At 46.9% G+C, this 243,793-nt stretch overlaps 4 protein-coding genes and 1 long non-coding RNA gene across 14 annotated transcripts; 3 read left to right on the top strand and 2 right to left on the bottom strand.

Annotated features, from left to right (window-relative positions):
• Window positions 1-533: 533 nt before the first annotated feature.
• Window positions 534-137,235, bottom strand: ERICH3 (glutamate rich 3). Of its 6 annotated transcripts, XM_051999410.1 has the most exons (15): window positions 136,287-137,232; window positions 109,454-109,547; window positions 102,172-102,297; window positions 99,311-99,382; window positions 86,926-87,054; window positions 75,008-75,190; window positions 68,807-69,004; window positions 64,601-64,781; window positions 59,832-60,018; window positions 54,312-54,586; window positions 51,623-51,859; window positions 28,946-29,374; window positions 12,037-12,174; window positions 4,206-6,437; window positions 534-3,084 (listed from the first exon to the last, which is right to left on the bottom strand). In XM_051999410.1, exons 1-14 carry the CDS (start codon window positions 136,307-136,309, stop codon window positions 4,219-4,221), a joined length of 4,491 nt encoding a protein of 1,496 aa, XP_051855370.1. In that variant the 5' UTR covers window positions 136,310-137,232; the 3' UTR covers window positions 534-3,084; window positions 4,206-4,218. The 6 variants fall into 6 exon arrangements, with proteins under 6 accessions (XP_051855370.1, XP_051855372.1, XP_051855371.1 ...); XM_051999412.1 differs by lacking the exon at window positions 75,008-75,190 and having other exon boundaries at window positions 136,287-137,235; XM_051999411.1 differs by lacking the exon at window positions 86,926-87,054 and having other exon boundaries at window positions 136,287-137,235.
• Window positions 137,236-168,458: 31,223 nt separating this feature from the next.
• CRYZ (crystallin zeta) lies at window positions 168,459-173,349 on the bottom strand. 4 transcript variants are annotated; one of them, XM_051999405.1, is made up of 9 exons: window positions 173,257-173,349; window positions 171,641-171,757; window positions 171,415-171,567; window positions 170,829-170,992; window positions 170,500-170,551; window positions 169,705-169,854; window positions 169,167-169,268; window positions 169,000-169,095; window positions 168,459-168,793 (listed from the first exon to the last, which is right to left on the bottom strand). In XM_051999405.1, the coding sequence occupies exons 2-9, from the start codon at window positions 171,749-171,751 to the stop codon at window positions 168,629-168,631; spliced, it is 993 nt and encodes a 330-aa protein (XP_051855365.1). In that variant the 5' UTR covers window positions 171,752-171,757; window positions 173,257-173,349; the 3' UTR covers window positions 168,459-168,628. The 4 variants fall into 4 exon arrangements, with proteins under 4 accessions (XP_051855365.1, XP_051855367.1, XP_051855366.1 ...); XM_051999407.1 differs by lacking the exon at window positions 173,257-173,349 and adding an exon at window positions 172,944-173,128; XM_051999406.1 differs by lacking the exon at window positions 173,257-173,349 and adding an exon at window positions 172,841-172,914.
• Window positions 173,350-173,544: 195 nt separating this feature from the next.
• Window positions 173,545-180,568, top strand: TYW3 (tRNA-yW synthesizing protein 3 homolog). The gene is made up of 6 exons (XM_051999409.1): window positions 173,545-173,798; window positions 175,537-175,617; window positions 176,044-176,142; window positions 176,259-176,330; window positions 176,605-176,738; window positions 180,263-180,568. The coding sequence occupies exons 1-6, from the start codon at window positions 173,625-173,627 to the stop codon at window positions 180,477-180,479; spliced, it is 777 nt and encodes a 258-aa protein (XP_051855369.1). The 5' UTR covers window positions 173,545-173,624; the 3' UTR covers window positions 180,480-180,568.
• On the top strand, window positions 174,320-175,273 carry LOC127563144 (uncharacterized). Of its 2 annotated transcripts, none has more exons than XR_007953902.1 (4): window positions 174,320-174,717; window positions 174,766-174,848; window positions 175,075-175,157; window positions 175,247-175,273. It is a non-coding gene; the product is annotated as an uncharacterized LOC127563144 (long non-coding RNA). The 2 variants fall into 2 exon arrangements; XR_007953901.1 differs by having other exon boundaries at window positions 174,766-174,937.
• On the top strand, window positions 177,338-180,253 carry LOC127563140 (uncharacterized). The gene has a single exon (XM_051999404.1). The coding sequence runs from the start codon at window positions 178,150-178,152 to the stop codon at window positions 179,857-179,859; it is 1,710 nt and encodes a 569-aa protein (XP_051855364.1). The 5' UTR covers window positions 177,338-178,149; the 3' UTR covers window positions 179,860-180,253.
• Window positions 180,569-243,793: the final 63,225 nt, after the last annotated feature.

The following is a 243,793-nucleotide window of genomic DNA, read 5'->3' as shown; positions in this document are numbered from 1 at the left end:
GGCACCTCCCTCCATTGCTTTTTCCTGTTGAGAATCGCTGGGACAACGCTCTTGGCCATGGCCAGCGATCTCTCCCGGGAGGCTTGCGATGTTACAAACTCGATGCAGCCATTATGTGTCCCAGACACACGCACGCGAGTTACATGCTTACCCACACTCACATACACGTACAAACACATGCAAACATACAGACTACATGGCCCTGCGCAGAGACACTAGTTGTACGCACGTCTGCAGACACACACATTCACACTCAGCATGTGTTAATGGCTCCGTACCCTCAGGGATCCCATCCCAAACCTGTGTTTCTTCTTGGGAGCTCTACGAAGTCCCATCATCCTCGTCCTCCGGAATTCCACGTCGCAGCCATGCTGGTCTGTTATTCCCCACAAACAGCGCTCTGCTATCTCCCCGCCCTCCCCCACGGGACGCGGACACGGGGAGCAGAGATGACTTCTGCTTCCCTTCGTATTCCCGGCTGCTGTAACCTCAGTGTCCGGTACACAGGAGGAGCTAAATAACAGCTTACTGACTGATGTGCACACGGTGAACACAATGTTTATTTGAGCAATAGATCTAAAGGGAAGTCTCCGGCCTGTCCGGGGCACCTTAAAGGAGGCAGGAAGAGCGGGCGGGGATGAGAGTAGAACCTCCCTGGAGGTTAAGCTGTGAGCTCTCCGGCTGGAAGATGCTCCACATTGGGAAGTTTCTGCACCAAGGCTTGCATTGCAGGACCTCCTTTATCAGTCAAGGCCATCCACAAAGCCATCCTTCAGCAAATTCTTTATTGGTGCTTTAAAGAAAGAAGAACACTGGAGACAAGCAGCAGCTGAGGGGCGATCCTGCCGCTTTCTGCCCGCTGGAAGGCCCCGCCCAACAATGCCAACGTGCCACGAGAAAATTCACAGACGGGACTCGGATGCCACGAGGCCCTTGTACGGATCCTCATCCTTCGCACCCATCAGGCAAAAAGCGCTGCTCAGTGCAGGAAATGTTACCTATTCTTATACAATCCATGAAGACACTGTCAAAGCAAAGGGCAGAGACAGGAAACAAGGGCGGGAGAAGCCCGATGTGAGGCTCATTAAGACAGAGCGTGTCCTACCCTGAAGACGAAAACGTGCCCCTTGTGACCTGGTGCTGCTACAGACTGTGCACGATGCCTGTTAGATCAGGGGTTCCCATCTCCCAGGGCAGCTCCTTACGTTTACTTAGGGCAGGGGAAGAAAACAACATCCACTATCCCAGAATCTCCTCCTGGTTCTACCGGAGACCTCCCCACATCCTCAAAGCCCCAACTTCACCCTCTGACCTATTAGGTAAATCTCCCCTACACCCCGCCAAAGGGGGAGACCACTTCTGCAGTAAGTGCTCAATGACTGCCTTCCTTAGGGAATTCTCTATCAAGCACCAAAGGGCCAACCAGAATAGGAATCCTGGTCCTCGGCGCCTTAGGTCCAGCTAGCACTTGCTTGAGGCGTTTTTGTGGGACATTCACCACCATTTTTAGGGGGAGCTTTGAGATGAGGGGACTTAGGGAAGGAAGGTTTGGTCTTGGACCAGATCTGGGACTTTGTATAGTGAGGAGATCACCTCTGCTACTGCAGGAGCTCGGCACTTTCTCATTTCACTCTAGAATGTATCTGCCTTTTTATCCCAAGGGTCACAAATCCAGAAAGAATCCACTTTATGTGGATTCAAATCCACTCTGTATCCTTCTATTATGAGGCTGGGGGTGGGATTATTCAGCTGAGGTTACAGAGAATAAACATCCAAAGTGGGATTTGAACCCGAGCTCTGATTCTGATAGTGCTTCCTTCAATCTAGCAAACCAGCTCGAAGAGAGGCAAAGGTACCCAAGTCCAGGAACAATGCTCTGAGGGCAGAGGACTCCCTTTCTGTAGAGGGAGGATCACTCACACTCATCTAAGATGTGCTCCCAGGTGAGGAAGTCCTCCGCTGCCATTCACTGATGCAGGTTCTTAGTACAACACTCCTACCCCAGAAACGGGGAACAGTGGGCCAACCCATCCCAACCATCCATTCATTGGGGTATCGACAGCAGACCGCACTAGGGCCTGGGTGCACTTGGTCTGGGCTCTCAGTTTAATTGCCAAAGTTACCCTGCTCTCTGGAGCTAAAGAAGATGCTCTTTTGATTCAACATTGGTTTCCAGAAATAAGAACCCCTAAGATGAAATGCTGCAAGCTGAGAGCTTAGCCAGCTATCCAGGGAAGAAGGATAATAAAAAATACTCTGTCTCTTTTTCTCTCTGTCTCTTTTTCTCTGTCTCTGTCCCTTTCTCTGTCTCTGTCTCTGTCCCTTTCTCTGTCTCTGTCTCTGTCTCTCTCACATCGCTTTTCAAAAATAATCTTCCCATTTAGAGGGAAGCAGTGGGCATTATCAGAAAGAAAGGATCTTCTCAGCCTATAATTCCCACCAAATATGTGCTTTCAGGACAATCCCCAGGGATTGCATCCTAAAGGTCCGTACTGGACAGTGTTTGAGGAATAGAAGTGGGAGGCTCCTTGACATGATTTTCACAGACCAAGAAGTCAAGTCTTTAGCAGTGACATGTCACAAGTTTCACTTAGGTGACACCTGAGTTGAGTTTGAAAAGGACATTAATTAACAACAAAAAATTTGCATAACCGTAAAACTATAGGGTAATTTTACAGAAAACATAGGGGAGCATTAGGATAAAAGGGACTGATTTTAAAATATGATTTCACTTAGAAAGTGGATGGATGTCAGTGATGGGAAACATTTAGAGAGAGATTCCATTAGGGAGACTTTGTTCCAAGTTATCTTCCTGCAAGTCCTGTAGTTTTTCTCTGGGTTAACAGAAAAGTTTGTCACGTTGGGCATCAGCAAAAATGAATAGATTGGCATTTTGATTTAGCATAAATCTATAATTGTGTGAGTGTGTGTGTATGTGTGTGTATGTGTGTGTATGTGCGTGTTTGTGTGTGTGTGTAATACTCAGAGGAAGAAAAACCACTTAGTGTTTTAAAAGTCTAGCGAAAACGATTGAGACGTGCTCCTCTGCTTCTCCTGCTTTCCAGAAGACATGTTTAAAGCCATCTGAAAAATAAAAAGGTAGGCGATGTTACAGGCTGATAATTCAGCATAGTCAAGCAGTCAACACTGTGAGGGTGTCAGGGGAATACAGAGATTTATCTAGGGAGGACACACTTTGGAGATTACTAGTTGTTCCTTATTTACTAACAAATACAAACTTTACTGATATTCTGAAGTGAGAGCACAGAAAATCTCTAACAGCAAAAAGCAGGATGAAATTTCGTGTCATCCTTTTAAAAAAAAAAAAGAAAGAAGAGGGAGGAGGAGGAAAGGAGAGATACACAAATAAGACACACAGAGAGATAGAGAGATAGAGAAACAGTCAGGGTAGAGGGGAGAAGAGTCACTTCCTCTCTTCCCAAGATTAATCTTTCTATGCTGACTTGGCGTCTCTGGATAAAGGGGAAATAATGAGCTATTTACAGTGAGGACCTGTGGTCCTGATTCAACAGAAAATCTGCAAACAAATACAATGTGGATAAAGGCATGGAGGATCCTGCTCTTTCTTCCTCATCCCAACTGTGATCCTACCCAGAGTAATAATTCTGAAACTATCAGACAATGTTCCATTGGGAGGGAATATTTAAGTGAGAAGCAAAGTATAGGGAAAGAAGTATTGTGTATATAGAAGCATATACACAGACGTCAGCAGACGTGACTAAAGCTTGGCTGCCCCATGCTCCTTCCAGTTCTGGCCCATGTTCACCACCCCAGCTTCCTGACCACAGCTCCCTTCCTGAGTGGCAGTGGGCTCTTCCCCCTCAAATTTTCTTGAATACTTTGTCTGGTTCTCTCCTCTTCCGCCATTACCCTCTTTACATGTATTGTGCTGATACACGCCCCATCCCTTATCCCCGGGAGAAGGAACCTCCTTGAGGTCACAGACTGCCACTTAAAACAGTTTTGGAGGCAGGGATTGCTTACTTTTGTCTTTGGGTCCCCAGCTCTTAGCACAATTCCTCAGGTGTATTAGGTATTTATCAGACTCTGGTTAACTGCCGAGCTAGTCCTTTGCATGAAAGACGCTTTCTGATGAAGCCATTGGTGATTTGGTGCTGGGAACAGTGTGCATGGGGGCACCCAAGGAAGGACACCTCGGGACTCTGACTCTGGACCATGCTCACCTAGTCCTCGGGGTCAGTTCCCGAGGTCAGTTCCTTCCCGTGGTGCAGAGCTGTCTTGGTTCCTTCTGATTTCAGCCATCTTTCCCACAGTCATGGTTTCTGTGACCTGGGGACTCTGGCTCTCGGGCGCTCCCTTTGGGGGCCCTGGCTCCGGGGATCCCAGAGTGGATTCCTCCTCACCATCCCCTGCCTCTGCAGCCTGGCCCTTCTCCCTCTCCCTTCTGACTGTCTCCCCCTTCTGATTTCTATCCCGTCTCCTTGCCTGGACCACGAGTGCCCTTTGGAGGGCCCTTTCCCTGGCGGCTGGCTCTGAATCCGGGGCCACTTTCCTTCCCGCCTCCTCTCCAGCTGGGCCCCAGTCTCCATTTCCCTCCTCCTCCACTGCCCCACTGCCTGCAGCTGCTGTTTTCTTTAATAGCTGGTCCCTTCTGGGCCAAGTTTCCCCCACAGCAACATCTGAAGGAGAGGAGGCTCTATTTTCTTCTGGGTCGCCCTCCTCCGCCAACGGCTCCCTCTCCGGAGCTGCCGCCGCCATCCCAGCCCGTCCTTCTGGAACAGCTTCTCCATCCTTCCGGGCTTCTTCCATCCCAGGTGTCCCTGTCCCTGGTGCTGAAGCTGCTTCCTCTCCTGGCGTCCCTAGATCATCAAGGGCAGCTGAGCGGGGCTTCGCTGGTGGGTCTCTCCCTTTCGCCTTTATTTGCCCCAGGGTTTCTACCCTTTCAGGAAGAATTGGCTCCTTTGTGGTGCTCTCCTCCTCAGGTGTCTCCTGGTCTCCAGGCTCTCCCTCTCTATTGTTGAGTGACCTCCCCACCCTGGCCGGTGGTAATTCCATCTCTTGTTCCTCCTCCTCCTCATTTTCCCCTTTTGCACTGCAAGTCGCTTCTCCTGTGGCTCCGTATCTGTATCCGGTGTCTCCATCCTCGCTTTCCGCTTCTTCCTTCTCCCCTGGACTTCCCACTTTCCCTGAGGCCTCCCTGACTTCAGAGGCTGCTTCTCCTGCAGACAGTTTTCTCTCATTTTCAGCCCTTTCTCTGTGAAACGCTGCCCTGTCCCCATGCTCCGCTCCCTTCTCTCCTCCTTTCTTTCTCTCACACTCCTTTTCCTCTGTCTCTTCTTTTCCATTTGTGGTTTCTTCCAAAGGCTCAAAGATCTCCTCATCTTCAGCTATCAACAGGGGCATCACCACCTCCCTCTGGGACATGGGTTCCCTCAAAATTTCATTCAGTGGCCCAGTTTCCTCCTCAGACATGATTTCCTCTCCCATAGCAGCTGTCTCCTTCTTTGATCCTTTGGGAGGTCCAGATTCCCTACTGACACATTCCAAATCAGCTACTCCTTCAGCTCCTTTCTCCACTGGGGACACGCCCCTCAGAGCTGCTGCATTTTCCCCATCTTTCTGCTCCTCTGGGTACATTTCCTTTCTCTTAAAAATTGTTTCCTTAATGTTCTTAAGTTCCTCCATCTCTGACGCTTCTCTCCAAGCTGCCATGTCCTTCCTAGATGGGTTTACAGCTTCTATGCATCCTCTCTCCCCTTCAGGCTCTTCCTCCTCGAGCTTTTCGATTTCTTTTCGGTTGGCCATCTCTTCCATTCTCTCTTTGCTGTGGATTGCTGTCTTGCTTTCATGCCTTACTTCCTCTGGGCCTCCCTGCTTTTCCTTGTTTGTCTTCCCTACATCCTCCTCCTTTTGGATTGCAGCCTCCTTTCTCTCTGAGCCTTTGTCTTTCCAAGACTCCTCTTCAGGAGATGCTGCCATAGTCATGACTTGGGATGTTCTTGTCCTCTCTGTCACTTCCTCCTCTTCCTTAGATGTGAACTCTTCTCCTTTAGCTCCTGTCTCCTCAATTTCCCAATGAACTTTAGGGACTTCCCTCCCTTTGGTCAAGTCTGTCCCTTCAGCCAAAGCTCGAGGTGCTGATGTAGCACTGACCACCATCCATTCCCTCCCTAAAACTCTCTCCTCTTCCTCCTCTTGCTCCTTTTCTGCTTCCTCCTCTTCCTCTTCTTTCTTTCCCTCCTCCCCCACCTCTACTTCCTCCTTCTCCTCCTCCTTTCTCTTCCTTGTTCTGGGGCCCCCTAGTCCTGCCTCTGGTTCAGCTTTCTTGGACTCGGGTATCATGACCCCCTCAAAGGCTTCTCCTCCCTTCAGCTGCTCTCCCTCAGGTGCAACATGCTTGGACTCCTCCAGAGCCATCTCCAGAGCTGTTGTTTCTTCTGCCAACAAGTCCCCATCTGGAGATACAAAAATAATTGAAACATTATGTGAGAGGTGTGTGGTTGCTGCAGTTCTATCCGATGCTATTTTCAGGAAAGTGAAGAAAAAGGCAAATGGAAAGGAAGATTTTTTTTTGTTTATCACAGTCTTTCATCAGAAATAGTCCAGAACTACTAGAGAGAGGGGTGGGAAGAGATACCTGCAGTGTCTAGCCAGGGTTCTGGAGCCAGCTAGAACAGGCTTGAGAGAACCGATTGTTAAAATTCTCAATGTGAGTCCTTACACCTCAGAAACTGGCAAGTTCTGCAAACCAGGGCTTGACTTAGTATTTTGTTGACTTAAGTCTGGATGTAAGAAAGTGTTAGAGTAAATGCTAGTAAATGCTGATTAAACTTTAAAATACATTGTGTATACTACTCCCCCCTCCCCCAAAAAACTATTCGTTAAACATTTACCAATACACCCATTTATATGTCTTTGGGTTTCATGCCTGTTCAGTTAAGTCCATTTTTCTAGCAACACATTCATATGGATTGTTTAGAAAACACAGCCTGGGATGGTTAAAGGAAAATTGAGCAGAAAAGGTCATAGAGCTGATAGGAAGGAAGTCAAGGAGAGCTGGATTCAAATCTTACTTCCTACAACTCATTATATGAGCTTAGATACTGTCTTCAACTTTGCCCCTTCATCTCTAACCTGGGAAGAAATTTGACTTAAGATCATGGTAACAAAATGCAGAATTCTAACCCATAACCTCTAACTCCCAAATCTAATATTTTCTCACTGGACTATTTTGTGTAGAAGCTATTAGTTTTGAGCCTCATCTTCCCACTTGTAAAATGAAAATGATACCAGAATTATCTACTTGTCTAAATGAGATAATGAAAATAAAATAGTTTGTAAACAGGAAAGCACTATGTAACCATGAGTTAGTGTGATCATGGTAATTAGGTAACATAACCTGGATTGGAAATCACTAAGATTTGAGTTCAAATCCATCTTCAGATATTTACCAGTTTAAACTTGCTCAGAGTCCCTTTTCTTATTTATTAAATGAGGATAATAATGACACTATCCTCAGAAGAACCAGAAAAGCATCAAAAAAACACTTCTGGTAACTAATATCAATGGCATACTATGAGGTTTGCAAAGTTCTTTACATATCATTTTGACCTCCACCAACAACCCTGGGAAGAAAATACTGTTATTAGCCTTTTTTTACAGATGAGGAAACAGAGACAGACAGAATTAAAGGAAGGGAAAGGAATATTTATTAAACATATAAATATAATGGATAATGCACTAATCCTAGAGTCAGGAAGACGTGTTCAAATTCGGTCTCAAACACTACTAGTTGTGAGCCATTTTACTCTGTTTGCCTCAGTTTCCTCATCTGTAAAATGAACTGGAGAAGGAAATGGCAAACCACTCCAAGACCCTTAAATGGGATTACTAAGAGTCAGAGATGACTATAACAACTGAATTAACAAAAGTGCCAGCCCCTGTGCTAAGTGCTTTATAAATATCATCTCATTTGATCATCACAAGAACCATGTTGACAGTTGACAAATTTACAGTTGACAAAACTGAGGCAAATAGAGATAAAGTGATGTGGCCACACAGTCACACAGCTAGAAAGGGTCTGATGCATATATTTAACTGGGCTCTCCCTCTCCCTGACTCCAAGAGCAGCTCCCTATTCCCAATGCCACCTAACTAAAATAAATAACGTAGAGCACTTTACAATAAATCCAAACTATTATTATTTAAGGTTGTTAGGCTTTTAATGTGCTTGGCAAATTTCAAGTGCCATATTTATCAATCATTGTTATTTTAATATGCAAACCAGTATTTAAGACAGCCATCATGATCCGAGTTGCTGATCGCAAGGCCATGGCCATCTAATGGAAATGTCTGGATCATATTCTTCCTTCCTAGGCAATTCTCTATGACCACAAGCTGGAGAGGAGGTGTTTATCTCCACAGGTAAGGGGAAGTTCCCTCACTAGGAGGATCTTACCCTAAGAGCTAACAACTGCACTAAGATTTTGGGGATACCCCTCTAGAACACCTTGGCGGTTCACCAAGGGTTGTCTTTAAATCATCTTCTTTGAGCATCATAACAATCCTGTAAATTGTTATTCTCACGCTCATTTTTAAAAATGAAGAAACTGAAGGCTCGAGTGTATACATAATCCCACCTGTTACAACTAATAAGCAAAAGGAAGGAAGGCTGACGGAACTCAGGTCTTCATGGTTCCAAGTAGAGCCCCACTAGCCACTGCACCAAACTTCCTCTCAATTATGCTGCTGGAAAAAAAGAGCACCCTCTCTCAATAAACTCCACAGTCTCCATATTAACTTCATAATCAAATCTAAACTCCCCTTTCTGCTATTTAAAACCCTTCACAATTTAACCTACCTCCTTCTTCAGTTTTGGGAAACATTCCTCCCCTCTTCATGGTCTCATCCAGTCCAACTGACCTCCTGCCAGTTCCTGGAGTTGTCCTTGGTTCTGACTTTCCCTTAGTCCTAGGGGATTCACTTTCTTTTCTTTCCTCACTTTTACTTCTTAAAACATTCCGTCTTTCATGCCTCAGCCAAGCTTTATCTTCCTTATGACATCTTTCCTGATTCTCTCAGTGACTGTATTTCCCTTCCTCATTTGCATATACTTAATGCTGATGTTCTATACACATGTTATGAATAGACTTATGAGTGTAAATCTCTTCTGAAGGGATAGAAGCTTCTTGAAGGCAATGGATGTTTTATCACTGTTCCTGTGTCCTTAGCACTTAGCTCAATGCTTGACACATAGTATATGCTTATAAATCCTTTCTGATAAATTGTGTGATGCTTTGGGATTAGCCTATCTGCCAAATGGAAATGCTCTAGGTATTTTGTAATTAAATTAATGATAGGATTAAAAACAAACAAACTTAAGTAAAAGATTTAGTCTTCAATGGAAAAGAAACTGGTGACAACAAGCCTTTTCAAACTTTACCTTCAGCTATTCAGATTTGATTTAAAATGTTTTAAAATGTCATTTTTAAAAAGTTTCCTTATAAATCCTTTATTTTGCTAAGCTGGTTCCCAAATTTAGAAGTAGAAATAAATCAAAGACCCCTTCTTCAGAAGCTAATGGCACAGAATCACAAGTCAAAAGCATCAATGCAGACAATCTAAGGCAACATCATTTGTAAGAAAGGAGAAATAGGGTAAATTTTATCTAATTTTAGGGAAATAACATGTGCATTACTCCCTAGTTAGACATTCTAACTTCATCTACACAGTATGGAATAACGGTCACTAGGATGCTGATGTGGAGAATCAGAAAAGAGCTAAATTCAAATTCTGTCCCAGACACTCACAAGGGAGGGATGTGACTTGGATTCTATTCATTAAGGGCAGGGTGAGGAAGTTATCTCACTGGTTCCTTTCAGTTCTAAATCTCTGATGCTCTAGTGTTTTCATTCTCGTCTTAGCTCTGTCTTTCTGAAGCCTTCTTTTCTTTCAAGGCTCATCTCATATACCACTTCTACCAACTTAAAGGATCCCACTGTGATTTTTCTAGACCTCTTTGTCTAGATCACCCCTCTGGTTGATAATACCTTTCTGTGCATATATTGGTCTCTCCAGTCCCAATTGAATATAAGCTTCTTGAGAGCAGAGACAGTTTGGGTTTTTAGATGCCAAGGATTTAGCACGGTGTCTCAAAGATACCAGATCCTTAGTAAGTTTTTATTGAATTTGAATTTGGATCAGTGCCTAGTAAGCAGCAGATTAATTCTTTGGGACTGGGATAGTAGAGTGCCTTGAATAAATCAGACTTCCGGGGAGCAATAGCTTCTCATTCAGTATTCTAGTTCTCCATCAGAAATGGTTCCCAATTTTGAGAGTCTCATTAGCAGGTGCAATAAAGACCATTATCTAGTTGGAGAAAGACAATTAGCTAAAAATCTCAATGAAACCACAGTAATGTTTACTGATTTTCTTTAAATGAAATAAAATAAGTACAATGGCCTAATGTCAATGAATTAGTGTGTTTCTACTCCCTTTGGGAAAATGTTTGTGCCCAAGAATCGCATTTTACAGACAAGAATTCTTGGATTCAAAGCTCAAAATATCCTCTCCAACTCCACCCCCATTTTACAGATTAGGAAAACTGAGGGTCTTGTTTAAAGTTATGCCAATAATAAATTGTGGAATTCAAATCTAATTCTCTGATTCCCTTTACATCATACCACACTGCTTCTCATTTGCATAGAATTATATAATTCCCTCTGAGGTGAGGAGAAACATCCTAACAATGAGGAAGAAATGAGGAGCAGAAGGCAGGAGAAGAGGAAGAGGAAGAGAAAAAAGAAAAAGAGTTAGGAAGAGCAGAAGGAGGAAAAGTTAGAGGAGAAAAGTTATAATAAAGTTAACAGCCAGGGAATAAGAGGCTAGCTATACCAGCTCACAAATTCCTCACTGTGAAAATGTTATTGTGAGCATTCACTCCTCAGAAGTTGGCAAATGTTATAAATCAGGGTTTGAAAGATTTTTCTGTTGATTGTCTACCCTTAAGAAAATGATATGGAAACATGAACAATGCCGATTAATCATATAGGCGTGTTGTATATACATTGGTTTCTGGAGAGCTGATTGTTAAATATTTGTCAGTTTAAATATTTGATATCACTATTAATATTTGACACCACTATTACTATTTATAGTTTACAAATTACTTTATGTTAATATATTTGAATCTCAACAATAATTTCATGAAGTCAGGGCTATTATCGCCCTATTTTACAGATGAGGAATCCAAGACATTCTCAGAATCACATAGCCGGTAAGTAGTAAAATTTGAACCCAAGGCTTCCAACTCATCATCCATTATGCCACGTTGAAGGATTTGTCAATGAGCTCAATGGAATCTTGCACAAAGTCAACCTGAAAGTCAACTCCAGAAAGCTCATTGCATCTTGAACTTCACAAGAAAGGAGCATCCTTAACATTAGTCATTTACAAAGCGTATGGGGGAAGAAGAGAACGCTGGAGGCAGAGACTCTGTAACTCCAGGCAAGCAACGCGTTAGCAACCATTTCAGTCCCACAACTGGGTCAGTCATTCTGAGGGACACACCGAGCCCCTGAAGGCTCATTACCTCCACTCAGGTCAGATGCCAAAAGCAACAAATTCCTTCTTGCTTCTGAAAATAAAAGTAATTCAAAGCGATCCTTTCTAAATGTGTGCTTGTTCCCACTGACTTCAAGGATGAGATTCAAGCCTCTTCACTGAGCACTAGAAATGAGGATCAGAAGTGCTAAAGTCATTTGTGTCGGCCGACTGAATAAAACAGAGACCGGTTGTGAAACGGGTCAGAATCTTAAGCAGAGAATCACCGTCACAGTCATAGGACATTTTGTGATCTTGTTTCTAACCCATTTATTTAAAAAAAGAATAAGATCAATACCCTGCTTTGAGCTTCCACAAGCAACTACTGCCCCTTATTCATGAGAAAATAATGAAACCACCAAAAAGATCAGGAATGAAGAATAGACATAAAGATGAAAGAGGGAAAGAGGGCTGCTTTTTCAAATTCTTTCCCAGGTAAAAGTTTGACCCTACCTTTGTGAGAGCGATCCAGACTACTCCTCCAGCCTTCTTGCGCTTCGTCTGTGCTGGAGTCACTAAGTTCAGCTTCAGAAGGGCGCAGTTCATCCTCTTCCGCTGATTCTCTTATTTTCTCTTGGATTGATTTGAGATCTTCAAAAATATTGCAAAATATAAAACACAGATGGGGAAGGGAGAGGGGAGAACATTGGATGATTTCCAGGCACTTTAGTAGCAATTATGACAGAGGAGGATTAACTTCAATCTATTCCCTTTAAACTGTGATCATCCTATAAAGAGGCATCAAGATTCATCAGTCCCCAAGCCATGATTTCATAAGACAAAGGCAAGAGATTCAAGATAATCACCCGGTAAGAAATTCATGCAGAAGGATAATATATAGGAAATATGTTCATGCAGCAATGAGTCATCAGACCCCAAAGCAATGGGGATGGGCCTGCCACCATCTTGGAAAGGTTTACACCCGAGAGTGTCTGAGAAAGTCCTGGCATTCTGGATGCTCCAAAATTCTCTCCCTTGGCTTGTATGTTAGAAATGGCTGCCAGAAAATGCTCGACGAACACCAGGAAGCTGAACCGCGTTTATTGTATTTTAGTGCTTTCTTAGACTCAAAGTCAATACAAAGGAAATGAAGCTCACTCTTTTGCAAATGTTCTTTGGTTTCTGGCTTTTAACTTGAAAGACATTATTACTCTGACATTTTGCCACACAGTGTAACACACACACACAAAATTGGAGATAGGACGTTTTTGATAACTATCAATCAGAGGCTACCTGAACTCAGATCAGAAAGACTTGAGTTCAAATCCAACCTCAAACACTAGCTGTGAGATTCTGGGCAAGTCGCTTAGTCTTTTTTGCCTCAGTTTCCTCATCTGTAAAATGAGCTGGAGAAGGAAATGACACTAATATCTTTGCCAAGTCAGATGGGTCACGAGCTGGACAAGAGTAAAAATGAGTGAACAATAATACCAACAAGTAATTGAAATCCTTAGATACTCTTCCAGTTCAACCTCCCTCTTTGCCCTTCTTCTAGCAACCTTTGTTGCCAATCCCACAAGTTCCCATGTCCCCCTGCAGCACTATGAATGAGCCATCTTACTGACTCTGGATGAAGATCCTATCTTGGCCATTGCATTCCTGCCTGCAATGGGGCTTCAGTTTCTCTTCTACAAAGTGAAGAACTTGGAGTAGATGGTCTTTGAAGGCTCTTCAAGCTCTAGCTCTATGATCTGGTACCATAATTACCCTCTTCTTTATTTATCCTATGCAACTGGAACTCCCATCCACCAGGTTTTCTCAGCTATTTTTCATGAGGAAAGAAACAATGAGTTAATGTTGCTCTACTACAGCAGCTAAGTAGGATACTGTGTCGAGTACAGGATTTGGAGTTGGGAGGACCTACCTCAAACACCTGTGTGACTCTGGACAAGCCAATGAAGTTCAATGTACTTCAGTTTTCTCGTCTGTAGAATGGGGGTGATAACAGCATTTACATCCCCAGTAATTATGAACATCAAATAAGGCACTTTACAAACTTTAAAGAGCTACATAAATGCTAACTCCTATTCAGCCAGCTCTTCATACGCAGCAGAATCTTTGGGATAGTAAATGTCTGGGTTTCAAGAAAAGATGGGTGGCTCGCAGACACTTGTTGAACTGGAGTGAATTATAGGGCTGCATAGTCCAAATTCAATAAGTCAGGTCCGAAGAGATGGGGCTTTCTGGAAGTTCTGATGATACAGTCATAAAGAACTCCCATGAGGAAAAAAGGGAAATGGAGTTATAGGATAATAAAGAGAAGCATTTATTAAATGCTTACTATGGGTCAGGCAGCTTAAAACTGCTGAGAACAAAAATCCCAAAGTAGAAAAAGAGGACGCTCACAGAGTTTACCTTCCAATGGAGAGAAAGTGTAGAGTGAACTGGTGTCCAAAAAAGAGGGTTTTGGGACAGAGTGTTGAGCAGAAGCACTGGAACCTTGGCTATCCTCCTCTTTCTATGATAGTTACTGGTCCTGATCCAATTACCATGCTCAGAGGTGGCCTTCCGGAGCCGGAAGGGGAAGGGGAGCACAGACAGGATGGGAGCTGCCCAGACGTCCTGGAGAACGACTGGACGAGATGGGAGTCACAACCCGGCACCAGCTTGATGTACCTGGCGAGCTGAGTGGGTCTTGACCGTGTCATCCATCGGGACATTCGGTCTCGGGACAGCAATCCAAAACCGAGCGACTCGTTTCTGGAAGTCCACCGATCTTCTAGGTGGAGAGAAGGGGGCAAGGCCGGAGGGAGGCAAAGGGGCAAGATGCCCAGGCAAGCTTGGGTTTCCTAGCTATCAGAAGGCATGTCATGTATAGCCCGGGGCAAGTGTTACATGGCTGAGAAGCCTTAAAGCGGTCTGGGGGAATTCTTAAGAGCTCCTCTCTGTACCAGAACTGGCCAAGTTCTAGCCTTACAGAGTAAACCCTGCCCTCACAGAGCGGACGTCCTCCTGGGGGACATGACATGTACACGGATTAGCAAATACACACTGTGTACGCATTGTCCAGCTTCTGCTCCCCCAGTGAGCTGGTCCCGGAACTTGCCCCTAGGTCTCCCAGAGCTCTGAGGGCAGCTTTTAGGGACTAGAGGCCTTTGTGCTTAATGCTCTAGTTCACAGGCTCTGAAGATGGTGCTTTTCAGTCTCTATTTCTTAATGAGTTAAGCAGCTTTAAGTGGCTCTAAGAAAGGCGTATTTACTAAAGACAGAATTCCAAGGAGAGTTGGGGACATTTAGAATTCTAAGGCGAGTTGGGGACATTCTCCCCAGAAGATGCAGGGGCCAGAGGCAAGCCCAGCCAACTCGAGGAGCACGTGGGTGTGCGAAGGGGCAACGCAAAGCGCCGGCCTGTGGAAAGTCGTCTCTCTCTCGCTTGATCTCCACCACCCTGGGAAGCATTTCCACGGAACCTTCAGGTTTTCCCAAGCGCCTGACAAATAGTCACCCGGTTTACCTTCATGATGCCCCAAGAAGTAGGTGCTGTTATTGCCATTTTACAGAGCAGCAAAGTGACGCAGATGGAGCTTATGGGACTTGTCCAGGGCTGCACAGCCAGGAAGTGTCTGCGTCAGACAGACAGGAATATAAATACCCCCAAACGAAAGCTGGTCTCCGACCTCGAGGAACTTACTTTCTAGTGGAAGGAGACAATGTGTAACAGGAATCGAGGAGTGGGAAGAGATGAAGGGGGGCAGGAAGAGAAGGGGATGCCATTCGGCATCCATGAATAAAAATCAGTCACTGCATCTAAATGTGAAAATATCATGCCCCAGGGGGACTGAGACCAGAAGGGATTTGCCCAAGAAGGATGCTCAGAGTGCCCGAGGAAACCCGGTTGTGCCTCAGGAGTCCAACGGAAAATATCCAGGCGGGTCAGGACCCAGAGATTCAGCCTTAACATCTGGCTGCCCCCCCCCATTGGCACACAGTCAGCCCGGACTGTATGTTAGGGACCCGAAGGCAGATTGTGTGTGATGGAGGCAGCGGCGGCAGCATCCCTCCCCAAGACCAGCAGCAAGGAAGCTGCTTGTTCAGTCTGACTCCTCCAGATCCCTTTGGGGCTTTCGTGTCAAACATACTGGAGCGGTGGGGCCTCTCCTTCTCCAGCTAACGTACAGATGAGGAAACTGAGGCAGAGAGGGGGAAGTAAAAAAAAAAAGGAAAGCCCTTGGAAGGCCCAGTGCCTGGCACACAGCGGATGCTACACAGGTGCCTCGTGCCTTTCCTCCTCTCCCGTTCTCATGATTTCTCAAAGGTCACCGAGAGCGTATCTGCCAGTGTGAGGGCTTCTACAGGACCTTGGAAGCCATCGCCTCCAAACGCCTCATTTACATTGAGGAAGCTGAGACACAGAGAAGCTGGGGAAGTTCTCCAACCTTAGTGTGCCGCGTCAATGAGCCTTCCTCCTCTTCCTCTTCCTGAAGTGCCTGAGCGCTGCGCCAGGAGTCAGAAAGATCTGAGTTCAAATGCTGCCTCAGCCATTTAGCGGCTACGACCCTGGAAAAGCTTCTTACTTCCTTAAGCCAGTTTCTTTATTTGTAAACAGACACACACCTACCCCCCCGGCGTGTTACAACCACCATGACCACATGGAGAGCATTTGGTAAATGCTGGGTGCTACAAGATTCTAGAAGTGGTCTTTTCAGGGGAGAACTGAGGTCCCAGCATGCCGGTGTAAGAGTCATTCTAGGGCACGAGATCAGGAGGCAGAAGGAAAGACTTCCCCCAGAATGCAGCTTGAGAGAGAGAATTCCTCTATCAGGACAAGAATGACATAAAGTGCCTACTATGTGTCATGTGTGGGGCTAAGTGCTGGGAGTGCAAAGAATGGTGAAAGCTGCCCATGAGAGCTCTCCCTGGCGGGCACGGTGCCGGGCAGAACAGCTGGCAATGACACTTCCTGTGAAGCTCCTGGAAACCCACCAGGCTGGCATCCATGGCGGTGCCCCTGGGCAGAGGATGCCTTACAAGGTGATACACGGCCAGGAATGGCAGTGCACGCCTGGGATCCAAGCTGGGAGAGAACCGCAGGCTGGGGGATCGGTTCCAAATGGCTGTGGGGTCGTGGGGATGTTTAAGGTGAAGAGAACTGGCCCCCAGGTTGGACACAGAAGTGGTCGGGGCTCTCATGTGCCAATCAGCAGGGAAGAGGCTGCTCAGCGTCCCTGATTTCCAGGCTCTGTGGGAGCCACCCAGGGAGATCCCTAAGCACAGCACAGATACAAGTCTGGGTTCTTAACCAGGGTCCTAGGAACGAGTTTTGTTTCGTGTCTTTTTAAAATTTTAACATTTCATTAGAAAGTAATTGCTTCCTTCACATTTTGCCATATATTCAAAAACATTCTAAGAAGGAATCTTCACCAGATGGCCAGAGACATAACTGCAAGAGGCGCATAAATGGGAATTATCGGAAAGACGTGTTCTTTAAGTGATATTTCTGTGTTGTCTGTTTAGAGTCCAATCGGATAAATTCAAAAATAAAAGAGATTTTGGTTCTCTGTTTTGCCCTGTGGTTACACAGGAACAGAAGATGCTGCATTCACACAGAAGCAGCCGTGGTCTGGCTCCATCCCTTTGCCCCACTCATGCTCCGTGTCTGGAGTGCACACCCCCTCATCCCCACAGCCCAGAATCCTTCTCCGGTTTTACGGCTCCATCCAAGCAATCCTTTTTATAAGAACTCATAGCCCTAAAACAACGAAAACTCCCAGAGAACAAGGACGGTTTCATTTTTCTCTTTGTATCTGCTCCCATCACAATGTCTGGCACATGGTGGGTGATTCATTTTTTTTTTTGATTGATCATAGGCAGAATTGTTTCATTTTTGTCTCAGTCAGTCAACAAGCATTTATTAAATATTGTACTAAGCATTGAACATAACAGGGATTTAACAAAAGGTAGTCGAGATGAATTATCATGCATTAATTGTGGACAATCATCCATTATTGTGAATTCTAGCCTAGCTCATGTGAGCTCCAAGTCATCCTTGCCTACTTCCATTGACACATCAGACTCAAGAGCTTGGTTAAATCTACTCTTCAGGTGTGTCAAGAGGGATTCTGACTTGCCATTAGCTCGAGCCCCCACCAGTGTGCTCCCCTATCCCAGAGGACACTGGTGGAAAATCATTTAGGCATCTAAGAAAGATGGCGCAGTAAGGTAGAGTCCTAGAAACCATCTCCCAAAAGCCCATTCCACCTTCCCAGAGCAAAGTGGGCTCAAGCATAAAGAGAGTGACACACAAAGGTCTGTGACAGAGGGCTAACAAATCTGGCTGGGCGAGTCCTTTCCTCCCATCGGTGAGGTGACCAGAAGTTCCCCTCAGGCAAGGTCGTGGCCATCTCTTTGGGGCTCCTTGCAGAGCCGAGTCCAACAAGCTCTTTATCTCCTGGTGATAGGGATATTGCCATTGTGGAGGTATGGATGCTGTTGGAACACTGATGAGCACATGGGAAAGTCCAAGGATTTCAAAACCTTTGAAGCTAGATGTTCATCTTCTAGTCAAAGACTGGAGCTGAAGCAGAAGCCCCTTCCCCTTTCTCCCTCCTCCAGAAAACTTTTCTTCAGCGATGTACTGGAGAGTCACATTCCAATTTCTGGATTTTCTCATCCTGCTTGGGAACTAGGAGATAAGGGTGAAGGAACAACCAGATTTCTCCACCTAGACAAATAGAATTCCTATCTGGCATCATTTTACTTCATCAAATAGTTTTCCTTTTTTCCCTCACAATTGGTCTCAGATCTTTTGATTCATTGGTTGATAGAGACATGCTCCTGCCCAGTTAATGTGTTTTCAGCCCCTCTCTTATAAGATGACATCTGTTTCTATTATCAAGAAGCATTTATTTATATAGTCTTAAAGATAAAGTTTTTTTGAAAATAAATTTAAACATGTATCTGAAGATGAAATGGTATTGGTCGTCTTCATGGTGATAATGATGTTGTGCCTCCAGCTTAGATATGGTAGCTATCACTCCTTTCTGGAGTTTTTCTAATTCTCTCTTCATTCTGCTATTCTCTTTTTTTCCTTGATTATTTAATACATGAGCCAAGATAACTTTCTCATATTAAAATAATGTATACACGGGCTAGAATAAGACCATCACATTACTTTTCCGCAATTAGCTGTACTCTTAGGGTAAGCTTAAGATGTCAAAGCTGGATAGCTCAGCTGAAAAGAAAAAGACATGAACTTCCCCTTTCTGAAGTCCAAGTTGTTACCAGGAACAAGAACAAAGGTTGACGAAGTGAAAAGAATTTTCATAACCATGTCCTGGAGTAACATTCACAACTACTTAGTTTTGGGAAGTTAGATCAGAAAAGTTTCCATTTTCTTTATTTTATTGTATGTATTTGTATTTGTGTGTGTATGTATCTATAGATAGCTGTTCAAGTGTGTCTGATTCTTTGGGGTTTTCTTGTCAGATACTGAGGTAGATTGCCATTACAATTCAAACAGAGTTAAGTGATTTACCCAGAGTCATTCAGTCAATAACTGACTGAGGCTGGATGTGATCTCATGAAGATTAGTCTTCCCATTTTCCAACACAATGTCTTGCTCACAGAAAACATGTCATAAATATCTGATAAATGGAATTGACTGGAAATGATGCTAATCCTGATAAGACTTTTCTTGGTCCTTCTTTGGGCTCCTAAATGATGAATTGTTGGTCCTATATATCCTGTGCTCTCCACACTCCACTTCTTTCCTTTTTTGCTCCAATTTTATTTCTATACCCATTCCCACCTTGGTCTGTGCTTATTCAGAAATGGAGTAAAGGCAGCATCAATGCCAATAATGCTCTGTTCGTAGTTCAGGGAGGAGACATTGTTCTAGAAGAGGAGAGAACTAGGAATAAGCTTGAGGCTGCCCCAAAGATGGATATTCTGCTTCTGAGAATTGGTTTACAATCCTAGGCATATCAGATCTCAACCTGTATGGCAAAGCAGTAAGTCATCCAGACAATCTGGTATGGAGAAATAGAGATCAATGGAATAGACTGGGTACGCCAATACATAGTAGATAAATGACCACAGTAATCTAGGGGCAATTATGTAGTATAGTGGATAGAGTACCAGACTCATCTTCCCGAGTTCAAATTTGGCCTCAGACACTTAGTAAGCTTACTAGCTTAATTCTGTTTGCTTCAGTTTCCCCATCTCTAAAATGAGCTAGAGAAGGAAATGGCAAATTACCAAATTATCTTTGTCAAGAAAACCATAAACACAGACAGTATTTTGATAAAGATCTCATTTCTAAAATATAGAGAGAACTGAGTCAAATTCATAAGACTACAAATCATTCCCCAATTGATAAATGATCACATGATATAATCAGGCAGTTTTCAGATGAAGAAATTAAAACCATCTATAGTCATATTAATAAACTCTCTAAATCACTATTGATTAGAGAAATGAACATTAAAACAACTCTGAAGTACCACCTCACATTCATCAGATTGGCTAATATGACAGAAAAAATGATACATTTGGAGAGGATGTGGGAAAATTGGAATACTGATGCATTGTTGGTGGAGTTGGGAAGTCATCTCCCACCATTCTGGAGAGCCATTTGGAACTATGCCCAAAGGGTTACAAAACTCTGCATACCCCTTTGATGCAGCAATACTTCTTCTAGGTCTGAATTCTCAAAGAGATAATTTAAAAAATGGAAAAAGGACCAGATTTGTAGCAACTCTCTTTGTGGTGACAAAGAATTGGAAATCAAAGAGATGCTCATTAAATGGGGAATCACTGAAAACATTGAGATATATGAATGGAAGGGAACACTTTATAAGAAGGTGAATTTCAGAAAAACCTGGAAAGACTTAAATGAACGGATGCTAAGTGAAGTGATCAGGACCAGAGCATTGTACACAGTAACAGAAACATTGTATGGATGATCGACTTTGATAAACTTTTCTCTTCTCAGAAATACAATGATCTAAGACAATTCTAAAAGAGCGACAATAAAAACTGCTATCCATATCCAGAAAAAGAACTATGAAGTTTGAATGTGATTGAAGCACATCATTTTCACTTTTGTTTTTTTCTTTATTGTGTTTTTCTTTTTGTTCTCATTCTTCTTTCATAACATGATGAATGTGGAAATATGTTTAATACAACTGTTCATTTATGACTTCGATTGCTTATCACCTTAAGGGAGGAGAGAAAAGGATGGAAAAAAGAACTCAAAATCTTAGAAAAGTAAATATCAGAAAACTAAGATTTTTTTTTAAATGGAAACCCTACATGGGGTCATGAAGAATTGGAACCAGTTGAAACAACTAAACAACAATAATATAGAGATGTGATAAACCTATAGATCTGAGCTTTTGGGAAAAGATAATTGTATTTGGCAAAAGATTGCTAGAAAAAGTGGAAATAAATTTGTCAGAAACTAGTTATAAAACAACATCTCATAATGTATAAATAACAAGATAAGATTAAATCTGATAAATGATTTAAATATAAAGACAAATTAGGAAAGCATGGAAAATTTTACCTGTCACACCTATGGATAAGGGAAGAATTTATGTCCAAACAAGAGATAGCATATTTCGGATATAAAATGGTTAATTTTGATTTTACATATGTGTGTGTGTATGTGTGTGTGTGTATTAACTTGCACAAACAAAATTAGAAGGGGAAGCAGGATACAAGGAGAATTTTTATAGCAAGTTTCTCTGATAAAGACGTCATTTCCCAAATATATAGAGATAAGAATTGGAGTCATTTTTCAATTGATACAAAGGATATGAACAGGCATTTTTCAGATGAAGAAATCAGTTATCTTACACTTTGGTGAAAAACTGAGCTAAACCACCATTAATTAGAGAAATTCAAATTAAAGCAATGCTAAGATATCACCCTCACACCAATCAGATTGACTAACAAGACAGAAAAATAAAATGATAAATGTTGAAGGACATGTGGAAAAATTGGTACACTAATTCACTATTAATAGAGTTGTGAACTCACAAAACCAATTAGACACACAGACAGCAACTGAGAACTAGGGCCAAAGGGCTATCAAATTGTATTTACCCTTTGACCCAGCAGTATCCCCACTAGGTCTGTATCTAAAGAGATCAAAGAAAAAGGAAAATGACATATTTGCACAAGAACATTTATAGTGCCACTTTTTCTGATGGCAAAAAACTAGAAATTGATACAATGCCCATCGATTGAGAATTACTGAACAAGTGCAGGTATATGTGATGGCATATTATTATTCTAGAAGAAATGATGAACAGGATGTTCTCAGAAAAAACCGGAAAGACTTATATGATGCAAAGAGAACCAGAAGAACCTTGTACATAATAACAGTAATATTGTACTATGATCAATTGTGAATAACTTAGCTATTCTCAGAAATACAATTTTTAAAGATAATTCTGAAGGACTTTGATGAAAAATACTTCTACCTCCAGAGAAAGAACTGATGGAGTCTGGATGCAAATTGAAACATGCGTTTAATTTTTTTTTATTTTTCTTTTATTATGTCTGTGTTTTCTTTTGCAATATGGCTGAAAAGAGAAATTTATTTTGCATGACCTCACATGTATAGTCTATATAAAATGGCCCTGAGAGAGGAGGAAAGAACTGAAACTCAATTTTAAGAAAATGTTAATAATTTTACATGTAATTGGGAAAAAACAAAAAATATATAGTTTAAAATTTGATATTAATTCATAACCATATTCTAAGCTTATGTTTTCTTGTTATTCCTAAGAGTTTCCTTTGGTTTTTTTTTTGTGATCAATCATCTCCCCAAGACTTCACTATGACATGATAGTGTCAATCCTCAGTAAAGGTAAATTGTCATATTAAAACAAGGAAAACAGAAGCTCAGGATTAATCACAAGCTTACGACCATTCTTGCCTTCACAGTCTTCTGCATACATGATAGTCATCAAGGATGCCCTTAATTGCTGAATTCAGAAAAGCTATGTTTTGATTTGTACAAATGTAATAACAAAAATAAGTCTGTATAATTTTATTCTTTCCTAGTGGATACAGAAAGTTAATTTAAGCCTTAAAAAAGTACAAAACTAAATTCTCAATTACTAAGTATATATTGTTCTTTCCAATCAGTAGGACTTCTTCATCCTATGCCCATTACTCCCAAAGGACAAATTTCATTTGACACGACCTCTGTTTAGATTTATACATGGGCCGTATGCTGTGACTTATTTTTGAGAACTCACATATAAGCTGGAAATATATATGTGGACATTGCACAAAACATCATCATACTATGCTTTCTTTGGATTTGGACTTAATGGATGAAAACCAAACTATATAACATGACCAATACTAGCCATAGAAACTCTTGCTAAACTAAAATGCAATGTTTCGACTAAAAATAAAAACAAAATAAAAGCCATGGAGAAAAGCTATTCTCTGTAATGCTCGATACCACCTCCAGGAAGATGTAGCTCCTTGGGGTTTACAGTAACAGATCTGTCTGATCTCCTAAAGCAGCAACTTACCAGATAGTGCAAGGAAGAAAAGGGGGAAAGGAGGAAATTGGACAAATGCACTTAGAACATGGGCTTTCTTTAAGCCTGTTTTTTTGTTGTCATTGTTTGTTTGAAAATAGATTCAGTCTAGGAAAAAATCTATTTAATGTCTTCAAATTTTAAGGCAATATCTGCTCTATTCCATTCATACAAAATCATATTTTTTGGTTAAAAGACTTCCTTTATGCTCAACTCTGATGGCAAAGAATACAATTTAAATTTGTGACTGTGTTCTTTGAGAGAAGGAACACTTTTAGTCTCTGTGTTTGTATCACCTATTACAGTGCCGGGAGTGTAAAATAAGGGTTTAACCAATGTTGGATGATTGATGATTGTCAAATTAATGAATATATGACCTTTGGCCACTTGTCAATAAGTCAGTTTAATTATGAAAAGAAGCATTTTGGGATTTTGTGAAGACTGAGGATCCTTTCCACGTCTGCTCTGAGAGATAATGGCGATGATTTCATGGATTTTAGCGATGAAATGAGAGAACATATGGAAAGTGCTTTGGAAATCTTCGAATAGCTGGCGTTTAGACAGCAAAGGTTTGTGAAGTGATTTGTAAATGTTACCTCATTTTATCCTCCCAACAATGTGGGGGAGGAGCAAATACAGCAAGTGTGGCTTTGAACCAACTCAGTCCCGCCAAAAGCTCGAGTCTTAATCCTCGGAAAACAGCAAATGCCACAAATAGAGTTGGATTTACTGTTTTATCATCTGGACTTAAGAAAATGATGAAAAGCGAATATATTAATGATGAAGATTAAATGAAAAACTGTGTAAATCAATAATGTTCTCCCCTCTCTAGGGCCACCAATAAAACATTTTTTACACCCCCATGATAAGTGCAATTTTTATCCTCTCAGGACAGATGAGAAAACTAAGGCCGAGAAGGCCAAATGACCTGTCCAAGGCAATATAGCAAGCAAATGTCCCAAATCAGATTTGAACACAGATTTTCCTGAATCCAAGTCCGGAGGGCTTTATAAAAATGAGCTCTGAGAGCTAGGATTTGAACATTTATCTTTGTGAACTCCAGATGAGTATTTGGCTTTGCCGATCCCCATCGACAGGTTTAGTTTCCAATGAAAATTTTAAAACAAATGAAATTTGTAAGAGTCAAATCATGCCCCCCTCTATGAAAGGACCATCAATTTTGAGCTTTTTCTCCATCCGTTCTAAAATGAAATGTTATAAATGTAAATGGAAGCATATAGGTCTATATTTATTGCAGTTGTATGCATGTATATGTATGAATACAAATATTTATATGTATGATATAAACACACTGACAGAATACACGTGTGTGTGCACAGAGACAAATGGGGAGAATATCCCAAAAGTCTTCTTAGCTTAAGCTGCAGGGAGGCTTTGGGGCCCTGCACACATGGGAATGGATGTATTCACTCATCCACATGCACACAATCATGTAATATTCGCACTTCCACATTCATGTGTCATGGAGAGTGATATATACAGCACATGTAATCATGTGTATGTGGGCTTACATGCAAACACACAGAGAGATAGATGCTGGACACAGACATTGAGATAAGGACAATAGTCATAAATAGACATGGAAAAACATATAAATATATATATATATATTACATATATATACACACACACAAACACACACACATATATAGAGACAGATATGTAAATTTGTTACATTTGCCCAAGTAGCATTTCACCATTTGGGATGGGCTATTTGCACTCAGGTGCCCATATGAAATCCCAGAGCCACACAGCAAAATGCATGGGGCAGCTAGGGGCACTGCAGTGGATACAGTGCCAGGCCTGGGTTCAAATCCAGCCTCAGACACTTGCTAGCTATGGGACCTCGGTCCCTCTATCTGTTTTCAGTTCATCTGTAAAATGGGAATTATAATCCCTACCTGCCAAGATTATGTGAAGATAGAATGAAATAGTCTTTGTAAAACAACCTTTTGCCTCTTGAAACGCTGTAAATAAGATAAGTGTTTTGTGAGTTTGTTGAAAGAACAGCGGGCTTTTGGAGGGAAGAAAGCAGCTGGATAAGTGTGGGCCGTAGCCAAGCACCCCTTCCTTTTGTGCCTCAGTTTTGTGCTCTCTAAAATAAGGGTGCTTGACCATACATGACCCCTAAGGAGTCCCTTAGCTCTTTGGTTCATCCTATCCATATCATTCAGAAAATTTACTTTAAAATTGCATTATTACAATTGCACTGTTTGGGGAATATCATTCAATTAAGATTCAGTCAACTGAAGCAATTCCGTGTTAACTGTGCTCTAAATGTCCTGGGGATACGAATATCCCCCCAGATGCCCTACTCCCAAAAAGACTGCATTCTTCCACTGGGTCATTCCTGAGTTTCTCCATACGTACCCCTCCCCTCTGTGGTTCCTCAAGCCAATGGTCTGATTTGGTCTGATCCCCCAAAGCTGGGAACGCTCCAGATTCAAAGAATCTCATTGTCAGAAGGTTGATCTCCAGGCCTTAAAACACTATAACACCATTATTAATATCTAGGACTTTATACTTTCCAACCTAAATCTTACTGTGCTCCCCTGGGCTCCTTTTTGCAGTGAAGTTATGAATATATTCTTTTACTTGGAAGAATCTTTTAAAGTTTCTTCATAAACTGTCATCTTCCCTAACAGATGTTGGTTATATAAGCTGCAATCATCTCGAGGGTTTGATACACATTTGTTCCAAGGACTCCAAAAACCAAGGTGATCACGTATTCCAGGGATGATATTTCTTGTTTCCAGTGCTCCTGTGACCTCTGCTACTTCTATACCCACCTCTTAAAAGAGAGTTTAGACAAATGCAGAATTATGACACCATAAGAAATGATAAATATGAAGAATTCAAAGAAACGTGGGAAGACATTTGAACTGTTGCTCAGTGGAGATAAAGAGAGGGAAAATAATAGAAACAGTAACTACAGAACAATAAAACTAAACTGAATCTTTTTCATTCCTTGGCCCTAGACCAACCTTGGTGGAAAATCATCTTCTTCGTTATAGAAAGGGAGGACTACAAATGAATGGAAGAATGAAGAAGAGAAAAAAACCAGTCCTTTATTGAGTTTTTCCTTTGTTCCAAGAAGTATATTAAGAGCTTAAGATACACATAGAAAGAAAAGGATAGTCCTTGATCACAAGCAGCTGATGTTAGGATGGGGAGGTGGAACCTATGGGACCAGAGAGGGGCACTTTCTCAGGGAAGTTACATGGATAGAAAATGAGACTCTAGGAGAGCAAACTGACAGGTCTCATCCAGGAACAATGGCAGAAAATTGAAGTGAGTAGGTGTCAAGGTTCAAAAGCTGAGAGGAGGAAGAGGAGAGAAGGAAGGAAAGGATCAAGATCGTGGGGGGAAGGATTTGGAAAAGAAATGTGGAAAGAAAACAGGAAAATAAAGCAGTTAGAGCTTTTCTGAAATAGTGGCCCAGAGGCAGGGAGTCATAGATAGATAGATAGATAGATAGATAGATAGATAGATAGATATAGATATAGATATAGATAGGTATATATAGATATAGATACATAGATATATGTAATATGTGATTATTTTTTTCTCAAGTTATTTTGTTTTCTCAAAATCTTTGTTACAAGGAAAGACTCACGGTCACAAGCTAAAGGGAGTGAGAAGATTAATATTCAGAAATGAAGGTAATGCCAAAACAAACTCATCAATAAACAAAGAAAAAAACAGTGACTGGGATGCTTGTCACTCAACAAGTTTATTAAGCACCTACTATGCGCCAGATGCTGAGTATGCTAGATGCTGGGTATATACAAAGAAACTAAGGGAAAAAATCTCCGTTCCTGCTCTCAAGGAGCTAATGTTCTGATGAGAGAGAAAGTAGACAAAATAATGTACACGTAAGATAGGTGGAAGGTAACCCAAGAAGAAGCACAATCAGTATATGTGGGGGTTGGAGAGAAGGGCCACATGGAGTCCGGGAAAAGGAGCTCAATTAATATACACAGCAGCAAATCATGTTATTCACCCAATGCAGGCAAGCCCTTAATGAAGAGGTACCAGCCAAATTAGCGGAAGCAACGTATTTATTATTAGTCAAGAACTCATAATTTCCCAGCATGTTAGGAAGAACAGAACAAATCAATACAGTTTTGTGAATCCCAGAAGAACCTGCTACATACTGCTGGGGTGATATGGTCAGAGACAAAGTAACTAGCCATCTATCCATTATCTCCATCCTACCATATTACAATCCTTTATTATACAAAAATGTGTGTACCTAGACTGTCAATATGCTAATTATATTATATCCTATCTTATGTGTGATTATATAATATGTGAACATACACACATCTGAATATCTAAATTGAGGCAGAGGAACCTAGTTTTCTGGAATGAAAATTCAACGTATCAAGACGTGGTTTCTATATCAATGAACACATCCACCTTACTTGAGTCAAAGCATACCTAATTTAATAAATCTGCTGAATCATCCCAAAATATATCATTTAATTTAGCAATTAAGTCAACGTGACTGAAAAGCTCAGCTCCTTTTTAAAGCGGATTCCTAAAATGAAGGTTATGCTATTGTTGACTCAGATGTTACAAAACTTTGGGGAAGATGCTTATTTTATTGATACGCTTGGCCTGTTCCTTCTAATTAAATTTAAGAAACAAAACCAGAGAGTGTGTAACCCCCTTTGTTGGGGCGTACAGATGTTCAACTCACAGCACAACAGATGGGGGAGACCTCGCTTCATTATTGGCCACCACAGCCAGGATTCTAGCACCTAATTCTCCTCCAGTGGGAAGAAGAATAGCTGGATCCTCAGGTAGTCTGAGCTCTTTAAATTAAAGATAATGGAGGGTGCAGAGCAGAGTTCCTGAGTTTTTCATCCCTACCGGATAAATCTATACCCAGAGTCTGTCCCCAAATGAGCATCCCAATCCAGGATGCAGGGGAAGGCTGGTGCTTTCACATGACTCTCATTTAAGAGGGTCTCGATACATATTCATTGAACTGAAGCTTGGAGGAACCTTGACCTTTGTTATCGGAATATCCTCAGAGATGTGGGTGCAAGTCCTGACTCTGCCAGATATTGGCTCCATGTCCTGGGAAAAGTCACTCAATCGTGCCCTCCTCTACTTGGCAAGCTTTCCGTGACGTAGAGGGCTCCCGGGGACTGAATGCCTTCCACCATTACACAATATAGTCTCAGAGAATTCTCAGGAGCATTGAGAGGCACGTGACCTGACCAAGATCACAGAGCCAGTATGTATCAAAGGCAGGAATATAACTTTTTCTGATTAAAGTCTAATTCACTGCATCATACTGTTTATAACATTTGTAACTACAGTTTGTAACTATAAAACAACTATTTCAACTCGCAGATGTTTCCTGTGCCTCAGATGAGATATTTGGATATTCTAGCAAAAATGCCTCTTTCCAAAACTCTGATATTTTCTAGTGATAAAGGTTGTGTCCACATGAATTGTCATATTTTTGGCCAAATGTCGGAAACTGCGATAGGAATTCTCCTGGAATTTAGTACCCCAAGTGGTCTGCCCCTCCGCACCAGCATCCCGTTGTTTCCTCCCCTCTAAAGGCGATCACTCGTGTCAGTTATTGCCCAAGCCTCTCAGTGGAAGTCCAGGAGGATGTACTTAGGAGGGCACAAACAAAAGACAGCAAACCCAAGTACACAATATGATTTATGTGGCACAGAGGCAAACAGGAAATAACAATCTTGTGTCTTCAGGGTTGCTGCAAGTGCATTTCCCATGCTCTTAAAAAATGTAATGGCCATGATCAACTTCCGTGCATGAGAAAAATCTCAGCTCAATTCAATGACTATACTCACCACCACCTTCGTCAACCTTAGAAAGCCCTGCCATTGTACCATCCATCTCTTTGGCAGTCTTGGCCAAAGACCATCGAGCATCCTCTTCCTCTTCTTTCCCTTCTCCAGAAGCCTGATCTCTGCACCCACCACTTGTGCTTTTTTTAAGGATCTCTTTTAAGGAAGAATGACATTCTGCCCCTTGATCTTCAGAAATTCCCTCGGGATCCATCCTTTTGGACTCAATTTCCTTTTCATCCATGACCTCCTGGGAAAGAGAGTATTCCACTTTGTCCTCTTCATCCACATCCCTGAAATATGGATTTTCTTGCTGAGTTTCTTCTTGGCTTTGATCACTGCAGGTTCTCCCATCCCCCATTTCAGACATATCTTCACCGGAACTAGAATATGCATTACTTCTGGATGAGCCTGAGGAGGAAGTTTGCCTAGCTACAAACAGGAAAAACAAGGACAACACGAGTTACTTTTTTTTTTTTTAATCAGTCACCCTTATAGCTTTTCCAATAACCAGCTAATTTCATTAACCTCAAAACTATTAAGAATGCTTCAAAGTGCTCTGGACTAAAGAGCAAGAGCCAGGGGTTTCGTTCTGGCTCCATCATTTATTGATTATTGCAGGATCGAGCAATCGTTTCCCCTGAAGGTGCTGAAGGCTATACAGACAATAAAAAGAAGTCTGTTTCCACATCGGGGCCCTGGGTTTGATCTTGGTCTTCATGTTGGTACCTTGTGAATGTGGACCAAACATTTAAGTTCTGTGAGCCTCCATTTTCTCGGTGGCATGCTTGGGCTGGATGGCCTCTGAATCCCTTTCCTGAATTCCCATGACCCTGGGACTGGATGATTTTAGATCACACAAGGGCAGTCAATTAAAAATCCCCTAGTCTAATGCCTTCACATTTTACAGATGGGAAAATGAAGGCCCAAAGTAAGTAAATTACTTGCCCAAGATCCCAGGCAGGAAGTGGCAGAGCCAAATTCAAATATCACCCCCCCCATTCCTCATCCTGCCCATCTTCCACTACATTAACCACACTGCCTTCTTTACCAGCTCCTATAAGTTCCAGAAATCTTTTATTGTTCATGGATAAAACAGCTGGACGTTTTAGGGATATATATGTCTACCTGAGATCATCTGATATTTATTATGGAGGAGAAAAATCAAATACATTAGAATCCTATGACCCTTTAAACAGTGATTACAATCTGGCTTGTTCTGTTCTAAGAAGCTTTAAGAACAGTTATGAAATTTTGAAAACCTGTAAAGATCCATGTTACAATATAATCAATCAATTATATTACATTGATGAAAACGAGGGCAGGATTTTAGGGGATCCATTGATATCAGGAGCTTAATAAACCCTTGGATTAATAAATGAGGGTAACTGTTTCATGTTAACTTATTTACATCAGTACTGAACAGGAGCAGAATGAGAAGAATGGCACCAGAGACACTAGTGCTCGGTCATTCTCCTCCCTCTGATGGTTTAACGTGTGTGTCCTGCTGCAGCTGTAGGAGACCCAAGATTGTAATAATCCAAAGGTCAAGAGAAAGGCGCACGGTTGACAGAGTTTGGCCCCGGCGTCTTGCCAATGAAAGCTCATAAATGAAAAACAACACAGAAGATGGAGGGTGATGGAGCTACGCAAAGGTGGCCAGCAGCGGGTTCTGGACTCTAGCCCTCACATAGGCAGTAAGAAGGTCCCACCACTGGTCCAAAGAGATCCTCGCTACCTCAGACACAGGACTCTGCTGCATTGTCCACTCTTGGTTCTAGATCACAGTCACAGAGGGAAGGGGAGGACCAGGAGGGGCACAATTCAGGTGGAAGAGAGTGCTAGTCATTACTCACAGACTATAGGTCAGAAGAGCACTGACTACACTCCACCTTAGATTATACCACTTTAGAAGAACTGAAACTTACAGGATCCATCCCATCCTAAACTAGCTTTGAAAATAGCAACACAAAAATTCTGAAGCTTGGGGATAGAGCCCCCTACCACCTGAGGAGCAGAGTCAAAATATAAAATTAAAAGTCAAGAAAAAGATTGAAAAACACAAAAATATGAAAAAAATATCAATATAAAAAAAGGAATCTGATCATAAAAAACCACTATTGTGATAGAGAAGATGGAAACACTAACTCAGAAGTGTTCAAAGCAGCTTCATGCAACATCTCAAAACGGTCCTAGAAGCATGCAAAAAGAATTGTAAAATCTAAGAACAAAGGCAGGAGGGAAAATGGGGGAAAGGATAGAGATATGATGCAGGAAAGGATCAATATTAATTTACTTTTAAAAAAAAGAAAAATATGATTATCAAAAATTAAAAGAGTAAATTCATCACCAATTAAGATGAAATTAATTATTAGGAGTAATTTTGTCCAATTATATGCCAATAAACATAATGATCTAAATGAAATAGATGAATATTTATAAATATATTAATTACTCAGATTAATGGAGAAGCAAATAGAATATTTACCCCCCATTTAGAAAAAGAAATCAAACAAGTCATCAATTGAGCTTCCTAAGAAAAAATCACAAGGACCAGTTGGATTCATAAAAGAAATCTGCCACACATTTAAAGAATAACTAATTTCAATTTGTCAACTATTTGGGGGGGAAATTGCTTTTATAACACAACTATAGTGCTGATATCGAAACCAGGAAGAACAAAAACAGAGAAAGAAATCTATAAACCAATTTCCCTAGTAAATATTGATACAAAAATTTTAAGTAAAGCATTTTTTGCAAGGAGAATATAGCAATATATCACAAAGATCATACACTAGGATTATAAAGGATTTATATAGGGATTGCAAGGTTACTTAAATATTAGAAAAACTATTATAATTTACTCATATTGATAACAACAAATCAAAAATGATTCTATCAACAGATACAGAAAAAACTTTAGATAAAATATAATATCCCTTTTTATTAAAAAGCAATGAAAACATGGGAATAAATGGAACATTCCTTAAAATGGTAAGTAGTACATATCTAAAACCATCAGCAAACATTATCTATAATGGGATAAGCTTAAAACCTTCCCAGTAAGATCATTAGTTAAGCAAAATTGTCAATCATTACCAATTTTATTAAATGTTGTTCTAGAAATTCTAGCTGTAACAAGATAAGAAAAAGAAATTAAAAGAATTATAACAGGCAACGAGGAAATAACACTATCACTCTTTGCAGATAATATGCTTAGAGAATCCTAGAGAATCAACTAAAAAACTAATTGAATGTTTAACAACTTTAGCAAAAATGTAAAATATACATAAATCATCAGCATTTCTATATATTAACAACAAATTCCAGTAGAGCAAGAGAGAGAAAGAAAGAAAAATTGCATTTAAAATAACTGTAGACCACATTAAAAAATTGAGTCCATCTGCCAAGACAAACCCAGGAACCACACAAACCAATTACAAAATATTTTTTTCATGAAAATAAAGTCAGGTTTGAAAAATTTGGAAAATATGAATTGCTCCAGCTTAGGCCAAGCTTAAAATGACAATTCTACCTAAATCCCACCTGCTTATTTTGTGCCATAACAATAAGATTTCCAAAAATTATTTTATAAAAATAGAAAAAATTATCATAAATTCCATTTGGAATTAACAAAACTTCAAAGAATATCAGATGAATTCATTTTAAAAATGAAATGAAAGGTGGCCTAGCCATACTAGATTTCAAATTGTATTATGTAATAATTTTTTAAACAATCTGATACTAAGACATAAAGTAGTGTGGATCAGTGAAACAGATTAGATACACCATACACAGTAGTAGTAAATGTCTACAATGAGTTACTGTTTAATAAACCCAAAGATCCCAACTTTGGAGAGAAGAATTTACTTTTTAACACAAACTGTCATATTGACTAACATTTCGGAAAAGGAAAGTGAATTGATCCATCCATTCTGGATAGCAATTTCTGGAAAGAAATGAAGGGAATGTCCATCAGTTGGGGGATCACTAAGTAAGTTGTATTTGATTGGGATGGAATAATATTTTGATTTAAGTAATAATGAATAGGCCGATTTCAAAAAACCCTGGAAAGACTTACATGAACTGATGCTGAGTGAGATGAACAGAACCAGAACACTGCAATCGCAACATTTACTGTGAATGATTTAGTTCTTCTCAGAAACCTAATGCTGCAAGACAATCCCAAGGACTCATGAAAAATCCTATCCATCTCCAAAAAAGTAGAATTTATGCTAACTGAATGCAAACCAAAGCACACTATTTTCACTTTTTTGAATTTTTGTGTGTTGTTTGGTGTTTGTTTTCTTTCACCATGTGACTGATATGGAAATGTCTTTCATGATTGTATAATATAACCTATATCAAATTGCTTCCCATCTCAGAGAGGCAGGAAGAAAAGAGGAAATTAAAACTCAAAAAATTTGTTAAAAAAGAAATTTGAAATTTGTTACATGTAAATGGGGGGAAAAATTTTTTTTAATGAGATAGTTCTTCAAGATGTTGAGGAAGAAAAGGCAGGAGAATGAGCCAGATAAGTCAGGCCCCAGCTAGCCCCGACCCTGATTCAGTGTTGAGCTCAGAGCCCAAAGACCCTGCAAAGAGCAGCTGTCAGATCACTATTCAGTACCAATGGCCATGACAGAGGATTTTATCAGTGACTCCCTTAGGAAGCCCTAGTCTCCAGGCTCCACATGGAACCACTGGCGTCCTCCATGGTCCCAAAATTACTTTTCATTTATGCATTTGGGTTGTTCTGATTCGGCATGCTAATTACAGGTGCTGCCAAGGAAGTACGTGCAAATATCGAGTCTAAATATGTTTATAGCTATGATATAGATACATATGTCTACACATACCTGTGCATAGCCAGCTCTCTACCTAATTAAGGATCTGCCCAGCTCATTCCCCACTATCACCAACACCCCTTAAAAAGAATGTAAACCCCTTGAGGGCAAGATTTCTTTGGTCTCCGGTGCCTCTGGTTGATTTTTGTACAATGTAAGTGTTTTAAAATGCTTTGAAATAATGCATGCGAACACTTTCACTGGGAATTTGGCAGATGTCAGTTTTTTTGAAGACTTTCCCCATCCCTTTTCCCACCCTCTTTCTCAGGGATCTCTGACAAACCATATGGAGCCAAACCCTAAAAGTTGGCCTATCTCCCAAAGTGTCCAGAAGACTCAGAAAGTTGCTGGGATGGTGAATTTGGGTTAAAGGATTCCCCCAAGAGTACTAAATAAGGCACAACTCCAGGAGGTAAAAGCAGTCCCTGGCCTTATTACTTCACTTTACTACCAGTCACTTTACCTTTTTATTTGCAGGACTACAAAGAGATCCCCTGAAGCTGGGGCTATAAGATGTGCAGAGAGCGTATGCTCATTATACCCACATTATACTACATTATACTCCTAATTCTGCATTTGTTTGGCATTCAAAGCTCTTCACTCCTGGCCCCAAAGTATCTTCCCAGCCTGATTACCCAGACCTCCCCTTCATAGTCGCATATTTTGGCCTAATTTGCCTTTTGGCTATTTCTCAAATATGGCGCTCTCTTTTCTGACTTCTTGCCTTTGCACAGCAGACACTCCGTGCTATCAGAGTATCTCATTGCTTCAAAGCTGAGCTCAAAGTCTGTCTCCTACATTTTCTCATATTTATTACGTACATGTGTTACATGACTGGAAGATTTCCTATAAAGCAGGTGAACATAGCTCAGATCTACATAGACTTCTAGGATTTGGAGTCCTTTACTCATCTCCTGAGAGAGGGAAAAACTGAAAGGTTAGAGAGCCCTGGATGAGGGAATCATCCATGGAGAGGAAGGTGAAGGTGAGGAAAGCTGGACCCGGGGAGTAGCTGTGATGACATCAGTGGAGCCCCCTCCTCAAACCCAGGTCTTCTAATAGTAACAGAGGTGAAAGCTAAAGGGAAAGCCTTCAAGTCGAGAACTGTATTTCTCTTTATTCCCTTCCCTGATACCTCACTTCAGCTGGGTGACTCTGGTCTCCGTCTCTAGGTGGGACCTTTTATTCTGACAAAGACTGAACCTGACTGGTCTCTTCTTATTTATCATTAATGCCTGTGCCTGTCCCTGTCTTTTGTACTTTCTTGTGTCCCTCTGTTCATGGCAAGAGCCTCCAGATGACAGACAGTGACCTTTCCTTGAGCAAGCTCCTAGTCCACCATTAGAAAGTTTCTCTCTCTTATTTAACCCTTGATATGTCTCACGCCTCTGCTTCCAAAAGTAGAATTCCTGTGTCTATGGTTTTTAAATTTTCATCATTATGTTATTAATCGCATGTACTAACCCCCAAAAGATTACATAGAGAGATGTGTGATGTCTCCTCCAATAGACTACAAATTCCCTGAGGGGAAAAAGTGTTTCATTTATGTCTTTTCATAATAGGGATTAAATAAATGCTTGGTAATTAATGGATTGATATGATCTATGGCAGAATATGTATCATACTAACATTCCAAATGAAATCCTTTTACTAAGTTCACTTTCTCCTCTTTCTCACCCCCCTTATTTCTCTTTTTTTGTGTGTTTTTCCCACTCTTCAGCTATAAATAGATACTTTATTGATAGGAAAAATAGGTTAAATGGGGTTCCCCCACTCTACCTTTAACTCCTCCCTCAGCCTCCTCCTCTCTGAGTCTCCTCTCGTTGTCTCTGGATGATTTCAAAGGTCTCTCTAGACCTGAATCTAGATCAGGAGTCCACAAGCTTTGGTAATCACCATTAGAACCAGACTGTTCCACACCATAAAAAATAAAAATGCTTTTCGCAGCCAGACCAGGCAACTGCAATTCCAATCTTCTCCTGCCCCCTAGCTACCGTGGGCATGAACCATTTCTCAGCAGGCTCTCTCATGCTCCGACTCATCACTCTTATTCCCATGACTTCTCAAGGGGCACAGAGTCTCTAAATGCCAGCAAGGCCAGTTCTCTCCCTGCTGTTGTACCAGCCCTGGTGCATTCGGGATCGGGGCATCCCCTCCCGTGATGAAAAATTTATCACAAAAATGTCTACTGCGAACAGTTTAATCAATGTTTTTCATTAAGTACAAAAATAACTGGGATGTCAAGTTATACTTTCTCTGGGCTTCCAAAAATACTCGTCTCTAACACCTGAACATTTACATAATGATTCCCAATATTGGCTAATTGACAGTTTTGACAGAATAAAGCAGAGTCAGTGTGGAAGACGCCGTGGCAGTCAGGAACTCATAGGCTTAAGTCCCACTTCTACAATCCCTCATTATGTGACCCTTATGTCACTTAGCCTCTTAAAGTGGCCCTAGGATAGAGAAAAGTTGCCAATCTACATGGAGTTTCTTCATTGGAGATTCTCTGTCCTAATGAAATTACAAATCAAGAAGAAAAAACAAAAAAAGGCAAAGAAAATTGACCTACTGTTCTATCTTTCAAGGTAAGTAAATTAGATAGTAACAAAAAATATATAGTTCATTTTAAAGTGAGCAAAACACCATTTTGCTTAATCTATGAGATGCATTTCCAAAAAAGCGATCAAGAAAATGACCTTGAAACTCTGCCATTCTCCCCGAAAGTTTCATTTCCATCTCTCTCCGACTCAATGGCATGATTGAGTGCCCTGACACATCTTGGTCATAGAGTCTCATACTGACACTCTTGCAGGGGTGAGAAAGTCCCGGCCCCAAGGTCAGTAGCAATGGATCGGCAAACATGGAGACCAACCAGGGTAACAGAGCGAGCCTTGGCTTGGAGGTCTGACTTGGACTTCTCCCCGAGGCACCCACCTTCCCGATGGTGTCCACAGCCAAGTCACTTCGCTTCTCCTCAATCACACAATTAATCTGGATCCACTTTGCAGACGTTTTATATAAAGTCAAAGGCCCAGCTCACAATAAGCACTTATTAAGCACTTGGTCGGTGTAGTGGGTGGGGGAGTCCCCATGGAGTCCGAAGACCTGGTTTCTATTGCCCTACTTCTGACGCATATCGGTGGCGTTCTGGGCAAAGTCATCCAATTTTTCAGGGTTCTAGGATCTTTAGAGGACTCTCCGTTCTACAAAAGGTGCCCACCTATGTGGGGAGAAGTTTCTTACAAGGCACTTCGGACACTGATAAAACACAGTTCCACCCCAAAAGTTTGGTCCCCTATTCACGTATCCATGTTGCTTTCCCCATCCCACCCCCAGTCAGAAGAAGAAGCTCCCTGAAGCTATTTTCATTTTTGTATTTGCTTCCCAAATATCCTGCACAAAGCCAGCAAACGTAAACACCCCATGATGCTTGTTGCATTGAGCCCAATTTAAATGAAAACCAGGGTTGAAAGAAACCCGAGGAGCTGCCTGTCCGGCCTAGTCCCTGCCCTTTCCCCTTGTTCCACCTGAGAGCAATCGCAGCTGTTCCGCCCAAAGAGGCGTTCACACAATCGGACGTTTGTCACCAAGATCCATCCGGCCACTGGGAACACCTTGGCCAGCTCCGCCTCCTGGTCCTTGGGAGAAATGTTCCCTCTCCCCAGGACCTTACATTTATTTTGTGTCAAGAGATAGGGACAGAAACTCCCCCGCTTACATAGGAACACAATCAGCTCACAAATGTGCCTTTCTTTATGACATTTTTTTAAAGATGGAGAATTTATTAAGCAATTGGTCCAAGACAGTCACTGCGTTTTTTCTTTTTTTTTTTTTTTTTTTTTTTTTTTTGCTGAGACAATTGGGTTCAGTGACTTGCCCAGGGTCCCACAGCTGGGAAGTGTTAAGTATCTGAGGCCAAATTTGAATTCAAATCCTCCTGACTTCAGGGATTTCAGGAAGGAGGGAAAGAGGGAAAGAGGGAAGGAGGGAAGGAAGGAGAGAAAGGAAGGAAGGGAGAAAAGAAGGGAGGAAGGGAGGAAGGGAGGAAGGAAGGAAGGGAAGAAGGAAAGAAGGAAGGAAGGAAGGAAAAGAAAAGAAAGCATTTTCATTGAGGATATGTTGAGGACAAAGAGGATACATAAATCTTAGAATTAGTCACTTAACTCAATCACTTAATTGCTCAGGGTCCCCCAGCCAGTATGAGTTTGAAGTAGGTAGAGCTTGAACCAAGGTTTTCCTCACTGTGAGGCCATCGTTCTAACCATACTGTCTGTCTGGATCTATGATTTCATCAATATGAAGACCTCGCACTGGCACTTTTAATGCTGCTCCATTAAAGCAGAGTCTTCGAGAGTCAGCTGAAGTACCAAACCCTCACCAAGTATTATGGCACCCAATAAATATACTAATGCTGGAGACCCAAAGACAATATGGGGGTCCCTGCCCTCAAGGAGCTTACATTCCACTAGGACACATACCACAAACAAAATAATTGGAGCAGGGAAAAGCATTATCGGGATTTTTCAGGAAAAGGCTTCATTTAAGTGATGAGAGAGGAAAAAAGTCAAGTGAAAAATAAGTCTTGTTGCCCAGTGGTACATTTGCTGATCAGTCTGCCTATAATATATATCTAGTGAAACACACGTGCAATGCACTGATTTCTGTGAAGTATCCCAGCTGATGCATTAATTCTCGGGAACAAACAAGCATTGTCTACACCTTTTTTCAGTTTGATCAGAAGAAAAGAATTTTATCTTAGAAGATCTGGATCTGATCACAAGAAGGTGAGCTGATTAGTCCATGCAAAAATAGCCCCCGGACTCCTATGTTTCCCCCAACCATCCTGATTATTTATGAAATCAGCAAACTAATCATTCATTTAAAAAAAAAACACAAAATTAAGACATCTTTTGATCACGGCCCTGATTCTCGCATACAAACGCTCCCCCGTTTTTAGCTTCTCCCCAACCTGTTTTCTGATTCTGGCGGCTTTTCTATTTTCTATAAAATCATCAAGTCCTTCTTGCAGCTGCCGCCTCTTTTCCATCAAAGGTTCTCCCTTTCCCCATGTCACATAGAAATATAAACATCAATGTAATGTTCACATGTGCTCTGAGAAAACAGCCCTTTTATGAACCATGGCAAGTGAAAGAAATATAAATGATGGGCGCTTTAAATAGAAAATCTGCCTGGCATAATGGGTACAAAGATGTATAGAGAACTGTCAGCTATCAGTGGGTGGTTTATTCACATTGTGGGTAAACCACAAATCTGGCTTTCAAGTTTACTGAAGTGTATTCTACCCACTTGCTTTGTTGATATCAGATCATTCAACTTCAAAGAGTTCAATAAAAATATAGGTTGGATTGAATGACCTTCAATTCTAAAAAAGAAAAAAAGTCATCTTGGAAGGAACAGGAGCCTCTCAACAATGAAATACTGGCAATGGAACTGAATACAATCCTCCCCAAAAAAGAAAAAAGGAAACTTCTCAAAAGAAATGGATGTGGCTACATAGGAAGCTCATAGATGACCCAGGAATCAAAGCAGATGTATATGAGACGGAAATATGGGTAGGGATCTACCACTCACACAAACGGGGTGCAGTCCACTGAAAGGACGGGGTGAGAAAAGGAAAGCTGGGTGAGCTAAGCTTTGTTCCTGTCTAACTGCAGAAGTGGGAGGATGAGGAACAAGGAAAAGACAAACTCGATGTAGGGAAGATGGGATGGAAATAAGAGATGGAAGAACTGCTCAACCCTTGCTCTGCTTCTCGGTTTTTATTTTCCTTCTAAGGACAATGGTCTTCCTAGGCAGAAAAGCACAACAAAAGTGGTTATGAAGAAACTGAAATCCAAAGGAATGGGAAGGGATCTTTCACCCACTTGCCTTCAATGTGTCCAAGGTGGAATGAGTCGGTCTGAAAGGCTCACTGGGATGAGCCACGGCTGGTGGCCTTCGAAGAATCACAGAGAAATAAACTAGAGATGGGCAGACATCCTGATCTTTCTTTAAAGGGAAGAGAAGGGAGGCAGCTGAAAGGTGGTTTGTAGCTCCAGACGTGGCTGTGAGTTCTGTCTCTGCCATTTAGCAAACGTGTAACTCTGGGCAAAACTCTGGGCAAATGGTTCTTTTTAAAGCTCAGATTTTTCATATGTAAAAGTGGGTAAGTGACTCCTGTGCTACTTCTCCAGAAGGTGATTGGAAGGATCAAGAAGAGAGTTCCTGTAAAGCTTTTTGGCCAGTGTACTGAGGTACAGAAGTGAGAGCCATTAATCTTCTCAGACTCTCTGTCAATGAGCCCAATGCCAACTACTGGAAAACTCCCTAGAAGGGATGACTGAAAGCAGAGCTTGTGAGTGCTGCAGGGCTGAGGAGGCTAGCCGAGGAAGGGAGGATCTGGTCCCCCTGAGCCCCGTGCGTCCAGTAATAAAAATAACTCACACCAAATCTAATCCTATTTCCTCTTCCGAAAGGCTCAGAGAGTCATTGATCTGTCCAACAGATGGAGACTCCTCGAGAATAGACTTTGTTCTCCTCTCTATATCCTGAGAACACAGCACGATGCCGGCCCACAGTAGGAGCTCAATAAGTGTTCCCTGAATGCTTGAGCTTTGAGTGGAAAAGGCTGAATACCAGCACATGTGTACTACTCTAGGTCTCTGATTTTTAATTCGAGATCTCCCATGTTAGGTAGAGAAGGGTCCTGGGTAAGGAAAAGAGCATTAATAGAATGACTACCAAGTTGGTACAAAGACCTTGGTTCAAGCCAGAGGAGTCCAGTTAAAGGCACAGAAGGTGTCCGGCTTTGAGAAAGGAAGGCTAGAGTAGGGCTTTGATTGCTGTCTTCACAAATAGGCAGGATCCACCCAGGGGTCCTAATTGGGAAAACCTTCATTCCAACTGGAAGTTACCCAAAATTAAAAAAAAAAAAATCTGCTCTGGGAAGTTCTGAGTTCCACTTCCCTGAAAGGTGTTCAATCAAAGCTTGGATAAACACATGTTTATTTGACAGTTGTCTTCACAAGGATATGCTAATTCCTTCCCCCTCCCCAACTAGTGTATAAGCCCCTTGAGAGTAAGAATTATTTTGGTTTAATCTCAGTGTTCCTGGTGTCTGGTACAGGGCATTACAAAACCTTATGCAATAGAACTGATTTCTCAACTCCAAGTCCAATTCTCTATTATTCAAAATTGACTCTGTCCGAGGTGAGTAGTGTGCAGTAAAGCTAAAAGTCTCGATCAGTATGAGCTGCAGAGGAAATTTTCAGTGGCTCGTGTGTCTTCCCCCTTCCTCACAAGTAATCTGCAAGATTTGCATTTCTGCCATAGCTGATGGCAATGGCAAATGGCAATGGCAAATGGCTAACTAATATTTGTATGTTGAGGCCGGCTGATCTTCCTCTTGAGGGCAAAGGTAAAAGGATTCCAGGAATGGTAGTCTACATTCCAAGTTCTAAAATACAATGAAGAGTTCTGAAAGGAGATAGAATCAAGGCTTCACTGTGGGGCAAGGGAGGGAGGCGGAGGCAGAAGACTTGAGCTCATCAAGAAGTTTGGGAGAGGGGGAGACTGTTAATGCCAGGTAGACAGGGAAGAAGAGAAGGAGAGGAGTCTAGATAATGAAAAGGCCTGTCTGAAGAAGAGGGAGATGGATGCTCTAAGAAGAAAGCTTTTTCTCATCCTTTAAAAAATGATAGAGATGAGACAAGATCATCCACGAAGGGTCGGAGACAAGATCATCCATGAAGGGTCAGAGACAAGATCATCCATGAAGGGTTGGAGACAAGACTGGAGGAAGGAAAGTGGTGAAGACTGGGGATAGTCCAGCCCCACAATATCGTAGAAGCTATATAGCTCCCAGAGAGAGGTCTACTGTCTGCCCAGGTCGTGTAACCAGGAGGTAGCGGAGAGCCGCGCAAGATTTATCAAAACAGACAACTACCGACTTCTGGTGATTTGTGTGGACACAGATGTCTTCTGTAAGAAGAGCTGAAGACCGTGGGACATGGACTGTGTTCTCCTCCCTGCTGACTTTTGAAGGCAAGAAATTGAAGAGAGAAAAACATGGTGGGAAAATTAGCATCTGGCTTATAAGGTGGTATCTGAAATGGGATTGGAATTTCTAGCCCACGGCTTTTAGTAGAGTGACGATAGGTCCCTGGCCAGTGATGGAGTACGCCTAACAAAGGTCGGTAAGAATGTATTTGTTGGTGTCCTGGAAATAAATGGGGAGTTTTTTTAAAAGTGGGGGGGAGGGAGAAGACTGCCTTTGTGCATTCAGTGCTGGATGTCATAGGGAGGAAAGAAGGAAAGAGAAACAGTAGTTAAGATGCACATAAGTTCAAGAGAGACAAAATCCCCCAAACATGGCCATTAGTGAAACCTCTGGCTCCAAATAGCTATGTACAAGTCTTAAAATGTGAAGGCAAAAAACCAGTAAAACTCAGGTTCAATGAGTTGAAAGGGGAATAAGCATTTATAGAGTACCTACTATGTGCAGGTACTAAACTAAGCACTAACTTTTTTTTAAACAAATATCACCTCATTTGGCCATCACACTAATTCTGGAAGAGGGATACTATTAACTTCATTTTACAGAGTAAACAGAGGTTAAATAATCTGCCCAGGGTAAATGTCCGAGGCTGGACCATTTTCACCTCACAGATGGAATAAGATCCCACATTAGAATATTACTCTGGATGGCTCTATTTTATGAGAAAGTAACAAGAGAGGGAAAAAGACAGAGGCATTATTGTGCATCAAGAAGACAAATCTCAGGAAATCCAAGAATCAAAGAGTGGAAAGAATGTAGGTAAAAGTAATCAAGAAAATGATTTTATTATTGGAGGGAGAGAAGAAATGGATGGGGGGTGAAACAGGTCACAAGCCTCGCACATCTATAAAATATAGTAATGACAAGGGACTTAATTAGCCAGCATAGCCTCCTCTCTGTCTCTTTCTCTAAATGCCAGAAGAAGACCAATAACTATGTTTTACTTGTTTTAATGATAATTTTTTCATCCTTTACAAGGCGGAAGAATCAATAGCTGATGTGATTCAGAGTTGGTTATGTGGCTGGACTCGAAGACTAGTTAATGGCTCAGTGTCACCATGGCGGGAAATCCCTAATGGAGCCGGCCCTGTGCTGTTTAACATTTTATCAATTGCTTTTATAAGGGCAGACATGCAATGGTCATTGGATTTTCACACGACACAAAGCTGAGAGAGATAGCTGACATGATGAAGACAAACTCGTGACCTAAAAAGGGTCTTGACAGACAGGTTCAGCTGGGCTGAATTAACACTAATGACAAACTCAGGACAAGATGAAATTCAAGTTGGATATATGCAGTTGGGTGCAAAAAAAATCCACTGTGCCAGCACAACATCGGGGATTTCTGGATAGATAGCAATTCTTCTGAAAAATCACTAGGACTTCCAACAGATGACACCCAGTGTCAATCAACAGTGTTACTGGGGCAGAGGGGGAAGGGAAGAGAAAGGAAGGGAGGGGAAGGAAGGAAAGGGAAGGGAAGGGAAGAAAAGGGAAGGAAAGGGAAGGGAAAGGAAGAGAAAAGGAAGGAAAGGGAGGGAAAGGAAGAAAAAGGAGAGGAAAGGAAGAAAAGGGGAAGGGAGGGAAGAAAAGGGGAAGGGAGGGAAGAGAAGGAGGGAAGGGAAGAGAAAGGAAGGGAAAGAAAGGAAAAAGAAAGGAGGGGAATAAGCATTTATTATACACCAACTACATGCTAAGTGCCTTATTATCCCCTCTTTTCCTCAAAACAACCCTGGGAGATAGGTGTTATTTCCATTTTATTGGTGAGGAAACTAAAGCAGATAAAGATTAAAAGGTTATAGAGCTAAGAAGCATCTGAGGCTGGGTCCATATTATGAGAAGATCAGTTGATGGAAGTCATATTTAGCCTGGAAAAGAGAGGCCTCTGGGCTTAGATGGAAAGGGGGCAAAGTGAGGTATGAAAGTTATCATGGGCAGGGAGGACCCCAGAGGGCAGAAACAGGACATTGGATGGAAGTCACAGAGACAGATTTAGGCTTGATGTCAAGAAAAAATTCCTAAGATTTAGTACTGGTCCCAAGAGAAGTGAGTTCCTTAGTTGGGGTCTTCAAGAAAAGAAAGTACTGCTAGTGGCCAGGTCTATGAGAATGGCTTCTATTCTTAGATGGGTTGGACCGCCAAGATGTCTTTCCATCTTTCCAATTCCATGATCTTCACCAACAAGATAAAACCGATAGGACAACTAGATGGTGCAGTGGATATTGCACAGATCCTGAAGTCAGGAGGATCTGAGTTCAAATGTGGCCTCAGACACTTAACACTTCTCAGCTGTGGGACCCTGGGCAACTCACTTAACCCCAATTTGCCTCACACATTACACACACACAAATCCAACACAAAAAATCAAGGTAAAATGTTCCAGTTGGGAAGGACCGCTACATCCTGCCATTTGTTGTAGAGACTACAAAGAAATCCAGACACAGTCTGACTAATAACCTAGTTTGGGGAAAAATAGATTTCAGAGTTTTCAAAAGAATATGTGAGTTCCCCTGGCCCAAAATTCTATAGGGAAAGTCAATCTAGGGGATATGGCCAATAATCCACAATGAAATTTTAAGGATCCAATAAGAAGCAATCACAAGGAGGAAAAATGGGAGCTGCCTAAATAGAACATTGAGGATACTTAGAAAATTAATCAGCCTCGATTTCAAAATAACTAATCACTCAACAATCAACCTTGACAAGCTTTTATAAAGTGCTTACTAGGTATACCAGAGACTGCACTAAGTGCTGAGGATTCAAAGAAGGCAAAACACTGTTTTGGGGTTCAAGCAGCTCACGGTTTAATAGAGAAGATGGCGTTCAAAGCAAGATGGGCAGACAGAGTTAGGTAAAAATGCCAGGAATACGAGCGGCCAGAATGAAGTGAGGTAGTGAAGGGAAGCCGAGGACGTCGAGGACAACTAAGGGCTTGGTTTGGTTTTGTCTTAGTTCAAAGTCTTGACTTAGAGCCAGACCTATGCTTGGATGGGATGGGACATTAATAATGAACAAAAGACAGGACAGTTAAACTATTGCTCCTTTATTTTTCTCTGGGAAAAAAATGACCTTTGCAATGAAAATAGGTAAAAAGAGAGCACTGAGCTGCCCTTGGATCTGGGTCACTTAAAACAGAGAACTAATTGGAAGAGACTGAAGGTCCCAGCAAATGTGGGATTCACAACAGGTGATGTTGGAAGGACCACGGAAAACTGAAAAAGTCCCATAGGATGGGACTTCACGAACAATAAGCCTGAAAACTCTTGCCAGTAAACTTGACTTCAGGTCGCTGATAAAATCTAGAACATAAATGCAGTCAATATTTAGAAAGGAGTAATGACTGACAAGAAAATCCACATACAAATCCACATAGTATGCACTGTCACTTATTAGCCCTTGGGATACATGGAGCTCCCCGTGTGACTACCCACAATCCCTGACGTACCAGATCACCTACATACAAATGAGAGATAGCTGAGGAAGGTTGGGGGGAGCCTCAGAGGAGGCTGAGATGAAAGACTGGAAAATACTTGTACAAGGTAAGGCTTGAGCTAGACTATGAAGGACACAGGAGGAGGAGGCAATGAGGAGGCCGAGCGTTCCAGGTAAGGGGGAAGCAAACGCACTGGGGCTTGAAAGATGGAAGATATGAGAGACTTCAAGGAGACCAGAGTCACCGGACCGCAGAGTGGAGGGGACAGCAAAGGGAGGAAGAGACCAGGTTATGAAGGGCTTCAAACACAGAATTTTCTCTTTGATCCTTGATAGGAAGTTTCTTGATGAGGGGATGGTAAGGTCAGACCAGGACTTTAGAAAGAACATTTGACAGCTGGGCCGAGGATACCTGGAATGGGACAGCTGAGGCAGGAGTCCGGCCCAGTGGCCCCTATGGGATGACAAGGGAAGCATCAGAGGAGGGAAGGGGACACCTATAAAACATCTTGTGGAGACTTAGCACCCAGAGCTCACAAGTGGAGACTTTAGCACCCAGAGCTCACAACTGGGGATGGAAAGGCGAGAGGAGTGAAGAACATCCAGCTTAGGAGCCTGAGTGACTGGAAGAGCATCTTTATAGTAACAGGGAAGATGGAAAGAAGGGAGGCTCCGTGGGGACAGGTGGTTTTCATTTGTGTTATTTATGAAGCTTACGGTACATCTAATTAGGCAGAGGAGAGGTCAGGAGAAATTAGGGCTGGACAAGCAGATTTGAGAATCAGCACTGAAAGAACTGCAACCCATGGGACCTGATGAGATCACACAAAGAAATGGACTTCTCTCTGACGTCCAGGGTCAGCAGGAATGACTTCCATGAAGATCCAGCAAGGAGACTGGGCAGTGGTGGTCAGCATGGGGCAGAATCGGGAAAGCGGGATAATTAACTGTCAGAGGCTGTAGGGAAGAGGGGAATGAGGAAAGTGGGGTGATTAACAGTATCAGAGGCTGTAGGGAAGTCAAGAGGGGTAAATATTGAGAAAGGACCATGAGATTTGGCAATTAGATCAATTTTGAAGGGAGTATTAGGGATGGCCCTTTTTGAAGGGGTCTAGTCACAAAAAGATGCAGGCGATGATGGTTAGAGGGAGTGCATAGGTCAAGGGTATTTTGAGGGTAGGGGAGACATGTTTTAGGCAGTAGAAAAGGAACAGTGAGAGTAATAAAAGGAACTACTGGAGATGCATGGAATGGGTTCATTTGTACATGTAGAGGGGCTTGCCTTGGGAAATGTAAGCTAGCAACATTTTAATGTTAATGTTGCTTAAACAATTCTTGGGGTAGAGATGGAAAGATGCTAACTAGGTGATATAATTAGTTGAATTCAGGATTGAATGGCTGAATTCAAAAGAGTCATGAATGATTCAACAGGAACATGACAGTTCTCCAACGGACCAGCCCAGGGACCACTGGCTAGCCCTGCGATGTTTTCCCATTGTCTATCAAAGACTCGGATAATGATGGGAGATGGCATGGTCGTCCAATTTGCAGATGACAGAAAGCCGAGACGCCCGGGGCAGGGAGGGGAGAGGGTGTACAAGCCCCACATAAATCTAATGAAATTCAGTGCAAATAAATATGAAGTCAGGAAGGAGACATTTTAAGAATTCTTCTTGAGTGATATGTGGCAGTCAAAAGGGCAAGGCAATCATGGACCCTCTGAGAAACCTGGTTTCTAAAAATATAATAGGCTGCCTTCAGAATGAGACTGCATGGTCACTTGTAGGGCATAAAATAGAATTCCACTTTGAAGATTGATGGCCATGATGCAACTTTCAGCTCTCAAATTATTCTGTGAAACATTTAGCCCAGAGAACTCTGAGAGTTGTCCCTATGGAAAAGAGGTTCACAGAGGTCTGTGATTCCATTCTGTGGCACACCTATACTAATGCAAAGCAGAACACTCCCTGATACTTGACTAAAAGTTTCAATGGCCTGCCCTGGTCATCCAGAAGTATGATCTAAAGCCGGCTTTCCTAGGGACCAGTTCTATCCCTGCTACACCATCCTCCCAATGGAGCTCAACGAGAGACCGCTGGTTGCCTCCACTGAAAGTCTCTAGAGGTCCGAGGTCGATGATATAGCCTATGGTCCAATCTTCCAGTTATTTGATTTGGGGAATCGGGAGGGAGGGATTCTGGGAGCAGCATGAGGAAAAGGGTCAGAGACTGAGATTAACGTCAACTGAATTTGCACATAGAAGGCACCAGGGCAGACAGGTGCACTCTCCTCCCACTAATGACTCCCACTTGTGCTGGAGGCTTTGAAGTCTTTCCAATGAGGTAAAGACTCATGGTTCCTCTTATTCTCACTAGGAAAGACAGCATAAAATAGAGTGAGGACTTATCGTGATCATTTCCTTCTCACCTATTTAAGGGGTCATTGAGGGGAGGCTTTGAGGGAAAGGGGAAATCAAATGAGAAAATGTACATGAAAGTTTTGTGAAATGTATATATTTATACAAGTAGAATAATTTCTTGTGTGTCCTGCACAGCCTTTAAAACTCCAACATTTAAACACTATCTCTTCAAATACTTTAGGTATCTGTGTTTTCATCAGTGCAAGAATTTCCTTCCCTGATGAAGATTGAAAATCTTTATGACTTAGAAGATGACATTTGAGAAAAACTCTGGAAAAAAATTAAATTAAATTAATCATCCTGTGATTGACCACGTCGTAAATCTCGCAGAACTTGTGTAGGTAGGTCCTTGAAAGATATAACCGTCACCCAATTTTTCCAACCTTTCATCAGTAAAAGCTATATCCCAGTAGGTCCTTGATAACAGTGTTTTATGAACAGGGAAAGGGAGAGGAGTCAGTCATTGGGGGAATAAACCATCTTTTTTTAAAGCTATCGATAAAACATTTTTAGGAGAGTAGAAATTCATTTCAAGACATTTTAAAATATGCTGTGCTCCTTCAATAAACAAAAGTTGACAAAAAGCAGTTTTGCTGTTTGACTATGAACCAAATTTTCAACCATAATAGTGTCTTAGGTTCCTTCTCATAAGTCTCAGGGTGATTATCTCAAACCATGGTGAGGGCGAATTAATAGACTAAGGAATTCTAATGAGGAAAAAAGAGTTTCTCATCCTCAGACCCACAAAAATCAAGTTTTCCTGATATCATTTCAATACTTCAATATCTAAGTTGAAATGAATTTCAGGGAGACAGAGAGGCAGAATATGTGTGATTCATATATATATATATATGTATATATGTATATATGTATATATATAATAGATATGTATATACACATATATGTGTGTATGTAATCTAAAATGCCATAAAACTGTGATTTCCTCCATTAATAAAGATGATTATAATTAATCAAATAGTATTTATTAAGTATCCTATATTGTGATGATATAAAAATAATAATTGGCCTAAGTGCTGATTGAGTGACATTCTAGCAAGTGATACAGTACACAAACATGTAGCTGTGTAATATATACTAAGTACATAGAAACTAATACGGGAGAGTAAGTACTAATAACTAGCTGGGGATGGGGATCAAGACAAAATCTGAGGTAAACTTTGCTGAGAGCTAGGAATGTTAAGAAGCTGAGGAAGGAGCTGTCCAAGTATGAGGGTCAGCTGTGCAAAGGCACAGAAAAGTGGGAAGTTGAATGACTTCACAAGAAGTCAACAAGTATTAAGTGCTTACTACACGCCAGGCACTGTACTAAGCCCTGAAAATACAAGAAACACAAAGAGACAGTCCCTGTCCTCCGAGAGGCCAAATTCTAATGGAGAAGGCAATTTATATCCAGATCAATAGGCATAAAGTGGAAGGCGGTCTCAGAGTAGAAGACATTAGCAACTTAGGGGACCAGGACTTCCAGAGTACATGGCTTCTGAGCTGAGCCTCCCCATTAATGGGCCAATTGTGCTAAAAACCCAGACTACCTGGAGAATAGGAGAACGTAATAGGCCTGGAAGAGCAGACTGGAGCCAGACCAGGAAGGGCTTTGAGGAGCCAAGAGAAGAGGCGGCATTTGATCCTAGAGGCCATGAGACTGATGAGCAGGGGAGAGAGATGATCAGATTCCTTTAGAAATATCACCTTAACAACCATGTGAAGGATGGATTCGAAAAGAGAAAGGCTTGAAATAGAAAATCCAATCCCCATGAGAGGTGATGATGGTCTAAACTAGGAAGCGTGGGGAGGAGATGGGCTCAAGTGCTAAACATACACAATGATGGTTCCTAGGCTATGGAAGGGGGGATGGAAGACACAGAGGAGAGACAATCATGGACTCCGAGGTTAGAAAACTGGAAAACAGGAAAAAGAGAAGTTTGGAAATCTTGGGAGGGGAGGGAGAGCATCTTCTGTATTGACAGATTGGTTTTGAGACATTTACAGGACTTTCAGTAGGAGGCAATTGATGATGTAGGCCAAGAAGACAGAGAAAACTCAGACTCTAAGTTTGGGAGGCATCTAAAAAGAGATAAAAATTAGACCTGTAGGGAAAATGAATTAGATTAGGGACTAGATCATTACATTTTGTGTGCAGCCCAAGTTTGTGCCCATATCTGTGATTGGCCAGTAGAAACTGGCCAAATTCACCAAGTCACTTTGTTCAGGTTTTCTGTAATGATGTAAAGGGCTGACACATAAACTTCATTTCTATTAGGCATACAAACAAAATTCTGAAACCCATTAGGAAGTATCTGTGCATCAATCACCACTCTCTGGAACAGTCTGGTTTAGTCAGGTAAAAAGGAGATCAATAGATGGAAAATGACTTTCAAAATATCCATAACAATCTACTTTCTCCATCAGTGACAACAGAGTCAGCAGTTGGATTCCATACCCATTGTTCTTTCAGAGGGAGGAGATAAACTCAGCTCGCCTCATTTTCAGCAGCAAGTGGTATTTGCCATTTGTCTTTTTAGGAAATAGAGAAATGAGCTAAGTAAAGAGGGAGCAGTCAAGATAATAAAGAGCATCAAGACCATGTTGTGTTGGGAACAATCAAAGGAATGGGTTGTTGAGTCCACATTGAAGAGAATGAGAACTGCGATCAATATTTGCTGGACTTTGATGAAGACAAGGGTTCTGTTTTGTGCAGTGGGTACAAATGACAAAGAACCTCAGATTTGATTTCTGAGGGGAAAATAGAATAGACTGCATGGGAAAGTCATGGATTCTCCCTCACACTGAAAGTCATTGAGAAAAAGAGAATGGTCATTTACTAGATAAGTCACAAAAGAGGATTTTATACAGATCTGGCTTTGGCCCAGTTGGCACTGAGGGCCCTTCAACACTGAGCTTCCATGTTGTTCTAAGAACTTTAATTCTGCATTTTTTTCAGTGCAAGAACCTGGACCAAGTGATGTAAGGTATGGTAAAGTCCTTTTCCAAAAATTCATCAGAAAATGCCGAGTTCCCTGTGCTTGCCAGGATCCAGAGGCTGGGTCACTATATCCCAAGGATTATCTATCAAGGGCCTGAATATTGAAAAGTCAGCTACTGGATAACCTCTAAGGTAACATGTGAGGAACCTCACTCATCCAGAACAGTCTGTTGGTCTGAACCACTGAGTATGTGGAGGGAGCCAGGAGCTGAATCTGGAAAGGTAAATTTGAGAATCATTGGGAATACCTTTCTAACCCTAAGATTCCACTTTTTTAAGCTGATAGCTTACAACATTTCTGGATTTATATTGTGATTATTCCAATAATTGTGGGGAAGAGAGGGATAAGTTGAAAAATATGATTTCCAATTTACAGATGAATATAAACTGAGGTTAAGTAATTTTCCTATAACTAATCAGCCAGTCAGCACTATGCTGGGATTTGAATCCATGACTCATGATTTTAAGTCTATTTTTCTTTCGCTATGCCAGGCTGTCTACAAACCATTGGTTATATGATATACTTTTTCAAAGAATCAACTTATGTGTCACTGAAGGATCATCCTTATTTAATTCATCTCCCTTTCTAGGTAAGACTATGCCTAGAAATTCTAGCCACATGTCTGTCTACTCCATTAATAGGGATGAATTATTGATTGGTTCAATTTATAGAGTAGCTCCTAAGGACCTGTCAAAAACTAATTTTATTTTGGGTCAAAAGTATCAAAAACTCTGACACTTCACATTTCTCAGGTGTGAAACCCTAGGCAAGTCACTTAACCCCAATTGCCATTGCAAAAAATAAAATAAAAGTATCAAAAAGAAGAAACTAATAAATTATGTTAAAAATTTAAGAATCTTAAAACTAATGTGTTAAAAATTAAGCTGTAACATCCCACGTTTAAAAAAAAAACCCACTAACCTTGCTTATCATCTTCCAAGTCATTATCTGAACATCCATCAATATCGTACTTCATATAATCAGAGGTTTCTCGTATTTCCTGGAATGAAGTTTCACTCTCCTTCTCATTGTCTAAATTATCTTTTTCATCATCTGAGGGTGATTTTGACCTTCCAATCATTTGATCATCAATCTGTCCATCTTCTTTAACTTTCTCATTTGATTTCTCGTCATCGGCTTCAAAATCTTCATCATAGTCTAAGGAGAGAAAGCCTCCGCTTTAAGGCTGAAAATAGAATCCCTGGCCCTTCGCCTATTCCAGTTTAATGAGGGCTTTGACTTCATTAGTCCCTGCTTCTCTTTGCCTTTCTTCACTTCTTTTACACACAATTAATGGACACGGGATCGACCACGGGGAGCTAACAACAATGATCGGTGATTGCAATCTAATACACAGAACCCAGTGGAGAAAAGATAAAGCCCGACGCCAAAAGCGACATCCGAAGGAGAGTTCATTTTGAAACGGACATAGTCCATTACAATGAGCAAAGTGGACAAAGGAAGGCAACGATAGGGAAAAAATAAATGAGAGATAAATTAAAAACGAAGCGAACAGACTCATAATAATAAAAGTTAATTTGGAAGCTGAGCAACAGAGTACTTTGCATGAAAGATGATCAAAATATTTGGATATCAAATTAATGAATAGTGAAGTGGAAAATTCAATTAATCAGGTCTAAAGGCACCAGGGAGGAATGTGGCGGATATTATCTATTCTTTTAGAAATAAGTGGACACTGAAGAGAAAAAAAGAATTAGAAAGTATATCTCATTCAGAGTGAAAATCCTACCCATTATTCATTCTTCTAACAAATCAAATAATTATATTTCAAAGCTGGACCTTCTCAGAAAGTAAAATATTCCTATTATGGTCACTAATTTGCAACATTCTCCACAGAGAGGCAACAAATCAATGGCAGAAAAGGAAATTGTCACATCAGATAAACTCCAGCTGTCTCTGGTGGCCGTAATTTTTCACCTTTCAGATTTAATTGTCTGCCTGCTCCTTTCCACCCACATTTTTTAAATGTTGAAATGACAACATGCCAAGGAAAGAAAGCAAAGGGCTCTCATGTGGAACCAATTAAGCAAATAAACAATTATCCATAAAAATGAAAATGAGAGAAGCAAGCGCCAGCCTTGGATTGGACATTAGGGGAGCGCCGCTCTGGGCCTTTTACAAGGTGGGGACTGACCCCGCTGGAGTAGTCGGGAGCTACACACGTCCTGCAATGCAAGGGACTTAATTATCAGAAAGGAGGGGGGGCAGTAAATCTCAGCAAATTAGGAAAGCCAGACTAATTCAGAAAACCCAGCAAGATGCTAGGAGGATCAAAAGATCAAAGGAAAAAAACAAAAAAGTGGAAAAGGTACAAACGAGGATGGAAGAGGGGAATGAGAGCCAGCCTCGGTCCCCAGGATACCCGGATGCAGAATGACCTGATGGACAGTGCACGCCCAGGAGCACTCTAGTCCCCCCCATCCTCCACTTGCATGGGCTGGCAAACTCAGTAGTGTCTCTACTACGTTCCCTAATCTCCCCTTTCAGCCTCCTCTTTCCCACAAACTCTGTGGGACCCCCAGTGGTCTTCGTGGTCCTGCATGTCTCCCTCTCATGGATGGTTGCGCTAAAGCCACCTTCCCCATAAGCTTTTCCTGGCCTCCCCCACCCAGTGCTAAGCCTCCTGTCCAGCTTTTTCTCTACTTCTAAGTGTACCCCCCGTATCCCTGCCAGAATGAACTCCGAGGGCAAGGCCTGTGGTTTAACTCTTGGCTTTGTTTTCCCAGACCCATTTAGCACCTGACCCACGTTAGACACCCTTAATGTGTGGATTGCTCAGATGATCCCCAAGTCCCTAACTCCCACCCCCATCTCCCAAGCTTGTCCCTCTCCCCTCCACTGTCACGTTCATCATCATGGTTCACACCTTCATCACACTTCCTGCCATGAGGAATCTAGCACTCTCCACTAAACCTTTACCATAATTTAATTTTTCCCAACTGGCTTCTACTCCCTAGAGCAGAAGCCAACCCATTCCCAGGAAAATTTGTAATCAATAGATTTATCACCCTCTGAGACTGAATCAGCTTTGATACACACACCTAATCAATACCCTCTGCCTCTCTGATAGAGGAAATATAATGAAAGAACTTCTCCAAAAGATTCCTTGTCCAGCTGAATCTTCCTTCCCAACTTCCCAGCATCCTTTGGACTGGGTTCCCTCGACCTCCCTCCTTTAGCTTCTTTTTGTGCATTATCTTCCCCCATCAGATTATAAGCACCTTGAAGGCAGGAGCTATTGTTTCCATATTTGTATCCCCGTATTTAGGCCTGGTGTATAGTAATTGTTAATACATAAGTAATAATAAATGTTCATTGATTGAACAGAGCAATTGCTCCTAAAACCACCCATTCCCCTGCTGAATCCTGTAAACGATCTATTGATCGGGATCAGTTCCAGTCTGACATCTCGTAGCACTAGCTCCTCCTTCTTGAATTACACAAAACAAATCGATCTTCCATACAAACTATCAGCAGCGGCTGTCCTGCTCTAGCCCAGCTAGCGAGAAGTTTTAGACTAAACTGTCACCGTGTCCAAAGACAAAGCGGCTTGGACCTTCCCAACCTCAAAGGCCTTATTGCATCTTACCGTCTCGAAATGAGGTTTCTGTGTTATTTGTAGTAATGGCTATTTCTATTTCCTGGTCTCTCTCCACCTCTTCCTCAATGAGCTTTTCAACTTTATCATCTTCGGGAGACGAACAAGTCGTCGGCGTCGGTCCCACATTCTCCACTTCTTCATTAAAACTTTCGCTCACTTTGGTGGCCTCTTCTTTTACAGTGGCCTCATTGACCTCCATCATCTCTTTCTCTTTCTTTGGAGGTGGAAATGGCTTTTTATCAAGTCCCATTGAAATGATGCACCTTGGAAGAGGAACAGAAAGTCCACCGTGACACCAAAATCCAACCCCGGGGATCCCCAGTGCTTCCTTTGTTTTATCCACTTTCCCTTTGGGCCACTTTCCTAATCGCTTAAAAAATCCGTTAGCGGATTTAAAGGGAAGCAGCAAAAAGAATCTATGTCCAATAAGAAACTTCTTTTGCTTGACCATGTGTGTGTGTGGCAAGGTTTGTGTCTGTTTGTTTTCCAAATGGTGATATATGGAGAAAAAGGGAGAAATTAATTTTTATTAAAAACAAAAGCTAATTTTAAAATGAATTTTTAAATATAAGTGCTAGAGATTTATATATATTAATGACTTCTTAATGATCAAAGTTATCTTGCAAAAGAACAGAGAATTTTCTAAAAGGCCTTTGGCCACAAGATGGATCTGAGCAGGGCCTGAGAGATAAATAAGTTCATTTTACAGATAAGGAAACTGCGGTCCAAAGAAATTAAGTGACTCGCTCACTGATCATACAGTTAATGTCTGAGGCAGGACTCAAATTCAGGTCTACAGGACTACCAACAGCCCAACCACTAAGCCCACAGCAGCTGAGTCAAAGATTCCAACTAAAATTTGAATTTTAAAGAATAGGTTTTAGACGCCACATTCCCAAAGCAGCATCTCAAGGCACCACGAGAATTGTGCACAATCACAGACAAAGCAGCCTGAGCTGGGAGAGCTGAAGCACTTGGAGAATCAGCTTCCTCCTCTCTTGGAGACCATCGCCATGGCAACACAGAAAGTCAGGAGGCTTCGGCTTTGGGGTGGGCTCCCCAGGGGCTCTCAGCCCATCGCCATGGAGCTCAGCCCTGTGGGCCCTGTTCAGGATGGGTCTCTGGTTACCGGGTGGATTTCTGATGCCCCGAGGCTGCTTTCAGTTTTATTCTCCTGGGTGACGTGTGTCCCTCGGAAAGTAATATAATATTAAGTGCAGGAAGCATCCCGAGCTCCTGGGCACAAAGGAGGCCAACAAAGGAAGCAGCCCCGGGGGCCTGGACAATACTGCCTCATATTAAATTGTGTAAACAAGTCCCCGATAACAGAAACCGTGCTCTGACGCTAGACCCGAGGCTCAGGGTACGGTTCAAACCATCCTCTCAAGACACCTTACACAGGGATGGCCCAAAGGCCAGTAGTGGAGGGACTCCTGACATGGTGAGGTCTCTCCCAGAAGCCTTTTCTCCATCCTCATCCTATGGGCGTCAACTAGAGGGAACCACGGTCACGTCTAGTAGGGAGGAAACAAGGAATGGGGAAAACAATAAAATAGCCTGAGAACCCTATTCTCTCTGAGAGGCAAATGGGAGCAGAATGGAGAATTCAGAACTAGATTTGGAATCAAAGGCCCTGGGGCCAAATTGTCACCTTCTCTAACTACTGGACCAAGGCCACCTCTGAGCTTCCAAGCCTCCAGGACCTTAAAGATGATTGACTGGTCTCTGTTATCTTCAAGGTCCCTCCCAGCTCTTGGGTCCAGATCCTATTATTCTGTGAGCTGATGGGAAGCAGGATGGCTCAGTGGGAAAATGTGTGGGAGATGGAGCCGAAGGACGTAGGTTCTAGTCCCTATGGGGCCCCACAGAGCTTCAGGCCTCGGGCTTCTCAGCTATGACACAGGAGGCAGGGTTGGACACCAGGGTCTTCTGCCTCTTCATAAACGGGCCCACATCTCTCGGAGCTTCCAATCCAGGATTCTGGATTCAAGGCCCTAGTTTACTCATTCCCAGTGGGAGCAGGATGTCTACACATCAAGGAAGGTTGTGTGGGTCTATCAGGCCCCATCACTTCCCTCCACCCCGCGTCTCCAGGCCGGGACCACCGATGTTTTCTCCCTCCACCCCGCGTCTCCAGGCCGAGACCACCGATGTTTTCTCCCTCCACCCCGCGTCTCCAGGCCGGGACCACCAATGTTTTCTCCCACCATGTCTCTCTTCTGGATGGCCACAATGCTGTGTTTACAGGATCACTGCCCATTCACAAGGAGAGCAGAGATCAGGGAGATTAGAGACAGTGGGTCTGACTTCCCACTTTATAGGGCCAGGGCCTAGAGAAGGAAAAGCCTCAGGGCATCACACTGCCGAGAGGGACGTTTGGTGGGTGTTCTGCCCTCGGTCTCCATTCCTACTGGTGCTTCCGGGCTGTGTGGAGATCCCATGCCCTGCAGTTCCTCTTGGAGGGAAGTGGGACAGAGCTTCTGTCTGGCTGACTCCGATCCTGCTTCGGGATGAAACTGAAGGTGCTATTTGGGTTCCGGGAGCTCTGAATGGGCTGGGTTCTAGCTGGTTTTGTAATGAGGTTCCTTTGGATTTCTCACCAGGTTCTGTCTCAGAGCAAGAGACACAGGGCTAGACTTGGGAATTGTGGAAGTTCTGGATTCAGATCCAGTGGGAGAGTGCGAACCTTGGGCTTCATCCTCAGATTCGTCCTCTCTGGCCGCCTGGAGCACTGATCCCACAGGGTAGTTGTGACGAAAAAACCCGGAGATAAATACCAAGTATTCCAGGAAACTTCAGGTGCCTGGAGGCCACGGAGTGCTTTGGGTCCACATGTCTGCGTGATCGGAACACGTGGCCCGAGCTCTGTCAGACCGCCAGGAGCTGCCCAGCTCGCAGGGCTCTTGGGAGGATCAAAGGGAGCACATATCCGATCCCCAAACCCTTCCTGGGCAGAGCTTTGCCAACGTTAGAGTGTTAGATCAAAGCCAGTTATTCCTCATCAAGAAAGTGAACAAATCATCGAGGCCGTTGGGCTCCGGAGCGAGAGCGGCGTGCCGTTCCCCAGCTCTGTCTGTGATCCGGAGGAGACATCCGGAGGCAGAATCATCACAAATAGGCTCTGAAAGCCAAGAGCACTGGGTTGGAAACATTGCCACAATGTTATCAATATTCAGTCTTACGCTCATGTTTACTTGGAAAACGAGTAAAAATGGGAAGACATGTGGGAAAGATAAAATTTTTTCGGGGGAAAAAAGAGATTTTGGAGATTTTTGATTTTTTTTCTTTTATAGACTACCAAAAAAACAGGCTTTAAACAAGGAAGGGATCTTCGTACTCCAGTCTTTTTCCTACCTACACATCCAGAGTTGGTGTTTGGTTCTGGGAATCCCGTCTGAGGAAGGACTTCAATAAGCCACGGGATGTCCAGGGCCAGGATGATGGAGGACGCTGAGGTCCTGAGAAGACGCTGGGGCTACGGTCAGGATGGAGGCGAGGCTTTGGGGAGACGCTCCAACTGCAGGTAGGAACCATTCCCTCTCACCCGCACGCTCAGGACCTCGCACAAGACCTTGCTCACGGTAGGAACTGATTCGAGAATTGGGTGGATCATCACACAGAAGCCAATCAACAAGCATTTATTAAACGCCTGCTATATGGCAGGCGCTCCGTCAGATCCTGGGGATACCAAGGAAGGCAAGGGCCCCACTGCTCCAAGGGGCCCAAGTTAAACGGCAAAGCTCAGCTACAGAAGCGGGAGCAGAGTCGTCCTTCTTGGGGTCCAGCACACATGTTGCAAAGAGGCGAACTTGGGCTTGCCGTCGAGGAAGGGACTCCTGCGGTCTCGAGCTGCCCAAGAAGCCGATGGCGCCTCGGGAGACGGGGGTCCTTCACAGCCCGCCACACCCACAGGGGCCACTGTCGGCGTACTGCGGAGAGGGGCTGGACTAGAGATGGTCTCTGACTCTCCTTCCCAATCTGAGCTGCTGATTCTAGGACTCTGTTAAGGAACAGACTGAGGTTTGGGCGAGCCCTTGGGGGAGGAACTGCCTGGCTCTGTGTGCGCCGGGCACTCAGGAAGCACTTAATAAATCCTCTCCTTCCTTCCCTTATTCATCTGGAACCTCTCAGCTCACGAGCCCACGCTCGGACAACTGAATTTAAACCAGGCTCACGGGCGGGACGGCCGCCGGTCGGAGCACACTCCTGAGCTGCCAGAAGGATGCCCCGATCGTCCCGTTGCTCCCGCAGAGCATGGAGGATCAGGGTTTCTGTGCAGGCCTCCAGGCCTTGAGTGCCGCCGGGCTCCCTGATCAGCACCAGCACACACGGGACAATCCCCCCGGCAGGGCCATGGGGGGGCCCGGGGAGCTCCCAGGTGAGGACATCCATCCACGCGAGGCAACAAGAGCTGGGGTCTTAGCGAGCGTCCGGGGGCATTCAGAGCTGGAGCGACCTGCTGGGTCCCGGCCCGAGGATGGGCCCAGAAACAACTTCAGACATGGGCCCCAGGCCAGCAGCCATCCAAGCCTTCGTTGTGTGGACTGGGAGACTGGGCCGGGGGGTGAATAGATCACGAGGTTGGAGGGTGCGAGGGGTCTCAGGGCCCCCCACGGACGAGGGAACGAGGAGAAGCGACTGGTCCATGGGGCTTCACGAAGGTGGTGAGTGTCAGAGGTGGCTGGACCGTGAACCCTGGTGGTCTTAATTCGAAGGCTTGCCTTCCATCAGACCCAACACACTGACTGGAAAGAATTAACAAAAGCTTCCAGAATAATGGAATACGGAAGAAGGGATCTGGGCGGGATACTTGGGTTTCATTTGTGAGCCCCAGAGAGAAACAAGCCGCACCAAAGGGATGAAGCAGATCATTCCCACCAGCTGCATCGTGGATGGGAAAACCAGTTCCTCCTCCTCCCCCAACACTCAGGAGAGAGGGGCAGCCCCTGGCTGTCGTCCATTCGGGGAGCAAGCATTCAGTCCCCACAAGGATGAGACACTGCCAGGAACCAGAGGCAGAATTGTCCCTGCCCTCGGAGAGCTCCCGGCCGATGGGGGGAAAGAGAAGGCAAACCGGCAAATGGAGTCTCCGAGGGGCCACTGATTAAATCCAACAAATGTGAGGAGCTAGAACTTGGGACGGGGGCTGGGGTCAGCCTGGAGAGGAGCTGAGAAGGCTCATGGACTCCAGGAGGCGCCCAGCCCGGGGGCAGCTGAACCGGGAGGTGGAAGCGGCCACTGAGGCACAAGGCAGAAGCCCGTCTTACCGGGACCCTGTTTGTGAGGGGGAGCGATGGGCAGTGAAAGGGGGGCTGCAGCCGGCCTGCCGAGGATCTCTTGGGCTTTGAGTCCTCTGTAATGTGTGTGATATATGGACAACATATATATATCACGCAGATCCCCTCTCTGGTGTAAAAAAGGGGGGTCAGTAAGCATCGGGACCAAAAATCAAGCTAAAATATGTCGGGACCCCCCTCCCCCACTTCCGAGACGTTCTGTTTCCCATACTTATAACACGGAGAAGCTCCATCGATGTCCACAAATCCAAAGTATCCATTCTTGCCTCCCAGCCTGGAACCCCTCCGATGCTTGAACTCGCAGCAGGAGCTCAGCCGGTCCAGCTGCATCCCATTCAGGAAGAAGGTGAGGCTGAAGGGGAAGCCGAAGTGTCGCTTGGAAATGAACTGAAATGTCTCTGCAGAGAAGGAGAAAAGCGTGAATGCAGGCGCGGGACGGCTGCTGGCTCAGCTTTCTGCCGTGGGTATGGAAGGGGACTCGGGAACAGTCTCATTGTTTAAATTCTTACATTTGTAAACTTTTATTAATCTAAATTATGTTATAAATTTTATTTCAATTTTTAAAAGGTTTAATTATCACAGGATTGCTGCTGCAAAAGCGCCACAGTGCACAGGGCATCCGGCACGGGTGAGGGAGACCTGACGCGCTGGCGAGCCGGTGGCCCTGGGCAAGATGCACGGCCAAGCTGTCCGAGCGCGTGCGGTCGGCCACCGGTGGACACGGTACCTCGGCTCTGAGCCGGTGAAGTCACGTCGGTGCTCTGCACCAACCAAGACCCACCACCGACCAACCAAATCACGCCTGCCTCAGTGTCCTCAAGTGTAAAATGAGCCGGGAAAGGGCAAACCCCTCCAGTATCTTTGCCAAGAAAACCCCAACCGGGGCATGAAGAGTCGGGTGTGACTGAACTGTCCGAACAATATCAAAATCCCCAGACCTAAGGAGCTCGAAGAGCTCGCACAGGCAGAAGGCAGCGAGGATTCAGACCTCTCACTTCCCATTCAGCCTCCTTCCTGCTGTACCCCAAGTCTGAGAAACCCCCCGCCCTAGACGGAGACTCAAAAACCCACTCACCATGTTGGGAGACAGGTCAGAATATGCTTTTATACACAATGAACAAATGCCAGCTCCACCTTCTCATGGGAGCTCTTTCAGGTTTGGGCATTGAGGAAAGGGGCTCAATGACCCAGGAGAGCTAGAGCTGGGCTTCCTTGCCCCCCGACCCCCTAAATGACAGTCCCACACAAAAAGGGGCTGCTCAAGGACCCAGGAGAGCTAGAGCTGGGCTTCCTTGCCCCCCGACCCCCTAAATGACAGTCCCACACAAAAAGGGGCTGCTCAGGGACCCAGGAGAGCTAGAGCTGGGATTCCTTGCCCCCCGACCCCCTAAATGACAGTCCCACACAAAAAGGGGCTGCTCAAGGACCCAGGAGAGCTAGAGCTGGGCTTCCTTGCCCTCCGACCCCCTAAATGACAGTCCCACACAAGAAGTGGCTGCTCAGGGACCCAGGAAAGCTAGAGCTGGGCTTCCTTGCCCACCAACCCCCTAAATGACAGTCCCACACAAGAAGGGACTGGACCCCTCCATTTCTTAGCTCTTAGATATGAGGAAGGGGTTGAGCCAAAGAAGGGGTCGGGGTGAGACACGATGGAATCTCAGCCTTAGACCCGTCCGTATCATCCCTCTAAGCCCATCCTTTTCCACATGGGATGATAGGAATTCAGAGGAGACAGACTAGGCTTTCCCATTAGCCCTCAGGGAAAGGTTCGGGGAGGGCAGGGCCTGGGGGACTTTCCCCTCTGCACCCTCAGTCCTTTGCAGAGTGCTTGGCTCCCTGTAAGCACTTAGGAAGCGCCTTCTCCTTGCTTCACTCACCTTTAGATCACAAAAAACACCAGTGGAGATTATGCTGACCGGGAAGGACATTAAGAGCTCCCCCAATCCAACTACCCATAGCAAGTTGAGAAACAGAGTTGCCCCATTTCAAGTCTTCCTGCCATTGTCTGTTTTTAAAATGACTCTGACTTGTAAAAAACAGTTACTGACTGAGGTGATGCGGGAGAAGTCATCAGATCCCTGGGAAGCCCAGGGTGCAAAACCAAAGAGCTGCTGAATGACTATGGAAATAAAGGGGAAAATGCATCTATCACATGACTGCAGAATTAGCTTGCCGTGATATCCCATTAAAGGAACAAGATCCCATCTAACTACCCTGGCCCGGCCAAATGAGGCAATGCTGGGGATACTTGGCTTCTCATGGATCGCCCCCTCGGGCCCAGACGCCCTTCTCAGCGGGAAGCACCCAGCTCGGTGTTTCCCTGAGTCACCGTGCAGCTGGCACAGAGGGCAGCTTCTTCTCTGCCCAGCTAATGGCTCTGCTGCTGCGGGCCCGGAGTTGGCTGCGTTTTTCCAGTTCTGAGCAATTACTTTTCTGCAATCAAGGAGCCTTCAGAGGCAAAATCGCCAGGGCGCAGGACGCCGTTACAGCCGTCTCCCCCCTTTGCCACTGTGCGAGCCCCGCTCGGCCCCAGCAAACAGCAGGACATCCTGGGACTCATCTCCACGCAGAGGGCCACGGAGCCGAGGTCCGCGCTTCCTTCTCTTACCTTAAATCTGACTTCGTCTCAGAGCCCGGGCCAGCGAATGCGAGAATTACCGCAGCCAAACCGCGGGCCTTGCCTCATTGGTATGCACCAATGGTGTCGGGCTCCTCCAGAAGCCCATCAACATCCTGCTGAATAAAACATCACCTGCAAGCAAGACTGCCTTAATTGCATTAATTCCACTTGGAGCCCACAAACTGTTCTCCATAAGTCTTCTAATGGAGGGCCTTGGAATCACACTTTGGCTCTGCTTAACGGGAGGCAGGCGTTGGGTGGGTTGGGCTGCTCCGGACACTCTTTGGAGTGACTCGGTTTCCCCAGGAGAAGCCTCAGAGATCGGAGGGAGCTGATGCCATCACCTCATTTGGACCTGACAAGTGTGGAAACTCAGCAGGTGCCCAGAGAGGGCATTTTCTGCAAGAAACACCCCGGGCTCAGACAGGGAGAGGGATCAGAGCGGTCCCAGTCTAGTACCAGCTGCAGGACTTGAACTCCTATAGATGAAAGCTCCTTGGGGAAGGAAAGGATTGGAAACAAGATTCCTTCCAACTCTAAACTTCATGATTGTAACATAATAGAAAGAATTATCCCTCAGCCAAGCTGAAGTCTAATCCAAATATGTAAGGGAATAAAATTCACACTGAAAATCCATAAAACTGCCAATTTCAAATTAAAAGTGCTTTGAAGGCACCAAAATATTGGCTTACCAGCAGTCCCACACATACACAAGGAACAAGAAGTAGGGGATGGTTTTAGTTAGGTTACTTCTATTGAAACAGAACTTAGAAGACAAGTAACCTGAGCAGAAGGAATCACTGAATTCAATATTTAAATCACTGCACCCTACTTAAGGAATTAGAGAGGACTTAGAAAGTACCTGGTCCAAATTACCCATTTAATATATGAAAACAATGAGGTCTAAAGAGATTAAGTAAGTGCCCTGATAGTGAGTAACAGAAGTGGGAAGTTCTTGGACTTCACATCCCATGTCCTTTCTCTGCTTCTGCTACACACTGATCTCAGAATCACAAAAATCAACACCCATCCCAGATAGAAAAATCACTGAGATCACCGAGCCCAGCTCCTTCTTAAGATTTCCCATTACTGTCCAACTGACAATTGGGTGTCCCAGCTTTCCCTTGGGGACCTTCAGACCAAAGGAACCTCTGATTTCACCATTTAATCTATTTCATGTTTCGATAGCAATCAGCAGGAGCTTTTTGGGGGACAACGAATCTAAATTGATGACTCTCTTCTCACATTTAACCCAAAGTTGCAAACTTAATTCATTTCATTACTAACTTTCCCTTTTATTTTTTCTCAAGGAAAAGTCAGGACGGCTGAAAATAACAATTTTTCCCATTTCTTTCCTGTCCTACCATTACATGAAGAATGTCAAATCAGAAGAAAAGTTTCTATTTGAACGAATAGCTGGAAACAAGTCCTTAAAGATGACATGTCTTTCTAGACATATTTTTCACAAATAAGCTATTAAAACTATAATGTCTGAGAGAACTAAAACCACGGTTACAATTTTCCATTTCACTCTTGTTCCAGATGACTGGAGAAGAGAGAGATTTCTCTCGCCCTGGAAACTTCCAGTGTGAGAACTCCCTCTGCCAATAAAGACTGCAACCTCTCTATGACTTAACTGATACATCTCCAAGAGTTGCCTGAAGTTCAAAAAGGTGAAAGTACTTGCCCGTGGTCGCCTAGCTATTCTGAACGAGATGGGGTTCAAATGCCTACATTTCTGCCTCCAAGGTCAATCTTCTCACTGTTATAACAGCTTAAAAACTCTAAAACACAGTGAATATCAAAGTCAGATGCTGAAATCTGGTACCCGACAAAGTGTAGCCAAGAGCAAATGGTCTAGGGCTAACTCTATGATCAATTTATGATGGAGATCTACAAACCAGGACTGTTCCTGCCAGACCCCAGACTTGCCCACCGTGTGAGGGACATGTTTCACACTGACATTCATCAGATTTGCGATTCGAGGTCAAGGTAGAATTTGTAGAGAACAAACCATCGTCTGGACATATTTCTCTCTGAATAAGCGATAACATAATTCACAATGGCAGCCCCACCAGGAAGCGTGGCCTTGTGGGACAGCTTCGTCCCGCAACCTTTGGATAATCTCTCTCCTCAAATTAATCTGGTACCTACTTAAATCACGCCGCCTTCTTTCTCACACAATCCAGGAGAGTCATTGCCGCCTTGCCTCTACTCGCTAAGCAGCAGTAAATCTCTATTTGCTTTAAGGCAGGCAGTCTATAAATCCCAGGATACGCGCTCAGAGCAGGGCCAGTAATTTTAGTCTATACCTTCACCTCCAAGCCCTGCATGAGAACTCTCCCGGGTGGGACGGATACCTTTTTCAAGGAGTTTGCCTTGGAAGACACAAAGGTTTTCCCCGCCGCAGTGCTGCTGATAAATTTTGATCTCGTCTTTATAATTTAAGTCGTCATGATTCAAGTGCACACTCTTCCCCCAATAGATCATGGTGACGAAGGCATTACTATGCAAAGGAGATTTGTGATGTCTTCCTGAATCCTGGAATAAATCAAGAAAGCACTCGTTAAGCAACCAACAAGATAACAATAGCTTCCAATCCATTTCCCCAGCTCCTGGGGGTAGACCAAGGAAGAGTTACTCTTTTGTGATAAAAGGAAGCAAAACCCTCTTTTTAAGAGAAGTAATCTATGTCACTTTGTAGCCAAGATGATTCCCCTGAACAACTCCGTTCAATCAATGACTGTTTGCGGGGCAGATCCTAATGGGTTCTTTCAGCGTAGGGGTGGACTCGATGGCCACCAAAGCCCATCCCAACCCTCAGATTTGGTGATTCTGTGATCTGGAGACCAGGAGGGGCCTCTGGAGGGAGGCTGCCATTGATCCTAAGCTTTGACTTCACCAAATCTTGCAAGAAATGGAGATGAGGAAATGGAGCATTTCGGGAACGGGTGTCCATCTGTGCAAAGACACTGAGGTAGGAAATGGGATGTGGATTGTGAAGCGTGAGGTGCCAACTGCAAGGGAGTGTGGGAACAGCACGGATTCAGGTGGGGAAGCATCACTGAGGGGCTAGTCATGGAGCCCCCGGGATATGAACAGGCTGTGAGCAATGACACGTGAGGGAAGAAGGCGTCAGAGCCAAGGATGCCATGAGCTGCGGCTGCCCCCTGGCCAGAGATCAGCACCGAGGACAGCGGCTTCCCCTCCTCCACGCCCCAAGGAAGGAAGGAAACAAGCCTTTATCAAGCCCTGACTCTGGGCAGGCTAAACTGGGGGTGCCCATGAAAGCCAAGAGCTGTTTGTGCTTTGGTTTGTCTGTTTTTGCCCTGAAAAGGCTGATTGTGAAAACGATGGTCCAAGAAGAGCTGGAAAAGGGGAGAAGTGAACAGAAATTACCATGCATTTCTCATCATATCCAACTCATAGTCGTTCTCCTCACATCTATTCTGACTACACTGTCCAGGACTGACTTGTCTCTGCTCTTAGAATGTGAGTCTCTGCTGAGGGACTGTTCCACTGATAGCATTTGCGCCCACAGAGCCCGGCCCCCAGGACACGCTTCAGAAATACCCATGTGATTGATTTCAAGGCAAAATGCAGCCCCCAGTTCTGTGCATGAATCACCTGCGATGGGACACATAGGAAGACGTGGATGGCCAAGGGCAGGGTTGCCTTGGGATCTGCCTTGTGTCAGGGGATTTCTAAACTGATAAAATCGCAGACCCCAAAACTGAAAAGCTCTGAGCAACTTCAGTATCTGAGGAGAATGGGTAATCCATGCGTGAAAAATTTCACTTTGAGTAGGCCCAGGGACTCACAGCCATTGGAAAAGAGATGAGGGACTAAGCACTTATTAAACACCTGTTATCTGCTAAACACTGGATTAGTGATTTTACAAATATCATCTCATTTGATCTTCCCTAAGAATTGGACTCAGACAAAAAACACTTTCCTAAATATGATCTCTGCTACTTCATTTTCCATTCATTGATTCGAGTGTGTGTTTGACTCCCAATAATGTGAAGAGAAAAGAAAGGCCATGAGGGGATATCATCAATGTGTACATCAGTAAGGAAGAAGAAGAGATCTGTATGAATACAGACAGCAAAAGATGACCAGTTCTTGAACATGTACACAAAGCTGGACATTTTCTTTAACTGAGCAACGAGGTTTAACCCACTCAATTTTAACAGATTTTTTAAAAAAACAGGAAGAGCTGGCTTCCAGTGCATCCCAGCCTACAAATGCATTGAGTATTTGTTGAGACATGGCCCTCATGCATTGCTGACACTTTGGTGCAAAAAGTCCCACAAAATCTCAACATTCTAAAAGGAGATCCCAGTGACAAATCCTCTAGTCCCAATCCTCGAGCCTTCCTTCTTTAGAGCTCTTCCCCTCTCTAAGACAGAATTAGGGGGGAAATTAATGGGACCTGAAATGCAGCACATATGAGGAGACAGTGAGGAAGGAGAAAAAAGGGAGAAGAGGAAGAAAAGAAAAAGACAACAATGGAGGAAGAAGAGGAGAAACATATGGAGGAGGAAGAAGAGGGTGGAAGTTAAAGGAAGAGGAGAAAGAGAAGGATGAATGGGAAGAATAGACAAGGAGGAGAGAAGGAGGAAATGAAGAAAATATGGAGGATGAGAAAAAGGAGGATTAAAAAGAATGAGAAATATCTTCAGCAGACAGGCATAGATGTGATTGTGGTATCTCAAAGTCAAAAGCAGTGGAATGCAAAATCTCTCAGGTCCTGCCAAGCCCAAAATGCTGGAAGTTGCAGTGGTGACAGTAGCAGTAAGATGCACTACTTCATGATCAATTGTTTTAAAAAGGCCCCCAAGAAATCTTGGGTTATAAAGAGAGTAGAAAGTAGAGCCAATGCCCATCAATTGGAGAATGGCTGAGTAAATTGTGGTAAATGAATGTTATGGAATATTATTGTTCTGTAAGAAAGGGTGAATACAGAGAGGTTTGGAGAGACTTACATGAACTGATGCTGAGTGAAATGAGCAAGACCAGGAGAGCATTATATACTTCAACAACAATACTATATGAAGGTCAATTCTGATGGAAGTGGCTCTCTTCAACAATGAGAAGATCCAAATCAGTTCCAATTGATCAGTAATGAACATAACCAGCTACACCCAGCAAAAGAACACTGGGAAATGAGTGTGAATCACAACATAGCATTTGCACTCTTTCTGTCATTGTTTGCTTGCTTTTTGTTTTTCTTCCCAGGTTATTTTTACCTTCTTTATAAATTCGATTTTTCTTGTGCAACAAGATAACTGTATAAATATGTATACATATATTTGATTTAACATATTTTACCATGTTTAATATATATTGGATTACTTACCACCTAGGGGAGGAGGTGGGGAGAAGGGGGGGATTGGACAAGATTTTGCAAGAGTTAATGTTGAAAAATTATCCATACATGTTTTGAAAAGAAAAAGCTAATTAAAAAAAAAAGAAAGTAGAGCCAAAAAATATGCTCAGGTTATCTCAGTCATTCTGTGGTTGATCTAAATTTTTGTTTTACTTTGTGAAATAGGTCTATACTTGGTAATTCAGTGGGTTTCTATCTCTTTTTTTTTTAGTGGGTTTCTATCTCAAAGCAATAAATTAATTTCTTTTAAAAATAAATAAGTAAATAAATAAAAAGAATGAGAAAGAGGAGGAGGAGAGGAAAAGAAGAATGAAGAGGAAGAGAAAGAAAGAGGAAAGGGGAAAGAGAAAGAAGAAAAGGATGAGAAAGAAGAGATGAAAGAGAAGAGAAAAAGATGGAGAAGGAGGGTGAAGAGGAGGAGGAACAAAAGATGAGGAGAAAGACAAAGGGAGAAAAAGCAGGAAAGAGGAGAAAACGGAGGACATCATTACTCTACCTAAGGCATTCTGTCTAATCAACTGAAATGCTATGAAAATATTGGAACTTTCTCTTCTCTAGTTTTCTATCAGTAGGCTCTCAGCATCATTTCTGCTTATTCAGTAAGCAAAGTAACAGATTTTCATCTTACTCCTGAATTTAACACACAATTAAATTGAGAAGGAAGGTCATTTGATTTTCTAGCAGACGGTGCCTATTAGAAGTTTACCTGGCCCTTAAATTCATTCCTGCCTCAGTCTTTTGAGGGATTAAGTCTAATAAAATGTAATTAATATCTCCCAAGAAGAGAAGGGGAGACTCTTCCAGATGAGGGTCATATAATAATTTGGCCGTGCCTCATTAAAAACAAACTTTAATGTTTGACTCAAAATCGGTCGGACACGATACCAAAGCAAGGGTCAGTCAAGAGTGGATAATTTGGAAGTGGGGCTGGATTACTGGATGGTTTTGATCATATTAATAATTCTCTTCCGGAATATGTGGAATTGGCTCTCCAAGTGAACTGCTCTCAGCCTGGATCTCTGTTGTACTGGAGTCAGCAATTACATTTAGGAAATTTATCCCACACCTTTGCCCCGGCCACTCTGCATAGCATTAGCCCAGTTTTCTCCCCGTGCCCCTGGAAGAACTAGCTCTCCACCCCGTACATCGGCGAACAAATGGATGCAGTCATTACCCTGTGAGGATCCGGGATGTTTGGGGCTGTGGTTGGACGGACTCTTCTCCTCCATGCCTCGATCCGACTTTTGTTGATCATCTTTTCATTTCTCGGGGACGGCGGTGGAGGCACAGGCATCAAATACTCATTAATAATAGGCAACTGATATGGAGCCACTCCGTGGGGATGCTCTGAAGGGTTCCTGTACCTTTCGCCCTGGAATCACACATCCTAACATTAGAATTCACTGAAGAGAGGGGGAAGAACTATCCAGATTGAACCAGGTTTCTCAAATCATCATATTCACCATTTAGAAGCCATTTTGAGAGTCTGGTCTGGGGTTCTAGGACAAAGTTTTAGGCCCCATCATTGCCCCTTACTTTCTATGTGACTTTAAAGAAATCCATCTCTCTGAATCTCAGATGTGTCATCTCTCAAATGAGCAAACAATCCCAACACTGTACCTCACAGGACCAGAACAAAGGTCAAAGGAGACCGTGGATGGCCAAGACTTAAAAATAGGACCTGGGAGGATTCAGGTCGGGGAATAGGACGCAGGAGGATTCAGGTCGGGGAATGGGACCTGGGAGGATTCAGGTTGGGGAATGGGACCCGGGAGGATTTAGGTGAGGGAATGGGACCCGGGAGGATTCAGGTCGGTCCCAGGTCAGGGAATAGGACCCAGGAAGATTCAGGTCAGGGAATGGGACCCTGGAGGATTCAGGTCAGGGAATGGGACCCGGGAGGATTCAGGTTGGGGAATAGGACGCAGGAGGATTCAGGTCGGGGAATGGGACGCAGGAGGATTCAGGTCGGGGAATGGGACCCGGGAGGATTCAGGTCGGGGAATGGGACCTGGGAGGATTCAGGTTGGGGAATGGGACCTGGGAGGATTCAGGTTGGGGAATGGGACCCAGGAGGATTTAGGTCAGGGAATGGGACCCGGGAGGATTCAGGTCAGGGAATGGGACCTGGGGAGGATTCAGGTCGGGGTCACCTAGCACAACTTCTGTGCTTCCTGCTGGCCCGGAGATGCTGGGATTCGATGGCCTCCCACTCAGTCCTTGGGACAGTTGGTCACTCTCTCAGGACCACTGAACCCGGCATCTCTCCTTGCCAACATAAATGAAAACACGGAAGGAAATCCAATAATGGCAATGGGACAAGCCCACTCCTTCCTGGGCATGGAGTGCCCATTGTCCTGATCTATATCTCTTACCCCCAAACGCAGATGGCTCAGGAGGGGAAAGTGAGGCAGGTGACCCGGCCCAGCCCTCCCTCACTCCAGTCCCCTGTCATGGGTCACCTCCCTGATCATGGCCCTGTTTAAGACGGACAAACAAGGGGCAAGTCTTGGGAAGGTACTTGAGGCACCACTGGTTAAGTAATACTGAGAGTTATTATTAATAATTACTGGCCTTCTATTATACTCAAAGTTCATGAAACAACCTGCAAATGTTATCAACCCTGGGAGGAGAGCTAGATGCTTTTATTGTTTCCATTTTATAGATCAAGACAGAGGCCAGTGTGAGACCCCTGCCCAGGCTATCCAAGGCCAGATGTGATCTCAGGCCTGGTGCTCTATTCACTGCGCCCCGGCTGATCAGACTCCCTGGGCTAATGAGGGTCCGAGGCAGGACTTCGACCCTAGTCTTCCTGACGCCAGCCTTTCCCTCTATCCGGGAACTATTTATAAATGGAATTATTTATGCCCCCCCAGGCACTTAATACATGATTGCTGGAGGACTGACCAGGACCGCGAGTGACCCTCGAAGCCCAGAATGAGAGAAGAGCAATGGCCGGGCTCACTAAGGTCATAACGTTCTTCCTCCTGTCAGCCACTCCTCTGATGGCTTGGATGGCATGGCCCCCAATGTACCTGGTCCCCAGCACTTTTCACGTCCTTGCAAGGACTCAGACTCACTCAGGCCCTCCAACTCAAGACTACCAGCAGGGCTTTCATCTCTTCTGCGGGACCCTGGAGCTGTCCCCTCCACAGGGGTCCTGAAGCTGCCCCTTCATCCAGCTGTCCTGCCCCCCCAACTCATCCCTAATGAAGGTGCTAAGGATTCCTCCCCTTTAGGAAACTTTCATCCATGGTCTCCGACTTCCTCTTCAAATGCTAAAAACTTTATCATCGCCAGGAAAGGTAACTTCAGAAAGGCAACAAAATCAAAGGGGGGGCCAATAGGGAAATCCCGAGCCCCCCCTTTCTCAGGAGTCAAACCCCAAGAAATTTCCTATGTTTGTCGGAACCAAGATTCCGGCGTTTCATGTGTCTAAGGGCTTTTCATTTCCTTGCGCTTGTGGATGTGCCTTCCCCACCCCACCCCACCCCCTACCCCCCCCCCCGCCCCATTACGCAGGTGCCCCTCCCATCTGCCCCATCTGGGCAAGGGGGAGCCCTCGAGGGGTCAGCCATGGGAAATTACTGCAGCTGGGGCCAGACTTGGGGGTCAAGGGAAGGGGGGAGGGAGGCACCAGGAGCGAGGGGGCAGGCGCTGCGCCTCACTGGGCCACATCTGGGTGCATCTATCCTGCTCCGAGAGGCTGGAGGGTCCCCTTAGAGGCCGGGCCCTGGGAGCAGAGACCAGCCACCTTCAACTAGCAGGGAGGGGAGGAGGGCTTCCTTCCCATGGGCCCACTCGGATCCCAAGAGTGCCCCCCCCAGCCCTAGGGCCAGAGGTGCTTAAAGACTGAACTGGCACATCCGGATCTCCTAGTCCCTGGGGGCACACCCGCTGGGTCTCCCCAGATTGTAATCCGTAAGGTGGACAAATGATTAGGAAATGGCCAGTGCTTTGGCTCCCTGTCCCAGCGTCTGTCTGTATGAAGAGTCAGCTTATCTTCCCTCCCCCCCCCCGTGGGGACCCCGAACCCTGTAGCTGCCACAAGGGGGGGGGACCCTGCTCTGAGTCAATCCACAAATATACATGTTCCGAGGCGACCAGTGGGGGAGAGGGGAGACACACACATACGCAAATAGACTGACAGGCAGAGGGAGGGAGACGGAGATAGAGGGAGAGAGAAAAAGAGACAGAGATAAACAGATGGAGAGAGACAGAGAGAGAGGGGGGAAGAGAGAAAAAGAGACAGAGATAAACAGATGGAGAGAGACAGAGAGAGAGAGAGGGGAAGAGAGAAAAAGAGACAGAGACAGAAACACAGATGGAGAGAGAGAGAGATAAAGACAGACAGACGGAGACAGAGAAAGACAGGGAGAGACAGAGACAGAAACAGATGGAGACAGAGACAGAGATAAAAAGGAAGAGAAGGAAAGAGAAGAAGAGATTGAGAGATGGAGAGAGAGACACACAGAGACAGAGACAGAGGTGGGAAGAGAATAAGAGAGAAAAAGAGAGAGACAGAAACACAGATGGAGAGAGAGAGAGATAAAGACAGACAGACGGAGACAGAGAAAGACAGGGAGAGACAGAGACAGAAACAGATGGAGAGAGACAGAGATAGAGACAGACAGAGACAAAAAGGAAGAGAGGGAAAGAGAAGAGATTGAGAGATGGAGAGAGAGACAGACAGAGACAGAGACAGAGGTAGGAAGAGAACAAGAGAGAAAAAGAGAGACAGACAGACAGAAATGGAGAGAGACAGAGAAGAAGAGAGCAGGAGGGAGGGGAAGAAAGGGGAAGGGAAAGATAGAGGGAGGGGGTGAGAGAGAGACAGAAAAAAGAGAGGGAGAGAGGGGAGGACAGAGACAGACAGAAGCCTCTGGCACTCTGAAGACCACAGAGGGCTCAGCATCTGCCCAGCAGGGAGGGGCAAATTGCCAAGATAAATAAGAGATGCTTCAGGACTCACATGAACCAAGTTAAACGGGGCCAGGAGGTGGGTATCAGCGCTCCCCAGGATTAATTAAACACTTGGAAACATCACCGATCTCCTGATGAAACAGATCCTTCCTCTTACTTTTGTTTAGCTTTTAAAACGCCCGTCTCCCCATTTCGGGTAGGCCTGAGGACTCTAGGGATTCACTTCTCTTTCTCCCTTCCTCTCAAAAAAAGGGAGACTGTTTGTCTATCAGTGTGTCAGGATGTGTCAGTCTGCTTCTCTCTGTCTGTCTCTGTCTCTCTCTCCCTCTCCCCGCCCCCCTTTCTTCCACTCTCTCTTCTCTTCCCTCCTCCTTCCCCCTTTTTCCCTCCTTTCTTTCCCCCTCTCCTCCTCTCTTCCTCCCCCCCTCTGTGTATGGTCAGAGCAGGTCCTTCCAATCAGCCTTAACGCTGCTTTCGTTCCCATTCTCCCCATGGCCTCCGCTCAGTCAGTAGTCAAATTTATCTCTCTCTCTCTCTCTCTCTCTCTCACACACACACACACACACACACACACACACACACTCACACACACTCTCACACACACACACACAAATCCTCTGCTTCTTTGGTACGTGGTGTTCCCAGCACTTAGCACTATGCCAGGTAGATAGTTGGTGCCTAATAAATGCTTGTCAGTCTGGCTCAGAATCCTTTTGCATCCCTCCTCTCTGCTCCTTCACGCCCCAGAGCCCTTAATGCAGACCCTCATTATTTCTCACTTGTTTGGTGTTCTGTCATCTGTGACTCTGTCACCCATTTAGTTTTCTTGGTAAAGATCAGGGAGGGAGGCTTGCTATCTCCTACTCCAGGGGATTAAGGGAAACATGTGACTTGTCTAGGGTCAAACAGATCATCAGTGACTGAGGCTGGATTTGAATTCAGGTTTTCCTGAGTCCAAGCAAGTGCTCTATCCACCAAACCACCCAGCTGCCTCCCTTTGTCTCTGTTAACTTTAGCAATAGCTTCCAAATTGGTCTCCCTGTATCTAGGCTTTTGCCCTTTCCAATTCGTCTCCCTCCCCATTTCATATTCCTGAAGTCCACTGTGAGCATCATTCTGCAGCTCAAGGAGGTTCAGTCCCTCCCCATTTCCTTTGGGAAAAATGCAACTGCCTCCATTTACTCTAGTGCATTTTCCACCTTGGCTGCGGAGCCTCTTCCCAGGCTTCCTGCGCATAACTGACCCCTCTGCAAGCCGGACAGCCGCTCGTTCCCCTCATACAGCCTGCCGTCTCCACTCCACCTTTGCACAGTGCATCCTGTTACTCTGTAGCCCCTTCTCGGCGCACCCTGGGAGCCCCTGCCTCCCCCCTCCTCAGCTCAAGACCCACTCCAAGAGCCCGATTCTCCCCCATTTGTGATTGCCCCCAAATAACCTGTTGTATTCCACCTGCCTTTTGTCGTTGTCCCACTGTCAACAACCTCCCCCCCCCCCCAGACTATAACTGCATCGAGGGACAGGAACTATTTCATTCTGGAGCAGCGACCTTGGAGCCGGAAGACCTGATTCCACCCTGATCGTGTGTGTGTCCTTGGGGGAAAACCACTTATCTTTGCTCAATCTCATTTTGCTCGTCCATAAAATGAAGACAATAATGGCTCCTGCGCCACGGGGCTGTTGGGAGGGTGGAATGAGATACAATACGTAAAGCATCCAAGAAACCTTTAAAAAGCTCGGCTAAAGTTAGTTATGACCGTCACCTTCGACTCCATTACCCCGAGCTCGGGAACATGTAGCACTCTCTCTCTCTGTACATCTATGAAGGCGTTTTGTGTGTGTGTGTGTGTGTGTGTGTGTGTGTGTGTGTGTGTGTGTGTCGGTGTGTATGCAGAAATATAGCCCCATTTAGAGGGGAGTATATAAAATGTGTGTTTGTGTGTATTTGTATGTATGCATAGAGATAGCCCCATATATAGGGGGTATTTAAAATGTGTGTATGTATATGTGTATATCTATCTATCTGGCCATCTGCCTACAATACACATAGATCATAAATATATCTACATGTGTGTGAGTGTATTTGTGTGTGTGCATGTGTATATCTAGCTATCCATCCATCTGCCTACAATACACGTAGATGATAACTATGTCTCCATATGTACGTGGTGTGTGTGTGTGTGCCTGCGTGTGTGTGTGTGTGTGTGTGTGTGTGTGTGTGTGCACGTGTGTGTGCACATTTGGATAACCCTGTATATAGGGGAGAACTTAAATGCTTCTCGGGATGGAGTTCCCGAGGATGATTTCTCGGTAACCAGAAATCACAGGATCTCTGTCCCAGAGAGCCAGACTTAAGCCCGATTCTAATCCAGCCACTGCAGCTGATCCCCCTTATCTCCCCAAGCTTCCTAAGCCTCGGCGACGTTGCCGAAGCGTCCCCCAAAAAGCGTCTCACCCCATTGGGAAATCGACCCTCACTCTCGGCCAGAGACGGCTTTGACCTGGACACTGACGGTGGCTTTAGCATAACTCCTGTTGTGGGATGACTGAGGAGCGGCTGCAGCCGACTTGGCCGTTGCTGCATGTTTGCGGGGGCAGTGCTGGGTCTTCCTGGGGCAGTATTTGGCCGAGGGAGAGCCTAAACAATTAAGGGGGAAAATGGAGCTTAAATTAGTATCTAGATGCAGTTCCAAACCCAATTAACAGCCCGACAAATTGCCTAGAGTAATTAAAGTTGGGTTTTTTTAACCGAACTGATTAAAATTTAATTACATCCTTCCCTCAGACCCCCTTGTGACCCAAAGTATTTGTTCAAAGAGTTAGTGCTGCAGTCCCCTGCAGAAGCAGATGCGGCAGTTACAGAGAACTCGGAACAATGGACCTGCTCCCCGGTACTTCTCTGAATTTTTATTCATCCTGTAAACCCGGTGACAATATCTAATCTTGGCTGGGAAGGGGATGGCTGTCGGCCATGCTCGACAAACACGGAAGAGCAAGATGTTCATATTCTGGAGTCCAAAGGGATTGGCTGGGAATTAATCCTTTGCTGCGAAAATGTCATCAGCAAAAGGATTCCACGGATTTCTCAAAGTCACGAATCAGCCCAGGGCCAGGGCCACGCCACACTCTGCGTCTCGATATTTCCGAGCGTGCCCCCTACAGCACGCCTGCCCGTGGTCATCCAGTTCTTGCTGACAGACCTAAGAACGAGGATGGGAGCCCAGCCCCTCGTATCCTGCGGCAGCCCTCTGACCTCTTAAAGAGAAGTCGTTTCTGTGATAATCCTCGATTATCGATTTCAGTTCTCGTACATCCTGAGCCCCTTCCTGAGGAGAGACGAGCTCCGGAGGAATATCATTCCCAGAGGACCAAAGCAGAGTCATCTTAGTTTGGTGAACTGAACGGACTTCACGAATCGAGGGCTGCCTTTGAAATAGAGAGCAGCAGTCAAGTGGACGGCACAGATGCTTGGTGAGACTCAGGTCAAAGCGTGTTTACATCTGGCACGCAATCCCTCTCCAAAGCAGGGCACACAGGTGAGCACAGTCATGGGAACAGCACACACCCGCCTGCCAGGGCTGCTGGGAGAATCCGGCGAGATGCTCACCGGAAAGTATCCTATGAGCACCTACCTGCTGGGGCTGCTGGGAGAATCCAGCGAGATGCTCTCTGGAAAGTGCCCTACGAGCACCCGCCTGCCAGGACTGCTGGGAGAATCTGGCGAGATGCTCACCAGAAAGTGCCCTATGAGCACCCACCTTCTGGGGCTGCTGGGAGAATCCGGCAAGATGCTCACCGGAAAGTGGCCTACAAGCACCCATCTTCCGGGGCTGCTGGGAGAATCCAGCAAGATGCTCACTGTAAAGTATCCTATGAGCACCCACCTGCTGGTGCTGCTGGAAGAATCCAGCGAGATGCTCTCTGGAAAGTGCCCTACGAGCACCCGCCTGCCAGGACTGCTGGGAGAATCTGGCGAGATGCTCACCATAAACTATCCTATGAGCACCTACCTGCTGTGGCTGCTGGGAGAATCTGGTGAGATGCTCACCGTAAAGTATCCTAAGAGCACCCACCTGCCGGGGCTCCTGAGAGAATCCGGCGAGATGCTAATTATAAAGTGCTTAATATGTGCCAATCACAGAGTAGGCACTGAACAGACACTATCTAGGGAACACAAACATACTACATAAATGCTAATTGTTAGAATTGTTATTATAACACCTGGTACACAGTAGGCTCTATACGAATGTGAATTATCATTATTATTGGTTTATCACTAATTAACATGGTGCTGGACACATTTATTCAGGCACTCGGTTGTTTACAACCCTTCCTAACCTTATAAACTATATCATGTCAATACTGTTCAAGAGATTTTCTTGGCAGAGATACTGAAATGGTTTGCCTTTTCCTTCTCCAGCCATTTTACAGATGAGGAAACTGAGGCAAGCAGGGTCAAATGACTTAGGGTCACAAAGCCTCGAAGGGTCTGAGGCCGGATTTGAGTTCAGGCCGTCCTTCCTCCAGACCCAATCCTTTATCGACTGCTCACCCTAGTTGCCTGCACATAAATAGGTGCTATATAAATCCTAGATATCATTATCATTATCATTTGCACAGCGCCTGGCGCATAATAGGTACTACATAAACACTAAATATTATTGTTCCCATCATCATCACCACCATCATCATCATCATTGTACCTGCCTCATAACAGGTGCTTTCCAAATGCCATCATCATTATCATCATCGTCCTCATCATGGTCACTGTCATGAGCAGAATGGCTGGGACATAAAGGGCCGGGGAATTGCTGTTGTTGGGGAGTTGGTGGTGAGTGACATTTTCTGGAATCTTGGTCCAAAACCACCCCCCTTCGGGAGGCCGCTCACGCCACGCTCCCCTCCCTTTCCCGAGGGGGCTGACCCCAGGGGCGCGTTCTCCATCTTTCACACATTTTCACTGATACCAGGACCAAGACTCGGGCCAGAGAGAATCCTCGGAGGCAGCAGAGATGACAGAGGCTCACGTCAAACATGCACAATACATCACAGAGCAAGACATAGTCACGTCGATTCTTTTGGGGGGTGTCAGAGTGGGTGGATCGATGGGCAGATTACTGCACAAAGACCCCCATGCAGAGGAAGAGATAGGGAAACAGCACGCAGGCTGACTCACAGAAGTGAGGTAGGTGAGCTAGTGAGCAGTGGGGCCAGGAAGTACCCAGTTCAAATTCAGCCTCAGATACTTAACTAATTGGGTGAGATTGGGCAAATCAATTAATCTCTGCTATCTCAGTTTTCCCCTCTCTAAAATGGGGATAATAATAGCACGCCCTTCCAAGGTTGTAGTGAAGATCAGGTGAGATAATATTTATTAAGCACTTAGTTTAATGAGCCCAGCACTATATAAATGCTAGCAAAAGTAATTATAATCAGAATATTATTCTAAAAGGACAAAGAATACCACTGAAAATACGGTTCCAATATATCTTTCTTTTTCTTTTGTTTGTTTTTGCAAGAAAATCTGGGTAAAGCAGGATGAATACAGAGAGGACTGGCGAGACTTACATGAACTGATGCTAAGTGAAATGAGCAGAACCAGGAGATCATTATATACCTCAACAACGATACTGTTTGAGGATGCATTCTGATGGAAGGGGATCTCTTCGATAGAGAGAGCCTTAATTGATCAAAGATGGACAGAAGCAGCTACACCCAGAGAAAGAACACTGGGAAATGAATATAAACTGCTTGCACTTTTGTTTTTCTTCCCGGGTTATTTATACCTTCTGAATTCAATTCTCCCTGTGCAACAAGAAAACTGTTCGGTTCTGCACACATAGATTGTATCTAGGATATACTGTAACCCATTCAACATGTAAAGGACTCTTGCCATCTGGGGGAAGGGGTGGAGGGAGAGAGGGGAATAATCGGAACAGAAGTGAATGCAAGGGATAATGCTGTAAAAAATTACCCTGGCATGGATTCTGTCAATAAAAAGTTATTAAAAATTAAAAAAAAAAAGAAAATCTGGGGAAGTGACTTGCCCCCCATCATACAGCTAGTAAATGCCAACTCAGGAACTCGTGACTCCAGGACTGGTGCTCCATCTGCCTGCACTTCCTACGCTGTCTGTAGCACAAATCTCATGGATTGGCAGTTACTGGTTAGTTAAATAATTATTGAACTTCTATTACCTACAAACCACAATGAGAAATCCTAGAAAGAAAGAAACTCATCATCCACAGTATTGATCAGACTTCCGTCATGTGCAATGTGTGGGGTACTGAGGAAGCAAATATGTTGAATGAAAGGATCCTTCCTCGTTACTGCATCGAGCCTGTATTACCCGGGCCGAATCCCTTCGACTGTGATCTCGTCTCTCTGGTCCTTCGATTACAGGATTGCTTTGGAGCCTCCAGAGAAAAGATCAGAAAACATCCTGCCGTGAGCGCAGGGAAAGGAAGCACTTGATGGACAGACAGAGGATCTTGGTTGGGTTGGCAGGGCTGCCATGTGAGACCGGGAGCAACGGAGGACACAGAACTCCAAAACAAAACCAAGGAAAAGAACCTGTTATGCACTGGGAATTTAATTGTAAACTATTTGCAATTTTGTTTCTCTTCTCAGGTTACTTCTACCTTCTGAATCCAATTCTCCCTGTGCAACAAGAGAACTGTTCGGTTCTGCACACATATATTGTATCTAGGATATACTGCAACATATCTAACATATATAGGACTGCTTGCCATCTAGGGGAGGGAAGGAGGGGAAAAATCGGAACAGAAGTGAGTGCAGGGGATAATGTTGTAAAAAAAATTACTGTGGCACGGGTTCTATCAATAAAAAGTTATTATAAAATAAAATAAAATAAAGAACCGGCTATGGAGACAGCCCACGGGTAAAGGGTGAAGACGACCAGCCTGGCCCTCCGTACTTGTGCCCCTCACTTGTACCCGGGGCTCCTTCAGAAGGATGGCGGTCAGATGCTACTTGCAAAACAGAAGCAGCCGGACCCACAGCTGTGAGCAAAGCACTATTGAGGGTCTCCATTGGAAGCCGCCTACAGACGTGGAGGACCTCCTCTCTAGTCTGGAGACCCTCGAGAAATTGCTAACGGAACATGACCTGGAGGAGTCGTCCTGAAGCTCACCGAGCTCAGCTTAGCGAGGCGATTTTTAGTTTTAAAAAAGGGGCTTTGGGGACGAATTTTTAAAAACTGCACTGAACTTTAATGGGAAGCACGCAGCTGAAACCTGATGTGCTGATGATCAGGAAGTTTAAATGCAATTAGTAGCAAGTGTAATAACTCTGCCAGTTTTTTTGTTTGCTAGATTGTGCTTTACAGAAAAAAATGCCAAATTGTATAAAGGATGATGGGCTCTACAAAGTAGCTGGAAGGGAACGAGAGGCCATATGGCCCGTGCCCCTCGTTTTGCAGATGAGAGAGTAAGTGATTTACCCAGTCAGAATGAGAGTTGGAGGCAGTACTGAATGCAAAACTATCCCAAACTCTGGAATTGCAGGATGGACATAGCCAGCCAGCGACAGTTATCCCAGTCAGGCCACAGCTGGAAAGTGCTGGTGCTGTATCTGAAGGGGAACAAGCCAATGATTCAGCTCAAGGAGAAACCCTTCGTCAAACTCCCTGTCAAGAAGCTGGCCGTGACAGCTCTCTTCAGGAATGAGAAAGGCGTCCAAAGGGACACAGATGAGGTATCCTCTTTACCCCCAAAGGGCAGCACCAGGAACAATAGGTGATTATTTAATCACTCTGGCAAAGAGCATTAAGAACCTACTATGTGCTAAGCCCATCACCCCATCAACAAACCTTAAGAACCTACTGTGTGCTAAGTCTAGGGCAAAGGCTAAAGCAGGTCCTGCTTTCACATTCTAATGGTGGACACAACATGTTAATAACCAAGCTTATATCACTCTATCAATAAGCATTAAGAACCTACTGTGTGCTAAACCCAGGAGATGCAAAGAAAGGCTAAAGCAGGTCCTGCTTTCACATTCTAACAGGGGAAACATGTTAATAACTAAGCTTATATGATACAGACAGTACAGAATAAAGATAGCTGGGAAAGGAAAGTATCAGCATTTGGGAGGGTCTCCTGCACAAGGGATTTAAGGTGAGATGGGAAGGAAGTCAGAAGCTAAGAGACCTAGATGAGAAGGGAGAGCCCCGTGGCATGGCGGGGGGGGGGGGGGGGCAGCTGATGCGAAGGCGGGGAGGTGGGAGACAAGCCAATGTTTGAGTAGCCAATAGACCACCAGGGCCGGATGGCAGTGTGCATTGATGGAAGAAGATACACGAAGATTGGTGAGGGTCCTGTTAGAATAATGTTTGATGCGGGTGAAGATTTCTGATCAGCTCCCACAGATAATGGGGACCCAGTGCCATTTGCCAATGTCCCCATGGCAGTGACCAAAAGAGGGGTGCTGTAGAACTGGGACCCCGGACCTACAGCCACTGTCCAGGAAAGAAGGCTGAAGACTCTGGACACCCGTGCTAGGTCGGGGCTCTATGATGGACAGAAAGAATGGACATTGCACAGAGACAGATTTATGGCCAACATGAAGGAGGACATAGATTTATGGCTGACGTTAGGGGACATCTGAGATACTGAGCTCATCCTGGAGTGGAATGGGCTTCCTGCAAGAAAGAATCCTCAAGAACTGGCAGGAGGATTAAGAGGCTACTCCCCTTTGGAATTCTGGGAATTTGGGTTTATAATGTCAGAAGTACAGCCAGAGGTTTGCCATCTGTACAAAATGTGAAAACAGTCAAGAACCGTTTAATGCGAACCTAGATCCCTGGGACTTGGTGGACACACCCCTTGGGTGTCCCCCAGACTGCTGAGGGGACACTCAGTCAGCTGCAGCAAGTTCCCAAGTGGCCAAGATGCTGGGGAAGCGCATCTGGACTCAGAATAAAGATAAAAGCTTCTTGGAGCCATCCAAACTGGGAATTAGCCCTCCCCCAAGGCAGGGAGCCCCTTCTCACTGGAAGTATCCAAGCAAAGGCTCAGGAGGGGAGCTGTGGGTGAGAACAGGAAGTAGTGGCTATCTCGACCTTTGTATCAGTGTCCAGCAAAGCATTATTATTATATTAATTAATTATGTTATATTAATGATTAATAAGTACATGTTAAAATGAACCGAATTGAACTGAGGTACAATTTGGACTCGCTAACTGCCAAAATCCCTTCTGATTTGGTATTTCTAAGATCACAGTAGCCTAGATTTGGTACTAGAAGATCCTCACAATCCAAGTTTATAATTTCATCATTTTAAATTTATTTTTTGATTCCTGCCACATGCTAACCTCCTGGATAGAACACAGATTATTCACCAAAGACTTTCAGTTAGAAAATGGCAGGGGTCAAGGGAGAAGGTACAAATATTGTCTTTCAGGAGATTTTTATTCTCTTTTTATTCTCCATCCCAAGTAATGACCCTAAATTGGTACTAGGCCGGGTAGCTGAGAATTGGCCATCTTTCCTGCCCTGGCGGCTGATTCAAGGTTACACACATACACACAGATCTGGCTAGTCTAGAAGGGAGCTGGGGAAGAGAGGTCTTGGGTTTCACATGATAAGATTGGCTCTTCACCAAAGGCACAAGTCCGTTTGCTTTTCCTTAGTTTTCCCTTGCTTTCCCTGCTACCCTAGGGCTAGAAGAACCTATTTTTAATAACTATTACATAAGCCCAGAAATCACTGCAATGAGGAAACAGACTATTGGATTTCACAGCCCAAGAGACGCCCCAGTAATCAAATACCATACAAACATCAGCAAAGATGGCGCAATCCTGGACACGTGTTCCTTTGGTCAAGGGTCCCTTAGGTACCTCTAAGCAACAAACAACTTTAGCTAAGGAAGTCAACAAAGCCCTAAGACACAGGTCCCAGTTACTGTCAATAAGATGTGTGTCCCCACCGTAAACCCCACAAAACTCAGGCTTTACAGCCTGTCTGTCTGCTTAGCCACATCCTAGCTCCAATGGGGTGGCCGGCTCTCTAAACATACCTCTGTTTTGTTTTAAGCTTTTTAATAGAGAATAAAATTATTAATCCACTCGCTTATTTCCTGACGATTAGAACTTTGATTTTGTTTTAAAGAAAACCTCAAAAGGATTCTGGTCTAGAACTATGTAGCTCTATGCAAAGGCACCCATATAACCTCAATTTAAGTATATAACAAAGGGAGAATGGGGGGGGGGGGGGAATCTGTACTATGGGTTCAAAGATCTTCTCTGAGCTGACCATTTCCAGCCCCAATCTCTCTCCTGATCGCCAGTTTCGCATCACCAACTGCCTTGCTGCCTTGCAGACATCTGGAGCTAAGTGTCCTGTAGACCTCTCTCGAACTCCACTTTTTTCAAAACCAGAACTTAGCATATCTAGTCTCCAGCCCTCTAGGCTTTTCCAATGACTTCAATCAAAGCGCCTTCTAAAGTTCAAAGCCATTGCTGACTAAATTTCTCCCTCTTCCCACAGATCTGCTCCATTACTCATTCTTGTCTTTTCTACCTTTACAAACTCTCTCACATAGGTCTCTGCTCTGCATGCATGGGATAGAGCTCTAAATCAGGTCCAGTCTCTTCCCTTCTGGACCAGTCTGATGGCCTTCTAATCTTCCTCCACAGCCTCTCTCTCTCTCCCATCCAGTATCTCCTCCCCTACGTTCCCAAAGTGACTTTCCTGAAGCCCAAATGTACTTATGTCTCTTTCTTACACGCAGAAGCAGCACCTAGCACATATAATGAATAACCCTAGAAAGTATAATTTGAATAAAGAACAAAGTCAGTGTTTTTGAGGTTGCAATGACCTCCAAGTCTTTTAGCTGGAAACTGAGCCCAAACCTTCCATAAAATCTCACTAGCCATTGTGCTGAAGAAGCAACAAGAGTCCAGGAATGACTCAATGGCTCATTTGACTCTATTTAACAAGAAGGCTTTTAAGTATCCAATACTTGCCAAACACTCTGCTAGGAGCTGGGGATATAAAATGGCCCCCAAAATAAAACAAAAAAGGAGGAGCCCTTGGCCTCCAGGAGCTTCTGTCCACCTCTACATAAAAACCATCATTCTTCCTCAGAGGTACAATAGCAGGGAGACAGACAGACAGACAGAAGGGTAGAAGCAGACGAGATACAATAGCAGGGAGACAGACAGACAGACAGAGAGTAGAAGCAGACCAGGTACAATAGCAGGGGGAGAGACAGACAGAAATGGCAGAAGCAGATGAGGTACAATAACAGGGAGAGAGACAGACTAGACAGACAGAGGTAGAAGCAGATGAGGTACAATAGCAGGGGAAGAGACAGACAGACAGACAGAGATGGTAGAAGCAGACTAAGACAAACAGCAGATGTTATTAGCTATGAACCTTTAAATGTGTCTCTTTTTTTGTTTTTAATAAGAGCAACCATGAAAAACAGCTGTCTGTGTATGGAATTTCATTTCACAACTAAATTAGCTGCAACAATAACTCTGAACATGGTAAAAAAAAAAATGAGAATTACAGATCAATCTATGATTTTTCAGTTTCATTTTTATGGGTCAAAGTATGTCCCTCTGCGATAGCGATGTGGAAATTCTGTCATTAAAACTCTGAAACTTATATTCTCCTGGGGGATTAGTTCAGTTGCACAGACTCTAACTGGAATCGGCCTGTTTATGACCTATCTCTATAAATGCAGAACATATGCATCTGTTTATCCAAATGTAAATAGAGACCTGGAGCATATTACACAATGCATATTCAAATCTATGCATTGCATTACATTGCAATCTATTCCCACCCATATCATTGTAGATGCCGAAGTTCTGCCTTTCTCCATGTTCTACACACGGGATGGGAAGGGACGGACGGGCCGATGGCAGGGGTGCGGCACGTGAGCAGACTGGTTCTGGCACAAGAAGCCAAAGAGAAGCTTCCTTGGAATCGATTCTAACTACGTTTGCTGAGGAACTGGTCCATTTGATAACCCAAGGCTTCTCCCTGACTTTAGAGTTAGATGTCCTAATGACTCAGGGTGGTTGAGTTGGAGCTCAGTGGGAATGTCCAAGGGCTACCATCTGTCCTTCCTTTTTACGATGGAGAGGAGATAGGACTCTCAGCTATCTAGAGGATTTGGTGGGGGATGTTCTTCCCCTTCCTCCCTCTCACCCTCCTTGGCAAAGAGGGACAGGAAAAAGAGTATTGAAAGAAGTAAGCCATGCTACGAAGTATGGGAAAGTAGCCTTTGCATTAAGAGTTATAAATATCTGCTTTTTTCCCCCAGTCATAAGCTCTATGATTTTTCCCAACATTTGGATAGCTTTCAGATATCCTAGGAATCCATATTCTAATTCTTTAGCAGAATTAAGCATTTGACATGGTCCAGCAGATCTTCCCATTCCCACTTTCTTTAGTAGAATTAATTTTTCCTCACGTAGCACTCTTATACTGGAGTTCCAAAATGGTGGCTCCATTGTCATGGATGGAGAAAGGAATATGTTGAAGAAATCTTCTCAGATCTTTTCGATTTTTCAAACATCTGTTATCCCCTTTCTGATTTTCTTCCTAAATAATTTCTGGTCGACCTGACATAATTGATTCTTCCTCTATTTTTTTCTGGAAAACCGTCTTTCCCTCTGTGGATTCTGATTCTTCTATGAAGTAATGCTGCCCATAATGTGCCACAATTTTCCTCTCTCAGATTCTATCAGCAAGATTATATTAAGAACGAGTGGTACCCTTGGCTGCCTTGTTGCTCACTTTGGAAGGAAATCTGATGAGGAGGTTTCTAAACTCTTTTGTTCTGTAGACATTGAGTAAAATTACATTTAATTAGGAATCTGTATTGATTCCTCTATGCATGTGGGGGAGGTTTTTTGTGCATTTTCCAATGTTGAACATCAAGAGAGTTTTACATAGGTAAAGATCAAGGGGCCACAACTGGATTCAATCTCTTTTTCCTCAGATCATACCCAGCTCTCTGGCTTCCATCAAGGTTGGGAGGATTTGGAATCACTTCCACTTTCCTGCCAGATTGCCCTCATTTGCACACACACCCCACCCCTTTCCCCCCACACCCCACAGCCAGATTCTCTCCATAATGGCCTCAGAATTACATGGGGAACAAAAGGTCTGGAGGGAAGTCAAGGCTTTCTCCATTTCCTTGTTGGTCATCAAATAATGACCTCCCATTGCAAATATAACCAGATAAATTTCTTTGACAATGGGAGGGAGCCAAGGTGCGGTTTCCCAGGGCAAAGCTCCAGATTCGTGACCTTTCTCTAGCAGATTCTTGGAAGACTGACTGGGGCACGGGAAAACTAAGGATTCTGGTCTCACTTGGCCGGGCAATGGCAGGAGACCAGCCGGAAGCCAGCACCTGGGGAATCCCGGGCCAGATCTCCCTCCACTAGACCAGGTCTGGTTGGAGGAACAGGAATTGGGACCAGATGTGTAATTTTACCACCATATGGTACTTCCAGGTGAGGAACTCCCCCAATAGGGCTGTCACCCTTCCTGTGACTTACAGTCTTTGAGAACTTAAATGACCCTCCCAAGGTGTGTCTCACAGTAAAGACCAGCCATCTCTGCCTTCAAAGCTAGCTCTCTTTCCACTCCACCTACTGCCCCCTTCATATTTATAATAAATCGGTATTACATGAGTTTTTGAGTGTATTGATTAATTCATTACCAAAATTAATGTTGGGCTAACTGTACAATTAATCTTTACAGGCAGCCTAAAGAGGGAGCGGCTCTGGGCACTGTCTGCCCTCCTTCCTGCCCCGGACCGCCACCATCCCTGCAAGGGCAGGAGGAGGCTTCACGACGCGGCACAATTTTGCATTTGTCTTTGTGGATGACTAAAGAAACCATCAATCAGCAGCCGACCTTTCAGCTGATGCTCCCGGGATCAGAGACTTGGAGGGAGAAGGAAACCTCGGGGCTATCTAATCTGCTCTCATTTTACAAAAAAGGAAACTGAGGTTCATGCAGGCAAAAGGAAGCAGAGGCTAGATTTGTTCCTGAGCATGAAAAAAATTACACATCTGGGCCCAATTCCTATTCCTCCAAACAGCCCCATGGGACGCCTGGGAAAACAGACCTGATCCATTGCTGGACCAGACTGGAAGCCTTCCAGCGTGGCAAAATCTGCTCGGTTTTAAAGACATCGCCTGAGATGTGAGACGGGGCGTTAAGGAGCAGGGGACTGAGGCGAGGGAAGGGGCCGCTCGGCCGGGGTCCCACGGGGAGGAGGAAACGGGAGGCTCTCTGCGGCCACTGACCACTTCCCCCACACTTCTGATCCTCGCTACAACTCCCGAGTGTCTCCGCGGGAGCATTAAGCATCTCTCATCAGACTCACCAGTTTCAAAGAACTAGAATACACTTGATCAATCACAACACATGATCCATGGTTCGCTTTTGGAGCAACTGGAGGATGAGGAGATAACACAGGCATGTAATGTTCGACCGCCCGCCGTGAGCGCCCAACCTAGAAGAGAAGAGGGGCACTGGGTGAGCACGGACGCCGCCCGCAGAGCCGGCCCTGCCGCAGCTCCCGGGCTCGGGCCCCGCGCCATGCCTTAGATGCAGGGCAGCCCGGAGCTTCTTAAGAGCGATCATAGTTGGATCCACTGGAATGACTATTCGAAGAGCTCCCCCTTTTATTGTGCTCGGGGCTCCAAACTTCTTTGCAGACACTCCCACTTATCACACTCACGCCCCATCTTTTCAAGGGGCTCTGACATCCCCAAAGTGAGAGGAAGCAGCAAAGGGCATTTCAATGTTTCCCCTGATTCTGATTCACCGGGAGGAACCGGCTGCTGACAAAGAATGGCGGCCTCAGAAGGAACAGCCACCTCCCACATCTGTGACTGATGAGTCGCCTCAATTCAGGAACGCTCCCCGGGCTGGGCGCCTGCTAGGGGCCGGGGGCAACCTACAGACCGGGTCATTCCTGGCTCCTGGGGAGAGGGGAGGGTGGGAGGTGACATCACAGGTATCCTGAGACGTGAACTCGAGCCACAGAGTAAACACCGTCAGGAGGCAGAAAGAACTGGTAGGGAAGGCAAGCAGGAAGGCAAGTGTAGAAGCGGGCTCTGGGCTGAGGCTAGTGTAGAAGCGGGCTCCGGGCTGGGCTTTGGAAGAACCAGGGATGGGACAAGGCAAGAGGGAGGAGTGAAGAGGAGGGCAAAGGAGGATCATGAGTGCAGTTACTTCCACGTTGGGGGAGTAAAAACTGTGAGATCTGACAACTAATCAGCCTGGGGCTGAGGAAAGTAAAAAACCAGGGCCAACTGGGGGGCCCCCATCACCCTCCACGCCTGGGCTCCTCCTGCCTCCTGGGAGACACTAACCCTCCTCTCAGGCCATGGGCCCGGCTCCTCCCGGATCCTCCTTGACTTTGCTCCATTTAGCACTTCCCCTCTTCATTTTCAACATGGATGTGCTGGCTCTTGCCCTAATACCTAAAAACACCCGAGCTCTCATCCTTGGGGAAAACCCTTCCCTCACTCTACTGGTCCCTCAAACGAGATCTGACCTTCGCTTTCATCACCAAACTCCTCAAAGAAGCCGTCTACACACGGGGCCCCACTTTCTCAGCTCCCACCCCCTGCTCAGCCCCCGAATCTGGCTTCTCTTCCATTACGCTGCCGGACCCGCCCTCTCCAAAGGCCCCCACGTACTCAGACGCCATCCCATGGGCTTTCCTCGCCCTTCTTGGCCCTTCTATACCATCACACTGTGGACCAGACGAGGGTCTCTTTCTTGACATCACTCCTGCGGGCCGCTCCTTCCTCCTGGTCCCCTACTCCTCTTCTTCCTCTGTGTTCTCGGCCATCTCCCTGGCTCTCCCCCATTCAGATTTCAGTCCAGTTCAGCCGCCTCCGAGACCGTGGGGCCCCTTCTCTCTAAGAGTCCCAGAGGTGGGGCATCCTGCTGGGGAGGCTCACCCCATTCACCTCCAAGCACTTTTACCACCTGCTTCACTTAGTCTGCCTGCCCCCCCAATCCTTTGTCAAGATCTGTCCGTTCTAACTTCTGTCTCTCACAAACATCATCTTCTCAGTGCTCACAGCACAGCCACCCTGGCTCACCTGTCCTGCCTCCCCCCAGCTCACACACAACTCCCAGCTCACACATCCTCCCTCTCCCAGCTCACACACAACTCCCAGCTCACACATCCTCCCTCTCCCAGCTCACACACAACTCCCAGCTCACACATCCTCCCTCTCCCAGCTCACACACAACAACCAGCTCACACATCCTCCCTCTCCCAGCTCACACACAACTCCCAGCTCACACATCCTCCCTCTCCCAGCTCACACACAACAACCAGCTCACACATCCTCCCCCTCCCCCAGCTCACACACAACTCCCAGCTCACACATCCTCCCTCCCTCCAGCTCACACATCCTTCCGCAGCTCACACACACACCCCAGCTCACACATCCTCCCCCCCCAGCTCACACATCCTCCCTCTCCCAGCTCACACATCCCCCCAGCTCACACATCCTCCCTCTCCCAGCTCACACATAACAACCAGCTCACACATCCTCCCCCTCCCCCGAGCTCACACACAACAACCAGCTCACACATCCTCCCAGCTCACACATCCTCCCCCCCCAGCTCACACACAACAACCAGCTCACACATCCTCCCTCCCCCCAGCTCACACATCCCTCCAGCTCACACCTTCCCCCAGCTCACACTTCTCCCTTCACCTGGCTCACATATCCTGGACCTCTCCAAGGACAGCTGTACTAAGAGCCTCCCTCCTGAACCCCTTCCCCGCCCCCTCACCCACATAGCTGTCAAGCTGGCATCCCTTAACTTAGGAGCAATCTCTGGTCCAGAAGCCTCTGCGCTCCCACGGCCTTGGGGTACAAGCTCCTTGGTGGCTCTCCAAGCCCCTTCCCAGTGTGGCTTAGGCTCTTTCCAGGTTTCCTGCACACAACTTGTGCTTTTCTCTTCTCCCATCTTTGCAGGAACCATCCCAGGCCTGGAACCGTCTCCCCTTCCCTCCTCTCTGTCGGCTTTTGGGGAACCTTCTCCCCTCCAAGTCACCTCCTTTAAGAGACTTTCCTCGAGGCCCCCGTTGCCATTGACCCCCCCCCCCCAACAGACATTATACATTCAGGCAGAAATCAGAGACGGCTTGCCTGGCGTCAGGAGGGCCTGATTCAAATGTAACTCTCGCATTTAGAGCTACACTGAACGGGCAGATCTCTGCTACCTCAGTTTCCTCAAGTATCAAATCTGGGCTGGTAGCAGGACTTTTTACCAGGGTGTAGTGCAGGTGCTATGCAAATAAAACCAGCCAATCAACAATCAGTCCTTAAGCTCCTACTGTGGTCTGAGTAAAGGGGATTAAAAAATCCAATGAAACAAGGAGAGGCCCCCAGAGGGCCCCCGTGCTGGGCCTGGGGCAGGAGGGCTTGAGTTCAGACGTTCCCTGGTCCAGCTCCTGCCTCCGGGACTCTGGACCAGTTTTCTCATTGTAAGTCTGATAATCATCAATAATAGCCCCTCCTCGCCTGGCGGGTGGCTGCCGTGCCTGCCCAGAGCCTGCTCGCAGCGCGCTGCATCAGGGCCTGTGAAGGAGGATCCAGTACAGGTAACTGGACAAGGTAACAGCAGGGCGGCACTCATGTAGTCTGAGGGCGGGAAGGAGCCCTGCACAGGGCATTGAGCCAAGGAAGCCAAGAACTCCATACTCCAGTCATGGGGAAATCCCTTCAATTTTACCGGCTTGTGTTAAACTGCTCCTAAACAGGGGCCCCCGGCAGTACCAAGTGCTTAGCACAGGGCCTGGTATGCAGTAGGTGCCCAATAAATGCTTACTGCCTGCCTGACTCACCACTAGGTTGGAGCCAAGAGTCCTGATCCTCAGGTAGCTGACACGCTACTAGAGAGATACAATGGATGCCACTAATATTCATCTTCATCTTCCTCTTCCTCATCCCAGTTACATCAAGGGAGAAACTAGCAGGAGACAGCTTGTAAGTCTGGGTCTGAGCACATTAAAGAGAAAGGAGATGAAGTGGGGGCCCAGAGGCCGTTCTGGAGGGAGGCTGGCGGCCCTTCCGTCCCCCCGAGTCGTAGGTGAACTCCCTGAGACCACAACCCCGAAGAGGAACTCGATGGCTGACCGGATAGAGCAAGTCAACAAATACCCCATTATCTGTACTCTGGCTGTAGGTTCTGTACTCCCTTCTACCCATCATGGTTCTATTCTTAGTTGAGAAAACAAAGATATAATAATAATTAAGTATTCAACTGGCTCAACACCATCCTCCTGTCATAAAGAACAACCAATTCTATGCTTTCTGATCCTTTTCTTATTCCCAATTGGTCAAAAAACAAAACAAAACAAACAAAAACCCCCTTCTTTGGTTGACAGCACTAACCATCAACCTCAACTCATTCTGAGTTTCAGAGCTCCGGACAAAGTTCCTACAAGACCGTGTTAAATCTTCTGTATCCGCCCTCACTTATTTACCATTGTTCTCCATCTACACATGTCATTTCTGAGTTTATCTGTAAAATCTCTGTGCGTCTACACCGGTCTCTGTAAGTGACTTTCCCCATTTTTCTTTACTTCTATTTGTCTCTTTGGTGTCTCATCCTCCAGAGAGCTCCTTCCTGGCTTGATTTTCCCATAGAATTTTACTCTTTTCCCCAACTCTTTAAATGCTGTTTCCCCAGATCACGGTTCTGGGTCAGATCCTTCGTACTTTCTCACCTTGATCACAAACACCATCGGTCATTTATTCGTTTCCCTGTCACTTCTACGTCAGCAACAATTTCTTTTTCCTGGACAGAATCAGATCCTGAATACCTTTGCCCATTCGCTTCCTCTACTTTGGAAGGGTCATTTCAGCGAGTGGAATATTCGCTAACTGCTCTGATTTTGATTGAGTCAGAGTCCCAACTGGTATCCAGATATCCCCCATCACGATATCCTCCTTCTGTACCAAGTTTGTGCTGTTCCCCAAACTCCTCTTCCTTCTCTTTAGTTGGTCTCTGCCCTACCCCTCCAAGAGCCTCATTTCCATTTCTAACGCCAACGCCATTGATCCTCACCGAAAGGCTCTCCACCATGCTTCTCCCAACAGCTCCAGCTATGACTCAGAACATCAGCTACTGAAATAATACAGGCAAAAATGTGGTAGTTCCACTATTGTCCCTGAAGAGAACAGAAAACCATAAGAAATGCCAGTAGATCTGTCACATTTCCCGACTATCTGCTGCCTTCTTTCCAGCGAGATCCAAAAATGCTATCGGAATGATCTCACGCCAGGGCTCCTACAGTCTGTTTTCTCTCTGGCTGCAGGTGCTTCTGATTGTTTTGTGAGGCAACACTGCTTGGAATCTTCCGCTGCTTTGTGATGTTCACGCTCAATGAGTTTAGACTCTACTCTAGGGTTGCCCTTGGCTGCCTTGCCAAGCTAAGAGTGTGGGATGGTGGGAGAAGAACACACACAGGTTACCCAGGTGCACTCGAACCTGGGTGTCTCTCCTTGGGTAGCCACTCCACACGTAGCCATCGGGCTTCTCCAAGAGATGGACTGCCAGGATTGTTACTCTTATCCAATTCCCTTTTTCAAACCAATAGATTGTTTACGGAGTTCTAGTCCGAGTTCCTGTAATCTCCCACCACATCATTCGCATGTAACGTGCCCGTGATTTTTCCCTTCACCTTACTAGTTGGAATGAATCCACACAGAAAAATACAGCTCCATGAGAAAATGTTTGTTCCTCCTTTTAAGAGCAACTTATTTTCTTCTGTCTGTAGCGCTGTTTCATTCTCTCTGCCTTCTGAAGAATATACTCAAGGTATTTAGGCAGGAAACTATGAGTAGCTTGTCAACCTTTGTCCCCTGATTTCTCAATCTTAAATTGTATTTTTAATATTTTAACATATTACATTTTGCCTTCCTGTACTAGGCCTGATTTTTCACTGTAGATAACCAAGTATCAAGGCATATGTTGACTAGAATGTCTCGACTTCTTACTACATAACAAGTATTGTTAAGTTGGCTACAATAACTTTCACAGTAACCTCATTCTTATGCTCAGTAAACATGTTACAAAGAGAAATGGCCTGGCAGCCCATAAAGTTATATTTACTTTGGGGATACTTTGAAATAAACCTTCAATCTTTTATTTGCTTCTACAAAGATAATCTGTAAGTCATCCTTACATTTTTTCCATCTCTTCTTTGTTTTATTGATAATTTTATTGATAAAATCAATATGAATATTGTTGGATTCTCATGAGGCTAAAATTCCTTGGTCACTGGACAAAGATCTCATGTTGAAAAGTCCCTTTCCTGAAATTAACTTTTAACAGTTGGTCAAAGAACTCTGTGGTTGATCTCCATCTACACGTGTCATTTCTGAGTTTATCTATAAAATCCCTGTGCATCTACACCGGTCTCTGTAAGTGACTTTGTCCCCTTTTCCATCTCTCTGAAAGGAAAAAGTGAAGAGCTGCCACTCTGGATATTTCATCACTGGCCATCGGCTTACTGGTTGGTTGCTTGGTTGTTGTCCATTTTCGCTTCTCCATTTGCTGTAACCGAGGGTTTCCATAGGCTTGGTTGATAGAGGACCGGTGTTTTCTTGTGCTAATTGTTAGACCAAAATCATCCCAAGCAGCAGAGAACTGGTCCATACTTTGTTGCATCTTAGCTCCAGAGGCTGCCTTAAAGGCACAATCATCTGCAAACAAAAATCCTGCCCCGACATTCCCTCCATTTTAATACTGGCTGGAAGCCTTTTCAGGCTGAAGAGTTTATCATCAGTGTGGTAACTGATTTGATTCCATGTTTTTCCGCACTGAAGGCATTTGACATAATCTTCCATAAGCCCTCACAACTGACACTATCAAAGCCTTGGTCAGATCTCCAAGTCTATATTGACCTCTGCTGTTCTTCTGGCATTTCTCCTGGAGTTGTCGGGAAATAAACATATCGACTGTTCCTCAGTCCCTCCTGAAGCCGCACTGGGTCTTAGACAGATGACCTTTTACTATGTGTTGGGCCAACCTATTAAGGAGGATTCTGAGAAGAATCTTGTCAGCAGTGATGGAGACCCACCTCCTGTGACTGTCACAGGACAATCTGTCCTTACTTACTTTTAGAGAGATGGACAATGGAGGCTTCCTTGAACTCTTGGGGCATAACTTCCTCTTGACATATAATCTGGAAAATTTCAGTCAGTTTTGTATGAGAAATGGACTCACACATTGTAAATCCCAGCTGGAATAGACTCAGTCCCCGGTGCTTTGTTATAAGAAAGTAGTCTAATGGCATTTAAAATCTCCTCTTCAGTTGGAACTTCAGATCAGGAGTGATTGATTTCAACTTGAGATAAACAATCAATAGTTTCATCATCAAATAGTTATGGACTGTTGAGAACACTCTGCAAGTGTCCAGCTCATCTCTCCAGGACCATGCCCTTATTACTAATCAGTGTGGCTCTACCAGCACTGAGAAGTTTAGATGCATTATAGGTCTTTGGCCCATAAATAGCCTTCAGTGCATCACAAAAAAGCTTTTGATTATTGCTATCAGCATAAAACTAGATTTCAACTACTTTCTCACTGAGCCAAGAATCCTGCATCTCTCTAAGTTTCAATTGTACTTTATTTTTGATGAAAGTGAATGCTACCTTCTTAGAGATAGATGAACTATCCTTCTGGAACAGTCTGTGGAGTTCTCTCTCTTTTTTTTTTCATTTAGCAGCTTCTGAATTTCCCTACCATATTCATCAAACCAGCCTTGATGTTTGCAAGTGTTCTGATCCAGATGAGCAAATGTAGTGCTATACAACCAACAGAAAGCTTCCTACTCCTTTTATGTTTCACTGTTGTCAACTGTGTGTTGGCTCAATTTATCCCCCAACCTGGCAACAAACTGTTCCCTCTCTCAGAGAAGAACTCTAATCTGTTGACAGTAATTCTTTTTGCCTTGGAATCACCCCTTTTGCTGAAAATAAATATTCACTTTGGAGAGGATACAGCTATGATCAGTCCAGCACTCTGCACCACACATTGCCTTCACCACTCTCATATCCTGTTCTCTTTTCCTCACAATCACATGGTCTATTAAATGCCAATTTTTGCTGTGAGGGTATATTCATGAAGTTTTATTGCATTTAGGTAAACAATACAGCATTGGTTGGATATACCTACTATTAATGAGCCCCTGCACTTAGCTAAGGCTCAGTCATGAAGAATGGACACTCTGGTGTTGGGTGCACATTCATAGACTCCTCCAAGAAGCCTTTACTGAACTTCCTGAATTCTAGTGTCTTCCCTATGTCAAGTATCTCCTGTCTCCATCTTGTTTATATGTAGTTGTTTACATGCCGTCTCCCATCTTACATCATGAGCTCCTTGATAACAGGACCATTTGGGGCACAGTACCTAACACACGGTGAATAGTTAATAGAGATTTATTGACCTGACCTTGGAAGAACTTTTCAGAGCATGTGATCTGCTAACCAGTCTGTAAAAATCTCGGTGTGTAAAGTGGCCATTCAGGTAATTGGTGTTAAGTTAGGATTTAAGCCCAGGACCCCTCTTTTTCCAATCTAGTACTCTGAGATAGGCAACAACTCTTCAACATCATGTCTTAAAAAGATCAGTTGAAAGAACTTGGGATGTTTTCCTTGGTGAAGAAAAATCCTGGGACAAAAATGATAGTGAATCCCTTGTCGCTAATGAACTACAAGAAGATAATTTTCAAGCATGTGGCAAAGGGATTCCTGCTACAAGACAGAATTCACCAAAATGATCACTAAAGCTTCTTCCAATTCTAAGAATTGATGCTTCTAGACTATGACACTGATCACTGAGCTGACCCCATCATGAACATGTATATGGACTTTTACCTGACCAGCCCTTGACTCAGGGAGGCATAGTAACAAATAATAACAGTAGCTACTATACATAAAATGCTCAGCTGCCCAAATACTTGACATGCCCATCTCATTTCATGCTCACAACCATCCTAGGAGAAAAGGGTCCTTACTATTCCTATTAGACAGATATGGAAACTGAGACAGAGAAGGATTAAGTGAGTTTCTTATGATCACAGGGCTAAGAGGTGTCTGAGACAAGATTTTATCTCAGAGTTCCTTGTGTTTCCAAATCCGGCATTTTAGCAATACCTCCTAATGCCCCAAATTCAGCCACAAACACCAACCCTGGCCGATGTAGGCAAGTAGTAAGTAAATAACCAGGGCTAAAACACAAATCCTCCTCAACTCACCTTTTTCCATCCCTCCATCTGATCAGTCTTCAAGGCCTGCCCATCTACTATGTGCCTCCTCTCAACTTACTGATCCACACCCTCATCACCTCTCACCTGAATTACCTAAGGCAGTCTCCTCACTGGTTCTGTGCTTTCCATTTCTTCTCTCTCCAATCCAGCTTTCATATAGCAAGCAAAATCACCTTCCCCAGTCTCAGATCTAACCTTGTCAGTCCTGTATCCCAAAACCATCCCAAACAAATCCCTTAGCCCAAGGATAACCACACTGACTCCAGTGCATCTCTCTAGTCTGGGTCTGCCTTGCTCCCCCTTCCCAATGCCCATGGCCAAACTAGGTGACAGAGGCTCTCCAAAAAGGAGGCAGTTGTATGTATTGCAAAGCCATCCCTAGATGCCTGGAGTGTGCTCCTCTATATCTGACTCTCAAAATGCACATGGCCCTCTAAAGCATCTCCTATGTCAGAATCTCTGGGGAGTTTCCCTTGCTGACCCCTCCTCAAACTATCTTACTACATTTGTGTACAAGTTATATCTGATCAGTAGAATGGCAGTTCCTTTAGGACAACTATAATCTGTTTTGTTTTTGTCTTTGGTCGAGGAAGGGGCCTCGGTCACCAAATGGATTTAATAGATGTGGGTTGAATTGAATTGGACAATATAAAATCCCATTGTACTAAAACCTTTCAGAAGTGCCCTCCTTTACTAGTCTTCCTCACAGAGCTTATGGCAACAATATTAAAAATGAAAGGTAGAAGAAGAGATGGAAAAGAGAAGAAGAATGAAGAGAAGGAAAAGGAGAAGAGGGGAAAGAAGAAAGAAAAGAAAAAGAATAATGATATATGAGAAATGGTCTCAAAAAAATCTTAGAATCCCAATTAGAAGAAACCTCAGGACTCACCAAGTCTAACTTGTAACTGCATAGGAAATTGTCTAAAAAGGGGTCATCCAAGCTGCACTTAAAGCCTTCAGGTAATATAGGGGAAAGAAAATGTGTTATTCTCTTTCTATTTAAGAACAGCTCTAGGTGATGTTGTCTTAACATAGTCTTTCTGTTACTTTCCTTCACAGCTTCTAATTTGACCCTCAGAGGTCCATTGGGATAATTCATATCCCTCCTTCCATGGAAGAGACCTTTCAATATATGAAAAGTTATTTATCATGGTCCCTTCCTTCCCCAGCCAACTGATTGGTATCCTCCTCTTCATTCTAAAGACTTCTTCCAGTCATTCTTATTCAGTAAGATCTAGACCTCTTCACTTTATGGTGACCCCACTCTGTTTTCCTGTTTATCAAAATAAAAAATAAAAAAAAAAATGAAAATTCCTAAAATGGGACACCAAAAACTGAGAGTATGGGAAAATAAGGAGGCTGATCTCTAATTTTAGGTGAAGATTCCAATGCTTTTTTGGCCACTATATTCAATAACTCATATTGAGCTTACAACCCACTGAAAAAGCATCCAAGAATGGAATGGGTTGTCGCAGCAGAGTGGCTACCTCCCTTTCACTGGAGGTCTTAGGGCCAAAGTTATTTGACCACTTAGGGGGATCTTTACAGAACAGATGCTATTAGGCACAAGATGACTTTTGGTCTCTGCTATTCCTTCTCATTCAAAGACTGTCATTTCATAAAATCTCCTGCTCTCTAGGTACAATTTCCCCATCATATACTTGTGAAGTTAACTTCTTGATCCTTAGTCTAGGACTTTGCATTTATTCCCATTAAATACTGTTCTCTTTAGATTTAACCCAATGTTGTAGTCTTTGGAGAACTTTTCATTACAGTTCTCCCTCTCAACAGGGGTCAACTTTAGCTTTATCTCATTAACAAATTACTATCATGGTTTCATTAACTTAATTTCAGTCCTTGGTGAATGTTGTGGTACAAAAGCACCTGAGATCCTTAGGGTGTTCCATTAGATTCCCCCTTTTCTCATTTAATTATTCAATTCAAATCAACAAACCTTTATCAAGGGTTGAAATTCGCAGCAATGAGTGAGGTGAAACAAGAAAAAATAAATACAAAGCAATGTGGGGGCATCAATAAGAGAAAGAACTCAAAATGTCATAAAGGGAGACGAGGGATGACGCCTGGAGGCAGCTCAAGCAAAGCTATGGAGGAGGGAGATGAGACTTCATGGGTGGGGAAGTGACTGCAGACCACTTTAGACGTCCCACTCTTAGCTCCTGGGATTTAAGTCCACTCTTTCATTTCACAAATGAGGAAAGAGAAATACTGAAAACACTTTCATCTTTCCATTGTAGTGATTTACACATGAGAAGAAGGCTCTGATCTGGGGGCTGTGAATGTACTCAGTGTTAGGAGTCACATGATGTAACTTGCCTGCAGAAGCCTTGGATCTGCATCCAATATGAAATCCTCAGCTGAGTCAGCCCGGCCGAAGCCGACAGGAACCTCGGACACTCCTGGGGGCTGCTCATGCCAGGATTCTGCACGGGGAACTTGCTGCCCAAGGTCCCATGCTGGCCCCTTGAAAGAATATTCATTGAGTCCATGTCTGTCTGTTGCCAAGTATCCGGCGTGGTCCTGACCCAAAGGATCAGTCAGTGCATGGAAGACATTTGCTGGATACAGCATTCCCTAATCTACCAGGAAAATCTGCCAAAACCGACAGCGAGGTGAGTTCTCCATGGGAACACTAACCCTTCCCGAGCACTGATTCCTACTCCCTGTCTTCCCTGGCCTTCCCTTGGATAATGCCTCCTAGTGCCCACTCAAGATCACCGATCTGAAACAGCAGACGTGTTTTTCTTCCCTCGGCTCCTTATTGCCTTTTCTCTTATGTGATGCTTTCTTGGCTATGGAAAATAATTCAGTTCACAACATTCTAGGCACGTCAACAAATGCACTAACAGTTTGTTTTTAAAGAATTTTACAATATTTCCAACAAAATGTCAAAATTACAACTTGCAAAAGTTTCTGATGATTTAAAACTCCTGGTGGGCTCTCAGGCTCCTATCAAATGTTCATTGAAACGCTTGCAACAATGCATTTTTATCTTGTCTCTATTTAGTAAGAATCAGATAGGGTGGCCAGTTGGCCTGGAGGTAAAACTAACCGGGGTTCAAGCCCTCCCTCTGACGCATACGGTCCATGATGGGCAAACATGAGCTTCTCAGGGTTCTAAGCAGCTCTCTAAGCCTCTAAGATTCGGAGAAGGTACTGACCTGCCCTGGGAAAGGGCGTTCCTCTCTGAGGGTTCCCCACAGTGATAAAACCACAACTGGAACCTCTCTCGAATTCCCTGTGGACCCACCAGTCAGGACTGAGAGGGGGTTTGGGGGCTGGGAGGGTCACACAATGAGAAGTCCCTCCAACAGCCCAGGCAATTGGGGGAGCAGGTCACATCAGTCATGCACTGAGAGGAAAGCCCATCGGCTTCGGCCCTGGCCACCCCAGAGCCACGGCACAAGAGGGGCTCCCCAAGTCTGCCATTCATTACCTTGACTCTCTGCACACGTTCCTTCTGAGCAGTGGCCTCCAGTCGCCTCTTGAGCTCCATTTGGTAGTTGTGCTAAACAGGAAGGGCAGGAAGGGAAGAGAAATGTCCATGAGGAAATCCCACCAGATGTGATTATATCATGGAACTCTCCTCTCAAGTGATTTCCAGAGTCCGTAAGAGGATAAACATCCAAGTGGAACCTGGGAAATCTCTGATCAAAACTGTAGGGTGTTATTTTTTTCTGCTTTTAACCATCTTTCTGATAATATACTTAAGTGTGTGGAGATGGGAGTATCAAGAGGGAGAGAAAGGAAGTGAGACAGACAGAGATAGAGAGACAGACAGAGGGGAGAGAGAGAAAGGGAGAGAGAAAAAGAGAGAGAGAGACAGAGAAAGAGAGAAAGACAGAGAGAGACACACAGAGAGAGAAGACAGACAGATAGACAGAGAGAGATGGAGGGAGAGACAGAGGGAGATGAGAGGAAAAGAGAGAAAGAAAGACAGCGATAGGGAGAGAGAGAGAGAGAGAGAGAGAGAGAGAGAGAGAGAGAGAGAGAGAGGCAGGCAGAGATGGGGGAAGTAGAGAGAGCAAGAACTCTTCTCTGCAATTAACAGTCTCAGAGAGTTGCTAAAGCATCGAAAGTTTAAGTCACTGGCCCCGGGTCCCAGTCAGCATGGGTCAGAAGTAGGACTGGCTTCAAAGCAATCTTTTAGTTACTAAACTCTGCTGCTTCTCATAAAGAGACAGAGACACAGAGACAGGGAGACCGATTCGAAGATAGACCAAGGATGAAGAATGCAGAAACGTAGGTCCTGGTTAAAATTCACACATGTGTAGGCTTATTTAAGCAAACATGTACTAGATGCTCCCTGAGTGTAGGGTACCATGCCCAGTGCCGAGCGTGCAAGGACCCAAGTGGGGCCACGCTTGCTCCTTTCGGGCATTGTGTAGTGGGCAATGTGAGCATCTCCAAGTACACCCAAAAGGGAACAAGATAAAAGCACTAGAAGCTCTGGGGGAGAGAGGAGATGGTCTCTGACTTCAGGTCAAAGCCAGTCCTTGAGACATGGCACAAAGAAGTGAAGCTGGGATGCATTAGGGAGACAAGGCAAAGGAACAAGTGGGAGGGGGTTCATTGACAAGAAACAGTAAAAGGGTCTGGCTGGCTGGTAAGAAATAATAGGGGAGGATGGATGTGTAATAAAGGTGGGAAGATATAGAGATAGAATGCTAGTTTCTATTTAAGTATTTTTATTTAAGCTGTTAAGCTATGTTTGAGAAATTTTCATTAAATATTTTATTTATTTTTCTATTTAAGTACTTTTCTACAGCCATTACCTAGGTTTATATCTTAAGGACTTTTATTTATGTTATATATAAGGACTTTTCTATAGCCTTTACATCAAGTATTTTATTTAAATTGTTATATTTTAGCCCTTTTCTATAGCCTTTATGTAGACTTATACTTTAAGTACTTTTCTTTGGTGTGTGTGTGTGTGTGTGTGTGTGTGTGTGTGTATGTATATATATATATACATATATACACATATATACTTTTCTATAGTCTTTTCATAAGCTATGTATTTAAGTACTTTTTATTATATAATAGTTAAGTACTTTTCTATAGTCTTTTCATAGGCTATATATTTAAGTACTTTTACTTTAAGTTATAGGATAGTTAAGTACTTTTCTATAGGCTTTATATAAATGTGTGTATGTGTGAGTGAGTGTGTGTGTACCACTTTATTGTCCTGGGTCTCAATTTTATCATTTCTAAAAAGTGAGGGAGGCAGATTAAATGACCTCAAAGGCTCTCCTATCTCTAAAGCAATGATCTTAATTTCTTTTGTGGCTTCATTTTTTTGGATGAGGGCGGCTCAGTTCTCAGGGCACGATCCCACTTTCTGTCCAGCTCCATGACGCTACCCCGAGGCAGCAGCGGGCTGCTTCTGTCAGAGGGGATTCATGGCTAAAACACAAATAATGAAGCCCCTGGGGTTGCTTCTCTTGATTTTAAACAAAAGCCTTCTTTTTACTTGGACAAACTCTACACCTGGAAACATAGAACCTATACTCAGGACACGGAAAACAAACAGGGATACCGTATCTTAATAGAAGACTCGATAGAGAAGAATATTGAAGGTTTCCTCAGTACACTGGCACTGTGACAATAATTCAGACCAGCAGTTATATATATTTAGGATTCTTTTATAGGCAATTCTAGAGTCGTTCATAAATGTTGACTGAATTCCCCAGGTCAACAGCTTTATGAGCCAGTGCTTCTGATTTACTGCTCTGTGGTCCAGTCAAGAAGTGATGTGCTTTCTCCCAGAGATTAAAATGTTGTCGATGCTAGAAACTACAAGTTGCTTGGGGCAAGGCCGAAGCACTTTATCAAATTAGTTGGACACGCCACTAAAAATGTCATGACAGATAAAGGACACGTGTAGAGTGTTCAGGGGTGAATGTGGTTGGGCAATATGGCCTAAAGGAGAAGGGCACAGGAGGGGAGGCGTCCGTACCATGCTCTGCACGGCAGGGCAAAGGGAATGCTGGGAATGGACTCCAAGTCCTGCTTTCAGATCTCTGGCACTGACCACCTAAGTGACCACGGGCAAGAAGCCACGGGGATGCTGTAACTCAGTTTTCTTCTGTGTGAAACAGGGATGATTCCTAGAACAGCTCCTTTCTCCTGGGTTTTCTGTGAAGCTCAAAGCTGCTTCAGCAAGCTTTCAAAGAGCCATAGAAACGTCATTTTATTATTGATGGCTAGAAATATAGAAAAGTTCTTTTGCTTACAGCTACAGACTTTAAAAAGGAAACACTAAGTTAGTAAATATGAATAAAAAACAATTTTTACCTCCATTTCAAGGATCTTTTTGAATATAGCATAAGCTAAGTATTCTCTGGTGAATTTTTGGTGGTCCTTCCTCATGATGTTCTGTCTGTATTCTTTCTCAGAGAGTATTCTTCCACTTCTTGAGATCTGCAATGAAGAAACAAGATACATGTATAGAAAACCCCAGCATACACACACAGAGAGAGAGAGAGAGAGAGAGAGAGAGAGAGAGAGAGAGAGAGCGCTTGCACACTGTAGAAGGAGAGACAGGTGGTTTCTAAGTGGAAAGAAAAGAACAACAATAGTTGATAAACTTTCACGTCAATGAATATTTCATCAGGCAAGAAGAAAGAACAAAGATTGGGGTCCTCTCATTTCCTCCTCATTCTGAGGATGGCCAGGTGGCGTATTACAAATCTGCCGCTGGGTTTTCATTTGCTCAAGCATGTTCTCTTGATGAGCCTGGGTATTCTTTGTACCAACCATCCTTCCTGTCACCGTCCCCATAAGAAAAGGTGATTTTACACGAGCACATTGGAAAATAAACAAAGCACCTCGTTGCAACATGTGCACATTCTTGCCAAAGTTCTAAGTTCCACTGAGCATTTATTAAACTCCCATTACGTACAAAACACAAGCTCATGGTTTATAGCTAAGAGGACTATCTCAAGAGTCAGGAAGACATCGGCTCAAGGTCAGTCTGATCTACACTGGCTGAGTCACTCAGCTCAGGGACAATTCTCTGAGACCGCATATAAATGGCAGAGCCGGTATGTGTTATGTGCATGCATTGTATATGTATGTATGAATGTGCATTTGTGAGGAGATGGGTACGAGTAAGCGTGTTTGGCTCCAGATTTGCACATGCACATATGTGCATCCTACCACACACACATATAGGAAATTCACCAGATACTCATTGACCGAAAACTAAGTCTTAGGCCTAAGACCCCAAATGGAGAAAACATTTTAAGTTTTCTGAAGCACTTTGTGCAAGCGCTTTTACTGGAGCCTATTAAAGACCCTATTGGGTACGTACCAGAGATTTTTTTGCCCCCATTTTCAGGCGAGGAAACATATTCCAGAGATGTTAAATGAGTTTCCAAAGATCACACAGCTAACTGGTGTGGGAGGCAGCTTGGATCATACCGCCTCTCTAGAGTTATGGAAACTATTGCCGTCTATCATGGGGAGGAAAGATTCGATTTTATCCATTTGGATGCAGAGGAGAAAAGCAGAAATAGGGTGAGAGGATCAAAGAGACCAATTTAGGCTGGATACTGGAAAATCTTCCTATGGAGTAGGACTCCTCAAAGGGCAATGGGCCCCCCCCTTCTTGCAAGTCTTGAGGTCGAGCCTGGATGACCACTCGTCAGGTAAACAACAGTGCACATAGGCACTGAATGAAATCCAATGAGAATATCAGTAGGCACTACATAAATGCATACTGTTAGCTAGCTGGCTAGATAGTGGCTGGGATCCCTTCCAACTTCTACAATCTCTGGTTTTAGGCTCAGCAATGGCAGAGGAGATGTCCTCCTCCAGCAACCCTACCCTGAGGAAATGCCGGTCCCAGAAAACATCAAAAGAAGTTAAAGGCTCTGGGTGAGTGCTGATGATATCAAGACAGAGGGAAAATCAGTTCTTGCCCTCAGGAAGCTTACTTTCAATTTGAGGTAAATTACTACTTGGTTCAGACTGTTTAATTTTTTAAATAACTTTTCAGAATTATATCATCACACTTAGTAACTTTCCTGCCTTGGTAAATATAAAATATAAAAAACTGTAAAAACTAAGATAAGCTGGAGAAGAAGGGGTCCAAGAGTCACATGAGATGAGAAGCTATGGATAGCTTTTCACATAGATGAGAAGCTATGGAGAGCTTGCCAGCTACACTGATGACAGAGGCTAGCCACAATGATGAGATCACAAATCCACTGAAGAATGCTGTCCAGGGGGGTCCAGATTCCCAGAATCCTAGACTCAATTGAATCCAGAGTTAGGAGAGCCCCAGACTGCCTGGTCCATTCCATACCTGGCAAGGACTCTCCTCTTCAACAGCTCCAACATGCAGACAATGCTTGGAGACTTCCAGTGGGGGACCCCCATCTCATTCTACTTTTGGACAGCTCCAATGGTGAGAGTCAAGATTCTGAAGCCCACTTTGATTGCATAATAATGCAAGTGCAGGCGGAACAAGCCCAAGAGATTGGTCTGAAACCATCTAGCCCCTTCATTAAGTATAGTCTAGAGTCTTTCTCAGGTCTAGGTTCAGGTGGATGGCTACTTGCAATCCTATCATTCTGTGGTTCTATAAGACAGGCAAGAATCAGTGACAACCCTGAAGCTTTAAGTCTAAATACCTGGGAGAATGGGGGTACGGTCAATAAAGTTAAGGAACTAGGGAAGGTCTAGAGCAGGGGTCCTCAAACTTTTTAAATAGGGGGCCGGTCCACCTCAGACTGTTGGAGGGCCAGACTAGGAAAACTAAAAATTTTGTTTTTGTGGGTCTTTAAATAAAGAAACTTCATAGCCCTGGGTGAGGGGGATAAACGTCCTCAGCTGCTGCATCTGGCCACGGGCCGTAGTTTGAAGACCCCCTGGTCTAGAGCTTAAGATGAGACATAATGAGACATATGTTTGGGCAATGTTGAGTTTTCAGAACCAGCAGGGCATTTACTACATCAATCAGGCCATTAGAAAGCAGGAGGAGAACTTAGGAAAAGCATGGGACTGGGTCAATAGATTTGGGGCCTATCTCCATACACTTCTGATGAGTGAAACCCCAGAATCGTGAGGGGTGCCCTGGAGAGCACAGGGCCCAGATTGAAATTCTGTCTCTGCCCCTAAGCATCAGTGTGACTTTAGTCAAGTTATTTAAACTCTCCATATTTCTCATCTATAAAATATGAGGTTTAACCTAGATGACCCCCAATGTCCTTTCCAGTCTATCTTTGGGTATGATCGCTCAGAAATGGTGGGGGAAGAAAAGAAAATAGGCAGGCAGCTCCATTTACGGGATGGTCACACTCATCAGTCAGTCAGGAAACACTTATTAAGTCCCTCCCAGATGCCATGCATTGTGCTAAGTGATTCTCATAAATCAGGAGGAAGAAGATGAAGTAGTTGAAGAAGACCCGGAAGTCTGAGAAGAAAACAAAGATAGCGAGAGACCAGAAGGAAGAAGGGGTCTTAGAAGGCAAGGGAGGGGAGAAGATCAGCAGCATCAGAGCAATAGAAAGGAGGAGGGGGATGAAGACTAAGCTCAGGTAGAACAGTGGGGAGGGGGATATGAAGAGTAAGTCCAGGTAAAACAGTGGGGAGGAGGATAAAGACTAAGCTCAGGTAGAACAGTGGGGAGGGGGATGAAGACTAAGTTCAGGTAGAACAGTAGGGAGGAGGATGAAGACTAAGTTCAGATAGAGCAGTAGGGAGAGGGATGAAGAGTAAGTCCAGGTAGAATAGTGGGGAGGGGGACGAAGACTAAGCTCAGATGGAACAGGGGAGATTGCAGACAGAATTATGTTACCGAGGGTCTGGATGAAGGGAAGGGGGGGGAGCCAGAGCTTAGCTGGCTCACCTTCACTACATCTCTCCCATCTTCCCTGAGACCCTCCTCTCCAAAGAGTTGCCATCCCTTCCACTGCTTCCCCTCCACCACGGACTCGGGTCTTCCTGCCATTTTGTCCGATCTTGCAGGACGCTCTCCAGACCCGAATAGAGTTGTCCGAATGGGGCTGCACCGGGCAGAGCCAGGGCTGCCACCTCCCTCTTCCTGGAAGCCCGCCTCGATTCCCTAACCCCAGATTCTACATGTAAGCCACCACCGCATATTGCCGATCTGGGCCACCTCCCAGCACGGCCAAAAGCAACGATGTTCTCGAGCAAACTTGTCTAACTTCTCGAGCCCATCTGGTGCAAGGGGGGACTTTCTGGATCCGAGCCCGAGACTGAGCTCTATTACATTCCGCCTTACTCGACCAGGCTCAGTGTCTGCCTGCAAAGGTCCCTTTGGACGCTGCCTTCCTCATCGGGGGGTCCGGCTCTCCCCCCCCCCGGCTCTTGGCCACCATCAGATGCGATGCACGTACCCTCTATGTCTTGGTCCACGTCACGGAGAAAGGTTGAACAGCTCAGAGCCCCGCAAAGGTCCGAGCATGCTCCACTGGAGACCTCCCAAGGTGCCATGGAGCCATGAACGCCTGACGATGATGAGTCTGGTCATCGAGCCAGACCCAAGTCCATCCACGAAGTGAGCTCCTATCTCTCTCTCTTTCCTACAAGGGCGCCTTGAGAGGCTTTGGCCAATGCTGCCATCAAATCCCGGTAAAGTCTCCGGTTCTCCCTCGAGCTAACGCTAGCCATCCTGCCCAGAGAAGGAAAGGAGGGGAGTCTGGGAGGACCCGCTCTGGAGAAAGCCATGGTGGCTCTTGGCGGTCAGTGCTTCTTTCCCTGTAGCTTTACTAGCCCTCCCTCATACATTCTAGAACTTTGGGAGAAGTTGAAGTCAAGCTCATTGGCCGATTGTTTTCAGGTTCTATTCTCTTCATCTTTTTTCTCCCGAAATTAAGATTTATTTTTCCCATTCACAGTCTTCCCAGTATCACTGATAGTGGCTCACCCATCATATCTTGGGTGAACTATCTTGGGCTCCACGGCTTCAGAGATTGTGGCCATCTAGTCCAACCCCCTCATTTCACAGCTGAGGAAACTGAGGCACAGTGACAGTCATTTCCACAAGGCCCAATCAGGCAGGGATCGTCAGAGAAGGAGAGTAAACCGACCCCCACCCCCCAAAAGGCTTAGTTTCTGTGGGCCACCAGATCTGATTTCATCGGCGGCAGCTTGGGGCCCTCTTCACGACGGCCCCACCTCCCCTTTAGCCGGGTTTGTTCTGCTTGGCCAAGTCCCCGTGTCCTTCACACAAGCGAACAGGAGTGTGCTCACCCCACCTAGCCTGAGCCATCTCGGGGCCTCCCTCTTCTCCCCCAGTAGAAGCAGAAATGTCCTTTGGCCGTCTTTCTTCCCAGCAGCCTAACTCATTCTGAGCTTCAGTACCTCCGACACGAGACTTTCCAAGATAGGCTTTAAATTCGGCTTTTCTTGTGGTCTAGCACACCATCCATTAAGAAACCTAACTGCTCAAAGAGTTCATTTAACTTCCTCAAACTCAAAATGTTTCCTCATCTGTAAAAGGGAGAGAATATTATCTCTGTAACTACCTCACAGGGTTATTGGGGGACTCAACTGAGATAATGTAAGCATTACAGAACAAATTAAATTAAAATTTATTAATTAATGAGATTATTCCAATACTTTTAACGTGTTTACTGTTATGGGTGAAAGGTGGGCTCCTTAACAGTATACACCACTGACTTCCCTACACAAGATGCTTCTGAAGTCCTTTCGAGCTCTGTCTCTGAGCCTGAGCTTCCTCCTCTGCAAAATGAAAGGACTGCACTAGCTGACCCTGAAGGTTCCGCCACACTCCTGTGACTTGAAAATCAGGGACTGCCTATTGGGTGCCCCATGATGGCTCATGCTTCGTGAGCCCTATCAGGATGGAACCAGAAGGAAGGAAGCCATCACATTTTGTGGACTTCGGGAAACTTCAGGAGCAAAGTCATCTCCTTGAAGGGACAGAGGGAAAGAGTATCCTGTGATCTAACCTGAGGAGGAAAGGTCAAAAAAGGGTGGAAAAAGGAAAGAGCTAAGAAAAGAAACGGGGCAAGGTCTTAGGGGACTCCCACAGAACCCAGAAGCAACATGGAAGAATACAAGCGACAACAACTGTGGACCAAAGGACGTCATCAAAGAAATGTGGGCCCAGAAGAGGGACGGTCTTGTACGAGATGGGAGAAGTTCTCTGTTGCTACCGCCACCATGATAGGAGCCCACAAGGCAGGCCCCCAGCACGTTCGGGGGCTCACAGAGACAAAGGCACACAAGATGGGCAGGAATGGCTGGGCTGCTCTCCTCACATTGGAGGGAACAGTCCTATCCATTCCCTACTTTGTCCCTTGGCATTTTCCCACTTAAGGAGAGCAGAATGAAGAGTCCCCTCCAATCAGTTTTATGAGACAAATTCAGCTGAGTTTAAAATGGTGAAGAACCTGGGCCGTGAGGAACCATGAGAGACGAGACCTTGGGACCCATTTTGTTGGAGAAGACTGGAGACCAGTGTAGGACCGTGTGAGGCTGGAATTCCCCTGGGATATGGGTGACAGAAGGAAAAGAAAAGCTCTCCAATAGCTCCCTATGTTTAACTCATTCTCCATGCTACATCAAGGCTAAGTTTAGTCGTTTCTAAATTGTGGAAGGTCTGTTGTCATGGGATCACACTCCTAGCTTAGAAGGAACATTGGAGGGCCCAAGGCCCATCTTCTTGTTTTACTGAGGAGGCTCGCGTTGCCCAAGGCCCCTCAGATGGGGAGAGAAGCAATATGGGAACCCCAGTCCTTGACCCACAATATAGCACCTGGTCCACCATTCCGCATGATGGGCGCCTTCCATGGCCTAGCTCTGGTTTCTGCCGCTAAGGAGAAGAGAATGGAAACATGTTTTCCTGGCTGCTATAAGAAGAGCCTTGGCAGTCAATGCTTTGGACCAGAGATCCTCAAACTTTTGTTCTCAATATCTTTATCCTATTAAAAATGATTGAGGATCTGTCCAAAGAGTTTATGTGGTTTATAGTTATAGATATTGATCACATTAAAAATAAAAACTAATTATGAATTTGTAGACCCTTTGAAAGGATTTCAGAGATTCCCAGGATGCTCTGGACAGACTTTGAGAACTACTGCTTTGGACGATGGTTCCTTCAGTAACTGAACCCAGGCGATCCCATTTCTCCCAATGCTGTGGAAAATGCTTCTTTGCATCAAGTGGCTTTTCTTTGCTTTTCTAGAGTCTGTGTGAACTTCCTTACAGGATTTATCTCCTGAGATAGTGAAGACTCAGTCTGAATACACAGAGCTGTTAAATACCATGTGAAAGGTGAATATACACATGGCTGGTCAAAAAACAATGCTCCTGATGGGGAATGATCATGTAGCTCCTCCACCAACCTAGCCTATCCTTTCCACCATTAAAGCTTGCCTTCTGCCCTGGAAGCAAGTCATCCTTGGCCCATCCTCCCCTTCGCCTACCTCTGCCCACCATTATCACCTCTCATCTCTTTTAACTAGATCTCACCTCAAACAGACCTCAAAGACTGAAGAGAAGCTGAGAAAACAAGTGTCACTTCAACCCGAAACGACACAAGCTCCCAAGAAGACAAAGTGAGAAGGAAATGAAAGCTTACCAGCCCTGCTCTCTGAAGATGCCTCCTGATTCTTATATTGCTGAAGTAGCCCACAAGATGTTTGTCTGTTAGACTGTTGTATGTTGAAAGTGGCCTGAAAAGGTAAAAACAAAATACAAAGTTAGTATCATGAGATTCGGGTGGATGAGAGACTGCGTTTTTTAAAAATCTCCAAATGGAGCCTCTGAGCTCCGGCTTCAAGAAGCGGTCCTTCATCGCTTCAGTCCATCAGAGACATTCTCCTGTTCCCACTGCCTCCGGGAGGCCATGAGGGTCATGCCTCCATCAAGCGCTGCCCAAGGTCCATTTCTCAACTCGCCAAAGGAATACACAATTCTGATCTCTTTTGAGTCAGCCCGGCTCTTAAAGGTCAAAGCACCAGCTTTTCCATTACTTAAAGCGGCGCCGTTGTGGCTTGTGAAGACCCTAATGTCGAAGACCTTTCAACTAAATAAATAGGATTCACACCTGGCACCTTCGAACTGTGGACACATTCACCCCAGCATTTATTAGGGTGCCAGGCGTTGTGCCAGATCATGAGGACACAAAACAAAAATGAACAGCTTTTGTCACAGAGAAGATCCATCTCTCCCAGCCCCCAGTTCCCCACTAAAGTGATTGATTTTGCCTCAGTACGATCATCTTTGGCTAGCCTGCTCCACTCAGTGCCGTCCTCCAGTCTGCAAGCTGGCTCCCCTCACCTTGGCCAGTTTAGGATAATTCCCTCCTTCCTCCTTCCTGGCTCCTTTTCCCACCTGCCCCACCTGCAGGTGGAAGGCCCCACCTAAATTGTGGCAATCAAGCCACACAAGTTGATGGTATCAAATCTCAACTGGGCTTGCTTTGCAACTGAGCAATCATCTTAATCCTTACCAATTAAGTCTCCATTCCAATCCCCACAGCAGCTGCCCCAAATCTTTTTTTCTCCTCAAGCCTGCCAGGATATTTCCACCTTCCATCCTCCATCCTAAGGACTCTGCCTCATATTTCACTAAGAAAATGATGTCATCCGCCACCGGCTCCACAGTCTTCTCATAATTCTCCTAAGTCACAACTCCTAGGTAAGTCCAGTCTCTAAAAATGAAGTAGAATTTCTTCTCACACGTAAACTTGCCCCTGCCGTCCCTTCCCATCTTCTCCAGCCAGCAGTCTCCACCATCACCCTGACTCGGGATACTCTTCAGTCTTCCTCTATCTACTGGTTGCTATCCCACAGCCTACAAAGCAGCCTCAGATTCCCTTATCCTGAAAAATAAATCCTCTCTGGATCATCCCAGCCTCTTGAGGGGGTTCTGTACTTTTCTTACTCAAACTCTAGAAAATGTGATCTGCTGTCCCTGCCTCTACTTCCTCTTCCTACGCTCTCACTCATTTCTCATTCAAATGAAAACATTCCCTCCAAATTGACCACTGAGCTTTTAACTGTGAAATCCAATTTTCTTTGCTCAGTCCCCTTCCTTCTTAACCTCTGCAGCATCCTGGACTAACATTTCTCTCTGGGAGTCTGTGACAAAGGCTCTCTCAGCTGCCCTCCTTCCATCTTCTGTGGGATATTACCATCCATTTCAACCTTATTCAGCATGAGTGTACTTCAAGGCTCTGTCCTGAACCCTCTTTTTCTTTTCTCTCTATACTCTTTCTTTGGTGACCTCATAAGGCTCCATATCTTTAATTATCACCTCTATACAGATCAATCCCAGATCTATGAATCCAGTCCTGGTCTCGGTCTTGAGATACAATCGTGATCACCAACTTTCTAGTAGATATTTCAAACACCTCAAGCTCAGTCGTGTCCCAAAATGAACTCATTTTCCTCTTCCCTTCTTCACCCATCCCATGTTAGTACTTCCCCATTTTTGTTGAGGGCACCACCATCTTGAGGTCATCCAAATTCCCAGTCTCTTAAGACTCCTCCATCTCCCTCCCTCCATATATTCATTAGTTTCCAAATTTTGCCTCTACAAAAGTTCTTATATATGTCCAGCTCTGTACATATTCTCTCCCAATATTCTGACCTTCATCACCTCCCATTCTGACTTTTGCTCTAGCTTTCTAATTGGTGTCTCTAAATCGTGTCCCTTCACACCCCGCCACAGTGGCTATATCTGACCATATCTGACCATGCCTTCCTCCTCTCAAGAAATCTCAGTATCTCTGGATCAAAACAAAATCCCCTTGGTGGCATTTAAATTTCTGCCCAATATGATCTCAAACAACAAGGATAACATATAAAGTCTTCTGTTTGGCATTTGAAGATCTTTCTCAATCTTCTTCCCGCTTTTCAGATGTGATAGTGTCTTTCTCATGACTAATGACCATAATTGGAATGCACTTCCCAACCATACGGTTCTCTTCAAACCTCCTTCAAGTCTCAGCTGAAGAGCAACCTCCCATATGACACATTTCCTGGTTCTCCCTCCAGCGGGTAGCATCCTGCTCCTCCAAATCTCCTTGTATGTATATTGACTATATTTTGTATTTACTTTATATATAGATATAGATATAAGCTATTTCTTCTTCCTAAAGAATAGGAACTGTTTCATTTTGTGTTTTTATCTCAAGCACCTACAATAATTTCTGGCACATAGGAGACATTTAATAGATAATTATTGATAGGTTGGTCAAGTTTACTCAACCATATCATCTAACTTATTAAACTGAGAGCTGGACGAGTAAGTGGAGGTCAACTAACTCCCCTCCACTTTTAACTTTTGAGTAAATTGACACTGAGAGAGAAGTTCAGTGGTATACCCAAAATCACTCAGCTAGCTAGTAGCGAATCTGAGATCTGGATCCAGCTCCTTGGATGCTAAATGCAGGACTTCCTTTCCATAGGCTAATCCCTCCATCTACATCCAAAATTCCATTTGGAGACCTTGTTCAAAGGTCATCATCTCACTCATATCTCATCAGTCCCTTCCTTCCCCCAACCAACAATTGGGCTCATCTCCACAATTCTGGATCTCAAATAATAGGAAATGGAGTTTCTTTTAACGCTGATGAAATGTTGATGGAGCTCTTCAGTCTTCACTTATCAGGTCCTCAAAGCACCTCTGAGAGAGAAATAGCATGAAAATGATCATCCTTCCAATTTGAGAGGCCATGGATTACAAGTCTGAAGGGCTCAGACTGTCCTCTGGCCCCATTCTTTCTCCAGGGTCATACTTCCTCTCTTTTAGCCCTTCATTGTGACAAGTATTAGCCAAGCACTCCCTCCATGCCAGGTGTCTGCACTGTACCAGGCTCTAAGGATACCAACCAAGACAAGATCTAGATCTAGACAAGATGCTAGATCTAAAGAGGAAGGACTCAGAGGTCTCATAGTCCAACCTTCTCATCTGACAGTTGAAGAAACTGAGTCCTAAGAAGATTAATTGGGGCAGCTAGTTGGTGTAGTGGATAGAGCACCAGCCCTGAAGTCAGGAGGACTTGAGTTCAAATCTGGCCTCAGACACTTAACACTTCCTAGCTGTGTGATCCTGGGCAACTCAATCCCAAAAACAAACAACTCACTTAACCCCAGCAAAAAACAAATAAACAAAAAAGAATATTAATCAACTCTCCCAAGATCACAGGAGACAGGACAAAGCCCATGAGAGCAGCACTCTTTCCTCTGCTCTCTCTTCCCTTCAGAGAGTTTGCATTCTGCTGGAGAAATGAGGCAGGGACAAAGACAGGCAAAGACAAAACAATCTAGAGAGACATCAACAACCAAGGATCTAAGGAGGAAGGCTTCCTGGAGGAGGTAGCCTGGGAAGTGAGCCTTGAAGAGAGCTAGGAATTTCAATCAATCAATAGCATTAATTAAACACCTACTAGGTATACAACAAAACTGAAATCATGCCTACTTTTAAAATTCTAATAGGAAAGAACATAGGAGGGCCATTCTAGAATTCAAAAATGTTAAGTGGTGAAAGGAATGCCTGCATTGCCATCAGTTGCCGAGGACGTAGGTGACGGGGAGAATAGTGCATGTGAAGTTTGGAGAGAAAGGCCATTTACAATGTACATCCATCGTGGTCTACTCTAAAGACTGAGCCACCTCAGCATGCTCCCAACCTAGGAGTCGTCCCACATCCCATACGAATCTGTTCCCTCAAAGCTGCTTTCCCCTAAATCCAGTCACTTCTTGTCTATCCACATCCCAACAGAGCTCTCCTCTGGGTCTGACTCTGGTGAGGACGGGATAGGGGACAGAATGTTGGCCCCATCCTCAGAAAGCCCTGGGGCCAGATCCCACCTGAGCCCCTCACTGACACATGAGCCACATCACTTAACTTCTGTCTGTTTCATCTGCCAAATGATGGTATGGCCTCCGAGGGCCCTTTTAGGATGGAACCGATGGTCTTCTAGTCAGCTCCTCATTCTTCAGGTTCCCTCCTCTTCTGCCTGTGATGACCCTCTACTCTGCCCCTTTTATGGGCTCCACCCCCTAATTCTGAGCATTCGTGTCAGACCCTGTCTCCCCCTCTATAGCCTCATCCATTCCCATGGCTTCAATTATTACCTCCGTGTGGATGACTCCCAAATCTACATGGGTCTCCAGACCTGAATTTTCAAGGGGCTCGGCACAGGTTTCCACCACACAAGCTAAGCACCCAGCTCTTCTTCCCCCCTTTCACAGAGGGTTGTTATTGGCACAATATTCCCAGGTTCTAAACTTCAGTCGCCTCCAACTTTCATTCCCAATCCCCTATTAGTTGCCCAGTCCCCCTATTCCTGCTTCCATAATAACCCATCAGTCTCCTTTCTCCATCGTGCAGCCACCATTGTCGCTCTTGAATGGGCTGGAATGGAGTCAGGGCTCTCATTAACCTTGGCCCGGAGGAAGCCGGCGGCCTCCTTCTCGGAATTCCCGTGTCCAGTTTCTTCCAGTCCAGCCTGACCCTCGCCCAGCTACCAGGTGAAACCTTCCCAACCTCGCTCACTCTCAACTCTGATTCGGCCACTTGCTGAATACAGCCCAAGGTCACTCGCCTCGCTAACGAACGCTGTAGTAACTTGGGTTCGATGCACCTCTCCTTTTCCCTCCTCCCTTCATGGAACCGGGTTTCCTGGAAACCGGACCCGTTTGCATCTCCTAAACATGTCCCAGACTTCCTACTTCTGTGCTGGGAACAAGACCCATGCTGCTGTCTACAGGGAAAAGACCTTCTTTCACAGACTGTGCAGAAAGTGTCCCGTTTGCTGTCTGAGACCTCGGGGAGGGATGTGGTCCTCCCTACGCCGGTACCCCAGCTGGGACTTCGCCCAGTGTCCCGCTCTAGACACACTGTGTGCTTGAGGAAAGCAAGCTGAGAGCAGCCGGAGTGTGTCCAGGAGTGGCCGGGCAGCCGTGCAGCCCCCGACTGAGCCACGACACTGAGGCTGGGGAGCACTGCGTGAAAGGTCGAGCACAAGCTTCCCGCTTGGGAAAGGCCTTCCTGAGGACAATGAACCAGCGCGTTGCTTGTACTCAGGTTGTGCTCTGAGCACTTTACAAATAGAATTTCATTTGTTGACGCTATTGTTATCTCCACTTTACAGATGAGGAAACTGAGGTGGGCAAAAGTTAGGCGCCATGTTTAAGGCCACAAGTGTCTAAGGCTGCATCTGAACTCAGGTCACCCTAATTCCAGGTCCTGCAGTTTGTCCCTTCACCTCCTAGCTGCCAATAGTATTGACCGTGAAGGGCGATTGCTCAGGGAGGTCTGGATTGGAGACCAGCTCGGACACCTCTCACTTATGTGGTCCCTGATAGGTCTCTGAGAGGATGCCTCATAGAGGAGGTGCTATCTTGCTGGGGGCGAGCGGGGAGGAGTTTCCTCACCTGGGAAGTCTCTGTGCCAATAAAAACAAAAGCCCAATTCCTATCTCTATCTCCAAGTGCTTATTATGTGCCAAGGAGAAAAATTATAAAAAAGAAGTCCCTGCCCTCAATGGGCCTCCATTCTCGGGACTGGCCTTCCTTGCCAATGCTAGCACGGGAACTGCTGGTTCGCTCCGAACCGCTCTCTTGCCACAATGGCGGATTACCTCGGGTCTGCTGCCCTGGGGGCTACCTGGGATCTCCTACGGCCTTGATTGAAGAAGCCAGGCCAGAGTCTGGAGGGACGAGACGCCTCGGACAGAGCTGAGCTACTCCTCCAAGCTCAGGCTCTCGGGAGTTTCTCTTTTGGTCTAGATTCCGGGCAACAAGGGCTAGCACAGTTTTACCATGACCACCTAGCTTTTTAAAGACACTGGTATGGCCCGTGAGCCCCAGTGACAAGCTGAGGAGGTATGGGTGAAGCAAGTGCATCATCATTCCCATTTTACAGATGGGAAAACCGAAGCTAAGGCTTCCCTAAAGTTACAGAGCAAGAGAACAGCAGGGCCAGAACCTGAGTGTGAGTCTCATTTTTCCCAGTCTAGGGCATTTCCCTCTGCTCTTTGTCCTACTCTGCTTCCAAGAGGGTAAGCCTTCCAAATCTGTATTTATCTAGAAATTGCTCCCATGGAGCTCGAGAGAACAGAGCTGCCTTTGTGTTCTTCTCAAAATGTCCAAGGGTCATATTTCGAGGAAGCCTGAGGGTCAGGAGCTCATCTCGTACAGAGAAAGAAGTGGTTCTGAGGGGGTGAGCCGAGTTGGAACAGGAAGAAAGGTCCCATGGGGCCAGTTCAAGATGGTACCATGTGCTCAGGCAGCAGGAATAAATCCTCCCACAGCTCTGGGGCGGGAGTGACGCGGGCACCCCTAGAACCAGCAGCAGACAGTGGGGAGGGGTTCCGTTAACCAGCCTGCTGGCCTGGGCACATGAACAAAGCTTTCCTGCCACTGGAAGGTCCCCCTTTGCTCCTTACCCTTTTCTATTTCTCAGAATATCTTTTCAGTTGCTCATCTGCAGGAAGGTGAGAAGGTGTCCTTCAATAATAACAATCCTGATTCCACGGCTCACAGGCTTGTAAGAGAAACCATCAGTGTACTGTGATAGGATAGACTTGGCCGTCTCTTTTCCTGACTCAATTGTCTTAAAATTAATCTTTTTGCAAAGTCATGTAAACAGGAATGCTCAAGGGCTGCTTAAAGAAAAGGGACCAAGAAGTTAGGACTTGCCCTGAATGGAGGCCTGAGCTTACACAATGTCCTTATGCTTAGACAATAGTTTCTTTCTTTGAGATGGTCTTGAAAGTAGCATTCACAAAAGAAGTCCCCCAAAATCCTCTTGCCCAACACTGGCCCCTCTCAAATCCTCTACCCTGCACCTTAGTTCTTTTCTCTATTACTCTTATCAGTGGGCTAAGGGATCATAACTGTTAAAAAATCTACAGCAATAAGTCAAGAGATCTCTTCCCCAAGGCTACCCCCTCCCCCCCATCTGCCCATCCTTTAATCTGGCCCCAAAAATAGATTTCCATGGAAACCCAAGTAAAAGGAAAGGCTTCATCATCATGGCCATCATCAATAGACATTTATTGAGCGCCCACTGTGTCCAGGGCATTGTGTTAGGGGCTGAGCAGCCAGAAAGAAGCATGAGACAGTAGGTTTATGAGATGACAGGCATACATAAGCTGGAAACTGTAGCCAACTAAATAATCACCTGATCCAACTACCTGGTTTCTTTGAGATAAGAATTCCTATTAATTGATTTTTTTTTAAGATCTGAAAAACAGAAGTCATTACTCTTTTTTTTTCAATATCTATTTCATTTTCCTTTTAGTCAAGAGTCAAAACACTTAGGTGTACCCCAGCTCCATCCAACCAGACAAGAAATGGACGTCTCTGGACTTGGGGCTCCTCATTTATAAAAGAAGCTGGGACTCAGCTCAGCCCCACTCTGCCGCACTCATGGCTCTGACCAGCTAGGAGGGCAGACCTGCTTTAGAGCTGATCTCAGTACACATCCTCCCCACAAAAATAGTAAGTCCTCCACAGTGGCAGCTCGGGCATCAGCCCCAGACACTCTAGGTGCTTGGTGAGGGGTTTTTGGCATCTGTCTTTTCTTTTTCCTAGTTTGGTAGGAAGCTGGCAACAAGATAAAATAAGGTGACCGTCCCCAAAGTAGCTCATCCCCGCTGGACAGATTGCTGTTGTGCAGGCTTGATGAGACCCCTTTTAGGAATTCTTTCCTCACCTTTTCGTCCTCGAAAGCCGCATTTTGGGGGGAAGGGCTGATAGAATCCTGGACAGGTTCTCTCAGACTGGTCTTCTGAAGGAAATTGCTTTGACCAGTTCATTCACATAGAGGAATAAATGGCTAAATAAAGTCACTGGGTATTCCACAGGAGGAAAAAACACTGCTAAAGACGATTGGTCCTAGGGGTGGGGTTTCAGGTTCTGTGATGGCAAGAGGGAGGGGTACCTAAAGGCAATGCTTGCTCTGACTCTCTCCCATGGCACAAAGCTCCTTGGGAGAAGGTAGTGAGGAATTGTTTTTATTCCCCAAGCACAGGATCTAAGACATGGGGGTATGAACAGATGTTGGGGGGTTGGGACTGATCAATCAGAGCTCGGACAAAGAGAATTTTTCTTTAACATATCAAAAGACAAAACCTTGTTATACACATCAAGGAATGAAAGATCTGCTACCTAATTTTATCTATCAAGTGAGAGAAAGACTGTTTTTGCATCATGCAGGGGCTAGAACTAAAAGGCAGGTTACCATGGATGGCTTGGGGGTTTTCAGATTCTATTCACACAGATGGAGTTTGTTTTGGGAGATAGAGGGATGGAATGTACAATGGCTGGCTGGCTGGCTGGATGGGTGGGTGGATGCATGGATGGACAGATGAATAGATGGATAAATAGGACAGTTAGAAATATAGACAGGAGATGGATAGATAGGACAGCTAGATGAATAGGTAGCAGAAGGAATGGGTGGATAGATAAACAAATAGAAAGAGGTAGAGATAGATGATAAATATACCCAAATATACATATATATATTATACATATATACACATTTTGTGACTTTTCTCCTCTTGCCCACTCTCTCAAGCCTTCATGTATAGCTTAAATAATCTGTTTCTATCACAGAAATAATGGGAGGAAGATGGAGAAAGAAAGGAATTCCTAAGGTGACTATCTTGTACCAGACACTGACAGTAGAGATTGAGACTGATGTATAAAATATATATGTAGTTCCATGTGATATGGATATTATTTATGTAGGATTCATATTATGTGTGTATATGCATTCATGCATATGTATATACAGATTACATGATTATGTGAAACATTGGAGATATAAAAACAAAAGGGAAATTAAATCAAATATTTAAATCTGCTCAATTTCAATGGAAATTTTTAGTTTTTATGGACGTTCTACCATATCTCAATACTCATCACACTACTTTCTGAGCCAAATTCATCATCATTTATCAAGTGTCCACCATTTGTAAAGCACCAGGAAAGCCCAGTCTTATGCTGAGGACGGGTCCAAAAATCTAGAAGACTCGATATTTTAAGGAACCCCCCCCAAAGACCCTGAACCATGTCACAGGCCATTTCCTCCATAGTCTTCCCTGATTCCCATCATTCAGAACTCTCACCATACTTCTCAATGTCCCTCTCATGAATTTCCCATCATAGAACATAAGGTTCTTCAGATCATAGAGAATTTCATTTTTATCTTTGTATCACCAGGGCCAGATACTTAATAGATCTATTGGATAAATGTTCTTGATTGACTGGCCAACGGATTCTGCTTTGTATCATAACCACTGTGTATGTGCCATTTGCCCTTCCAAGGTGACAAGTTCCTTGCTGGCAATAACTCTGAGTCCTTTCTTTTCAGCATGAGTATTTTTAACACAAAGTGGGAGCACATTATTGAGTTTGGGTGATTTCATCATATACAATCAAGGTGTTAGAATGTTGCTTCCATTAGGAACAAAAGACCATGGTGGGGAACAGATTTAGGGAAAAAAGAAAATGTCATCTGGGGGTTCTTGAAGTTGCCATGCTATCCAGACAATGACAAGAAAATCAGGAGTTGTAGATGAAAGACAAGATCATCAAATCAAAACATAATGAACCCCCCCCCAGGTTCTTTGCCCTTCTTAACTACCTCTGTGGCACCTGAAGACTGATTAGAGTTCTGAAGGACCATTTGTATCATATGTCCCTGTTAGAAAACAAACACACATCATTGTATAGTCTCTTCCAAATGGAATAAATAAGAATATCTCTTATATTTTTCTCCTCTTTTTGTATTTTGACGTTTCTACTCAATTCTGGTTTTTGTATTTGGTTTTTTTTTTCCAAAAATACTTGGGATTCCCTAGTTGCCTGCAAGTTCATTTTCCTCTGTAGGAGAAATCCTCAGTGCAGCAGCGTAAGATAGAACCCAAGCCCAGGATCCCTAAGCCTGGCCAGAAACCAGCTCCAATAGAACTCAATGGACTGGGAGGGCAAAGAAGAGGCAAGCTAACATTGACCTAGAAAAATGCAGGATTGGGAGTCTTTGACGCCTCCTTGGAGTCTCTGTTTTTCTACCAGAATTTCTCTTTGGCCAAACCCTTTCTTCCCTCACGTTTCTTTCCTCGATGATTCTTTTGTCCTTAGCCCAAAGTGGGTGCTTAATAAAGGCTTGTGGGCTAGTGAATCCTTTCCTGATCTCATAATTTAAAAACCCAAATATATAGATTAAAGCATTTAAATACCAGTGTTTCCAATCTAACTGAGGACATTAAAGAAGACTCAGTTGGAAGGTCTGGACCCATTACATTGCTTGCCAGAAAGATGCCAGATTTTCTTTCCAGTAAGACAATGATCACAAAGTTAATTCGTCTCCATCAAATACCAAATGTGTCCATGCTGTTAGCAATCTAGACGATGGCCTGTGTGCCCAGGAAAGCTGTGGTGACTTCCAGGGACTGGCTTATCAGGTTGGAGAACCAGGCGTTCCAGAGCCACAGAATTCCAGGACTGGATGCCATCCAAAGAGGGTAAGCTTTGTTCCCTTCTTACAATGTGAAAGGACATAAAGCCTAGAGTTTATCATGTGCATTGTGCAAAATTATTATTGGAGACTGCTTCAGAATATTATCAATGATTATAATCAATTATATTATCAACATAAGAATATCACTTAGTAAAAGAATGTCATAAGAAGGTGGAAAGAAGCATTGTGGGTCTGGCAAAATGCCCACTTGGGTGGGTATCCTAGCTCTGCTTCTTCTCATCCCTCTGAATCTGCTTTTTCATCTGGAAAATGAGGGGGTTAAATCAGAGGACCTCCAAGAGGGTCTCTTCCAACTCTAAATCTGTGATCCTATTTGTGAAAAGGCAACTCAATTAGCAATCTGTTAAAAAGTATTTTGTGTCCAGTAATGGTAGTAAGGGAGTTTTCTGGGTCTTGGAACATAGAGCTCATTCTCTTCTGTTGTCCTGCTGTGTGACCCCGGTAATGACATCCCTTGACCATCCATCGGCGCATCTAGTGGGCTCCGGATCTCATCTGACCCTCTGGAGGAGGGAAACAGGTACATCTACAGGCAACATTGACTTTCTACAATCTATCTTCATCTATCTAATATGTCTGCATTTAAATAAATATATATATATATATATATATATATATATATATATATATATGTATGTGTGTATATGTATATAAGGCATAAGGAAGTTACCAAACAACCCAAAGAACCCAAAATCCATCAGCACTTGGGGAATTTCTGATGCGCCGTAGCATTGCTTTGGACATATAGATCTGGGGGAATCAAAAAGACCAAAAAAATCATATCCAAACTTGCCCTTCCAAGGAAGGCTGACGCCAACTGAAAAGAGGCGATGGACATAGGCGATCATTCTCCATCTTTGAATAAGGAAGCTTCTTGCCATCTGAATTAAACCATAAACAAACCATGGCCTGCATTTTACATGAGGTGATTGAACTGATATTCTAGAAATCCTTTTATATTACTTTCTCCTTTTTTTTATTTGCATTTGGAGCTGCCAGATTGCAGTGATTATGCTAAATACTGACTTACAGGATCACTCAGCAAATTCTAATGATATAGCCTGTGGAGAACTTTAATATTATTTTATTTACATTCTTAATATGTCTGGGTGAAACAACTAGGAAAAAACCCACTGATCTCCATCTGTGTAGTCTGTTGGCAAGTTAACTTGCAAACATTTCATTTCACCGTCACATTTGGGTGGAGCAACAATTGATTGAACCGGTACAATGCATAACTTCAAGCAAATCTCCACAAGTGCTCAGAATTCTCTGCTTTGGAAGGAACCACATTTGCCTACAAATCTAATGCAAGCTTAGAAGGATTGTTCACCCCACAAGAAAGGACTGCCATCTATGGACTAGAGAAGGGCACTTGCCCCTCAGAGTCCAACAGAAAGCACCAACACCTAAGCAAAACCTCATGGGCGGTGACAGGAGGGGAGAGAGGGGCTTCCATTGTGGAAGTTGTCACTAATCAGACTTGTGTTTTCCATACTCATTCCTTACTGGCATTATCCTTTAAATATATGTCCACTCTCCCCATGTATATTGTGGATTTTTTTTTGCAATAGTTCTGCCCAAAGAAATGGTTTCCATTGATTGTACGGTTATACCATCTCAGTAAATATCTTGTCTAAAAAAACTTCACAAAACTAACTGGTAAATTGTTAGTGGGGAATCACATCACCGGGGGCTTGTTAGAGATGATATAGCCTCTCAGGAATACCCCATAGAACACAAATCGTCCCTCTAGGACTCACAACCACAAGTGCAAGTTAGGGGAGTGAGCCCAGAAGGAGTGCTCTACATGAATAATAAATGATCAACAACTACATAAAAATGGCCCAAATCACTAATAAGTAAAATTCAAATGGAAACAACTGTGAAGATCCACCTCACATTCACGTAATTGGCAAAAATAGAAAACAAAGAGTGATTTGAGCTAAAGGAATAGAGAAATAGAATGGTACTAAATAAATGGAACCATTCAATTTTTCCTGATCATTATGGAAATAACTTGGAATTATTTTTAAAAGTAATTACATATTGGGAAATTGGGTATAAGAAGACTGAAAAGGTAGAAAGGGTCCAAGTAAGGGAGAGCTTTAATGTCCAAGAATTTTCTGTTAGTAATGGAAGTGATATTAAGCATGGAGGTTAACATGGTCAAACCTGCACCTCAGAACAATCATTTCACTAACTGAATGATTCATCGCCCATGTGCATCAAATTATATTAATTAAACTTCATTATTAATTTAATAATTGACCATTTTACTTCCCAAATTGGGCACCAATAATTAATTTAAATATGTTCAATTGGAGTTGTTTTAATTATATATCTTTCCCCCCCTACATTTGCATTCTTTTTTCTAGCCTAATATTAATCTTGACTTTTCTCTTAATAAGGCAGTGACGTGACTGCATACAGACAATTGACTCCCACACCTCTAATGAGTTATTTCCCATAGGTTAAAATAAAATCAATTTCATTTTCAGGGATAATATTTGGTGTTTATTATATTTAGTGCCTTTCTTTTTTTCTCTAATGAAAGCACTGATGATATACTGGCATGAAGCTTCAATGAAGCCTACAAATGACCTTGAACCTTACACCTTGAACCAGATTTTCTAACATTTTTAACCACCCTCAAGTATGACCTTAACAAGTTATTAGAATTTGTCTCTCTTCTTTCTACCAGATGTTGACCACTGTTTTTGTGATGACCTTCTTAAAACTAGTACATATGAACCCTGCAAATATGGGAACAAATATCCCACAAAATGGCATTTCTTTCTGCCTTTGGGTACGTGATAAAGCCAGCTCGTCAATCTTTTATCTGCTTCTCTAAGGGAAACCTGTAAGCCGGCATTCCATTTTGCTGCCACTTCCTCCTGTAATTTGTTTATTTTTTCTTCCCAACCGCTACATCCCTCCCTTCCTCCCTCCCAGACTATCTCTTATTTCACTACCTTGTGTGTGGATTTATGTCCTTATTAATTTGATATGTATGCTCTTTATTCTCCGTGAACTTGTCCTCCATTAGAATATAAAGTAATTGTGAGTAAAGAGTGTTTCATTCTTTGTACTCATATCCCCAGCACCCATCTCAGTGTTAACACATAGCACTTAATAAATACTTGTCAATCGATTGATTGCTTGATTGATTTTGCTTAAGCCTAGAACAGCCAGAGTGATGCGATTCAGTCCTCGGGGATTATGTCCCTTCATGGGCCATTGGATAAGGATCTCGCATTTGGAGCTTCAATAGCCAAGTTAATGACTATGGACTTATCAAAGCCTAACAATCTAGAGATTCTTTACCCCATTTTCCATCCCTTTGCCACCATCGCAGTAAAAGCAGAAGAGACATGGGGCGGAGGACCACTCTGTAGTCTGGTTTTACGGATCCACACAACCGAATGATTGGCCCAATGAGCCTCTGTTTCTGACTAAGCTAGAGTAGTCGGCAAAAAGCAGACATGGAATCTGCTCCTAGGACCGTACGAGGAATCTCTCCAGCAAGGGATGGCTAGAGCTTGTGCTCTGTCAGGAAACCTTTGTAGACTCCATGCTCTAAGCTGCAGAGTAGGGCTGGGGAGAGAAGCAATATACACGGTGTAGATACAATACACACAAAGTAAGAAAAGAAGGCTAAGAGAAACAAACTCACTCTGGGTCAGTGCAATGACCCACGGGAGCCCTTGAGAGCAGGAGATGAAAAATGCTTCCCTTTGCTCATGGAGAAACAGGGTTCAAAACTCGAGGAGGATAGGGGACCCACATCTCCAGCAACAACTCTGGGTTCCTTGGTTGTTTGGGATTAATGTTGTCCTTGTAATGAGGGACAGTTCAATGCAGAGTAGGGGGATGGAGAGCAGAGCACCCAAAAATAATAACAGCAGCTAACATTTATACAGTGCTTTAAGGCATACAAAGCACCTCACATCTGTAATCTCATTTGATCTTCACCACAGTTCTGTATCGGACATGTTGTAAATATAGTAATTTTACAGATGAAGAAACTGAGGAAGGTGGTGGTTAAGGTATCATACCCTGCCCTACAGATGCCCTTAAAAGCATTTTTCCTTTTCTTTTGCATTTCCTAACCCTCCCAAGATAATCTTGGGGTGTACTGGTTACATTTCTTAAGGATCAGACCGATTCTCATTAGCCACCAATAGGTCCTAGTCCAGACTCCATTTGGTCATTGTTTAGGTTCTGGTTAACTCAGATTGGATAAAAATAGCAGTCATTTCTGCTTTGGCAAGAAACCCTTCCCCTCCCAGAGTCATTTATTTATTTAGATTTTTTGGACTAGATGAAAGAGGAGATTCTTTGCCTCAATTCCTCCCTAGCCTTAATCCCTGAATGGGTACAGCCTCAGTCAAACTGAGACCTGCAAGATCTGAGTTTAAAAAGGCCCAAAGTTTCCCATTGTGTCCAGGACCATCTCCAGTCATCCTGATCTCTATCTGACCACTGAGTCCAAATGACTCTGGAGGGGAAAGTGAGGCAGGGGACCCTGCTCAGCCCTCCTTTACTAAATCCAATTTACTTGCATGTCACAGCATCATCTTCATGATGACAGGGTTCTCTTCCAGAAAGGACAAACAAAAAGAGTCAAAGTTCACACAACTAATAAGTGTCTTGAGTAAGATTTGAACTCAGATCTCCCTAATTCCAAGTCCAGCACTCCATGCACTGCCCCACCTATCTACCTTATCTTACTATGACAGAAACACCAAAACCATCAAAAATTATATTTTTTCAAAAGAATGCTCTAGGCTCTTGTCTGAATAGGAATAAAGCTGTTGCAAAGCTCTTGCAGTGGACTATAAGTCACAGAAAACTACTTAATACAAATGCTACATAAAATTTTCAAATATGAAATATTACTGGTCACAGCCTGGAGAAGGAAAGAGATGGCCAAATTAATGGCTACCATAAAATATTATGATTCAATTCTGCTTGGATTCTTTACCTTTTTACAATGCCATTTCATAACTAGAATGTGCTATTTCTAGTGCCTGCACTATATAGCTGGATCTTTCTTTTGCTTTACTCTTCCCCCCCAGCCCTTGAAACTAAGAGTGCTCAAAGGTTCGCCATGTTTGCTAATACTAAGGATGCTCAGATGTTTACCAGATGTACTAATGCTAAGAATGCTCAAAGCTTCACCATTTTTGCTAATACTAAGGATGCCCAGAGGTTCACCATGTTTGCTAACACTAAGCATGCTCAGAGGTTCATCATGTTTGCTAATACTAAGGATGCTCAGAGGTTTACCAGGTTTACTAATACTAAGGATGCTCAGAGGTTCGCCATGTTTGCTAACACTAAGGATGCTCAGAGGTTCACCATGTTTGCTAATAGTAAGGATGCTCAGTAATTCAGTTTCAATTGATCAATGATGGACAGAAGCAGCTACACCCAAAGAAAGAACACTGGGAAATGAATATAAACTACTTGCATTTTTGTTTTTCTTCCCGGGTTATTTCTACCTTCTGAATCCAATTCTCCCTGTGCAACAAGAGAACTGTTCGGTTCTGCAAACATATATTGTATCTAGGATATACTGTAACCCATTCAACATGTAAAGGACTGCTTGCCATCTGGGGGAGGGGGTGGAGGGACGGAGGGGAAAAATCAGAACAGAAGTGAATGCAAGGGATAATGCTGTAAAAAATTACCCTGGTATGGGTTCTATCAATAAAAAGTTATTTTAAAAAATAAAATCAATTAATTAAAAAAAAAAGGATGCTCAGAGGTTCGCCATGTTTACTAATACTAAGGATGCTCAGAGCTTCACCATGTTTGCTAATAATACTAAGGATGCTTAGAGGTTCACTATATTTGCTAATACTAAGGATATGGTAACCTCTGAGTATCCTTAATACTAATTTTCTTCTTTCTGGGACTACCTTGTATGTCTGAAACATCTCTGTAGCCCTTCTAGATGTATTTGTGAGGTTTCTATTATACTCCCCCCATACCACCCCTTAACATAGCCCTTCATTTGGAATGGAACAGAAACTACATTCAGCCTTTTCATTTGTTTCTTTCCTTTATTGACACCGTTCCAAGCCACAGTCATTACTTATAGAACCATGCACACAACAGTAGTATCTGAAAAGTTCAGTCTTGACACAGGAAAATGGAGGTACTCATAACATCAGCTATGGACGCAGATAAACAATAAAATGAACTAAGAGCTTTTGCGTAGACCAAAGCCCAGCCAATCAAATAAGAATTTTCAAGTCTTTTTGTGTTGGCAAGGAGAACAATCAAGAATAATGGGTCATCAAGATGACAACTAAAGCCAAGATCATATATACTTCCCAATCCCCTTCAGCCATTCACTCAGAAAGAATAGAAGAGGAAAAGAAGCAGCAAGATTGTGGTGAGTTGAGAAATGCCCCCAACAGGTTTTGCTCAAACTGTGAAATGCATGAGATGCATTTCCCTTTAGTTTAGACTAATAACCACCATGAGAACTTCCTCATCTGGTAATATCTGGACCCCCAGAAGAAATCACCTCACTTGCTTACAATGAATTTTCCAAAGAAGGATTCCCTTCTGAGCCAGCAATTTTTCAGGATCTTGAAATAAATGTCTGACAAAGTGTGACAGAGGATTGAATCTCTTTCAATAAAATAAACTTGACATTCTGAAAGAGAAAAGAACCCAGGACACAAGAAGTAATGCTCCATCATATCACCATTGCAAAGAGTGAGAAGGTAAAAAAAACTCCAAAGGATAATTACCAAACAAGAAGCCTTTTAACAAAAGAAATAGAGATTCTGAGCTGTAGTCTCTGTGTTTGCACTGGCATTTCCAAAGCTCTGATTACTATCTATTATCTCCTTTTTCAATGGCTAATAAAGCCCTCTGACATCCTTAGGGATCAACACTTTTAAGTGTCTTTTCTTCTTCAAACTTTGAATTTTTTAAATTTAAATTTACTATTTTTTTCCTGAAAAAGTGTTGCAACAAAATGTTTTAACCAATTTTTTTTTAATTTTAGAACTGAAATCTATTTTATAAGGTACTCATACTGGGCTGATTTTTATTTTCAATGCATAATAATAACTTGTAAAGATAGTAAAAGTGGATTCAGGGAATACAAACATTATCACTATCACTGACCAAAACCACAATAAACATAAAATCAAAGCAAGGATTTTCTGAAAGATGCTTTTGGTGTTTTTCACTGGATTTGTAATTTGCTCAATATAGGAAAACACCAAGTATGGAAATAAGAGCTAAGAAATCGCTCTGCAAATCAATCATTAGATGAAATAATTTCAGAGGGTTTGTCCCATTCCAAAGTAACAAACATCATAGTTTTGTGTCCTAGGAATTATAATAAAGCCAGAATTAATAACACCTCTGGAAGTGTTAAAGCAAGACAGCCATGTTCCAAGAAGGCAGGGTGGCAGATGTTGCTTCTTACATATCCATCAGTATTGGTTCAATCCACAATTAACCAGCATTTACTCCGTGTCTGGTCGTGTGTGTTTTATTTTGTTGGGAGTTTTGGGGGGAGAAAGGACTGTGCTAATTACTGGGGGTGCAAAGAAAGACAAATGTGGGGGAAGCTCCCCGTCCTAAAGAGTGAGACAACAGGAAGATTGTCTTGTACATATGAGATATATCCGGTGTGAATGGAAAATGATCTCAGAGGGAAGGCACTAAAGCACTAAGGCAGCCTGGAAAAAGCTAATTACAAATGGGACGTTAGCTGAGCCTTGGAGGAAGAGATGAGAAGAAAAAGGGAGAGGTTTCAAGCCAGTGAAAAATCCGGGAGCCAGGGGATGGATGTGGGGTGCTAGGATGCTGGAGCTCAAAGTTCATGGGGCAGAGTATGGTCTAAAGATTGGAAAGGTAGGAAGGGACAGTTTATAAAAAACGAAGGATTTCCTGTTTGATCATGGAGACAATGGGGAGTCACTTGAGTTTTGGAATGGAATTTTAACAAGCCCAATTAGCTGAAGAGGGAGCATAGAAGGAGGAGGGTATTAGTCAGGGGAACAGTTGACCATGACCAGTTCTATAGCATGGAGGAGTCCCATATTGGAGGGCCTTTATGGGCATTGCCCTGACAAATAAGACACAGCTCTCAAGAGTAAGACAGACTAGATCCAGCATGTGAACACCAGCTGGGTCTGGGAGCCACGGAAAAGGAACCGAATCTATTGCCACAAAACAAAGCAGCTTCTGCTTGTTAAATGGCCCCTTGGGGACAGTCAGTGAATGTCTCTGTGCTTTACTATTCCATCTCTAAAATGGAAGATGTGATAATAACTCTAGCACCTACTCATAGGACATCATGTTTTTCTTAATGACTTTTTAAGACTGGCTCCCGCAGTCCCACCCTTGCTACTGCTGAGCTCAGGACCTTTGACTTGATCTGTTTCCCCAATGGGTCTCTCTGCTTCTCCTTAGGCAGCCTGGGAGTGATCTGTTTCCCCAATGGGTCTCTCTGCTTCTCCCTAGGCAGCCTGGGGGCCCCCACTTCCAAGAGCTCCCCATACTGGGTCCAAACTTCTGGTGGACACCCATTAGCCCTACAGCTCGGGTCTCCCAAGCCCACATGATCCCACAGCTTCTTCTCAGAATCAGGGATTGGGGGCCGTGCCTTTCGGAAAGCTAAATGCCAGCCTGGCCACCCCGTGTTCCAAGCACTCTGCCAGACCTGAGGACAAAGGCAAAGATTCCAAATTCTCCGGCTTCAAAGAGCTTACCGTTGAGAGATCAAGGACGAGCGGATGTTCACAAGTCCAAATTATGGCCAAAACAAAGATAAAGCTTTGTTTGTTTTATAGGACCATGATGTCCTTCAGAGGATTCTCTCCATGTGGGAACAGAGGATCTCAAAGATATCAAGCCCAATGCTCTTGTAGCACAAATGGGGAAACAGACTCAAAAGGCTTAAAAGGTTCACCCAGGAGGGCTCACGTCCAACAGGTGGAGGAGACATGGAATCCGGCATGAGCCCAAGGGAGCGAGGCTGCTGGGCTCCCCGACTGCTGTCCCTGGAAAGGACGCAGACGTGCAGTCTAGCGGCCTCCCTCCATCTCACTTCCCATTCGGGGGGTCTCTTCTATGGAGGGAAGAATACCACGCTCTCCATCACAGAATACGAGCGAGAAGGGACAGGCAGCCTTCGACTCACAGCACCATCCCTCTTCACAAATCTCAGCCCTGCCAAGTTCATAAGAACACACTGCATTTCTTAAGGCTAAGAGAACAATATAAGCTACATTGACAGCCCTCAGTTCAGTGATTGACTTTTCCTGTCTCTATGAAAAAGCCAAACGGCCCCTGCTGAGGTGAATTCAGGAGATGAAAGCTGAAGGTCAAGTCAGCTCTTCAGCTCCCATTCCAAGAACTTTTTCTGGATATCTTGCAAAAAACATCTGTGTATATAGTTCACCAACTGTGCCCTCACCCTTTCCTTACTGTTCTCCTCTATTAAAGCACTTTTAAAAACAGAGAAAGTAGGGCCAGGAGAGCAGCCTCAGGAAGCCTCCCCCCACAATAGCCATTCTACAGCATCTTCCCCCACCCACCTCTCCCACCTCCTCTCAGCTACTGCTGTACCTAGGCTGCTGAGAACCTGAAACAGAAAGGGGACTTCAATGTGTCCCCACACGACTGAAGCTTTCATCCAGAGTCTGCAATGTCCGACTCTCAAAAAAACCCCAATTATTTCAGACATTGCTGCGCAGATGATCTTACTCCTCTCCTAGCATTAGAAAAGCTAACCATCGAGCCAGGACACTTTGGGCTCAATCTAAGAACGGGGAAGGTGATCTAGGGTCCAGATCCCAGAAGATGGGGCTTCCCATCCAACCTCTGTCCCAGCAGCATCTCAGGAGCCAAATTCACCCCGTGGCTTGGATTATTTTGCTCGTCCATGATCTGTGCCAGGAACCTTAACCCCTGTTTGTCCCAGGCTCTTTAAAGCCCAAGTTGGATTTCTCAGAATGATTTTTATCAATGCATAAAATGAAATGGGAAGAGTTGCAAAGGAAGCCAGTTGTAATGCAATAACATTTTTTTAAAAAAAATTTAACAACATATTCCCATATCCTAGTAGGGAAGCCCTGGAGATGCTTGAGTTTTATGTTGCCTCTTCCAGTTTTGTGTCTTCCTCTTCTTCCTCCTTCCAGCTCTTGTGGGGGGTACTGAGCTTGGGTCATTCCTAACCCATTCCTGCTTTTATTTTCAGGCAGAGCAGAGATCCTGATAATCTCTCCTGATCTGTCCTTCAGTGTGAGCAGAATGTGAGCCATTCCAATCCAAGAAATTGCTATTGCCATGAACTAAATCTAAGTTAAAAAACAAATGCCCCAAACCCAAAGGCAATGTCATCGGAGCTTGTAGCTGGATCTGGTTTTTTCCCTTTTCTTCTCTTAGTCATCTAAAAACTTGTTCACATCGCTTTGAGTGATTTTCAGAAGGCCAAGGCTAACTATCTGTATTTCTAGGAAAGGCTCTATTACACAGCCAGCCAGCTTCCCGTGGTTGTTTCAGTCAGAGATTTGGTGTTTGGGCTCCGGGGATGGGGAATGGGGGACAAATCAAAAGCTAAAACATTTCTGTATTATTGTAATAAATGACTGGGAGGACTCAGATCAATACACTGAATACTCAAGAACCACATAGGGCTGACTTAAGCTAAGCAAAGAATCTGTCAACTGAGAGATTCCACTTCATAGAAACCTCCTAGGAATGGGACCGCCAAAGGTGTCATCAGCCACTATCCATGGATGGTCACCAGAGTAACCAGGGGGACACCAGCCTAAAATAATGGAAATATGGAGAAAGGTGACCCTCAACTCAGATTCATTACGATGGCCTAACTCTGAGAACAGCTGAGCAAACACAGCCCTCTTCTCTCAGGAATGAGGTTGGGGACTATGGGTACAGAATGTTGCATACATCATCAGACATAGCTTCTATCTCAGCTGACTTCTCTTGACTGTTCTTTGTCACAAGGAGCATAGAGGGACATGTCAGAAAATGGTTGTGACTTTCAGTCCTGGTTCCAGTCCCTGAAACTGCTGCTTTCTACTTGTGTAACTTTAGGCAAGTCCGTTATTCTGTCTGTATCTCAGTTTCTTCATCTACAAAATTAGAACATTTGGAATAGTTGACCTCTGAGATCCCTTTCCGCTCTAAATCTTGAGTCCTAACTTTAAAAAACAATCGAAAGACCATCCTTGTGAATGATCTTTATGACCATCCTTGTGAATGGTCTTTATGACCATTTTTATTTACTCCAAAATATAGCTGAACCTAAGTCAGCATTGGCCATTTACAATTTTTATGTAAATTGTTCATGCTATAATTAAGTGAGTAATAGAATCCAAAAGCAATGGAATAAGGGATCCATCAGTGCATCCCCCATTGATTGGTGGAGTTTTGAGAAATTAAAATGTCTGGTTTATTGTACAATTGTACTTCATTACCATGTTCTCCTTGAAAATAAAGTAATAACAACTAACTGCTTTAGTAATGATGGAAAAGCTTTCTCAGCTTTAAAGAAACCCTTTATTTGCTATTGAAATTTTTATTATTTCTAAATGGTGGCATATGCAAAAATCCATTCTTTTTACTCAGAGGAAAACTTTAGTAGTTTGGAAAATCTGGCTCTCAAGTACAATTGCCAGTTCTTTGTGTTGGTGGTGTTAAATTTCAGATTATTGTTTCCATCCACTTTATCTATAAAAAAGCCAGTGGTCGAACAAAGGTCACTGATGATTTACGGTTCTTGCAGTCACATTAGCTAGATTCAGATTATAGGTAAAAGTAAACAAAGGGCAAGTAAAGTAGAAGGCAGGTGCATATTCTAGACGATGCCTGCACATTCCTGGTGTCATAATCTAGTGCAAGCCCTTGCATTTATATTAAAAGTCTTCATTTCATAGATCAAAGAAAGAAAAGAAATGGAACAGTGATTTGCATCATCACTGGCAATGAAAACATCAAATCCGAATTTCTAAACACTTCAGGACATGGACAGAGCCTTAAGGAAGTAGAAATAGTACTTAAGAGGAAAATGAGAGAGACAGATGTACTTGACCAAGTACACGCAAGAAAAATCCATGTAGAGTAAATCATTTTATAAAGGTAATTGAAAATGATTTCGAAGATATCTTGAAGAAAACAGTCCCTCCCAAAATGAGAGAGAGAGAGAGAGAGAGAGAGAGAGAGAGAGAGAGAGAGAGAGAGAGAGAGATAAAGGAAGAGGGAAAAGGAGAGGGAGAGGAAGCAAGAGAGAGAAAGGGGGAGGGAGGGAAAGAGAAGACAGAGGGGAAAGAAAGAAAGAGACAGAGAAAATGGAGAGAGAGAGAGAAAGGGAGGAAAAAGAAAGGAACAAAGGAAGAAGAGGAAAAGATCAGACATAAGCAACTATAGATACGTCTGTTCTGTGTCTTAAAAGGGTAGTGGGAGACATCTACTGTTGGAGTGGGATGGGAAGTATAGGGAAGATTAATCTAGGGACCAATAATCAATCATTAATTTCATATATACCTCCAGCATAGTTGGTAAAATTACCAACTATAAAGAGCCATTAACAGAGATTACATCAGAAGTTTTTTGAACTGAGAGAAAATGGATTCTGTCACTTTAAGATCCAGCTGTAAAGAGGAATTGACCCAGAGAGCCCACAAGGACTCCCCAAATTGAGTGGAAGACATCCAAGTTCTTTTGGTTACATGTGTTTCCAAAATGTCTGCCTACTAGTGTCCACTCTCCCTAACAACTACATGCGATCAGGTGGTGAGAATATACCAGGTTTATGGGAGCGATGTTTTTTAACTTCTGTTCTTCCTACATCATTGTGGATACCTACCTTTGATTTTAGCTAATTCTGTTAACTAGCTATTATAGGTAACACACTGATGGGGGCTCACATGTTACGATGTTTAAAACCTAGACATAAAGAGCGACATTATGTGGGACTTCTTGTCTGGGAGAGGAGTTATGAGGAGCAGGGGGAGGTTGAATGAGATTTCATTTTAAAGTTCTCTTCAGAACCCCAGTTCCCTTCCCCTTGTAGACACACTAAAGAATTATACAAGAGTTTCAGAAAAAAATTTGACTAGAGTAACTGAAGTCTCAATTATCTATAATTTAACAAGCAGTTACAGATTTTCTCTACTTAAAAATTGATGATTAAATGGTCTAATCAGACTCTTAACAGCCAAAATCTTGAAAAATACAGGAAGACAAGCATGACTGACACATTCATTTTCCTGAAGGGAGGCAAAGCCCAGACACCAGCTGTAGACTAACGAATGTTCCTTCCATCCAAAATAATACTTCAGCAAATGAAAAAACAGGGCCACATAGCAGACTGCGCTACAAAATGCCGAACTGTTTAAATTCAAAATAAAGAGAAGGGATGATAAAGGACAAGGGCTAGAATTGGAGTCTGACGACCTAGTTCCGAGACCTGTGTGGGTTTCTATAAAACCACGGGGTCTAGGTCACTTCTGGCTCCAATTGCTAATCCTACCACTGAAGTGTGAGAGTCCAACTCCAGCCTGGAAATCACAGAGACCCACAGGCAAGCCCTGCTTTTGACAAGTGCCTCGGCAAATCACTGACCAGCTCAGTGCTCCCGAACAGGGACTGGCTATTCTTCACAGGAACGATTTCCACACCAGATCCCGACGGGTCCAAAATACAAGATCAAATAAGAAACAAGTGTAGCTGCGAGAGAAGCCGATTCATAGCTACGAAAAAAAGTAGTAAACACAGCATCAAGTCTTGAACACAAGACCTAAGTTCAAATACCACCTACAGCAGGCGGCCTAGGTGACTGGACAAGTTCTCTAGGGCTCAGTTTCTTCATTTGTAAAATAAGGGAGAGTGGGACTTCTCTACCAAGTGAAATTCATACAGTAGGTGTTTAATAAACGCTTGTTGTTTGGTGGCTGATGGATATTTGAAGCACCTTGCAAACCTAAAGGTGTTGCAGATAAGTCAAGGATCATTATGATCCCTGGACCATTTCCCAGAAAGGCTTGGAACTGATTTCCATCATGGTGCCTTCCTTTGCTTGCAGTTTCTGAGTCATTCAAGCTTATTTCATCTGCCCAGAGAATTCATTAAAATGTGAAATCTGCAAGTTAGACTATAAATTCCAAGTGTAGCCATTAATGCTGCATTTCAGACATCACAAACTTCGAATGACTTTAAATGTGTTGTCCTCTGCTAATTTGCTGCTCTCAATAACGCACAATAAATTCAATTAAAAAGAAAAGCATCTTAAAATTATTTGCAAGATCAACTAGGATAGCTCTTGGCTCCCTAGATGTATCATAATAAAAACTCATCTAATATGCATTACATTGTTTAATTCAAAAGGAAATTGGATCTTCTCCTGCCACCCACCATAAGGGACTGAAGCCATTTTTGGAAAGCAGCATCCGCTAATGATTGTGTTAATTTTCTTGAGATATTTGAAGTATTTGCCAAGCTCATCTTCCGGAGGCAGATCCTAATAAAGGTAAATGGGAATGGATGATCACGGCCTTCGCCTCCAAAAAGGCCTGTCCCAGGTCAGCCTAGGGCTCAAGAGAGCTCTCTGCCCTTCCTCTCCATCCTCCCCTCCTCCCCATCCTCCCCAAAGGTAACTTCCTAAGGTTCCCAAGATCCTTGGGGTCAAGGGGTTCCCATCCTGCAATGAAGCATTTCTCTGCCAATGCCATTTGAAAACTCTTTCCAACCTCACTGGGCCTCATTCATATGCAAGGCACGGGAGGAGGCACTTCTTTTCCAGTCTCACTTCTCCAAGTTAGCGCAGATTTGGGTGACCTGTAATTTTACACTTAAACATATAATGCTCCACACCGCGGGGTCTTCCAGCTCCCAACTACAGCCGCAGCTTAATTGATGTACTCCCCACATCCACTTATTTTGTAGTTTTTAATTCTTCAAGTTAACATTTCAAAGGGGACTGGTTAGTTCAGGAGAAAGGTGGGGAGTGGGAGGGGATGACTGGCTCCCGCAGGGTTTCAGCCATCCAAATGGCAGTCCAGAATTCTCTAGGTGTCTCCCCGGCCCATCTTCCTCCTTCTCCACCTCCTTACCTAGATTTTTTTCCTCTTCCTCCTCCTCCCTCTTTCCCTCCCCCTCCTCCTCCTCCTCCCGCTTCTCCTCCTCCCTTTCCTTTTCCACCTCCCCTCCTCCTCCTCTTCTCCCTCTCTCCCTTCTCCTCCTCCTTTTCCACCTCCCCTCCTCCTCCTCTTCTCCCTCTCTCCCTTCTCCTCCTCCTTTTCCACCTCCCCTCCTCCTCCTCTTCTCCCTCTCTCCCTTCTCCTCCTCCTTTTCCACCTCCCCTCCTCCTCCTCTTCTCCCTCTCTCCCTCTCTCCCTTCTCCTCCCCCTTTTCCACCTCCCCTCCTCCTCCTCTTCTCCCTCTCTCCCTTCTCCTCCCCCTTTTCCACCTCCCCTCCTCCTCCTCTTCTCCCTCTCTCCCTTCTCCTCCTCCTTTTCCACCTCCCCTCCTCCTCCTCTTCTCCCTCTCTCCCTTCTCCTCCTCCTTTTCCACCTCCCCTCCTCCTCCTCTTCTCCCTCTCTCCCTTCTCCTCCCCCTTTTCCACCTCCCCTCCTCCTCCTCTTCTCCCTCTCTCCCTTCTCCTCCCCCTTTTCCACCTCCCCTCCTCCTCCTCTTCTCCCTCTCTCCCTTCTCCTCCTCCTTTTCCACCTCCCCTCCTCCTCCTCTTCTCCCTCTCTCCCTTCTCCTCCTCCCTCCCCTCCTCCCCCTTTTCCACCTCCCCGCCTGCTCTCCTCCTCCCTTTCCCTCCCTCCCTCGGAGGAAGGGGGGAGGGGAGCCTGGGCTGCGGCGGCTGCGGGTGCTGGCGGGCTCCAGGTGTCACTTACCCGGGCGGATGAGGCCGGCTCATGTTTGCGGGGGGCTCGTGGACAGCGGAGAAAACGGGAAGCGCTGGGGCGCCGGGCCGGGGGGCGCCGGGCCGGGAGCCCCACCTGTAGCGGAGCCGGCCGGCCTTCGCTAGGCCCCGCACGGACCGCTCAGCTCGGCCCGCAGGGAGCCCGTGGGGGGCGGCTCCTCCCTGCGCCCCGCACCCGGAGCCCGGCGCTCGGCCCGCAGCCTCCTGGCCCCAGGCCGGGTCCCCGGTAGCCACAGCCTTCCCGTTGCTAAGGGAGGAGGAAAGGAAAGGAGGGGGGGCAAGGGAAGGTGCTCATGTGACAGAGCCTCAGAGCAGCTGCAAAATCCAGGGGCCACCGGGAGCCTGACGGAGCCGAGACCCCAAGGGAGAGGGGAGGGAAGCGGAAGGGGAGCCCTGCTCCGGGGGCCAGGCGAGGCGAGCGAGAAGTGCGCCCCAGCTCCGGGCGCCTGGGAGCCGGTGTTCCCCCGGCACCTGCGAGGCAAACACAAACACAGCTGTTCCCTCTTCTGCCCGCCGCCGAGGGCCCGGGCTGCCCAGGGTCCGAGGGCAGAGGGGGCTGAAGCCTCACCGAGCGGGGAGGGCACAAGGCGGCCTGATGGAGGCAGGTGCTCTGGGGAGAAAGCCAGCCCCAGCCCCCGATTGCTCAGCCCCGGAGCCCCGAAGGCGCAAGGCGGGGGCTGCGTCTCCCGGGAAATGCCGGCCCCCGCCCGGCACTGGGGATGGCCCCTGCTCCCAGCCCGGCCCACCCGCAGCAGGGAGTCTGCAAAGAATAATACTAGCAATAGCTTGGAAGGGTAGCTAGACTCTCCCTCAGATGGCCCCTTAACCTTCTGCAATATGTCCTCCTTCCCCATCTCCCTGCCGAACAGCTTCTCAGTTCCCAATGACCTCTTAGTTGGAAGGGCCATTAAAAAATAATAATAAAGATGTTAAGGATGCTTTTTTAAAACATAACAGGCCCCTCGGGAGGGAGAAAGGGAAGAAGGGAGGGAGGGAGGGAATAAGAGGGAGAAAGGAAGGAGGAAGGAAAAGGGAAGGGAGAAAAGGGAGAAAGGGAGAAAGGGAATAAGGAGGGAGGGGGAAACAGTTTATTGTTTATTAGACGCCAAACAATTAAGGTACAAATACAAAAGTGATGAAGGCCTTGTGATCTTAATAGGGAATATGGTGACTGGAAAGTCAAGGAGATGTAGGGCAGTCAGGCCACAGGGAACTTTTCAGGAACTACGGCAGTATTGATCTGATCGCTGCCCCGTACCAGAGGTGGGGTTGGGGGGGAAGAGGTTCAGGGGCTCCTGGCCAGCCTGAGAGGTGGTAAGTCTGCCGGGGCAGACGCCTGATGAGCTGTGAAGGGTGATTTGGTGGTCTCCTTCAGAGCTGGAGCCAGCTAGATACAAGACTGATGGCCCTCACCACTCAAGGCAGCTCATCCCCGATTCCGACTCTGCCTTCGAGAGGTGCTTTCTTCATATTACTGTGATGGTCTGATTCTGTTCTTGGTTCTGTTTACTTCATCCACACAGGTCCTCCAGGTTTCCCTTAATTATTTATACTAGTTATTCCCTGATGGAAGCCCCGAATGAGCATTCACCAAGTGTGGATTGTGTGCCGGCCATTGCGCTGGGTCACGGGGATGCTGATTGTTTGGTGTCCGTCATTCTTGAAAAGGACCAACGTGACATCACCATGATAGTCGGGTTGCAATGTGCCCGACTGTGGCTGATCCGACCCATAGGAGCTCGGGGTGCTCGGCCACAAGTCGGGCACAGATAATCCCCATGAACATTTGGGTGGATCCCTAGCTTTGTGCATGTTGTGTTTCTTCTGAGCAAATGCAATTCTGCTTTGCTCACAGAGCACAGCACCTTCTCTGATGAGGGCTGTATGCATCATGCTGTGCAAAAGAAATCAGACCAAAGGGAAAAATACACAAGAAAAGAAAGAGGTGAAAAGGGGGATCCGCCTTCCATCTCTGGTTCTCTCTCCGGATGTGGATGGCACTTTCCATCCCAAGTCTTTTGGAATTGCCGGGAATCGCTCCATTGGTGAGAAGAGCCGAGTCCATCAGACTTGATCAATCTCTGTCCTCTGATCCTCATTCCTCCCATTCATTTGGTGCATCTCCTTCCTCCTTGCCTCTAAAGGAGCACAGAGTCCACACACTCAGTGAAGGTCAGAGGCAGTCTGGAACCTAGGTCTTGGGATCACAGAACCAGGGAGCTCTGTCCCCATGTCGGTCGGCTGCCTCTCTATCCCTCTTTGGCCTCCCTATTTATAACCATCTCTCAAGGTCGGTATCTATCTCCCATCGCTCCCTTTTCTTCTTTCTTTTCTGCTGTCCAGTTCTGGCCCTCACCAACTATTACCTAGAATCAGCTTGGAACATATCTGAATTAAACAGTCTGGCCCCAGTTTCTCCCCTTCAGCCATAAAATATTCCTAATGTAGAGGGCTGATTGTCTTAACCCCCAGACCAGCTGCCCAGGCCTTAATGAGTTCAGAGAGGATCTGGAGGGAAGCCAGTTGAACCACAACTGATTTGAATAGTAGAAAGGATTGATTACTCGCCTGGATAAATGGGGTGATTCTGCCACTCAGCAGGACCCTCTGAGAGACCTCCCTTCTCTGGTCTGTGGTGTTTTACATCCCCTAGAGGCTACTGAGGGAAAGTGACTGCCTTTCCCTCAGGAATTGACTGGAGACCTTATTGCCATCTTAGTGACAAAGAGAGACTCGGTGGATACAATTGGCAGTTATGGAGCACCTACTATCTGTGTGGAATTGGGGGTGGGCTGGGATGGAGGGACATGTCTGTCCTAAGTATGGGAAGGCTTCCCCTGGCAGAATGGGTGGTTGGGAATAATTTCTTCCAGCTGAAGAAGGCCTTGGAGAGCACTTAGAGCACAGCCAGGTACTCTCCGCTCCATCTCTGAAGCCTTTCGGACTTTCTGGTTCTGGTGTTTGCTGTAATGCTGAAGACTGTTTATTGGTGATCTTCTCTTGTTAGATTGTATTTTAAGAAAGGGGGCTGGTGAGATTTTTCTCTTTGTACCCTCAGGGCTCAGCTCAGTACTTGCCAATGCTGAATAAATTTTTAGTCACTCATTCATTCTCTGTTCTGGAGTTTCCTCACTTGAATGCCCAAAGCCTTCTCCTTGGAGTCAGCAAATCGGGCATCTGCTCAAACCTACTAAGTGGGAAGATCCCAGAGGTCTTTGGAAAGTAAGCAGGTGGCATTTAGGGGAAAGAGTGCATTGTGGGGAAGGAGGAAACATCAATGGTTTGTATTAAAGAAACAAACAAGGGTCACTTGTAACTTGTGTCCAAGAAATACAAGTCTTGATTTACAGAGGATGTCTTGAGTTGCTCCCTACTTACCTTTATTGACTTTGGGCCCTACACAAGGTCTCCTCCGGGAACTCTAGAATAAAGCTTACTTATATTGTAGCCTCTCCAGACCCGGTAAAACAGATCCTAAGTTCCGTGAGACAGACAGAGAGAATCTTATGATCTTAGATTTAGAATGGGAAGAGACTGTAGAACCTATTGAGTCCAAGAGTCTAATCTGTTCGTTTTAATCAGGGCTCTCTGTTCTCTTGCGCTGTGCTTACAAGGACAGAGAGAGGAGAGGGAGGAGAAGGAGGAAGTCATTCCAGGTTTGTATGTTTTTTTTTTTTTAAGGGAAAATCTCAATTGATTTAGTCATCATCTTACAAATGAAAGCTATTACTAGGGAAAGATCTCACTAGGATTTTCAGGAACACACACACAATTAGTGCCAAAATGATCTCTTCTCCCTCTTTCCTCCTAGAGCTCCAAAAAGTATCCATAAAACTTAATAAAACAAAACAATTCTTTACAAAAATATGGAAAGCTGGAATGGGGGAGAGGGGAGGTGGGACTCCATTTATTTATTTGTTCAAGTATTTGTGGGTTCCACTTAAATAAATACAAGAGATTAAGAAGGCCAAGCTGTGATCCTTGCCCAGAGGAATTGGCAGGACGATACAAATCCAATTAAGTTAAATTGAATTTAACACAAACTTATCCAGGACAACTTATTGAGTGGCAGGCGCTATAATAGGAATCTTAAAGCAAAAAACAAAGTTTCCTTGCCTTCGTGGAGTTTAGAGTCTACTGGAAGAGCCATGTGCATGTCGCATCCCATGGGGCTACAGTATACCTCCAGCTCCTACACACAGGGGAAAGCCCCAGGGGATGGAGGATTCAGGGTCAATGGGCTTTATGGGTCTGTATTCCTCAAGTTGTAAGCCTGAATCTCCACCAGTATTCAAAACACACACACACACACACACACACACACACACACACACACACAGTGGAAGCTATATGGACCTTCCTACTTATGTGCGCATGTGTATACACAAATATCTCTGTATATACCCTAGGCCATTATATTCTTATATGTGTGTACATATCCACAAACATAAGAATACATACACGAACCTCCTGTGTAGGATGTGAATTTTATTCACAATTCAATTCAATTCAATATATTATTGTAATGTATGAATATATATAAATATATGTATATATTTAATATATGTGTAATATATATTCTCCTATGTATATGAGTGTGTGTGTATGTGTGTGGACACCATGGGATAGCCTTATGCTCTGCCCCTCATGAGGCAGGGCCTCTCTGCTGGGAAGGTCCTTCTGGTAGCATTTTCTCTAGACTTTCAAACCCTTCCACTGCTGCCTTAACTTCCTTTTATACCCCAGGCTAGAGTGGTCCAGCACCCCTGTGGCTCCTCAAGCCAACACAAAACTCCACAAGACCCACTCTCTCCCCACTGGTGAGCTCTTCCTGGTGGACTCCAGAACCAGCCCAGCCCTGCCCCCTCCTCCTCCCATGACCCTCCCCACCCATCAGCTGCCCTTCCTGTGCTGAAGGTGAGCCCTTATACCTCGAACCTGAGACACCTCTATCATCATCCAAGGCAAGAGAGTGAAGGGAACTTGGGTGGGCCGGACCCTTAAGAAGGAAAGCCATTCTTTGTTGGAACCCTTACAAAGTGATAAGTCATTAGAGTTGACAGAGACAATAATTACCTAATTTAGCCTGGTTCAGTATGATTGATCTGATCCTATGAAGAGATGTTATGGGCCAGAACTTGAAACAAGGTACTGAGTAGAACTGATAGGAACAATGCCGGTGTTCACACCTTTAGAGAGCTCATATGAGCAAGAAGCTCTTAGGGCCAGAGAGCACTCTGGGAGGAAACCCCTAATCCCACTCTCGGATCCCACAATCCCACTGTGGGAGAAGGAGCATAAATAGAGCTTCAGTGAACTAGTCAAGGAAGTTCAGCCACAAACCCTCTCTCGGAGGCAAGTCAGATTCATTCCAATTTTCACCTTTGTGCTGGCTGGAGGCTGAAGAAAGCAGGGGCAAAGGACAACTGCAGAGCTCTTGGAACCAAGCAGAAAGATGGGCCTCTAAGAAAAACTAACCGGGCTATTTTGGAGGAAGCAATAAAAGATCTGAAATTTTAGCACGGGGCTGCATTTGGGTGATTATTAATTTTAACTGAAACTAAGGCTGCCTCCAGAAAACCTCCCCAAGAAACCTGCTCACAGAGAGAAACTTCATATTATTTTAAAGAAGAAAAACACCACAATTCTTGGCCCAAACTGCCCCTGATGGAGCCTCTGCCCGGACCCCAAGTGATCAGGGGAGGAGAGGCTTAGGCTATGCCAGCTGATCTGACAGCACAGGCAGCTGTCCTTGTAGGGCCTGCCCCTCAGCCTCTCTCCCCTCCCGCTGAAGCTTTCCTGGTGTTCCCTCTCCATAGACACCAGCCAGACTCCATTCAGCATTTGGGGTGAAGAGAGAGGGACTGTGACCCCAGAGTTGGTTACCCACCCCTCAGGAGGTGTGGCGCTGAGCCGAAGCTTTGATTCCTGAGCTCCTTTGTGGGCCAGGCAGGGCTGCACTGGGGATGGCCGGGCTCACAGAGGCGCCAGATGCTGAAAGGGGGATCCCCCTCTCCAGACTGAGTCGCATCTGAGCCTTTGATGTTTGGGGCCCTCAAACAAGGACTTCCCTGCTAAGCCACAAAGCCAAAGGGGAAGAGATCCCTTATTATGGGAGTATCATGGCACGAAGAAACAATTAGAGCCGGGAAGGCAGAGTCTCATCCCGTCACTGTGGTCCATTGATCCACTCTAAAGAAATCCTGAAAGGATTCAGAAAGGATCCTAGATCCTTCCTGGATCCTTCCACAGAGAACGAAAGAAAGGAGCTCCAAGCCCCTGGAAATGAATGCACAAGCTCTTAATGGTCCCTCCAAGACAAATCTCTGGCTGGGTTGCCTTCAGCAAAAGGAACAGATGGCTTCGAACCAAGAGTGGGAGGTGAGCTTCTGGGAAGCAAACATGGCTGCAGGTACCTGTGGTACCCAGAGCCCAGCCCCGTGACTGGGAGGGAGATGCAGTTTAGCTTGGCTGCTTGACAGAGTGGCCTGTCCCCATCCCTTAAATATGGTGCCATATCCTGCTAAGTGCCTTACCCTGAGACAATCAGGATACAGTGTAAGATGTGGAAGAGCCTCTTACTGGTCTCTTTTCTCCCCTTCCATTGCAGATCACCCGCCAGCTCGGGCCATCGTCGTCTCTTCCACCACTGCAAAGGAGCCTTCCTGGTTTTGCTCTTCCTCATGCCCACAAGACTTGCGATAGCAGCCCGGCATCCTTCGAGTTCAACCAAAGTAATCTTTCTTTAAAAGAAAATGTAATAATAAATACATGCAAAGATAGTTTTCCACATTCACTCTTGCAAAACGTTGTGTTCCAAATTCTTCTTCCTCCCTTCCCCACTCCCTTCCTCTCAACAGCAAGTAATTCAATATAGGTTAACATGGACAAATCTTTTAGACATTTCCACATTTTATCTTGCTGCATGAGAAAAATCAGATCAAAAAGGGGAAAAAAATGAGAAAGAAACAAAAAACTAGCAAACAACAAAAAAGATGAAAATACTATTCATTCAGTCCCCATAATCCTCTCTCTGAATGCAGATGGCTTTCTCCATCACAAGACTAGTGGAATTGAACTGAATTACTTCACTGTTAAAAAGCCAAGTCCGTCAAAGTTGATCATCATATAATCATGTTGTTGCTGTGTACAATGATCTCCTGGTTCTTCTCATTTCACTCAGCATCAGTTCATGTAAGTCTCTCCAGGCCTCTCTGAAATCCTCCTGCTGATCATTTCTTACAGAACAATAATATTCCATAATATTCATATCCCACAATTTACCCAGCCATTCTCCAATTGATGGGCATCCATTCATTTTCCCATTTCTTGCCACTACAAAAAGGGCTGCCACAAACATTTTCGCACATATGGGTTCCTTTCCCTCCTTTAAAATCTCTTTGGGATGTAAGCCCAATAGAGATACTGCTGGATCAAAGGGTGTGCCCAGTTTGATAACTTTCTGAACATAGTTCCAAATTGCTCTCCAGAATGGCTAGATCTGCTCACAACTCCACCAACAATGTATTAGCGTCCCAGTTTTTCCACATCCCCTAAAACATTTATCATCATCTTTTCTTGCCCTCTTAGCCAATCTGACAGGTGTGTAATGATATCTCAGAGTTGTCTTAATTTTCATTTTTCTAATCAATAGAAATTTAGAGCACCTTTTTCTAGGACTAGAAATGGCTTCAATTTCTTTATCTGAAAATTGTCTGTTCATATCCTTTGCCCATTTATCAACTGGAAAATAGCTTGTATTCTTATCAATTTGAGTCAATTCTCTACGTATTCTAGAAATAAAATCTTTATCAGAACCCTGGGATGTAAAATTTTTCCACCAGTTTTCTGCTTCCCTTCCAATCTTGGCTGCATTGGTTTTGCTTGTACAAAAAATTTCAATGTAATGTAACAAAAATGATCCATTTTACACTTCATAATGTTCTCTAGTTTTTCTCTGGCCATAAAGTCCTTTCTTCTTCACAGATCTGAGAGGTAAACTATTTCTTGTTCTCCTAATTTACTTATATTATCTGCCTTTATGTCTAAATCATGAACCCATCGGGAACTTCTCTTGGTACAGGACAAAGTATTCTTTCTAATGCACAGCTGCACTAATGATTGAGTCATTCCAAGGGTCTAGAACTTGCAGGGGTCACCTTTTACTTAGATGACTCAAGAGTTAGAGCCAAAAAAATGAAATAAAGAATATCCAATTTCAAATCCTGCCTCAACCATTTAATGTTTGTGTGACTCCAACTAGTAACTTCACCTCTCTCCCACCCAGCATCCTCCTTTGTAAAATGGGCGTTCTAAGAGCACCTACATTATGGCATTGTTATAAGGATCAGGTGAGGCAGTATATACAGAATAACCTAAGAAAGGGGTTTGCTTCCAGCTCTGCCTCCAACTCGAGCTCTCCAATGAGGTATCTCATGCATTAACTGAGCTGGATGACTGGCTATCTCCTCAACTGAGACTGCTTCATTCTACATGAAGGGAGAGAACACGTTAAGCTTTGGGGACCCAGGGATGCTTTGTTTTTCCTTTGCAGAGAAAGGGAATATTTTCTATTTATTTGGATTCTTCTAGGACATTTTAGGTCTCCCCTTTGCACTCAGTTGTGATTCAGTCATTTTTCAGTAGTGAATGACTCTTTGTGATCTCATTTAGGGTTTTCTTAGCAAAAACAATAGTCTGTCATTTTCTTCTCCAGCTCATTTTACAGATGAGGAAACTGAGGCAAATAAGGAGAAGTGACTCTCCCGGGGTCACACAGATAGTAAGCATCTTGGGCCAGACTTGAAGTAGCTTGGAGAGAAAAGAGTTCAGAGATAAAAGATCAGCAAGAAGGCACTCCCCAAGGCCAGAAGGGAGTCAATCATGGTGGAACCCAGGGTGATTCGGTGGGAAGAGCCAGGCCAGAGCTAACATGAAAAATATTGTTGGAAAGTAAGGGCTTGGCCCCTGAATAGGCTGGAGATTCCAATCTGTCCTTGCTGTCTCTGAGCTGAGCCTGTGATGGAAGCCGGAGGGAATTTTGAAGCCAGTCTTTCTGCTGCTCAGCCTCCCCTGGATCTTAGTCACCTTCACTCAGAGCCCTGGGAGCAGAGCAGAGACTGGTGCCTTCTTGGCAGACCCTTCCTTCCTTCTTTTGCATTTTTCATTTTGTTTTTTATGCAAGTTTCATTAAATTTGTTGTCAGGACAAGAATAATAAACTGTTGAGCGGAATAATTCAGAATCAGAATCACAGAATCTCAGATTCGGAAGGAGTCTTGGAGAGTATCTGGTCCAATCCACAGTGGACCCAGAATCCCTCTGGATTGCTGTGCTTGCTGAAATCTTTGAGTGAGGGGAGGGCACCCCTGAGGCAATGGGGGGAGGTCCCCTCCACTTTGGGACAGCTCTCACTACTACTAAGAAATTGTTTCAGCTAACTCTGCTTCCCTCTGACATCTCCCCAGCATTCCCAAATGCTCGTCAGGTGGGACCGAAGGCAGCCAATCCTATCTCCGCACAGCAGCCCACTGAATGCTCTTTGTGCCCACAATCTGTCGCTTCTTCTCCTAGCTTAATGTCCCTATTTCCTTCAACTGACCCTTATCTAGGGGCGAGGATCCACCCCATTAAACACTGAAGGCCCAGGATTCTTGATTGAATCAATCCATCAAAGGTGCAAACCAGGAGCAAACAAGTTCTTAATCAATTTGGGATGTCTTTTGTGCTTGGATCATTGAGTAAACACAAATGAGGGCACCTAGGAAATATTCTCTGATTGGTTGGAGAGAAATCGCCACCCCCAAGGGAACTGTGGGTAATGCAGTCCACCAATCCAGAGCTAGAAGTCCGGCAGTAAGATGGCCGGAGCCAAGAACGTCCAGCTTCAGGAGGACCAGCAGGCCCCCGACCCTATATTAGAGGGCAAGAAGGGTGGCAGGAACAATCTCAGGGCACCCTACAACTCCCTCCCCTATTAAACAGGCTCATGAACTTCTAAAAGTGGCAAACTCGACAGTCCCATCTGCAATGGCAACAGTGTCCCTCAGCGACACCAGATGACTAATGCGGCACTAATCAGTTCACTGAGCCCGGGGTCTAGCAGAGGGCTGCACCCAAAAAGAGCTTCATGATGACTTATCAAAGGGAAAAACCTGGGCCCAAGGATCAGGAAACACGACTGACCCATTGGTCAAAGAGCTCTCTCTCCCCAGAGACTACAGGGGCAAATGACGGTTTGCCCCTGGATGGTGGAGTTTTTATAACAACAATAATACATCAGTAATTGTCTTTTTTCTAAAAGCCAATTTAGCTACTGGCTGAGAAATGAAGGGCAAGCATACTAGTGGGGACGCATGAGCCACTGTTTTAGAAAAAGCTTCACGTTTTGCCCTAGAGCCCCGAGGAGAGATATAGGCGGCCATCCTCCGGGGACTCAGCCCATTCCTCGGAGGAGTTTGGGCCATGAGGTCATGCTGCACTCATATGGAAGCATCCTCCCTCAAGGTTCTTCACCGTCGTGGGTGTCCCCTTTTGGAGGCTGTCAAAATTGTTGGGGTTTTTTTGAAAGGACCTCCCAAAAGGTGGTCCTCAGAGAGGAACATAAATATTCTAACTATGGTCGACGAGGGCAGCTAGAGGATTATGACCTTCCTAGTCTTGGGCTTGTGTTTTAATTCACTTCTGGAAGAGAACTATAACTATTCCAAAGACTTGGCCTGGCCATCCATTCAGGAAAGACCAAACGGATGAAAAATGTCAATTGGACACCCGTGACAGAAAGTACAACAAGCCACGTAGACTCAGAATTAAGTGCAAGAAGAGAGAATGCGGGAGGTTGCTCTACTTCTCTCAGAAATCAAGGCTCATCCTCCACAAACTATATTCTCTAGGTGTCATATGACCGTGGGACAGGGAGGATATCTGGCTCTAGGAATTAAAATTTAATTTTGCACAAAAGACAGTGGAGAGACAGAGAGTGGTTGTGAGGCACCTACAACGGAAGCCTGAGAAAGAAGTAAGAGGTGTAAGAAGGGAAATGTGTGAGAAGAAGAAAAGAGAGGGTGCTCAAGTGACAAGTCAAGGATACAGCCCAAGGGCTTGGGAAGAAATCAAGGGAGGCCCTTGGGTGAACAACAGCAAACTTATGGAGGCCTGGATGAGAGCTGCAGAGGAGGGGACAGGCAGGTGGGGAGGGCTGCGGCCTGTCCAGACGGAGGAGGGTCTCGGTGCAGGAAGTCCCACAGACTTTGGCACATTGGAAGTCTACTTTACAAGGCGTGAGGAGCCAGGAAGATGGACTGTGCTGTCAAGGTAACTTGCGGTTGCAATGGCTTCAGTAAATCCCGGATCTGATGTTGGAGCTCTCTCTATCAGTGTCAAGGATGTTTATTCTCTGTAAGACTGAGTCACTGTCTTTCAAAGCTTTTCAGATTATGCTCAGAAGGTGACTAGAATATTCCTGATTTGGATCCCAAGATCTCACAGCAGCATGTATAGCCCAAGAGAACCAAAAAAAGAAATTCCCTCCTCCTATCCCCATGCTGCCCCATGCATCAAAATATGTCTAAGCATACCTTTTTGGGGTGGCCGAGGGCTGGAAGCCAAATATTCCTCAGGTGGGGAAGAGCTCAACCAATTCTGTCCCACTCCTGGAATAGAATATGGTGGGATTATAAGAAATCACACATGGAAGGAATACAGAGAATCCTGGAAACACATGAACTGATAGAGCCAGGAAAACCTATGCACAATGATCCCCATAGCGCTGTAAAGGGCAGGAACAACAAACATGAAAGCTGAACCCCATACCATAACGACAAACATCCCCAAGGAAGAAATGAGGGAGCTCCTCCTCCCCTTTTATTTGCACAAGTGGGGGCTACAGGTGCGGGAAAACTCCACTTATGGTAGACTTTTTTCAAACTGTTGGCTAGATTTGTTCTCTCTCTCTCTCTCTCTCTCTCTCTCTCTCTCTCTCTCTCTCAGAGACAAAAAAAATTTTAATTTTTTAAATGACATACCTTTTTATGTTTTTTTAAGAAAATGGATGATTTTTTATTTAATTTTTTTCTTCATTTAAAACTTTTTTTTTACATTTTAATAATATTTTTGAGTTCTAGATTCTCTTCCTTATCCCCACCCACAATTAAGAAACCACATGTGAAGTTATGCAAAACATTTCCATTAAAGTCATGTTGTAAAAGAGAAAAAAGATTTCCAAATTTAATGAAAATTAAAACTCTCAAGAAAACTAAAGTTGAGAAAGAGAGAGAGAGAGAGAGAGAGAGAGAGAGAGAGAGAGAGAGAGAGAGAGCGCTTCAATTTGTATTTAGAAACAATTCTCTGGGTTTTGAGAGGATTTTTCATTTTAAGTCCTTCCGAGTAATCGTGGATGATTGTACTGCTGAGAATATCAAAGCCACTCACAGCTGGCCATTCCAGAACATTGCTATAAGTTTGTATACAGTACATTTCACTTTGCTTGAGTTTGTGGAGGACTTTCCAGGTTTATTTGGGTTTCTTTTTTCTGAGAGCATCCTGCTCATCATTTCCCACAAAACAATAATATTCCATCACAGACACATACCACACTTTATTGAATCATTCCCCGATTAATGGGTGTCCCCTGAATTTCCATTTTTTTGCCCTGAGGAGATATTAGTTATGAATAATTTTGTATTTATAGGTCCTTTCTTTTTAAAAAAAAATCTCTTTTGGTATTCATGCTTAGTAGTGGTATTGTTAGGACAAAGGATATGTATGAATTTATAGCACTTTGGGCACAGATTCTATCTTTTGATCACTTATCAACTGGGGCATGATTTTATTATTTATAAAATTGACTCAGTTCCCTCAATGTTGGAGAACTGAGGCCTTATCAGAAAAATTTGCTTCAAAATTCTTTTTATAATTATTATTGCTACCTGTATCCCTTCTTCCCTGCCCCATCCCGTGCCATTTATTCTATCTCCTTTCACCCTGTTCCTCCTCAAAAGTGTTTTGGTACTGACCGCTCCCTCTCCTACTATGTCCTCTCTTTTATCACCCTTCCCCCTTCACATATTCCATTCCCCTCCTAAATTCCTGCAGTGTAAGATAGATTTCTATACCCTTATTGAGTATATCCGTTATTTCCTCTTTGAGCCAATTCTTATGAGAAATAATTCACTCTCTCACCCTCTCTTCTTTCTCTCCACTGTAAAAACTTCTTGCCTCTTTTTTAAGGCAGAACATTTGCACCATTCCACTTCTCTCTTTCCCTTTTCCCCAGTACATTCTTCTCTCTTCTTATTTGCATCATTTTTTTAAAAATTCATATTCAACTCATGCCTGTATCTTCTGCCTATATATACTCCTGCCATAATAATGAGAAAGTTTTAATGGGTTACAAGTATCATCCTCCCATGTTAGAATGTAAATAGATAGACCTTATAAGTCCATTATGATATCATTTTCCTGATTCTTTTCTTATGCTTCTCCAGAATCCTGTATTTGAAAATCATTTTTTTTTCAATTGGCTCTGTACTTTTCATCATAAATGCTTGAAAACAATCCATTTCATTGAATGACCACCTTTTCCTCTGAAGGATTATACTCAGTTTTGCTGGCTAGGTGATTCTTGCTTGCAATCCTAGCTCCGTTGCTCTCTGGAATATCACACTCCAAGCCTTCTGGTCCTGTAATATAGAAGCACTAAATCTTGTGTTATCCTGCCTGTGGCTCCACTACACTTGAATTGTCTCTTTCTAGATGCTTGCAATATTTTCTCATTGACCTTGGAATTCCAGAAATTGGCTATAATATTCTTGGGAGTTTTCATTTTGAGATCTCTTTCAGGAAGCGATAGGTGGAGTCTTTCAATCTCTATTTTGCCCTCTGGTTCTAGAATATCAAGACAGTTTTCCTTGATAATTTCTTGAAAGATAACCTCCAGGATCTTTTTGTATTATGACTCCTGCATCTATTTTCCAGTCCCTGTTTTTCCAATGAGGTGCTTCAATTTTTTCTTCCATCTTTTTTGTTTTGTTTTGTTTTGCTTTATTGTATCTTGATTTCTCATATAGTCATTAACCTCCATTTGCTCAATTCTGTTTTTAAGGAATTATTTTTCTCGGTGAGCTTTTGTACCTCCTTTTCCAATCGGCCAATTTTGCTTTTTTTTTTCAATTTCCTTTTGCACCACTCTGAATTTTTTCCTATTTTTTTCCTTTATCTCCCTTACATGATTTTCAAAATCCCGTTTGAATTTTTCCACGGCCCAAGCCCAGTTCTTATTTTCCTTGGAGGTTTCGGACATGGGAGCTTTGACTGTTAGCATCTTCTGAGTGTGTGTTTTGATCTTCCTTGTCACCATAATAACTTTCACTGGTCAGAAACTTTCTTGCTGACTGCTCATTTTCCTGACCGATAGTTTGCCTTTTAACTCTTGGTTAACGTAGGGCTCTGTTTTCCCGCTCTCTGAGACTGGGGTTGGGATTGGGGCCAGGGTGGGGCCAGGGTGGTCTGTACCGGAATCGCACCCGGGCTCCCACCTTAGTTCCAGATCCGCTGACCTTCCAGATACCGTCGGGTGTCTCTGGGCTGAGAGGTCTGGAAACCAACAGTTTTTAATAGCGAGACCACAGGTTGAAGGCCCCTGCCCTAAATTATGTTCCTGTGAGTCTTTCCCCAGTAAGGGCAGTCGGCCCCTGGGCAGGACTAGGACTGATGCATTTTCCTCCTCTGGTAAGGGTCCCACGATGAGAAAGGGGCAGGGGTCCCAGCGCCCTTTGCCAGCCACCAGTGTGTGCTTCCTGAGTCCGAAGTCCCTTCCCACGGCCGGCGGAGGCGCGGTCCGCCCCGGGCCCGATGCGCGCAGCCGGCCGGGAGGGCTCGGGCTCAGAGGCTCCACAGCTCTGCAGAGTTTCACCGGAGGCACGTGGTGAGGGAAGGGCCGCAGGAGGGAGCAGATGGCGTCCGGCGGGAAGCATTTCCCGGCACGAACGGGTGTCCCGCAGGGCGCAGAGCGTCCCCTGGCCGGCAGGACGGATGAGGCGAGGAGAAGCGCGCTTCTGTCCCTCCGGACGCCTTTCGGAAGTCAGCGGCTGCCAGGCTGCCAACGCCCGGGGCGGCAGAGCGGGGCGGCCTTCTGCTCCCAAGGGGGCCCGAGACCCCGCCTCCAGCTGCCAGTCACTCCTCACCCCGAGATCCGGGCAGCACGGAGCTGATCTCGGCTCGCCCCAGGCGGGACATGGCGGGACCCAAATTACCCCGGCAATGTGAGGCTCAAGGCCCGGCCGAGCCTGCTGCCGGCATGGTGCGCTGCTCAGCGGGCGCCGGCGGCCCAGCTCTTCCGGGACCCCAGACCCGGGCTCAGAATCGGAGCCGGCCAGCAGCCGCTCCCACCAATGAAGCGGCCTGTTCGGGCCCTTCTCCAGGAAGACCTGGCCTTCAAAACTGGAAAACAGACATGTATAATTCAGAATGTATGTGTGTGTGCGTACCTAAATGTGTATCTGTGTTTCAGCTACGCAAGAACGATTCAAAATCTGCACGATATTAAAATAAAGCACATGCAGAAAAAGAAGGGATGCCCAGAGGGACCTGGGGAACTCGGACCGGGCTCCTGTATAACTGGGCTCATTGTCTGTACTGGTATTGGAAGAAAAAGGAGAAGAGGAAAGGAGGGAGAAGGGAGGCGAAGAGAGGGGAAGGGAGGGGAGACAGAAAGACCATCAGGAAGATAATATTAGATCTGCAGTTTGATTGCTGGTTGGAACTTCTGGATGAGGAAAGTCCTTTCAGCAGGGCTGGGAAGCGCCTTCTTTACTACGCCGTGCTTGGAGTCTCTGGGACACTGAGGGTCCTGCCCAGGGTCCCCCAGTCAGTATGCAGCAGAGACGAGTTATGGGACCTGGGATCTGCGGGGATCTACGGGATCCGCGGGGATCTGTGGGGATCTACGGGATCCGCGGGGATCTGTGGGGATCTGCGAGATCCGCGGGGGTCTGCGGGATCCGCGGGGATCTGTGGGGATCTGCGGGGATCTGCGGGATCCGCGGGGGTCTGCGCCCCAGAATGGGCCAGCCTGGCCAGGTTGCGAAGGGTTCCCGCTGGGGGGGACATGGGAACGGAAGGGGTCCAACGCTAGCTGACTATCAGAGGGGCTTAGTGAGTGGGGGAGGAGGGAGCCGACTTGGCCGGGTGAGGACAGCAAGAAGGTGAAGTCTAACAGAGACGCGCCCGCGGGAGAAGGTCACCGTCCAGAGAGCGACGGGAAGACCACGAGCCTGGGGACCTGGATTCGAATCCCGGCTCTGCCCCATACTTCCCCTGACTTTGTACTAGTCCCTCTAACCGAGTCACAAATGCACCAATGCGGGCGGACTCCATCTCCGGCTGCAAGCCCTCCCAAACCTCTCCTCCGTGCGGAGCCTGCGCTTGCCTCCAGTTTTATGCAAGCGTTTGGCTCAGCAGCTGGGTGGGGGCCGCATGGAGGACGGCGCAGTCCTGGAGCTCAGGGAGGCTTAACCCTCCCTCTCCCCTCCCTCCCCCCGCCCTTTCTCTGGCTCCCCCCGGGCCTCCAAGGAGCCCGTGAGACACCGGCTGATCCGCGGGTCAGAGGAGCCGAGCCCTGGGAGGAAGCCGAGCCCCGCGAGACAAGACCGTCGCAAAGGCGGGTTCTGGGGTCTCGGCCCGGCTCGCGCCCGGCCCCAGGGGCGGAGACCCAGCCCCGCCCACACCAGCTCCCCGCCCACATCCGCTCCTCCCACGGCGAGACTGATTTTATCCTCATTAAAAATACGACTAGTACCGACAAAGCGCTCTCCCTTTCCTCTTGGCTGCTCGGGTCGGAAGCCTACCCTCGAAAAACATTCGCGGAAAGTCCGCGGGTGAAACCGTTTTTATTCAGGGAACAGGCCTAAACGCCCGGCTCCCGCCCAACAGCGCGGCCCCTCCGAGCGGCGGGATAAAAGGGTGGAGCTCGGGCGCCATCTGCTGGCCCCGCGGCAGACTGCAGCTCGCGGCGGCAGCGCCCCTCACTTTGCGGGGGGCTCCTGCTGAGGGGCCGCGCTTCGGGAGCACACAGACCCGGGGCTCCGGCCCGCGGAGAAGGGCGGCCTGAGCCCCCCGGCTTCCCCAGCCTGCCCGAACCGGTCGGTGAGGCGCAGAAGGGGCGCAACAGCGCGCCCCTGACCCGTAGGGGTCAGGGCCCAGGCGCCTCCACAGCCCCGCCCCCGCGGCCCCAGCCGGAGGCTTCCCCCGCACCGGGGCCAAGGGGCGTTGGACCAGCAGGGTTTTAGCAGGAGCTGCCACTTAGCGGGTACCTAATAAAGTTTACTGGTCGATGGCGGGCTGCCGGGAGGAGGAGGAATGGCCGGGTCCTGCTTGAGCCAGCTGACGGAGGGAAGCGGACTTTAGGTCAGAGGCGCCTCCAAGGAGGGCTTTCCAGGGGAGGTCCCAGCGGTGCTCCCCACTCAGGAATGCCGGGAGGGGTTCGTGTCCAGGTCGGGATGGGGGGAGGGGGTCGCCCGCGGCCTTTCCCGGGGAGGTCCCAGCGGTGCTCCCCACTCAGGAAAGCCGGGAGGGGTTCGTGTCCAGGTCGGGATGGGGGGAGGGGGTCGCCCGCGGCCTTTCCCGGGGAGGTCCCAGCGGTGCTCCCCACTCAGGAAAGCCGGGAGGGGTTCGTGTCCAGGTCGGGATGGGGGGAGGGGGTCGCCCGCGGCCTTTCCCGGGGAGACTCCACGCCGCCCAGAGCGGGCAAGCGCCGTCCTAGAACTCAGGAGGGGCCTTTGCCAAGGCCCCCCCCCCTTCTGCCAGCATCCAGACTGGGGGCGGATCGCGCTGCCATCTGGGCGCCGAAGCTGGAACCGAGTGTCGCAGCCTCGCGTTAAGTCTGCAAGGCCCGATTCGGGGGCTCCTGTAGATGGAAGCATCAGGCAGGGGGGGAAGGTTCAAGGGCCGCAAGCCCGAGTGTCGCCCAACCACAGAAGTTCGGCGGTGGAAGGCCCCCCGCAGTGCCGGCAGCCGAAGCCCTTAAAACGGGGGCCCAGAAGTGAGCAAACGTGGCTCCCGGGACGGGCTCCCCTTCCCCTCCGCCATCGGTCACTGACTCACGCCGAGCTTGCGGTCCACTGAAACCCGCAGATCCTTCGCAAACTCCTCGCCTTAGGTAACAGTGTGCTTGCAGAGTCGTTGGGGGACGCCGGTACCTCCCGCTTTCTCTTTCTCCTTATTACCGTCTGAGCCGGTTTCTCCTTCTAGCCCATCGCGGTTTCTGGGGTGCGGCTCCTTACGGGTCTGCGTCTTCGGTTGGAACGTGTCATCCGCGACTTGGTGCAAAAGGAGCCGCGGGGAACTTAAGTTCTTCTTTCACCCCTGGGCACCTGGGACCAGCCGCTCCCACCTCGGGCTGTTTCCTGCTCCGTGCATCCCCTTCCGGCTCTGATGGTGATCCCTCCCTCCGAGAGAAGCGTCAGGGAGCACTCCTTTGGGTCCCCCCCAGTGAGCCAGACCCCTCTTGTTCTACAACGTGTCTGTCTGCGCCGCGGGCCCCTCCTTCTCCGCAGGGATGTCAGGACGTTCCGAGTTAAGCAGCGCTCCCTGTGCCCGAGAACTCTGGGTGCAGCGAGCATCCTGGGAGAAAGAGGAACGTGGCCAAACCCAAGATTTGCTCAAAGATAGTCTGTCCAGACAGCAAAGACTTACAGAGAGGGAGAGACTTGGGGCGTCACATCCCCCAGCTGGGGGCTTCTTAGCTCTCCCTTATCATCCCCCCAGCTGGGGGCAGGCTTCCTCCTTGTCGGGGCTTTCACCGTGTAATTTTTGGAAAACAGGCCGTTACCCGATCCCTCTAACCCCAGCTCCATGCTGGTATCTTCCAGCACAGCAGTTAAAGCTGGGGGCAAAATGTTCCCTGCTTACTCGTAGGTTAACACCTTGAGAAACCGGGGAAATCTGAGGGTCCCATCCGCTCCTCCAGATGAGCACTTCCTGTGCCGGATTATTATGGCAAAAGAGGGGAAACTCCTTGGCTCGTTTTAGGGATGAAGGCAAAAAGCTCAATGACGACACTCAGGAGACGTGGGAAAGGAAAAGGCCGTGAGTCTTCCCAGGGAACGCTGGCTTCCGGTGATTCTCTCAAGTGAGGACTCAAAGCCCTCCTAGAGTTCGGAGAGTTTGGGGTTAGTTATCCCCTCGGATGCCGCATGGAGCCCACCGACTCCGGTTCCATGGGATTAGTGCAGTAAACCGCTAATGCACAATGAGTCTAACAGAGGATCAAAGTGCTAATGGATTATGAGTGTGTGTGTGAGGATATTCTATGGCGAGCAGAACGGATTCATTTAGACTCCTGGGGGTAAAGAAGTACAGGTCTGAGTTTTAAAAAAACAGAGCAGAAGGAGGTCCCAGAGAACATCAGCCAAATGTTACCAATGGAGTCCTGAGGGTCACAGCCTTAACAAGCCCAGCAACAGGGATTCCCTCCCGATTTGCTGAAATCTGGGCAGCGCCCCTACACCGGTCCTTCTGCTTTACCAAATAGTGATGCTGCCAAACAAAAGGGGAACGGTCTCTGCTGCCGGGATCCTACTTGATGAGGCTGGTCTGTGACCGAAGCTCCCTTTTTCTGGATGGTCACTAACATTTTAAAAGGACCAGACATTGAAGAATTTCCCCAGGGAGCCAAGATCTTGGGCTCATAATTTCCTTTTTGTTATTGTTTTCTTTTCAAATTTTGTTTATTTTTAATTCACATTGCTTTATGAATCATGTTGGGAAAGAAAAATCAGAGCAAAAAGGAAAAACCATAAGAGAGATTAAAAAAAAATACAAAGAGAGCTGAACACAGCCGGTTTACAATCAGTTTCCTCAGTTGTTTTTCTGGATGCAGATGGCATTTCCTGTCCAAAGTCTGTTGGGATTGCTTTGGATCAGGGAACCACCGAGAAGAACCAAATCTTTCATAATTCATCATCGCCCATTCTTGTTGCTACTCTGTATGATGGTCGAAGGTCTGTTTTCCCACTTCCCCCTCCAACATTTATCATTGTCTTTCCCTATCATTTTAGCCAATCCGAGAGGTGTGAGGTGATACTTCAGAGTTGTAGTTTGCATTTCTCTGATCAATAGTGATTTAAAGCATCTTTTCATATGACTAGAAATGGCTTTAATTTTGTCATCTGAAAATTGTCTGTTCATATCTTCTGATGTAGAGACCCTATCTTCCTTCCTTGAAAATGAGTGACATCTGTCTGTCTCCAAGCCAGCAGCCTTTTCCCAGTTCTGCAAAATCTCTCAAATATTGCTGACAGTGGGTCTTGAATCACATCTACTAGCTCTTTCGGGATCCAAGACTGTAAGTCACCTGGTCAAAGACACTTTATCCAGGGCATCGTTCTCCTTGGCAGAGAAAACAGAAGAAAAATAAATGGGAGCAGCTCGGCTCTTTTTCCATGTCAGTGCCATCCTATCGCACCAAGCCAGCCATTCAATCAGTTTCAAACCCATTTAATTGTGTTATCATTGAGCCCACATCGCTTCATAGTTTCCATTAGAATAGTATGAGACATTGAATTAGAGCCATTTGTTCCATCCCTCGATTGATCCTCATCTTTCTCTAGTAAATCTTAAAGAGTGGTGGCTATTATTATCCTGGGCTTAGGGGAAACAGACAGACAGAGACAGAGAGGAGACAGACAAATAGAGAAAGCAAGAGAGATGGCGACAGAGAGAGAGAGAGAGAGAGAGAGAGAGAGAGAGAGAGAGAGAGAGAGAGAGAGAGAGAGATCTCAGGCACTTCCTATGTTCTATCTAAAAAATGATGCCTACTGACCAGTTATTGTTCCCATGCTCCTTTGATTATTTACAAACACTTAGGAAGAGAGACATCTCCTTTGCTGATTTCAGGAACTGGCACCTGTTCACTTTCCCCCCGCTCAACTTGGAAAGCCCCTAATCATCTCTCCAATTAGAAATCAGATTACCTAATGTTGTATTCCTTCCTTTTAATTGTTTGGTCTTATTTGATTAATTGTTTTTAATGTATGAGAGTCTGTCTCCCCCAGTATTAGGGACTGAGCCTAAGTTGAAGATGGCTGGTCCAAGTTTGTTGGGTGATTAGCATGCACTGCTGAATAAATCAATATGTTCAGAAAGTCAAACCTTTGCTTTCTCCATCATTTTAACTTTCACTTGCCACAGTATGTAGTATGTGTACACATATATATGTGTGTGTCTGTGTGTGTGTATATATTATATATATGCATGTATATATTATATATGTGTGTATATTATAGATATATTTTTATATATGTATGTGTGTATATTATCTATATCTGTATACCAAAAATGTCTAAAGAAAAAAATGAGTGGTGTGACTCTTGAATTCGAAACCCATGGGTTGGAAGATTTATTTCTTTGGTGCCCCCATATGTGGCACACAAGCACTATTCCTCTCCTTGACATTTTGCTAAATATATTCCAGATTGTATCCTTCAGGGACGATCATAATAGGTGGTATGTTTGACAAGAACCAAGTGTAAATTGAATATATCCCAAAGGTGTGTTGTTCTAAAATTCAAACCCAAATCTAAAGTGAGTCAGCCCAAAGACCATCACCCGAGAATAAATATCTACCATAGACAAATGGAGACGGCGAGCAGGGGGAGTTTTGTGCACAAGAAAATCATCATAAAATAGAAATGTGGATGATGAGACGAAGCTTATTCTGAACCATTGTCTTCCTAGAGCTAGCGTCCTTAATTCAAAGTCCAATTAAATTCTGTGTTTACATGGGACCCATTCATCTACTCCCATTTATTTACGCCCTCAGTAAGGGGATTTCGACTGAGGAAATGAGCAAATTCAGGATAAGATGGAATTTTTGATGAGATTCCGTTTGCAGCAGTACACTGTGGAGCTCCTTGTGGAGCCATCACCCCGGGGATCCGTGACGCAGAATCAGTGGCCTCATCTCCAGGAGAAGCTGCCCCAGACAGACCAGATTACGACGGAGCCGCCATCTCACAGTGAGGGTTTTTCCTCCTCCTGTGGGCCAGCTCAGTCAGCCTGGACCACTCTCATCGGGGGCCCAGGCTCCATCGCCTTAACCGTGAGGGGAGTGGCGTCCTCTCCTTTGCAGCTCGATGGATACGGCGGAGTGCACGGGCTCCTCACCGGTTGTTCTTTGCTCTTGCTTCATGGTCACTCCATCTTTTCTTCCAGCAACATGTTTCTCTGCCCTTTACCCCACGATTCCCACCCAGTGCCATGCTGAGCTGTAGTCTGTTCTCTCCTCCCACTGTGCAATCTCCACGCCCTCTGGATGCTCACTGTACATAGCTTTCAAACTGGATGGATTCAGAGGTCCTCTGATCCAACCTCTCCCTTTATATTAAGGTAAACTGAGGCAAAGAGAGGTAGGTCATTCAGTCATGGTCATAAAGCTGGCAAGAGTCAGAGCTGGAATGTAATTCCCCAAAGTCTGACTCTCTTACTTCAACCACAGAAGAACGGAAACTGGAAGCTGTAGATTGGGATTATAATGGGAGGGACAAAAGGTCCCCACAGCCCCCAAATCAGCTTCCCTACACATCCTTCATGTTATATTGGCTTCTAGCAGAAGCCAGAAATCCTAGACCCCTGGGACGGGGGACACCAAAGACAGAGTAGGTGAAGGGCTGGCCTTTGAGTTGGGGATCTTGATGTTTGAGCTCCGCCTGTGATAAATACTAGCCAGGTGTGTGTGGGCTAGACCCATGGCTCTCAGCTCCCCTAAAAGCCCCATGACCAGCTTAGTGACTCAAGGATCCAGAAGAGTTGCGGGTCTGCCCTCCTGAAGGAAGTTTTCATGCTAGAAATGTTCCTTACTCCTAGGAAGTCACGGGGATGATCATCTATCCCCACTACAAAAACGTCATACACAGATACATACACTTATATATGTATACATATTACATGTGTGTATCATGCAGATGTGTATGTGATACGTGTGCATATGTATACATACATGCATGCTTTTAGATAGACTGTATGGTTATACTTGTGCACATGTATATGGATGTACATGTATGTACACAGACATAATTATTAAAAGGGCCTTGCAAATTTAAAAGCTTTCAATAAATGTCAGTTGTTTTGTTATTGCTGTTTTCAATGACCCTTGGCCCACCTTCCCGGCCTATAAATGACTTTCTGAATTTTGATTCCATCATCCGAGATACATGTCATCCCGCTAATGACTGCAGAAACACCTATGAGTCCTTACAACAAAGACCACCCAGTCTATACCTCAAGAAGTGAGTATCTATAAAATGGACAGAACAGACGAGAGGGCCACCGTCCCCTTCTTCTAAACCACAAATCATACATCCCCAGCAGCCCCAAGTTGATTTGAAGGGCTGCTGCATACACTTGGTCAGTATGAGCCCCCATGTTTCAAGAGGGAAGCTGCAAAAATTGCGACCTAAGTTACTTAGTGATATGCCGTGAAAGGCGAGTGTTGTTTATGGGTAAGCATATTGAAAAAAGAGCCCTGTTTCAAGCCAGCTTTGAGATCCCCTTTTCGCCTCCAAGTTCTATGAAACTCCCTGGGCACGTGACCTGTGACCCGGAAAAGTCCACGGCCAACAAAGGGAGACAAAAGGTCCCCGCGCTGCTGCAGAAGGAACATCCTCAGCTCTTGTCACCAAATAGGTGCCAGGTTAAAAGTTGGCGAGCGGACGCCGCTAAGATGCAGCTACAAACGAGCCCCGAACAGCATCAGTTGGAAGCGTGGACCGGACTCGCGCTCGGAGCTGAGGCGCTCCATGCAAGCGGGAGGCTGGGAAGCTCTGTGGGGACGGATATTAACAAAAGCGATATGATTGCCTATAAACAACACTTCCAATCCACGGCATATAATTAAATAACTTATGTGGCAATTAAATTATGTGCCAATTAAAGTGGATTGCAAGCTTTAATAGAACACACTGAAAAACAAATAAATGAAAAATATTACTAGAGCACATCATTTGCTCTTTTTATCTCCTAAGCAGGATTGACAGTTAAACAATTAATATTGACCCAAGAGTCATGGACTTTCTGCGTGTAGAATGTATTTCTAAGAATGACTGCTAAAACCTGGCGCATCCTTTCTTTTAATTGGTTGGTTTCTGGCCACACTAAGAAACTTTATGTCACATCGCCCCAAATGAGGGAGAAAACTGACTGTGTAACAAAATGGATATTCCCTTCCTCAGTCCCGGGCGTGGGGAGTGATGCTCACGGCTGAACGCCGACAGAACTTTCACGTGTCTCTTATTTTTCGCCAACGTTTCCACGCCCAACACGGACAGCAAATGTCAATTCTTGTACTGATGTAAATCTTGGCATTTAAAAATATATGCCGGCCAGATCCAAATCATAGTTACACTTAATTCTATGTGCCTCATCACGGTACCGCACACTGGGAAATCACAGACAGCCGGCGCAGAAATATGAAACACAATGAGAAAATCTGGAAATTGAATCGAATTCACGAATTCCATCGTGAGGGAGAAGTGGGGGAAAAAAATGACATTAAATGGAAACTATTTGTTGCAAACAGGCTCCAATTTCCCAGCATTTCCAGTGTCAGTGTTTCCTGTGTCAGCGTTTCCCATGTCAATGTCTCTCGTGTCAGTGTCTCCTGTGTCAGCGTCTCCTGTGTCAATGTCTCCTGTGTCAGCATCTCCCATGGCAGCATCTTCCATGTCAATGTCTCCTGTGTCAGCATCTCTCGTGTGGCAGCATCTCCCATGTCAGTGTCTTCTGTGGCAGCATCTCCTCTGGCAGCGTCTCCCGTGGAAATGTCTCCCGTAGCAGCGTCTCCTGTGGCAGTATCTCCCGTGTCAATATCTCCTGTGTCAGCATCTCTCGTGTCAGCATCTCCCATGTCAGTGTCTTCTGTGGTAGCATCTCGTGTGGCAGCATCTCCCGTGGCAGCATCTCCTGTGTCAATGTCTCCTGTGGCAGCGTCTCCCGTGGCAGTGTCTCCCGTGGCAGCGTCTTCAGCTCCGGCCTCATTCTAGAGACATGAATCATCGATTTTTGCTAAACACTTGGATGGAGCACAAAGTTGCTTCTGACCCTTTGGAATGGCTTGGATGCCGTTTGTCCGCAACTCTAAGATGACTGCATAGACCTGTGCTGACCACCGCAGGCTTCCAAGGAAGGGACGCTGCCCCTCCGGACCTGAATCGGGTCACAAGTGGAGGAGATTAGTTTCTTCCAAAATGACACTTTCATGATGGCAGCTTTTAGGGGGTTATACAAAGAGTGGGTCCATACTCTCTGCTAACTTACTCTATGTACATGGGAGACGTAACGAGGAGACTGACCTCCAAAACTAACATGCATGCACACATATAATACAATGCACACAAACATGCACACACGTGTGTGCACATATTCACACACATGCACATATGCATACCCCAAATCTCTTCCCAAAACGCATTCTTGGTCACCACGATATCCCAGACAACATGTCAGACTTCCATGATCTCAGCTCCGAGAGACCCAGGTCTGAGAAGCGTGGGGGCAAAGTAGAAGGGAGTGCAAGGAGGTCACCATTGGCTGACCCTTCTGTGGCTCTCAGTCCTTGGCTTGGGAAATGAAGATGCTTTAAAATAAGGTGCCTGAGGTTCCCTTTGTCTCTGACCCCTCTCTCCCCCCGCCCCCATCTCAGGATCCCACTCTGGGGAAGCGTGCCCTGGGGAACAGGGACATGCCGACTCTGGCGGTGTCGTGGAGACCACAGATTTCTCTCACTCGCCTGGTATATGTATCCCTGGAGCCTCCCGCACCATTTGGCACCAGAAATAAGAGCAATTACAATCATCCTGACAAAAACCATTTTAGTAACAACAATAATACAAATAAAAGTAACCTTCATATTTTTACTTTAGCAACAATAACAACACTTGGGGGGTCGCATCTCCAGGATGCTGGGCCCGGAGAACACCTTGTTCTGTCCCTGAGACCATCATTCCCTGCGCCACGGCCTCCTGGGAGACTCGGCAGTGCGCACTTAAAACAGATAGCCAAGGACGGCACGCTGCTTTCAGGGGAAACAAAGGAGGAAGTGGTGAGAAATCAGGTCTGGAGGAAAAAGACTCCAGGATAGCGAGTCCTGCTGGGACAGAAGAGGGGGATGTGGGGGTGGCGTCTCCGCAGAGCGGGAAGTTAGACGAAGCAATCCTGAAGCCTCTCCTCCCCGGGACGCTCCTGGAATCTCTTTCAAAGGGGACTCCCAAGGTCCTCCCCGAGACCACGATCCTCACAGCCACGTCTATTTTCCCATTTTCAGGAGATGATGGCGAGCTCGGACAGGGAGGAACTTGCTTTTATGGGGAAAACACGTTTGGGAATGCAAAGAAAAGCCAGCCAGCCCGATGCCATCCATTCAATACTAATAGAGGGCAATTTCTTCCAGATCGTGTCACCAGAATAAACCATAAATTAACAGTTTAAAGTTAATTAGAAAACATTCCAGGCAACAACTAATTATGAATGTGTGTGCATACAATTACATAGAAATGTGATTAAAGATAAATATATGTACTCAAAGATTTAATCAGAAATCACAGATACTTATTTTGAATTTTCGTATTAAACTCTTCAGGCGAGCTATTCATATTTATTATTTCTGCTACAGTGCTTTCCTGGAGCGGAATTCGGAGCCGATTTTGTCTGGGCGACGTAAATTCTTCAGGCTGAAGGCACCTCCCCGAGGAGGAAGAACATGCAGTCTTCTCTCTCTGTGAGCCCCGAGAAGCTGGCGAGCACAGGTAAGGCTCGGTTTAAGGCCCTGGGAGAGGCTGGTTGGGGCCTGTGATGGATGTGTTCCCATCTTTCCAAAGGCAAGAATAAGGACCTCGTCGCATAAAAGAGCCACACTTTCCATCCACCTTATTCTATAAACGTCTAGGCTCCCTTCCTGGAGGGCAAGACTGCTGGGAAAGCGTTGATTCTTTCAGTCCCCCCAGTTCGGGAGACTTGTCTCCTTCCTTCACTCGTTGAGTGACAGTATGGTCCTTGAGGATGCTCCAGTTTCCGGAATATCTCCTTCAGGATGGAACCTCCTCCCGGTGGGACGTGGGTGACAGCCAGAAGGCAAACCCTGCCCTGCTTCAGCTCTGAGAGCAGGCATGTGGGGATGGAAACTTGGACCAGCTGGGATCACGGCTGGGATGTGGGAGGATTTTAAATGCTGTGATTTCCAAAGGTCCAACTGGGTCAAAGGAACTCCAAATGGGGATGGGTAATGAAGTATTCAATCTCAATAAAAGCAGGTTCTAGGACCCAGGAGGTCAGACATCACAACCCAAAGGGTTCAGCTGAATGTAAGCAAGAAACTGCTCCTGTGATCCAGGGCTGAACAGGGCCCAGGATGGACACAGGGCATCTTGGACCAGCTCATGATTGGGGAGAGAGTGTGAGAGACTGGAAGGTCTAGGAAAAGCTGGAAGAACTTCAGGGGGGAACCCCTGCTAGACTCTGGCACGGCTGCCTCACATCTCACTCAGGAGAGTTTTAGTTTGTTCAGCCTGACTTTTAGGAAACTCTCCTCATTGAGCAGAGAAAACAGTCCCACGTGGTCTAAAGCAGCACAGAAATGGGCTTCAAATACATGCTATCTCTTATTTTATTTTTTAATTTATTTTGTTCAATGTTCCCCTGTGATTTTTCATCTAAATCCAGACATCCTGAGACTTCTCTCTGGTGTAAAGGGTCACAAAGTAAGAATATCCAGAATAGAGAGTCATCTAAAAACACATCCCTTTTCTTCCCTTTTTAAATTTTTTTGGGTAAAATTTAGAATACATTTTAAACAAGTAAAAATGAGAAAAGTAAAGAAAGAATATTGCCAAGTACACAACAGAACATGAGAGAGAATTCAAGATAAAACAATTGCTATTTCAAGAATAATGTATAATTACATATATAAGTAATTTTATATATAATAAATACTACTCATTGTTTTCAAAGCTAACCAACTTTTCTTTGCTTTCTTGTAGGTTTTTTCTGTTCTCTCTTGTGTACTTTGCACTTTATTTTCCCCTCACCCAAAAGGCTACAACTAGACATATATATACATACATAGATATCCAAACACACACACACACGACATATATATACATACATAGATATCCAAACACACACACACACGCAGCCTTACCCATATATGAGACCATATGCTTATCCTACCATGTTTCTCTGAAAATGGAGAATATTTTCCTTCGTAAGTCCTAGTCTTTTTGTCTTTCTAAATCAACCAGCTCATCATTTCCTACACCACAGCAATAATCCGACACAATCACATCCTATCTGAGAGATTGTCTATAAATGGGTTTGTTTTGATTTTTCCCCTCTATTCCCTCTTTCCTTTCTTCCCCTCTATTACTGCTTTCCCGCTATTCCTGACTATATTGGTTTTATTTACATAAGAAAATCTTAATTTAAAATCATTGAAATTATCCTTTCTACATTTCAACAATGCCTTCACCTTAGTTTAAGGTTGGACATCTCTGAATCTGCTTCCTTTACATCTTTTTCCCAGATTTTTTTTATTTTTCCTTCAGTCCTTACAAATTGTTTCTACTACAATAAGACAATTTTTTGTGACTACACGGCATTGAATAAATAAAATTGTCACTTAAAAAATATTTTGACTTCACCTTCCCATGAACAATAATTATTACTGCAGTTATTTGTAGATCTTACCTTATTTGTATAAAGTGTTTTATGTTTATGTGCATATAGTTCCTGTGTCTATCTTGGCAGATATACCCTGAGGTATTTTATACTAATAATTTTAAATGACCTAAAACAAAATTAATCATATGGCTGGAATATTTTTCTCTTTTGATTAAATCTATTTTACTTTAACTTTGAGATCATTATTACTATTCCCACTTATTTTTTAACATGCTAAATTCCACAGCTGCCCTTTATTTTGTCTATTATTTTTCATCTTTCTTCAAAGTTACATGTTGTTGAATTCAAACTTCTGCTTCTCATTTGTTTTATAGGTGAATTCATCCCATTAACATTCTAAGCTCTAATTACTTGTTTTTTCCTCTTTTCTATTTTCCTCTTTCCTTCTCACCCTATTTGCTCATCCCTTTACTTCTAAGGTAGTAACCTTACTCTGCTATTCCTTAACCTATCCACTCTTCTAGGAATCACTCCCTGATCCTGTCTTCTCTTCCCCTCCCCCCCCCCCCACTATCCACTTGCCCCTTGTTTCTGAATTTGGAAGAGTTTTATATCCTTCTCAATATATGTTGTTTCCTCCTTACCCGCATCCTGATATCAACTCCTACTCTTTTCCTGTAGCTTCTGTATCAATTGTTTCTTTGATGCCTTATTCATGAGATTCTTTTTTATCTCACCCTAGTTTGTTTAGAATCCCCATCTAATTTGACCTTATTGATAATGATCTTTAATGTTTACCTTCCCTTTCTCCTGGGTTTTGTCCCTAAATATCAAATTCTCCCTAAGTTCTGTCATTTTTGTCACAAACCTGAGTCTTTCAATTCATTTGCTTTTTTGTTTGCTTTTCCCATTCAGGACTATACTTGGATTTTATAGGATAAGCTACTCTTGCTTGTAATCCTAGCTCTTTTGCTCTACAAAATACAGGATTCCAAGACCTGTGACCCATTAGTGTAATAGCTTAGAGGTCTTGTGTAATCCTCATTGTAGCTCCACCATATTTATTTTTTTCCTTGTTTGTTACAGTATTTTATCCTTAACCTGGAAGCTTTGAAACTTGGCTATATCATTTGGAATTATGCCCAAAAAGTTATCAAACTGTGCATCCCCTTTGATCCAGCAGTGTTCCTACTGGGCTTATACCCCAAAGAGATACTAAAGAAGGGAAAGGAACCTGTATGAGCCAGAATGAGCCCTGTTTGTGGTGGCCAGAAACTGGAAACTGAGTAGATGCCACTGAGTAAATTGGTAAATTGTGGTATATGAACGTTATGGATTATTGTTCGGTAAGAAATGACCAGCAGGGTGAATACAGAGAGGCTTGGAGAGACTCACAGGAACTGATGCTGAGAGAAACGAGCAGGACCAGGAGATCATTATACACTTCAACGACGATACTGTATGAGGAGTATGATGGACTTGACTATGTTCAGCAATGAGAGGATCCAAATCAGTTCCAATTGATCAGTGACGAGCAGAACCAGCTCCACTCAGTGAAAGAACACTGGGAAATGAGTGTGGGCCAGACATAGCCTTTGCACTCTTTCTGTTAATGTTTGCTTGCATTTTTGTTTTTCTTTCCAGGTTATTTTTACTTTCTTTCTAAATCCAATTTTTCTTGTGTAGCAAGACAACTGTATAAATATGTATACATATATTCTATTTAACATATACTTTAACATATTCAACATGTATGGGACTACCTGCCATCTGGGGGGGGATGGGGGGAAAGGGGGAAAAGTTGGAACAAAAGGTTTTGCAATTGTCAATGCTGAAAAATGACCCACGCATATGTTTTGTCAATAAAAAGCTATATTAATAATAAAAAAAACCTTGGCTATATTAGTTTCTTTTCCTCCTGGGATCCCATTCGTGTGGTAATTGGTGAATGTTTCATTTCTGTTTTACCTTCTGTTTTAGAACCTTGCCTTTGGGACGATGTTCCTTGATAATTTCTCGTCCTGTTGCCTCTCGATTCTTTATTGAGTTGTGATTTCCAGGGAGTTCTGCTTTCCTCCTTTCTCCTTGATCTGTTCTCCAGATGTTTTTTCTGATGTTTCATATTCTCTTCTACATGTTTGTTCTTTTGATTTGGTTTGATTCTTTCTTGAGGTCTTTGAATGCCCTCGGCTTCCCTCCCCTCTGCCTGGCGAAGGGCTTCCCTTTAGCACGCCAGGCCCGGGCCGCCTGCCCAGTGCCGGAGGGCCCGTGGCGCTGGGATGAGACCCGGCCGGACACATTTCTGAGCAATCCCTCGGCGGGATAACCCTCATCGGCCGCCTCCGCCCCCAGCCCCTCCACCTGTCAGCAGCCCCGCCCTCTTCCTTTGCCCTGAGGCTGGGGATCCCCCTCCAGCTCGGACCTCCAGCTCGGACCTCCGGCTCTCCTGGCGCAGCTTGGCAGCCTTCCACTGCCACCCTTCCCTGCGAGGAGCACAAACACGCTGGGAGCCAGAGCTAACCATCTCCTTAATGGCGAAGGTCCTCCACGGCAAAGCGGAGATGAGACGGCGGGAAGGTGGCCTGGGTGGCCCCGGGGGAGACGGTGCAAAGGGTCTCGGGGGAGACGACCCAGCAGGCCCGGGGGAGACAGTACAGAGGGTCTGAGGGGGGGAAATGGTGCAGAGGGCGTTGGGGGGAGATGGTGCAGAGGGCCTGGGGGGAGACACGATGCAAGTGTCTGTGGGGGGAGATGGTGCAAGTGTCTGTGGGGGGAGATGACCCAGCGGGCCTGGGGGGAGACGGTGCAGAGGGTCTAGGGGGGAGATGGTGCAAGTGTCTGTGGGGGGAGATGGTGCAAGTGTCTGTGGGGGGAGATGACCCAGCGGGCCTGGGGGGAGATGGTGCAGAGGGTCCAGGGGGAGATGGTGCAGAGGGCCTGGGGGGGGGAGATGGTGCAAGTGTCTGTGGGGGGAGATGGTGCAAGTGTCTGTGGGGGGAGATGGTGCAAGTGTCTGTGGGGGGAGATGACCCAGCGGGCCTGGGGGGAGATGGTGCAGAGGGTCCGGGGGGAGATGGCGCAGAGGGCCTGAGGGGGACACAATGCAAGTGTCTGTGGGGGGAGATGGCCCAGCGGGCCTGGGGGGAGACGGTGCAGAGGGTCTGAGGAGGGAGATGGTGCAGAGGGTGTCGGGGGGAGATGGCCCAGCAGGCCTGGGGGGAAGATGGCACAGAGGACCAGGGGAAACAGCCTGGCAGGCCCAGGGTGACTTCCATGTGTTCAGCTTGTTAAATCCTAGCTCAACGCCCATTACTTTCCTCCTCCCCAATATTCTGGACCCCAAATTCACAACTGAAAACCACCCTTAGCGTGAAGGAAACAGCCCCGGCTTTTCCTCGGGCCCAAAGCACAATCGACCCCCTCACGACAGAGCCGGGACTTCGGGCGTCCCAGGGACACAGGAGCTCACACTCGGGGACTTGAGTTCACAGCTTATATTTTCCTTTCGGCCGATCACGGCCGTGCCACAAACGCGGGGACGCGCTGGTCTGTCCTCCTACGGGGCAGCCTCGCTGGGAGAGAAGCACTGATCTGGCGATCCCGAGGAGCTCCAAGGGGAGGGCGGGAGCGCCCCCGGCGCCGGCCCAGCTCAGCTCGTGACCAGAACCATCTTCCCGGAAGCCCCCCCGCCTTCGATGAGGTCCCGGTGGGCCTCGGCGGCCCGCTCCAGCGAGTACGAGGGCCCGATCACCGGCCGCAGCCAGCCCATCTCCATGCCAGCCAGCAGCGCGGCCAGGGACCGCGTGAAGTCCTCCTGCGCCAACAGAGGGGACCCTGTCTACACGGGGCACGGGCTGCTCCTGCACAGCCCTGGGCGGGGGGCATGTTTGGGGAGGGGTCCCCAGGAGCCCCCGCGGGGCTGCTGCTCCTGCATGGCACATTTGGGGAGGGGTCCTCGGGCTGCTTCCGCAGACTGGCTGCGCCCAGGCCGGGACCCCGTTGGTGGGACGGCGGCCCTACCTTGGAGGACGAATACAGGCTGACTCCGGTGATGCTGGCCTCCTTCGCCATGATGTCCCTGGGGTTGATTTCTATGGAGCCCCGGGAGCCGACGACCTGGGGCACAGAGAGGGGCTGCGTTAGAGGGGGCGGGGAGCGCGGCCGGGGGGGCGGGGCCCGGTACTCACTATCACGCGGCCTCTGTAGGCCAGAAGCTTCAGGTCCCTGGCGAGGTTGATGTGGGAGGCCATCTCGATGATCACGTCCACGCCGTCCTCCCCCAGGTACTCCTACGGCAGAGGCCTCGGGGTCAGGGGCGCCCCGGGTCCGATACCAAGGTCTCTCAGAGGGGCCCACGAAGGGGGGGGGGGTCGCTGCCGGGCCGGCCGAGCCCCGTGCCCACAGGGGGCCCCAGGAAGCCTCACGGAGCCCCCGGCTCCCGGGCCCTCGGGGACCAAGCCAGAAGCCGCCTCCCTTGGGCTGCATCCACCGTGCCTCCTGCTGTGGGCCCTCTGCCCGAGGAGGAGGATGGGGTGACCGCCTGGAGGACCCTCTGAGCAGCCCCTCGCTCTTAAAGTCCCAGGGAGCGGGGGCGCCCGTGAGCGAGCGGGACCACCGGCCTGCCTCAGTTTCCCCAATGTACAAGCCGTGTGCCTCCCAGGGGTGTGACCGGGGCAGCGGGCGCCTGGCACACAGCCAGAACATGTTCATCGCCTGCGCGCCCACCTCGATCTCATCCATGTAACCGGGCTGGCAGTGGTCGAAGACCTTGTGGGCGCCGTTCTCCAGGACGACCTTCCTCCCCGTGTCCGTGCCAGCCGTGCCCAAAACCCTGAGGCCGTAAGCTCTGGCGATCTGGCAGGCCGCCACCCCGACCTCGAGGAAGAGAGCCCCGGGGTCAGCTTTCTGACCCGGCCCCGGCCCCAATGTCGACTTCCTGGCCCCGGTCCCGACGCCCGTTCTCGGACAGCGCTCCCAGGGACCCCGCGCCACCCCTTCCTTCGGCCAGCCTCCCCTCCCCGGGGGCACCGAGCACGCCGGACCACGGACCGAGGGCACAAGCCGTCTAGGCAAGGTGGGGTCTGGTCCAGCAGCACAGAGTCCGGAGGCAAATCCGGCCTCAGATGCTTACCTGAGCAGGTCACCTCCCCCTCGCCTACCTCAGCTTGCCGAGCTGTAAAATGGGAACAACAGACCCTATCCCGGACCACAACCACGAAGTAACCCAGCGTTCGTTACCATCTGGGAACCATCTGGTCCCAACCCCTCGACTTAGAGCTGAGACGGGGGGAGGAGGGTGTGTCTGGGGCCCAGAAGCAGAGCGGGGGGCCCGGCGGGGTCAGGAGAAAGAGGGGCTCTCTGCAGGGGGTGAGCACCCTGCCAAGAAGCCTGCAGAGGGCGCCCGCTCTTCTCTCTAGGGAAAGGGCTGGGGCAGCTTTCTCAGGGGCTGCCCCGCAGAGGCCGGCCTCCCCGAGAGAGGCAAGCACAGGCTTCCTGGCCCCGAGAAGCCGCCGTACTCACTCCTCCGCTGGCGCCGTGAATGAGGACGCTCTCCCCGGGTCGGATGTGGGCGCTGCAACAGAGAACGCCGCCGCTGTGACCCCCAGCCGGCCCCGGCGCAGCCGCCGAGACCCCCTGCCGGGCCCTGGTACAGCCGCCGAGACCCCCTGCCAGGCCCTGGCCAGGGACTGACCCCGGTCCTGGTGTTCAATGAGCAGCCTCGGGGGCCGGAGGCAGGACCCGGACTCAGCTCTCCCCGGCTCAGCGCCCAAGAGGCGCCAGGTCAGGCCGACAGGGCGAGCGGGACGTTCTCGGGGCCGGGGAGGGGGCCCGCCCCCGCGGCGCCTCACCTGTGGACCAGGGCGCGGAAGGCCGTGAAGTAGGGGATCCCGATGGACGCCCCCTGACCGCAGTCCAGGTTCTCCGGCAGCGGGAACACGGTGTCGCCGGATGCCACGGCGTACTCGGCGTAGCCGCCCGTGAGCGTCCGGGTGGTGAAAACTCTGTCTCCTTCCTGGGGGAGGCAAGGGGGAGGGCCCACGGATCTGGGACCGGCCTCCTGGGCAGGGGGGCCAAGGCCATGGGGGGCAGGGGAGGCCATGGGGCAGAGACAGGGGGGAGCATGGGGGGCACGGGGGAGGAGCAGAGAAGGGCCTCCTGGGCAGGGGGGCCGAGGCCATGGGGGGCAGGGGAGGCCATGGGGCAGAGACAGGAGGGGAGCAGGGGGAATTGGGGGGGGGGCATGGGGGAGGAGCAGAGAAGGGCCTCCTGGGCAGGGAGGCCCCAGCTGTGCTGTGTTTATTTCTCAAAGGCCAATGGGACCGGGGCCTTTCAGCCTGGCCCGGGGAACCACAGGGACCGAGGACCTGCCGGGGGCACCGGTCCCTGGGCCCAGATCTCACGGGCGGAGCCAGGGGAGCCCGGGAGCCCGGCTACCTTCAGGTGGTCCACGTGCTTGCCCATGGCTTCCACGATCCCCGCCACGTCGGTGCCGGGCGTGTAGGGCAGAGTCGGGCTCCGGCTGTAGGTCCCCGAGCGGATGTAGGTCTCCACCGGGTTGACCCCGCAGGCGTGGACTTTGATGAGGACCTGGGGGCCGACAGGCGTCAGGCCCGCCGAGGCAGCTCCGGCCCCCGGTGACCCCGCCCGGCCCGGCCCCCACCTGGCCCTCTCCCGGCTCCGGCACGGGGACGTCACTCTGCAGCTTCAGCACTTCGGGGCCGCCGAACTCGAAGACGCGGATGGCCCTCATCACCTTCTGCTCGGCGGCCATGGCGCTCTGCGGGGGGGAGGCGTCACTGCGCCGGGGGCTCCCCGAGACGCCGGGGCTCGGGGCCGACGCAGAGGGGAGGGCGGGGCCCCGGGGAAGCCGCCCCCGCAGGAGGAGGAGAGAACGGCCCGGATGGGGCCGACCAGGCTAGAAGGCCCGGGGGACCGACACCACAGACCCTGCCCAAGAAGCAAGAGCGCCCCCCCAGGGCTCCCTGGGGCAGCACCCGGGGCACCTGCAGCCAGCTTCTCCCTCCCCCTCGGTGACCTTGGCAATGGCGCTCCCCAGGAGGCAAAAGCCCCGGGCTCTCCCCATGCTCTCCCGGCGGCCTCCAGGTCCCGGGAGGGAGAGAAGCGGAAGAAGAGGCCCCGGGGACCGGCCAGAGCCTCCCAGCCAGAGGTCCCTGACCCCGGGCCCCGCCCCAGGGTCCAAGCCAGCCAATCCTGCTCCTTCCCCGCCCCCAGCCCCATGACTGGGTCTCCTCCTCGCCAAGTAGGGGCGGCAGGGACCCCTCCTGACCAGGATCCCCCTGAGGCTTTGTCTCCCCAGGAGCCGCTCTCCTCACTTTACAGGCCAAATGGGCCCCGGAGCTGCTGCCTCCAGGACCCCCCGGGGAGACTCACAGAGAACGGACTGGCCCTTCTTGCCCCGGGGCCAGGGGCGGCACTTGGAGGAGCCCCCCACCTCCCTGGCTGGGCAGTGGCCTGAGACCAAGGCTGCCCCTCCCCCCGCCCCCCACACTGTTTGGACCTTGGGGTCACCTCCCCAGAGAATGGCTCAGCCATTAGAGCAAAGGTCGGGCACTGCCCCTGAGCCCGGTGGCAGGAGCTGCCTCCCGGGCACGGGGGGGGGGGGGGGGGGGGAAGGGGGGGAAGGGCAAAGCCTCTGACCCCCGCGCGGGTCACAGGCCCAGAGCTGCCTTTCTAAGCCTTCAGAGACCCCCAAACAAGCTCTTCTCGGGAGTCTGCCGAGGGCCACCAGGCAGCTCTGCCAGTCCCGCCTCTCCTCGTCACCACCGCAACTGCTGGCGCTACCCACGCAGTCCCCTCACTTCCCCCCATCCCCTCATCAAGCGCCGAGACTGAGACCTGCCTGCCAAGAGATCTGTGTCTCATTCTCGGCACCCGAGACCCCCAGGGACCAGCACAAGCGACACCAGCCTCGGAACCGCACTCTGGGTTGGACGCCTGTCTACCTGGGAGCACGTTGCCTGGCACACAGCAGGTGGCTAATAAATGCCGATACGTCGGGAGTCAGCTTTTAATCACCGATCCCTGCCTCAGATGGCGCCAGGAAGTCGGGAGGAAGGAGGGGCGGAAGGCTGGCGGGCCCGGGCCCTGCCCGCCAGGGGCTTCCAGTCTAAGTCATCCCTTCCCCCCCTCACACACACCCGCCCCTGGGGTCAAGCCCAAGCTTGCCACCCCACGGCAGGCGGGCCGGCCTCGTTTCCCAGGCTGAACGCGGCGCGAAAGATGCCGAAGGCCCGGAGAAGGCCGGAGGCCGCTCACCCGCCCTCCGTCCGCTCCCGCGGAGACCAAGAGAAGGGACTGCGCGGGGAGAAAGGGACGCCAAGTCCGAGAGCCGAGACGAAGACGCAGCCAGGCTCAGAGGGAGGGCGGAGCCGGCAGCCGCCCCTGCCCCGCCCCTCGGCGTTCTGAGGCCCCGCCTCTCCTTTTCTCTCGGGACTCCGTGGCCGCGACCGCCAGCCCCACCTCTAGCGCTCCGAGGCCCCGCCCACAATCAAGGCTGTTTGTCCCAGGGCGGCCGCCGTCGGGACCAAGATGGCGGCGCCCAGTGGGGCGGTGCGGGGGTCAGCGTCGGCGTCGGCGTCGCGACGTTAGCGCAGGGCCCCCCTCCCATCCCGGGCCGCGTCCTCATGGAGCGCTCTGGCGAATTCCAAAAGTGGAAGACGCAGAGCCTGAACAAGGCGGATCTGAGCCGGAAGGGCAGCGTGGACGAGGACGTGGTAGAGCTCGTGCAGCTTCTGAACGGCCGGGAGCAGTTCTTCACTACGAGCTCCTGCGCGGGCCGCATCCTGCTGCTGGACGGGGTGAGTGCGCGCGCCCGGGCCCAGTCTCGCGGCGGGCCTCTGTTGCCATGGCAACGGGCTGGGGCGGGCGCACTCCTCCCGCTCCTTTCAGCCGCTAGCGGGTGGAAACATCCCATTCCGCTCCTATTCTTACAGTGTCACTATAGCAACAGCAGGACTGAGCTCGCTGAGCTGTTGCCCTGGAAACCGCGTCCTCGCGCCTTTGCCCTGGCCCCGCCCCCAACAAAGACTTGGTTCCACACCCCCCTAACCCCACCCCCCGCTTTGCAATACTAAATGATTTTCATGAACATAGCCCTTTTTAGAGAGGCAGCGCAAGCTAGAGAAGACCCCCCCAGCCCGCTCAGCAGGGGGCATCCGGCAGCTCTCCCGCAGTGATTAGACTCCTGCTGTGTGCCGGCCCAGATGCCAAAAGAAGCCCAAGGCGGGCCCTGCCCTCCAGGAGCGCCCAGTGGGGAGGTGGGGGGAGGAGGCACTCAGATCCGGATCCTGCGCAGTCACATGAAGGGACCGGGAAGACAAGTTCCCATCAGGCTCAGCACCAGGCCTCAGTTCCCCTCCTTGTCAGAGGACGCCTCGACACACACGGGGCCCCTTCCTCCGTGGCTTCGGTTAGTGTGTGCAAAGTGGGCAAGAGGCCCCGGGGGGAGGCGGCGCCCGATGCTCTGAGCCGATGTCCTCCCGGTGCCGAGACAGGTCTCCGGGAGCGCTGACCCCGACCTCTTCCTGGCAAAAGCAAGAAGGAGCTGGGCCCTGTGTGGCAGCCCACCCTGCAGCTGGGGGGGGGGGGCAGCTTCTGGAGCCTGCTTGTGCCGGTCATCTGTGTGCAGGTGCGCATGGGAGCCTGCGCGTGCGCGCTGTGAACATGTCCGCATGTGAGTAAGCGTGCACGTGCACATGCATCTGTGTGCATGTGAGTGTGCCCATGGGAGCATAAGCGTGCACGTACACATGCATCTGTGTGCAGGTGCGCATGGGAGCCTGCGCGTGCGCGCTGTGAACATGTCCGCATGTGAGTAAGCGTGCACGTGCACATGCATCTGTGTGCAGGTGCGCATGGGAGCCTGCGCCTGCGCGCTGGGAACATGTCCGCATGTGAGTAAGCGTGCACGTGCACATGCATCTGTGTGCATGTGAGTGTGCGCATGGGAGCATAAGCGTGCACGTGCACATGCATCTGTGTGCATGTGAGTGTGCGCATGGGAGCCTGCGCGTGCGCGCTGTGAACATGCCCGCATGTGAGTAAGCGTGCACGTGCACATGCATCTGTGTGCAGGTGCGCATGGGAGCCTGCGCGTGCGCGCTGTGAACATGTCCGCATGTGAGTAAGCGTGCACGTGCACATGCATCTGTGTGCATGTGAGTGTGTGCATGGGAGCCTGCGCGTGCGCGCTGTGAACATGTCCGCATGTGAGTAAGCGTGCACGTGCACATGCATCTGTGTGCAGGTGCGCATGGGAGCCTGCGCGTGCGCGTTCGCTGTGAACATGTCCGCATGTGTGTAAGCGTGCACATGCACATGCATCTGTGTGCATGTGAGTGTGCCCTTGGGAGCATGCGCATACACACTGTGAACGAGCCCAGCCCAGAGCAGTCGGCGGGAGGCGGGACCGCGGTTCCTTCCTCGGCCTTGGGCGGCCCCAAGTGCTGGGAGTCTCCTCAGCAGGCCCTCGGGCTCCGCTTGGTGCTGGGGGGCTGAGCTCCGTTCCCTCGGACACGGGCTGTCTTCTTCCTCTAGAACATCGATGGCAGCGAGATCCAGAAGCAGAACTGCTCCTGGCTGTTGGTGACCCACCGGCTCTGCGCCAAGGACGAGGTGGTGAGGGCCGCGGCCGGGCCCGGGGGGCGGGGAGACCGGCGCCCCGCCCCCGCCCCGTCCGGCTTCACGTGGCCTTCCTGCGGAATGACTCCGAGGGGGGGAGGGGGGGAGGGACCCCGAGGAATGGGAAGGAGGGTCCTGGGGAATGAGAGACACAGAGACAGAGAGAGAGACAGAGAGACAGAGACAGAGAGAGAGACAGAGAGAGAGAGAGACAGAGAGAGAGAGAGAGACAGAGAGACAGAGACAGACAGAGAGAGAGACAGAGAGAGGGAGAAACTGACAGGTGAGGAAAGGAGACGGGAGCTGGGGGAGGTGTGAAAGGTCACGGTCAGAGGACACGATGAGGGTCATTGCCCCCAGGCCCTGCTCAGGCTGGCGGGCGAGGCCGGCCCCTGAGCGCCCCTGGCGGCCTCTGCTCCCCAGCTCTCGGCTCTGAAGACGGCCCGCGGGGACGCCGTGCTGAAGTTCGAGCCCTTCGTCCTGCACGTCCAGTGCCGGCAGCTGCAGGACGCCCAAGTGCTGGTGAGGGGGGCGGGGGCGGGGGGCGCGCTGGGGCCCCTCTGTGGCCGCGGGCCCTCGTCCCTTGGGGGGCCCGGAGGCGGGGCCCGGGCCGACGCCGCTGTTCGTGTTTCCCGCAGCATTCGGCGGCCGTGGACTCCGGCTTCAGGAACTCGGGCATCACGGTGGGGAAGCGGGGCAAGACCATGCTGGTACGGAGCCCCGGGGTCCCAGGGAGAATCGGCCCGGGATCCTCGGGGGCCAGAAAGGGTCCGAGGGAGAAGCGCCGGCCTGGGCCGTGCAGCCCCACCCCCGATCCCCCGTCCCCATCCCCCCGCCCCTGATCCTCCCCATCCCCCCGCCCCCATCCCCCCATCCCCCCGCCCCTGCCACCGCCCCCAGCTTGGTTCTTCCTCCTGTGGGGGAGCCGGGCGAGCTCCTCAGGGCCTGAGCCCGTCGCGGACCCCTGTCCCTTCTCGTCCCCAGGCTGTCCGCAGCACCCACGGCCTGGAAGTCCCGCTGAGCCACCGGGGCCGACTCATGGTGACCGAGGAGTACGTGGACTTCCTGGTGAAGATAGCCAACCAGAAGATGGAGGAGAACAAGAGAAGGATCGAAAGGTATTGGGATGGCCCCCGCACGTGCCCCCCGAGGCTCCTGGGCCAGCTCTGGCGGGGGTCTCTGACAGACGGGGGTCTCTGACAGACGGCGGGGTCTCTGACAGACAGCGGGGTCTCTGACAGACAGTGGGGTCTCTGACAGACGGTGGGGTCTCTGACAGATGGGGGTCCCTGGCAGACGGCGGGGTCTCTAACAGACGGCGGGGTCTCTGACAGACGGCGGGGTCTCTGACAGACGGCGGGGTCTCTGACAGACAGCGGGGTCTCTGACAGACAGTGGGGTCTCTGACAGACGGGGGTCTCTGACAGACGGGGGTCTCTGACAGATGGGGGTCCCTGGCAGACGGCGGGGTCTCTAACAGACAGTGGGGTCTCTGACAGACGGGGGTCTCTGACAGACAGTGGGGTCTCTGACAGACGGTGGGGTCTCTGACAGACAGCGGGGTCTCTGACAGACAGTGGGGTCTCTGACAGACGGGGGTCTCTGACAGATGGGGGTCCCTGGCAGACGGCGGGGTCTCTAACAGACAGTGGGGTCTCTGACAGACGGGGGTCTCTGACAGACAGTGGGGTCTCTGACAGACGGTGGGGGTCTCTGACAGACAGGGGGGTCTCTGACAGACGGGGGTCTCTGACAGACAGTGGGGTCCCTGGCAGACGGCGGGGTCTCTAACAGACAGTGGGGTCTCTGACAGACGGTGGGGGTCTCTGGCAGGCAGCAGGGTCCAACGTCTTGCCCGCAGCCCCCCACCCTCAGCAGCCTCCATGACCTCAAAGCCATGGGGCGCCTCTCCTGGGTGCCTCCCTTGGGCTCAGTGACAGACAGACCTCCCAGCGGGGAGCAGGGAGCCTGAGGTCTTGTCCAGGGTCAAGGGTCAGGCTGGGACCCCCCTTTGTTTTGGACCAGACTCATAGGAGAAGGACTGAGAGGTGGGACCTTCCTTTCCCCCCCCCCCATGGGAGGGTCAGCAGCCCCGGCAGCCCCTCCCTTCCCCCTGCTGGCCGGGTCAGATGGTCCTGAGCCCAGGAGTCCTCCCAGCACCCAGGACTCTGCCTGGGGAATTCTCCTGGAAGTTTTGGGGACGCTCCGGAGGCCTCTGCCTGAACTCTGACCCCAGGAACAGAGACAGGGGAAGGGCCGTTGAGGAGGTTACATGGGGGTCGTCAGGGTTCTCGGGCTTCCCCTCCATCCTTCCTGAGGCAGAGAAAAAGCAGCTCCTCAGGGAGGCTGTAACTGGGCCTTCGGACGAGACTCAGGCGTCCAGAGGCGCACAGAAAGCCCAGATAACGAGGGCAGAAGCCTGACGAGGAAAGCTGAGGACCGGAGGTCTCGGAGCTCCAGAAACAAGACTTGCAGGAGACGGGGAGTCAGGCTTGTGGAAGAAACCGCGCAAAGGGGCTGGTTTCCAGGATGGCGTCGTGGCTCTTCTCAGCCTGGGATAGCTCGGGCGTGAGGCGGGGGCAGCACCGAGGGCTTGGGCTCCTCTCCCTTGGCATCCTGCCTTTGGGGGATCGGTCAGTGGGACAGATGAAAAGCAGCCGGCTCCCCCAGGGCCTCCCCAGGGTCTTCCCGTGGGCGTGGAATTCTGGGGGCATCACGCGGCGACCCCTCAGGCCTGCTGGGGAGAACATCAGGGAACAAATGCCTCCCAGACCCAGGGAGAAGCTCTCACCCACTTCCCCATGGACCCAGGCTCCTGGAGGCCTCACCCCTTACAGAGGGAGGCCTTGCTCAGAGAAGAGGCCATGCTCAAGGGGCAGAACAGAGCTGAACTCCCAGAAAAGGGCACCCAGGAAGAGAAGCCCCCGAGAAAAAGGCGCCCAGGAACAGAAGCCCCCGAGAAAAAGACTCCCAGGAAGAGAAGACCCCGAGAAAGAGGCACCCAGGAAGAGAAGCCCCCGAGAAAAAGGCTCCCAGGAACAGAAGCCCCCGAGAAAAAGGCGCCCAGGAAGAGAAGCCCCCGAGAAAGAGGCGCCCAGGAAGAGAAGCCCCCAAGAAAAAGGCGCCCAGGAACAGAAGCCCCCGAGAAAAAGGCTCCCAGGAACAGAAGCCCCCGAGAAAGAGGCTCCCAGGAACAGAAGCCCCCGAGAAAGAGGCGCCCAGGAAGAGAAGCCCCCGAGAAAGAGGCGCTCAGGAAGAGAAGCCCCCGAGAAAAAGGCTCTCAGGAACAGAAGCCCCCGAGAAAAAGGCTCTCAGGAACAGAAGCCCCCGAGAAAAAGGCGCCCAGGAACAGAAGCCCCCGAGAAAAAGGCTCCCAGGAACAGAAGCCCCCGAGAAAGAGGCTCCCAGGAACAGAAGCCCCCGAGAAAAAGGCGCCCAGGAAGAGAAGCCCCCGAGAAAAAGGCTCTCAGGAACAGAAGCCCCCGAGAAAAAGGCGCCCAGGAACAGAAGCCCCCGAGAAAAAGGCTCCCAGGAACAGAAGCCCCCGAGAAAGAGGCTCCCAGGAACAGAAGCCCCCGAGAAAAAGGCGCCCAGGAAGAGAAGCCTCCGAGAAAGAGGCGCTCAGGAAGAGAAGCCCCCGAGAAAAAGGCGCCCAGGAAGAGAAGCCCCCGAGAAAAAGGCGCCCAGGAACAGAAGCCCCCGAGAAAAAGGCTCCCAGGAAGAGAAGCCCCCGAGAAAGAGGCTCCCAGGAAGAGAAGCCCCCGAGAAAGAGGCGCCCAGGAAGAGAAGCCCCCGAGAAAAAGGCTCCCAGGAAGAGAAGCCCCCGAGAAAGAGGCGCCCAGGAAGAGAAGCCCCCGAGAAAAAGGCTCCCAGGAAGAGAAGCCCCCGAGAAAAAGGCTCCCAGGAAGAGAAGCCCCCGAGAAAGAGGCGCCCAGGGCTTCTAGGGCCTGTCCAGGCCCTAAGCGGCTGCACGTGGGGCGCGATGCTCAGACCCCGTTACCCTCCCCACAAGAGGCAGGGCTGTTCTCGAAGCCAACGATTTTCCTTTGCCTCCAAAAGAGGCTCAAATTGAGGGTGATCTTTGGGTGGAGACAAGGGCTCCCTCCCACAGGGGCCAGGGGGCCGGGGCTCCTGGTTTTGTCGTTGTTGCCGACGGCCTCAGTCCGGCCTCGCCCTGGGCCCTCCTCAGGCTCCCCTTGGCTTGGGAAGCGGGACGGGACCTTCAGGATCTGCCCTTAAGGGCCCGACATGGTCCGGGGACCACGCTCAGGGGGGACCCTCTTTCACAGCCCCGCCCACCCACCATCTGGGGCCCCGTGGGCTGCTCCGGGTCAAGAAGAGAAGACGGTCCTTCCCCTCGGGAGGCTCGCTTTACCTCTGGCCAAAGGCCTCGCTGCTCCGGCCGGACCAGCCCGAGGCCTTTTCTCGACCCACTGCAAAGACTTTAACATTGTCTCCTTTGGGTTCCACTTTCTAGGTGTAAATAGTGACGGGAAGCCACCGCGTTTGTGTCTGACCTCCCTAAGAAGTGTCACCTGGCCAGGGCTTGCCCGACCCGGGGACAGAGCCCGACCTTTGCCCCTCGGGGTCCCGTCCGCGGCCTGAGGACCGGCACAGAAAGCTGACGTTTCTCTCTTTACAGGTTTTACAGCTGCCTCCAGCTGGCTCTGACGAGGGAAGAGGCCGCGGCTCCACGCCTCGAGGCAAAAAAGGGGACGCTTCCCGTGTACACCCACAGGAGAAAGAGGAAAACGGAGAAAACGCAAGGCCGCCCGGGCTCTCCGGAGAAGCGGGAGGACTTGGAAAGCGACAGCGATTGCGCGGACATCAGTCTCGGTTTTTTCCCCGAAAATTATTAGTATCTGACTCTAAAATGCCTTTGCCAGAGACGTTCTGGGGCCCGTGTGTTGTTGCTCTTTATAAGAGTGATCTCCTTTGCTGGCTCTGAAACCCGTCCTCCAAAGCCGCCTTTCCTGGCCGCCCGTTTTGGCTGAATCTCTTTTATAGAATGGGCGGTTTGTAGCCAGCGTCGCGTAACGTCGACGTGAGAGCATCTCGAAGGGAGCCCTCCAGATCCTCGGCAGCGTTTGTTCCCCGGACGCGAGGGCCCCCCGCTGTCCCAGCCGCTTCCCCTGAAGCCCGTCCGCCATCACGAAAATGGTGCGACGTGGACCGGCGATGGCGGCCGCTAGAGAGGGGCGCGGTGGGGGGCCAGCATCCTGACCTTAGGCGCGGTGCGCCGACGCCGTGTTCTGTAGACTCCTGTTGAGCTCGTCGGCCATTAAAGCACCAGCTTTTTTTCAGCTCCCCCCGTCGAGTTTTCCTTTCGCCATCTTGTACCGGTCAGTTCAGTTTGGGGAACCTCAGTGTAGGGTTTTGTTTTATATTTATCCCCATTTACTTAATTTGTGTCTAGTCGACTGCCTTCTGTCGGAACGCTCCCAGGAGCACCGTCCCCTTTCATGTTGGCCGTGAGCCGATCGTTAGTCCCGGTCCCCCGACCGGCTCCGGTTCCTGCCCGCATTGCCACGAGCTGTTGGGAGAGAGGGAGGGAGGTGGAGGCTTCACCCAGGTCCGTTAAACTGAAGCCCGGCGTCGCCCCCAAGTCTCTCCAGAAGGCAGCCCCCATAACCCGGCAGTCTCTAGGACACCGTGCTCGTGCTCCCTGTGCTCTCCTCCTCCCTTGGCTGCGTGCTCCCAGACTGTCCTCCGAGCAGCAAAGTCAGGGCCTTCTGGGACCCGCTCAAGCCCACTGGCCCCCAATTTGACCCTCCTCCCTCCCTCTTAGTTTTTTAAAAGTGGCATTTTTCCCTTCTCTAGTCCTGAAGCATGTGAGAAGGTGGGAAGAAGGGGAAGGAGAAACGGGGGCAGACAGATCTGGGATATCCTGGGAAAACGGCTGACACTGAAAAATGGTGAATTAGAGCTGGGGCTAGCCCCCCTGCCACAGAGCCCCTCCAGTGCGGAAGGCCTGGGACCGAACAGAAAGCGGTTTCCCCGAGAACCTCTGCAGGGGCAAAGGCTGACGTACGAGAGCCCTGCCGCGACACCGGCATCCGGAGAGACTGCCCGCGGGCCTGCCGCCGGGACCCCCGCCCAGGGTCGGCTCCGGGGCCGCCCCGGTTAGAGCTCCGGGACCCTCGGGACCAGGGCTGAAAGTCCGGTGACTCGCGCGCACACATCCCCGCGTCCGCGTCCTGTGCGGGTGGGCACATGTGTGTGTGAGTGATACATGTACGTTAGCACATACTAGATGGGCTTATATTAGCGTGTGTGGGCACGCACAGTCCTGCAGGCTGCGCCTCCTCCCCCTTGCTTCCTGTGACTTTGCCCCTTGGGGTCCCCTCCCTCTCCAGCAGCTCATTCTTCCCCCACCGCGGCTCGTCCCCCCTGATGTCAGACTCCCCACGGGGCAGCGCCTCCTGTGGAGAAGGGGCAACTCCCAGCTGCCCCCGTGGGGACGCCCCCAGCCCAGAACCCTCTGGGGCACCGTTCCTCCCCGACCAGTGCCCACAACCGCCGCCCCGGTGGGGACGCCCCCTGACCAGAGACCCCAAGGGAAGTCCCTGCGCTGTCCCACGGGTCACTGGCAGAGAGGGGCAAAGTCGTCCGGGGGCCTCGCCGTCCGGGGGCCTCGCGGTCCGGGGGCCTCGCCGTCCGGGGGCCTCGCGGTCCGGGGGCCTCGCGGTCCGGGGGCCTCGCCGTCCGGGGGCCTCGCGGTCCGGGGGCCTCGCCGTCCGGGGGCCTCGCGGTCCGGGGGCCTCGCCGTCCGGGGGCCTCGCCGTCCGGGGGCCTCGCGGTCCGGGGGCCTCGCCGTCCGGGGGCCTCGCCGTCCGGGGGCCTCGCGGTCCGGGGGCCTCGCCGTCCGGGGGCCTCGCCGTCCGGGGGCCTCGCGGTCCGGGGGCCTCGCCGTCCGGGGGCCTCGCGGTCCGGGGGCCTCGCCGTCCGGGGGCCTCGCCGTCCGGGGGCCTCGCGGTCCGGGGGCCTCGCCGTCCGGGGGCCTCGCCGTCCGGGGGCCTCGCGGTCCGGGGGCCTCGCCGCCCCGGCTGCTGCCCCAGAGACCAGGAGCTGTTCCGTCGGGATGGCCCCTCCCCCCGATGTCAGCCCTCCCCGCTAATGAGCCCTGTTACCTGGACCATCATAGCAGCCCCACTCTCTGCCCAGGCCGAGTGGCCTCTGTTCCTGAAGCACAAGCCTGGGCCGAAACCTTGCGTGGCTCCCACCGTCCTCTTAGTTACTGTAGGTCTCTCCGCCTGGCACTTGTGGCCCTTCGCATTAAAGCCATTCAGTTCTTGAAAGATTTTAGTTAATGACCTGTGCCCGGTGTTTTAGTAGGAGAGGGAAAGGTAAAACAAAGGCCCCTGGGACAGAGGGGGGGTAAAGGTAAAAAAACAAAGGCCCCTGGGACAGAGGGGGGGTAAAAGTAAAAAAAACAAAGGCCCCTGGGACAGAGGGGGGGTAAAAGTAAAAAAACAAAGGCCCCTGGGACAGAGGGGGGGTAAAGGTAAAAAAACAAAGGCCCCTGGGACAGGGGGGGGGTAAAGGTAAAAAAACAAAGGCCCCTGGGACAGAGGGGGGGTAAAGGTAAAAAAACAAAGGCCCCTGGGACAGAGGGGGGGTAAAGGTAAAAAAACAAAGGCCCCTGGGACAGGGGGGGGGTAAAGGTAAAAAAACAAAGGCCCCTGGGACAGAGGGGGGGTAAAGGTAAAAAAACAAAGGCCCCTGGGACAGAGGGGGGGTAAAAGTAAAAAAACAAAGGCCCCTGGGACAGAGGGGGGGTAAAGGTAAAAAAACAAAGGCCCCTGGGACAGAGGGGGGGTAAAAGTAAAAAAAACAAAGGCCCCTGGGACAGAGGGGGGGTAAAAGTAAAAAAACAAAGGCCCCTGGGACAGAGGGGGGGTAAAGGTAAAAAAACAAAGGCCCCTGGGACAGGGGGGGGGTAAAGGTAAAAAAACAAAGGCCCCTGGGACAGAGGGGGGGTAAAGGTAAAAAAACAAAGGCCCCTGGGACAGAGGGGGGGTAAAGGTAAAAAAACAAAGGCCCCTGGGACAGGGGGGGGGTAAAGGTAAAAAAACAAAGGCCCCTGGGACAGAGGGGGGGTAAAGGTAAAAAAACAAAGGCCCCTGGGACAGAGGGGGGGTAAAAGTAAAAAAACAAAGGCCCCTGGGACAGAGGGGGGGTAAAAGTAAAAAAACAAAGGCCCCTGGGACAGAGGGGGGGTAAAGGTAAAAAAACAAAGGCCCCTGGGACAGAGGGGGGGTAAAGGTAAAAAAACAAAGGCCCCTGGGACGGGGGGGGGGGTAAAGGTAAAAAAACAAAGGCCCCTGGGACAGAGGGGGGGTAAAGGTAAAACTAAAAGTCACCTGGGATATAGAAGGAATAAAGGTAAAACTAAAAGTCACCAGGGACAGGACTGGGATGTACCAAGGAGGCAACTTGAGTCAGCCCGCATTTACTGAGCACCTGCGTCTGACAAGCTCGGGCTAACGCTGGTGTCCAGAGAGAGTCAAAAACTGGGCTCTGGCCTCCCAGAGCTTGTGGGGAAAGGGGGAGAGAGCATGCAAACAGAACATTGGGGCTGGTTCTGGGAGGGGGGCCGTGAGAGCAGCCTCGGGAGCAGAGGGCGAGATGGGGAGCGGGCGGCTCTTGGGCAGGCAGATATGGCCCCGAGCCATGGCCAGTGCCTGCCCACTGGGCTTCCCTGCCATTGCACCCTCCTCCTCATGGGCATTAATGGCACGGGCTTCCTCCCAGCCTTCCGGCCGTGATGGCCTCTGGAGCTGGGCCGGCTGCTCCAGATTGTTTTGTGCGTGTTTGGCAAGCTCTTCCACAAGGGGCTAGACGGATGGTGGGCGAGCCTGAGCCAAAGTTGGGGGGCGGCTCCTCTCGTTGGAAGCCCCAGGAGGGAGGGCCTGCTGGCTCCCCTGGTCTCCCAAAGCTCTTCAGCACGGAGTTTGGCCCCAGACAGCATCTGAAACACCGTCCTTGCCTTTGGGGGCTTGCGGACGTTTGATCCTCCATAACGCTCCATTCCCTGACTTCTTGGTCGCCAGGTCCGCCAATCCGAAGCCCGACCTCATTTGTTCTCAGCCTCCTCGACTGCTTGCAGCCTTGGGCCCTGGGGCTCCCCCGGTCCTTAATGCCCTTTTTTGCCCGGTTGGCAGATGCAGCTCTAGCCGGGCCTCGCCTCCTACGTCTCTGGCCCCTCCTCAGACTTCTCTGCTGGATCTTCCCTGGGCATCCCAGGTCATGGCGGGGCCCCTGAGCCTTCCCCCTGGCATCACTCGGGAACCTCACCACCTCCCAGGGATTCAGTGCTCTTTGAGGAAGATCACTGGGATCTTCCTTCTTACTTCCTCTTACTTCTTTCTGATGCAATGGCCATGTTTCTGTGTCGGTCCTGGGGTGGCGGGCTCTCCAGTCTTATTTATTGTCAGCAGCAGCAGCAGCAGCAGCAATAGTTCCGCTCTACTTTAAGAAGAAAGTTTTATATTTTGATTTTTAGCTTTAAGTTTATAACATAACCTTGGCAAATTTGAGACTCCTTGAAAGAAACTGAAATCAGTGCATCGGTGATTAAATAATCACCGTTAAATGAATTCACCGGCTGATAATTCTGTGCTTGATGCCCAACCCTTTCAAAATCCGCACTTCTACCCTGAACAGCTTCCAACCTGAGTTATATACAAGGAAAATCAAGTGTATGTTTTGCTATTGAATGTGACAAAGCTCGTCTTCGATGATTTCTCTGTTTGGAGTCATTGACGGGTAGTGATGTTTGGTTCCGGTAACAGACGCCTCAGTAAACAATGTTGGAAGAGACAACGTGTCGGAGCGCACTGCTTCCCAAACGTTTGGGCTTCGGGACTCCTTTATAGTTTTCAAAATCAGGGATCCCTCTGGAGGCTTCGGAGGGTGCGAGTTCTATTTATCCAATTTTACTGAAATTAAAACCTCAACAATGCAGTCACAATTAAAGGGCCAAAGGAGAAAAGCATTTATTAAGCACAGGCTGCGCCCCAGACGTTTCTACAAACACCCAACCCATGACGGGCTCCTCTGGGGGTGAAAAATACTCCACTTTTCAAATCTAAAAAGGGGAGAAGAGCATTGACGTGACTGGTTTTTGCCGGTCTCTTCAAGGCTCGCCTTAATAAGAGAAGGCCAGGGTCTCTTCCCTGCCTGTCTTGGGTATATTATTTTGGCTGAAATGCATGAAGGAGATTCGGCCTCCCACAGAGAGAAAGCGGGACAGGAGGGTTTTAACGGCAAATCCCATCCTATTTCATTCGGAGAAGACTCTGACCTTGAGCCCTCCCTTTCACCATGTCACCTACATGTTCCACATGAGGAAACTGGTTCTGGGAGAGGCTGGGCACGGGGGCCAGCGCCTTCTCTCCCCCCGCCCGGGGCTGGGCAGGCTGGGGAAATGTCTCTCCCGGGGTTTGGCCAGCCCCGGGCCGGCTTTGTCCGGGAGGGCCTCCCTCCATAAATGCCGGGGCCGGGCAGTGGCCGGGACCCCCTGGGCCTGGGGAGCGGAAATTTGCCGAGCCGGAGTCAGAGCCCCAAGCCCGGCCTCGGTGACCCCCCATGGGGGTCGGATGCGGAAGGCTACCTTTGGGGGCCGGCCGGCAGTCCCGGCCCCACCTGTATGGGAGACGTGCCCCAAGCGCTCCCAGAGCGGCCCCCCCAACGCCCGCCGGGATTCTTGTCCCTTCCACCCCACGCCAAGACTGCCCGGACCAGGGCCAGACTGCCCGGACCGCCACGCCCTGCGCCCCGGCCCCGGGAAAGGCAGGGCTAGGTCGGCCGGCCTATGCAGGACCGCTTTCCAGGACCGCTTTGTTCGTTTCCTAACAGGCCACTAGGTGGCAGAGTGCTACCCCCAGTCCCGTGCGCGCCTCCGGCTCGGAGCAGGCTGGCGCTCCGGGGCTGCCTCGGGGCAGCCTTTCTTTCCCGGCCAAAGACTCGCCCTCACTTCGTCATGGGCTTAAAAAGACCCGTTTTCGCCGCGTCCCCTGAGCAGCAGAGAACTCTCCCAGCAGCTTGGGCCGCGGAGGGCACAGGGGAGGAAGCCTTCCGTTTTTGCTGCTCTTCAAGGCTCACGCTGGATCCCCCCAAATGCAAACTGTAAAATAAGTTTCCGTTCCCAACGCCTAACGAGCGGTCTTCTCCCCAACCCGGGAGCTCAACGTGTCAACAACGTGAGCGCTTCTTGTTCCCAGACGCACTTAGAAAGTGCCTACTGTGTGCGGACACTGCGAGATGCTCCGGATACAAAGAGAGCCCCAGGCTCCTCCTGCCCTGGAGCCGCTTACGTTCTGTCCTAGAAACATCTGCCAGCAGTGGCTAAGTTTGAAAAGGACCAAACAAATAGGAGCAACTTGGAGCCCAGGGGAGGAGACGCCACCAGGGAGGGGGTGGGAGCTCAGAAATGCCTTCTGGGCTGTTCGGGGTAAGCGGCGCCCCGCGGTTTCCTTCGGCAATCAAAGCCCCTAAATATTTAGTGTGTACCTACTGTGTACCGGTCACTGGAGACACAGATACAATTGATATTCTATTTATAGTTTCTCGTCCATCTGCGTCTGTGTTTGTGTCCATATGCATCTCTAACATATCTAAACTATTCCTATTACAAAGAGCACAGAAGTTGGGTTTCTGGGCCGTTTGTGTATTGTCCCTTACTAGCACAGAGGACACTTCGCCACTCTGAACTCCAGGCAAACATCGCGTTCAGCTTTAGCGAGAACTGCCCTATTTCTCTTCACTCGAATCTTTTCTGAAGACATTTGGACAGTTCTCTATGTAAAAATGGGACTTCTCTGAATTGGGTTGGAAAAGTGGCTGCTCCTGGGAGCGTCATCAGGAACCGGGCGGGTGGAAACTTCGCCTTTTCTGTTCAACTGAGAACGAAACGTTCGGAATAGTCGTTTCAGTTTTTAGAACGGAAATGCTCGGTGCAAGGTCATTGTCCAGGAAAAAAGAATGGGGGGGGGAGGGGAGAGAGAGAGGAAAGGGAGGGGGGAGGCAAGGCAGGTAATCGTGGTATTTAGTCCCTGAATATCGCCCTGCGCGGGAGTCATTGGACAGAAAAAGAAGATTCTCCTGTGTTGGGTGCGGGTTCGTTTTTAGCCAAAACATCATCTTCCACGCTGTGCGGAGTCTGGTCCGTGCTTTAGCCGCTTCAATCTCCGAGAATCCAGAGGCGCCGAACAAGGCGGGATGGGGAGCGTCCCTTCCATCCCACGCCACGACTGCCCCGGGCCAGGGCCAGGGTGAGAGCTCCCCGTGGCCAGAACTGTGGCGGGGCGTCGGGAGCCTCGGAAAGCTTGGGGGGAACGGGAAAGCACATAGAACTGAGGGCCCCCCACGCCCCAGACACCGTGGGCAACTTGGCCACTCTGGATCCCATTCCCTCTCTGCTACTGCTCGGGGCCAACAGCTGGAGCCCCGCTAACGATCCCATCTGGCGGGCCCCCCTCCCGCAGGTGACCCGCGCCTGGTCACTTTCCTTCCCAAGACGGAAGAAGGCTTTGCTCCAAGCTGAATGGCAGTAACCCTGGCTGACCCTGAGCTCCCACTTGAAGGCTTCCCGAGCACTCGAATGCACATTATCTCACTCAATGCTCACCGCACTCCCCCAGCATTTTCACTTACTTCTATGTCTGAGCTCGGCTAGTCCGCCTCTGCTTTAAATTTCCTCTTCTTGCCTGGAATTCTCGCTTTTTTTTTTTCCTTTCTAAGCTAGATAGAAAGGATTTTCCAGATCTCCTCTCCTCTATATCAGCTTCCCTCTACAGAAAAACGAGGATCGAAAAGGGACAGGGAAACGTGTGCTAAAAAAGGTGAAAATCTATCCTCTTTTCCCCCCAGTTCTGGTTCTTCTCTTTCCCTTAAAACAAACCAAAAACTTTCTTTATTCTTCAAAAATACAGTGGAATTGGGTTCCTTAATGATTTGCGAATGAAAAGCCCTCTGTCCTTTTGGGTGAGCAAGCTAAAAAAAAACCAGCATTCAGTTTGCATCAGTCCACATATCATGCTTTCCTTCTATGAAAAATGTGCAATCCAATTTAATTATATAATCTGTTGTTCTCCCAGAAAAAGGCTTCCAACGGGGCCAAACAGCTCTGAAGCAGGTTCTCCTCTATTTTTTTTTTGAAGGGCTAATCAGAAGGATTTATGATTTCAAAATCACTAAGAGGTAATTATTCATGCCATTCAGAGAGAGAAAATTCCATTCCAAAGCCCTGGCTTTTTTCTTTTTTTCTTTTTTAAGCTTGTTTTGTTTTGGAAAAAAAAGACAATTTTTTTTTACATCAACTAACTATAATTCCTGTGAGTGAGATGGGGAATTATTGGGCGCCCAAGATAAAAAAAAAAATAGATTTGGAAAGAAGAACAATAAAAGAAACCAGAGTGGCTGTTAGAATTGGCAAGTCATTCATCTTCAGGATAAAATTGTACACTGAAAATGAAATTGACTTTTAGAAACAAAAAAATTCTACAGTGACTTAGTGTGAGAGAACAAATGCTATGAAATATATGTATACATATAATAATGATTTTGTTATTACAGAGTGATCTCAGCTCTGAAATTTAAGTTGTTGAGATATATATTTGTATATATAACATCTATATAAACCAGTGTTTTCCTTTTAAAAATTTCCACTCTGTTGACATGAACACAGATTTTTTTTTATCAAAGTATAACCTAGCAATTATATTTTTTAAAAAGAAACTCTTATAATTATACATTTTAAATATGAATCCCGATGCTTAACTAATTAGGTCGTAAGACAGTAATGTCACCTTGCATTAGCGATAGATTATCAAATCCTAGCAGCTCATCAAATGCCCATAGAGACAGCCTAGGAGAAAAAAGCCTGCAGTAATTGTGAGACTTAAATAAAATATACCTGAATGCCGTGCAGCATTCTTTCAATATTTTAATGTTTACTAATGCTATTTAGTAATGAAGTTTGTCATTATGGCATATTGTCATTCTCCTCACAGATAATTATGGTGCCGGCAATAAGCACACAGAAACAAGCTGCTTTTACCCCCTCCCCAAGAATGCTCTTCAATCCAGATCAGAGCAGAATTCCAAATGGAGCTTTGAATAGTTTTCTCATATTCATTTAAATTTTCACCTTTTAAAAAAATATTTCTTGAAATCATGACATTGTGCCTCAGCAGTAAGGTCGAAATGCAGGAATAAATGCAGAATAGATTCTTTTTCTCATATTTTTAAACCAGATGAAAACTTTGATTTTTCCCATCTTTCTCTTTTCTGGTTTTTCCCAGCAAGCAAGTTGGTAGTATTAGGTGTTTTCCGTTCTAGTGACAAAATCGATTTACGTCTTCCATATCAGTTTCATCGGCTAATGATCGATAACCTTGCACATTTACCCAGATATTTTCCTTTTTTCTTTTTCTTTTTAAATTGGAAACTACATTATGGTGTTGTTATTAACCTATCCTCCTCTACACTATGGCTTCAGTCAAGGGTGTAGTTCTGAAAACTTCCTCCCCCCCCCCCCCCAGTGGAGGAAAAAAAATAATCATAGCAAGATTTCCTTCCTCATCAAAACCTTTGCCCTACCTTAGAGCCACAATGTACGTGCAGAGCTCATTTAGACATCATGGGATTCATTTTATGCTTCAGATTCTTCAGACTTCAGAAAGAACTGACTCCATGGATCTACATTTCCCCCAGAGTTCATTTCCTAGAAATATCAATGACTTTTTAAGAGGTTTTGAAATGGTTTTCATTCACGTATACTTGATCCTCGGGTTCACATGAACACTGTATATTTTTAGAATATCCTTGCTCACAATGCCCACAAGGAGTTTTGACGAAACTTCTGAAACTCGACAATTTGAGTGGTTTTCCATTGGATCCAGAAAAACTAGGATTTTGAGTTTCTAGTTGACCTTATTTCTCAAGGAGCCGTTCATGAAGGAAAAGTTTTCTCATGTTTGGCCTCCTCAATGCAACCCAGATTTTTGTGATAAACTCCCCCCCTCCTTCCCACCCCACCCTAACATCCTGTAGTTCTCCTTACATTCTCCCCCTGCACACACTGCTCATAAACACACAGATACAGAGCGTAGGAGGGGAGAAAAGCCTGCCTGGGAACGAAATCTCTCATTCCACCAGAGAGGCAAAGGGTTCAGCATCCTTTTCTCTGTTGTGCCCAAGGAGGAAGTTTTATTTCCTTGTTCTCCTGCTTTAATGGAGTTGTCCGGGGAGCCATCCCAGTCAGTGACAGTAGTCAGGGACACCCTCCCAGGAGCCACATTTTGATGAAGAAACAGGGCTGCTTGGATTTGCCTTAAATCACCTCCTGACACTAGGGGTCATTTGAGCTTAGAGAAAACTCTGGGGAATATTTTAGAAAAATGAAGGAATATGACATTTCCTAGAAAAACCCTAAAAAAAAAAAATCCAGTTTTAGGGATCTGACCACTGCTTTTTCCCCTCATGGAACTACATTCGTTCTCTCACTGTGTTTCCAAAGCTCTCATTCGGGCAAGGTTCAGCATGTCAGCCTCTGGCATCTCCTCTGTGCAGTTAAGCTCACTGTGGGCCAAGACAAGGAGGTCCCAGCCCCGTTCTGGCATCTGGACCCTCCAGAGAGCTTGGCGAGTTCGCTTCCCCCCGAGATGTGGAAGCGTCCAAGTTTTCTGATACTTACCATTGGTGTCCATTCCCTGGCTGCTGTGACAGGTACACAGACGTGTGTGGGAGAGGAACTGGACCGGGTCCCATTAGCTCCAGAATGCAAGTTTCCTTCTCTCTGGCCGCCATTCTGACAGTTCCCAGATCTGCTGCAAGACCACGCTGGGAGAGGACCCAAGTTTCCCTCCTTCTGTGAGATTTAAGAACGTTAACTTCCCTTCGGCTTGCTCAAAAAATCCCTGTCTTTAAAGGAAGTGCTTCTGAACTGAGACTCATCATCCAAAGGAAAGAAAGTCTTTTTCCTCCCCAGAGCAATATCTCATGTTTTATAAGACCTGGGGCTTTGAGAAATAAAGAAGACTTGGGGCTCGGAGATGTACATTTTAAAAAATAATCTCAGATTGTAAATCTCTTTGAGTCATCTGGAAAATCTGGGCTCCTGACACCTTATCAGGCACCTAATTCTCCGTGACTCTAGCTCACTTTTTAAATATGGTGCAGGTTTTGAAAAGCCCAACAGATAGTGTATTGTGTTTCCTAGTTTTAATTCAAAATCACATAATATATGTTGATTGCATTATATTATCTATAAGAGGAATTTTTTCAGACTTACAGGAACAATAACAAAAGATAATAGAATTTTCTCCTTTTGTTAACATATGGACAAATGGCTAAAATACCCATTGATTTGTGTGATGGAGGATTCCCTCTTCTTTGAATCTCCTCGTTAGAATCATGCCTCATTGTCCCCAACAGACAGGGTGGACCTTGGGTCATCCGCTGGTGAGCAGGTCTCGGAATTGCCCTGACCTCCTTCTATCACTTCTCCACATGAAAAGACCCCTCATTTATTCCCACTTCTTCTAATTGACCAGACTAGTTGGAGCAACCAGCATTGCTGTTTCCTTTTTAAAGAGAGAGAAGTAGGGAGATAGAATCAGAGAGACAGACAGAGACAGGAGAAACAGATCAATGGAGGAAGGCAGCTAGACAGAGACAGAGAGACGGGAACTGACAGATACAAGGAAACAGAGACAGCCACAAAGAGAGACAGAGAGACAGATATAAGGAAACAGAAAGAGCCGGACAAAGAGAGAGAAAGAGAAACAGATTCATGGAGGGAGGCAGCTACACAGAGACAAAGAGACAGACAGGGACAGACAGATACAAGGAAACAGAGCCAGACAAAGAGACAGAAAGGGAAGCAGATCAACAGAGAGAAGCAGCTAGAGACAGAGACAGAGAGACAGCCAGGTACAAAGAGACAGAGACAGCCACAAATATAGACAAAGACAGAGAAACAGATACAAGGAAACAAGAGAGCCAGACAAGAAGACAGAAAGAGAAACAGATGAACAGAAGCAGCTAGAGACAGAGACAGAGAGACAAAGGGATACAAGAAAACAGAGACAGGCACAGAGAGACAGAGATAGAGGCAGATAGAGACAGCCGGATACAAAGAAACAGAGACAGCTGCAAATAGAGACAGAGAGACAGATACAAGGAGAGAGAAAGCTAGACAGAAAGAGAAACAGATCAGCAGAGAGAGAGACAACTAGAGACAGAGACAGAGAGACAAAGAGACAGATACAAGGAAACAGAGCCACCAAAAGAGACAGAGACAGAAAGATAGATACAAGAAAACAGAAAGAGCCAGACAGAGATGGAAAGAGAAACAGATCAACAGAGGCAACTAGAGACAGAAAGAGAGAGACAGACACAGATACAAGGAAACAGCTACAAATAGAGACAGAGAGATAGATACAAGAAAACAGCAAGAGCCAGAGAGAGACAGTAAGAGAAACAGAATAGAGGCAGCTAGAGACAGAGAACAGAGACAGCCAGATACAAGGAAACAAAGACAGACACGAATAGGGAGAGACAGAGAGACAGATACAAGGAAACAGAGACAGACAAACAAAGAGAAACAGACCAGCAGAGAGAAGCAGCTAGAGACAGAGACAGAAAGACAGACAGATACAAGGAAACAGAAAGAGTCAGACAAAGAGAAAGAGAAACAGATCAACAGAGAGATAGACAGATACACGGAAACAGAGAGAGCCACAAAAAGAGACAGAGACAGAGAGACAGATACAAGAAAACGGAAAGAGCCAGAGACAGTAAGAGAAACAGATCAACAGAAAGAGGTAGCTAGAGAGAGAGAGACAGAGACAGCCAGATTCAAGGAAACAGACACAGCCACAAATAGAGACAGAAAGACAGATACAAGGAAACAGAGAGAACCAAAGAGACAGAAAGAGAAACAAATCAGCAGAGAGACAGCTAGAGACAGAGACACAGAGAGCCAAAGAGACAGAAACAGATCAAGAGAGAGAGAGACAGCTAGAGACAGAGACACAGAGAGCCAGACAAAGAGACAGAAACAGATCAAGAGAGAGAGAGAGACAGCTAGAGACAGAGACAGACAGAAACACACAGATACAAGGAAACAGAAATCAGAGAGACAGATACAAGGAAACAGAGAGCCAGAGACAGAAAGAGAAATAGATCAACAGAGAGAAGTAGCTAGAGACAGAGACAGAGACAGCCAGATTCAAGGAAACAGAGACAGCCACAAAAAGAGACAGAAAGACAAAAAAACAGAGATAGCCACAAATAGAGACAGAAAGACAAATACAAGGAAACAGAGACAGCCACAAATAGAGACAGAAAGACAGATACAAGGAAACAGAGAGAACCAGAGACAGAAAGAGAAACAGATCAGCAGAGAGAGAGACAGCTAGAGACAGAGACAGAGAGAGCCAGACAAAGAGACAGAAACAGATCAAGAGAGAGACAGGGAGAGACAGAGACAGACAGATACAAGGAAACAGAGAGAGCCAGAGACAGAAAGAGAAATAGATCAACAGAGAGAGGCAGCTAGAGACAGAAACAGAGAGATAGACACAGGCAGCCAGATATAAGGAAATAGAGCCACAGAGACAGAGACAGACCACTAGATACAAGGAAACAAGGACAGCTGCAAAGAGAGACAGAGACAGAGAGACAGATACAAGGAAACAGAGAGAGCCAGACAAAAAGAGGGATAAACAGACAAAGAAAGAAGAGAATTCTGGTTGTCACTGGGTAAGATTTGTAAGTATTTATGGGTAAGGCACCAAAGGCAGTACAGAAATAGAAAGACATTTCATTAGCTAGGCTAATGGGAATTGTTGAAAAACGAAGGAAGATGGGCTCCCGTGCTATCTGCCTCTCTAGCTTTAAGAAGAATGCCCCATTCTCTTCACGGCTGATTGCTAAAGTAAATCTCCCCTTATTAATTCTATGCCTGTGCATGTTTCACATATTAATAATTGTAAAATAGATGGCTAAGTGGCACTTGTGCTTTTTTTATTAAAATACTTTGCATTGAGCTCGTCGGCACACGTGGTACAGAAACAATAAGATATTATGGAAAGGAGGGAAAACGGACAGGCTTCTGTTCCGGGCCAGGCTCAATATATTCCTAATGAGTATCCCTGGGCCTGGATCCTTAGGGAAGCAGAGGGGAGCAGTGGGGAGGGTATGGGCTTTGGAAGCAGAGGATTTTTCATCTCAATTCCCTACTAGTTGTGTAAGTGATCTAGCCTCTAGGACTCAGTTTCCCCATCTGAAAGACAAGAGGATTAGACCAACTGGCCTCTAAGCTTCCTTCTACCTTATGATTCCTTATCTGCCAAATAAAGTGTCTTTATATATTTATATTGTATTTAATTTATACTTTAACATATTTAATATGTATTGGTCAACCTGCCATCTGGGGGAAGGGATGGGGGGAAGGAGGGGAAAAATTGGAACAAAAGGTTTGGCGATTGTCAATGCTGTAAAATTACCCATGCATATGTCTTGTAAATAAAAAGCTATAATTAAAAAAAAAAATGAAATGTCTTTCCAAGATTTCTAAGACCTAGAAGTTTAAAAATCTTTTTTTTCTGCACTTTTTGCTCATTATATTCAAATTCTCTGTTTCTCAGAAGGAAAAAGATGGAAAGGAGAGCTGCAGGGTTGCAAGATATTACTGTATCTCCATACAAACACACAGCATTCTCTTTGCATATTAAGTGAGCTATTCTTCTTTAACAGTTCAAATCATCGTATCCACTTAATATAAAAGAAAACATTTGTGCATTTGTATCTAGACACCACACTAGGATTTTAGTCCTAGTACTAGACACAGATGCTTATAAATGAAATAAACATCATATATATGTCCTTATATAGAGATAAAAGATGCTTTATTATATATAAAGTGCCCTATTATGAGAGGCGCTTTATTATAGTATGGAGATGGACATACACAAATATTGATTTGTTTTCCCCTTGAATCAGACCTATCTGCTTTGGCTCCAGGGCTCGAACCGTCCCCCAGTGCATCTGACTTTGACCAGGCCGTATTTTACCCCAATGGCCGGCTCCGTGAAGGGAGAATATTCTGCTCTATAAGGTCAAAAACAGGACTGGAGAAGAGAACTAGATTTAACTTGGCAGCCCGGGTCTGTGCAGGGAAACCTCGTCCCCGGGCAGCTTGGTCAGGCCTGGAAGCAAAGCTCAGAGTCCCAGGGTGCCAACTCGACCCTTGGTTCTGCACCCAGAGCTGGGGGCTGTCCAGATCCTTTCCGAATCAGTGCGCCGGGGCCTTCAGCCCAAATCAGCGTGCGCCGGGGCCTTCAGCCACCCACAAACGGCGGGGCTCGCCCAGGCTTGCCGGGAAATCGGATCGGCAGATCTGTCTCGGTTCTCGGCGCCCAGCCCGCCGACCCTCCCCGGGGCCTCGCCCCTCAGAACCTGTCAAGGCTCCCTGACAGCTGGCAGCATCTCCCCTTCCCGGCGCGGCTCTTTGGCGCGGCTCTGGGCTCCAGGAGGGGCCGTTCCGGTGGGACGCCGCGGGGGCCCGGGCCTAGCAGAGATAGCAGCCCCGGTCCCAGAGCCGCCTTCCTCCTTCCCCGCTTTCTCCTCTTCCTCCTTCTCCTCCCCTCCCCCTAAAATAATAACAATTTGCTAAATCGTGGGGAAGTTGTTCTAATTCCTCTGCCAAATTATTGCTCGCCCTTTAGATTAGAAATGAGGCCGGGGTTAGCAATCAGCAGTAAATGGTAGGATTTCGGCGGTAAGAAGCACTTGTCTGATTGTGAAGTGGGGGCTATTATTGGCTTGATTGGGCCTTTTCTTGAGCTCGCTTGATTGGTCGTCGAGAGAGCGCATTCACCGGGTACCGGCAGCAATCAGCGCTCCCCCCTCGTTTCTGCGAAGCGATTTAGGGTCCACTCCTGCACAGCTGGCACCTTTTAGCTTCCATCAGCAGACTATAGCCTTTAAAAATCAAGGTGGGAGGAGGGAGCGGGGGAGAGCCCGCTCTGGGGGCGACGGCCGCGCGGCTCGCGGGGAGCTGGGGAGGGGCGCCAGCTTCCCCTCGCAAAGTTTTCGCTTCTGACGGGACCGGGCCTGGCCTTCAGCCCCCGGGGCTCGGGAGGGAGTTTGGACGGGGGCGGTGGGGAAGACTGGCCCCGTCTACACCTAACAGCAGACTGGCCCCGTCTACACCTACCCCGCGGGCACCAGATAGGGGAGGAGGGGCGAGGGGCGAGGAAGCAGGGTCCGAACCAGGGAGCTCCCGCCGAGACCAGGCTTTTCCACTCCTCGCGAAGCGACGAGTTGGGGGGTTTCTCTCTCAAATTAGAGCCGAATTCAAGGCTCCCGAGGCCACGGAGTCGGCTAAAGGCGCGCTAAGTCCGGCGGCTCCGGGAGCCCTGCCCAGGCGGAACCGGAAGGCTCACGCCCCCGGGGACGCGGGCCTCCAACCCGTTTCGGTGGAGGAATGACCACGGGCAATAATCACTCTAGTCCTTATAGACAGGTTTCCCAGTCCCTGCGCGGGGGCAGACAAAGCCAGGCGCGAGAGGGACTACGGCTGTGCTTGCGCCCATTTTACAGGCTAAGAAACAATAACAAGTCCTCTGCCATTTACAGCCTTTCCCAGCCCTCTTTGCAGCCTCAGTCTACTTCACTCCCTTTCACACCCTCTAGGAGTCGGATGGACTCTTCCCCCGGGGTCCTCCTGCTGACCCTGCCGTTGTGGGCTTGAGGGCGTTAGTGAGCCCCAGGTCTGCAGTCAGACTCTGCCTTAGACGCATCCTAGCTGTGGGATCCTGGCCAAGTCACGTCATCCCTGGGTGCCTCAGTTTCCTCATCTATAAAATGGGAGTAATAACAGGAGTAATAACAGCACCTACCTCATAGCGTGGTTGCAAGAATCAAAGGAGAGAACAATTGTAGGCAGGTGTTATCTAAAAGCTTATTCCCTTGCCCCTCCCCTTGCTAAGGTCTGACCTTCATCAGCCTCTCCTCCTCCTCGGCCTCCCAGAAGCTCCAGCTTCCTTCAAAGCTTAACTGCATTTAGGAGACCTTCCTGACCCCCCTGACGTCTAGTACCATTCCCCTCCCCCAGTCTTGTGTTTTCTTTGTATCTCCGAGGAGTGGATGAGGAGGGGCGTCCTTCATTTACCAGGGCTTCTCTTCCCTTCCGGCAGAGCTGGACTCGGCTCTGGCTCCCCACGAGGCTGACTCCCAGAGCAGAGAAGGGCTGCAGAGTAGTGGATGGAGGGAGTCAGCAGGTGCCCTTTGACTCATCTCCAGACAGGATTGGGACCCTGATACCCACATTTTGGGGAATATCCTAAACGTGAGCTTTACCTGAGCCCTGCTTTAGATGTGTCTCTGGAGCCTCTTCAGAGCCAAACTCTCTGAGATCAGGTCTCTGAGCTGGAGAAGGAAATGGCAGCTGCCCGAGAGTCAGATGTCATCAAACCGACTGCACAGTCCCACGATACTGGGACATGGGAGAGCAGGGCTCCTGAGGTTGGCCTGTATGGGGCTGCCCTGCGGGGTGCTGATCTGCTGTTCTGTAGGGGGTACATTTCTAAATACTTCTCCCATGCATGTTCCCTCCCCAGAAAAATATAAGCTCCTTGAGGACAGGAGCTGCTGGAGCTTTATTTGTCTTGCCTCTGGAGCTCCAGAACAGTGCTTGGCACGTGGTCAGTCTTTAATCAGTAATTGTTAAGTGATGGATGGATGGAGAGTTCTGCTTAAATAAACTGATCACATGATCACAGTGTCAGGAAAAGGAGGCCATCCTGCCCAGCTCTGGGTTTGACACTTTTCCCCACATTGCATTAACTTTGGGATTTTAGGGTGGAAGTCTAGCTCATCTTCATGGGCACATCCCGGAGAAGCTGGTCACGTGACAGCATCATGCAAAAATCTATGCTCCACTCCCAGCCTTGATTCTGGAATTCTTTGCCCCTGCTCCATCATACTGAACCCAATGAAGAGAGTGCCACAGTTTGAGTTTTCAAAGAGAATAGGTCAATATTGAATCATGAAGCTGAGCAAGACGGCCCCAGACTTACCCAAATCCAGAGTGCCGGGCTCCTTAAAGAACTGACTTTTGAGTCCATTTATTTTTATGTCATGAACCATCATGAAGATAGATTCATAGATTTTGAATAGTTGGTATATTGTCATAAAGAAGAAAAATTGATCTATGTATGTCTCTTTCTTTGTCTTATCTCTCTGTCTCTTTGTCTCTATGTTTCTCTCTCTCTCTCTCTCTCTCTCTCTCTCTCTCTCTCTCTCTCTCTCTCTCTCTCTCTTTTTCTCTTTTTTTCTATGTCAAAGTAGGAGGAATAGGGCTCCAACTACAGAGAGGTGAATTCCAGTTTCATTTATGTGGAAAGTTCCCTGGCAATGAGAGCAAACCAGGACCGGTTGCCTTGGAAGGGAGTGAGTTGTTCATGCTGGAGGGTTTTAAGTGGAAGCCGCCTCACCACTGGGCAGAAATGTTGTAGAGAGAACTCGTCCTTCAGATGTGGGACGAGTCAGACTGTGGCTAAGCTCCTGCCGGCTCCATCGCCCAGGTTCTGAGGCTCAATGAATGTGCCTTTCAAGAGGGACCAAACTTTCCCATCTGGAAGATGTCAATAACAGCAGCCTGATTTTTTTTCATCTTTTTTGCCTTTTTTTCATAGTCACAAGACAGGATTAAAATAAGAAGATGGAAAACGTTGGTTGAGTCCATGGGTCCATCCATATGACAAAGGGAAGAAAGGATTTTTGAGGCTATTTTCTTTAAAAGGACCTGAAAGCTTTGGTTTTGTAAGAAAAAAATGTTCATCTCAAATGTGCCCATCGTGACCCCGGGGGGCTCCTGGACTCTTCTCTTGCCAGGGGCGCAGAAATGCTTCGAGCCAGCTTTGTGCCGGGGACAAGTCCCTTGGCCCTCTCCAAGTACAGAAATAGCTTCGGTGCTGTGGCAATTTTTAGCATTTTGTCTGCTGTTATGGAGAAACATGGGATGGGATTGAGAATGGGAGAAAAAGGGCAGGGGAGGAAGAGGGAAAAGCCCCCGTGGGCCCGCTGAGCTTCTCCCCAGACTGTAAGCTATCTCCACACTAGCACAGTGAAGTCTGCCGCTGGTTCAGTGGAGAGACCAACCACATTCTACCAGGGACCACGGCAGGAAGGGGATTTTCAAATCATCTCGTTATAATTGCTACCCTATTCCTCCTAATCTGACTCACTGGGCAGAGAGAGACAGAGATGAGAGACTAAGAGATTGACAGAGACTGAGAGACAAAAGACTGGGACAGACAGATTGAGAGACTGAGAGACTGAGAGAAGATTGCACTCAACCAAGGTACCTGTTAGAAAACCAGGTTGTGAGAAGCAGGCTAGACTGAAAGTCAGGAAGCCTTGAGTTCACTTTCCCATTTTGCTCCTCTTGGCTGGTGACCTTGCTCAAAGGACCCAGGCTTTTGGAGCCCCACTCTCATTGCTGGTGCTCACACTTGTGGTCAGGAAAAGGCTTTGAAAAATATGGTGTTCCACACAGACATGGGTGAGCTCTTCTCCCTCCCCCACTGTCTGAGAGCTAGGGATGGCAGCTTTTCCCCCTCCTCAGAATTCTCTGATAGAACTGAAACTTGGAGAAACGGTGAATGTTGTCCATTCATCCAAGTCATTCAGCTCCCACACAATGGGGAAGCCACTGGGGTTTGCTTCAGGTTAATAATTCAGAAGGTTAAGTGCAGAATTGTTGATGTTAATCAACCAAATGAAGTTGAAATCCAGGCTATAGAATGAACTGTAGACTAGAAAGAATCTTTTTTATTGAAGCTTTTTATTTGCAAAACATATGCAAGGATAATTTTTCAAGATTGACCCTTACAAAACCTTCTGTTCCAGTTTCCCCCCTTCCTCCCACCCCCTCCCCGAGATGGCAAGTAATCCAATATATGTTAAATGTGGTAAAAAAATATTGGAATATAAGCTTTAGCATAGAAACACTGCTGGGTCAATGGCTATGCACAGTTTGATAACCCCTTGAGCATGGTTCCAAATTGCTCTCCAGAATGGTTGGATCAGTTCACAAATCCACTAGCCATATATCAGTGTCCCAGTTTTCCCACATCCCCTCCAATGTTCGTCATTATCTTTTCCTGTCATTCTCGCCAATCTGACAGGTGTGTAGTGGTACCTTAAAGTTGCCTTAATTTGCATTTCTTTGATCAATAAGGATTTAGAGCAATTTTTCCATATGACTAGAAATGGTTTCAATTTCTTCATCTGAAAATTGTCTGTTCATCTGTTCATATCCTTTGACCATTTAGCAAATGGAGAATGGCTTGATTTCTTATAAATTAGAGTCAATTCTCTCTATATTTTGGAAATGAGGCCTTTATCAGAACCTTTGACTGTAAAAATGTTTCCCCCGTTTATTGCTTCCCTTCTAATCTTGTCTGCATTAGTTTTGTTTGTACGAAAAGTTTTTAACTTAATGTAATCAAAATTATCTATTTGGTGTTCAGTGATGAATACAGTTCTTTGGTCACAAATTCCTTCCTCCTCCACAGATCTGAGAGGTCAACTGTCCTATGTTCCTCTAATTTATCTATAATCTCATTCTTTATGTCTAGATCATGAACCTATTTGCACCCTATCTTGATATATGGTGTTAGGTGTGGGTCAATAGAAAGAACCTTTCTACAGAACATGGCCAACATTCTAAAATCAGTTCTCAGCAGTCAGAAAAAGAAGTGGGATGAAAAAGCAGATCGAGTCAACATGGCCAAGCAAAAATCAGAAAACTCAAGCAATTGTATGAAATCAAATCTTCTGTGAAATGTGAAGCAAGGACCCCGCTTGGGGCAACAACTCAAACTCTAGAAAGAGGAGAAAGTAAATGAGCAAGGGTCTCGGTGTTAGGGCTGGAGCAACGACCAAGGGCATGATCATCACCACTGTCGTCTTGTCTCTTATCTATCCAGACACTGTTGTAGATATAACGCATCTTCATGGTTCTCCATACCATGAGAACCATAGAATCAATCTGTCCACTTTCATTAAGTACCTACTATGGGCAGGCACTGAGCCTGAGACAGATGGGGCCAATCCCTGATAGGAGACCCCAAACTAGGATTGAGTCCACTGAGGAAGAGCCCATGATAAGCACCGATAATTTTGAGGTCACCCAATCCATTAGGTTCATTCTGTTAGAACCAGGGCTTTTGCTCCTTGATCCAAACTTAAATTTCCCTCTTTGGGACTGCAATCTTAAGCCATTGTGGCTTTGCCCTTTGGGGTCCAACGACCTAGAGAAGTGGTGGTCCGTTAAATATCTGAAGCCAGGGTTCTCGGCCTCCTCTCCCCCAGGTTCTAGACTGAATAAGGCCCAGTGAGGCTCACTGACCCTCCAATGGCAGACTTGAAATTCTGCCGTGTTGTCAGCAAAGCCTCTTGTGTACAAGTAGTAATACCCAACTATCTGCAAGATTTCATTTTTAATCACCAGGCGGTATTTGTATATGGCTGAGCTTAAATGAAAACAAAACAAAACAAACAAGCTTTTTTCCCTGTTTATTTTCCTTCCCCGGTCACATGTGTCAGGAAGTCTTTTCTAAGGACAAAGCTGAGCCTTCGGGAAACAATCTCATTCAGATTAAAGGTTGTTTTGTTTGTTTGTTTGTTTTCTGGTCTGCTTTGGAACCAAGCATTCAATGAGCACTGCCTCTGCCCCTGGAACCGGGTAGGCCGGTTCTCCAACTGGAGGCTCCAGAGTGGGAAAGCTAAGAGTCAGAATGAGGGAAGGACAAGTCTTCTGATCACTACAAGGAGCCCCAGAGAATCGGAGGTCAAAGTCTTACTACCCATAGTTCCTTAGGTGCTGTTTCTTTTGCTTTCTGAGCCTCAGTTTCCCCATTTGTAAAACGAAGCTGTTGAACTAGTAACCCTTCTCCCTCCCCCTGGTTCCAAGGCTGTGTTCCCCATCCCCAATGTAAAGGAAATAGAAGGAGAAGAAGCAAAAACTTTGGACTAGTTCATCCTTACGCTTCAAGGCCAAATAACAACAGAGCCCATAGGTTGAGCTGAGAATCTGATGGAATTGCAGACGTATAAAGAAAAAACAGCAGTCTGCCCCTCTCTGCTTAGTCCAGGCTGCTCTGCAGAGCTGGGGGAGCTCAGAAGCATCTCACTGATGTTCTGGACCCGGTTCCTAGAATGACACCTGAGCTCAGAACCCTCCAGCATCCTCAGCCGTGCTGCAGATTGGGCTCTTCTGAGGAGGGTGGGCTCACGTCCTGCAGGTCCCTGATGTAAGTGTGCTCCCGGTGGTCTGAGAGGGCCAGAGCCAGGATACCCTTCTTGTTTGTGATAATAACAATAGAGAATGGCAGCTCTGTAGCTCTCCCATGTGTCTGGCACTGTGCTGAGGGCTTTATCTCATCTGATCCTCACAACGACTTTGGGAGGGAGGTGCTACTGGGATCTCCTTTTAATTTGTTGTTTTTCTGTGTTCTCCATAATTGTTTTGAAAGTAATATTTTTTCAATTATTCTTTTGTAAAAAAAACAAAAAACAGTTGATCATAAAGATAATCCATAAATAAGATAAGCCAGGTAATATATCGAAAAAACCCTGATATGCTATATTTAAACAGATATCAATCTATTTTTTTTTCAGAAAATTTCCTTTCTGAAATCGGCTTGTTCATCATTTTTTACTAGAGCAATGATATTCCATCATCCTCACATATACAACTTATTCAGCCATTCCCCAATTGATGGGCGTCCGCTTGCTTTCCAGCTCTTTGCTACCATAAAGAGAGTTAAAGTCAATAGTTTAGAATATATCAAAGCAACTCTTTGTGGGGTAGCAAAGAACTGCAAAATGAGTAGCTGCCTGCCAAATGAGGGGATGGCTGACCAAGTTGTGGCGTATGATCAATGATTCTTAAAAAACAGGGAGAGAGCTGCACAAAAAAAAAATAATAAATAAATAAGAGTGAAATGAGAAGAACCAAGAGAACAGCAATATTGTTAGAAAATGAAATCATTCTGAGTATTCTAAATACTCAAATTAACTACAAAGAACCCACCAAAGAAGAAGGCACCCCCTTTCCAGAAAAGGAATGGGAATGTGTATGATTGTTTTTTCATTCATTCATACATACATCTACACACAGAGGAAAATTCTCTAATGTGGGATGGGGAAGACAGAGAGAGGCAGTGTGCCACTTAAATGTGACAAAAAACAAATTTCATTTAATTTAAAAGTGGCACTTATTAAGGCTCAGCTCTGGATCAGGCACTGGCTGGTTGATGATTGCCCTCTGGAAGAGGGCATCAGTCCGTTAGAGGCGAGTGCCAGTGCCTCCACTGTGGCCAATCAGAGCAATCCGAGCTCAGAACGCTCGGCCACAGGTTGGACGCCAACAGTCCCCATGAACATTTGGGGTGGACTCTGACTTTGTGCCTCTCGCCTTTCTTCTGCACTAATTCACTTGTGCTTTGCTCCCAGAGCCTTCTCTGATGAGGGCGCGCCAGGCTGGGGGGCCAGTCTCTATGTCATGTAATCAGTGTTGATGTTCTAGGAGAGACCTTGAGAGTGTCCTTGTATTGCTTTTTCTAACCAGTTTGTGAGAACTTGTGCTGTATCAGTTCTCCATAATACAACACACATATATAATATATGTATATATTTTATATATATATATATGTAGTACATACATATATATGTGTGTGTGTATAATATATATATTTGTCAAATGTAGATTTGGCACTTGACCGATGGGCACCCAGCTGTGCCCTCTGCAGCAGAGCTGAAACGCTCGGCTTTGGCTGGAGAAGGGACCTCAGGCTCTGGTAGTTTTTCCTCCCCGGGGCCCCTCCGAATCTCCGTAAGATCATCAGGTGGCAGTGATTCAGTGTCCTGGCATGGCGAGGGTACACCGGCCAGGTCCCACAACCGTGAGGTCAGTGCAAGGGCTCTATAGGGCCTATAGTCTTAAAGACTGAAATGATTTGCACCCTCAAGCATGAAAGAGACTTTTAGATCCTGTCTAAACCGTTCGTTTTTCTTGATAAAAAGGGTAGAATATAATGAGACCCATGTTTCAGCCACTTCATTAGAGTAAGGGGGGAGAGGCAGAGCTGGGTCCTGATTCCACGGGCTGGCTCTTCCCATGAGCCCATTCTGGAGCAGGCTTCGGTGCTCATCGATCACGTGACCGTTAGCAAATTAGCCCCATGGAAGCTAGAGTCAGAAGGACCCGGGAGCTGCTCTAGCCCAACGCCAAGGCCGGTACCCCAAAGGGATGCTTCTCTGGGGATGTGCTCAGCTGGCTTCCTCGGGGCTTCTCCTGGTTCATTTGTAAGAACTCCTTTGTCCTTGGGTTTTCTCTGCAGTATAATATCCCTGGAGCCCTCCTCGGCCCTCTGCAGCACTGGCAGGTCTGGTAGCTCCTCAGCGGGCACCACATGAACGAAAACTATATTTCACCAAGATGGTGACTCCCAAATCATGCAGCAAATGCACGTCCCAACAGGATCATAGCGGGTCACTCTGACTCAGATCAAGCTCTCGATCCTCCCTAGCCAAGGACAGTGGACCCCAGCACCTTGGGAATACTAACGTTCCCACAGCCATCATCCTGGGAGGTCACCCCAGAGACAGTATCCTAGGGGTGCTAGAGCCCCCCCAGCTGCCACAACTGCTGAAGGCTCAGAGAAGGAAGTCACCCCTGCCCCCGTCCCTCCGAGCCTTTGTCCAATGGGTCAACATCAGAAACAGCCGAGACATTATCTGGGGAAACGACAAAGAGAGCTTTGCTGCTGTGTCCTAAGGCTCACAGAACCTTTCCATTGGAACCTTGTATATAGACCTAGTTCCCCCCAAAAAAGAAAGGGAGTCCCTGGAGTCAAACACCCCTTTTCTATTGGTGTCCCCAGTGCTTAGCGCCCCCTTCCCAGCAACTCCCCCACGGGATGATGAGGTTCTTCCCCAGGGTGGGGGCAGGGGCAGCAGACAGAAGGAGGGCATATTGGAGAGATTATAAAGATAAAATCAGCAAGTCTTGGATAGGGGAGAGGGAGAGTGCAGGATGACTCCTCCAGGAGCCCAAGGGATGGGAGGATGGGGCTGCCCTCGACAGCAACGGGGAAGCTAGGAGGAGAGGGCTCGGGACAAAAATAACGGGCTCTGTTTTGGACATGGTGGGTTTAAGCTGTCTACTGGACTTCCAGTGGGAGATGTCTGAAGGGCGTTTGGAGATGCAAGACTGGAAGTGGGGGAGGGGAGATGGGAGCCAGAAAGAGAGATTAGAGGAAGGAGCTGGTCTTTAAATCCATGGAAGTGGGTGAGATCCCCCAGTGAAGGCGTATGGAGGGAGAAGAGGGACCGGGACAGAGCCTGAGGGACTTCTCTGCTTAGAGGCTGTGATCTGGAGGAGGATTCAGCTAAGGAGACAGAGAAGGAGCTGGTGGAGGAGGAGGAGAACCAGGAAAAAAGCCTTCTGCTGGAGGGAGAGTCTCCACAGGGAAAGTCCTCCCTCTCAAAGGTTTATTTCCAACCACTTTCTATATATTTATGTATTCCCCTTTTATTTCTGCTTTTATGTACTTACATGTATCTGTATCGTCTCCTTCACAACAATGTAAACTCCTTGTAAGTAGGGCTTCTTTAAGTCAATCAACAAGTATTTATTAAGCACCCACTATGTGCCAGACATTGTTAGTTCCCAACTAGGCTAAGAACCCTTGTGCTTATGGCCTTTGTTGGCCAGAAAGTAAAGGAAACTGTTCATTAGGGGACGTGAAGACTGGGGACAAGTTAATTTGGCCACGCCCATTCTTTGTTTCTTGCAGAAATAAAGAGCAGAATTCCAGTTGTCTGATTTGGTCAGCAAATCAGATACAGTTATTAAACACCTACTGTGTACCTGGAGATACAGGAACAAAAATAGTCCAGTCTCTGCCCTCATTCTGCTAGGGAGACAACATGTACCTACAGAAGTAGGTACAGATGACATAGTCTGAGAGTCACTGTGGGGTCCTGCGGAGAGAGTGACCCCAGCACTGAGCGTTGTGGGACTGCAGGTGCAGCAGGCGGTTCTGGGACTGCAGTTACAAAGGAAGGGCGACCTGCTGCAGGAGCGGGCTCCCTCCCCCCACCTTCCTGTCCCTGGGAGGTAATCTCTTAAAAAAAAAAAAAAAACGAGGACAGCGTGGCTTATGGAGGGAGGGGCAGCAGAAGAATCGTAACTTTGACCTGAGTTTTGGATGAAACAAGAGACCCCATGAGATGGAGAGGAAGAGTAGGGCAGGGGTGAGGGACCGTCCCGGAGAAGCCGACTCTATTACTGGCAGCACAAACACACGCTTTCCAATAAAAACCCTTAGCCCAAGAGCCCAGGCTCCCGCAGGGATAATTTGGGAATGTTTCAGGAACCCCCGGCCTATCAGAGGAATGGCTGTGGAAGGGTTCTAGAGCATTTGTGTGCATGCACAGGTGTCGGTGAGTCGTGTGTGCCTCGTGCAGTGCACGAGTGTGTGCCCTGTTGTGTGGCGTGTGCTCATGGCTGCACATGTAGTGGGTGCACATATGTGCGTGTGCCCGTTTAAACACACGAGTAACAAAGCCTGAGCAGGGGAGACAGCAGGCGGTCAGTACACCTGTTTGTCTCATTCCTCCAGCGACGTCCAGGAGGAAGGAGACTCTCCCTGTCGGAGTCCTTGTCATATCTTCCGTCCCTGCCTTTTTACACTTCCCCTCTCTTTTATGGGTGAGAATTTGGCCTACAACCCTCCTTCCAGCTCGCTAGTTGGAACACGCTGGTCCCCTCCATCCGGCCCCGGGACAAGCGGCTCTGGAGACAAATGGGAAGCACCAGAGCCATCCGCACAGACTCCCGAGCGAGCCCATGGGGAGCCCTAGAGGAGCCGGGTCTCGCTTTTTCCACGCGGGCAGTGGCCCTAATCAGTGAGCGCCGAACTTGTTCCCGGTCCGGGAAGTCTAATAAGCCGGGCCGGGCCGGAAGGCCGTTCAGACGGGAACGGCAGAACCTGAGGAAGTCGGAGTTCTGCTTCATGAGCGAAGCCCTCTCCCCTCCCGTGGTGTTGCTATTTCCACGGGTCAACGGGAGACGTCATCGAGGGGCCGGACACTGACTCCTCCGGCCTTCGTGGAGCCGTCCCTGTGCTCGCGGCCGGCGAGCCCCGGGGGTCTGGCGGTCGGGTCCCTGGCGGCCGGCGGAGGGCGCCATTTTGGATAGCGACGGGCGCTCTCCCGGGCGGTAGGTAGCCCGCCGGGCCGCTAACAGAGCCGGATAACCATCTCTGTACAAACTTGACATGTATAAATGGATTGCATAAGTGGCCAGTGGTGGTCCTTTCAAGTGCGCGCCTTTTGTGGCAGCTTTGCAGTCCAATTACCAGCAGCAGTTTACAATTAAGGGAAGTAATAATAACTGAATATGCTTTCATCTGCACACACAATTACAATGAGCGGCATGCTTTAATAGGATTGTGAAAAAATCTTCGTTTGACCCATGCAAGAAAGTAAACATTCTGGTTCTGGATACTATATCATTATCACAACAAAGAGAAACTCCTGAAATCTGATGAGCCAGACATCTGGAGAATGTTAATCACTTCAAAATGACGGATGTTTTTTATTTCGGCTCTTGACAGACACACTCCTTTCAGAGATAGATGATTATTTACATAAATTACATCATCAATGTGAAAAAATCAGAATAACTTCAAAGGAGAAAATGCTTAATTAAAAGGAGACTTGGATTTCTATTGCTCCCCCACCCCGCACTATTTTTAGGAAAGGACAGGGAATGTCGTTTCTTGGGCAAAGCCCAGGAATAGTTCGGTCAGTTTATGCTTCTGGAAAAGTTGACCTTCCCAGGCTCCGCCTTCACAAGTTGGGCAGTCAGTCAATCACCTTTTAGAAGGAATTAGAGGCTGCGGATTTACACCTCGAAATCCCCTTAATTGGCCATCTCCCAGCTCCGAGGGGATCGGCCGGCCAGGGTAGCCCCCGGAACTGGGGAAATTGAAAGGACGCAGGTAGTAAGTGGCTGGTGGCAGGAGGGGTCACGCACGCACTTCTGGGCTCGCTTCCTCTAATTAACCTTTGTCTGCATGGGAAAAAACCAAGCTCGGGAAGCTGACCAGCTGAACTCCCTAATAGGTTGGCAGATCCCATTTCATTTAACCCCGGGGCTCGAGGCAGGCAGTGGAGCCCGAGGAGGCCCCGGTGAGAGGACTGGTCTCCCCCCAGCCCCCACCGCCCCCTGGAAGGGGGCTGGAAGGGTCCGGGAGCTGCACTGCTTCAGGCGGCCCCTGACTGGTGTCGTGCTGCCTGCCGCCGGCTTCCTGGCCCAGGCCAATTGGGCCGGTCTGCTGCAATTTCCTCCCGCGCTTGGAGCCGCTCCGCGGGCTGACCTTAGCCAATTTGTCTTCGTTCCTGGAAGAAATGTCACCCAAAAGGAAGCTATTAAGTCAAGAAGGTAATTCGGCTGCAGCGTCCACTGTATAAACAGGACTTGACCTCAGGTAATTTATTGCTGGGCCCTAACAAAGGGACTTAAGAGGCAGGAGACGGGGTCCAGCTCCGGGAGGTCTGCGCCGGCCCCGGGGCCTCTCAGGAGTAGGGAGCGATGGCAAATCACCGAGGAAATGGTGTGTTCTGTGGAAAAACGTGGTCGGGAGGGGGAGAAGAGAAAATGGGCTTTGGTGATCCAGGATGGGATCCGCGAGAAAGCCAAGGCTCCGCCGGGCTCCCGACAAGCCCTGGGTGGGTCTCTCTTTAAATATCCCTCCAATGATATATACCGTCTCTGTGTCCGGAGGGCTGGGTGCAGGGCGGCCAAGTGGTTAGAAGCAGGATTCCTCCGGCATCTGGAATATCTGACTTCTGTCCGTGGATACTGACTAGCTGGGAGACCCTGGACAAATCACTTCCCTGCAGCCTGACTGTGTTTCCTCACAGTAGGGAGAATCACGGGACTTACTTCTCCAGGTCCTCTCAGGAGATGGCAGGCCCTTCAACAAGGAGGGGGCTCCTTCTCTGGGCAGCTTGGGGAAAGAAAAAGGCCCCGGGAGTGAAGCTCCATTCTCCAGGCCCCCCCAGCCCCGGAGGAGCAGAGGCTCTCTAACCACTAGTCCACCCTGCCTCCCATCATCATTGTGTTGCTTTCTTCATTACATGCTGATTTCTGTTTCTGGGCCTCCCACGGGAGCTCAGCTGGGAGGCTTTCCGACCCAGGGGGCTGCGGGACAGCCTCCTTCCAGACAACATGGCCACGGGGAAGGCGGGGAGTGGGGCATCCAGGGCTGCTCTTGCTTCCTCTCTCCACCTGCTGCGGGAAGGCCTTCCGGATGCAACTCCCCATAGCCCCCCTCACCCTCGCTTTTCCTGTCATTCAGGAGGGAAGGCCATTTTGCGAAGGGGCTGATTTCTTCCCCTTCCTTCGCCCATCCTGCTCCCCATCCATAAGCCCCGCCTGCCTCAGCAGCCGGGAGCAGGGAGCATGAATGCGGCCCGGGGCCTGAAACCTTCCTGGGTCCCAAGCTGCCCTGGCCCTCACTGTGGAGGGGAGGAGAGGAGGGAGGATAGGAGGGAGTCCCACCTCCTGCAGCCCGGGAGCTCCTTCCAGGACCTTGTGTCCTCTGTGGCTTCAAGCTCTCCTCTTAGGGGCCTCGCTCAGGGGAAGGAGGGGGGCGTCCACTCAGGGGGAGCCCAGCCTGGCGGGATTCGCTTCCCACCGGCACCTGAAGTGGCCACTCTGGCCCGAGCGCCCTCCCTGTCCTCCTGCACCCTCCCTGTCTTCCTGTGCCCAGCCTGGACCCGCCTAACCCGCTCCTCCTCTGGGCCCAGCACTTCCCATCCGGGCCAGAAAGCTACTTGGTGCCTGCTCCAGGGATCCGTTTGGGCAGGTCCTGGCCTAGGAGGGCTCCACTTGGGGGCTCCAGCCTGTGTCCTTCCTTCCTGGGCCTGGATGAGGAGGAGGAGGAGGAGGAGGAGATGAAGATCCCCTGTATCGGGCCTTGAGCTCCGTAAAGTGATTTCCAAATATCGGCCCAGGGTGAGTCCTGCCCTCGGGTCCACCCTGGCAACTCCTTAGGCTGGCCGGGCCCTGGGCCCTGGCTCTGAGGTTGGGCTCTCAGTCCCCCAGAAACCCCCGGGCCTTCCCGGAGGAGCGTGCTCCAGCTGCACCTCTCCCTCCTGGACTGAGAGAGGAGACGAGCAAGTAGACAGAGGACTGGCTTCAGTTGTTCGGGACGGGTTCAAATCCCGCTTCAAATTGGCTTCAAATCACTGCAATTGTGTGGCCTGGGTAGTGCTCCTCGGCCTTGCTGGCCCTTAGTGTTTTCATCAGTAAAAAGAGCGAGGTGGAGGGTTAGAGGTCAAGGTCACGCAGTTCCCTTCCCTTCCCATTTATGATCCTGGGATCCAAGCAAAGTGGAAAAAGGAGCTCCAAAGACTGGCCCGGACGAGGACATTGCAGAAACTGCAGGATTGACTATTCCGTGTACATACTGGGAAGGCAGGAAAACAAGGAGAGAAAATGAGAGAGGGGAAAGAGAGATAGAGACAAAAACATAGAAAAAAAAGAGACAGAGAGGAAAAGACAGAGACAGAAACACAGAAAGAAAGTGTCAGAGGAGAGAGAAAAAGAGACAGAGAGCGAGAGAGAGGAGAGAGAGAGAGAGATAGAGAGAGAGACAGAGGAGAGAGACAAAGAGAGGAGAGAGAAAAAGAGACAGAGAGCAAGGGAGAGGAGAGAGAGAGAGATAGAGAGAGAGACAGAGGAGAGAGAAAGAGAGAGACAGTCAGAAACATAGAAAGAAAAAGAAAGAGACAGAGACAGAGAAGAAAGAATAAGAGGGACAGTCAGAAACATAGAAAGAAAAAGAAAGAAACAGAGACAGAGAAGAAAAAAAAAGGGACAGTCAGAAACATAGAAAGAAAAAGAAAGAGACAGAGATAGAGAAGAAAGAAAAAGAGGGACAGTCAGAAACATAGAAAGAAAAAGAAAGAGACAGAGAAGAAAGAAAAAGAGGGACAGTCAGAAACATAGAAAGAAAAAGAAAGAGACAGAGACAGAGAAGAAAGAATAAGAGGGACAGTCAGAAACATAGAAAGAAAAAGAAAGAGACAGAGACAGAGAAGAAAGAATAAGAGGGACAGTCAGAAACATAGAAAGAAAAAGAAAGAAACAGAGACAGAGAAGAAAGAAAAAAGGGACAGTCAGAAATACAGAAAGAAAAAGAAAGAGACAGAGACAGAGAAGAAAGAATAAGAGGGACAGTCAGAAACATAGAAAGAAAAAGAAAGAGACAGAGACAGAGAAGAAAGAAAAAAGGGACAGTCAGAAACATAGAAAGAAAAAGAAAGAGACAGAGACAGAGAAGAAAGAAAAAAGGGACAGTCAGAAACATAGAAAGAAAAAGAAAGAGACAGAGACAGAGAAGAAAGAAAAAGAGGGACAGTCAGAAACATAGAAAGAAAAAGAAAGAGACAGAGACAGAGAAGAAAGAAAAAGAGAGACAGTCAGAAACACAGAAAGAAAAAGAAAGAGACAGAGAAGAAAGAAAAAGAGGGACAGTCAGAAACATAGAAAGAAAAAGAAAGAGACAGAGACAGAGAAGAAAGAATAAGAGGGACAGTCAGAAACATAGAAAGAAAAAGAAAGAAACAGAGACAGAGAAGAAAGAAAAAAGGGACAGTCAGAAACATAGAAAGAAAAAGAAAGAGACAGAGACAGAGAAGAAAGAATAAGAGGGACAGTCAGAAACATAGAAAGAAAAAGAAAGAAACAGAGACAGAGAAGAAAGAAAAAAGGGACAGTCAGAAATACAGAAAGAAAAAGAAAGAGACAGAGACAGAGAAGAAAGAATAAGAGGGACAGTCAGAAACATAGAAAGAAAAAAAAGAGACAGAGACAGAGAAGAAAGAAAAAAGGGACAGTCAGAAACATAGAAAGAAAAAGAAAGAGACAGAGACAGAGAAGAAAGAAAAAAGGGACAGTCAGAAACATAGAAAGAAAAAGAAAGAGACAGAGACAGAGAAGAAAGAAAAAGAGGGACAGTCAGAAACATAGAAAGAAAAAGAAAGAGACAGAGACAGAGAAGAAAGAAAAAGAGAGACAGTCAGAAACACAGAAAGAAAAAGAAAGAGACAGAGAAGAAAGAAAAAGAGGGACAGTCAGAAACATAGAAAGAAAAAGAAAGAGACAGAGAGAGAGAGAAGAAAGAATAAGAGGGACAGTCAGAAACATAGAAAGAAAAAGAAAGAAACAGAGACAGAGAAGAAAAAAAAAGGGACAGTCAGAAACATAGAAAGAAAAAGAAAGAGACAGAGACAGAGAAGAAAGAATAAGAGGGACAGTCAGAAACATAGAAAGAAAAAGAAAGAGACAGAGACAGAGAAGAAAGAAAAAAGGGACAGTCAGAAACATAGAAAGAAAAAGAAAGAGACAGAGACAGAGAAGAAAGAAAAAGAGGGACAGTCAGAAACATAGAAAGAAAAAGAAAGAGACAGAGAAGAAAGAAAAAGAGAGACAGTCAGAAACACAGAAAGAAAGAGACAGAGGAGAGAGAAAGAGAAAGAGACAGAGAAGAAAGAAAAAGAGAGACAGAGACAGAGAGAGAGACAGAGGAGAGAGAAAGAGAGAGATGGTCAGAAACATAGAAAGAAAAAGAAAGAGAGACAGAGAAGAAAGAAAAGGAGAGACAGTCAGAAACACAGAAAGAAAGAGACAGAGGAGAGAGAAAGAGAGAGAGAGAAGAAAGAAAAAGAGAGATGGAGAGAGAGGTCAGAGAAAAAGAGGCAGACAAACAGAAAGAAAGAGACAGGAGACACAGAGAGAGAAGAGAGAGAGGAAGAGAAAGACAGAGATAGGAGAGAGAAAAAGAGGGAGGCAGAGCGGGACCCCTGCATTACACTTGGTTCCATATTCTGGAATGAGCCCCGTTTGGGGAGTTTAAGGGCACCCATTCAAACCCCAGCCCTGCCACTGAGAAGCTCCGTGACTCGGCCTCCCTAAACCTCAGTTTCTTCTTCTGTAGCGGAGGGATCGTGTTACCTTACCCAAAGGGCTGAGCCGCTGAATGCCATTGGCTCTGCTCACACTACATTCAGGTCAGAGGTGAGTCATCAGGCCCCAAACGGGAGGAGATGAGACTTCCTGGACCCTCTTCCCCCCACCCAGGTGATTCTCTAATAGGCCGTTTCTGAGATGCAGCCCCCCCACCTTCGTTGTCCCGGAGCCCAGGAGCGGGGGAAGGGAGAGGGGGCTGATCCTCGGGGAAGCGCCCCCTCCCCTCCGGGAGCTGCCGGCCCCTGGGCCCCTGCCTCCCCCAGATTCCCGAGGCCAGCTGGCTCCCTAGCACGGGGTTCAGCGGCTCCAAGATGTGCGGCTCCGAGACCACCCACGTCCAGCCGAAGGCTCCGGCGCTGAAAACCTGTCAGCTGGAGCTGCTGCGGAGGCTGCTGGGCTCGCTTTTAATTCCAGGAACATTTCCCTCCACTTCCGAACAGACCCTGGGCCTGGTGATGACAGTGAGAGGCCAGAAGTAACAGTTTATGGGTCGTTTCCTGAGGCTTCCACCAGCTTATAGAACTTTGTCTATGGGGGGGAGGATTATTACAGCCTTGAACTTTCTGTCACCTCGGTTTGGCCAGTCTGGGAAATGGGACCAGTTCAATGGCTGAGAGGCTGGGGGTAAATGACCGTGTGGCGGCTGAGTCGACGAAATGCCTGGAGACCCTGAGAGAAAAGTTCTCAAAAGAGATCGGAAGAGATGAGGAGGCATTTCCAAATTGGAAGTGACAGCCAGTGTTTAGTGCCGGGAACGAGAGCAGGAAGCCCTGGGCTCCTTCTCACAGATGGTTTAGTTTTCACCGAGGGATGGGAGAGAACGGACGGGTGAAGGAGCAGCAGCCGGTGCCCGGGAGGTGGGGGCGGGAGGAAGGGAAGCCGCGGGCAGTGACTGCGGCACTGAGACAAGACCCTGTCATGGGCTGTCCCGGCCCACCCTGGGGGGACCGTTACAACAGAGCACTTTGCTAACTGTCACAACAACCGGGGAGGGAGGGAGGTACCATTATTTTCCCCTTTTTCCAGAGGAAGAAACTGAGGCGAACATGTCCCGGCTCACACAGCTAGTAAGCATCCGGGGTGAGATTTGGATTCAGCTCTTCCTGAACTGCTCCGGTTAGCTGTCTAGACTCTCGGCATAGCAGCTCTGGGCATTAAACAATAATCTTTAAATTAAAAGGGGAGGGTGTGAGAAATCGCCCCCTCCAGGTCAGTTTTCTTGGGTTCTGTGGGGGGAGGGCTGCTCCCCAGGAGCCAGCCAGCAGGACGGCACGAGGCCGGGCCACCGGACCGTCTCCTTCCCCTGCTCCGGACCAACGTCAGATGGCAGATTTCAGCCAATCTGGGACCAAACGCATCATGGCCGCTGGCGAGCGCGGACGGAGCCGGTAGACAGACTGGGAAATGCGGCTTGGCCAGATCCAAGGCAGGGGGCTAGCCATTCCGTGGGAGGCCTCTCCCGGACCGCCCCGGGGATCTCCGCTTAAGCCCCGCACTGCACTGCGCTTATCCCTGCCGCGGATTAAGGCAGCCGGCAGGAAAATGAGCCCGTTTGGGAATGACCCGAGCCCTGGGGAAGAATCAGCCATTAGGTGGGAGCCCGGGTTGTCCGATATCGCGTGATCAAAATATTGGGCTGAATCCAGCGATGGGAAATTTAGAGGCGAAAACGTAGAGGTCTGTATTTGGGCTCAAAATCAATCAGCTTCTCAAGCAAAAACAATCGGGGAGGCAGAACTAAACAATTCTTATAAAGATCTGAGGCGGCTAGTGGACCCCAAGCTCAATATGACTCAGTGGTACAACCTTGAAGCCTAGGAGGGCAATAGGGTGCCAGGCTGTGCAGAGAAACCCCTGGGAAGAGAGGACTGCGTGGCTCCAGGGGATGAGTGCTGGTGAGGGGATGAGTGCCTGATCCAGGGGATGAGTGCTGGCTCCAGGGGATGAGTGCTGGATCGAGGGGATGAGTGCGGGCTAGAGGGGATGAGTGCTGATGAGGGGATGAGTGCTGGTGAGGGGATGAGTGCCTGATCCAGGGGATGAGTGCTGGTGAGGGGATGAGTGCTGGTGAGGGGATGAGTGCTGGATCGAGGGGATGAGTGCTGGTGAGGGGATGAGTGCTGGTGAGGGGATGAGTGCTGGCTCCAGGGGATGAGTGCGGGCTAGAGGGGATGAGTGCTGGATCGAGGGGATGAGTGCTGGATCGAGGGGATGAGTGCTGGATCGAGAATCTGGGGCCATATTTCCAGTTCTGGCTTTGCTGCTTCCCACCCGGGTGACACTGGGCAAGTCATTACTTTCTATGGCCTCGGTTTTCTTATCTGGAAAACCAAGGGGTGGAAATAAGTGACCCTCGAGGGCCGCTTTACGTCTGTATCAGTGAGGACAACAGCGGCAATCACAAAAACACGCGTTTGTTTAATGTTTAAGGTTCGCGGCCCGTCCTTCTGTATTACCTACATTTTACATTTATCATTATTTGGTCTCTGACTCTCACAGGAGGAACCGATCACTGATCAGATATATACTGAGGTATATGTATATGAGGTAAATGTATTATCCCCAGCTTTACAAAGGAGGAAACTGAGATAGAAGTCACAGAAGGGACTTGCTCAGGGTCGTGTAACTGTAAGTACCCGAGGCTGGGTTTGAGCTCAGTTCTTCCTGACTCCAGATCCAGCACCCTGCCCGCCAGGCACACAAATACACGGCTGCCCCCGGCTCGGAAGGACGCAGAGAAAGTAGGGATCAGACTTGGTCAGCTGGGTAGAGAATACAACTAGGAGTGACGGGTGCAAATCCTCTTTAGTGATGAGGAAACTGAGGTTCAAAGAAGCAAGAGGACCTAGGATTTAGAGCGGGAGGAAACTTAGAGGTCCCCAGTCCAAACCCCTCAGTACAGATGAGGAAACCAGAACCTAGAGAGGTAAAAGTCACTCGCCTTAAGTAAAATGGGCCGTAGCAGTCTCAGCATTCAAACCCAGATAAATTTGGTTCAAAACTTTTCTGCTGTACAGTACTGCCATCATCATCATCTTCATCACCCTACCACCATCATCATCCTCGCCAATACCGCCACCATCATTATCCTCTCACTTTTATCATCTTGCATCATCCTGGGCTCCAGGTCAGAAGGACCCAAGCTCAAATGCTACCTTAGACACTTCTGAGCTGTGTGACCCTGGCCAAGTCACTGAGGCTGTGACAGACAGCACCTATGTCACAAGGTTGTTGTGAGGATCAAGTGAGGTAATGTTTGTGAAGCACTTAACACAGTAGGTGCCAAATAAGTGCTTATTCTCTTCCCTCAGAGGGACCCAATTCCTTTCTTCTTCTTACTCTACTTTGCATTATTCTTTGTTGTGGTTCAGTCATTTCAGCGGTGTCTACTTGAGAGGTTTCTTGGCATAGACGCTGCAGTGGTGTGTCATTTCCTTTCATTTTATAGATGAGGAAACTGAGGCAGACAGGGGTCAGTACACGTCTGAGGTGGGATTTGAACACGGGAAGATGAGACTTCCCGACTCCAAGCCCAGCGCTCTCGCCGCTGTGCCTCCCAGCGGCCTTATTGGTACTATTCTCTAAATCCATGATTAGTGCTTTGAGGGCTCAGGTCAATATAATAAATCTGAGAATAGCCGGTGGTTTTCAACTAGTTTTCAACTAGCCTGTGCAAAGGTGCAGAGATGGGAAATGGAAAACTGTGTGGAGGAAGCACAAAAAGCCAGACCGACTGGCATTGTCCGTGTGGACAGTGGAGTCAAGTGCTAGCCTTTAGAGTACGTGGGTAACAATATTTGGAGAGAGTAAGTGTTTCAGAACCCTCTGTGGGATGGGCTTGAAATAATCCTCTCCCTGGGCCCTTTCTGTAAGGAACCCAATGGAGGACTCTCCTCGTTGTAACCCCCAGCCACCAGACCCTTCTGGGGCTCTCCGTGACCCCCAGGGGGAGGGCCGGGGCTTTTTCTGAGCCCCCTTACGGATATCTTTGGTTAGTCGACAGCTGGGACTTGCCATTCTGAGTTATTTCCTGAGCACTGGCTCTGAGGGCTCCTCAGTCACAGGGAGAAATGGCCGCTCCCTGCGGACAGCCGCGTCATACGGGGCATTCAGCACAGGCAGGTCCAGTGGACAGCCGCGTCATACAGGGCTCTGGCGGGTCCCATTGCTATCCCTGCTTGTAGCCTTAATTATTTCACTGACAGTTCCCAGTTGCCTATAATCTAACTCGGGAGCCCTCAGTTCCCAGTTGCCTTTAATCTAGTTCTGGAGCCCTCAGTTCCCAGTTGCCTTTAATCTAGTTCTGGAGCCCTCAGTTCCCAGTTGCCTTTAATCTAGTTCTGGAGCCCTCAGTTCCCAGTTGCCTTTAATCTGGTTCTGGAGCCCTCAGTTCCCAGTTGCCTTTAATCTGGTTCTGGAGCCCTCAGTTCCCAGTTGCCTTTAATCTGGTTCTGGAGCCCTCAGTTCCCAGTTGCCTTTAATCTGGTTCTGGAGCCCTCAGTTCCCAGTTGCCTTTAATCTAGTTCTGGAGCCCTCAGTTCCCAGTTGCCTTTAATCTGGTTCTGGAGCCCTCAGTTCCCAGTTGCCTTTAATCTGGTTCTGGAGCCCTCAGTTCCCAGTTGCCTTTAATCTGGTTCTGGAGCCCTCAGTTCCAGTTGCCTTTAATCTGGTTCTGGAGCCCTCAGTTCCCAGTTGCCTTTAATCTGGTTCTGGAGCCCTCAGTTCCCAGTTGCCTTTAATCTAGTTCTGGAGCCCTCAGTTCCCAGTTGTCTTTAATCTGGTTCTGGAGCCCTCAGTTCCCAGTTGCCTTTAATCTAGTTCTGGAGCCCTCAATTCCCAGTTGCCTTTAATCTGGTTCTGGAGCCCTCAGGCCCCGAGGCTTGTGGCCACACGGGAGACATCTGGGTCTGGAGTCTCCTGACCAGCGGCCTGGTTCTCTAGATCCCAGACTTTTGTCCTGGCTCCCTCCCCGTGGAGCCTCAGGCAAATCCGGGCATCTTTCTGGGCCACTTCGGCCCCCGGAATCTTCCCCACGTCCCAGAGAACTCATAGCGGCATTCTGGGCCCAGCACTCCCTCCCCCCAGGCGCAGCTCGGCTTCCAAGATGCCAGGAAGGGCAGGGCTGCACACTGGCTAGGGCTGGAAGTCCGTCCCGAGGGAGATTCCCTACCTGGCCTCCATCTGCTGCCCTGGGGTCCTTTTGCAGGGGCTGGGGGTGCCCAGGGCGGCTGCTTTCACCAGGCACGGGGACAGACCGCCTCCGGTCCCCCATCTGGCCTCTGCTTTCGCTCCTGGCCCCCAGAAACACTTCCTCGACATTGCCCAGGCGCCTCCACTCTGTTTGAAAAGCTCGTGGACTCGAGCAGGAACGCGCCCGGGCGCAGCTGGGAAGTGCCGGCTGGTTCCCATCACCGCGGAGGCTGCTGGCTCTCCAGACCCGCTCTTTTGTTTGTTTGCTTTGGAGCGGGGAGGGGGCTGCTCCCCCTTCTCGCCTTTTGGGGGAAGGCCCGGCCACCTCCTGGAAGCCATCATTCTCTTCCCCAAAGGTGGCAGCTCCTCCAGAGGAGTGTCTTGGGCCCGAACCCGGAGGCTTTGGCTCCTGGGCCAAGCTGCTTGAGCCCCATTTCTGGGAGGAAGCCGCGCCCCCCCCCCAGCCCTTTGGGAAGGTCCGCTCTAAACCAGGGATTGCTTAAGGCTCAGTAGTTCTCAAACTTTTGTTTTCAGTATCTTTATCTTATTAAAAATGACTGGGGATCTCTCCAAGGCGTTTTTTGTTTATCTGGGTTATATTTATAGACATTTACCCTATTGGAAATAAAAACGATTTTGGAATTTGTAGACCCTCTAAAAGGGTTTCAGAGACCCCCAGGATGAATGGGCTCCTCAAACTTTTTCAATAAGGGGCCAGTTCCCTGTGCCTCAGACTGTTGGAGGACCCGACTATAGGAAAAGCAAAAACTTTGTTTTGTGGCCTTTGAATAAAGAAACTTCATAGCCCTGGGGGAGGGGGATAACTGCCCTCAGCTGCTGCATCTGGCCCGAGGGCCCTAGACCACACTTTGAGAACCACTGGAGGGGATGGAATTGAATTTCGGACCTGGGGGGGGAGGGGGGACAGCATTAAAATTCTCTCCTTTCTAGAAAAGACGCTAATTCTAAAATGGGATGACGGCTCCAGAACTGAAAGGGGGATGGACCCGGAGCTGGGAAGGAAAATGGGGCCATGTAATCCAAGCCTGGCCCCGTCCCCAGGACTAGGGAAGTGAAGAAGAGCGGAAAGTTTGGGGGAAATAGCCTGAGTTCCGTTTTGGACGCGTTGAGTTTAAGGTCTACAATTTACAGTGCAGTTGGGGGGGGGGGGCAGACCGGGGGTCAGGGAGAGGTTCGAGTTCGATAAATGGATCTGAGAGTCTGCAGCAGAGGGGAACGTTAACAATAATCATGCTCCTATTGTGCTCCAAAGCGCTCTGGCTGGATTCTCTAAACTACTATCTTTATTCTCATTTTACACTTGGAGAAAATGAGGCAAATAGAAGTTTACTTCAGACAAGTGATCTATTCAAGGTCACACAACTAGGAGCGCCTGAGGCTCCAGGCCCAGGGCCGTATCCCCCACATCACATCACCAAGCTGCCTCAAATGGAAAAAAAATAAATGAAAGTTGCTGGGGTCACCCAAAGAAGTCGTAGAGAGATGGAGCCCTGGGGACACCTGGGCAGAGACGGGCAGAGAAGCCCGCAGAGAGAGGCGATGGCGCTGGAGAAGCCGGCCGGGCTCGCCCCAGAGAGCCCAAGAGAAGGGGGTGCCGAGAACCGGGCGGTGGGCGGCAGCCAGGGCGGAGAACGCGCGGGGGCAGCGCTGGCTGCCAGCTTGGAGCGGAGAGATCCTGGGAACAGTGGGGGCGCGGCCAGGCTGCCGAGGACCGGGGAGAGGGGGAGGGAAAGAAGGGGCGTTTGGGGATGATCGGGTTCCAGAGGGAGAGGAATGGCCCGGACTCACGGCAGAGGGAGGGATGCCCAGGACGCCCGCCATATTGGAACTCGGGACTCAGAGCTCCCCAACTCCAGACCCGGCGCTCCATACACTGCGCCCTCCCCCCTCGCTGCCCACGACACTGACCCCCCCCCCCTTCTGAGACTCCGCCACAAGACTTTGGAGGAGGCGCCTGCAGGGAGCCGAGGTTTCCTCCAGCTTCTTCGGTCAGAATATACTCAAAGGGGTCTTTAGCGGGGCAAAATGGGCAGGAAATGAAGGAGTCAAAGGACTCGTGAGGAGGAACGGGGCGGGAAGGGGAGCGAAAGGACGCCTTTATCCTCCACGGGCAGGGAGAGGCCGGCCCAAGAGGCGAGCACACCCGGGGAGGACGCCAGCAGGGCCCCCAGACCCCCTACCTCAGGATGGGACGGCAGGTGGTCATTTAACCTCTCCAGCTGACAAATAATGCAGAGCCGCGCGGAGGGGGGGGGGGGCTAGGGAAGCGAACCCTTGGGGGGCTTCTGGGTGCAGGGATCGGTCCAGGGATCGGTGCTCGCCCGGGAGGTTGAGGCCCGGCTTCTCGCACAAGCAGCCATGAGACTCCCCCCGACTTCGCAGGCAGCTCCCCGAGGCTGGCAAGTGCTGGGAGTCATTGATCTTCAGGGACTTCAGTTGGTGGGAGATGGGATCTTCCACGCTGGGTGGGGTTCAAGGTGGCCCCTAAAGTCTGGGTGTTCCCCCAAGTAGAGGAGGGAGTGGAGGGCCCAGTCCTGGCAGGGGGAAGCCTCGGGGTCCCCTGTCACCCTGGGCCTCCCAGGCTCGCCTTCTGCGTCGCGGCAGCTGACCCGGGAGCCCTGCAGCCGAGTCCCGGCTTTCTCCCAACTATGGGCCTTGGGAATAAATGGGGATCTTCAGCTCTGGGCCCCACGATGCCCTTGGCTGCAAACATCAGCCCTTCGCCCCATCTCCCAAGAACCAATTCGTTCTGCTCCGGGAGGAAAGTTCCCAGCCGGTAGAAGCGGCACCGGGCCCCTGGGCCTTCGAAGGACGTTTGCACGGTCAAAATTGGCACCAAGGCCATTATTCGATTATATTCCATGCGAGGGAACGGTGTGAACACAAGACAAGGGCGGCCCGAAAGCCACAAGACCCCGGATTTTTAAAGTACTCGGGTCCTTGCGGCCGCGGTAATCGCAGCCGGACCATGGATGGGTCACCCCTAGAACCTTCGGGGGACAATCTGGCAAGTAGAACACGACCCAAAGCCGAGCCAGCGTAGCCGAGTCCCCGTCGGGGCGCCCACCCGCCCCACAGACTGCCGGAAGCGCGTCCTGGCCAGCCCACCCTGGGGCAGCCCCGCCCACGGCCAGGGAGAAGGGGCTCTCCTGCCCAGAGCGCCCAGGCCAGGCAGCTTCCAGGGATTCTTCCAGCTCGGGGGATTCTCCGGAAGCTGCCGGGCTCTCTGGGAGCTGGGGAGGGACTCAGCTCCGTCAATGCTGGGGCTCATTCTCCATAAGGGCTTCTGGGTAAAAGTCAAACATCCTCAGCCGTCTTCCGGAAAGGCTCTTTGTATCATCAGGGCCGCTCTTACCTGGCTCACGATTGTCTCACGTTTTCAATGCGACAAATAAAGGCTGTGGAATCACAGAGGAAACCAATTCAAATGAAATAAGATTCTTAAGCTCAAATGTTTATTTTTAGTTTATGGAATAAGACAAGGATTATCATCATACGGTATAATTCTTTTAAAAAGACGATTGCATATAAAAGTCAGGAGAAAGGCAGACCCGTGTCTACTTTGGCCCGTACAGAGTTGTCTACCTGTGCAGTAGAGTGGAGACTCCCCAAGGCGGGAGGCCACGTGGGCTTCATTTTGCCTTCCTTTAAAAAAGTTTGTTGACTGACCCATTGCCAAAGATCAGGAAACAGCTGCGATCCTAACATGAGACATTTTTTTCTCTAATGAACAAATTCACCACACGTAACTTGCCATTCCTTTTAACCATATAATAAAATTAGCCTGTAAATTTCTTTTCTTCCCCCTTTTTCCCCCCACATACTGTGGATTTCCGGTTTAAAATTTTTATGCTAAAGGAACTTTGAATGTCACTATTATCGATCCCACTTTAGGCCATTAAAAAAAAATGTTCATTATTTTTTTTTTTCTATCTTTACTCAGTGTACTAAACAATTTAGCTTTTGTTTTCAAAAAAGAATTCTGTTCATTTTGAATAATAATGAATGAACCAAAGTCATAAAATAGTGACAGAAATACCATGTAACGTGTTCCAAGACATACACAGAATTATGCATCTAGGCAGACCTAGCCATTATAAACAGACATTCTATATTTCCCCATTAGTGTTACAGATCGACAGCCTTTGAAACCCTCCCCCCCTTCAAATATATGGAAGTGGATGAGAAACTAACTAAACTAACTAAAAAAGTTCTCTTTACTCGGTGACACAGGAGCTGACGAGCTGGATTCGGGAACACCGGAGTCCAAATCTGGCCTCAGACACTGAGTAGCTCTATGATGCTGGCAAATATACTTCTTGCCTCTGTGCCTCCATGACCTCCTCTGTAAAATCAGAAGGATTTGACTTGTCCCTTCTAGTTCCAATCTATGATTCTCTGATCTTAGAAAAGCTATAAAAAGTTGGTAGGGAGGTGGGGGAGCCAACTGCCCAGACAGTGCAGAAGAGAGGACGGTTATGTCTCACAGAGAATTTACAGGAAGAAGTAAGGGCTGAGAGCCGGGCTGTGGGAGTATGAACATCTAGCTGATGGAGAGAAGGGACGCTGCTGAAAGCCAGGGGCACGCTACAAGAGGCAAGATCCAGGGGGACCCTTAGGTCCCTCATCCTGCCTTCCCCAGTCTTTTTCCTCTCATTCAATACAAACCCATTGACCCCCATGTGGCAGCCCTCTTGGTAGTGGCCAGGAACTGGAAACAATGGAGGCCCATCAGTTGGGGAATGGCTGAATAAGTTGTGGTCTATGAATGTGAAGGAATATTATTGTTCTATAAGAAGCGACCGATTTCAGAGAGGCCGGAAAGACTTTCAAGAACTGATGCTGGGAGAAGTGAGCAGAACCAGGAGATCATTATACACTACAACATCAATACTATATGAGGATCAATTCCGACGGACGTGGCTCTCTTCAACAGTGAGGTGATTCAGGCCAGCTTCAATGGTCTTGTGATGGAGAGAGCCATCTGCACCCACACATGGGTGGGAACTGAGGGGGGATCACTACAAGCATTTTCACTATTTTTGTTGTTTGCCTGCGTTTGTTTTCTTTCTCATTTTTTTTTCCTTTTTGATCTGATTTTTCTTACCTAATCACTGAACTTGTGGCGCCCACCCAGAGACAGGGAGCCGGCACCGAGATAGTTGTGGCCCCTGCTGGCTTCTCTGCCATCAGGGAAGAGGAAGGATTTTGTTCTCTCCGAGGGGCCCAAGTCAGAAGGAAGCTAGACCTCTATCTGTACATGGCTGTGGGCCCTGTTAGAGCGTGGGTTCCCGAGACCACAGGCCATGTGGCCCATCTTGCCTTTCTTTAATAAAAGTTTGCTGACTGACCCGTGTCCAAAGACCTGGAAGCAGCCGCAATCCCGACAGAGGAGCATTATTTTCTCTAATGAGAAGAATGGGGAGAGTGAAGCTGCACCCATCAAAAAGGGGGGAAGGAAGAAGGAGCAGCCCCTGAGCCCCTGCAGCCCACGGAGACCAGCACAAGCTCTCACATTGGCTAGGAGCGTAGGGAGGGGGCTTCCTTCCAAGGGATGAGTCTGGGCCTCTGTGTCCAAGCACAATCTAGAGAGAGGAGAGAGCAAGACTGGCCCCACGTAGACTCAACTGGTGTCTGTTTTGTAGCAATTAACTGGCTAGCGATTCTCAATATTTTCCCATAAATGGATGACCGCTGGGGATATTAAGGAGCTTTCTAAGTCAAAATCCTAGTGATCATAATGTGTCTATTCACCAGATGGCTGCATTTGCATTATTGATGGGGGCAATAGAGGGGACCCTGATCTGGGATCCCAAAGGAGGGAGGCCATTCTTGGGGATCCCATTATATTATTAAAAAATAACAAGTTGTCCCCAAGAGCTTTTAAGTGGGTTGTGTCTGCTTACCAAGTTAGGAATACCTTAGTATTATTATTATTATGAAAATTATAGTATTATTAATTTAATATATTATAATCACATATCGTATATTATATATTCTAAGATAATATAAAAGTATTATAATTAATATAATATGTTAAATGTATAATATATTATTGTAATTAATATATTAAATATGTAATATATTATTATAGTATTGTTTTTATTATTATTATTATGAATAATATTATTATCATGAAAATAATTTTGACCTCTCTCCCCCAAAATGTCTTGGAGAGCTCCAGGGTTCCCCAGACCACCCTTTCAGACCCTGTGGTAGGAAATCCTGATGAAAAGAGAATGCCTCTGGCCTGAGACTTCCCGCATGGGGGCAAAAGGCTGACTAGCTCGCCAAAGGCCAGAGCCTGTATGTGCCAGAGGTGCAACTGGCCTTTCTGGGTCCAGCGGCTCCCTAAGCACCTGTCCTCACTGCCTCCATCAGCAATCAGAACGGCATCTGGGAAGCCCAGTAAAGTGTCTGGGCAGAAAGCAGCAAAACATTCTGGTGCTGACCTTTTTTGGTGCCATGGCAGATTGGGGATCAAGGTTAAAAATAGCTCTAAGAGAGTCTTGGAGGAGAGACCAAATGCTGGCCCTGCAACAGCCGGCTTCTTTGTCTGACCAGGAGCGGACATTGGCCGGCGGGAGGACTCGGCCGGGCACCTCCGCGGAAACCCAGAAATGCAAAGGGGAGGGACTGGCCAGACCCCCGGGACTCCCGAGACACTCAGGCTGCCCCTTCCTGGGGAGAAGTTCCCTCATCCCGGACAGATCTCAGGCCACTCATCAGTCTGTTCTCATTGCATTAGGAGAATCACTGGAGCCAACTCTCCACCTCACCGGGCAGGTGGCAACCCAGTTCCTCTGTGGATTGTGGGTAACTTAAATGAGAAAAACAGAATTCCACCGGTGGCCCCAAAAGCCAAGCCCAGCTACACGGGTCGCTTCCTCCGCCGCTGAGAGGGGACCTGCGGAGAGTGACCCCGCGCCCCGGTGGTGTGGCGCAGCCTGGAGTGAGTCACTTAGCCGGCTTGCCCAGACAGCCAGCCGGGGCTGGAACATATGTGCATTTAATAAATATTTTTGGATGATGTTGCAGGCTCTTAAAATAATGTGCAGAATAACAATAATCATGGGCTTTGGCCAAGAGCCTCATTAGCCGGGCTTCTAGGGCTCTGGGCGGGGACCAGAGCAAATGATAGTCAATTGGGGGCCTTTTAAACACAGAGCTAAAAATAAAACCGTCCTCTCCAGTTTCACTCGTGGCCTGGAGACCTGAGCGTCTTCTCCACCGGCGCTTAATCAGGACCCTTGTCTCCGGTTCAGGAGGAGTCCTCCTCCCCGCCTCCTGCAGCTCGCCGGCTCACTCTTAATCACTGCGACATAAGCAAGTCTGCTCTCCCACAGGACTGCTGAGGCCGGGTCCAACCCCTGCATCCGGGGCCAGAGCGGCTGCCTCTGGGTGAGGACGTGAGCAAGCCCTTCAGCTCTTCTGTGCCCCAGTTTCTCGAGATGTAAAAGAGGAGGGGTGCACCTGGTGGCCTGAGATTTATCCTGGTACGCTACTGTCCCTGGACTTGATTCTGCCATTTCCCAAAGAATAAACCTGGACAAGGCTCTGGGGCTCAGTGCCCCCATTTGTAAAATGGAAATACAAAGACCTGCTCTGTCTTCCTCATGGGTGGATGAGAAAAGGCTGCAGCCCTTACACATCCACACCCTGAGACAATAGGAACCATCTGGATGTTGAGCCAGAATTCCTTTGGACACATACGAAGCTCCTCTTCCACAGAGAGTCAGAGGAACATCCAAGTCAATAGAAAATGGGCTTTGGAGTCTGGATTATTGGGTGGGGTTCTTCTGATGCCATTCTGTTGGGATCAACTGTCCAGGACCTGCATCCAGGGAAAGGCCTCCATGTGACTTCCCAAGACAGCTCTTCCTAACTCCCATCGTCCTACATGTGTGGTCTCTCCCATTAGAATGAAGACTGAAGTTTCTAACCCTAACCCTAAATTCCTTTGTCTTTGATCTGTGGTGCTTAGAACACAGCTTAGAACATAGTAAATGCTTAATAAATACTTTCCTATCTTTACTTCTCTTCTTCCCTCCTCCTTCCTCCCTCCCTTCCTTCCTTCCTACCTTCCTTCCTTTCTTCCATCTATCCATTTATTTGGTTGTTAATTAAGAAGTCTCAAGACCCCTTATTATAAAGAAAATCTAAATAAATAAAATTAGAAATCCTTGTTGAATCGGGATCTCCATGGGGCAGAGATGGTTGAATGAAGAAAATACCCAACCCATATTCTTAGGCACTTCCCACCCATTCCCCCCACCCCCATCTACAATTCATCTTGTTAACATCAGGCTTCTTAATTTATTGGCCGTGTAAAACTACTTTAGCTGGGAAAATGGAGAGTATGAATGAGTGTAAATCACCCCAGGCAGTGTCACAGAGTACAAGAAAACCCAGAAGGGCTCCATCTGTAAAGCTGGGGCTCAGGCTCCTGAGAGATGATGTATAGATGGTTCATGAGGAGCTATCCTGGAGCTCCTGTGCCAGAGATTGGGCAAAAAGGTCTAAGGAAGCAGGAAAGCAAGTAAGCAGGAAGGAAAGAAGAGAGAGAGAGAGAGAGAGAGAGAGAGAGAGAGAGAGAGAGAGAGAGAGAAGACAGAAAGAAAGAAAGAGAGAAAAGAAAGAAAGAGGAAGAAAAAGAAAGAGAAAGAGAGAGAGAGAAAAGAAAGACAGAGAAAGAAAGAAAGAAAGAAAGAAAGAAAGAAAGAAAAGAAAGAAAGAAAGAAAAGAAAGAAAGAAAGAAAGAAAAAGGAAGGAAGGAAGGAAGAGAGAGAGAAAGAAAGAAAGAAGACAGAAAGAAAAAAGAGAAAGAAGACAGAGAAAGAGAGTGAAAGAGAGAGAGAAGAAGGAAGGAAGGAAGAAAAAGAAAGAGAGAGGGAGAGAGGGAGAGAGAAAGAAAGAAGACAGAGAGAGAAGAAGGAAAGAAAGAAAAAGGAAGGAAGGAAGAAAAAGAAAGAAAGAGGGGGAGAGAGAAAGAAAGAGAGAAAAGAAAGAAAAAGAAGAAAGAAAGAAAGAAAGAAAGAAAGAAAGAAAGAGAGAGAGAAAGAGAAAAGAAAGAAGACAGAAAGAAAGAGGGAGAAAGAGAGAGAAAGAAAGAAAGAGAGAGGAAGGAAGGAAGAAAGAAAAAGAAAGAGAGAGGGAGAGAGAAAGAAAGAGAGAAAAGAAAGAAAGAAGACAGAGAAAGAAAAAGAAAGACAGAGAAAGAAAGAGAAAGAAGACAGAATGAAAGAAGATAGATAAAGAAAGAAAAAAAGGAAGGAAGGAAGAAAGAAGACAGAGAAAGAAAGAAAAAAGGAAGGAAGGAAGAAAAAGAAAGAAAGAGAGAGAAAGAAAGAAAGAGAGAGAAAAGAAAGAGGGAGAAAAAAGAGAGAGAGAGGAAGAAAGGAAGGAAGGAAGAAAGGAAGGAAGGAAAGAAGGAAGGAAGGAAGGAAGGAAGGAAGGAAGGAAGGAAGGAAGGAAGGAAGGAAGGAAGGAAGGAAGGAAGGGAGGGAGGGAAGGAGGGAGGAAGAGAGGAAGGGAGGAAGAAAAAAGATTGAAATAGTTGATATTTCATATGAAAATCCATGGTTTTGATGAAGCCTGTGGGGTATTACTGATAGTCTTAACCCCAATTTTTTGATGAGGAAATACAAGTTCTGAAAAGATAAGTAAGGCAATTAAGAAGCACCACTTTTTTCCTGAATCCTCAAACTACTATATCTCCAAGCTGAAGTATAAAGATTTCAGGATCTGAATGGACCCCCTCTTCTGGGACAAAACCACCCAGAGGGATGTGAGGGAGTAAAGAATCTATGGAGAAGGGTCCTAGCATCCATACCAACAGTCTCCGGTGTCAGTGGTGGGGCAGAAAGCCCACTCAGCTGATGCAGCAAGGCGTCCTAAAGGAGAAAGGAAGGGACATGTTCCAGGCAGGTCCGGCCACCATCTCCCCTAGGCCTTGGAGAGACATCCCAGAAGCTCAGCAGCCCAAGAAATTGCTCTGCCCTGCAGACCGATGGCTGCTTTCAGGGCTTCTCCAAACCACCTTGAGAGGCAGCCCTCATGCAGAAGGGCCATCTCCATCATCATCATCACCATCACCAACTGCCAACAAACTGCCTGTGATGGGAAGCCCTTTGCCTCCTCTCCTTCCCCCCGACCCTTCTTCTAGTCCAGCCCCTGCAGCCCCCGCAGCTGTCCCAGGGGACCTGGGAGTATGAGAGGTGGCCCCCGTCTCTGCACAAACTCCAGCACAGTCACTGCAAGCCCAGAAATCATCACCAGCCAAGTCTTAGGCGTTGTCAAATGACTCAGCGTCAGCACCAGTCTCACAGTGGAGATACCGGAAAGAAGACATAATTTTAAGTATTTTGCTGCTCCTTCCAAGACCCGGGGGCTTTTCCATCTGACCTCTGGCTCAAACCTCCCTTCTGCACCATCTCCCCTCCTAAAATGTGGGGTCCTTGAGAGCAGCTTCTGCCTCGCTTTTCTGTCTCTCACCCTGAGCCCCAGGTGTTGATTCTAGAGCCCTCAAGTAATCTTTCCTTCCCTCACCGTGGAGCGGGACACCTTGCGTCCTTGCACACACAAGGTGGACTCTCCCCCGGTTCTTGCGTCCTTGCACACCCAAGGTGGACTCTCCCCCGGTTCTTGCGTCCTTGCACACTCAAGGTGGACTCTCCCCCGGTTCTTGCGTCCTTGCACACACAAGGTGGACTCTCCTCCAGTTCTTGCGTCCTTGCACACACAAGGTGGACTCTCCCCCGGTTCTTGCGTCCTTGTACACCCAAGGTGGACTCTCCCCCGGTTCTTGCGTCCTTGCACACACAAGGTGGACTCTCCCCCGGTTCTTGCGTCCTTGCACACACAAGGTGGACTCTCCCCCGGTTCTTGCGTCCTTGCACACACAAGGAGGACTCTCCCCCCGTTCTTGCGTCCTTGCACACCCAAGGTGGACTCTCCTCCGGTTCTTGCGTCCTTGCACACACAAGGTGGACTCTCCCCCAATCCTTCACTAGGAATCTGCCTTTTCAAAATTCAGTTGCTGTTTTTTTCCCCCTAAATCCACTTATTGCCCACATTTGAAAGCAATCTCCCGAGCCAGCCTCCATGTGAATGCAATTGGTGGGAGTTCACGTTTCCTTTAGCCATGATTGTGAGTAAAACACATGTTTTTCCATCCAAGCTGGAGATGGAAAATCGTGCGTTACTTTTCAGGCTCATTCCACCACAGTTGAAAATCAATGGGTTTTGTGTCTGTTTTGTTTTGATTTTTGTCTTTGGGGTTCCCCGGTGCCTAGAGTAGTGTTTGGCGCAGAGTAGGTACTTGGGGGACGTTTGTCGATTGCTTGCTACTCCCACTGGACACGACAGCTCCAGTGTCTTCAGCATCTGGATGCTCTGGGCTCTTGAAGATGTTTGCCTCAACTTTTCAGTGGCCCCAAGAGAATGATCACTTACTTTTCCTAGTGAAAGGTGAGGGAAACAATGGCCCCTTGCTTCTTACCTGCCAGGCCCCGTGGAGGAAGGGAACGCTTCTTCTATTATTTCAGCTCTTGTCCATCTTTGTTAGGCAAGACAGCACCTAGATGAGGATCAGTTGTTATTTTTAGTTATTTTATTCTGAACTTAAAATACTCCAAGTGTATTTCCAGAAGAAGAAGGATTATGCCCAAAACTGCAGCTCCCCATCCTATACAGCTTGCTTTTCTTTCCAGGTATGTAATAAATTCAATCTGCAGCTTCAGAAGCTGTCCTGCTGCTCTGTGTTATTTATGACCTTATTTCTGCATTTGAAAAATGAGAACTCAATTACCTTTCCTTCCTCCCTCTTTTCTCCCTCTTTCCCTCCCTTTTTTTCCCTTCCTCCTTCTCTCTCTTCCTTCCCTCTCTCCTTTCCTTCCTTCCTTCTTTCTCTCAGCCATTTCTCTCTCCATTTGCCCTGCCCCCAAACTCCTTTGGAGAAAAAAAAAAGGACTTTTAATAAATATACAAAATCAAGCAAAGTCAAATCCCCGCATTGACTGGACCACGTACACTTTGTTCTGCATCCTAAGTGTGACCCCTCCTCCAGGAGTCAGGAAGCACACTCATCAACAGTCTTTGAGAATTGTAGCCGGGCGACCCATTGGTTAGACAAGGGTTTCGATGCTGTTTGTCTTTGCCATCTTGTTGTTGTCTGAATTTTCTGCTTTTTAGTTCCCTGGATATCACTTCATCCAGGTTTTCCCAGGCTTCCCTGAGACCGCCTGTTTGGATCTCTCATCTATACCGGAGCCTTTTCTCCTTCTCTGGCACACAGGAAGCACTCTATTAATGATGACTACCGGCAGCCTTTATCAAGTGCTGGGAAGCTCTCAAACACAAGCCACAGCTGTGGGAGGAAGGTGCTGTGGTTCCCTTCGTTCTGTGCATAAGGGATCAGAGGCATATAGAGGTTAAGGGCTTTAGCCTGTTCATCCAGAATGTTTCTAAGGCAGCCTTTGAACTAAAGTCTTCCCCGCTCCAAGTCCAGAGCCCTATCCATGGTGCCATCCTGCTGCCTCCAGGGAGAAATGCAAACAAGGAATAGGAAAAAGATGTAGGCAATTAAAAAACATATTTAAATTATTTACGTTTTTTAATTTAAAAAGTTACAAGAGATAAACTAACACAAACGTGCATTTTCAAAATTTACATTATTTAAATTCCCATCGAAGTAACTGTAGTTGTATCATCTGCAGTAAATCCCAGAGCCCCAGCTTTTTGAGGCTGCCTTCTCTGTAATGAAAAGAATGCTAGTCCTAGAGTCAGGAGACCTGAATCCACAGCCCTGCCCCCAAATTCCCTAGACACGGGAGTCTGGGGGGATCATTTCACCTTTCTGCCTCAGTTTCTTCATCTGTAAAATGTGCATGAAAATTCTTTTGCTACTTATCTTACCTGGCTCTGAGAGAAATGCTTTGTAAATCTTGAGGTACCGTGTAAATAGAAGCTATTATTATTTTTCATTAAAATTTTTCATACTGCCCAAAGTTAACCAATTCTTTTATTCCCTCTTCCTCCGTAGCCCATCACTGTCCCAGGGAGAGACAGAGTTGGCGGCTCCGCTGCTGATCCATGACTTTGTGCCATGTAGAAGTGAGCAGGAGACCAGACTGGGCTGGAACACTTCCGGATGTGAGCAGCCTCAGCTGCCCCCAGGCCCAAAGACTCTCTTCCACATGATAGAATTGGGGTTACAGGCAGAGGCATCCCACTATAGTGAGCAGAGAGCAAAGGGGGAAGGAAACCCCCCCGATGGGCACTGGCTCCAGGACTCCAAGCAGGCCATCTCATCTCTCTCAGTGTCCAAGATTTAAAGTGGCAATAAAGGTCCCCCTCTCTATCGGCAATGGAAGTGTCCTCATCAGGAGTTTCAACAGTCAATGAAATTCTAGATCTCAATTAAAACAGTTCTTTCATTGTTACTGTATGTCTGCGACATGGGGAAATGAATGACTGCACGGACAGGTGGATTGAAAAAGCATTTATTATAATGTATATAAAGCATTGCGCTGAGGACCCATATCAAAAAGGAAGGCAGTCTTTGTCCTGCAGACGCTCCCATTCTAAAAGGGGAGAGAATGCCTATGGAAAGGTTCAGCTGCAAGTTAGGCGAAAAGGTAAATATCAATATTATTGATCGATTGAAGAGCCCTATGATCCTCAGGTACAGCATCAAAGCAGATGGTCTTACATTGTCATTTTCACTTATAAAGTGAGATCGGTTTCCAATGTTGAGCCACTGGGTGTGGCCAAAGATTTTAAAGAACTTTCCTTTTGGGGTCACCAGTGGCTGTGGTCCCAGTGCTTGGAGGAGCCATCATCCAGCTCCATCCCCACAGGGCTTGCTTCCTAGGGTGAAGAGCTCAGGAAAAATGAAAGTGAGAAGGATAGGGAGTCATTAGGAAGTAACAGCTGTGTAGTAAAATGAGAGCCTCAATGAGATGAAGGGTGCATCATGCATAGTCCCATGGGGAGGGGTAAAAGTTATGAGATACCTAAGGGAAAAAAGCTCAGGAAAAGGAGCAAAAAAGATTTCATCAGATGGATCAATGACTAGTAAAAGGGAGCCTGGTCATGTGGAAAGAGGGAGGGATAACTAATGGATGAGACATACTGGTGCCCAAACAATGTTTTTTATTTTATTTATTTTTTATTAAACATTTTTAATTTTTAAAAGATATGCGTGGATAAGTTTTCAACATTAACCCTTGCAAAACTCTGTGTTCCAATCCCCCCCTTCTCCCCATCCCTCCCCTAGATAGCAAGTAAGCCAATATATGTTAAACATGGTAGCAGTATTGTTTAAATCCAATATATGCATGCATATTTAGACAATTCTCTTGCTGCACAAGAAAAAAATAGATCAAAAAGGGAAAAAATGAGGAAAAATGCAATCAAACAATAACAAAAAGAGTGAAAATGCTATGTTGTGATCCACGGTCCTCTCTTTGAGTGCAGATGGCTCTTTACCACCAGTCCATTGGAACTGGCCCGAATCATCTCATTATTGAAAAGAGCCAATCAGAATTGGTCATCATATAATCTTGCTGTTGCCGTGTATGATGATCCCCTGGTTCTGCTCACTTCCCTCAGCATCAGTTCCTGTCAGTCCCTCCAGGTCTCTCTGAAATCCTCCTGCTCATCGATTCTGACAGAACAATAATGTTCCATCACATTCATATCCCCTAACTTGTTCAGCCATTCCCCAGCTGATGGGCAGACACTCGGTTTCCAGTTCCTTGCCACTATAAACGTTTTGCACATGTGAGTCCCTTCCCCTCCTGTAAGATCTCTCTGGGATACAAGCCCAGTAGAGACCCTGCCGGATCAAAGAAGATGCTCAGTGTGAGCCCTTTGTGAGCCCAAACAATGTGAAGAGAACTAGAGGAAGAATGGGTGGATGGGGAAAGAGTGACCTCCTTTAAGCCCCCCGAAGCCAAGCTCTGGGTTGAGCACTGGGAATACATAAACAAGGCAAGCAGCTAGCTAGTCCGTGCCCCTGAGGATATTACATTCTAACGGGGAAAGAGAACATTTAAAAAGGGAACAGATGTGGAAAGGGAAGCAGGGAATGGTTGGCGAATATGAGTAATGGGCTTTGGCGCGGGGAAGGTTGGGAAGTTCAGCGTGGGCCAGAGATTAGCCAAAAAAGGTGAAATCTCATCGGCCAGATGTCGGGACTGGGATGCGATGAGCCAAGTTCAAATTGGAGAAGGAGAAAGCCAGATGCAGGCAGCTTGGTTTCCAAATGATTAGCAAGTGCATAGTGGCCTGGGAATTGAGCCTTGGGCAAAGTTGAGTTGCCTAGAGTGAGAGCACAAGAATGAGTCATGATCTGTACAGCTGAAGGGAATATCCATGTTCGTGTCGAAGAGGGACAGTGGTTGTTCTTCTAGCGCTCAAAATAGGTCTGACAAATGGAGCTGTCTAATCAATGTTTTCTGATTGATTGATTAGCCTCAGAGAGTAGAGAGAGGGGAAATGGTGGAAGATTAGATTTGGTGTCAGGAAGAATCTTCTGTCAAATCGAAGCGGAAAGGGAGGACGTGGGCTCTCCTGGGAGGTTTTTAAGCAAAATTCAAATGCCCACTGGTCAAGGACATTCTATAAATGGCAGTCATACAGGTGAGGGTTAGCCTAGATCAGCCTCCGGTTCCTTCCCAATTATTGGGATTCTCCATTAAGGTCACAGAACCACAGGAGTCTCAAGGTATGTGGACTTGAACTTCAGCTGTGGTCTCCTCACTGAGCCAAGAAAAAGGCGTAGAATGAAGCCCAGTCCCACGTAGCTCAAGGAACGATCCTTAAGAAATAAACAAAATACCAAAGACTCGACCAATAACCCATAAATACGCCCACATGCTCACATGGGGGCTCGCTCCCCCAGAGAGACCGGCTCAGTAACAGCCCTTGGAACTCCGGGGAAGGAAAGCTAACAAGGAAAGCACTGGTGATCCACGAGTGATTCTCCCAACCTCTGTCTCTGAGGGCAGGTTGGTGTAAAGCGGTTCTTCCAAGTGCTAAGTGGTGGAATCTGATTCTCGACCTGGGAAATGATGCTAGGGAGTAAGGAGTTCTGGCAGCAGTCTCCGTGCTGTGGGACTAAGGGGCCTGGGCTTTCTGTGCCAAGAAAATAAACAGAGCAAAAGCAAAAACAGAAGAGCTGGAACTCTTCCATTCCCTCCTGAACTTGTCACCCAAACTTTGGGCTCAAATAATGGTTTGTTCAGGGAAAGGGGGGAAATCTTGGGGCAATTCAATGCTTTCTTTAGGAAGGAGACTGCATAGAAATTGCCTTGGTTCCCCATCTGCCACAGACAAGGGGACTGGTGCTCGTGGCTAGCGTGCTGGAAGGGATCTACTGGGGCCCATCACTATATTTTCCTCCATCCCAAGGATCTCCTGGAAGAATTAGTAGCACGAATACAAATTCTTAATTCAATGGAAAGAGCAGCATCATCGTGTTACCTCATGGTGGTAGAGAAGTGCTATCCCAGAAGGCGAGATGCGGAAGAGACCATCCCGTCGTCCAGGAACAAAAGAAGTCACGCTACGCCATGTCTGACAAAGGCGATCCAACCTTTGCAGGAACGTATCCAATCCCAAAGAGAGAGAAGTCAGTACCCGGGAGACAGCCCATTCGGGAGTGAATGCAGTTTCTAGACTTTTATTTGTCCTCTGACCTAAACTACCAACCAATTTCTCCTTGTGTCGCCTTCCAGGCTCAACGAGAACAAGGCTCATTCTTGTTCCACAGGGTAGACTTCTAACGCTTGGGAGAAGCTCTCACGGCTCTCTCTGTCTCCTCAAGGCATCACCCCTAGGTGCTCCTTTGTCTCTCCCACAGAACTCAAGGCTCTTCGCCGTCACGGCCACCTTCCTTTGGAGAAGCTGAAGACCCTACTGCATCCTCCTGGGGATTTTCCGAGGGCACTTCTCAGGGGCACCTGGCCACAGCTGGAGCAGCAGGACCGTGGCCTCCTCCCTGCAGGAAGCAGTGCCCCTCTCAAAGCAGACTGAGCCCTTGGCCCCAGGCTGCACCGCGGACTTGTGGGAATCGCCGTGGTTAAGCTATTCGGGGTATGGCCGAATCACCTTATATTCTTCCTAGATAAGTCTAGGGGGAGGAAACGATACCGTGACCAGGGCTGACGATTTGGAATGAGGATTATGTCTCGTCAGAGTAGCGCCTTTTGCATGGATACTATAGGACTTTACAGAGCCTGCTCTCACCTGATAATAATTAGGAATAATACTAAAAACTAACATGTATATAGCACCTACTATTATGACAGTTAAAGCACATCAAAATATTAGCTCACCGAATCCTCACGAGAACCCCGGGAAGTGCGATTATTGTCAGACATAAAAATTTTACAGACAAGGAAACTGAGGCAGACAGAAGTGAAGGAACTGGTTTAGGGTTAGGCAATGAGTGACTGTCTGAGGCTGGGTTTTGGCCAGTCTTCCTGACTTCAGGCTCAGTGCTCTGCCCACTGCAGGGTCACCCAACTTGTTTCCGGGTTTGAAAGGGTTCTAAACACATCCCCAACGTTGAGGCTGTGTCTCCTACCCAGGCACCAAAAGGAGAAGTGCTGAAGGAAGGCGCTAGCAATGGCAACAAGTGGCTTGGTAAAGGAAATTTTCCGCACCGCTTCCTTCTGCAGTCTAGCTTTTACAGATGTTCTGTAGCAAATGGAATGAATTTTTAGTCAAATAAATACCACAGCTGCACCAGCTCTGGGACTAAGAGGCCAGGATATTTATCCTCCTAAACAAAGATTTCAGAGAATCAAGTTCAGGTGGCCGAACCCTAAATCTTCAGGGCTACAAGAGCGAGTCATCCAGTTTTATGGGTCTAGGAGGATTTCTCATATTCATTAATTTCCCTGAGCCAAGGCAATAAAACCAACAACCCAAGTCCGCTAAGTTCATTTTCATTTCTTTTTGAAGGGAGGAGCTCTAACTCAAAACATGTGATGTCATCTTCAATTTTGGACCATTCACCTCGAAATGGAAAAGTTGGAAATATTTCAAGCTCGATCAGTGGAGTGCCCGAGTTCTACAAGAATGATCTCTATGTGAGGAAGGAGCATGAACATTTTCAGGATTGCATGACTGGGGGCCTAGCTGTGGCTTAGAGAGAAGAGGAGTCTCTGAGCTTGAGTTCCAGGACAGAATCCAGAAAACAACTGTGAGAAGGACCTGAAGCTTGGGGTACCATTCCCCACAACTTGGGAGTAAAACCTGATTATAATATAATAATAATAAGCTGCTAAAGATAAAATAAAAATTTTAAAATGAGTAAGCAAAGGAAAAAGAATCTGACCAGAGAGAGCTACTTTGGAATAAAAGGAGCTCTGATTTTATATTCAGAGGAAGACAGTGAGATAAAATAGCCACTAATAGATAAAATAAATAAAGAGAGCCAATCCTATCCCAAAGAGTAACATCAAATGGTCACAAGCCCCAAAAAAGCTTTTGGAAGAACTTAAAAAGGAATTCAAAATTTCAATAAGAGAAAACGAGAAAAAATTAGGAGGAAAAATAAAAGCAATCCAAGAAAATTATGAAAAGAAAGTTAACCAACTGGAAAAGAGAACAAAATCTTTAGGAAGAAAATAACTTCTTGAAAACTGGAATGGGGTAAGAGGAATCAAATGATGTTATAAGATACCAAGAAATAATTAAATGAGCAAAATAGAAGAGAATCTGAAGCCACTCATTTGAAAAATCTTGAGAAAGATGGAGAGGTAATGGAAGAATTGCTGAACTACATTAAAGTCAAGATAAAAAAAAAAGAATCTAGAAACAATATTGCAAGAAATCATTAAGGGAAATTGCCATGAAATTCTAGAATAAAAGGTTAAAGTGGAAATAGGAAAAAAAAATTCACCATTTGAAAGAGATCCCAGGAGAAAAATGTCACACCCAAGTTCCAAAACTCCCAGGTTATGGAGAAAATATTTGCAAGCAACAACACAACAAAACCCTCACAATTTAAATACTGCAGAAATAGTTAGGATTGCATAAAACCTAGAAGCTTCTGCTCTAAAGTCTTCAGATATTGCATTTCAAAGAGCAAAGAGCTGGGGTTGTGTCCAAAGATAATTTACCCACCAAATTTGAGTATAATGCTGAATGGGGGAAAAAGGATCTTTGATGAACTGAAAGACTTTGAGGTATTTGTAACAAAAATCCCAGAATTTAAAGGAAAATTCAATATAAAAGTTACAGAAGAAATAAAAAAACATTAAAAAAATCAATTATAAGGCACTGATCAAAGTCAAACTGTTTACATATTATATATATATATGAAAATGTTATCAGTATCCTTACAACTGTCATTAATTACTAAGCTGGTTTGAGAGAAAAGTTGAGGCTGAATTGTGTATGTTGGGCTGATTTAAAAAAAATAAAAATGAGAAGGAAAAGGGAAAAAGGAAAAATCATTTTATAAAAATAGGGCATGAAATAACAAACTGATACAGAGAAACCAGGCTGGGATGAAAGGCCAGTAATATTGGAACCTTGCTTTCATCTGGGTTGAAGAGGAAACAACATCCATATCTGGAAAGGTATAGGGGAAGATGTAGGGAGGTGAGGAAACTGGAGGATAGAGTGTGAGAGGGACTTTTAGAAGGATGTGTGGACTGGGATGGGAAGTGTGGGGAGAGAAAATAAGGAAACAGGGACAGAGGAAAAAGAAAGGCTGAGAAAGAAAAGAGTGAGGAAAAAAGATGGAGAGAAATTCTCAAATAGTAGTTATAACTTTTAATATGAATGAGATGTTTCCAGCAGCTCTCTTTGTAGTGGCAAAGAATTGGAAATTGCAGGGTTCCCTAGCCATTAGGGAATGGCTGACCAAGTTGTGGTGTGAGGTAGTGATGGACTATTACTACGCTATAAGAAAGAATGGACTCACTGGTCTTAGAAAGGCATGGAAAGACTTACAGGAAATGGTAAAGAGCAAAGTGAGCAGAACCAAGACAATGTTGTATCCAGCAAGAATGCTGTTTATTGTTTTAAGACTGAGCAACTAAGTCATTTTGACTGTTAGAAATACATAAGTCAGAAATAACAGAAATATGAAGAGATCCTATCTGCATCCAGAGAGAACTGATGGATGTTTTCTAGAATAATTTTATACACACACACACACACACACACACACACACACATTTATGTCTAGTGGGAGTCATCTCTATAGCTGGGCAAGGGGAACAGAGGAGGGTAGTGAAAGCAAAGGCAGCTGCTCTGATCCTGGTTCACCAGCTTGGACGATGCATCCCTTCTCTTTGGATAGGGACGGGGCGGGGAAAGAGAAAAAAAATTCTGAAATATGACAACACGGAATACATCATTGACAATTATAAACAAAGGAGTTCCACCCTCACCTCCCCCGCCCCCCATGAAAGAGAAATGAATTGGAAAACAGAACCTAACAATAAATTCTTTGCCTAAAACATTTGAAAAATAAATGTTAACACAAAATTAAAATAAAGGACTGGAAAAGAATTATGTTACAAGTAAATGCAAAAAAGGAAGGAAGGTAATCGTGTTCTCAGACAAGAAAACAATAAAAATAGTAAAGAGGGAAATTATATTGTGTTAAATGTTGTAGATAAGGAAATAATAGCAGTACTTTAAAGATATATGTGTATATATGTATGTATGTATAATATTGAATTCATCCATAAAAATAGGAGATTGTTTTGGGAAAAAAACATAAATTAAACTGCTGACTGATTTGATTTAGAAAAAAGGGGGATTCAAAACAAATAATGAAGAAATAAAGAAATTTCTCCGGAGCTGGTTTGCCAAATTGTATGCCAGCAAAAAGTTAAATGAAATGGATGAGTGTTTATGGAAGTATAAAATGCCACATTAGCAGAAGAAGAAATGAATAAATTAGGTAATAATATTCCCAGGAAGAAGCCTTGAGCCAGCTCCCAGAGAGGGAAGGGAAAGGGGTTAGATGCTTAGCAAGCACATTCTGTGAAATAGCCAAAGAAGAATTCATTCCAAGATTGCGTACAATTTGGGCGAAAATGAGAACAGAAGGAATTTTACCTAATGCTTTTTATGACTCAGTTATGGTCTTCATATCTCAGCGAGCGAGTAAGAGAGAAAAAGAGAAGAGAGAAAAGAGAGAAAGAAGATTCTATCTAATGAAGAAGGAAGCGTATATACTCAATAAAACATTAGCAAAGATGTCACAATAATATATAAAAAAATTATACACTGTGGCCAGCTTTGATTTATAGCACGAATGCATGATGCATTCAATATAAGGAAAACTACAAACATAAAATAACATATTAAAAATACAAATCACTTAATTCTATAATAGATGAAGAGAAAACTTGAAAAAATACAATATCCATTTTGGTTAAAAACACAAAAAGTATTGGAAAAACAAGCCTTTTCTTAATATTGTGAATAGTATTTGCCTAAAACCAAGGGCCGATATTATATATCACAAGGCTTTTCAACAAAATAAAGGGCAAAAGAAGGATGTTCATTATTATCAGTAATAGTTGGTAGAGTGTGGAGATTCTAGCTATTAAAATAGGAGAAAGAAAAGAAATTAAGGAAATAAGCATAAGCACAGCAGAAACAAAATTGTTGGGTTTGTCCAGATGATATAATGATCTTAGGGAACCTGAGAGATTTCACTGAAATTAATTGAAAATTAATAACTTCAATAAAGTACCAAGATGTAAAGCCCCATAAATCATAAGCTTTTCAGTATATTGTCAGTAAAACCATCAGAACAAGATAGAAATCCTATTGCAGATAACTAGAGGGTGAAATATTTGGAAGTCTTCTCCATAAATATAACCACAAAATACTCTTTCTGGAAAGACACATCTTAAAAATTAGAGAAATATTTATTAATTGTTTATGTTTGGCCCATGCAAACATAACCAACAAGTGGCGATACTTCCTAAGTTGACTTATTATTCAAAATCACTAATCATTAAGGAAATTAAAATGAAAACAATTATGGTTTTACCTCACACTTAGCAGATTCACAAAGAGACCAAAACAAGAAAATGGCATTTCTGGGAAAAGGAGACTGGGGGCAATCAGCCCCACCAATGCCCCTTGGTGGAGATAAGAGATTGCAAAGCAATTTAAAATGCCTGCACATCCCCAGGACTAAGACTTTGGGGCTTAAACACCAAAGAGATCAAGAGGAAAAGCAGCAGCAGCAGCGGCAGCAGCACTTTTTGCTCTAGCAAAGATCTGAAAGCAAATTAGAAGCCCGTCAATTAGGGAAAGCTGAACAAATGGGGCAGATGAATAATTGCACCAAAGGATTGGATTTAGAGAAGTCTGGGAAGATTTATATGTACGAACTTTGAGAAACATGAGCAGAACAGGAGAACAATTTCTATAATCCCAGGAGCATTACAAAGAAAAATTAATTTGAAAGCTTGAGAACTCTGGACAACGCAGTGACCAGTCAGGACTTGGGAGGACCATTGAGGAAGGAGGCCACCCAGTTGGCCCCACAAAGAGCAATATTCAAGATGCAGACTGAGACTGACACATTTTCGGACATGGACAAATGCCTGACTTTGTTAGAAGGGATGGGGAATAGTGATGATAGTAGTACATTAAAAAGAAATAAAAGAAAAAGGAAAAATATGAGCCTCTCCACTCCAGTCCATTCCTGCTTCTCCTCCCAGCATCTTCTGTCTCTGTTACTTCAGATTTAAAAAACCTTGTCTTGAGCTATTTTAGAGAAATTGACAGAATGAAGTTAAGAAAGAGACACAGAACAACAGGATAGTTTGGAAAATGATATGCTGGATTTTTTCATGTAATTTTGAAAAGAAATGTTAACTGTACATATTGGAAATGCAATCTGCCATCCTCTGCATAAGGAAATTCTTGGTAGATGTTTGTCAGGAAGGATTATTTAAAAAAGTAAACCCATTTAAATGGGCTCCATGCTGATACTTCCTCCAATTGTTGGTGCTTTCTCACTCCCTTTGCATTTATGTGTAACTATCACCGTTTGCTTGCCTCAGTGTATATTATTCACTCCTTCCCCTTTCCAGCCCCCACTAATTGGGGGCAGAGATTATGTCATTTCATTTATTCTTTAGGCTAAGCACAGTGTTGAGCACATAGTGGGTATTTTATTTCATTTCCACATTAAATTGTGGAATTTAACAGAATGCTTTTATAAAAATACATTTTAGTGGGATCTTTTATTTTGACATGGTCCACCTTTCCCAATATATTCCTCTCCCCATCCTTCTAGAAAGCCCTCTCAGATCAAAGAATTAAAAGAGGAAAAAATCTTTCCAAAAAACTTATGCCTCAAAAAACATTTCCCACCTGCCATTGAATGCAGAGTTTCAACTCCTGTAGCTCACTCTGCAGGAGGCACCTTCTGGGAGCTTTTCTTGTCTGTCAATCTTCATGTCTGTCAGTCTCTGTGTATCTCCTTCTCTCTGTGTCTCTCTCTGTCTCTGAATCTCTGTCTTTGTCTCCCCTCTCCATCTCTCTCTTTGTTTCTGTCTCTGTCTCTCTCTCTTTGACTCCCCTCTCGTTCTCTCTGTCTCTCTTTGTCTCTCTCTCTCTCTCTGTTTCTGTCTCTCTGTCTCTCTCTTATCTCTCTTGTTCTGCAGCTGAACAGTCCGTCCACTTCAGCCGGCTCTCTTCAGGCCCAAGGCTGACAGCAGATCCGATGGGTTTTCTTCCTAATCAGACATTCAGGGGGCCATTGTCCGCAGGGAGGCAATTCTCTTGATGAAATCCCCCAGCTGGCAAATCGGGTAGAAAAGAAGCTTATTTACATAGTATTTTACATATAATTTTCGTGCTATTAATATAATGTCAAAACACACACCAACTGCTGTCCCCCACCTCCCCCACCCCAGCCCTTCTCCCAGAGGCCTCCGTCCCCGTCGCCTTCGGTGTAAAAAGAGAGCCTTAGAGTCATGAACGAGCCTTTCAAGCTCCACACCTGAAATAAAACCGCACAGATACCGTTTAATTGAACAGTTTGGAGGAACTTGCCCTCTCGTGTCACCTCCACGTGCCTCCCCATCGTGTTTGGGACAGAAGACCCGGGCTACCCAGGCCGGCCCAGCCCAAGGGCCTCCGCACAGCACCCGAGGGCGGCTCCGACCGTTGGCCCATCTCTGGGCTCCATCTGCTTGCCTCCACTCCCGTGGCCCATCAGCATCTCTTGGTCAGTGGCCTCTGAATTTCTCTCCCTCACCCCTGGTGTGCATAGGCCGGTGGCTCCAATCTGGGCCCAGCCTGATGATGAGCCCACACTGAATAATGGCTGGGGGACCGATTTCCCCGGGGGTCACAGGGGTAGCAAGTGAAAGAATCAGTAGGATTCTAACCCAGGTCCCCATTCCAATCTAGAAGGTTCTTCAGAAAGTGATGGGGATGCCAGAACCCCTGGATGGATGGATGGAGATGTGGGGGGGGCTCAGTCCCGGAGAGAGGAGAAAATGGGAGTGGGATTTGTTTCTGTGATTGGGGGGGGGGGCTTCCCTTCTGCCCGGACTTCTAAAGGCCGAGCCTCGGGGACCAGGGCCGTGTCTGTTCAGAAGGGGCACTCTGGGATGGCCATCCGCGTGGTTAGACCCTTGTTAAAGCGGATGCATCCCTGATGGAGGTCCAAGGGGTTCCCAGAAATGTTGGGGTTCCTGCTCGGCATGGCGAGGTGATCTGCAGAATTATCAGGCCCAGACTCATCTCCGAGGCAGGAGACAAAGGGTGTGAAGTGCGTGTGGTTTTAGGCCTGAGAAGTCGCTGGGCCACGTGTTG

This window comes from Antechinus flavipes, chromosome 4 (assembly GCF_016432865.1).
Source record: "Antechinus flavipes isolate AdamAnt ecotype Samford, QLD, Australia chromosome 4, AdamAnt_v2, whole genome shotgun sequence".
NCBI lineage: Eukaryota > Metazoa > Chordata > Mammalia > Dasyuromorphia > Dasyuridae > Antechinus > Antechinus flavipes.
Note: the sequence above shows the minus strand (reverse complement) of the source record. Positions and strands in the feature narration are given on the sequence as shown.

Excerpts from the sequence above, each read along its gene's own strand:
- ERICH3 (XM_051999410.1), bottom strand. The coding sequence starts at position 136,309 with ATGAGCCGGCCTCATCCGCCCGG. Across the intron at positions 102,298-109,453 it reads ATCTTCAGAGAGCAGGGCTG|ATCTCAAGAAGTGGAAGAAT; the intron begins GTAAGCTTTCAT and ends TCTTCATTGCAG. Across the intron at positions 12,175-28,945 it reads TAAGGTTGACGAAGGTGGTG|ATCTCAAATCAATCCAAGAG; the intron begins GTGAGTATAGTC and ends ATATTTTTGAAG.
- CRYZ (XM_051999405.1), bottom strand. The coding sequence starts at position 171,751 with ATGGCCGCCGAGCAGAAGGTGATGAGGGCCATCCGCGTCTTCGAGTTC. Across the intron at positions 170,993-171,414 it reads AGCACGTGGACCACCTGAAG|GAAGGAGACAGAGTTTTCAC; the intron begins GTAGCCGGGCTC and ends TGCCTCCCCCAG. Across the intron at positions 169,269-169,704 it reads GTTACATGGATGAGATCGAG|GAGTACCTGGGGGAGGACGG; the intron begins GTGGGCGCGCAG and ends CCTCTGCCGTAG.
- TYW3 (XM_051999409.1), top strand. The coding sequence starts at position 173,625 with ATGGAGCGCTCTGGCGAATTCCAAAAGTGGAAGACGCAGAGCCTGAAC. Across the intron at positions 176,331-176,604 it reads AGCGGGGCAAGACCATGCTG|GCTGTCCGCAGCACCCACGG; the intron begins GTACGGAGCCCC and ends TCTCGTCCCCAG. Across the intron at positions 176,739-180,262 it reads AACAAGAGAAGGATCGAAAG|GTTTTACAGCTGCCTCCAGC; the intron begins GTATTGGGATGG and ends CTCTCTTTACAG.
- LOC127563140 (XM_051999404.1), top strand. The coding sequence starts at position 178,150 with ATGGCGTCGTGGCTCTTCTCAGCCTGGGATAGCTCGGGCGTGAGGCGG.